General features: G+C 46.9%; 1 protein-coding gene across 2 annotated transcripts; it reads right to left on the minus strand.

The window, feature by feature from the left end:
- Positions 1 to 36,819: 36,819 nt before the first annotated feature.
- LOC134958009 (volume-regulated anion channel subunit LRRC8A-like) lies at positions 36,820 to 215,005 on the minus strand. Of its 2 annotated transcripts, none has more exons than XM_063940313.1 (2): positions 214,646 to 215,005; positions 36,820 to 39,106 (listed from the first exon to the last, which is right to left on the minus strand). In XM_063940313.1, exon 2 carries the CDS (start codon positions 39,104 to 39,106, stop codon positions 36,824 to 36,826), a length of 2,283 nt encoding a protein of 760 aa, XP_063796383.1. In that variant the 5' UTR covers positions 214,646 to 215,005; the 3' UTR covers positions 36,820 to 36,823. The 2 variants fall into 2 exon arrangements, with proteins under 2 accessions (XP_063796383.1, XP_063796384.1); XM_063940314.1 differs by lacking the exon at positions 214,646 to 215,005 and adding an exon at positions 111,324 to 111,392.
- Positions 215,006 to 288,358: the final 73,353 nt, after the last annotated feature.

Consider the following 288,358-nt stretch of genomic DNA (forward strand, 5'->3'; position numbering starts at 1 on the left):
ACCCCGCTCCTGAGACTCTCGACAAACTCATGGAGCTCGCTATTAAAATAGATCGTCGTCTACGAGAGCGGAGTGCTGAAAGAGGTACAACTCTTAGGCGTAATCCTTGTGTTTATACCTTTCCTGAGGACGTCGAGGAGCCCATGCAAATGGGTCTCTCCCGGCTGTCCCCAGAGGAAAGAACCAGAAGGTTAAGTTCTGGTCTTTGTTTGTATTGTGGTGGTAAGGGACATATTGCTCGTAACTGCCCGAACAAGTCGGGAAACGCTCTGACCAAGTGAATTGTGAGGGGATTCACTTGGGTCTGCAGCTAATCTCCTCTAATGATTCTCTATTAGTTCCTGTTAAGATTTCCTTTGGCAGCCTCAGTTCGTTGGTGTCGGCTTTCGTCGACAGTGGAGCTGCAGGAAATTTTATGGATTTAGCTTGGGCTAAGGCTTTGGGCATTCCACAGATACCATTAGATAAACGTATCACCATGCACGTCTTGGATGGGGGTCCGCTTTCCAATGGGATAATTACTCACCGCACACCTCCAGTATTGCTGACAGTGGGGGCCCTACATTCAGAAGATATAGAATTTTACCTTACACATTGTCCGGCAGTCCCAGTAGTTTTGGGTCACCCCTGGCTTGCCTTTCATAATCCCATCATTGATTGGCGGTCTGGGGAGATTTCCCAATGGGGTCCTTTTTGTGTTAAGGAATGTATTTCCCATTCAGTCCGGGTTGCGGCAGTCATCCCAGAACTTATTCCTGTGGAATATCAGGATTTTGCCGATGTTTTCTCTAAAGGCAATGCGGACGTTCTGCCTCCCCATTGGTCCTATGACTGTGCGATAGATTTAGTTCCAGGTGCCTGAGGGGTGCCACTTTACCTAAGGGGAGATTATATGCCCTGTCCGGGCCAGAAACCACGGCTATGGATAATTACATTCAGGAGAGCCTGAAAAAAGGCTTTATTAGGCCTTCAAAATCTCCATTGAGTGTAGGTTTTTTTTTTTTTGAGAAAAAAGATGGGTCGCTCAGACCATGCATAGATTTTCGGGCTCTGAATAAAATTTCTGTTAAGAACACCTACCCTTTGCCATTGATTTCAGTACTTTTTGATCAGTTACGCTATGCCGTTATCTTCTCAAAAATCGATCTTAGAGGAGCTTACAACCTCATCCGAATAAGATCTGGGGATGAGTGGAAGATGGCTTTCAGCACTCAGTCGGGTCACTATGAATACCTGATGATGCCGTTTGGGCTGTCAAATGCTCCTGCGGTATTTCAAGACCTCATCAATGATGTTCTTCGTGACTTCCTTGGGAAGTTCGTAGTCGTTTATTTAGATGACATTTTGATATACTCTGAGTCTATGGAACAACATATTACCCAGGTGCGTCTGGTCCTTCAAAAACTACGGGAGAATCATTTATACGCTAAGCTTGAGAAATGTGATTTTCACATCACAGAAGTGTCCTTCTTAGGGTATATTATTTCTCCCCAGGGATTTTTCATGGAACCGAAAAAACTCCAGGCCATCCTTAATGGGGCGCAACCCACAAATTTAAAAGCAATTCAGTGCTTTTTAGGGTTTGCAAATTATTATAGGCGGTTCATTCATACCTTTTCTGATCTGGTCGCTCCTATAGTAGCATTGACTAAAAAAAAAGCGGATCCTTCCAATTGGTCGCCTGAAGCTGAGTCTGCCTTTCGGGCCTTTAAGCAGGCCTTTGTCTCGGCTCCTGTCCTCAGACACCCTAATCCGGAGCTCCCCTTTATTGTTGAGGTTGATGCCTCAGAGGTTGGAGTGGGGGCTGTCCTTTCTCAGGAAGATCCGGAGTCTCAGGAATTACATCCTTGTGCCTTCATGTCCAGGAAATTCTCCTCCGCAGAATCCAACTATGACGTTGGTAATCGAGAATTACTGGCAGTTAAATGGGCTTTCGAGGAGTGGAGGCATTGGCTGGAGGGAGCTAGGCATACTATTACAGTATTTACTGACCATAAGAACCTGTAGTATATTGAGTCATCTAAACGGCTTAATGCTCGGCAGGCACGTTGGGCATTGTTTTTTACTCGTTTCAGGTTTATTATTACCTTTAGGCCTGGTTCCAAGAATACGAAAGCTGATGCCCTGTCACGTTGCTTTCTTCCAGTTCACAATAACAATCCTGTTACTACCCCCATAGTTCCATCATCTGTCATCCGGGCAGGCCTCACACAGGATTTATTTACTCAGTTAACTCAGCTTCAACAGCAGGCTCCTAGACTTACTCCTGCTGGTCGTCTCTTTGTCCCTGAATTTCTGAGAGGCACTGTTTTAGCTGAGTTTCATGACAACAAAGTCTCTGGGCATCCAGGTATCACAAAGACCTTGGAGTTAGTCTCTCGCTCGGTGTGGTGGCCTAGTCTTTCTAAAGACGTAAGGGAATTTGTCCATTTCTGTCAGGTTTGTGCACAGCATAAGGTCCCTCGTTCGTTGCCGATCGGGCAACTCATACCTTTAGCCGTTCCTCTCAGGCCATGGTCTCATATATCCATGGATTTCGTGGTGGACCTTCCCCTTTCAGCCGGATCTCGAGCCATTTGGGTGGTAGTGGATCGTTTTAGTAAGATGGCTCATTTCATTGCTCTTCCCCGATTACCCTCTGCTCAAGGGTTGGCAGTCTTGTTTCTCCGTCATGTGTTCAGGCTCCATGGAATGCCCAGGGATATTGTCTCTGATCGGGGTCCGCAATTCATTGCCCATTTATGGAAACGTTTTTGTGCCTCATTGAATATGAAACTCTCGTTAACATCTGGGTACCATCCACAATCTAACGGGCAAACCGAACGAGTCAACCAGTCATTAAAACAATATTTACGCTTGTATTCGGCCAAACTCCAGAATGATTGGTCTTAATTTCTTCCTTTAGCCGAGTTTGCTTATAATAACTCTTGTCATTCTTCCACCAAGGAGTCCCCATTCTTTTCAGTCTTTGGTTTTCATCCTAGAGCCAACTCTTTTTTTAAAATCATTCTCCAGTCTCCACGTTGACCTTAACCTCCCATCTCAGAACAATTTGGAGAAAAGTGCACCTTGCCCTGAGAAAAGCTGCCTTCCGAGAAAATACATTTTCCGATAGGCTCCGACGTCCTTGCACTTTTAAGGTGGGAGATAAGGTTTATTTGTCAACTCGCAACATCAAGCTCTGACAACCCTCGGCTAGATTGGGACCCAAATTTATTGGACCATTCCTTATCGTTAAGAATGTCAACCCAGTTGCCTTTCGGCTACGCTTGACGAGATCTCTCAGAATTGGCAATACTTTTCACTGTTCCCTTTTGAAACAGTATTTTTCTTCCAGGAGATTTCCTCGGAGGACTTCCCAGGGTAGATCTCCGGTGGATGTTCAGGGGCAACAAGAGTTTTTGGTGGAGAAGGTTTTAGATTCAAAAGTTTCTCGGGGCCGGCTTTATTTTTTGGTTCACTGGAAAGGCTATGGTCCGGAGGAAAGGTCTTGGGTTCTGGATAAGGATCTACATGCCCCTAAACTCAAGAGATTATTCTTTCAAGAATTTCCTCAGAAACCTGGCTTTAGGGGTTCTTTAACCCCTCCTCAAGGGGGGGGGTACTGTTAGGTGCCGCGGTCCACGGCGCCGCTCGGTCTGTTTCCGAGCGACGACCGTGGCCGCTGCACCTTCCTCCCTGCCCGCCCGGCGCCTAGCAACTGGGGACGCTGTGCGCTCTGAGCCGCCGGGTCCCTAGCAACGTTAGGACGCCGTGTGCGGTGAGCCGCCGGGTCCCTAGCAACGCTAGGACGCCGTGCGCGCCGAGCCGCCGGGTCCATAGCAACGGGGACGCCACAGGCGGACCGCGTTCCCCGTTGCAGTAATTAATTAGGCTCACACGTTTTCTCTGATCGTGCAGCAAGGCAGCTGCACGACATTCTGTGTAATTAGGCTCTGTACTCTTATTGGAGGGTTCCCTGTTAAATGCCTCCTCAGTGCCTCACACAAACGCTGGTGATAGGTTCCTGTTTGCTGTTCCTGCCCTGCAGAACTCTGTTCCTGTTAGCTGCATTTGGTGGATCTTGTTCCCTGCCCTCTTGTACCTTGGAGATCCGAAGCCGGTGCTGGGAATCCTTCTAGTCCTTGTGAACCTGTTGCTGTCATCTGGGGTTCTCGCCCGGTTTCGTGAGTAGCGGCATCAGCCGCGTGTTGCGGCCTATGCCGCTTAGTACTTACTTCTTTGTATTGGTGCATTTGCGGAGGTTTCCGCTTTCACTGTCCTCCCCGGAGCTCGGCGGTGCCGTGTGGGGAAGTGGACAGTGGTTTTCTTTGTAGTCCTTTTCCTTTGGCGGCGTGCCGCGCATACTTTTAGTTTTACGTTAGCCAGTACTATAATACCTGATACCAAATCCCCATTGTTTGTTAATACCAGGTCTAAGATTGCATTGTACCTAGTTGGTTCCTCAATTAGTTGAACTAAGTAGTTATCATTAAGTGTGTTTAAAAACATATTGCCCCTAGCAGTATCACATGAATCGTTTTTCCAGTGATGAAACGATGTGCAATGATTGCCAAATGTAGATGCCAAATAGTCCAATTGGATGCAAAAAGGTGGAGTGGGATCTGGGGAGGTGATATTGGAAGCTGAAAGCGTTTCACTGTTTAATAAAAGTCCAGATCCCTCAGGAGCATAAAGTCAGTGTGCCCTAGGGTATCTTTATATACCCCTTTCAATAACATAATTTCTCTTATGTCCTAGAGCAGTGGTTCTCAAACTCGGTCCTCAGGACCCCACACTGTTCACGTTTTCCATGTCACCCAGCAGCTGCACTGTGTATCTCCAACTGTCACATTTTAAAAATCTACAGGTGACCTGCAAAATATGGACCGTGTGGGGTCCTGAGGACCGAATTTGAGAACCTGTGTCCTAGAGGATGCCGGGGACTCCGTGAGGACCATGGGGATATATGGGCTCCGCAGGAGACATGGGCACTTTAAGAAAGACTTTAGGTATAGGTGTGCACTGGCTCCTCCCTCTATGCCCCTCCTCCAGACCTCAGTTTACTACTGTGTCCAGAGGAGACTGGATGCATTACAGGGAGCTCTCCTGAGTTTCCTGTCAGAAAGTATATTTGTTAGGTTTTTTATTTTAAGGGAGCCTGCTGGCAACAGACTCCCTGCATCGAGGGACTGAGGAGAGAGAAGCAGACCTACTTCTGTGAGTTTCAAGGCTCTGCTTCTTAGGCTACTGGACACCATTATCTCCAGAGGGATCGGTACGCAGGTCTCACCCTCGCCGTCCTTCCCAGAGCCGTGCCGCCGTCCTCCTCACAGAGCCGGAAGGTAGAAGCCGGGTGAGTAGGAGAAGAAAAGAAGACTTCAGAGGCAGCAGAAGACTTCATGATCTTGACTGAGGTAATGCACAGCGGTGAAGCTGTGCGCCATTGCTACCATACACCTCACAAATGGCAGTCACTGTAAGGGGCAGCATATAAACCTCTCTCTGGCAAAAAAAAATATATATATATATATATATATATATATATATATACAGCTGGGCACTGTATATATAAAGAGCCCCCGCCAGTTTTTAGTATATTTGAGCTGGACAGAAGCCCGCCACCGAGGGGGCGAGGCTTCTCCCTCAGCACTCACTAGCTCCATTTTCTCCACAGCACAGCGCCGAGAGGAATCTCCCCGGACTCTCCTCTGCTTATTCCACGGTGAAATAGGGTTTTGAAGAAGGGGGGGGGGCACATAATTTGGCGCATATATATATGTACAAACAGCGCTACTGGGTAAACATATATTTATATAGTGTTTTTTCCTGGGTCATATAGCGCTGGGTGTGTGCTGGCATACTCTCTCTCTCTTTCTCTCCAAAGGGCCTTGTGGGGGAACTGTCTTCAGATAAGAGGATTCCCTGAGTGTGTGGTGTGTCGGTACGTGTGTGTCGACATGTCTGAGGTAGAAGGCGTTCAGGGGGAGGAGGAGGAGAAAATGAATGTGGTGCCTCCGTCAATAACGCCGACACCTGACTTGATGGATATGTGGAATGTTCTAAGTGCTAATGTAAATTTATTGCACAAAAGATTAGACAAAGCTGAAGCTAGGGAACAGCCAGGGAGTCAACCCATGTCTGTCCCTATGTCGCAGGGACCTTCGGGGTCTCAAAAGCGCCCACTATCCCAAATAGTAGACACAGATACCGACACGTATTCTGACTCCAGTGTCGACTACGATGATGCAAAGTTACAGCCAAAATTGGCTAAATGTATTCGATATATCATTATTGCAATAAAAGATGTTTTGCATATCACAGAGGAACCCCCTGTCCCTGACACAAGGGTACACATGTATAAGGGAAAGAAACCTGAGGTAACCTTTCCCCCCTCACATGAGTTGAACAAATTATGTGAAAAAGCTTGGGAATCTCCAGACAAAAAACTGCAGATTCCCAAAAGGATTCTTATGGCGTATCCTTTCCCGCCAACGAACAGGATACGGTGGGAATCCTCCCCTAGGGTGGACAAAGCATTGACACGCTTATCCAAAAAGGTAGCGCTGCCATCCCAAGATACGGCTACCCTCAGGGATCCTGCTGACCGCAAGCAGGAGGTTACCTTGAAGTCCATTTACACACATTCTGGTACCTTACTCAGACCGGCGATTGCGTCGGCCTGGGTTTGTAGCGCTGTAGCAGCATGGACAGATACCTTATCAGTGGAAATTGAGACCCTAGATAAGGATACCATTTTATTGACCCTAGGGCATATAAAAGATGCTGTCTTATATATGAGAGATGCTCAAAGAGACATTAGTCTACTGGGTTCTAGAATCAACTCTATGTCGATTTCTGCTAGACGAGTCCTATGGACCCAGCAATGGACAGGTGATGCCGACTCAAAGAGGCATATGGAGGTTTTACCTTACAAGGGCGAGGAATTGTTTGGGGAAGGTCTCTCAGACCTGGTCTCCACAGCTACAGCTGGTAAATCAAATTTTTTGCCTTATATTCCCTCACAGCCTAAGAAAGCGCCACATTATCAAATGCAGTCCTTTCGATCACAAAGAAACAAGAAATTACGAGGTGCGTCCTTTCTTGCCAGAGGTAAGGGCAGAGGAAAAAAGCTGCACAACACAGCTAGTTCCCAGGAACAGAAGTCCTCCCCGGCCTCTACAAAATCCACCGCATGATGCTGGGGCTCCGCTACAGGAGTCCGCCCCAGTGGGGGCTCGTCTTCGAGTTTTCAGCCACATCTGGGTTCACTCACAGGTGGATCCTTGGGCAATAGAAATTATTTCCCAGGGTTACAAGCTGGAATTCGAAGAGGTGCCTCCTCGCTGGTTTTTCAAATCGGCCCTACCAGCTTCTCCCCCCGGAAATGGAGATAGTGTTAAATGCAATTCACAAATTGTATCTTCAACAGGTGGTGGTCAAGGTTCCCCTGCTTCAACAAGGGGAGGGGATATTACTCAACCCTGTTTGTAGTCCCGAAACCGGACGGTTTTGTCAGACCCATTTTAAATTTTAAATCCCTGAACATATACTTGAAAAGGTTCAAGTTCAAGATGGAATCGCTAAGAGCGGTCATCGCCAGCCTGGAAGGGGGGAATTTTATGGTATCTCTGGACATAAAGGATGCATACCTTCATGTTCCCATTTATCCACCTCATCAGGTGTACCTGAGATTTGCAGTACAGGATTGTCATTACCAATTTCAGACGTTGCCGTTTGGGCTTTCCACGGCCCCCGAGGATTTTCACCAAGGTGATGGCGGAAATGATGGTGCTCCTGCGCAAGCAAGGTGTCACAATTATCCCATATTTGGACGATCTCCTCATAAAAGCGAGATCAAGAGAGCAGTTGCTGAACAGCGTCTCACTTTCACTGAAGGTGTTACAGCAACACGGCTGGATTCTCAATATCCCGAAGTCGCAGTTGGTTCCTACGACTCGTTTGACCTTCTTGGGCATGATTCTGGATACAGACCAGAAAAGAGTTTATCTTCTGATAGAAAAAGCTCAGGAACTCATGACTCTGGTCAGGAACTTATTGAAGCCAAAACGGGTGTCAGTGCATCACTGCACTCGAGTCCTGGGAAAAATGGTGGCATCATACGAAGCCATTCCCTTCGGCAGGTTCCATGTGAGGACTTTCCAAAGGAACCTGCTGGACAAGTGGTCCGGGTCACATCTACTAATTCATCAGTTGATCACCCTGTCCCCCAGAGCCAGGGTATCTCTCCTGTGGTGGCTGCAGAGTGCTCACCTTCTAGAAGGCTGCAGGTTCGGCATTCTGGACTGGAACCTGGTGACCACGGACGCGAGCCTCCGAGGTTGGGGAGCAGTCACACAGGGAAGAAACTTCCAAGGTCTTTGGTCAAGAGACTTGTCTTCACATCAACATCCTGGAACTGAGGGCCATATACTACGCCCTACGTCAAGCGGAGACCTTACTTTGCGACCAACCAGTTCTGATCCAGTCAGACAACATCACCACAGTGGCTCATGTAAACCGCAAAGGCGGCACAAGGAGCAGAGTGGCAATGGCGGAAGCCGCCAGGATTCTTCACTGGGCGGAAAATCATGTAAGCGCACTGTCAGCAGTGTTCATTCCGGGAGTTGACAACTGGGAAGCAGACTTCCTCAGCAGACACAACCTGTATCCAGGAGAGTGGGGACTACATCAGGAAGTCTTCGCACAGATTGCAAGTCAGTGGGGACTGCCCCAGATAGACATGATGGCATCCCGCCTCAACAAAAAGCTACAAAGGTATTGCGCCAGATCAAAAGACCCTCAGGTAGCAGCTGTAGACGCCCTAGTGACACCGTGGGTGTTCCAGTCGGGCTATGTGTTTCCTCCTCTTCCTCTCATACCCAAGGTGTTGAGAATAATAAGAAAAAGAGAAGTGAGAACAATTCTCATTGTTCCAGATTGGCCACGAAGGACATAGTATCCGGATCTACTGGAAATGCTCACAGAAGATCCGTGGCCTCTTCCATTAAGACAGGACCTGTTGCAACAGGGGCCCTGTCTGTTCCAAGACTTACCGCGGCTGCGTTTGACGGCATGGCGGTTGAACGCAGGATCCTAGCGGAAAAAAAGGCATTCCGGATGAGGTCATTCCTACGCTGTTAAAGGCTAGGAAGAACGTGACAGCTAAACATTATCACCGTATATGGCGAAAATATGTTTCTTGGTGTGAGGCCAGGAATGCTCCTACGGAAGAATTCCATCTGGGCTGTTTCCTTCACTTCCTACAGACTGGAGTGAATTTGGGCCTAAAATTAGGCTCCATTAAGGTTCAGATTTCGGCCTTATCCATTTTCTTTCAAAAAGAATTGGCTTTTTGTGAAGGGAGTGCTGCATATTCAGCCTCCTTTTATACCTCCGGTGGCGCCTTGGGACCTTAACGTGGTATTGAGTTTCCTTAAGTCGCACTGGTTTAGACCACTTCAAATGGTGGAGTTAAATATCTCACTTGGAAGGTGGTCATGTTATTAGCCTTGGCTTCGGCTAGGTGAGTGTTGGAATTGGCAGCTTTGTCTCATAAAAGCCCCTATCTGGTTTTCCATATAGATAGAGCGGAATTGCGGACCCGTCCTCAATTCTTGCCTAAGGTGGTGTCATCTTTTCATATGAACCAACCTATTGTGGTGCCTGTGGCTACGCGAGACTTGGAGGATTGCGAGTCCCTTGAAGTAGTCAGGGCTTTGAAAATTTACGTGGCCAGAACGGCTAGAGTCAGAAAAACAGAAGCACTGTTTGTCCTATATGCGGCGAACAAGGTTGGCGCCCCTGCTTCAAAGCAGACTATTGCTCGCTGGATCTGTAACACGATTCAGCAGGCGCATTCTACGGCTGGATTACTGTTACCAAAATCTGTTAAGGCCCATTCCACTAGGAAGGTGGGCTCGTCTTGGGCGGCTGCCCGAGGGGTCTCGGCACTACAACTATGCCGAGCTGCTACTTGGTCGGGTTCAAACACCTTTGCAAAGTTCTATAAGTTTGATACCCTGGCTGAGGAGGACCTCCTGTTTGCTCAATCGGTGCTGCAGAGTCATCTGCACTCTCCCGCCCGGGGGAGAGCTTTGGTATAATCCCCATGGTCCTTACGGAGTCCCCAGCATCCTCTAGGACGTAAAAGAAAATAAGATTTTAATCCTACCGGAAAATCTTTTTCTCGTAGTACGTAGAGGATGCTGGGTGCCCGTCCCAAGTGCGGACTATTTCTGCAAGACTTGTATATAGTTTTGCTTACATAAGGGTTATGTTATAGTTTTCATTGGTCTTGGACTGATGCTATGTTGTTTTCATACTGTTAGCTGGTTAGTATATCACAAGTTATACGGTGTGATTGGTGTGGCTGGTATGAATCTTACCCTTGGATTAACAAAAATCCTTTCTTCATACTGTCCGTCTCCTCTGGGCACAGTTTATCTAACTGAGGTCAGGAGGAGGGGCATAGAGGGAGGAGCCAGTACACACCCATACCTAAAGTCTTTCTTGAAGTGCCCATGTCTCCTGCGGAGCCCGTCTATCCCCATGGTCTTTACGGAGTCCCCAGCATCCTCTACGGATTATGAAAAAAAAAAATTCAGGTAGGTTTAAAATCTTATTGTTTGGCACCTGTGTTACGGACATCAGTGTAATCAAGTAAACCGTCCAACAATTTCATATAAAAAATGTCACAATTTAATCATACAACATCCCTTTAGTAATAGGATCTTGTTTTGATTAGCTGACTAAGTTTGAGTCTATTTAAGAGCCCCATTTTTTGTGATTGGTTGTTAGTGACTAAGCTGTTGCTAGGTGGTTTTCAAGGGTCCTGTTTTTTTTCCATAGGTGTGTTTTTATGTCAATCGGGAATTTAAGGCGTAGGTGTAGAGTAGTATATAATCCTCAGTCATGTGCCTCAGACTTCCTCTTGCCATCTTTTGGAATGCAGACAGGCTGAGTAGTGTCTTCTCACCCATTGTCTATCACTGATTAACCTTATCCTCCTCTCACCAACCCCCCTTATTCTGTCCTCCCAGCCTGTGCCGCCTTTGATTGTTGCTCCCTGCCCTCCCAATTCCCTCTATAATGCCCCATCCGCGCAGGTCAGGCCCCCCCCCGGGCATCTTGCCGAAGCCTCGTGCCCGTTTACATCAGCAGGATAGGGGCGTCCTTAAGCCGCGCAATGCCTGCATCCCCCTCCGTGCCTTCTCCTGCCTCTGGATCCCACAGGTTGCCGGCTGCTCGGATACGATCCCCTCCTCCGTCTCGTCAGACGGGCGGGAGGCGCTGGGTCCCGTCATGGCGGCCGCTGGTGTGGTGCTGTCACGTGGTCGGGGATCTGCCACGACGGCCGCTGCCACATCTGCCTCTCCTCCTGGGTCCTGCTCCCCCTCCCCATCCGCGGCTTCGGCCGGTGGCTGTGGTGCCCTCATGGTGACCGGCGGCCCTAGTCTGCTGGCGGAGGAGGGGGGCCTCATCAGGGGGGGTGCGGGCTGTCACAGGTGCGGTGGCCTGAGGGGTCAAATTATTGCACACATGAGACCCCCCCATGCGGGGCAGCCGTGCTTGATGCCAGTTCAGGAAACTGGCATGCTGCCGGCCCAGACAGGGGGGGTTTCTGGGGACCATGTGTCTTGGAGGGTCGGAGCCCTGGCGGTCTCCTTGGGGACCCATGGTGGTGCATTCTCTCCTCAGCAGGGGAGCCTGCAGTGGGGAGTCCATGGGGGGCGCTGTTTGGGGTGGTGTCAGCTCCCTGGGGCTGATGATGCCTGCACCCCCCTTTTTTGAGGTGTCACGGGTGCCACCTGCTGGACATTCTGGAGTGTTGCAGGTGGTGCCTGATCAGAGCTCTCTGGCCACCTCAAGGCCATTATCGGGCCACCCTTCCCTGTATGCTGGGGGCCATTTCCCAGTGGGTTTTGCTGGAGTGCAGCCATTTGCGGTGCCCCTGCCATTCCCCGTACTCCCCGGGACACGTCAGCAGGGGGCGCCCATTTACGTAGCACACTTTTTTCCACCCTATTTTGCGGGTTCGTCATCAGGTGTCCAGTCCACATGGTCCTTTAGCGGACCTCAATTTTCCATTCCCCCCATGGTGTTTCCCGGATCATACGTTGGGTTTTTCACCCACACGTCGTCCGCGCACACCCGGTTTTGTCAGTCACCTTTTGTCCTGAGGCAGTTTCCACCGGTCCCACAGTTGGGTCCCTGGGGTCCGGCATATGTACCCCCCCCCCAATCAGGGCCACTAGCTTACAGCATCGGGACCCAAGCACCTATCAGGACCTTCCCTTCGGCCACAGTGTCCTCCCCTCAGTTTGATCCTCCAGCCCCGCCTCTTCCCCCAGGTCCTCCTCTGGTGGTAAGTGAGGATGTGCCCCCCCTTCCTCCCTTACTGCCTGTGGCAATTTCTGATTTACAGTAGTTAACTGCCATTGTTGTGCCCCCGGAGTCTTCCGTACAGGTGTCAGCGAGTCCAGCGGGCCCAGTGTCTATACCACGAAGGAGTCGGGATCTAAGAGAGGGACAGTGGCGTAGTCGGCCGAAGGCGTGCCGCCAAGGCCAATGGCAGCGGAAAAAGTGGATGGGGTTCCGGGTCTATCAGGCACAGTTGAGCATGCTGTTATTTATCCTTGTTCATCCGGTACTATTTCTAGCTCTTCCACTAGTGTATCCTCAGGTTCTCCCAGGCAACCGCGTAAGTTGGCTAGGCTTATAGCGTACCGCGTAGCGAAGGGAACTAGGAAAGACAAATTACCGTCGGCCACGGTTCCCTCAGATCCCCCGAGTTTCACAGAAATGGTGCATTGCGCCAATACCGTGGTGGCCAGGGTCATTAGGAAACGGATGAAAGAGAAGATTAGACAGGGCAAGTACATTGACATGTTCGCCCTTACAGATGACATGCGTCAGGCTTCTGATGAGGCTAACAAGGCGGGCAGCATAGGGGAGAACGCCTTCCGTGACTTCCATCAGTGGTTGCAGTTTTTTTTTTTTTTTGGGATGTTATGCAGATTCACGGCCTGCCGAGTATCCTAATATAGTGAAGTATCTGTTTTTGGTGCATGATATGTATTTGAAAACCAAGGGTTACGCTTGGAGAGATTACGATGACTACTTTCATCGTAATCAAGTTGGCAACACCATTTTTACCCTTGGGGTTCATGGAAGTGGAGGTGTGGCTTGAGGTTACCCAACAAGTCCGGCCTCCCACGGATTCTCAAATTACAAAGCCTATTACACCTAGTGTTTCAGGTTCACGCTCGGTGACAAAAGGCAAGTGTTTTGCATTTAATGAGGTCAGGTGGAAGGTGAGGGCGGAGATTAGTTTGGGACGCATGTGCGGACCCTATGCTACCCGTCCACTGCCCTCCTTGTACATCTCCCCCGTCGGGGTGGTGCCCAAAAGTGTCCCGGGCACTTTCTGCCTCATCCAGCATTTGTCCCATCCACATGGGGGGTTCAGTGAACGATGCCATCCCCGAATCAGTTTGCAGAGTGCGTTATCAATCTTTCGACGAGGCTCTGAGTTTGGTTCGGGGCTACGGGCCGGGGGGCCTTAGTGGATAAGCTGGATGTAGAGTCTGCTTTTCGCCTGCTTCCCCTTCATATGGATTCTTTCCAGTTCCTGGGTTTCAAGTTGGGTAAGGATTTCTATGTGCAGCGGTGTCTTCCCATGAGCGGTTCGGTCTCTTGTGCATATATTGAGAGATTTAGCACTTTTCTGCATTGGTGTATCCAGGTTGCCTCTGGCCAACCAGGGGTTGCTCATTACCTGGATGATTTTCTCCTTATGGGCCCGAGGGACAGTTCGGTTTGTGGCAACGTGCTGGCTTCCGCAAGATCATTGTTCCGAGAACTGGGCGTCCCTGTATCCCCTGAAAAATGCGAGGGCCCTACCAGCTGCCTTAGTTATTTGGGTATTGAAATTGATACGTGGCGGGTTGCTGTGGGCTCCCCGCTGACTGGGTGCGTAGGCTTCTAGGGTTGATCAGCAATTGCATGGGCGAACACAAAGTACGGCTTAAACAGGTCCAATCTTTGCTGGGCTCTTTCAATTTTGCATGCAGGATCCTCCCCATGGGGAGGGTTTTTTGCCGGTAACTTGAACGAGCCACGGCGGGGATGGTCAGGCAGCTTCACAACATTTACCTTTCACGTGAGATCAGGGATGATTTGCTGGTCTGGTCCTTGTTCTTGGTTTCTTTTAACCGAGAAGTTCTGTGGCCTTTGCAGCACTGCACCAACAGCTGCTGACAGCTGTTCAGTCGCTTCAGGCAGTTTTGGGTTTGGCGCCTTCTTAGCCGGTGAGTGGTGTGCTGCTCCCTGGCCCGCCTCCTGGGTCTCGGAACATTTATTTCCGCTGCGAAAACATGGGTGTCACTGACCTAGGTTGGGGGTGTTGTGAACTCAGGGGTTCTCCCGATGGTAGGTGAGAGGAACCACAGTTGGGTCGGAACAGGGATGGCTTGATATAGGTCTTCCTCATACAGGACTCTGACAGTAAAGCTTGGTGAAAATATTAAAGGACTTTATTGCAGGAAGGGAGCAACACAATGTCACATAACAGAGAAGGAGTGTATGGAGAAATGTCCAGGAAGTACATGTGAGTGATAGTAAAGGATACTGGTGACTGAAGAACTTGGGAGCAGTGGTTAAAAGACACTGATGATTTGAGGAACTTGAGAGCGGTGGTTAAGACCCTGATAATTTGAAGAACTTGAGAGCGGTGGTTAAAGACACTGATGATTTGAGAGCGGTGGTTAAAGACACTGATGATTTGAAGAACTTGAGAGCGGTGGTTAAAGACACTGATGATTTGAAGAACTTGAGAGCGGTGGTTAAAGACACTGATGATTTGAAGAACTTGAGAGCGGTGGTTAAAGAAACTGATGATTTGAAGAACTTGAGAGCGGTGGTTAAAGACACTGATGATATGAGAGCGTGGTTAAAGACACTGATGATTTGAAGAACTTGAGAGTGGTGGTTAAAGACACTGAGGATTTTTATAACTGAAGAGCATGGGTTAAAGACACTGAGGACTTGTATAACTTGAGAGCGAAGGTTAAAGACACTGAGGACTTGTATAACTTGAGTGCGAAGGTTAAAGACATTGAGGACTTGTATAACTTGAGAGCGACGTTTAACCTGCAGCCCACGCTGACTCCAAGAAGCACTGGTGACTGGAGCGCAGTGGAACCCATCAGCGGCTGGGAGCGCTGGAAGCTGTGCAATAACTGACACCTGGAAATGCCGGAGACACTGGGGTATGCTGCAGAGAGATCCGCCGAGAACAGAAGCACTGGCATCCACTTCTGGGGAAAAGACAATACTCAGGCGCCGAGGCTCTGCCCGGCATCTGCCTTTGAATCTCCTGCCTCCGCTGGATTGGCGGAACAGTCCGATAATGTCACCTGCTCCCCGCCCACGTGATGCCGGGTGTCATGGCGGTGCCCCTGCCCCGGGGAAACGCCGGGAGCCGCACCAGCCAGACGCCGGAGCCCGTGGACCACTGAAGGCGGAGGCAGCAACACAGACCAGCAGGCACGCAGGGGTAAGCGCAGCGAACGCCGCCCATGGCGTGTGACAGTACCCCCTCCTCCAAAAGTGGCCCCCGGACACTTTCCAGGTTTTGTTGGATGTCTGGAATGGAAAATCCGCACCAGTCGGGGAGCCATAACTTCAGTAGCCTTAACCCAGCTCCTCTCTTCGGGGCCAAAACCTTTCCACTCCACCAAATACTGTAGATTCTTGTGAAGATAACGAGAGTCGAGAATAGCCTTGATTTCAAAGTCCGTTCCAGCTTCAGACTCAGCAGAGGTTGGCCTCGGGGATTTTAAATGGAACCGGTTTAAAGTAAGGGGGCGAAGGAGAGAGACATGAAAGGAGTTTGGTATCCGGAGGTGGGAAGGCAATCCCAATTTGCAGACAACCTGGTTCAGGACTTGTAACACGGGGTAAGGACCAATAAACTTTGGGGCGAACTTCATAGTGGGCACCCTTAACCGGAGGTTGCGGGTGGAGAGCCATACCCTGTCACCAACCTTGTATTGAGAAGCTGCTCGTCGCTTCCTATCCGCAAAGAACTTATAGCGGCCGGAGACTCTCTTGAGATTAGCATGAACTCGACTCCAAATTTGACTGAAGTGTCGAAGAGTAGAGGCTGCAGCAGGAACATCCTTCGGAGGACAAATGGGTAATTCAGGAACTTGAGGATGGAACCCATAATTAATGAAAAATGGGGACTCACCAGTCAAAGAGTGGTGCAGATGATTATGGGCAAACTCGGCCCATGGCAACAGTTCCACCCAATCATCTTGCAAGGGAGAGAGATAAACACGGAGAAAAGTCTCTAAATCTTGATTGACGCGTTCAGTTTGCCCATTGGTTTGTGGATGGTAAGTGGATGAAAACTTGAGTTTTATTTGTAAGGCCGCACAGAGAGCTCTCCAGAATCTTGCAGTGAAATGTACCCCCCGGTCAGAGACGATTTCCTGAGGTAAGCCGTGCAGGCAGAAATGTTCTCGGATAAATAACAACACCAACTTGGGAGCTGATGGTAACCCGGTCAAAGGTACGAAATGTGCCATCTTAGAGAAACGGTCAAAAATTACCCAGACAGTATTGTGACCCTTGAAGAGGTGCAATTCGGTGACAAAGTCCATAGAGATATGGGTCCAAGGCCTCTGAGGAATGGACAGTGGATGCAACAACCCCGCAGGAGGCAAACGAGGAATTTTGTGTTGAGCACACTGAGGACATGAGTTGACATAATCTTGAATATCCTTCTTCATAGTGTCCCACCAGTAAGACCTTCGTAGAAACTCCCACATCTTTTGAACTCCAGGGTGACCGGAAAACTTGGAAATATGAGCCCACTGTAACAACCTTGGTCGAAATTTAGCTGGCACAGACATTCTCCCAGGAGGAGGACCCAGAGCGGTGGGAGCCGCTGACATAGAAACTGGACTGAGAATCAAAGCCTTCTCAACGGAATTCTCCTCATCCGAAGATGTTAAGGAAAGGGATAAAGCATCAGCCTTGGCGTTAAAAGTCCCGGCCCGGTACTTAATAACAAACGAAAACCGAGTAAAGAAGAGCACCCATCTAGCTTGATGGGGATTAAAGCACTGGGCCGTCTTGAGGTACAGCAAGTTCTTATGATCTGTGAAAATTGTAATTAGGTGTTTAGCACCTTCCAAAAGATATCTCCATTCCTCCAAGACAGATTTTATTGCCAAAAGCTCTTTGTCTCCAATGGTGTAATTCTGTTCCGCAGGAGAGAATTTGCGAGAATGGAAACCACATGGATGTAACTTCCCATCAGAAGCGTACTGCGAAAGCATGGCACCTATGCCTACCGTGGAGGCATCAACTTCCAAAAAGAATGGTTTTGAAAAATTTGGTTGTTGAAGTACTGGAGCGGACATAAAGGCTGCCTTTAACTGAGCGAATGCTGCTACAGCTTCGGAGGACCAATGGCTTGGGTCAGAACCCTTCTTGGTTAGGGCAGTAATGGGTGCCACGATGGTAGAAAATCCCTTTATGAATTTCCGGTAGTAATTTGCAAAACCCAGAAATCGTTGTACCGCTTTCAAGGAAAGAGGCTGAGTCCAGTCCCGGATGGCAGTGAGCTTCTCTGGATCCATATGAAGCTCCGTGCCCGAAATGATGTAACCAAGAAATGGAATAGAAGGAACCTCAAAAGTACATTTTGAAATCTTGCCATAAAGATGATTCTCTCGCAATCGAAGAAGTACCTCCTTGACCTGTGTTCTGTGCTCTGTGAGATTTTTAGAAAATATCAGAATGTCATCCAAATATACCACTACACTTAGGTATAGCATATCCCGAAAGACTTCATTAATGAATCCCTGGAAGACGGCAGGGGCGTTGCTGAGGCCAAACGGCATTACCAGATACTCGTAATGCCCGTCCCTGGTATGGAAGGCCATCTTCCATTCGTCCCCCTGTCGGATACGTATCAAATTATAAGCTCCCCTTAAATCAAGCTTGGTGAAAAGTTGAAAACTCAGGCTCCGCAAACTCTATCAAAAAGCTCAGTAATGAGTGGCAAAGGATACTTATTCTTAATGGTGACATCATTTAGACCACGATAGTCAATACATGGTCTCAGACCTCCGTCCTTTTTCTTCACAAAAAAAGAAACCCGCCCCCGCCGGGGAGGTAGAGGGGCGGATGAATCCTTTCTGCAGATTAGACTTGATATAGTCCGACAAAGCTTGGGTCTCGGGTAATGATAAGGGATAAGTGCGACCCCGTGGTGGCATTTTCCCCGGAATGAGCTCAATGGGGCAGTCCCAGGGCCTATGCGGTGGTAGCTGATCGGCCGCTTGCTCTGAGAAAACGTCAGAAAACTCCCGATAGGCCTCCGGAATGAGCCCTTCATCTGACTTGGAAGATACACGGAGTGGATAGACAGGGGTGAGACAATTCAAATGACAAAAAGGACTCCAAGATGTTATCTGTGTCGAACTCCAGTCGACATGAGGGTTGTGAAGTTTGAGCCAAGGAAGGCCGAGAACCAGATCGTGGGGCATCTGCCGAATCACTAGAAATTCCAGGTGTTCTTGATGTGGAGCTCCCACTTGCAGTTTGATTGGTACTGTACAACTTGAAATCAGACAGTTAGAAATTTGGGTACCATTGACAGCAGTCAACGTAATAGGTCGTTCGACCGACCGTAGCTGAAAACCCAGATCCCGGGCACAGGAAAGGGAAATAAAATTCCCTGCAGCCCCTGAGTCCAGCAGAGCCTTAACGGGTTTGGCGATTGACCCGGAGAACAGGGACACTGTTACGTTCCTGGTGCTCAGAACAAGGGAGATATTGCGTAGTGAGTCCTGAGCACCAGAACGTGACGCTGAAATCAGGTGTGGTGTGGAAATAGCCCCTAGCACCCTACCTCCATTGTTTCACCCGTGTGGTCAGTTCACGCCTGAGTGACTATGGTTTCTTGGGCCCACGGCAGCCGCGTTTGAAAGGCGGATTAGGTCTGCCTAACTCCGATGCCCCCAGGTCTTAGTTTGAGACAAAGCGTGAACCGAGACAGGGTAATAACAAGGGGACCTCTAACTAAAACAAACAGAAGCTAGGGGCTACTAACAACTCTAAAACTAAATATATGTGCGGCACGCCGCCAAAGGAAAAGAACAACAAAGGAAATGCTGTCTACACGCCGACACAATACTTTTGTGTACCGGCGGTGACAGCATAAGCAGAACCCTCTGCAAAACACCAGTAACTAAATATAACAAAAGAATACTGCGGCCTAGGCCGACGGACGCGGCAAAGCCGCTACTCACAGAACCGGTACAAATGCTGGCAAACAGACAGGAACCCCTAATGCAGCCGACACAGACTCTCAGAACTGGAGGACAGGCAGAATCCCAAACGACAGACCGGTGGACACCAAGAAGCCAGACACTCGCCCAGGCACAGACTAAGCCACAGGACTCCTGGACAGGAACGCTTCATGGCAGGACACAGGATCAGACACTGGAATCGACACAGGAACCGACACTCAGGTACCGACACTGGAAGCAGCTAGACAGACACTGCTAGACAGGAGCTCAGGAACTGGCAGAGACTAGCTCAGAACTCAAGAACTCTGGAACTCAGGAAATATCACCAGCATCTGTGAATTGCACTGAGCCAGAATATAACAGAGAGTCTTAATTAATAATGTCGTGCAGCTGCCCTGCTGCACAACTGAGAGGTGCAATTAACAGACAGGTGAGGTTGAACACATGGGAACAAGCTGCAATTACACAGACTCACCACCGGCAGCAAACAAGAGTATTCTTAAACCAGAGCAAGGAGAAATCCTGGCCTGCAAGACAACTATAAACATAAAATACGGAAAACAGGAATGAACCACTACCTGTGGTTCATAACAGTACCCTCTCCTTAAGGGTGAGCTCCGAACACCCCAAGACACCCATGGGGAACATAAACAGAAGTATAACATAAAATACATAACCAAAATGCAAAACAGGAATGAGCCACAGCCGTGGCTTATAACATTACCCCTCCCCCCTTGTGAAGGTGTCAAAGGACCCCAAAATTCAGGTTTTCCAAAACAAGGTATACATTAATAAACCTGACACTGGAATAAACATACAAAAATAAGAAACAGAAACAAGCTGTGGCAACAGCTTGTAACAGTGCCCCCCTTTTGACGGTGGCCACTGGACACAAGACAAGGGGAAAAAAATATTTTTTCTTTTTTTTTTATATCTCAAGACAAGAGTCAATAATTATTTCTTTTTCTTCTTCTTCTTATTTTTACAAAGTTCTTGAGGTCTGACCAAGGTAATTCCCCAAACATTGTCTGAACTGATGGTACCTCCCAGCAAGGCTGGGTTCAAATCAGAGATTGGTTTCTTAAACTTGGGAGCTGAACTTTCAGGCAAAGTACTACAATTAGAAGAAGACTGAAAAGCACATCCTGCAGTCAAAACAACGGGCTGAGACTCTCGTGCCGAGTTTACAGTATACAGTGAACTCTCAGCAGATAAGACGGGTGACCTAGAGGAACCTGAACCAATTTCTTTGGAACCATATCTTTTAATAACTGCATCAATGAATGCTGGGGTGTCAGGTCCGGGTGTTTTTGTGAATCCGTTAACCTTGGACCAACCACAGGTGTAGGTGCTGGAGTATGAAGAAAGCAGGGAGGACGAAGAAAGTTCCGTTTCATATATTTATTGAAAATAACAATTCCAGTGAAAGGTTAAATGACAAATTATAAATCACCATATATGAACTGACGTGTTGCATAAATGGTAGAAATGATATGCAGGATTAATCTTAAAGATAAATTAAAGAAATGTTCATGGAACTGAGTTTAAAACAGGCTTGTGAATGAATGATGAATTGTCCAATAGAAACAAGCTTTGATGCTGAACTGTAGAATGTGTTTAACTGGGTAATGCAGACATGAAAAAGTAACTGTAGAGATTTGCAATGAAGTTTTGAGAGTTAACTGAGAGGCTGTGAAGAATTATCCTTGTTATAGCAACACAGAAAATAAAAGTACTAAATTGGGTTACTTGCGAGTTCTGGAGATCACTGTGAAACTGTAGCAGATGACAATGGTGATGATTGGGTTAAATGCAGAGCAGAACAAACGAACAGCTGATGTTAGTAGAATCCTCCAAACTCTGTATGGTTGCAGCAGGCAGACAGGTTAACCTCATGCAAGACTCTGGGAATCCAATTGTTTACCACTAGGTGCGTGATTAACTGACAGCACAGCGGGGAGCTGGTGGATCTTTTAGCAGTGAAGGCTGCAGACGGACCTCTGGGAATGGAGGCGATATCTGGACCATGGGAATCACACAGGAATGCACGGAGAGAGCTCAGAGCTAGGGCATAGCGTCGATACAACAAAGCACTGGCCCAGAGTAACGTAATCCCAGCCTACTTAAAGGCAGCACAAGCACGGGATTGGCTTACACCTACCCACAGGTGTTTTCACAAGTGCTCTGTATTACTTATTTGGTCTCCAACATGGCCACCTCCTATACGGCAGACACACCGCAGTGCCTTAGGCCATTCGGTCCCCGCACTCCCAGTTCCCAGATTCTGCATCACCTGTGCCACCGATCACGCCGCGTCCCCACACGGCCGCACAGCACCGCGAGCAACCGCACTGGCAACGGATGAACCCCAGAACCCGCAGAGGTGAGAGACCGGTTCGTGACATGGGGGATCCTGAAGTATGGAATCTTCAGTTTTCATTAAATTGGATGCCCACTCAAAAGGCTCCCCTCTAAAGGAATATATCAGATAGAGCACAAGGTTCTCTGAAGTGACGCCCAGAAATGGTCTAGACAACATAATGATGTAATAGTGTTTGTAAAGCGCCAGAAATTGGACTAAGTCCCCATCAAAGATTATAGATGTTGAGATATCAACAGAGTCAGGATCTGCTTCCTTCCCATCTGACTGACTAGAGTGCTTTGCTAGGAGCTGGTCACTATAGACCTTACTCAAGGCTGAGACTTTCTGAACCCCACCTGGGGCAGTGACTTTCTGAACCCCACCTGGGGCAGTGACTTTCTGAACCCCATCCGGAGTAGTGACTTTCTGAACCCCACCCGGGGCAGTGACTTTCTGAACCCCACCCGGGGCAGTGACTTTCTGAACCCCACCCGGGGCAGTGACTTTCTGAACCCCACCCGGGGCAGTGGCCTTCGGGAACCCCGCTGGGGCAGTGGCCTCCGGGATCCCCGCTGGGGCAGAGGCCTCCGGGAACCCTGCTGGGGCAGTGGCCTCCGGGAACCCCGCTGGGGCAGTGGCCTCCGGGAACCCCGCTGGGGTCAGCACCTCGGATTCTTTTACTGGGACCGGACCGTCGGCCTCCCAATCAGGGACCGGGCCGTCGGCCTCCCTCTCTGAGTCGATAATTATCGAAACTTCTCCCGGGACTTTTGCTGAAGCTATAACCTTCAGAACCTCCACTAACGCTATGCCTCTTAAGTCCTTTCCTGGGGAAACTACTTCTAGACCCTTCTCTGGGGCTGTGTCTCTCGAGACCCCACTTAGGGATATTATTTCAAAGATCCCTTCTGGGATTTTACTTCTCGAGTTCCCTTTTAGAACTATGGTTAGAGACACCTTCTCTGGAGTTACGCTTTTCAAGTCCCTACCTGGGGTAACAGCTTCTGAGACCCCTTCTGGTATTGACACCAGAGCTAAAATATTCGATGTCCCTCTATGATCCAGGGCATCGGGCGCCGCTCCAGGACCCTGGGCATCGGGCACCGCTCAAGGACCCTGGGCATCGGGCGCCGCTCCAGGATACTGGGCATCGGGCGCCGCTCCAGGACCCTGGGCATCGTGTGCCGCTCCAGGACCCTGGACATCGGGCGCCGCTCCAGGACCCTGGGCATCGGGCAACGCTCCAGGCCCCTGGGCATCGGGCGCCGCTCCAGGCCCCTGGGCATCGGGCGCCGCTCCAGGACCCTGGGCATCGGGCGCCTCTCCAGGACCCTGGGCATCGGGAACCACTCCAAGGGTTTGCAACTCTGCTTCCACAGGAAAATCAAGAGAGGAGAGAAACATTCTCCTTTGGTTCCTGAATCTATAATGGGGCTCCCTAGCCCAAGGACTCCAATTATAGGACAGAGTGCTTTTTAGTGTGGGTTGTGTGACAAGCTCCTCTGCCACAGTAGAGACAGGAGTAGGTCTTGTTTCCTGACTCAACTTGGCCAGAGGGCAGGACTTGTCGCCACACTTTGGCTTGCGCAACTCACAGGTCTGCAGATAGTGGCCTAAACCCCCACAATATAGGCATAAACGTAAGTTTCTGCGACGCAGACACTCCTCTTCCAAGAGCCTGGGCCGCAGAAAACTTTTAAACTTTTTCTCTCCAACCTGAGGATTCTCTTGTCACCATATTGTGAAAAAGAGTCTCTTTAGAGGTAGATGTACTCTCAATAACTTCTGGCAAGATAAGCTAAATTTTAGTCAGAAGGTTTTGCAGTTGCTTTAAGGATTGCTGCAAAACTTCTAGTCGCTCAGGTTTCAAAGCACTGAAAGCAGAGTTCAGGGCTGAGAGAGATGCTTGCAGGGCTTGCATAGTAGGCATAGGAGGATTTCAAACTAGACAAGACAAGACTAGACACGATTTTGAAACACCGGACTGGATTTTGAAACACCGGACTGGATTCTGCACTCTGAATTCTAGACAGGACTGGATTCTAAACAGGACTCTGGACCAAAAAAGAAAAAACAACTATTTAGCTTTTTTTCTTTTTTGTTGTATGGCTGGTGATAATGTTACGTTCCTGGTGCTCAGAACAAGGGAGATGTTGCGTAGTGAGTCCTGAGCACCAGAACGTGATGCTGAAATCAGGTGTGGTGTGGAAATAGCCCCTAGCACCCTACCTCCATTGTTTCACCCGTGTGGTCAGTTCACGCCTGAGTGACTATGGTTTCTTGGGCCCACGGAAGCCGCGTTTGAAGGGCGGATTAGGTCTGCCCAACTCCGATGCCCCAAGGTCTTAGTTTGAGACAAAGCGTGAACCGAGACAGGGTAATAACAAGGGGACCTCTAACTAAAACAAACAGAAGCTAGGGGCTACTAACAACCCTAAAACTAAATATATGTGTGGCACGCCGCCAAAGGAAAAGAACAACAAAGGAAATGCTGTCTACACGCCGACACAATACTTTTGTGTACCGGCGGTGACAGCATTAGCAGAACCCTCTGCAAAACACCAGTAACTAAATATAACAAAAGAATACTGCGGCCTATGCCGATGGACGCGGCAAAGCCGCTACTCACGGAACCGGTACAAATGCTGGCAAACAGACAGAAACCCCTAATGCAGCCGACACAGACTCTCAGAACTGGAGGACAGGCAGAATCCCAAATGACAGACCGGTGGACACCAAGAAGCCAGACACTCGCCCAGGCACAAACTAAGCCACAAGACTCCTGGACAGGAACGCTTCACGGCAGGACACAGGATCAGACACTGGAATCGACACAGGAACCGACACTCAGGTACCGACACTGGAAGCAGCTAGACAGACACTGCTAGACAGGAGCTCAGGAACTGGCAGAGACTAGCTCAGAACTCAAGAACTCTGGAACTCAGGAAATATCACCAGCGTCTGTGAATTGCACTGAGCCAGAATATAACAGAGAGTCTTAATTAATAATGTCGTGCAGCTGCCCTGCTGCACAACTGAGAGGTGCAATCAACAGACAGGTGAGGCTGAACACATGGGAACAAGCTGCAATTACACAGACTCACCACTGGCAGCAAACAAGAGTATTCTTAAACCAGAGCAACGAGAAATCCTGGCCTGCAAGACAACTATAAACATAAAATACAGAAAACAGGAATGAACCACTACCTGTGGTTCATAACAGTACCCTCTCCTTAAGGGTGAGCTCCAAACACCCCAAGACACCCACGGTGAACATAAAAAGAAGTATAACATAAAATACATAACCAAAATGCAAAACGGGTATGAGCCACAGCTGTGGCTCATAACAGACACGGGGAGTAAATAGTCCACTGGCGGAGAAGGTTTAGAAGAAACCCCTAGCTCGACTCCTCTGGAACAAGCTAGGACTGCCCGTTTCCCGGGCGAGACTTGCAAAACTTGAGAAAATGATCCGCAGCTCCACAGTAGAGGCAGAGTCTACCCTTACGACGACGCTGACGTTCCTCTGGGGACAAGCCGAGATCGATTAATCTGCATGGGTTCATCAGGACTTGGAATAACCGTCTGCTTAGACGGAAGAGATCGGACCCTTGATCTATCTGACCGACTACGTTTGCCACCTCGTTTCTGCATGCGAAGATCCACCTTTACACAGAGTGAGATCAACTGTTCTAAAGAATCCGGCAAATCTCTAGTGACCAACTCGTCCTTTAGTCCGTTCCAAAAGGCAGCCCGAAGGGCATCATTATTCCAGCGCAGTTCTGAGGCTATGGTCTGAAAATTAATCACATACTGTCCCACTGAACGAGAGCCTTGTCAGACACGAAGCAAGTCTGCAGAGGCAGCGGTCGTCCTGCCGGGCTCATCAAAGATCCTCCGGAATGACGTAATGAAATTGGTGTAACTAGAAACCAATGGATCAGATCGCTCCCATAATGGAGACACCCAATCCAACGCTAAACCCTCAAGCAAAGAAATAATGTATTCCACCTTGGACCGATCAGTAGGGAAGTTATGTGAAAGCAGTTCAAAATGTACCTTGCACTGATTGAGAAAACCACGGCAATTCTTTGGATTCCCATTATTGCGAGAAGGAGTAGGGAGCTGAAGGCGTGACCTGGTTCCAGAGGAGGATGGAACATTACTAGAGACAACCACTGGAGCGGGTACTGGAGCTGGGGCCGGTACTACTGAAGCCAGAGAAGTCTGAATTTGATCCAGCCGGCCAGATAATTCCTGGAGATAATGCATCACCTGGCCCTGTGCTGCTTCCTGAATTTGTACTTGAGAAATCAAGTCCAGGATGGTACTTGCCTCTTGGCTTCGATCCCCCGGGTCCATGAGGCCTGAGTATACTGTCACTGACCTAGGTTGGGGGTGTTGTGAACTCAGGGGTTCTCCCGATGGTAGGGGAGAGGAACCACAGTTGGGTCGGAACAGGGATGGCTTGATATAGGTCTTCCTCACACAGGACTCTGACAGTAAAGCTTGGTGAAAATATTAAAGGACTTTATTGCAGGAAGGGAGCAACACAATGTCACATAACAGAGAAGGAGTGTATGGAGAAATGTCCAAGAAGTACTTGTGAGTGATGGTAAAGGATACTGGTGACTGAAGAACTTGGGAGCAGTGGTTAAAAGACACTGATGATTTGAGGAACTTGAGAGCGGTAGTTAAGACCCTGATAATTTGAAGAACTTGAGAGCGGTGGTTAAAGACACTGATGATTTGAGAGCGGTGGTTAAAGACACTGATGATTTGAAGAACTTGAGAGCGGTGGTTAAAGACACTGATGATTTGAAGAACTTGAGAGCAGTGGTTAAAGACACTGATGATTTGAGAGCGTTGGTTAAAGACACTGATGATTTGAAGAACTTGAGGGCGGTGGTTAAAGACACTGATGATTTGAAGAACTTGAGAGCGGTGGTTAAAGACACTGATGATTTGAAGAACTTGAGAGCGGTGGTTAAAGACACTGATGATTTGAAGAACTTGAGAGCGGTGGTTAAAGACACTGATGATTTGAGAGCGGTGGTTAAAGACTGATGATTTGAAGAACTTGAGAGCGGTGGTTAAAGACACTGAGGATTTGTATAACTGGAGAGCGTGGGTTAAAGACACTGAGGACTTGTATAACTTGAGAGCGAAGGTTAAAGACACTGAGGACTTGTATAACTTGAGAGCGAAGGTTAAAGACACTGAGGACTTGTATAACTTGAGAGCGAGGGTTAAAGACACTGAGGACTTGTATAACTTGAGAGCGACGTTTAACCTGCAGCCCATGCTGACTCCAAGAAGCACTGTTGACTGGAGCGCAGTGGAACCCAGCAGCGGCTGGGAGCACTGGAAGCTGTGCAACAACTGACACCTGGAAATGCCGGAGACACTGGGGTATGCTGCAGAGAGATCCGCCGAGAATAGAAGCACTGGCTTCCACTTCTGGGAAAAGATGATATTCAGGTGCCGAGGCTCTGCCCGGCGTCTGCCTTTGAATCTCCCGCCTCCGCTGGATTGGCGGAACAGTCCGATGACGTCACCTGCTCCCCGCCCACGTGATGTCGGGTGTCATGGCGGCGCCCCTGCCCCGGGGAACCGCCGGGAGCCGCGCCAGCCAGACGCCGGAGCCCGTGGACCACCGAAGGCGGAGGCCGCAACACAGACCAGCAGGCACGCAGGGGTAAGCGCGGCGAATGCCGCCCATGGCGTGTAACAATGGGGTGGTCCACGCTATTAACAATCAGCGTTCCTCCTCCCCACAGGCCTTGCGCCTTTTTGCGGTATTTAGTACTTAAATGCTTAAGACACAATATAAATTTCAGGGCTCACCACGTCCCCGGCATTGACAACAAGATAGCGGATGCTTTGTCTCGCTTTCAGATTAATAAACTCTGTGAGTTGGTGCCGGAGGCGGCGGCTGAGGGTTTACCGTGCCTGCCTTCTAGCTGGCAGATTATCGAGCCGGATTAGCTGAGTTGGCCAGGAAAGCTTTAGCTCCTTCCACGCTTAGGGCATACGATGCGGCCTGGCGTGACTGAATGGCATTTGCGAGTAGGTTTGGTTCAGGGGGTAAGTCATCCACTGACTGTTTGATGGCCTTTGTCTGGAGTCATTATGAAGCGGGTAGGTCCAAGGCATCCATGGGGTCTGCCCTTGCTGGCATTTCCTTCCATGTGCGGGTGCGTCTACAGGTGGACCCCACCAAGTCTTTCATCCTGTCCAAAGCACTTAAGGGTCAGGCTAAGGAAAGCCATGCGCCTGCGGATTCTTGGAGGCCTGTTACTTTGCAGATGTTATCAGAATTACTAGGGGTGCTACCTAGCATGGCCGAATCCAGTTTTGAAATGGCTCTCTTTAGTTAGGCTTTTGTGCTTGCTTTCTTTGGGGCTTTTAGGATCAGTGAGCTAGTGGAGAGTAGCAAGTCGTCTTGGGACTCCGGCCTCCTCTGGTGTAATGTGAGGTTGCCATGCAAAATTCCACGTTCTAAGATGGACCAGGCTGGCCGTGGTCGCTGGGTGTCCCTTGAGGCTTGAGGGGGTGAAGCTATTTGCCCGTTCCAGCTTGTCACCAAGTTCCAGTTAACCGCAGTGTTTCGGCGAAGTTTGGGGGCCTTGGGTTTGCAATGTGCGGATTTTGGTACCCATTCTTTTCGGATTGGGGCGGCTACCCAGGCAGCTGCAGCAGGCCCCACAGTGGCAGCGATTCAGGCGCTGGGCCGCTGGAAGTCTGCTGCATATAAGTCTTACATACGTTTGGATAAGGTTTAGTTGCGCCTGTTGCGCTAAACCAGAAACTATGTTTACCCATCGGTCTTTGAACGAGTAGCGTTCAGGAATCGGGGGTGTGAAGTGAATTTTTTAATTTTCCTCCGAGGGGGCCTAATTATAATTTGCATTCATAAGGTCCACAGGAGGTTTTTTGCGTTTTCTCCTTCACTTGGGTTCTTTCTTACATTTTAATGTTATTTACAATGGTTATGTGTGTGCAGTATGCTGATGTTAGGAATTTTTCCTTTGCAGCGGTCAACGATCCATCGGAACAAGTGTGGCTAGTTGGCCATTCTTATATTTTTTGGGCAGCAAGGCATCCCATGGCATGTAGGTCGGGTGACGTTTTTGGGCGCAGAGTTGTCCGGTGGTAAGGTGTTAGAGGTTTCAGGTGGGGTGATTTGCTGAGGCTCCTTTTTAACCATGACCGAAGGTGGGGCCACCTGGAGTGGATTGTTTTGCACCTGAGCTGCAAAGATATGGGTCGTGTGAAGGACGTCAACCTCATTTTGTCAATCAAGGCGGATTTGGTGGCTTTGCGCTGTCATTGGCCTGGGGTCCATTTTGTTTGGTCCGAGAAGGTGCCCCGTTTTCATTGGAAAGGAGCTATTCATTTCTCGGCCATTGAAAAGGTGTGCAAGACAGTGAACTCGGCTGTTTCTTTGTTTGTCTCTGCTTTAGGGGGTCTGGTGGTCTAGCATCCATTTTTAGTTTTGCATAATAGACAGTTTTATAAGGATGATGGTGTCCATCTTTCCCCATCTGGTATCAGCTATTTCTTGGAGAGTATATTTGGGCCTTTTCGTTATCTCGGTAGTCTATGTTGTTTTCTTTTGTTTGGATGTCGGTGTCGGTTTAGTTAAACCTTATTGTGGCGGGAAGTTGCTACCAGCCAGCAGTCAGATAGGCATAAGTGGTCATTGTGAGGCACCCTCTTTTGGAAAGATGGCGGGTGTGTCCTTACCTTGCGGGTGTACAATAGACGTTCCCCTGCGGGAACGTCAGTATTTGCCAAAGAGAAGAGTGGTGGTTCCTGCACAATGCGGGTTATGCAGGTAGGAGGTGGTATTGTTGGTTAGGCCCCTCCTACGTTTTTTGTGGATACAATTTAAATGACTGGAGCTGGCGTCTGGTAGCGACTTTTCCTTTGCCATCCTCCAACATAAATTAATTAGATAACTCTAGTTTAACATCAGGTCAGCCATTAATAAATACTGTCTGGCCTTTAACTCCAGCTATCGGTGTCTGTGTCGTTATTTTAGTGATAAGTGGTCTGTGTCATTATTTTAGTGTTAAGCTAGCTTGCATAAAGTGTGTTAAGCTAATCGCCATAAAATTATGGACGCCTTAGATTAGCTAAGTGTCAGGCTCCGGAGTCTTATCTCCGGCGGGTGCTCCCGCGGGTTACAATCCCGCTGGTTGGCGCGGCTGTGGCGGCAGGTCCTTCTGGATGGATGTGCGGCTGCCAAGGGTCGGGGTCCGAGGGTCTGGAGAGCCGGGGCGCTGCGGCGGGGATCGCTGCGGTAAGGTCCTCTAGTGGTGACACAGTATAGTGTGTTAGAAACAGAAGCTGGCTAAAGCTGTGTGCTAACAGCTAAGTATGTCTCCTGTGCTGGGGCAGCCATGTTGGAGACCAGAGTATTACAAATGAAGTTCCCAGTCTGTGTCCAGCCAATCCTGCGTGTTCTTCCCTTACAAAAGGGGGCTGGCTCAGAGGGAGAGTGCCAGTGCTTCATGTTACCTCCTTGTGAAAAATCCTCCAGCTCTGTGCTCCCAGGTTACTTCTGGTTCCCTGGTCATGGTTGCTCACATCCATCGTTACCTAAACGATGCTGCAGTCCTGCTGTCTAAGGCCTCATTCCGAGTTGTTCGCTCGCTAGCTGCTTTTAGCAGCCGTGCAAACACTAAGCCGCCGCCCTCTGGAAGTGTATCTTAGCTTAGCAGAAGTGCGAACGAAAGGATCGCAGAACGGCACCAAAATATTTTCGAGCAGTTTCTGAATAGCTCCAAACCTACTCCAAGCTTGCGATCACTTCAGACTATTTAGTTCTTATTTTGACGTCACAAACACGCCCTGCGTTTGGCCAGCCACGACTGCATTTCCCCAGGCACGCCTGCGTTTGTATCTGACACGCCTGCATTTTTCAGCACACTCCCTGAAAATGGTGTTACCGCCCAGAAACACCCACTTCCTGTCAATCACTCTGCGGCCAGCAGTGCGTTTGAAAAGCATCACTAGACCTTGTGTGAAACTGCATTGTTTGTTGTGAAAGTACGTCATGCATGCGCATTGCGTCCCATACGCATGCGCAGAAGTGCCGCTTTTTAGCCTGATCGCTGCGCTGCGAACAACGGCAGCTAGCGATCAACTTGGAATGACCCCTTAAGTCCGTTGCCACTCGTGGAAGTGCTCACGGTGTCCCACGTCGTAGAGGAGCTCCAGGTGCTAACGGCGGTTCCCGCAGATGTCTTAATTTTTTCAAAGTCCAAGTTCTTCAGCCTCGTCTTTCAATCACAAACCACAGTCCTCATTTCTTCAAAGTCCAAGTTCTTCAGCCTCGTCTTTCAATCACAAACCACAGTCCTCATTTGTTCAAAGTCCAAGTTCTTCAGCCTCGTCTTTTAATCATAAAGCTACAGTTATCTTCCTACGAAGTCCTCCTTTTTTTTACACCCTCCGGCCAACGTTAACACTTAGTTTGGCTTCCGCCCCATGAGGAGTAAATTACATTCAGCCACCTCGTTTACTCTTCTCACAGGTAGCTGTCCCTTCAGCCAAAACTCGGTTATCGGAACCCCAACTTATGCCGAGCATGACACTAAGGACTAAGTTCGAGGCTATTTAAGAGTCCCATTTTTTGTGATTGGTTGTTAGTGACTAAGCAGTTGCTAGGTGGTTTTCAAGGGTCCTGGTTTTTTTTTCCATAGGTGTGTTTTTATGTCAATCAGGAATTTAAGGCGTAGGCTTATAGTAGTATATAATCGTCAGTCATGTGCCTCAGACTTCCTCTTGCCATTTTTTGGAATGCCCTCCCGCCCAACCGGATATTTTTTCTTCTACTTTTTCATCAATTTAGTTGGCTATTAACAGCCAGATCGGTGGGAAGTCGCTACAGGCCAGCAGTCAGATAGGCATAAGTGGTCATTGTGGGGCACCCTCTTTTGGAAAGATGGCGGGTGTGTCCTTACCTTGCAGGTGGACAATAGATGTTCCCCTGCAGGAACGTCAGTATTTGCCAAAGAGAAGAGTGGTGGGTCCTGCACAATGCAGGTTATGCAGGTAGGAGGCAGTATTGTTGGTTAGGCCCCTCCTACGTTTTTTGTGGATACAATTTAAGTGACTGGAGCTGGCGACTGGAAGCGACTTTTCCTTTGCCATCCTCCAACACAAATTAATTAGATAACTATAATTTAACATCAGGTCAGCCATTAATAAATACTGTCTGACCTTTAACTCCAGCTATCGGTGTCTGTGTCTTTATTTGAGTGATAAGTGGTCTGTGTCATTATTTTAGTGTTAAGCTAGCTTGCATAAAGTGTTTTAAGTTAATCGCCATAAAATTATGGGCGCCTTATTAAAAATTCATACATAAATTCATGAGTGGACCTAAAACAAAGATCCGTTATAGGAAGGTGTTTTTTATACAGCTTTTTTATACAGCTTTTTTTATGCAAATTGCATTTACATCACGTACACATCTTTAGTTTATTATTGTATATTGTATGGAATAAATTGTGAATTCATTTTTATAAAAGCAAACTGTCCTATGTTTATAATTTTCACAGCCAGCACTGGTTCATTTACTTCTTCTTATACTGGTCAATATGTGTGTAAGAGTGGCCTTGTCAGTTGACTGTGTGTGTGAATCCCAGTCAGTGTGACAGTGAGTTTATGTGTCCCAAGGTCGGTTGAACATGGATGTAACAGCGACAGCCCACGGTTGACCGAACATGCACATCTCCGCTGGTCCTGGTGCTGGGGGCTGCACTTGCTGCCTGATTTGTGTAATGCAGAACCCGCTGGAGGCAGGGGCGGAACTCTGGGAGGCAGTGGAGTCGGCTGCCGCCGGGCTCCTGACCTCAAGGGGGCACATCTCCTCCACACTGTCTCCCGCTGCCTGACCCTGAAGATCGTTCGCTTTCGTGTCAGTGACACGGAAGCTGCCTCCTAGCAGTGGCGGATTTACCGCTAGGCTTCATAGGCGGTAGCTTAGGGCCCGGCAGCAGGGGGCCCATAGACAAGCAGAGACCCGGGTCATCAGCTGCTGCTGAGGGCACATTGTCCCCCTCTGCAGCGATGCTAAGACTGCAGCACACGCGGTGGACTGAGTGATCCGTACAACTTGCTCATGTGGCAGGGGGAGCCGGTCAGTTTCCCCATCACATCACCTCGTCCAAGCCCGCAGATCAGGAGGAGGACTGGAGGAGCTACTCGCAGCCTGGAGCCTGTCACCGGAGGAGGAGGAGCTCGTAGCAGCATGCGCACCCTCAGCGTTCCGAGGAAAAATCCCACCGGCCAGCCGCTGTGTGCTCCGGCTCTGCGGGTTAGTGGAGGTCCAGGGCAGCCTCACTTACCCATCCTTGTGACGGTCACATCATCGTGCCGAATGCCGGTGATTGGGCGCGCGCGCGGGGGGTCTCATTGTATACATTGCTGGGAGGTGCTGCACTTAGGATCCCTTCAATAATGACACACAGCAGCACCATTATATAATCAATATTTCAATCTGGTATAGATTGTCACCAGGATACCATACCTGATGACAATCTATAGTACCAGATTGAAATATTGATTATATAATGGTGCTGCTGTGTGTCATTATTGAAGGGATCCTAAGTGCAGCACCTCCCAGCAATATATTAGTACTTCTTGTGGGGGCACCAGAATAAGTAAATGTATATAGAGAGAGAGAGAGAGAGAGAGATGTGGAATTCAGTGGCACTCCACAGATTTGAATATATTAATAATAATTAATCCATGAATTAAATCAAGTATGGAGTATTAACTATATACAAGTCTGTCAAGTGCCACTGAATTCCACATCTATATGAGACCATTGCTTTGACCTATGGAGGGCACCACAGCAAGAATTCATTGTACCCTCAAAGGAGTGCCAGGCTCACAATCCGATAATATATATATATATATATATATATATATGTATATATATGTATATATATGTATATATATATATATATATATATAGGCAAAGTGTGACATCCCTAGATGCTCCCAGCACCAGGTACTGCAATATATCAACGTTTCTGTTGCTCAGATCCTGATGACGGGTCTCTAGCATACTTGCCTACCTGACCCTCTCCATGAGGGAGAAAATGCTCTGTTCCTGGACTTTCCTGGTAATGTATGATTGCCATCACCTGTGGTGAGCTAGTTAATTGATAAAAAAAGGCGTTTCACCACAGGTGATAGCAATCATACATTACCAGGAAAGTCCAGGAACAGAGCATTTTCTCCCTCATGGAGAGGGTCAGGTAGGCAAGTATGGTCTCTAGTAACCCAGAATAGTTGATATATTGCAGTAAAAGTTTATTGATTTAAAGAAGTCCTAGAGTGTCATGCAGTATCTCTCACCTGGTGTTGGGAGCATCTAAGGAAAGGACGCCACACTTATATACATCATTATCAGCAAGGGCACCCAGGCAACTGCATTTACAATAGTGAGTACTGAACCACAAGATGAATATATATATATATATATATATATAGTATTATCATTAACTGTATCAGTGCGCAGTATGTTAGTGTCCATGGAATAAAGTGACTTGCATACTCCCTTTAGTGTGGACGGTGTAATGGTTATCATTATGCATCACAGCACTGAGGTCATGGGTTCTGTTCCCACCATGGCCCTAACTTTGTAGAGTTTGAATATTCTCCCATTGCTGGTGTGGATTTCCACCAGGTACTCTGGATAGGTAGGTTATTTGGCTCCCAACAAAAATTAACCCTAGTGCATGAGTGTACAGGGGCAGACTACATAGGCCAAGTATTTCTTATCTGCCATCAAATTCTATGTGACAGGTCTCGCAATAGTACAGTCTGGTTCTCGCCTCCGGCCGGGGAGAAGGAGTGCAGACTAGAGTTCTGGGAGCTACTATCCACCTCCTCCTTCTCCAGTGTGACCTGCCATCTCCACACTTCCCTATGATTTGTCCCTGAACTGTTATCAGGACTAACGCTAGGAGAGAAAGCCTTGTGATGAACATCTGCTTACCTCTCCATGTCCGCCACCCTGCATGACACCCTGCCTGCTGTATGTGAGAGTGTAGAGAGCAGTCACTGGACGTTGTGTCCCCTATACTGACCGGGATGTCAGAGTTATTTCTGCGTCTTCTGTCATTCTGCTGCGGAGCCCATCCACACACTGCTGATGCGGGGGTCACCCACTTTATAGGCTGCTACACAGGTACTTAAGGTGATAAAATAGGAAGAAGAGCTGTTGTGTAGCCTACAGATGGAGCGCTCCTCATTAATCCCTATAATAGGATTAACCGAGCCAGGGCAGTCGGATTTAGGGGGTAATTCCAAGTTGATCGCAGCAGGAATTTTGTTAGCAGTTGGGCAAAACCATGGGGGTAATTCCAAGTTGATTGCAGCAGGAAATTTTATAGCAGATGGGCAAAACCATGTGCACTGCACGGGAGGCAGATATAACATGTGCAGAGAGAGTTAGATTTGGGTGTGGTGAGTTCAATCTGCAATCTAAATTGCAGTGTAAAAATAAAGCAGCCAGTATTTACCCTGCACAGAAACAAAATAACCCACCCAAATCTAATTCTCTCTGCAAATGTTATATCTGCCTCCCCTGCAGTGCACATGGTTTTGCCCAACTGCTAACAAAATTCCTGCTGCGATCAACTTGGAATTACCCCCTTAATCCCCTGCTGTATTGTTCTTGAAAGTGGCGTTTGTGTGTTTTTGATATATATATATATATATATATATATATATATATACTGTATATCGGCACACCACTGCGCCAAAGCATCTACATTGTGACACACTGGTGGGTGAGGGAGTACTGTAGATTTGCTATAAAGGTATGCTGGTGTCTATTTTATTGTGATGACTGACTTGGAGTGCGTCCACTTTGTATGTGTGTCTATATTACTATCGGGAAAGGTACCTGAGCATGCTACTACTGTTCAACATGAGTGCCGGATAGTTACATATGAAGGGTGTGTGTGTATACAGTATGTAGGGGGGCACCAACACTTATCTTGCCTCCGGGCGTCTGGGGCGAACTTACGCCACTGGCTGGAGGTGATGAAGATGCAACTGCAAAGAGAGCTCCAGGCCCACGGCTCCTTATCCTACCCCTGGTACTACTTCAATCAGTCACTAGAACACCAACAAGTCTGTATTTGTTGCAGTGACACGGGGGCCGAGCAGAATGACGGCACTCTGCTCGGCCCCCATGTCACTGCACCAAATACAGGTGAGGACATAGAGTGGGAGCCAGTGGAGGAGAGGGCACCCTTAAGGACAAGAGCCCAGAGGCAGCTTACTCCATTGTCTCCTGCAGTTCCCCCTCTGGTTTCAAAATTTTTTGGACTAGTTTGTCAAAGCATGGAGTATGGACAGTACCAACAAAATCCAATAGGACTCCAACTTCTGACAGTGCCTCCTCTTTTTCAACTGACTTTTAGGAAATCCAATAGGACTCCAATTCCTGACATTTCATGCACAGAACAGGGACCAGAAAGAGAGTGAAAACATTACTGGATACTCGGGCCCACAGGCCAGGGCAATACGTTTATCCTCAGACCTAGAAGCCAGAGCAGCAGGTTTAATCTCAGACCCAAAAGCCAGCACAAAAGACTTACCTCAAGCAAGGTACAGTAGATATCTCAGAAGTCTCAGCCAAGGTAGGCTTCTCAGAGGTCTCAGCCAAAGTGTGCTTCTCTGAGGCCTTAGGCAACTGGGCTGCTCAATGGCCTCAGACTAGGCAGGCTTCTTAGAGGACATAGGTAAGCAGGAGTCCTCTTAGGGTCACCAATCACAGTCTGATTGGAGAGCGGTGAAGTCGGCAGAGCCTCTTGTGGTCAAGCTGCAGGAATACTGTCTTCTTGCAGCCACAACTGGGCAGCACTGTGAGGATCACCCTTCGCGATGACTAGGGAGGGGGGAGTATGGGGGAATTAGTGGAAACCGAGGGGCCAGCACTACTTCTTGAGCCTGGCGGATGCTGGAAGATAACCTTCAGATGCTACCGTGTGATGGAAAGTCCAGTGTGCATGGTCGTATCTGATGTTACGACACCAGCAGGCAAGGTGTTAATAAATATTTTTTATATTTTTGCAATACAAATAAATTAGCTAACTTAAATATAACAAACCATAATTCATACCTCCTCTGATTGCTCCTGCAATATTTCCCTGAGACTCTGCGGTAATGTGTTATAAATATCCTCTTCAACAACAATCTGACTTCTTTTGAGGAATGGGCAATGGCCTATATCAGCAGGGAGATTACTAAGCTTATTATCTGATATCTCAAGTTGTCTAAGTTGTTTTAAATGCCCAATTGCTGATGGGATATTTTGTATAAGGTTACTTGATAAAATAAGTACACGTAGCTTAGCGCAGCAAAACAGCTCTCCTGGCAATACTGATACGTTGTTGTGTTCAATGTTGAAAACTAATAGTTCTTGGAGTTTAGAAATCTCTTCAGGAATGACTGAAACGTAATTGTATGCAAGAGTGAGATACTTTAGTCTATGAAGACTAAATAAACTTGATGGGATCTCACTAATCATATTTTTATTGAAGTTTAGGTGTTCCAGGGATGTTACCTTTGCTATATAAGGTGATATGACTGCAATTGCATTATAGTGTAGCTTAAGAGATGTAAATTTCTTGAGATTCTGGAAGCCTGCTACTTCACTCATACCAGTCAAGTTATTTTCTCTAAGATCTAATTCCTGTAGGTTGCTTAAAGTGAATACCACACTTGGGATCCTATCTAGTCCACACTCCACAAGTTTAAGAGTGTTTAATACAGAAAGCTTTCTGATATTATTTAAGGATGTTAACTTGTTTTTTTTATTATGTATACTAAGATAGTACAGATGATTTGCAATGTCACTTATAGCTATTGGAACTTTAGCAAAGTTTGATCTAAAATGCAGAGCCTTAAGATTTTCCATTTCACGGAAAGATTGCAGTGTGATAGCTGTTTTGCTGTCCGGGTGAAAATTACCTTCAAAGAAAAGCTCTCTGATGTTTTCTAAACTGTAGATCCAATATGATATCTCATTCGGCCTTTCAAATCGGACATGAACTATCTGCAAGTTTTTCTTCAAAAATTGCAGTGCCTCTTCTTCCACTTTAACAGTGCTATTCAAAATCCACATTTCTTTTAATAATGATAATTTAGAGATTGGTTGTTCAATATATGCATCACTTATAAACTCCAGTTTAAGAACTTCTAAATTCTGTAATTCATAAACAGAAGAAGGTAATCCAGGTAACATGAAGAGGTGCAGCTCACATTTATTTTGTGAATTGTTACTCATTCGTTGTAAAAGCTTTTCTTCTGTCCACTCATAGTTTAAATTTATTTGAAGCAGCTTGTTTTCACTAACATCTGAAAGAAAGATGGCAAAGTTTTGGGCATATAAACTGTCATACTGATCTATTAAATGCAGCAAGAAAGCAAAATCATTCTTAACATCAGGTATGTCATTAATATTTGTTTCTTTGCGGACCTTAGCAAAGCTATACTCTTTTAACTTACAAAAGAAGATCCAACTGAGTGAGTATATACAAGTGGAGCTGTACAATATAATGACTGCAATATATGCAAATGATAACATTTCATATAATCGTAGCAAACCATGAATACAGAAGAAATCAGAACATCCTGTTGAGTGAGAGTCATCCCTGCAGTGTATGATGTAGCGCATTTGTGGTGTTAACACTGAAACGTAAGACAAGACACAAAGCGTTTGAAAGCACCGTATAACTGTTTGGCGAATATACATGGTGTAAAGTATATCTCCATCCTCAGTATGAATCCGAAATTTCTTTACCTTCTCAAACAAAGCCTTAGCTTGCTCAGCTTCTTTCTTATCCAAGATAGTAAGGGGCTGCTTTCCTGAAATGCCACTGGACTTTTGTGTTTGTGCCTTTGAGACAGAATTGTTAAAGGACATTGACTTTATAGGAATACTCTTGTCTGTAAGAGAGCTCTCTGAAGCATTTGCCATATCTGTAAGTGAAGCGTCCAGTCCTGTCATACTTCCAAGATCTTTTTTATCAGGAAGCTCATACATAGTTTCAGAAAGTGCCTTTGTTGTCCACGGGGAATCTAGGCATTTAAATAGCACAGCTACAAAATGTTCAATTTTTGAACTAGTCCCTGGAAATTTAAACCAAAAATGTGCACACACCATGAAGATCATTGAATGCATGAGTACCAAGTATGGAAAATATTTTGAGTACCACAAAGTGGCTGTGTCATAACACCATTGGTCAATCATGACATATTGTTGTCTATCCAAGTAAAATCTTGTGTTTAGTTTTTGCTCATCAAATGCTTTAGTAATTGTTGCATTCCACTTTAATGTCTTCATATCAAATCCATTTGGAACTGGGATACAAAGTATTTTGGCTGCAGAGGGCATCTGCAATATAGACAGTAATAACACATTAAGTTCATTTAATATAAAATGGGAATAACATAAAACAGCATCCATCTAAAACACAGGTTCTCAAACTCAGTCCTCAGGACCCCACACAGTGCATGTTTTGCAGGTCTCCTCACAGAATCACAAGTGAAATAATTATCTCCACCTGTGGACCTTTTAAAATGTCTCAGTGAGTAATTACTACACCTGTGCTCCTGCTGGGTTACCTGCAAAACATGCACTGTGTGGGGTCATGAGGACCGAGTTTGAGAACCACTGATCTAAAATTATGTGTTCTTACAAGTTTACTGCTCATTTTTAAAACCCAACATCTTATCATTTTAAAGCACACATCAACTCATTCATATCCCAGAATTAAAAATGAGATCACTTGTAAATACTGGGGAAAAAAAAAAGAGAATGTATCTGCATTTTTTCATCACCTAAAGTTAACTGTGGGACATAAACATTGTTGAAACAAAGGTAATGAAAATATTATATGCACAGTAAGATGGGCTGACCTTATGATTATATTGGTCAAACTGACTGCATTTGACATGGTCCACTTTGAAACTTTTAAAAACATTTGCCCATATGCAAGCAGACAACTGGATTAGCTATCCCATCTTTGCATATCTGATTAATTGAAAAATATGGGCGCTTAGTAAAACTGGTTTCACTTGACAACACTACCTCTCTGAGTGAAGGCAACCAAACCATATATTGAAAACAAAAGGATAGGAGATCCAACACCAATAACTTTTCAAACTCACATGATACATGCTAGTTAAAATTAGAGATATGCTGGTTCGGTTTCTGAAAACTGAGGCACCCGAATGGCGCATATCTGAATAGTTCTGAGCTTGGGCTTGGGTTTTCCTGGCAAGATCAAATTCCAAAATGAGTCAAACATCATCTTCCCTGTATCGGATCTTGTGTGTTTTGGATTTGATAAAAATCCCTCCCATGTTGATTCGGGTCCAATTTCACACAGGATGCCTGAGAGTTAGGATGTGGGCAGAGCCGGCCTTAGGCAAAGGCAAAGTAGGCAAATGCCTAGGGCATTTGGTATGCCTAGGGGCACAAGCAGGGTCTGCTGATTAAAATGATATGCGGAATGCCTATATTTTGGGTGTGACTGTGGCTGTATAGGCATATGAAATGCTACGTTACAGTGTATTCCTGGAAATCACTGTAATGTAGCATTTCGTATGCAGATACAGTCACAGTCGCACACAGAATATAGGCATGCCTCATATAATTTTAAACAGCAGAGTCTGCTTGTGCATTCTAGCCACATAGTAATGCAAATAACACACATTTTTTAGTGATGTGCACCGGACATTTTTCGGGTTTTGTGTTTTGGTTTTGGATACGGTTCCGCGGCCGTGTTTTAGATTCGGACGCGTTTTGGCAAAACCTCCCTGAAAATTTTTTGTCGGATTCGGGTGTGTTTTGGATTCGGGTGTTTTTTACAAAAAACCCTCAAAAACAGCTTAAATAATAGAATTTGGGGGTCATTTTGATTATTAACCTCAATAACCATAATTTCCACTCATTTTCTGTCTATTCTGAACACCTCACAATATTATTTTTATTCCTAAAATTTGCACCGAGGTCGCTGGATGACAAAGCTAAGCGATCCAAGTGGCCGACACAAACACCTGCCCATCTAGGAGTGGCACTGCAGTGTCAGACAGGATGGAACTTCAAAAAAATAGGCGCAATAAGGTAGCTGTGTGACTAAGCTAAGCGACCCAAGTGGCCGACACAAACACCTGGCCCATCTAGGAGTGGCACTGCAGTGTCAGACAGGATGGCACTTCAAAAAAATAGTCCCCAAACAGCACATGATGCTAAGAAAAAAAGAGGCGCAATGAGGTAGCTGTGTGACTAAGATAAGCGACACAAGTGGCCGACACAAACACCTGGCCCATCTAGGAGTGGCACTGCAGTGTCAGACAAGATGGAACTTCAAAAAAATAGTCCCCAAAAAGCACATGATGCAAAGAAAAAAAGAGGCGTGATGAGGTAGCTGTGTGACTAAGCTAAGCGACCCAAGTGGCTGACACAAACACCTGGCCCATCTAGGAGTGGCACTGCAGTGTCAGACAGGATGTCACTTCAAAAAAATAGTCCCCAAACAGCACATGATGCAAAGAAAAAAAGAGGCACAATGAGGTAGCTGTGTGACTAAGCTAAGCGACACAAGTGGCCGACGCAAACACTTGGCCCATCTAGGAGTGGCACTGCAGTGTCAGATAGGATGGCACTTCAAAAAAATAGTCCCCAAACAGCACATGATGCAAAGAAAAAAAGAGGCGCAATGAGGTAGCTGTGTGACTAAGCTAAGCGACCCAAGTGGTTGACACAAACACCTGGCCCATCTAGGAGTGGCACTGCAGTGTCAGACAGGATGGCACTTCAAAAAAATAGTCCCCAAACAGCACATGATGCTAAGAAAAAAAGAGGCGCAATGAGGTAGCTGTGTGACTAAGCTAAGCGACCCAAGTGGCCGACACAAACACCTGGCCCATCTAGGAGTGGCATTGCAGTGTCAGACAGGGTGGCACTTCAAAAAATAGTCCCCAAACAGCACATGATGCAAAGAAAAAAAGAGGCGAAATGAGGTAGCTGTGTGACTAAGCTAAGCGACCCAAGTGGCCGACACAAACACCTGGCCCATCTATGAGTGGCACTGCAGTTTTCTAGCGAGAGGATGAGTGCTTCCATCCTCATGTGAAGCTATACCACTAGCCATGAACATAGACCAGGGCCTCAGCCGTTCCTTGCCACTACGTGTCGTAAATGGCATATTGGCAAGTTTACGCTTCTCATCAGACGCTTTCAATTTTGATTTTTGGGTCATTTTACTGAACTTTTGTGTTTTGGATTTTACATGCTCTCTACTATGACATTGGGCATCGGCCTTGGCAGACGAGGTGGTAGTGGATATTGATCTTTCCCTATTTTACCTTCCACATTTTTGTTCTCCATTTTTTAATGTGTGGAATTAGATGCCAGTATCAATAGCAATGGCCTACTACTATATATACTGGGCACAACTGAAATGCACCACAGGTATGGATGGATATACTTGATGACACAGAGGTAGGTAGAGCAGTGGCCTACTGTACCGTACTGCTATATATTATATACTGGTGGACAGCAAACTGTGCAAAACTTATATGTACCACAGGTATGGATGAATAGTATACTTGACGACACAGAGGTAGGTAGAGCAGTGGCCTTCTGTACCGTACTGCTATATATTATATACTGGAGGTCAGCAAACTGTTCAAAACTTAAATGCACCACAGGTATGGATGGATAGTATACTTGACGACACAGAGGTAGGTAGAGCAGTGGCCTACTGTACCATACTGCTATATATTATATACTGGTGGTCAGCAAACTGTGCAAAACTTAAATGCACCACAGGTATGGATGGATAGTATACTTGACGACACAGAGGTAGGTAGAGCAGTGGCCTACTGTACCGTAATGCTATATATTATATACTGGAGGTCAGCAAACTGTGCAAAATTTAAATGCACCACAGGTATGGATGGATAGTATGCTTGATGACACAGAGGTAGGTAGAGCAGTGGCCTACTGTACCGTACTGCTATATATTATATACTGGTGGTCAGCAAAATTATGTACTGTACTCCTACTATATACTACAATGCTGCACAGATATGGAGCATTTTTCAGGCAGAGAACGTATAATACTGGTGGTCACTGGTCAGCAAAACTCTGCACTGTACTCCTCCTATATAATACTGCTGGTCCCCAGTCCCCACAATAAAGCAGTGTGAGCACAGATATATGCAGCACACTGAGCACAGATATGGAGCGTTTTTAAGGCAGACAACATATACTGGTGGTCACTGGTCAGCAAAACTCTGCACTGTACTCCTCCTATATAATACTGCTGGTCCCCAGTCCCCACTGTCAGGTTCGGTTTTGTTTGTGTCCCCGGAGGGGGCGCTAGTGGGTCAGTGGAGGTAGGAGGGAAGAAGTGAGGAGGCTGGATTAAGTTTCTGCGCATGGGCGCAATGATGTTTTATTAACGGATAAAGGCCCTCATTCCGAGTTGATCGGTCGCAAGGCGATTATAGCAGAGTTACACACGCTAAGCCGCCGCCTACTGGGAGTGAATCTTAGCTTCTTAAAATTGCGACCTATGTATTCGCAATATTGCGATTACAAACTACTTAGCAGTTTCAGAGTAGCTTCAGACTTACTCGGCATCTGCGATCAGTTCAGTGCTTGTCGTTCCTGGTTTGACGTCATAAACACTCCCAGCATTCGCCCAGACACTCCTCCGTTTCTCCGGCCACTCCTGCGTTTTTTCCGGAAACGGTAGCGTTTTTATCCACACGCCCCAGAAACGCCGTGTTTCCGCCCAGTAACACCCATTTCCTGTCAATCACACTACGTTCGCCGAAGCGATGAAAAAGCCGTGAGTAAAAATACTATCTTCATTGTAAATTTACTTGGCGCAGTCGCAGTGCGAATATTGCGCATGCGTACTAAGCGGATTTTCACTGCGATGCGATGAAAAATAACGAGCGAACGACTCGGAATGAGGGCCCAAGTTCACAAAGGCAGCAGAAATAAACAATAAGGAATGCAATGTAAATGGTGCAGCGTGAAAGCTGAGAGTCTATGGCAACAGAAATATGACAACTGATGAATAATAACTGATGAATGATAACTGATGAATGATAACTGATGAATGATAACTGATGAATGATAATCTGGTATGGGAACCAGAGTAGTTTAAAACGTGGAGCCAGCAGAGATGATTGTATACAGCAAACCTGGTAGCAGAGGCAGGAGACTAGCAAAGTTCACAGTGCAGTTGATGAGGCACAGGCAGCAAGCAAGCTGCATCACAGGTGAGGTGATAGAATGCACCTGGAGAGAGAGTCTCTACTGCTGAGGCTGAAGCACACTGTGTTGGAGATTGGTGTGAAGCCTGTAAATAAATGCAGGAGTTGCTGAAGCTTGTAGTTCCACGGAGCTGTAGGTAGATAACCAGGAACACGGAGTAACAGGTAGGTAACCAGGAACACAGAGGAACAGGTAGGTAACCAGGAACACGGAGGAACAGGTACCAGATCCAGACACATGGGTCGCAGGAGTGACACAAAGTTCAGGACAACCTTAAGCTCATCCTGCAGCTCCTGATATACCCCTTCACGTGCAGGCATTGGCTCCAGTAGCTTGAGGGGGTGCGGCCAAGCTCCGGATTGGCCGCCGCACTCAGACTGGGAAGGACTGTGCCGCGGCCCGGCACCCATGCCGCGGCCCGGCGGGAACGCGGCGCGCCCACACGCCTGCCGACAACAGGAGCGCCCCCAGGCCCAGGACGACATCCGGCGACAGGGAGACGGGCGACAGCAGAACGCAGGGACCCCGGACGGAGTCCGCACCGACGGACAGATGCGACAGTGGTGAGTCGATTCCTGACAGTACCCCCTCCTTTATGGGTGGGCACCGAACACCCACGTGGTATGGAAGGGTGAGTTCTATGGAAGACACGGACCAACCTTGGAGCACGGACGTCAGAGGAATTTACCCAGCTTCTCTCCTCAGGACCATAACCGGACCAATCGATGAGGTATTGCAGACGACCGTACCGGCAACGAGAATCCAGAATCCTCTCAATTTCAAACTCTATGCCCCACTGAGTTCGTATTCTGGGACCAACTGGAAGAGCTCTTTGGAAGCGATTTAGGACTAGAGGTCTGAGGAGAGAGATATGAAAAGCATTAGGAATTCGTAACAAGGAAGGCAATTTGAGCTTGTAAACCACAGGATTGATGACTCTTTCGATGGTGAAGGGACCGATGAAGCGTGGTGCAAACTTCATCGACGGCACTCTGAGACGGAGGTTCCGGGTGGAAAGCCAAACCCTGTCACCAGGTTTCAGGCTAGGAACTGCACGTCTTTTACGGTCAGCAAAAAACTTGTATCGGTTGGAAGCTTTCTTGAGGGAAGCATGAATCTTCCTCCAGGTAGATGAGAACTGACCCAATACAGCAGTGGCGGCAGGAACATCGAGGTTAGGAAGATCTTGGAAATCAGGAACACGGGGATGTTGTCCATACACAGCGAAGAATGGGGTTGTCTCAGTAGCGGTGTGGTAGCGGAAATTGTGGGCAAATTCGGCCCACGGGAGCAGATCCAACCAGTCATCTTGAGAAGATGAAACAAAGTCTTAAAAAGGTTTCCAATTCCTGGTTTACCCTCTCTGTCTGCCCATTCGTCTGAGGGTGGTAAGCTGACGAAAACTTCAGTTTAACTTGCATGGCAGAACAGAGGGCACTCCAAAACCTCGCTACAAACTGAACACCCCGGTCGGATATTATTTCTGTGGGTAGTTCATGTAGACGGAAAATCTCCCGTAGGAAGATTTGGGCGAGTTTTGGGGCGGAAGGGAGACCCTGGAGAGGAACGAAATGGGCCATTTTGGTAAACCTATCCACCACAACCCAGATGGTATTATATCCTTGAGAAGAGGGAAGGTCGGTGATAAAATCCATGGACAGGTGTGACCAGGGACGGCTGGGAACAGATAATGGTTGTAACTGACCTGCTGGAGACTGAAGAGGAGTCTTGTGCTGCGCACATTTAGGACAGGATGCCACAAAGTCTTTGATGTCAACTTTCATCTTTGGCCACCAGTATGTCTCAGAGAGGAATTTGAAGGTCTTCAGGACACCAGGATGTCCAGTGAATTTGGACTAATGAGCCCAAGACAGCAACTTGGGACGGAGTTCTGGGGAAACAAAAGTCTTACCAGGAGGCGGAGCAGGAGAAACTTGAGATGAAGCAAATACCACTGGGCTCAGGATGGTATGCGGAACTGAGTCGGACGTCTCCTCTTCGGACTCCATAGATCGGGACAAAGCGTCTGCTTTAATATTCTGAGAACCTGGGCGGAAATGAAGCTTAAAGTTAAAACGAGAAAAAAACATAGCCCACCGGGACTGGCGAGGATTAAGACACTGGGCTGCCTTTAAATAAAGCAGATTTTTATGATCCGTATAGATGTTAAACGGAAATTTGGCCCCTTCCAGGAGATACCTCCATTCCTCAAGGGCCAGCTTGATCGCCAGTAGTTCTTGATCTCCAATGGAATAGTTAGCTTCTGCAGGGAGAAATTTACGAGAATAAAATCCACAAGGGTGAATCTTCCCATCCGTTCCCTTCTGGGAGAGAACAGCTCCAACTCCTACTGTGGAGGCATCCACCCCCAACTCGAATGGCTTGTTTACATCTGGTTGAGACAGAACTGGAGCAGACATAAAGGCCAGCTTGATTTTCTGAAATGCCGCTAGAGCTTCTTCTGACCAGTTGGAATGATCTGCCCCTTTCCGAGTTAAGCTGGTAATAGGAGCGATGAGAGTTGAGAATCCTCGGATAAACTTCCTATAATAATTGGCGAATCCCAGGAATCGCTGAATAGACTTGAGAGTATTCGGAATGGACCAATTGGCAATGGCTTCCAACTTTGTCGGGTCCATCTGGAGATCCGATCCGGAAATGATATACCCCAGGAAGGGTATGGAGGAAACTTCGAAGGTACACTTGGACAATTTGCCGTAGAGACGGTTCTCACGAAGACGTCGGAGGACCTCATGGACTTGTAGATGATGAGAAGAGAGATCTTGAGAGAAGATGAGGATATCGTCCAGGTAGACTACTAGATACTTGTACAGAACATCACGGAAGATTTCATTAAAGAAGTGCTGGAACACTGCTGGAGCATTGCTTAACCCGAATGGCATTACCAGGTATTCGTAGTGGCCATCTTGAGTATTAAAAGCTGTCTTCCATTCATCACCACTACGGATCCTGATGAGATTATAGGCACCGCAGAGATCTAACTTGGTGAAGATGCGGGCTCCCTTGACGCGATCAAACAATTCCGTGATGAGAGGTAATGGATAGCTATTCTTGATGGTAATGTCATTAAGACCCCGGTAGTCAATGCATGGACGTAATCCTCCATCCTTTTTTTTGACAAAGAAAAAACCCGCACCTGCAGGTGAAGATGAGGGGCGGATGAATCCCTTCTGTAAGTTCTCCTTGATGTATTCGCTCATCGCCTCAGTTTCAGGAACAGATAATGGATACGTACGCCCTCTAGGTGGTTTTTTGCCGGGAATAAGGTCAATGGGGCAATCCCACTCTCTATGGGGCGGCAGAACATCAGCAGCCTTTTCACTGAAGACGTCAGAGAAATCTTGGTAGGCCTCAGGAAGACTGGACTGGGTCTTGACTTCAGAAGACCTTATAGGGCAGACTTGAGCTAAACAGGACTGACGGCAATGTGAACCCCAGGAAGTAAGTTGTAACATAGACCAATCAATCCGCGGATTATGTAGTTGGAGCCAGGGCATACCCAACACGATCTCTTGAGTTGCCTGAGGAATAACTAGAAGTTTAATTAGTTCTGAATGCAGGAACCCGACTCCCAGTACCACTGGCTTGGTCTGGTGAGAGATATAGCCCTTGGAAATTCGGCTTCCATCCACTGCAGTAATGTAGACTGGATAAGAGAGTTCGCAGACAGGCAAACAAAACTTATCTACTGCAGCTTGGGTGATGAAGTTTCCCGCGGCTCCACAGTCTACTAACGCAGTTGCAGATTGGAGTCCAGCCGTAGTCTCTAGAGTCACAGGGAGAATAAGGTCTTGGGTTGAAGGAGCTTGTCTGGAAGATCCCAACTTGACTCCTCCTTTACAAGTCAGGATCTGGCGTTTCCCGAACGCACTGTACAAGAATTGATTTGGTGACCTGTAGCTGCACAATAAAGACAGTCTCTCACGGAGTCTTCTTGACCGCTCCTCAGGGGTTAAGCGGGACCTATTAATTTGCATAGGTTCATCAGAAGGTGGTGTTATGATTCCCGTACTCCAGACCAGAGGAGATCTAATGGCAGAGGTCTGAGTACTGGGAAGATTTACTGGTTGTGGGAGCAGGAGAGCCTAGTAACCCCTGGCGCCCTAACTCCGTTGTCTCGCCCGTGTTATCAGAAATCCCCTGCGAGACTATGGTTGCTTGAGCCCATGGCAGCCGCGTTCGAAGGGCGGATTATGTCTGCCCAACCCCGATGCCCCCTCAGGTCTTAATGGGAGACAAAGGGAAATCCGAGACAGGGTGATAACAAGGGGCCCTCTGACTAAGCAACCAGGCCAGGGGTTACAAGCTAACTAACTTAAACCAAGGTATGTGCGGACTAGCCGCCAGGGAAAAGGACAACCAAAGATCCACTGATCCGTTACTCCTATCCAGCACCGCTGGATACCAGAGTGGATCTGTGGGAGCGGAATCCTCCGCAAAAGCTCCAGAACACAAATAAACTAAATAATAAACAGTAAGCGGACAAGCCGCAACACACGGCTGCGCCGCGACTCACGAACACCACAGGATGTTAAAGGTGCTCGGTCAGACTCCAGGAATAGATGACAAATATCCGAGTACAGGACCACTGAGGACAGGAACAACCGGATTGAGCAGGACTGGAAACTCTCTGCAACTGACAAAGGCAAACAGGAAGCTATCACCGGCGTCTGTGAGAAGTCCAAAGGGTGCTTATAAGTGTGAGCTCCCCAATCAGGAGCCAGACTGGGTCATCACAATTAATGCCGTGCAGCTTGCATGCTGCACGGACAGCACACCATGATACAATCAGCACATCATGATACAATTAGAACAGACCCAGCAACGGGGAACGCGGCCCGAACGTGGCGTTCCCGTTGCTAGGGTCAGAGCGGCTCCGTGCGCCCGGCGTCTAGCGTTGCCAGGGAGCCGGCGGCTGTACGCGCACGGCGTCCCTGGTTGCTAGGCGCCGGGCCGCACCGACGAGCGGACCCCGGCGCCTAACAGTACCCCCCCCTTGAGAAGGGGTCAAGGAACCCCTAAAGCCAGGTTTCTGAGGAAATTCTCGAAAAAATGCCCTTTTGAGCCTCGGGGCATGAAGATCCTCATCCAGGACCCAAGACCTTTCCTCCGGCCCATAACCTCTCCAATGCACCAAAAAATAAAGCCGACCCCGGGACAACTTGGAATCGAGAACCTTCTCCACCAAGAACTCCTGCTGACCCTGTACATTTATAGGTGATCTCCCCTGAGAAATTTTACGAGGAAATCTACTGGACGAAACATATGGTTTCAGCAATGAGCAATGGAAGGTATTTCCGATCCGTAAAGTTTTTGGTAAACGTAACCGGAAAGCAACTGGATTGACTTTTTTGATAATGTGAAATGGTCCAATAAATTTAGGACCCAATCTGGCTGAGGTTTGTCGAAGTTTAATGTTGCGAGTCGACAACCACACCTTATCTCCTACTTTAAAAGTGCACGGCCGCCGGAGCCTATCAGAAAATCTTTTTTCCCGGAATGCCGCTTTTCTGAGAGCCAGGTGCACTTTTCTCCAAATAAGTTTAAGATGAGAGGTCAGGGCCAGTGAGGAGACAGAGGAATGTTGAAAAAATGAATTAGCTCTGGGGTGAAAACCAAAAACTGCAAAAAATGGAGACACATTGGTGGAAGAATGACAGGCATTATTATAAGCAAACTCCGCCAATGGAAGAAACTCCGACCAGTCATTTTGGAGTTTGGCCGAGTACAAACGCAAATATTGTTTTAGAGATTGATTAACTCGCTCAGTCTGCCCATTGGATTGGGGATGATAGCCGGACGTTAAAGATAACTTCATCTTTAATGAAGCACAAAAAGACTTCCAAAATTGTGCAATGAATTGTGGACCCCGATCAGAAACAATATCAGTGGGTAAGCCATGGAGTCTGAAAACATGGCGGAGGAACAAGACTGCCAATCCCTGGGCAGATGGCAATCGGGGAAGAGCAATGAAATGGGCCATTTTGCTAAAACGGTCCACTACCACCCATATGACTCGGCATCCGGCTGACAGAGGGAGGTCCACCACAAAATCCATGGAGATATGCGACCATGGCCTAAGAGGAACATTCAAGGGCATAAGTTGACCGATGGGTAAAGAACGGGGAACTTTATGCTGTGCACAGACCTGACACGAAAAAACAAACTCTTTAATGTCTTTGGAAAGACCAGGCCACCATACTGAGCGGGAGACTAATTCCAAAGTCTTAGCGATTCCCGGATGCCCGGCAACTTTGCTATCATGAAACTCCGTCAAAACAGTTGCTCTCAAAAACTCAGGGACAAAAAGACGACCAGCAGGAGTATTTCCAGGAGCTTGATGTTGAAGCAGCTTTAACTGGGTAAATACATCCTGTGTGAGGCCTGCCCGAATGGTTGAAGACGGCAGTATGGGAGTAACAGGACTGTTGTCTTGAACTGGAAGAAAACTGCGTGACAGGGCATCTGCCTTAGTATTCTTGGAACCTGGCCTGAAGGTGATAATGAATTTGAAACGAGTAAAAAATAAAGCCCAACGAGCCTGCCGGGCATTCAGTCGCTTAGCTGATTCAATGTATTGAAGATTTTTGTGATCAGTCAAAACTGAAATAGTATGAGTCGCTCCTTCAAGCCAATGTCTCCACTCCTCGAAAGCCCATTTAATAGCCAGCAATTCCCGGTTACCAACATCGTAGTTGGATTCTGCAGATGAGAATTTCCTGGACATAAAGGCACAAGGATGTAATTCAAGGGAATCCGGATCCTTCTGAGATAGGATAGCCCCCACTCCAACCTCCGAGGCATCAACCTCAACAATGAAAGGCAATTCTGGGTTGGGATGTCTGAGGACAGGGGCTGAGACAAAGGCTTGTTTCAAGGCCTGAAAAGATAACTCAGCTTCACGTGACCAATTGGTAGGATCTGCTCCCTTCTTAGTTAGTGCCACAATGGGAGCAACTAGGTCAGAGAAAGAGTGAATAAATCTTCTATAGTAGTTCGCAAACCCTAAAAAGCGCTGAATTGCTTTTAAGTTGGTGGGTTGCGCCCAACTAAGGATGGCTTGGAGCTTCTTTGGTTCCATACAGAATCCCCGAGGGGAAATAATGTACCCTAAAAAGGATACCTCCGTAACATGAAATTCACACTTCTCCAGCTTGGCATACAGGTGATTTTCACGTAATTTTTTTAGAACTTGACGCACCTGGGTAACATGTTGTTCTACAGAATCAGAATATATCAAAATATCGTCTAAGTAGACTACAACGAACCTTCCAAGAAATTCACGGAGCACATCGTTAATGAGATCCTGGAAGACTGCCGGAGCGTTAGACAGGCCAAATGGCATGACCAGATACTCATAGTGGCCTGACTGAGTACTGAATGCCGTTTTCCACTCATCCCCTGACTTGATTCTGATGAGGTTATATGCTCCTCTCAGGTCAATCTTAGAAAAAATCACAGCCGAACGTAGCTGATCAAAGAGGACAGAGATCAGCGGCAGAGGGTAAGTATTCTTTACTGAGATTTTATTCAAAGCTCTAAAATCAATGCAGGGTCTGAGAGAACCATCCTTCTTCTCTACGAAGAAGAAACCTGCACTTAAAGGGGATTTGGATGGCCTGATAAATCCTTTCCCAAGGCTTTCTTTCACATACTCATTCATGGCCACAGTTTCAGGACCAGACAATGCATATAACCTTCCTTTAGGCAACGTGGCACCAGGAATTAGCTCAATGGTACAATCATAAGGCCTATGGGGAGGCAGAATATCCGCATTGCCCTTAGAAAATACATCAACAAAATCCTGGTATTCCACAGGAATGGGTGCGGGAACGGCGGCAGCTACTCGGATAGGAAGCGTAATACATTCTTTATGTTATGCACACCAGTGCCTGCAGGAAAGTACTGGTGTCAGGACTGTTATGCACTCCAGTGCCTGCAGGAATGTACTGGTGTTTGAACTGTTATGCAAAACAAATGGACTCACAGACAGACTAGGGAATATGACATAACGTACACAGAAGGTGGTAGGGTAACAAAATACACACAACGTGAACAGAGAAGCCCAGAGGCTAAGGAACTGGGTATCTCCCTAGTATTAGAACTGCTCAGATGTGAAAAGCAAGATGTTGTGTTTTAATACATAGAAAACCCGAAATGCTGTTGCTAAGGGCAACAGCAAAACCCTAAAGGGTTACCAACGGGTGTGGCAGTAAACTCCTTGGTCAGAGATGGAATGATAGACACAAGGAGATTCTCCACAATCCTAATTCTCACTTGCAGTGCACAGGTTCGGTTTACTGCCACTAAACTGACCCCTGACACCTAGCACAGTGAGACAGGATTAGACAGGCAAGTCTTAGAATACAGCCGCAAACTTGCTAAGTTCACAGAGTAGTAACAGAACCCCAGCAAGCTAAACGAATGACTCCAGTCTTACTGCTAGGTCTGGATTGGCAGAGTGTAATACCAAATCCCCAGGCCTATTTGCAGTAAGCAACAAACAAATACAAAGCTACACAGTACTGGCTAACTTTCAGAAACTGACTAACCAACAAAGATTCAGCAGCATCTGCTTACCCTGAAAAGAGGCCTTATAAAGCAGGTGCTGTCCACGCCCCACTCAGACCTCACAGACTGTGAGCACAAAAACCAGCACCGGATCCCCTGCCATGCACAGAGCCTATAACCACTGCACAGCAAAAGACCCGAACCGGAGTATCAGCTGTGCTCAGGTTACTCCGCTAGCACTTGTCTCCCGGTTGCCATGACGACGTGGCAGCACAGGGCAGGAGACCCTAACAGTACCCCCCCTCTGACGAGGGGTCAAAGAACCCCTATCACCGGGTTTATCGGGGAACTGCGAGAAGAAAGAGCGTATCAGTCTGGGGGCATGAAGATCACAACTGCGCACCCACGAATGCTCCTCCGGGCCATACCCCTTCCAGTGCACCAAAAATGACAGCCGACCCCGAACCACCTTGGAGTCAAGAATCCTTTCAACAACAAACTCCCTCTGGCCACGTATCAGAAGAGGGGAAGGTCTTCCACTGGAAGAAGGATTACTAATCGCCCGTTTTAAAAGGGAACAATGAAATGTTTTATTGATACCCAAAGAACGGGGCAGATCTAACTGAAATGCCACCGGATTGATAACCCTGGTGATCTTATAAGGGCCGATGAACCGGGGGCCTAACTTATGAGATGGCTGTCTCAACTTCAAATTCTTGGTAGACAACCAGACGAAGTCTCCTAATTTGAAGCTGCAGGGTCTTTTCCGCTTATCAAAAACCCTTTTGGTCACTAATGACACAGACACAAGGGCTTTCTTCACTTTCCGCCAAATACCTCTAAGGACCGAAACCACAGAGGAACCACCAGGCGTGGAGTCCAGGGGGTCAAAAGAATTGGCCTTAGGATGATGCCCATACACACAAAGGAAGGGAGAGATCCCTGTAGCAGAGTGAGCCGCGTTGTTATAGGCAAACTCCGCCATGGACAGATGAGCAACCCAGTCAGTCTGACACTTGGAGACATAACACCTGAGGAACTGCTCCAAGGACTGGTTCACCCTTTCAGTCTGCCCATTAGACTGCGGATGGTAGCCCGACGACAAGCTGACAGAAATCTGGAGATCGGAACAAAATGCCCTCCAGAATTTGGCCACAAACTGGGATCCGCGGTCAGAGACCACATCAAGTGGCAACCCGTGGAGACGCACAACATGCAGCATAAATAATTCAGACAGGCGTCTGGCCGATGGCAGCCCAACCAGTGGAACGAAGTGCGCCATCTTCGAAAACCTGTCAACGACAACCCAGATGGCTGTCATCCCCGAGGATTTGGGCAAGTCCACCACAAAATCCATTGAAATGTGGGTCCATGGCTTAGATGGGATAGAGAGTGGATGTAGTGGGCCAACAGGAACCCCTCTAGGAGTCTTATTTCGGGCACAGATGTCACATGCCCGAACCCACTGATCCACATCCTTAGCCAACGAGGGCCACCACACTGCCCTAGATAGCAACTCCCGAGTTCTGGCAATACCCGGGTGACCTGCAGACTTCTTGGCATGGAATTCCAGGAACACTCGCTGTCTTAACCTAGGAGGCACAAACAAAAGACCTACCGGAAGGTCTGGGGGAGCCTGCTCCTGTGCTCTAAGGACTAATGATAAGAGGTCCTGGGTAATGCCCACTTTAATACATGATGGGGAAACAATGGGCAACGGCTCCTCGGTGGTCTCCTGGATTGGAGCAAAACTCCGCGAGAGCGCATCAGCCTTGATGTTTTTTGACCCAGGGCGATATGTTATCAAAAAATTAAAGCGAGCAAAAAACAAAGCCCATCGTGCCTGCCTGGCATTGAGACGCTTCGCTGACTCTAAATATGCCAGATTCTTATGGTCAGTGAGAATTGAGACCACAAACTTAGCCCCCTCAAGCCAGTGTCTCCACTCCTCGAGTGCATCCTTAATAGCCAACAATTCCCGGTTACCCACGTCATAATTCATCTCGGCAGGCGAAAATTTACGGGAAAAGTAAGCACAGGGATGAAGGCGATTATCTGACACTCCCATCTGAGAAAGCACTGCCCCAATACCCATCTCAGAGGCATCCACCTCCACCACAAAAGGACGCTCTGGATCTGGGTGTCGCAGCACCTTGGCCGAAACAAATGCCCTTTTGAGACGGGCAAAAGCCGCTTTAGCCTCACAAGACCAGTGAGCAACATCCGCCCCTTTCTTAGTGAGTGCCACCAAGGGCGCCACTATAGACGAAAATCCAGCGATAAATCGTCTATAAAAATTCGCAAAGCCCAGGAAACGCTGAAGCGCCTTCAAACTAGTGGGCTGCACCCAATCCAGGACTGCCTGTACCTTGGAACCCTCCATTTGGAAACCTTCTGGGGAGATAATATATCCTAGAAATGTGATTTGCTGAACTTCAAATTCGCACTTCTCCAGCTTCGCCCCAAGCCGGTGGTCTCTGAGTTTCTGGAGGACTAAGCGTACATGCTTCCGATGTTCCTCCAGGGAATGGGAGAAGATTAGGATGTCATCTAAGTATACAACTAAGAATCTATCCAAATATTCCCTGAGCACATCATTCATGAAATCCTGGAAGACTGCCGGGGCATTACAGAGCCCAAAAGGCATCACCAAATATTCATAATGCCCCGAGTGGGTATTAAAGGCAGTCTTCCATTCATCCCCCTCTCTTATTCGGATTAGATTGTACGCACCGCGTAGGTCAATCTTAGAAAAAATGGTGGCAGTACGAAGCTGGTCAAACAAGACCGAAATGAGAGGCAGTGGGTATGAGTTTTTAATCGTGATACGGTTCAATTCCCTGAAGTCGATGCAGGGTCGCAACGAACCGTCCTTTTTACCCACGAAGAAGAACCCCGACCCAACTGGAGACTGTGAAGGTCTGATAAATCCCTTAGCCAAGTTCTCCTGAATGTACTCTGCCAAAGCCTGAGTCTCAGGACGTGACAGGGAGTACAACCTGCTCTTGGGAAGCTTAGCATTTGGCAACAAATCAATGGCACAGTCATAGGAGCGATGGGGAGGTAGTACCTCTGCAACTTTTTTGGAGAACACGTCCGCAAAATCTGCATAACACCCTGGCAATCCTGGCAAACTTAGCTGCGAGAACTTGACTGGAAGGCTCAAGCAACTCCTGAAACAATCAGTACTCCAACTAAGAATCTCCCCAGAGACCCAGTCAAATTGAGGATTGTGGGCCCTTAACCAGGGTAACCCCAACACCAATGGGGCAAAAGTACAGACAGTCACATAAAAGGACAATTTTTCAGAGTGTGTGGCTCCAATAAACAAAGAAATCTGGCTAGTGCAAGAGGTAATTTTACCTTGGGATAATGGTTCCCCGTTTAACCCACAAATCTCAATTTCCGATGCCAAGGGTACTAAGGGAACAGAGTGTTTCAGGGCGAATTGGCGGTCCATAAAAACCCAGTCGGCCCCACTGTCCACAAAGGCCTCAGTCTTGACAGTTTGACCGAGGATCTTCAAGGTCACCGGAATGATAAAAGTCTTCTTGGGAAATTCTGACTTCTGGCCTGACAGGATATTTCCCATCACCCTCAGGCCCTGAAGTTTTCCGGCTTTTCTGGGCATGATACTACCACATGACCTTTATTCCCACAGTACAAACACAACCCCTGCTGTCTCCTCCGCATCTTCTCACGCGAGGAGAGGCGGGTAGCCCCAATCTGCATAGGCTCCTCGGAAAATTCCTCAGAGTCTGAGGTTCCCTTGGGAAGGAAGGAAATCTCAGTCTCCCTTTCAAGCCTACGCTCTCTCAGCCGTCTATCCACCCGGATGGATAACTGCATGAGCTGATCCAAGCTATCAGGCAAGGGATGTTGTACCAGTTGGTCCTTTATCTGGTTAGAAAGACCTCTTCGGTACTGGTGTCTCAGGGCTGGGTCATTCCACTGGGTATCATGGGCCAACCTCCGAAACTCCGTACAGTAAACCTCAACTGGCCTTCGCCCTTGCTTAAGGATCGAAATCTGAGCCTCGGCTGAGGCCGTCTTGTCAGGGTCATCATACAACATGCCCAGTGCCGTAAAAAAAGCATCAACACTTTTAAGCGACGGACAGTCAGGCTGCAACCCATATGCCCAGACCTGTGGGTCTCCTTGTAGCAAGGAAATCACTATGCCCACCCGCTGAATCTCCGACCCAGAAGACTGAGGCCTAAGCCGGAAGTATAGCTTGCAGCTCTCCTTGAAACAAAAGAACTGCGAGCGATCTCCAGAAAAACGATCCGGGAGATTTACTTTCGGCTCCTTAACCCCTGCAGGTGCTGCTGCTGCGGGAGCTCCGCCAGCAGCCTGGGAGGTGTGCATTTTAATGGACAAATCATTACATTTTTGAGTCAGGACCTGCACCTGATCAACCACCTGTGGCAACGTATTTTGAGGGGTATGCTCCATATTCCCACAAAATTTCAACAGGAGTATTGGGCTGCTGAATATGTTATGCACACCAGTGCCTGCAGGAAAGTACTGGTGTCAGGACTGTTATGCACTCCAGTGCCTGCAGGAATGTACTGGTGTTTGAACTGTTATGCAAAACAAATGGACTCACAGACAGACTAGGGAATATGACATAACGTACACAGAAGGTGGTAGGGTAACAAAATACACACAACGTGAACAGAGAAGCCCAGAGGCTAAGGAACTGGGTATCTCCCTAGTATTAGAACTGCTCAGATGTGAAAAGCAAGATGTTGTGTTTTAATACATAGAAAACCCGAAATGCTGTTGCTAAGGGCAACAGCAAAACCCTAAAGGGTTACCAACGGGTGTGGCAGTAAACTCCTTGGTCAGAGATGGAATGATAGACACAAGGAGATTCTCCACAATCCTAATTCTCACTTGCAGTGCACAGGTTCGGTTTACTGCCACTAAACTGACCCCTGACACCTAGCACAGTGAGACAGGATTAGACAGGCAAGTCTTAGAATACAGCCGCAAACTTGCTAAGTTCACAGAGTAGTAACAGAACCCCAGCAAGCTAAACGAATGACTCCAGTCTTACTGCTAGGTCTGGATTGGCAGAGTGTAATACCAAATCCCCAGGCCTATTTGCAGTAAGCAACAAACAAATACAAAGCTACACAGTACTGGCTAACTTTCAGAAACTGACTAACCAACAAAGATTCAGCAGCATCTGCTTACCCTGAAAAGAGGCCTTATAAAGCAGGTGCTGTCCACGCCCCACTCAGACCTCACAGACTGTGAGCACAAAAACCAGCACCGGATCCCCTGCCATGCACAGAGCCTATAACCACTGCACAGCAAAAGACCCGAACCGGAGTATCAGCTGCGCTCAGGTTACTCCGCTAGCACTTGTCTCCCGGTTGCCATGACGACGTGGCAGCACAGGGCAGGAGACCCTAACACTTTATTACAGATGGTACCCCATTGTAAGATCTCCCCCGACTGCCAATCAATGATGGGATTATGAAAGGCCAGCCAAGGGTGACCCAGAACCACAGGAACTGCTGGACAATGGGTAAGGAAAAACTCAATCTTTTCAGAATGCAGAGCTCCTACCGAAAGTAAAACAGGAGGTGTACAGAGAGAAATAACCCCATTGGACAAGGGACTCCCATCTAAACCATGCATGGTGACACACCTACCCAAGGTTAACTGAGGAATACCTAAGGCCTTGGCCCATGTTAAATCCATAAAGTTCCCTGCAGCTCCACTGTCCACAAAAGCAGAGACCGAGGAACAGAGGCTGCCAAAGGAAACTTTAGCAGGAACTAACAGTGAATTATTTGAGGAGATAAGCTGCAGACCAAAGTGAACCCCCTCACAACTCACTTGGTCGGGAAGTTTCCCGACTTGTTCGGACAACTACGGGCAAAATGTCCCTTACCTCCACAGTATAAACAAAGACCAGAATTTTGCCTCCTGGTTCTTTCTTCAGGAGACAATTTGGAGAGACCTATCTGCATAGGCTCCTCCATGTCCACAGGGATGGAAAAAACACAAGGAGTAGACCCGACAGACGCTCCTTTTTCAGCCCTCTGCTCTCTGAGCCGACGATCTATCTTAATAGAGAGCTCCATGAGTTTATCGAGAGTCTCAGGAGCGGGATACTGAAGGAGACTGTCTTTAATAGATTCAGATAAGCCGAGGCGAAACTGACTGCGCAGGGCTGGGTCATTCCATCCACAGTCGTTCGACCAACGGCGAAACTCCGTACAATAAATCTCTGCGGGATTCCTACACTGTCTGAGAGCACGCAACTGACTCTCAGCGGACGCCTCTCTATCAGGGTCGTCATACAGTAGCCCTAACGATTTTAAAAAGGCATCTACAGACAATAAGGCTGGATCGTCTGTCTTTAAACCAAAAGCCCAGGTCTGAGGATCCCCCTGAAGCAGAGAAATAATAATTCCAACCCGCTGAGCCTCCGTACCTGAGGAGACTGGTCTTAAACGAAAATAAAGTTTACAAGACTCTTTAAAATTAAAAAACTGTTTTCTATCCCCAGAAAAACGGTCAGGCAGATGCATCTTTGGTTCAGGAATGACCCTCGGGGAAGTCCGTAACAGATCTTCCTGTGACCTCACCCGGAGGGACAGATCCTGAACCATCTGAGTAAGTTCTTGAATCTGACTAACTAGAAGCTGGCCAGGATTTGGCCCAACACCGGTGGGATTCATGAGGCCGACAAAAATCTCCCAACTGAATAAGTAAAAAAAAATCAACTCCTGTCAATTTAAATTTTTTTTTTTTTTTGTCTGGCCGGTGATAATGTTATGATTCCCGTACTCCAGACCAGAGGAGATCTAATGGCAGAGGTCTGAGTACTGGGAAGATTTGCTGGTTGTGGGAGCAGGAGAGCCTAGTAACCCCTGGCGCCCTAACTCCGTTGTCTCGCCCGTGTTATCAGAAATCCCCTGCGAGACTATGGTTGCTTGAGCCCATGGCAGCCGCGTTCGAAGGGCGGATTATGTCTGCCCAACCCCGATGCCCCCTCAGGTCTTAATGGGAGACAAAGGGAAATCCGAGACAGGGTGATAACAAGGGGCCCTCTGACTAAGCAACCAGGCCAGGGGTTACAAGCTAACTAACTTAAACCAAGGTATGTGCGGACTAGCCGCCAGGGAAAAGGACAACCAAAGATCCACTGATCCGTTACTCCTATCCAGCACCGCTGGATACCAGAGTGGATCTGTGGGAGCGGAATCCTCCGCAAAAGCTCCAGAACACAAATAAACTAAATAATAAACAGTAAGCGGACAAGCCGCAACACACGGCTGCGCCGCGACTCACGAACACCACAGGATGTTAAAGGTGCTCGGTCAGACTCCAGGAATAGATGACAAATATCCGAGTACAGGACCACTGAGGACAGGAACAACCGGATTGAGCAGGACTGGAAACTCTCTGCAACTGACAAAGGCAAACAGGAAGCTATCACCGGCGTCTGTGAGAAGTCCAAAGGGTGCTTATAAGTGTGAGCTCCCCAATCAGGAGCCAGACTGGGTCATCACAATTAATGCCGTGCAGCTTGCATGCTGCACGGCCAGCACACCATGATACAATCAGCACATCATGATACAATTAGAACAGACCCAGCAACGGGGAACGCGGCCCGAACGTGGCGTCCCCGTTGCTAGGGTCAGAGCGGCTCCGTGCGCCCGGCGTCTAGCGTTGCCAGGGAGCCGGCGGCTGTACGCGCACGGCGTCCCTGGTTGCTAGGCGCCGGGCCGCACCGACGAGCGGACCCCGGCGCCTAACAGGTGGAGGCTAAGATTGTACTGAAGGTACCATTCTTGGCTTGCGAAGTTCACTACGAACACGCTCACTGTTACGTTCGCGAATGCGAGAGTCCAACTTGATGCATAGAGATATCAAATCAGATAATTGCTCAGGGATGTCACGGGTTGCCAGTTCATCCTTAATCCGATCTGAAAGTCCATGCCAGAAGGCTGCTACCAGGGCTTGGTTATTCCACTGGATCTCTGCGGCTAACGTCTGAAACTGGATGACATATTGACCCATACTCCGGGTACCTTGACGAAGCTGAATGAGATATGCAGAGGCTGATGTTGCACGACCTGGTTCGTCAAAGATGCGTCTGAAGGTAGACACAAATTCTGCGTAGTTGTTCATCAGAGGGTCAGCACGTTCCCACAGAGGAGACACCCAACTCAAGGCAGAACCAGAGAGCAACGAGATGATGTAGGCAACCTTGGATCTTGGCGTAGGGAAATTATGTGATAATAATTCAAACTGGATTTCACATTGGTTAAGGAACCCGCGACATAGCTTCGGACTGCCGTCATATTTCTGGGCACGGGCAGGTGCAGGCGTGAAACTGGAGATGATGCAGCCGACATAGAAGAACTCACAGCACTGGCAGGTGCTGGGGAAACTGGAACAGAAGAAACAAGTAAACCCGGCAGGGTTTGTTGCAGTGTATCAATCCGGGAGGACATTCCTTGCAGGAACTGGAACATCTGCTGCTGCACAGCCTCTTGTCCATCCAAGCGGGAGACCAGATCTTGTAAGGCCCCTGACCCCACACTCTGACCACCGTCCGAGTCCATCGGTCCTGAACTTACTGTCAGGTTCGGTTGTGTTCGTGTCCCCGGAGGGGGCGCTAGTGGGTCAGTGGAGGTAGGAGGGAAGAAGTGAGGAGGCTGGATTAAGTTTCTGCGCATGGGCGCAATTATGTTTTATTAACGGATAAAGTTCACAAAGGCAGCAGAAATAAACAATAAGGAATGCAATGTAAATGGTGCAGCGTGAAAGCTGAGAGTCTATGGCAACAGAAATATGACAACTGATGAATAATAACTAATGAATGATAACTGATGAATGATAACAGATGAATGATAATCTGGTATGGGAACCAGAGTAGTTTAAAACGTGGAGCCAGCAGAGATGATTGTATACAGCAAACCTGGTAGCAGAGGCAGGAGACTAACAAAGTTCACAGTGCAGTTGATGAGGCACAGGCAGCAAGCAAGCTGCATCACAGGTGAGGTAATGGAATGCACCTGGAGAGAGAGTCTCTACTGCTGAGGCTGAAGCACACTGTGTTGGAGATTGGTGTGAAGCCTGTAAATAAATGCAGGAGTTGCTGAAGCTTGTAGTTCCACAGAGCTGTAGGTAGATAACCAGGAACACGGAGTAACAGGTAGGTAACCAGGAACACGGAGGAACAGGTAGGTAACCAGGAACACGGAGGAACAGGTACCAGATCCAGACACATGGGTCGCAGGAGTGACACAAAGTTCAGGACAACCTCAAGCTCATCCTGCAGCTCCTGATATACCCCTTCACGTGCAGGCATTGGCTCCAGTAGCTTGAGGGGGTGAGGTCAAGCTCCGGATTGGCCGCCGCACTCAGACTGGGAAGGACTGTCATGGTGGCGCCCATGCTGCGGCCCGGCGGGAACGCGGCGCGCCCACACGCCGGCCGACAGCAGGAGCACCCCAAGGCCCAGGACGACATCCGGCGACAGGGAGACGGGCGACAGCAGAACGCAGGGACCCCGGACGGAGTCCGCACCGACGGACAGATGCGACAGTGGTGAGTCGATTCCTGACACCCACAATAAAGCAATGTGAGCACAGATATATGCAGCACACTGAGCACAGATATGGAGCGTTTTTCAGGCAGACAACGTATAATACTGGTGGTCACTGGTCAGCAAAACTCTGCACTGTACTCTTCCTATATAATACTGCTGGTCCCCAGTCCCCACAATAAAGCAGTGTGAGCACAGATATATGCAGCACACTGAGCACAGATATGGAGCGTATTTCAGGCAGACAACGTATAATACTGGTGGTCACTGGTCAGCAAAACTCTGCACTGTACTCCTATAATACTGCTGGTCCCCAGAATAAAGATATGCAGCCCCCTGAAACAAAGTGAGAGGACGCCAGCCACGTCCTCTCACTATCATTTCCAATGCACGAGTGAAAAATGGCGGCGATGCGCGGCTCCTTATATAGAATCTGAATCTCGCGAGAATCCGACAGCGGGATGATGACGTTCGGGCGCGCTCGGGTTAACCGAGCCATACGGGAGAATCCGAGTATGCCTCGAACACGTGTAAAATGGGTGAAGTTCGGGGGGTTCGGTTTCCGAGGAACCGAACCCGCTCATCTCTAATTTTCATATAAAAAATAGGCGCCCAATGTCAAGCCAGGCATCTCCTGCTGCATGGCATATTGAAGCAAGATGTATGAGGACACATCTGTATCCAAGAAGAGGCAGAGGTAATGGTTTTAGCGGCCATGTGAGTGATGTGTGCGAATGGGTTGGTTGTGCAGTAGCATTCTGCATATGTAGTAAGAAAAGAGGTTTTTGAAATCGCACAGGACCTGTGTTTGATTCACACAGCAAATCAATAACAGATTCAAAAGACCAACATAAGGGCAATAAAGGGTCAAATACTCCTGGCACTTGGTTGGTGGTGCTCCCAGAAAAAAACAATTCAGTAAACTGTATAAATGGGAAATCTTTACATAGAGGGTAAAGACAAAAGGAGACTATAAGTCTATCCTGGGGCATGCTTGTTACAATTATTTATAAAATATAACTTTTAATATACATCATTAAAATGAATCCTCTCACAAGGCGACTTGGCGAAATGTAAAAGTTATAATCATAAACTTATTGATACAGTAATCCAATGTATCTTAGCTAAATATATTCGCTAAGATACATTGGATTACTGGTATGGGGTCCCAAAAATGGTACTGACTGCCTCATCGCTGTCACGTCTTTGCCCCTTAAGGGAACAGGAGAGAGTGTGAAGGGAGATAGAGAAAGATAAAGAGGGTGTCAGGGAGACAGGAGATAGAGGTGGAGTGGGAGAGAGGGGGGTAGAGAGGGAGAAAGAGACAGAGAAGGTATCAGGGAGAAAGAGGGAATGAGAGAAATAGGGTGTCAGAGAGAGAGAAAGGGCGTCATCGAGAGAGAGGGGTGAAAAAGAAAGAGGGGGTCAGAGCAAGAGAAAGAGGGTGTCAGGGAAAGAGAGGGAATGAGAAAAAGAGGGAAGAGCAAGAGATAGAGGGTTTCAGGGAGACAGAGAGGGGGCAAGAGAGGGTGTCAGGGGGAAAGATGTAAGGAAAGAGGGGGAGAGAATGAGAGTGGAGCAAGAGAGAGATGGTGTTGAAGAAAGAGAGAGAAACAATGTCAGGGAGAGAGGAAGAGAGAGAGAGAGAGGATGTCAGGGAAAGAGTATGTCTAGGAGAAAGGGGGTGGCAGGAAGAGAAGGAGGGGGAGCAAGCAGGAGAAAGACAGACGGTGCCAGGGAGAGAGAGGGGAGAGACAATGAGAGGGAGGGGAAGCGAGTGAGAGAGAGGGAGGATGTAAGGGAGATAGAGAGCTGGTAAGGTATAGAAAGAGGGAGAGACATAGAGAGGTAGAGAGACAAAGAGGGGAGCAAAGGAGAGATAGAGGCGGGTGGAGCAAGAGAGAGGGTGTCAGAAAGAGAGAGCATGTCAGGAATAGAAAGAGGATAAAACAAAAAGAGGAAGAAGAGAGGTGAGATAAATAGATAGAGGGAGGGTGGGGGAGCGAGCAAGAGAGGCACAACCATCCTACTCATCCAACTCTGATGGTATTAGTTGGAGTTACGGTAGAAATATCAATAATTTTGAGCAACTCTAAGCGGGGTAAGCCATTTTGCTATGACATCCCTTAGTTTTTCTATCAGGTTGTCAGTGGTATGCCTCTTAGTGTAGCCGGTGATACAAAGAGTAGCCTGCCTCAAAAATTAGCTGGTAGTGTTTGTTAGATGCTGCTGTTATTCCTGCTGCTGAAGGCAATTTACCCACCCAGTGGGCTATAACAGTCATGTACTGTAATCTTTAGTTTGCCCAGTTTTGATTGCCCACATATCTGTGGTTAAGTGGCATTTTCTAGGCCAATAATCTATATATATTTTTTAATGTACTGGTACAACCAAGGAATTGCTTGTCTCATAAAATGGATCTGAGATGGAATTTGGTAGCAGGAACACAAGACCTTAATTAACTGTCGAAAACCCACTGCATTAATTGGATGCAGATCTAACACCACCATTGCCGTCACAGCATCATTAATCCGCTGTGCGACTGGGTAACAGCTGTCATACTGTACTTGCTTCCTCTCACAAAGGATTGTTTAACAGTCAATTGTTGTTTGAAATTTCTAGTATTCTTCTTGGATGAAGACCCACCTCCAACAGCAGCAGCAGCAGCAATAGGCCTAACACTGAATGAGTCTTCTGAGGAATCCTGGATAGGGGAGGAATCATTTAACCTTATCCTGGATGCAGGATGACTTCCGGTCATTAGTGAGGACATTGATGATGAAGGTGTTGGTGGTTGAGATTGCAGGTGCTGGGATCTAGATAAGAGAAGGGAGCTAGCTGATGCTGGAATGCTACTTGTTATTTTTTTAGCAAAAGTTTCTGATTTTCCCAAAACTTTTCCATTAACTTGCTGCAAATGATACAGCAGAGAGGAGGTACTTAGATGGTTAAGGTCCCTGCCTCTACCTATGAAAGATTATGAATGCTACAGATGGCTAGACAATTGTTGTCAGGATTTGGGTAAAAATAATTCCACACATAAAAGGTGGATTTTTTGGTCTTAAGCCCATGTATGACAATAGCCCTCTTCTTATCACAGGCAAGAACTGTTTTCACTGGTGCCTGACTTACACAAACAACATCCTCATTATTAGCATCCTCATGTGTACTGGAGTCAGCTACATAAATATCCCCCTTATCCTCTTGCACTTCAACAATAGCATCCTCAATTTCTATGTCAGCACGTTGACTTGTGCTGGTCATCCCCACATTTGCAGAGGGTACAAAAATGGTGAATGTAGGCTTCTCTATGGGTACAGTATCGGAAAGGTCAGGCTCACACATAGCACTCGTGGATACACATAGACGCTCCTCAGGGATTTGTTACTTTTCTGAACACACAGTTTGTTATACTGCCTTAGTGGGTTTAATTTTTTGACACCTCTTTTAGACTCTGAGTGAAAAGGGCTTAAATCATCATGAGAGGCAGAAGAGGATGCCTCCCTGGCAGTTGAAGAACTACCACTTGTAACTAAAGGCCAAGGCCGGAACCTTTTCTTGCCACTTCATGCAGTGAATGGCATGTTGGCAAGTCTATGTTTTTCTGCATCAAACTTTCCCTTTATTAGAGGTGTTTTTTTTTTATCACTGTATTTTCTTTTTAGATGCCCTGACTTAAACTCTCTATGCCCTTGGGCACTGTCTTTAGTAGATGATGTTGAAGGACTAGTATGGTCTTGACTGGTGGCAGCTGCTGCAGCGCTAGTATGTGGTTCTTGCTCTTCTCTCAAATGATCGTTATCCATATAGAGGAACACAAAGCAATAGTACACAATAGAACAATATAACTTTTTGTTTACTACTTTTTTTTGCAAATTACTTCTGACACTGCAGGATAGCACAGCGCTTATATATATGCGACAAAAACACAGTGGGGTATAGTACACACAAGAATTTGAACAAAAAAATAGTATTAAACTTTGTTCACAAATTACACTGCAGAGTCACACTGCTTCTGTGAACACAGTGGGGTATGGCCTGTGGAGTCACAGTACTTGTATTTTTTGGATACACAGTGAGTACAGCAAAAAACTTTTTTAAAGTTTTTTTTTACCTATATTAATCTTTTTAAACTTTTATAAACTTATTTATTACTTTTTTTTTAAATAGCAGTGGAGCAGATGGACACTGGACAGGATTGGTGCATCATCAGCACTGGAGAGGATGGACACTGGACAGGTGCATCAGCAGCACAGGCGCAGATGGACACTGGACAGGTTCATCGACAGGACTGCAGTGGATGGACACTGGACAGGCAAAATAGCAGTATACATATGAAGTCAAGTATATTTACCACCATTTGAATGGAGCAAGCAATATAGTTCAGTCAGTCTCAGATACTTGTACAGTGCTGCTGGCCAATAGTATGTGGATTAAGGGGGTTATTCAGACCTAATCGCTGTTCAATTCGCATGCAAGCAGCGTTCACAAGTGTGCGAAAGCAACACAAGAGTACGAACAGCCAAAAAATCACGCCCACCATGCAAGAGTGCACAAAAATGTGCAGCAGTGCACAAAAGAGGTGTTTACTATTTAGCTTTGCATGGAAGCGATGCTATTCGCATCGCTTGCAGCATGGAGCTTGTCATACATGTGCGATGCATTCGCTAGCTTGCAAATAATCACACAATGGCCCTCATTCCGAGTTGTTCGCTCGGTAAAAATCTTCGCATCGCAGCGATTTTCCGCTTAGTGCGCATGCGCAATGTCCGCACTGCGACTGCGCCAAGTAAATTTGCTATGAAGTTTGGATTTTTACTCACGGCTTTTTCTTCGCTCAGGCGATCGTAGTGTGATTGACAGGAAATGGGTGTTACTGGGCGGAAACAGGCCGTTTTATGGGCGTGTGGGAAAAAACGCTACCGTTTTCGGAAAAAACGCAGGAGTGGCTGGAGAAACGGAGGAGTGTCTGGGCGAACGCTGGGTGTGTTTGTGACGTCAAACCAGGAACGACAAGCACTGAACTGATCGCAGATGCCGAGTAAGTCTGAAGCTACTCAGAAACTGCTACGAGGTGTGTAATCGCAATATTGCGATTATTTCGTTCGCAATTTTAAGATGCTAAGATTCACTCCCAGTAGGCGGCGGCTTAGCGTGAGCAACTCTGCTAAAATCGCCTTGCGAGCGAACAACTCGGAATGAGGGCCAATGTTTTTTTTTCAATGAAAACAATTACCCTAAGGAATTGTAATGTGATTGAAAAATTAAGTGATCAAACACTGCAAAATGAAGAGTTTGACTACCTAATTGGCCAATAACATTCAGCAATTAAGGCAACAAACATATCACTTTAATATCTTTGTTGTCCTATTTGCACAATGGCCCTCATTCCGAGTTGATCGCTGCAGATCTTTGCATCGCAAGCAGCGGGGAAGACCTCAATGCGCATGCGCAAAAGCGACAATGCGCATGTGCAGTGTGATCTGTGCGATGAATGTGTAGAAATACAAACAATTTTTGAGTTCGCAGTGGGCCAATGACAAAGGGGCGCGTTGAAGGCGGTGCGGGGGCAAGGCTTCGCTAGCTCGCGACAGTGGCCGTAATGATGGGTGTCTACTGTGGGAGTGTGCTAAGGACAGCAGGTGTGACCAGAGCTAGCCCTAACCAATATGATGGCCCAGGCAAGACTTTGGCTTGTGCCCCCTAGCACCACCGCTGGTTCCGCCTCTGACCTTGCACCTCTTTCCCAGTACAATCACCCCTCACCCATAGCAGTCCTTATTTTGGTGTTTGCACCCCCTATATTTTAAATAGGAACAGTTTGCACATTTGACGCACAGCCCAAAAAGGGGTGTGTTTTGCTGGCAAGGGGCATGGCCACACAATAACCCCAATTCCAATTACGCCACACAGTACTGCAACTTCATTCACATTTGATCATGTGATAGTGTCCATAATTCATATTACATCCCACAGTAGTATCACTTTACCTTATAAACGTTACTGCTCATAGTAGAGCCTCTTATTCACATTACATCACACTGAATTGCTCCTTATTCACATTACACCACACCCTATTGCTCTTTATTCACATTAGATGACACAGTAGTGCCTTTTCTATATGCAACGCCACATAGTAGAGCACCTTATACACATAATGCCACACATTAGTAATGCATTTATTTATACACATAATTCCACACAGTAATGCCCCTTACACATGAGACACATTCTTAATGTCCTTATAAACATAATGCGCCTTACACATTATGACAACCTTTATTAATGCCCTTTTACACATAGTGCCCTCTACACATTTGCTGCACATTATTAGTGCCCCTATACACATAATGACACACATACAGTAGTACCCTTTTACACATATGCCGCACATTATTAATGCCCTTATACACATAATGACACGCATAGTGCCCATTACACATATGTTGCACATTGTTAATGCATTTTTACAGGACACACAATGCTCATCACACATATTCCGAACACTACTGCACAACCAATCCACTCACAGCAATCACACTGCCACTAACACTGTGACCTCTGCCTCTGCTTGGAAACAGATGTGTCCTCATAAATCTTGCCTCATTGCTAACATCTGGCACCTTTTTCTAATGAAAATACATCTTTTTTGCATTGCTATGTGGCTAGGATGCACATGCAGCTTCTACTGATTAAAATGATATGCAGCATGCCTATATACTGTGTGAGACTGTAGCTGTATCTGCATATAAAATACTACACACATAATATAGGCATGCCGCATATCATTTTAATCAGCAGAAGCTGCTGATGCCCCTAGATATATCAAATGCCCTAGGCAATTGCCTAGATTGCCTATGCCGGCTCTGGGTGTGGCTTTCGCATCGCTGCAAAGCTGGTAGTAGCTGCTGCACAACAAGCATTTGCAAGATGAACACAGCACAGGAGTAGGTTTTCAGCTACTTACAGCATGCGATCTCATGCAACAAGTTGCTGACAGGGCGTAGCTAGCTGATAATTGCCAATAAAAAGCAGCTGGTGAGCAGCTGATAGCTCAACAATGCAATTGCAACTGAGTCAGTCACACAGACGGTATGTGCATTTCAGTGGCGGAACTAGCGAGCGGTGGGCCCATGTGCAACAAAATGGCTTGGGCCCTCCCCCCCATCCCATCCAAGACCACCCCCTCACCCCTGGAGAGGATCTGGTGAGGGGGGACCTGCTTAGGGAAGTGGATACCTAGCAACATTGCCGTAACTAGACATTTTAGCACTGTGTGCAAGAAATGGCATTGGAGCCCCACCCCTGCAAGCAAAACAGGGGCAGTGCGCGCCGCAGGCGCGTGCAAAAATACATAGTGGCGTGGCTTCGTGGGGAAGGGGTGTGGCCACAAAATAATACCAATTCATAAAACGGTGCACAGTAGTCTCCATTATTCAAATTACGCCGCACAGTAGCACCACTACACCAGGAAGAGACCCTTTTACACCTTACGGCGGACAGATTCCTCTTTTTACACATTACAGCAGACAGCGTCCCATTTTTACACATTACGGCAGACAGCGTCCCCCTTTTTTTACATATAATGGCAGACAGCGTGCCCTTTTTACACATAACGGCAGACAGCGTGCACTTTTTACACATAACGGCAGACAGCGTCCCCTTTTTACACATAACGGCAGACAGCGTGCCCTTGTTACACATAGCGGCAGACAGCGTACACTTTTTTCACATAACGGCAGACAGCGTGCCCTTGTTAAACATAGCGGCAGACAGCGTACACTTTTTACACATAACGGCAGACAGCGTGCCCTTTTTACACATAATGGCAGACAGCGTCCCCTTTTTACACATTACGGCAGACAGCGTGCCCTTGTTACACATTACGGCAGACAGCGTGCCCTTGTTACACATTACGGCAGGCACATTCCCCCTTTTTACACATTGCGGCAGACAGCGTGTCCTTGTTACACATTGCGGCAAGCAGATTCCCCCTTTTTACACATTACGGCAGACAGCGTGCCCTTGTTACACATTACGGCAGACAGCGTGCCCTTGTTACACATTACGGCAGGCACATTCCCCCTTTTTACACATTGCGGCAGACAGCGTGTCCTTGTTACACATTGCGGCAAGCAGATTCCCCCTTTTTACACATTACGGCAGACAGCGTGCCCTTGTTACACATTACGGCAGACAGCGTGCCCTTGTTACACATTACGGCAGGCACATTCCCCCTTTTTACACATTGCGGCAGACAGCGTGTCCTTGTTACACATTGCGGCAAGCAGATTCCCCCTTTTTACACATTACGGCAGACAGCGTGCCCTTGTTACACATTACGGCAGACAGCGTGCCCTTGTTACACATTACGGCAGGCACATGTGTCCTTGTTACACATTGCGGCAAGCAGATTCCCCCTTTTTACACATTACGGCAGGCAGATTCTCCATTTTTACACATTGCGGCAAGCAGATTCCCCCTTTTTACACATTACGGCAGGCAGATTCTCCATTTTTACACAGGGCGGCAGGCAGATTCCCGTTTTTACACATTGCGGCACACAGTCCCCCTTTTTTGTAGGAAAGAAAGAAAAAGAGAAAGAAAGAAAGAAAGAAAAAGAGAAAGAAAGAAAGAAAGAAAAAGAGAAAGAAAGAAAGAAAGAAAAAGAGAAAGAAAGAAAGAAAGAAAAAGAGAAAGAAAGAAAGAAAGAAAAAGAGAAAGAAAGAAAGAAAGAAAAAGAGAAAGAAAGAAAGAAAGAAAAAGAGAAAGAAAGAAAGAAAGAAAAAGAGAAAGAAAGAAAGAAAGAAAAAGAGAAAGAAAGAAAGAAAGAAAAAGAGAAAGAAAGAAAGAAAGAAAAAGAGAAAGAAAGAAAGAAAGAAAAAGAGAAAGAAAGAAAGAAAGAAAAAGAGAAAGAAAGAAAGAAAGAAAAAGAGAAAGAAAGAAAGAAAGAAAAAGAGAAAGAAAGAAAGAAAGAAAAAGAGAAAGAAAGAAAGAAAGAAAAAGAGAAAGAAAGAAAGAAAGAAAAAGAGAAAGAAAGAAAGAAAGAAAAAGAGAAAGAAAGAAAGAAAGAAAAAGAGAAAGAAAGAAAGAAAGAAAAAGAGAAAGAAAGAAAGAAAGAAAAAGAGAAAGAAAGAAAGAAAGAAAAAGAGAAAGAAAGAAAGAAAAAGAGAAAGAAAGAAAGAAAAAGAGAAAGAAAGAAAGAAAGAAAGAAAGAAAGAAAGAAAGAAAGAAAGAAAGAAAGAAAGAAAGAAAGAAAGAAAGAAAGAATTATACTTACCCTCTCCGCTGGCTCCGGCTCCTCGGTGCAGCGTCAGACGATTCCCGGGCAGTAGAGAATGAGGAGGAGGGAGGTGGAGGAGGGAGCCGCAGCAGCGCTGTGTTATTGGTGGAGGCGCTGCTGCTGCTGCCCCTCTGCTTCACTATAGGCTGTTCTCTGAAGACAGCCTATAGCAAAGCAGAGGGGCCGCAGCAGCGCCTCCACCAGTAACAAAGCGCTGCTGCGGCTCCCTCCTTCATCTCCCTCCTCCTCCTTCCCCCGTCCGTGCCGCTGCTCCTCTCCTTTGTGGGCGGCTGTGCGCTGCTGGCAGCGGTTGCCCGCAGCGCACAGCGGCATGTAATGAGTCAATTTGACTCATTACATGCTTGGGCCCCTGGACAGAGGCGGGCCCCAGTGCAACGCACTGGTTGCACTGGCGGTAGTTCCGCCTCTGGTGCATTTAAATTCCTATGAAATGTTATTTTACAAACCCATTTCAAAATCAAAGCCCCTGACAAACATGACACATGTGTCTTATTGTAAAATACATGGGTATTTGTTAGGTTCCATATGTCTGCTTTGTGTGGAACATATTGGCTAAGTGTTTTCACTAATTTATTGAAATTAAAAGTGCAACCCACAACCATGCCATGTTTTCAAGATTCCATCCTTAGTTTGGTCACTCATATACCAACATTACCCAATGTAATGTTTTGTTATACTGATGTACCCAGTGGCGGAACTAGTGAGTGTTGGGCCCAGGTGCAATAAAACGCTTTGCCCCCCCCCCCCCCCCCCCAAAAAAAAAAAAAAATCAACAACAACAACTCCAAATTAGGGACTCCTAGAGAGAGAGGAGGAGATATAGGGGGAGACAGGAGAGAGTAAGAATAGAGGGAGATGGCAGAGAGCGGGAGAAGGAATAGAGGGCTATAGTAGAGATCGAGAGCAGGAACAGAGGGAGATAGTCAGTGGCAAACGCAGGATTTCTAGAGGGAAGTTTCCAAATGCAATCTGCAAATATCCAACTCTGCGGAATATGGAATACAGTATAGATGATCTATAATATAGGCTGAATCAAATATATTTCAATAAAATAAATAAGATAAGTGGTCAGGAAAAGGTTAAACATACTATAATAAATAGATACTCAAACATTATAGAACCAGTACTGCACTTTTTAAACACACATTCTCCCACCTCATGGTAAGGCACCTCTCTCTTCTTACTGGTAGCTACTCTTTGGTCCAGTGCACTGAATGAGGGCTCAGAACCACACACAGCAAACTTAATAGAAAAAACTGCTACCACTGGGCATGATGCGGCAGTGACTTCAGTAACTGTATTATATACCATTGGTATTGTTGTCATAATTTGGCACTTGCCAAGAGGAGGGTGGTTTCTGGGCAACCGGAACCCCCCCCTGTGTTTGCCTATGATAGTACAGAGCGAGAGGAGGAATAGGGTGAGATAGTAGAGAGTGAGAAGAGGAATGGGGGACATGGGAGAAAGAAAGGTGGAGAAACGGGAGATGAGAGAGGGACAGGAGGAACAGGGAGACGTGAGTGAGAGTGGAGTAACGGGGAGATGGGAGAGAGGAGGAATATTGGGAGATGGGAGAAAGTATGAATAGAGGGGGGTGAGAGAGGAGGAAAAGAGGCAGAGAGCAACAGGAGTAAAGGAATAGGGGAAACAGCACACAGGGAGAGAGCGCTGTAACTTATCCACATTGTACTATACCCAGTCAGAGCAGGAGAATGCAGCAAGCCACAGTATTTACATGGCTGTAGTCTATTCATGGCTGCAGCAGCCCTGCTTCCTTTTGCAGCCGCCAGTCTCTGCAGTAACTACTATATGTCCACCAACATCGAGACCTCATTGCCATCCATGTTGGGAGAGCTGTAACACCCGACTCCTCGTGCCAGCAGCCAGTGGGTATCAACAAATATCCGGCTGCCCAACGTGATGTCATGACCACGGGGGTCATGCTACAAGGACGGGGGTTTGAAGGCTGGCCACAGGGGTGCACACTATGGGGAGGGGGTTTGGAGGCTGGCCACAGAGGTGCACACTATGGGGAGGGGGGTTTGGAGGCTGGCAACAGGGGTGCACTGCACACTATGGGGAGGTGGGTTTGGAGGCTGGCCACAGGGGTGCACACTATGGGGAGGGGGGTTTGGAGGCTGGCCACAGTGGTGCACACTATGGGGAGGGGGATTTGGAGGCTGGCCACAGGGGTGCACACTATAGGGAGGAGCATTTGGAGGCTGGCTAAAGGGCTAAATGCTATGGAGCTGTTCCTGGATGCTGGCCACGGGGGTATGCACTCCAGGGAGCGGGGTTTAGAGGATGGCCACAGGGGTACCAATTACAGGGAAGGGGTTTTGGAGACTGTCCACAGAAGTGTACACTTCAGGGAGGGAAGTTTGGAAGCTGGCTACAGAAATGTACACTTCAGGGAGGGGGTTTGGAGGATGGCTATAGGGGTGCAGGTTACAGAGCGGTAGCTGGAGGCTGGCCACAGGTGTGCACACTTCAGGGAGGGGGATTTGGAGGCTTGCTACAGGGGTGCACATTACGGGGGTGGTGGTGGCTGGAGGCTGGCTACTGGGGTATAAACACAATTAAGTGGGTTAGGGGCTGGCTACAGGGGTGCACACTATGATGGCTGATTGGAGCCTAGCTATAGGGGTACACACTATGGAGGGGGGTTGGGGGCTGGCTTACAGAGAGTGCATCCTGCGGGGGTGGTTGGGTGTTGTGCATACTGCACGCAGGAGCGGGAAGCTGGATAAAAAGCATGTATGTGTGCAGTGGGCACATGTGCAGCATGTATGTGTGCAGTGGGTACGTGTGCAGCATGTATGTGTGCAGTGGGCATGTATGCAGCATGTATGTGTGCAGTGGGTACATGTATAGCATGTATGTGTGCAGTGGGCACCTGTGTAGCATGTATGTGTGCAGTGGGCACGTCTGTAGCATGCATGTGTGCAGTGGGCACGTGTGCAGCATGTATGTGTGCACGTGTGCAGCATGTATGTATGCAGTGGGCACCTGTGTAGCATGTATGTGTGCAGTGGGCACGTGTGCAGCATGTATGTGGGCACATGTGCAGCATGTATGTGTGCAGTGGGCACCTGTGTAGCATGTATGTGTGCAGTGGGCACTTGTGTAGCATGTATGTGTGCAGTGGGCACGTGTGCAGCATGTATGTGTGCAGTGGGCACGTGTGCAGCATGTATGTGTGCAGTGGGCACCTGTGTAGCATGTATGTGTGCATTGGGCATGTGAGCATTTAGAGCCTGGGCATGTTCTAGCAGTGAGGAGGATAATATTGCAGCACACAGCACTTGCCCTGATAGGGATCACAGGGGAAGAGATAGCAGGCTTTTGCAGACTCCATAAGTAGAGGTTATCAGCACAGTGTCACAGTCTCCCACACGGGGCTGCCTCATGGGATCAGAGCACAACCTCACTGTATATGGAGCTGAGCACAGTCACTCCAGGACACCAGCTCACTGCTCCAACTCACCATTGTGTGAAGCTGAACTGCTGAAGTCCCACACTGACGAGAACTACAGTACGTCTCCTGGACCTGTTAGCAGCATTCATTTACATGACCCCGCCCATCTAATGATGGGCTTACGGCCAACCTATCCTGTGATCAGGGGTCGGCCAGTGTGTTTCACCAGGCCAATTACACCACCGCATCACGGCTCCCCGAGTACTCTTTCCTCCTCCTCCCTTCCCCCATGGCTGCATCGCAGGCCCTGCTCTTCTCCTCCGAGTCCGACTATTTACAAACAGCCCTCGGCACAGAGGCAGGCAGTGTATAATGAGTCAGTCTGACTCATTATCATGCCGCTAGGCTGACTGTGGGCCCCTTGAGTGTGGTGGTCCTCGGTGCAATGCATTGGCTGCACTGTCTCAAGTTCTGCCACTGGATGTACCTAAGACATTGCAAAAGTCTGATTTGGTGCACTTGTCAGTTTTTCAACTATGGCCTTTTGCCCCTAGTAACCAAACTGCTTCGTGCCAATATATTGTGTTTTGAGAAACAGAAAAGAGTTGTGAATGCAAAGCATTTAGAGCTATGAGATATGGAATGATTGTGGGCTTTGTCCCCAGACATAATATTAGCATTTGTACTTGTAATACAAATAAAAGCAGCAAATGTTTATTAAAAAAACAATAAAAATTAAACAATAGCCACACAAATAATATGTTAATAAAATTATTTTACTAATTGATATGAATTTAGTTACACCAATACAATAAGCAAACATGCCCTAGCAATAAACACATGCCAGTGCAGAAAAATAAAACACATAAGCCAGTAGTCAGGGTCCCCCATCTACTGACCAACAAACAATATACCAAACAGCTGGAAATACCCTGCCAGAGGATCCTGTAGCTCAAACTGAGGAAGATTCGGGGCACACTACCGTAACCCAACTAGCCACATCACGATATGAAGAGGAAGGTGGCTAAAGTTTAAAGGAGAATGCATCACAAGCTACTAACAAAAAGAAAACCCACCAAACCCCATTCAGCATGAGGGAGTTGGCCATTCTGGGCCCACAAGCCAGAGAAAATACATTTTGGCAACATTATAAACATGGGTGCTGGGAAATGTGTCGGCATATGGAGAGACTTTACTTTTTCTTATTTCGCCGGTCCTGAAGTGGCTGGTCACTGGTAGGTCTGCAAAGTGACCTTCGAAGGCCCTGCCCAGTGGGCTCTACTTCCAGGGCAGGGGAGGGGCCAGATGCTGGTGGCTCCCTGCCACTGTGGGTAAGAAGACCAGCGATGTCCTGGAGACTTTGTCCAACTCGGTCTGCCAAATGTTAGACAGAGGAGGTGAGCTCAGATAGACCTTGCCTGATTTCTGCCAGACCTTGGCTGATTTTGCCCACACCTTGCCAAACACAGGTGGCATGCTCAGTGAGCCGAAGGGACATCTCGCGTATCTCCCGGGTCATCACAGCATGAAATTGGCTGAGCCGATCTCCATGACTACATATTTCGGTCAGAATCGCCAGGAGAGAGGGTTGGGTGGTGGGGTCCAGTGTGTGGCTGGCTTGGTGGAGGTCTTACTACTTCCCCCTGCCCCAGACGCCGCAAGATGCCGCTCCTGTGACTCACCAAGCTGTCCCTCCTGTGCTGTGTTATGGGCAAAACAGATATTAATGTGATACAAAAGGGGACAACAATAACAAGAAAACATTAGTATCAACTTCTAAACTGAGAGATAACACACTTTAATATATATGTAAGACAACTTACCGGGCAATTCATGTGAGCCAAACATATCAGGCATGCCTGTGTCCATATCGGACACCCCATGCACCTTCTCATACCTGTACATCACACTGGGCATTGCCAGCTCCTCTAGGTCGGTAAACTCCACAGGGGCAGGGGGTGGTCCTCCCCCTGTTGCCCTCGAAGCATTCCATGCCACAGACCATTTTGCCTTCAGGCAGGCCTTGAAGTCGGCCCAACTACATATGTGGTTGGTTTTGGGGTAAAGATGAAGAAAATAAAGAACAATAAATGTTTTGTTTGATTTTTATACACATTTAACGGTTTAGGCAACCTCACATTTTTCTATTTTTTTTTTACATAGTGTATGCAATTGTGTGTCAGTATGTACTTACTGTCTTTGGACTTCTGCTGGTGTACGGACTATTGGGCCAACTTAATTTATGCGGTCAGTAATGTCTTTCCAGATGTGGTCTTTCACCGCAGCACCCATGTTTTTACTAGAGATGAGCAGGTTCGGTTCCTCGAGATCCGAACCCCCCCGAACTTCACCCATTTTACACGGTTCCGAGGCAGCCTCGGATCTTCCCGCCTTGTTCGGTTAACATGAACGCGCCCGAACGTCATCATCCCGCTGTCGTATTCTCGCGAGATTTGTATTGCATATAAAGAGCCGCGTGTCGCCGCCATTTTCACTCGTGCATTGGAGATGATAGCGAGAGGACGTGGCTGCGTTCTCCCAGTTTCTGTGTTAAGTGTGCTGCAAATATCTGTGCTCAGTGTGCTGCAAATATCTACGTTCTCTGCATGAAAACGCTCCATATCTGTGCTGCATTGTAGTTGTGCGCAGTATATAGTAGGAGGACAGTGCAGAATTTTGCTGACCACCAGTATATATAAAGCAGTACGGTACAGTAGTCCATTGCTCTACCTCTGTGTCGTCAAGTATACTATCCATATCTGTGCTGCATTGTAGTTGGGCGCAGTGTATAGTAGGAGGACAGTGCATAATTCTGATGACCACCAGTATATATATATATATATAGCAGTACGGTACAGTAGTCCATTGCTCTACCTCTGTGTCGTCAAGTATACTATCCATATCTATGCTGCACTGTAGTTGTGTGCAGTATATAGTAGGAGGACAGTGCAGAATTTTGCTGACCACCACCAGTATATATTGTCAAAGTCGAAAAATATTGAAGTACACACATCACGTACAAACTACACACTGATGGCCTCCGCGCGTGTACTTGTTCTGCTGTGTGTGCTCATATCCGCAATTTGCATATGGTCGCTCCCGCGGTCCTGCGCATTAGCGCGTGGTATGAGTATTTACGGTAGAGTTTGTGAACGCATGGAACTCTATCAAAACACATTACATATTTAATCCAAATAGTGCACAATGTACACATAGTCTCCCTGCACCACATTAGAAAGTAACAGCAGTTTAAATGGTAACAGAACAAAGGGATTCACCTTTACAGTATAGGAGGGGACAGAACAAGGTTATAAGGTGGTGTTTGGTATCCAGCTTTAGGGTATTTTAAGGGTAACATTCCGGTGCTGGTTTGAGGAAGATTGCATGTTCCTGCGGATAGTTATGTGCAGGAGCAGAATATAGATATAAAGTGTATTTACTGTACATTATGTATGCGGCGGAAACCAAGAGGAGACCACCCACCAGAGCAGTTGGAACAGACATCGCCCACCTATTCAAACCGACCTATGACCTCTCCTGTACTGTAAATGACCATCCCTGTGTCCAATGGACAAAGAGATTACAGTATCCATTGTGTTAAGTTTTGGATGAATTGTATAAAGAGAGCCTGCTGCAGGCTTGTTCAGACACAAGACTCACAACGTTATCTGAGTAGCGCAGCGAATCCACTCACGTATGTAACATTGACTGTAGCCATTTACTCTGTTGTATTGTATTGTATCATTTGTATTTTAACCCCCTTTCAGCAATAATACGCTGTGGTGTCGGAACTCAGCGGTTTAATTACAATCTGGTGTCGTGTCTTCATTGCCCTGGTAAGGTTTAAAGTGTATTATCATTGCATTGCATAGCTGTTAAGGGTTTACAGTGTATCTCTGGGTGTGTACATGCTGTGAGTACTTTGTACCGTCAGCACGGCGTTTGTACGCAAAGTCCGTACACAGCACGGGACTTTGTACGCTAATAGCATACAAAGTACGTAGAGTGTGTATTAAGTATAGCGGCCGCAGCGGCTCCATGGTAAAGAGTATTTAAGGTGTGTTTAAGGTATAGCTTTCATTCCTGAAGATAAATCAGCATTATCAATTGGGGGCTCCTCCGGTTTTCCACATACTTACTACCTAACAGGTCACAGCAGACTTAATCTAACAGCAAAGGGTGGACAGAAAGTATCCTACGTATCCTTTTCCTGGTCGATGGATGCACTGAAAACCCTACTTGATTGCTGATTAGATGGCGTCTGCTCTGTATGGTTTGTAGAGATGGTGGTAGAACTCGTAAGGTAAACAGGAAAAAAAGCTATTTAAAATCTGTAAAAAAAAAAATTGCGCCAAAAGCGTACACGGCACCCATACTTTGCATACTCTCTCACATTGTTGCCATAACATTCAGATCGCTAGATTCATTTAGACCTGTGTGAAGCCGGAGACATTTGTTGCTATATAGTTAAAAATAAATTAAGTATTTAAGGAAGTAAGAGTAAAATCACAAAACGCAGTTCTGGCCCAGTAGTAAGAGGGTTAAAAAGTGTGGATTGTGTTTAGTGGGCAATAGTAGTTTTATTGCTCACATTTATAGAATTGTATGATTGGCGTGCGCTATTGCGGACATGCGGTTTTGTACACATGTCTCAGACACAGAACAGAACTGCACACGCGGCGTAAGACACGGACGATCGCGTGTTTATGCAAATTGCGTAAGAGTACGGGCGCTAAGTAAAAATGACACAATAGTTCGTTTAGTTTAAAGCTGGGACAGTAGCCACGCTACAATAGCACAAAACTACCCGATTTCTAAAAAAGAAATTTTTTTAGTATAAAAACAAAATTTAGTATAAATAAAAAATTTTTTAAATTGCCTCTGGGGGTAAAGCTGACAACTTGAATGAATCCAAATTTCCTGTACAGAAAAACAAAGTGTATTTGAGTGAGCGAACGCAGGAGTGAGTGGATACTGAACCCAAGAACTGAAGTGGTCTGAAGTGGTAACACTGGGTTAGTAGAGGCCCGGTGGCGTAGGGTTCGCTACCCTGCGTTATTAGGAACTGAAGTGGTCTGAAGTGGTCTGAAGTGATCCCATATAACTGAAGTGGTCTAAAGTGGTCTGGAGTGGTCTACGCTAAAGTGGTTACAGCAATTGTAGGGCATATAGATAACTAGTATCTATAGGCTGTGCTATTGCATCGCATGTCTGTTTGTTCTGCACAGCACAACATGATACCACTGTGTCATATGCGCTGTGGAAGAGCATACGCAGACGTGATTGTATAGACAAAGGAGTTTTTCTTTGATAACGTCGGGAAATCTCCCTGGTGGGCTTCACTGGAAAGGGTGAAGGATAATTATCTAATTTCTCTGTTTTTCACCCTACAAACAATTCCAGTTGAAAGATGCCTAAAAGGAATTTTTCGCTGCCTCTCTCAGGAAAATATTCCAAACAGAACTTCCACCGAAAGAAATTACGGTGTTGTAAGGTCTGATAGGAGCCCTAAGTTGGGTACATTGCGATCCGCTACCAACAGTGTATCGTTGTACTGGCCAGCATGGGCGAGAGTGAGTGGAAGGCGCTCAGGGATACTTCCACCGTCTACTTATATTGAGTATTTTGGGGTTTGTGGGAATTGTTTTAAGTTATTAGAAAAGACCCACAAATATGGGAGCCAGTTGCTCAAGTAAGAGACATTTAGACAAGGTTCAGGCAGAATTGTGGCCAAAAGGCTCAGCAAGGTTTATCATGTGTGAAAAATATGGTTCACACACAGAAGTTTTATGCAATGAGTGGGTATGTATGACTAACAATGATAGGGTACCATTCCCTAGGGTGGGCAGCTTTGAACCAGAGGTATTACAGAACTTAAGCTTAAGGATATGTCTGATAAAATCCAAGAAACAAAGGATTAAACATACAGATTGTTTAAATTTATGGCAACAGGAGGGGGATATGCAAAGGGAATTAGCTTGCGCAGCAGGTTCCAAACCTAGCGGGAAAACAATGGCGACCGCATCACCACCACCATATATTGTGGGGGAGAAAGTGGCTACAGACAATGGTACATTGGTACAGATAGGAGAGTAATTGATAAATGTACTAATGCTAACCCTTGCCAGTTGAATCCCATTTTAAATTTTCCCCAGGACTGCGAGCAGGAAGATGAACCCAGCACGATATTGGCACTCTCTCTAGCAGCCACCATACAAGACACTCAGGTGGGCACGGCCCAACCAACAAGAGCAGTAGTCAGGCCCCCTAGCGGAGGGATAAGTGAGGTCGTGTCCACAGGTAAGTACGGTACCATACATTATGCAGAGACAATAGCACCTCACATTGTAGAATCAAACCAGAATGATGTAATTGAGTTAAATCCTGTCAGGGTGATTGCAGTCCCCAATGGGAAGCGGTGACGCTCAGGGAGTCACTCCCATCAGGAACATTGCCATGCATTGTCCTTGGTCCCGGGCAGATTTAAAGTCAATTATGTCAGAATTTCCCGATCCCAGAAAAGATCTAGTCGCATGCCAGAGGTTCATTAAAGAGTTAGGTAACGCCAACTAACCCACAAACAAAGATTGTCGAACAGTGCTGCGTGTATGTTTACCCTCAAATATTGACCCCGCGAAATTCATAACCGATTGTAAGTTAGACGCAGAAGTACCTCTCACTGATGAATACAATCAGGAGAATGTACGGCAAATCAATCTGCAATTATGAGTATATTTCCCTACTGTTGTCAAATGGAGTAAAATCTTTTCAATAAGACAAAAGGAAGGTGAAGCAGCATCCGAATATTTCCATTGAGCACTGCAAGAAATGGCTAGATACACTGGGATCGAGGACATTAGATACAATGTACATCACAGGGAGGTAGCTGTTTCAATATTAATGGAGGGGTTGAAGGAGGCACTGAGAACAAGGGTACAGACCTCTCTATCAAACTGGAGAGGTATCTCGGTGGCTGTATTGAGAGAATCCGCTGTCGATACATATTGTAGCTGCCAATGCGCTGTGGGAGGGTCTCGCCACACAATAGGGGTTGGGCCACACCTGTAGTCTGCAGGCAGTGAAGTTAATTGCTAGCCTTGGTAGTGAACCTGAGGTCCCGGTTGATGTAGCTGGTGTACCATTACCTTTTCTTGTAGATACAGGGGCGGCCAGGTCAGTGTTAAATTCGACAGTAGGTATAAAAACCACGGGTAAAACAATTTCGGCAATGGGAGTAACAGGAACTGTGCAACAATACCCTTTGAGTAGAACTGCAGAGATTACGATAGGGCCCTTGCAAACCAAACATTCTTTTCTGTTGGCTGCATCGGCTCCGACTAATCTACTCGGGAGAGATTTATTGTGTAAAATGCCGTGTGTCATATACTGTACTCCTGAGGGTGTCTTCTTGGATATAACTGGGAACCACACTCAAGAAGTACAAGATATACTAGACACCCCTCAAAGGCTAATGTCACATTCTACTGTTATAGACAAGTGTCATTCAAAGGTAGCGGAAATAATCTCACAAATACCGGGTTCCCTTTGGAACAAAGATGGACAAGACACTGGATTGATGGCGAATGTAGCTCCAGTAGCAGTGTAAGTAAAAGATGGTAGGATTGCTCCAAAAATCCCTCAATATCCTCTGAAGCCAGAGGTAGAATTAGGAGTGTAAACCGTCATAGAGTGGTTGCTACAACAGGGCATCCTAGTCAGGACTTCCAGCATTGCCAATAGTCCCATATTCCCTGTGAAAAAGAGTGGGGGGAGGGGTTACAGGCTAGTGCAGGATCTAAGGGGGATAAACAAGATAGTGGAGAGCCAATTCCCCGTAGTGCCCAATCCAGCTGTCATCCTCATGCAAATTCCCCCTACTGCAAAATTCTTCACTGTCATCGACCTCTGTTCTGCCTTCTTTTCTGTCCCTCTGCACCCTGATAGCCAATATCTTTTTGCTTTTACATAAAGGGGAGTACAGTACACCTGGACTTGTCATCCCCAAGGTTTCATTGACAGCCAGAGTATTTTCCCCCAGGCTTTGCATGACTGTTTACAATCCTTTCAACCTGAGAGTGGATCAGTGCTAATACAGCATGTCGATGACTTATTGTTGTGTTCTGACTCACTCGAATCGTCCTTGAAAGACACGAAACAGCTTTTGTTTCATCTTTCCCAAACGGGACACAAGGTTTCAAAGGATAAGTTGCAGTTGTGCCAGACCAGCGTAAAATATTTGGGACATTTCTTGACTCAAGGACTTAGACACCTCACCGCTGACAGAATACAGGCGATTCGCAAAATTACTCTGCCACAAACGCAGCAACAGATCCGCACTTTCCTTGGAATGTGTGGGTACTGCCGAAACTGGATTCCAGGCTTCTCTATACTGACTTTACCTTTGCAGGAAATGGTCTCTTCAAACAAACCAGAACGGGTCTCGCACACAGATGAGTCCGAACTGGCCTTTGAGAGACTCAAACAGTGCCTATCACAGGCACCTGCAATAGGTATGCCAGATTATGGGAAGCCCTTTGAATTATATTGTACAGAAAGTGCAGGGTGCGCAGCAGGAGTTTTAACCCAGAGACATGGTGATGCCAGCAGGCCGGTAGCTTACTACAGTGCACAGTTGGACACCGTAGCGCGGTCTCTCCCCACATGCTTGCGAAGTGTTGCAGCAATAGCTTTGCTAGTAAGTAAAAGCGAGGACGTAGTGTTAGGACACAACCTGACCATCCATACACCCCATGCAGTATCAGCCTTACTGAACTCCGCCCAAACCAGACATGTCTCATCTGCTCGGTTAACAAAGTGGGAATTATCACTGTAAACATCACCATTAAGAGATGCAGCTCACTAAATCATGCAACTTACTTGCCAAGTATGCCTGGACAGGCACAAAGGGTGGAGGATGAGAATGATGGTGAAGGAGGATTTAGTGCAGACACTGATATGCATGATTGTATGGAATACCTGAATCAGACTTTCACAGCGAGACCTGACATCAGTGACAGCCCACTGGAAGGGGTAGACTTTACCTTCTACACTGACGGTAGTTGCCACAGACAAATGTACTCGGGGGACCTGTGTACTGGATATGCAGTTGTAGATGACAGAGGTATTGTTAGGTTCCTGGTGCTCAGAACAAGGGAGATGTTATGAAGCGAGTCCAGAGCACCAGGACGGAATGCTGGGAAAGGGGAATGGAAAGGGAATAGCCCCTGGCGCCCTATCTCCGTTGTCTCACCCGTGCTGTCAGTACACTCTTGCGAGACTATGGTTGCTTGAGCCCATGGCAGCCGCGTTTGAAGGGCGGATTACGTCTGCCCAACTTCGATGCCCCCTCAGGTCTTAATGAGAGACAAAGAGTGAACCGAGACAGGGTGATAACAAGGGACCCTCTGACTAAACAACAAGGCCAGGGGCTACTAACAAACCTAAAACCAAAGTATGTGCGGCTTGCCGCCAAAGGAAAAGAACAACAAAGGAAATGCTGACCACACGCCGACAATACTTTTGTGTACCGGCGGTGACAGCATAAGCAGAACCCTCTGCAAAACACCAGTGACAGAAATAATAAGGGAATACAGCAGCCTAGGCCGACGGACGCGGTAGTGCCGCTACTCACGGAACCGGTACGAATACTGGCAAACGAACAGGAACTCCCAATGCTGCTGACACAGACTCTCAGAACTGGAGGACAGGTAGAATCCCAAACGGCAGACCGGTGGACACCAAGAAGCCAGAAACTTGCACAGGCAACGGTACTGGACCTCAGGACAGGAACGCCTCACGGCAGTACACGGGATCAGACATAGGAATCGACACAGGGACTGACACAGGAATCGACACAGGAAGCTCAGGAACTAGCAGGAACCAAGCTCAGAACTCAAGCAGACTGCAAACCAAGGAATATCACCAGCATCTGTGAATTGCAAACAGCCAGCATATAACAGAGAGGCCTAATTAATAATCCCATGCAGCTGCCTTGTTGCAAGATTCCAAACTGACCAGATGCAATTAGCAGCCAGGTGAGGCTGAACACAAGGGAACAAGCTGCAATTACACAGACTCACCAGCGGCAGCAGACAAGAGTATTCTAAAACAGAGCAACAGGAAATCCTGGCATGCAAGACAACTTTATAAACATAAAATAGGAATGAACCACTACCTGTGGTTCATAACAGTATCCCCTCCTTAAGGGTGAGCTCCGAGCACCCCATGACACCCACGGGGAACATAAACAGAAGTATAACATGAAATACAGAACAAAACTGCAAAACAGGAATGAGCCACAGCCGTGGCTCATAACAGGTGTCATAGAAGCTGAACCCCTGGGCCCACCACACTCAGCACAAGTTGCTGAGTTGGTCACTCTAACCAGAGCGTGTGAATTGGCCAAGGGTAAGTCAGCTAATATATACACAGATTCTAGGTATGCCTTTGGAGTGGTGCATGATTTCGGGGCCCTATGGTGCCTCAGAAATTTCATGACGGCAGCTGGCACACCTGTAGCGCATGCGTCCCACATAAAAAGACTTCTAACAGCGATACAGGAACCAGACAGAGTGGCTGTTATCAAGTGCAAAGCACATACTTACAACCAAGACCCAATTTCACTTGGTAACAGCCGGGCAGACGAAGCTGCTAAATCAGAAGCCAGCACCCCTATACAAACGAACATCACACCACTGATGACATTTAACACTATCAACACTCAACAATTAATTGAAATGCAAGATTTGTGTTCATTACAGGAAAAGGCAGTCTGGAGGTCAAAGGGATATGGCCAGGAATCCTCGGGACTGTGGACAGGTGGACAAGGTAAGCCGGTGGCCCCCAGAGCATATCTTCCAAGCTTAGCTGAGGCGGCACACGGTCTGACTCATCTGGGTAAAGAGGGTATGTGTAAGCTGGTGAGAGCCTACTGGTGTGCGCCAGGATTCTCTTCTCATGCAGGTAAGAGAGCAATTACATGTTTTACTTGCTTGAGGAAGAATATTGGAAAGTCAATACCAACAGAGCCATCCCATATCCCTCCGACAGACGGACCTTTTCAGGTAATACAAATCGATTTCATACAGTTACCACCCTGTAGGAATTTAAAATATGTGTTAGTTTGTATTGATGTATTTTCCAACTGGGTAGAAATGTTTCCTGCTGCCACAAATACTGCTACGTTCACTGCAAAGAAAATTGTGCAGGAATTTGTGTGTAGATATGGTATCCCTAGAATAATTGAAAGTGATATGGGTACCCATTTTACAGGTGAAGTCTTTCAGGTCATGTGCAAGCTGATGGGAATTAATAGCAAGCTGCATACTCCGTACCGTCCACAGGCGAGTGCAAAGGTGGAGAGAGTGAATAGCACTATTAAGAACAAGCTGAGCAAATTAATGGTTGAAACTGGATTGTCGTGGCCAGAAGCTTTGCCACTAGTGTTGTACAGCATCAGAACCACTCCCAGGTCTCCCCTTAACCTATCACCCTTTTAAATTATTTTTGGTTGACAACCTCATGTAATCATAGACCCCCAGGATGATTTGAAATGTAATAATGAAGTGACTGTGAAATATTTGGTTGGGATGAGCCAGCAGCTGAGAAATCAACAAAGAAATTTAAAGCTGGTGATTCCTGACCTACCGACAGAGGTGTATCTAGGGTAGGGCGCATGGGGCACGTGCCATGGGCGCCTTGGCAGGCCCAGGAGAGGGGGCGTCGCCGGCAGCCAGGGCATCATGCTCCACTCACCCCCGTCACGCCGAAAGCCGAAATGTGAGGGGAGGAGAGCGCACCGTCTCTCCCTCCCCTCACCACCGCTGAAAGCCATAGCAGCGCTGCCAGCAGCACTGCTGTGTCCGGCCTCCGGCAGCGTTAGCCAATCAGAGCTTGTGGACCGGCTCTTGATCGGCTGCCGGTCCGCGAGCTCCGATTGGCTAGTGAACCGGCGCCACACAGCCGCCGGAGATCTGTCCTGGAACGGTGAGGGGAAGGAGAGGCGCACTCCTCCCATCACATAGAACACGCGAGTGACTCGGTAAGTGACCGGGGTGGGGGGGAGGGCACAGTGGGGCATGTAACTGGCACAGTGGGGCATGTAACTGGCACAGTGGGGATGTAACTGGCACAGTGGGGCATGTATCAGGCACAGTGTGGGACATGTATCTGGCACAGTGAGGTATGTAACTGGCACAGTGGGGCAATGTAACTGGCACTGTGGGGTATGTATCCGGCACTGTGGGGCATTGTATCTGGCACTGTGGGGTATTGTATCTGGCACTGTGGGACAATGTAACTGGCACTGTGGGGCATGTATCTGGCACTGTGGGGCATGTATCTGGCACTGTGGGGCATGTATCTGGCACTGTGGGGTATTGTATCTGGCACTGTGGGCAATGTAACTGGCACTGTGGGGCATGTATCTGGCACTGTGGGGCATGTATCTGGCACTGTGGGTCATTGTATCTGGCATTGTGGGGCATTGTATCTGGCACTGTGGGGCAATGTAACTGGCACTGTGGGACATGTATCCGGCACTGTGGGGCATTGTATCTGGTACTGTGGGACAATGTAACTGGCACTGCGGGGCAATGTATCTGGCACTGTGGGACATGTATCCGGCACTGTGGGGCATTGTATCTGGCACTGTGGGACAATGTAACTGGCACTGTGGGGCAATATATCTGGCACTGTGGGGCATGTATCTGGCACTGTGGGGCAATGTATCTGGCATTGTGGGGCATGTATCCGGCACTGTGGGGCATTGTATCTGGCACTGTGGGACAATGTAACTAACACTGTGGGGCAATGTATCTGGCACTGTGGGGCATTGTATCTGGCACTGTGGGACAATGTAACTAACACTGTGGGGCATTGTATCTGGCACTGTGGGGCATTGTATCTGGCACTGTGGGGCATTGTATCTGGCACTGTGGGGCATGTATCTGGCACTGTGGGGCATTGTATCTGGCACTGGGGGCAATGCAATTGGCACTGTGGGGCATGTATCCGGCACTGTGCACTGTGGGGCAATGTAACTGGAACTGTGGGGCATGTATCCGGCACTGTGGGGCATTGTATCTGGCACTGGGGGCAATGTAACTGGCACTGTGGGCCATTTTCGGTGGCCACACTCCTTCTGGAGCGTGGCCACACCCCTTCTGGTGTGTGGCCACACCCATTTTGTCGGAGCGCGTGCCGCACATGCTTCTTTTGCTATGTTTTTTGTTCTTTGGGGGGGGGGGGCGCCATTTTACAATTTGCCCTGGGCTCCAAAAACCCTAGTTACGCCTACCGAACAGTAATTGTCATGACATTGAACCTGGGGATTATGTGATGATTCGAAATTTCTTACGCTCGGGTTGCCTCATAGACAGGTGGGAAGGACCATATCAAGTCTTGTTAACCAGCACAACAGCATTGAAGGTCGCCGAGAGACTTGGATCCACTCGTCCCACTGCAAGAAGGTCGCTGACGCGGAGAGAACTCCTGTCAAAGAGCAGAGTGAAGAGAGTCTCGTATCACTGGAGTGTCTGTTCCGGGAAAGTTGAGAGGCAGGACTGTTAAAGGGCATCTGAGCACAGAGAGTAACAAGACCTAGAACGGTTGTCGTACCACTTTCTTTTTTCACCTCCCCTGCATTTTTACCTTCTTTTCTCCTTCTTATTTTCCTCCTTTCCCCTGACGAAATGGATCGATCACAAGAGACTGCGTTTTGGGTTCTATTAGTAATTCTGGTTTTGATACGGACAGTGTGTTTTGGTGAGGGTCCCAGAGAGGTCGAGCAGGGATCTGGAATGGGTTCTGATGGCAAGTATGAATTTGTAGGATCTCAGGATCAGCACATCATTTTGGTAAAGGCTGACATCAGTATGCGCTCTGGTAGTCAGGGAGCTCGGAGGCACTGTGAGGGGTTATTGTCTGATGAATATTGTATTTGTAGGAATTGTGAGAATATAGTTGAGGATGGGTGCATCCAGAGATGTCAGTCCAACCTTAATATCGACATGGACCGTCATCCGTTGAGTGATTACCACTCACTAGTGGGTAAGGTTTTAAACCAGACAGAATGCTGGGTGTGCTCACCAGTACCTCATGGTCAGAACAAGTCAGGATTAGTACCATACCCTTTAGCAATAGATGAGGTTCTTGAATTACAGGGTGGGAGACCGGTGGACAAGAAATTCAATATTTCTAGGCCCCCTAGTTTGAAGCTCCACCACTATCATGTAGACAGATCCTTATTATGTTTCAATATTTCCAATTACCGAAAACCAGGAAATTGGGAAGTGACGTGGAATAACCAGACAATGACCTTTTCACACAGAGCTGATAGGATACCCATAGACTCTGAACTTGTACGCCAAATAGCCAACAGTGGGAGATATTTTCGGTATAGGTATACTCGTGGATGCAAGACCATGTGGGTTGGAAAAGTATTGCCAGGGTATTGTGCCCATATCATCAAGCCCGATACTTGTACTGAGCAGATGGGAGAACTAGGGATAGGTTTCTTTACTTGGAAAGTTTGTAATATGGTGATGTCATATTTTGTCCCCTATGTTCTCCCAGGTGATGCCTATTTCATATGTGGGAGGAAGGCGTACAAGTGGCTTGCCCCGAGCTCAGAGGGATTGTGTTGTATTGGGAGAGTACTACCAGAGGTCATGACCATAACCCATGATAAGATGAAAGATGTTCACCGCAGTGCTCAGGCTCCTTATACTCATACTCACTATGAACACATCATCAAGAGACACCTCATAGATAGGACAGAGCGTGCAGCCTCTGATTTGATCCACGAATCCACCGTTCAATTCCTTCTCGCATTAGACATCACCCGTACTGCCAGAGGATTTATAAATTATAGGTATATCCATACGCAAGCGAACTTGATAGATAATATCACTGAGATGTAAGACGACACCTTCAGTTATACGGGAAGGGAGTTACAAGCTTACAAGCAGGAGCTGATTCAGCACAGGATGGTCCTTAATTATATCACAGCCGTGACAGGTGGGTACTGTGTTACTCTGGCAACTCAATATGGGGTGAAGTGCTGTACGTATATTACGAACAGTACTGACAACCCAACGGAGATCATCGATCAAAGGATGGATGATATCTTGCAGTTGAAGTGGGAGTTCAGGAGGAAACACAACCTTAACCTTGGCGGCTGTGAGTAATGAACTGACCGGCTGGGTCTAATGGTTGAACCCACGAAATTGGTTCTCAGGTTTAGGAGAGTGGGCTCAAAATGTTATTATGAGTGTAGGGAAGTTTCTCCTTTGTATCCTGGGAGTCGTCATAATTATTGGTTTGATATTTAGGTGTGTTCGAATTCTGATGCAGCACAAGCACGGCACAAAGTTGATGAGTCTAAGGAGCGAGGGCGCTGTTATAGCAGCAGATTTAATTTATTACTCATCCATAGAGACAATGTTATGATAAGGATTGCAAATGAATTTCATGGCCTGTTTCTCTCACCCGTTTTTCTTTTGTCTTCCCCTCTGCCCAGATACATCCATCCGGAAAAAGACATCAGCCCTACCCAAAATGTTTATGTGAATGTATTTTATTTATAGGTCTTATCTGCATCTCTGCAACCTTCAGTTAATAGCACACATAGTCGACATGTGATATCCACATATACTAGCACTCACTTATGTTTCCCCCTCCATGTATCATCAACTAAATGTGCACCCCATTTGTTTTAACAAGAAGCCGAAAAGAGCTCGGTAGTGTTTGTTGGCCCATTTACAGACCCTTGATTTGAAATGAAAAGGATTTAATGTATACTTCGCAATACCTCGAAGCTTATTTAGAACATATAAGGCACGATGATACATGCCCCTCAGACATGGATTCATACATACATGCTTTCTACTATCCCAATAGGTCATACATTTCCCACCTACAACTCTCCCCCGATCATCCAAACTTCTGTAGATATTGTGTAGATATTTTTTTGTTTATTGATTAGATAGTGGCAGTTATTGGTGACTGCCAAAGGGTGGACTCTCAAAGTCGAAAAATATTGCAGTACAAACATCACGAACAAACTACACACAGATGGCCTCCGCGCGTGTACTTGTTCTGCTGTGCGTGCGCATATCCGCAATTTGCGTATGGTCGCTCCCACAGTCCTGCGCATTAGCGCGTGGTATGAGTATTTACGGTAGAGTTTGTGAATGCATGGAAGGCTATCAAAACACATTACATATTTAATCCAAATAGTGCACAATGTACACATAGTCTCCCTGCACCACATCAGAAAGTAACAGCAGTTTAAATGGTAACAGAACAAAGGGATTCACCTTTACAGAATAGGAGGGGACAGAACAAGGTTATAAGCTGGTGTTTGGTATCCAGCTGTAGGGTATTTTAAGGGTAACATTCCGGTGTTGGTTTGAGGAAGATCGCAAAGTTATGTGCAGGAGCAGAATATAGATATAAAGTGTATTTACTGTACATTATGTATGCGGCGGGAACCCAGAGGAGACCACCCACAAGAGCAGTTGGAACAGACATCGCCCACCTATTCAAACTGACCTATGACCTCTCCTGTACTGTAAATGACCATCCCTGTGTCCAATGGACAAAGAGATTACAGTATCCATTGTGTTAAGTTTTGGATGAATTGTATAAAGAGAGCCTGCTGCAGGCCTGGTCAGAAACATGACTCACAATGTTATCTATCAGATGACGGAGGACCAGACTGGGTAGCGCTGCGAATCCACTCACGTATGTAAGATTGACTGTAGCCATTTACTCTGTTATATTGTGTTGTATTGTTTGTATTGTAACCCCCTTTCAGCAATAATACGCTGTGGTGTCGGAACCCAGCAGTTTAATTACAATCTGGTGTCGTGTCTTCATTGCCCTGGTAAGGTTTAAAGTGTATTATCATTGCATAGCATAGCTGTTAAGGGTTTACAGTGTATCTCTGGGTGTGTACGCGCTGTGAGTACTTTGTACCGTCAGCACGGCGTTTGTACGCAAAGTCCGTACACCGCACGGGACTTTGTATGCTAATAGCGTACAAAGTATGTAGAGTGTGTATTAAGTATAGCAGCCACAGCGGCTCCATGGTAAAGAGTATTTAAGGTGTGTTCAAGGTATATCTTTCATTCCTGAAGATAAATCAGCATTATCAATATGTAGCAGTAGTCCATTGCTCTACCTCTGTGTCGTCAAGTATACTATCCATATCTGTGCTGCATTGTAGTTGTGCGCAGTATATAGTAGGAGGACAGTGCAGAATTTTGCTGACCATCAGTATATATATATATATATATATATATATATATATATAGCAGTACGGTACAGTACTCCATTGCTCTACCTCTGTATCATCAAGTATACTATCCATATCTGTGCTGCACAGTAGTTGTGCGCAGTATATGGTAGGAGGACAGTGCAGAATTTTGCTGACAACCAGTATATATATAGCAGTATGGTACAGTAGTCCATTGCTCTACCTCTGTGTCATCAAGTATACTATCCATATCTGTGCTGCATTGTAGTTGTGCGCAGTATATAGTAGGAGGACAGTGCAGAATTTTGCTGACCACCAGTATATATATAGCAGTATGGTACAGTAGTCCATTGCTCTACCTCTGTGTCGTCATGTATACTATCCATATCTGTGCTGCATTGTAGTTGTGCGCAGTATATAGTAGGAGGACAGTGCAAAATTTTGCTGACCACCAGTATATATATATATATATATATATAGCAGTACGGTACAGTAGTCCATTGCTCTACCTCTGTGTCGTCAAGTATACTATCCATATATGTGCTGCATTGTAGTTGTGCGCAGTATATAGTAGGAGGACAGTGCAAAATTTTGCTGACCACCAGTATATATATATATATATAGGAGTACGGTACAGTAGTCCATTGCTCTACCTCTGTGTCATCAAGTATACTATCCATATCTGTGCTGCATTGTAGTTGTGCGCAGTATATATTAGGAGGACAGTGCAGAATTTTGCTGACCACCAGTATATATATATATATCAGTATGGTACAGTAGTCCATTGCTCTACCTCTGTGTCGTCAAGTATACTATCCATATCTGTGCTGCATTGTAGTTGTGCGCAGTATATAGTAGGAGGACAGTGCAAAATTTTGCTGACCACCAGTATATATATATATATATGTATAGCAGTATGGTACAGTATGCCATTGATATTGATATATTACTGGCATATAATTCCACACATTAAAAAATGGAAAACAAAAATTTGGAGTGTAAAATAGGGAAAGATCAATATCCACTTCCACCTCGTACTGAAGCTGCTGCCACTAGTCATGGCCGAGATGATGAAATGCCATCAACGTCGTCTGCCAAGGCCGATGCCCAATGTCATAGTAGAGAGCATGTAAAATCCAAAAAACTAAAGTTCAGTAAAATGACCTTAAAATCAAAATTAAAATCGTCTGAGGAGAAGCGTAAACTTGCCAATATGCCATTTACTACACGGAGTGGCAAGGAATGGCTGAGGCCCTGGCCTATGTTCATGGCTAGTGGTTCAGCGTCACATGAGGATGGAAGCACTCATCCTCCCGCTAGAAAAATGAAAATGCTTAAGCTGGCAAAAGCACAGCAAAGAACTGTACGTTCTTCTAAATCACAAATCCCCAAGGAGAGTCCAATTGTGTCGGTTGTGATGCCTGACCTTCCCAACATTGGACTGAAAGAGGTGGCGCCTTCCACCATTTGCACGCCCCCTGCAAGTGCTGGAAGGAGCACCCGCAGTCCAGTTCCTGATAGTCAAATTGAAGATGTCACTGTTGAAGTACACCAGGATGAAGAAATTGACAAGGAGGATTCTGATGGTGAGGTGGTTTGTGTAAGTCAGGCACCCGGGGAGACACCTGTTGTCCGTGGGACGAACATGGACATTGACATGCCTTGTCAAATTACAAAAAAAAATCACCTCTTCGGTGTGGAATTATTTTAACAGAAATGCGGACAACAGGTGTCAAGCCGTGTGTTACCTTTGTCAAGCTGTAATAAGTAGGGGTAAGGACGTTAACCACTAGGTACATCCTCCCTTATACGTCACCTGGAGCGCATTCATCAGAAGTCATTGACAAGTTCAAAAACTTTGGGTGACAGCGGAAGCAGTCCACTGACAACTAAATCCCTTCCCCTTGTAACCAAGCTCCTGCAAACCACACCACCAACTCCCTCAGTGTCAATTTCCTCCTTAGACAGGAAAGCGAATAGTCCTGCAGGCCATGTCACTGGCAAGTCTGAGGACTCCTCTCCTGCCTGGGATTCCTTCGATGCATCCTTGAGTGTAACGCCTACTGCTGCTGGCGCTGCTGTTGTTGCTGCTGGGAGTCGATCATCATCCCAGAGGGGAAGTCGGAAGACCACTTGTACTACTTCCAGTAAGCAATTGACTGTCCAACAGTCCTTTGCGAGGAAGATGAAATATCACAGCAGTCATCCTGCTGCAAAGCGGATAACTCAGATCTTGGCAGCTGCGGTGGTGTTAAACGTGTGTCCGGTATCCACCGTTAATTCACAGTGAATTAGATAATTGATTGAGGTAGTGTGTCCCTGGTACCAAATACCATCTAGGTTCCATTTCTCTAGGCAGGCAATACCGAGAATGTACACAGATGTCAGAAAAAGAGTCACCAGTGTCCAAAAAAATGCAGTTGTACTCAATGTCCATTTAACCACGGACATGTGGACAAGTGGAGCAGGGCAGACTCAGGACTATATGACTGTGACAGCCCACTGGGTAGATGTATTGCCTCCCGCAGCAAAAACAGCAGCGGTGGCACCAGTAGCAGCATCTCGCAAACGCCAACTTGTTACTAGGCAGGCTACGCTTTGTATCACCGCTTTCCATAAGTGGCTCACAGCTGACAACCTCTTACGGAAACTGAGGAACATCATTGCAGAATGGCTTACCCCAACTGGACTATCCTGGGGATTTGTGACATCGGACAACGCCACCAATATTGTGCGTGCATTACATGTGGGCAAATTCCAGCACGTCCCATGTTTTGCACATAATTGAATTTGGTGATGCAGAATTTTTTTTAAAACGACAGGGGCGTGCAAGAGATGCTTGTTACGTTCCTGATGCTCAGAACTGGAGAGATGTAGTGATGCGAATTCAGAGCACCAGAACATGACGCTGAATTAAGGAGAGGTACGGGAATAGCCCCTAGCACCCTACCTCCGTTGTCTTACCCGTGTGGTCGACTCACGCCTGAATTACTATGGTTTCTTGGGCCCACATCAGCCGCGTTTGAAGGGCGGATTAGGTCTGCCCAACTCCGATGCCCCCAGGTCTTAGAGAGAGACAAAGCGTGAACCGAGATAGGGTAATAACTAGAGATGAGCGGGTTCAGTTTCTCTGAAACCGAACCCGCACGAACTTCATGTTTTTTTCACGGGTCCGAGCAGACTCGGATCCTCCCGCCTTGCTCGGTTAACCCGAGCGCGCCCGAACGTCATCATGACGCTGTCGGATTCTCGCGAGACTCGGATTCTATATAAGGAGCCGCGCGTCGCCGCCATTTTCACACGTGCATTGAGATTGATAGGGAGAGGACGTGGCTGGCGTCCTCTCCATTAGAAATTAGATTAGAAGAGAGAGAGAGATTGTGCAGAGTCAGACAGAGTTTACCACAGTGACCAGTGCAGTTGTTGTTAGTTAACTTTTATTTATTTTAATATATATCCGTTCTCTGCTATATCCGTTCTCTGCCTGAAAAAAAACGATACACAGCAGCAGCCAGTCACACAGTGTGACTCAGTCTGTGTGCACTCAGCTCAGCCCAGTGTGCTGCACATCAATGTATAAAAGGCAAAGCTTATAATAATTGTGGGGGAGACTGGGGAGCACTGCAGGTTGTTATAGCAGGAGCCCCCAGGAGTACATAATATTATATTAATTTAAAATTAAACAGTGCACACTTTTGCTGCAGGAGTGCCACTGCCAGTGTGACTAGTGGTGACCAGTGCCTGACCACCAGTATAGTAGTATATTGTTGTATGTATTGTATACTATCTCTTTATCAACCAGTCTATATTAGCAGCAGACACAGTACAGTGCGGTAGTTCACGGCTGTGGCTACCTCTGTGTCGGCAGTCGGAACTCGGCAGGCAGTCCGTCCATCCATAATTGTATTACAATATATACCACCTAACCGTGGTATTTTTTTTTCTTTCTTTATACCGTCATAGTGTCATACTAGTTGTTACGAGTATACTACTATCTCTTTATCAACCAGTGTACAGTGCGGTAGTTCACGGCTGTGGCTACCTCTGTGTCGGCAGTCGGCAGGCAGTCCGTCCATCCATAATTGTATTATTATTATAATATATACCACCTAACCGTGGTTTTTTTTCCATTCTTTATACCGTCGTCATAGTGTCATACTAGTTGTTACGAGTATACTACTATCTCTTTATCAACCAGTGTACAGTGCGGTAGTTCACGGCTGTGGCTACCTCTGTGTCGGCAGTCGGCAGGCAGTCCGTCCATCCATAATTGTATTATTATTATAATATATACCACCTAACCGTGGTTTTTTTTTCATTCTTTATACCGTCGTCATAGTGTCATACTAGTTGTTACGAGTATACTACTATCTCTTTATCAACCAGTGTACAGTGCGGTAGTTCACGGCTGTGGCTACCTCTGTGTCGGCAGTCGGCAGGCAGTCCGTCCATCCATAATTGTATTATTATTATAATATATACCACCTAACCGTGGTTTTTTTTCCATTCTTTATACCGTCGTCATAGTGTCATACTAGTTGTTACGAGTATACTACTATCTCTTTATCAACCAGTGTACAGTGCGGTAGTTCACGGCTGTGGCTACCTCTGTGTCGGCAGTCGGCAGGCAGTCCGTCCATCCATAATTGTATTATTATAATATATACCACCTAACCGTGGTTTTTTTTTCATTCTTTATACCGTCGTCATAGTGTCATACTAGTTGTTACGAGTATACTACTATCTCTTTATCAACCAGTGTACAGTGCGGTAGTTCACGGCTGTGGCTACCTCTGTGTCGGAACTCGGCAGGCAGTCCGTCCATCCATAATTGTATTATTATTATAATATATACCACCTAACCGTGGTTTTTTTATTGCGCCTCATTGCGCCTCTTTTTTTCTTTGCGTCATGTGCTGTTTGGGGAGGGTTTTTTGGAAGGGCCATCCTGCGTGACACTGCAGTGCCACTCCTAGATGGGCCCGGTGTTTGTGTCGGCCACTAGGGTCGCTAATCTTACTCACACAGTCAGCTACCTCATTGCGCCTCTTTTTTTCTTTGCGTCATGTGCTGTTTGGGGAGGGTTTTTTGGAAGGGCCATCCTGCGTGACACTGCAGTGCCACTCCTAGATGGGCCCGGTGTTTGTGTCGGCCACTAGGGTCGCTAATCTTACTCACACAGCTACCTCATTGCGCCTCTTTTTTTCTTTGCGTCATGTGCTGTTTGGGGAGGGTTTTTTGGAAGGGACATCCTGCGTGACACTGCAGTGCCACTCCTAGATGGGCCCGGTGTTTGTGTCGGCCACTAGGGTCGCTTATCTTACTCACACAGCGACCTCGGTGCAAATTTTAGGACTAAAAATAATATTGTGAGGTGTGATGTGTTCAGAATAGGCTGAAAATGAGTGTAAATTATGTTTTTTGAGGTTAATAATACTTTGGGATCAAAATTACCCCCAAATTCTATGATTTAAGCTGTTTTTTAGGGTTTTTTGAAAAAAACACCCGAATCCAAAACACACCCGAATCTGACAAAAATAATTCGGTGAGGTTTTGCCAAAACGCGTTCGAACCCAAAACACGGCCGCGGAACCGAACCCAAAACCAAAACACAAAACCCGAAAAATTTCAGGCGCTCATCTCTAGTAATAACAAGGGGACCTCTAACTAAAACAAACAGAAGCTAGGGGCTACTAACTACCCTAAAACTAAAGGTATGTGCGGCACGCCGCCAAGGAAAAAGGACAACAAAAGATACCACTGTCCGTTCCCCCACACGGCACCGCCGAGTTCCGGGGAGGACAGTGAAAAGCGGAAACCTCCGCAAAAACCTCCAACACAAAAGTAATACAAAGTTAAAGTGGCCTAGGCCGCAACTCACGGCAGAAGCCGCTACTTACGAAACCAGGAGAGAACCCCAAATAACAGGTTCGTTTTGGACAGGAAGGATTCCCAGCACCGGCTTCAGAACTCCAGGACTCGGGAGCACAGGGAGCAGGATCGACCAGATACAGCTAAATCAGGCACAGACGTTACCAGGCAGGAACAGCGTGCAGGAAGCTATCACCGGCATTTGTGTGAGGCACTGAGGAGGCATATAACAGGGAACCCTCCAATGGCAGTGCAGAGCCTGATTGATGAATGTCGTGTAGCTGCCTTGCTGCACGACCAGGAGAGAGTGAGTACTCTCTTGGCAACGGGGAACGCGGTCCGCATGTGGCGTCCCCGTTGCCATGGACCCGGCGGCCCTGGGCGCACGGCGTCCTAGCGTTGCCAGGGACCCGGCGGCTATCACGCGCACGGCGTCCCGGCGTTGCTAGGCGCCGTGCGGGAGCAGACTGAGCGAGAGGCGCGGTGGCCGTGACCGCTGCTCGGTCAGAGCATGGACAAAAACGCTGCGCCGAACAGTACCCCCCCTTGTGGAGGGGTTAAAGAACCCCTAGATTCGGGTTTCTGAGGAAACTCCTGAAAGAATATCTTCTTAAGTTTAGGAGCATGTAAATCCTTATTCAACACCCAATACCTTTCTTCAGGGCCATAGCCTTTCCAGTGGACCAAAAAATAAAGCCGGCCACGAGAAAGCTTAGAATCTAAAACCTTCTCCACCGGAAGTCTACCCTGGGAAATCTTCCAGGGGAACCTCCAGGAAACAATATATTTCTTCAAAAGAGAGCAGTGGAAAGTGTTGCCAACCTTAAGTGATTTAGGCAACCGCAGCCGAAAAGCCACTGGATTGACTTTCTTGACAATAAGAAACGGTCCAATAAATTTGGGTCCCAATCTAGCCGAGGGTTGTCGGAGCTTGATGTTACAGGTTGACAACCACACCTTATCTCCCACCTTAAGAGTGCACGGGCGTCGGAAACTATCCGAAAAATGTTTCTCTCGGAAGGCAGCCTTCTTCAGGGCAAGGTGCACCTTTTTCCAAATTATTCTGAGGCAGGAAGTTACGGTCAACGAAGAGCCTGGAAAATGAGGATAAAAGGAATTGGCTCTAGGATGAAAGCCCAGGACCGAAAAGAAAGGAGACTCCTTGGTGGAAGAATGGCAAGAGTTATTATAGGCAAACTCGGCCAAAGGAAGAAATTCAGACCAATCATTCTGAAGTTTGGCCGAATACAGCCGTAAATACTGCTTTAATGACTGATTAACACGTTCAGTCTGTCCGTTAGACTGTGGATGGTATCCAGATGTTAAAGAGAGCTTCATATTTAATGAGGCACAAAAACGTTTCCAGAAACGGGCAATGAATTGTGGTCCTCGGTCAGAGACAATATCCATGGGTAAACCATGGAGCCTGAAGACATGGCGGAGAAACAAAACTGCCAAAACTTGAGCGGAGGGTAATCGGGGAAGAGCAATGAAGTGGGCCATCTTTCTAAAATGGTCTACCACCACCCAAATGACCCGGAATCCAGATGAAAGAGGAAGGTCCACCACAAAATCCATGGAAATGTGTGACCATGGCCTAAGAGAGATGGCTAAAGGCATGAGTTGCCCGACTGGCAACGATCGGGATATCTTGTGCTGAGCGCAGACCTGACAAGAAAGGACAAATTCCCTTACGTCCTTGGAAAGATTAGGCCACCACACCGAGCGAGAAATTAATTCCAAGGTTTTAGTAACACCCGGATGACCGGAAACTTTGTTATCATGAAACTCAGCTAGAACAGTGCCTCTCAGAAATTCAGGGACGAAGAGACGGTCCGCAGGAGTAACTTTGGGAGCCTGCTGCTGAAGCTGGACTACCTGTGTAAATAAATCCTGTGTGAGGCCTGCTCGGATGACAGACGATGGAACTATGGGGGTAGTTGCCGGATGGTTATTGTGAACCAGAAGAAAACAACGTGACAAGGCATCAGCTTTCGTATTCTTGGAACTGGACCTGAAGGTGATAATAAACCTGAAATGAGTAAAAAACAGCGTCCAACGTGCCTGTCGAGCATTAAGCCGTTTATCTGACTTAATATACTGCAGGTTCTTGTGGTCAGTAAACACTGTAATGGTATGCCTAGCTCCTTCCAGCCAATGCCTCCACTCCTCGAAAGCCCATTTAACTGCCAACAATTCTCGATTACCAACATCATAGTTGGATTCTGCGGAGGAGTATTTCCTGGACATGAAGGTACAAGGGTGTAATTCCTGAGACTCCGGGTCTTCCTGAGAAAGGATAGCCCCCACTCCAACCTCTGAGGCATCCACCTCGACAATAAAGGGGAGCTCTGGGTTAGGGTGCCTGAGAACAGGAGCTGAGACAAAGGCCTGCTTCAAGGCCAGAAAGGCAGACTCGGCTTCAGGCGACCAATTGGAAGGGTCCGCTCCTTTTTTAGTCTATGCTACTATAGGAGCGACCAAATCAGAGAAGGTATGAATAAAATGCCTATAATAATTTGCAAACCCTAAAAAGCGCTGAATTGCTTTTAAGTTCGTGGGTTGTGCTCAATTTAGAAAATGTATTACTCCCAGTGCTTGCTCAATATCACACATATAGCTTAAAGATTGTTGAATTAGTTTTTATTTTATTGACATGTAAATAAATAATGGATAGAAAATAATAATAATAAGAGGAATAATTTAAAACCTAGATAGGTATACCGTATATGTTTGTTATATAACAATTAAAAATTCTAGAGCTCTAAATGTCGGTATAAACATGTAACAAACAAAGACAAATAGTGAAAGTAAAGATGAAAACTTAGGGTTTTGGTGAATAGGAAAAAAGTACCAGATAAAAAAGATATGGATAGTTGTGGAGATGGGTAGATACGCTAGTGTGCGTTTTACTCTATCCACCAGTATAGGTAGTTTGTAGAGATGAGCGCCGGAAATTTTTCGGGTTTTGTGTTTTGGTTTTGGGTTCGGTTCCGCGGCCGTGTTTTGGGTTCGACCGCGTTTTGGCAAAACCTCACCGAATTTTTTTTGTCGGATTCGGGTGTGTTTTGGATTCGGGTGTTTTTTTCAAAAAACCCTAAAAAACAGCTTAAATCATAGAATTTGGGGGTAATTTTGATCCCAAAGTATTATTAACCTCAAAAAACATAATTTACACTCTTTTTCAGCCTATTCTGAACACATCACACCTCACAATATTATTTTTAGTCCTAAAATTTGCACCGAGGTCGCTGTGTGAGTAAGATAAGCGACCCTAGTGGCCGACACAAACACCGGGCCCATCTAGGAGTGGCACTGCAGTGTCACGCAGGATGGCCCTTCCAAAAAACCCTCCCCAAACAGCACATGACGCAAAGAAAAAAAGAGGCGCAATGAGGTAGCTGACTGTGTGAGTAAGATTAGCGACCCTAGTGGCCGACACAAACACCGGGCACATCTAGGAGTGGCACTGCAGTGTCACGCAGGATGTCCCTTCCAAAAAACCCTCCCCAAACAGCACATGACGCAAAGAAAAAAAGAGGCGCAATGAGGTAGCTGTGTGAGTAAGATTAGCGACCCTAGTGGCCGACACAAACACCGGGCCCATCTAGGAGTGGCACTGCAGTGTCACGCAGGATGTCCCTTCCAAAAAACCCTCCCCAATCAGCACATGATGCAAAGAAAAAGAACAGAAAAAAGAGGTGCAAGATGGAATTATCCTTGGGCCCTCCCACCCACCCTTATGTTGTATAAACAAAACAGGACATGCACACTTTAACCAACCCATCATTTCAGTGACAGGGTCTGCCACACGACTGTGACTGATATGACGGGTTGGTTTGGACCCCCCCCAAAAAAGAAGCAATTAATCTCTCCTTGCACAAACTGGCTCTACAGAGGCAAGATGTCCACCTCATCTTCACCCTCCGATATATCACCGTGTACATCCCCCTCCTCACAGATTATCAATTCGTCCCCACTGGAATCCACCATCTCAGCTCCCTGTGTACTTTGTGGAGGCAATTGCTGCTGGTCAATGTCTCCGCGGAGGAATTGATTATAATTCATTTTAATGAACATCATCTTCTCCACATTTTCTGGATGTAACCTCGTACGCCGATTGCTGACAAGGTGAGCGGCGGCACTAAACACTCTTTCGGAGTACACACTTGTGGGAGGGCAACTTAGGTAGAATAAAGCCAGTTTGTGCAAGGGCCTCCAAATTGCCTCTTTTTCCTGCCAGTATAAGTACGGACTGTGTGACGTGCCTACTTGGATGCGGTCACTCATATAATCCTCCACCATTCTATCAATGTTGAGAGAATCATATGCAGTGACAGTAGACGACATGTCCGTAATCGTTGTCAGGTCCTTCAGTCCGGACCAGATGTCAGCATCAGCAGTCGCTCCAGACTGCCCTGCATCACCGCCAGCGGGTGGGCTCGGAATTCTGAGCCTTTTCCTCGCACCCCCAGTTGCGGGAGAATGTGAAGGAGGAGATGTTGACAGGTCGCGTTCCGCTTGACTTGACAATTTTGTCACCAGCAGGTCTTTCAACCCCAGCAGACCTGTGTCTGCCGGAAAGAGAGATCCAAGGTAGGCTTTAAATCTAGGATCGAGCACGGTGGCCAAAATGTAGTGCTCTGATTTCAACAGATTGACCACCCGTGAATCCTTGTTAAGCGAATTAAGGGCTGCATCCACAAGTCCCACATGCCTAGCGGAATCGCTCCGTGTTAGCTCCTTCTTCAATGCCTCCAGCTTCTTCTGCAAAAGCCTGATGAGGGGAATGACCTGACTCAGGCTGGCAGTGTCTGAACTGACTTCACGTGTGGCAAGTTCAAAGGGCATCAGAACCTTGCACAACGTTGAAATCATTCTCCACTGCACTTGAGACAGGTGCATTCCACCTACTATATCGTGCTCAATTGTATAGGCTTGAATGGCCTTTTGCTGCTCCTCCAACCTCTGAAGCATATAGAGGGTTGAATTCCACCTCGTTACCACTTCTTGCTTCAGATGATGGCAGGGCAGGTTCAGTAGTTTTTGGTGGTGCTCCAGTTTTCTGTACGTGGTGCCTGTACGCCGAAAGTGTCCCGCAATTCTTCTGGCCACCGACAGCATCTCTTGCACGCCCCTGTCGTTTTTTAAAAAATTCTGCACCACCAAATTCAAGGTATGTGCAAAACATGGGACGTGCTGGAATTGGCCCAGATTTAATGCACACACAATATTGCTGGCGTTGTCCGATGCCACAAATCCACAGGAGAGTCCAATTGGGGTAAGCCATTCCGCGATGATCTTCCTCAGTTGCCGTAAGAGGTTTTCAGCTGTGTGCGTATTCTGGAAAGCGGTGATACAAAGCGTAGCCTGCCTAGGAAAGAGTTGGCGTTTGCGAGATGCTGCTACTGGTGCCGCCGCTGCTGTTCTTGCGGCGGGAGTCCATACATCTACCCAGTGGGCTGTCACAGTCATATAGTCCTGACCCTGCCCTGCTCCACTTGTCCACATGTCCGTGGTTAAGTGGACATTGGGTACAGCTGCATTTTTTAGGACACTGGTGACTCTTTTTCTGAGGTCTGTGTACATTTTCGGTATCGCCTGCCTAGAGAAATGGAACCTAGATGGTATTTGGTACCGGGGACACAGTACCTCCAACAAGTCTCTAGTTGGCTCTGCAGTAATGATGGATACCGGAACCACGTTTCTCACCACCCAGGATGCCAAGGCCTCAGTTATCCGCTTTGCAGTAGGATGACTGCTGTGATATTTCATCTTCCTCGCAAAGGACTGTTGAACAGTCAATTGCTTACTGGAAGTAGTACAAGTGGGCTTACGACTTCCCCTCTGGGATGACCATCGACTCCCAGCGGCAACAACAGCAGCGCCAGCAGCAGTAGGCGTTACACGCAAGGATGCATCGGAGGAATCCCAGGCAGGAGAGGACTCGTCAGACTTGCCAGTGACATGGCCTGCAGGACTATTGGCATTCCTGGGGAAGGAGGAAATTGACACTGAGGGAGTTGGTGGGGTGGTTTGCGTGAGCTTGGTTACAAGAGGAAGGGATTTACTGGTCAGTGGACTGCTTCCGCTGTCACCCAAAGTTTTTGAACTTGTCACTGACTTATTATGAATGCGCTGCAGGTGACGTATAAGGGAGGATGTTCCGAGGTGGTTAACGTCCTTACCCCTACTTATTACAGCTTGACAAAGGGAACACACGGCTTGACACCTGTTGTCCGCATTTCTGGTGAAATACCTCCACACCGAAGAGCTGATTTTTTTGGTATTTTCACCTGGCATGTCAACGGCCATATTCCTCCCACGGACAACAGGTGTCTCCCCGGGTGCCTGACTTAAACAAACCACCTCACCATCAGAATCCTCCTGGTCAATTTCCTCCCCAGCGCCAGCAACACCCATATCCTCCTCATCCTGGTGTACTTCAACACTGACATCTTCAATCTGACTATCAGGAACTGGACTGCGGGTGCTCCTTCCAGCACTTGCAGGGGGCGTGCAAATGGTGGAAGGCGCATGCTCTTCACGTCCAGTGTTGGGAAGGTCAGGCATCGCAAACGACACAATTGGACTCTCCTTGTGGATTTGGGATTTCAAAGAACGCACAGTTCTTTGCGGTGCTTTTGCCAGCTTGAGTCTTTTCAGTTTTCTAGCGAGAGGCTGAGTGCTTCCATCCTCATGTGAAGCTGAACCACTAGCCATGAACATAGGCCAGGGCCTCAGCCGTTCCTTGCCACTCCGTGTGGTAAATGGCATATTGGCAAGTTTACGCTTCTCCTCCGACAATTTTATTTTAGGTTTTGGAGTCCTTTTTTTTCTGATATTTGGTGTTTTGGATTTGACATGCTCTGTACTATGACATTGGGCATCGGCCTTGGCAGACGACGTTGCTGGCATTTCATCGTCTCGGCCATGACTAGTGGCAGCAGCTTCAGCACGAGGTGGAAGTGGATCTTGATCTTTCCCTAATTTTGGAACCTCAACTTTTTTGTTCTCCATATTTTATAGGCAGAACTAAAAGGCACCTCAGGTAAACAATGGAGATGGATGGATTGGATACTAGTATACAATTATGGACGGACTGCCACGGTTAGGTGGTATAAAAAAACCACGGTTAGGTGGTATATATTATAATAATAATACAATTATGGATGGACGGACTGCCTGCCGACTGCCGACACAGAGGTAGCCACAGCCGTGAACTACCGCACTGTACACTGGTTGATAAAGAGATAGTAGTATACTCGTAACAACTAGTATGACACTATGACGACGGTATAAAGAATGGAAAAAAAACCACGGTTAGGTGGTATATATTATAATAATAATACAATTATGGATGGACGGACTGCCTGCCGACTGCCGACACAGAGGTAGCCACAGCCGTGAACTACCGCACTGTACACTGGTTGATAAAGAGATAGTAGTATACTCGTAACAACTAGTATGACACTATGACGACGGTATAAAGAATGGAAAAAAACCCACGGTTAGGTGGTATATATTATAATAATAATACAATTATGGATGGACGGACTGCCTGCCGACTGCCGACACAGAGGTAGCCACAGCCGTGAACTACCGCACTGTACACTGGTTGATAAAGAGATAGTAGTATACTCGTAACAACTAGTATGACACTATGACGACGGTATAAAGAATGAAAAAAAAACCACGGTTAGGTGGTATATATTATAATAATAATACAATTATGGATGGACGGACTGCCTGCCGACTGCCGACACAGAGGTAGCCACAGCCGTGAACTACCGCACTGTACACTGGTTGATAAAGAGATAGTAGTATACTCGTAACAACTAGTATGACACTATGACGACGGTATAAAGAATGAAAAAAAAACCACGGTTAGGTGGTATATATTATAATAATAATACAATTATGGATGGACGGACTGCCTGCCGACTGCCGACACAGAGGTAGCCACAGCCGTGAACTACCGCACTGTACACTGGTTGATAAAGAGATAGTAGTATACTCGTAACAACTAGTATGACACTATGACGGTATAAAGAATGAAAAAAAAACCACGGTTAGGTGGTATATATTATAATAATAATACAATTATGGATGGACGGACTGCCTGCCGACTGCCGACACAGAGGTAGCCACAGCCGTGAACTACCGCACTGTACACTGGTTGATAAAGAGATAGTAGTATACTCGTAACAACTAGTATGACACTATGACGGTATAAAGAATGAAAAAAAAACCACGGTTAGGTGGTATATATTATAATAATAATACAATTATGGATGGACGGACTGCCTGCCGACTGCCGACACAGAGGTAGCCACAGCCGTGAACTACCGCACTGTACACTGGTTGATAAAGAGATAGTAGTATACTCGTAACAACTAGTATGACACTCTGACGGTATAAAGAATGAAAAAAAAACCACGGTTAGGTGGTATATATTATAATAATAATACAATTATGGATGGACGGACTGCCTGCCGACTGCCGACACAGAGGTAGCCACAGCCGTGAACTACCGCACTGTACACTGGTTGATAAAGAGATAGTAGTATACTCGTAACAACTAGTATGACACTATGACGGTATAAAGAATGAAAAAAAAACCACGGTTAGGTGGTATATATTATAATAATAATACAATTATGGATGGACGGACTGCCTGCCGACTGCCGACACAGAGGTAGCCACAGCCGTGAACTACCGCACTGTACACTGGTTGATAAAGAGATAGTAGTATACTCGTAACAACTAGTATGACACTATGACGGTATAAAGAATGAAAAAAAAACCACGGTTAGGTGGTATATATTATAATAATAATACAATTATGGATGGACGGACTGCCTGCCGACTGCCGACACAGAGGTAGCCACAGCCGTGAACTACCGCACTGTACACTGGTTGATAAAGAGATAGTAGTATACTCGTAACAACTAGTATGACACTATGACGACGGTATAAAGAAAGAAAAAAAAATACCACGGTTAGGTGGTATATATTGTAATACAATTATGGATGGACGGACTGCCTGCCGAGTTCCGACTGCCGACACAGAGGTAGCCACAGCCGTGAACTACCGCACTGTACTGTGTCTGCTGCTAATATAGACTGGTTGATAAAGAGATAGTATACAATACATACAACAATATACTACTATACTGGTGGTCAGGCACTGGTCACCACTAGTCACACTGGCAGTGGCACTCCTGCAGCAAAAGTGTGCACTGTTTAATTTTAAATTAATATAATATTATGTACTCCTGGGGGCTCCTGCTATAACAACCTGCAGTGCTCCCCAGTCTCCCCCACAATTATTATAAGCTTTGCCTTTTATACATTGATGTGCATCACACTGGGCTGAGCTGAGTGCACACAGACTGAGTCACACTGTGTGACTGGCTGCTGCTGTGTATCGTTTTTTTTCGTGCAGAGAACGGATATAGCAGAGAACGGATATATTAAAATAAATAAAAGTTAACTAACAACAACTGCACTGGTCACTGTGGTAAACTCTGTCTGACTCTGCACAATCTCTCTCTCTCTTCTAATCTAATTTCTAATGGAGAGGACGCCAGCCACGTCCTCTCCCTATCAATCTCAATGCACGTGTGAAAATGGCGGCGACGCGCGGCTCCTTATATAGAATCCGAGTCTCGCGAGAATCCGACAGCGTCATGATGACGTTCGGGCGCGCTCGGGTTAACCGAGCAAGGCGGGAGGATCCGAGTCTGCTCGGACCCGTGAAAAAAACATGAAGTTCGTGCGGGTTCGGTTTCAGAGAAACCGAACCCGCTCATCTCTAGTAGTTTGTTGATATTATTCTAAAGATGCCAGGTTATGTTATGACACAAAAAGATTAAGCCCAATTTAGGATGGCCTGGAGTTTTTTTGGTTCCATGAAAAACCCCTTAGGAGAAATAATATACCCCAGGAAGGACACTTCTGTGATGTGGAAATCACATTTCTCCAGTTTGGCGTATAAATGATTCTCCCGTAATTTTTGAAGGACCAGTCGCACATGGGTAATATGTTGTTCAGCAGACTCAGAGTAAATCAAAATGTCGTCTAAATAAACGACTACGAACTTTCCTAGAAAGTCACGAAGGACGTCATTAATGAGATCTTGAAATACCGCAGGAGCATTTGACAGCCCAAACGGCATCACCAGGTATTCATAATGACCTGACTGTGTGCTGAAAGCCATCTTCCACTCATCCCCAGATTTTATTCAGATGAGATTGTAAGCCCCTCTAAGATCGATCTTGGAGAAGATAACGGCAGACCGGAGCTGATCAAACAGTACTGAAATCAATGGCAAGGGGTAGGTGTTTTTAACAGAAATTTTATTCAGAGCCCGAAAATCAATACATGGTCTGAGCGACCCATCTTTTTTCTCAACAAAAAAGAACCCTGCACTTAATGGAGATTTTGAGGGCCTAATGAAGCCTTTTTTCAGGCTCTCCTGAATATAATCATTCATTGCCGTGGTTTCCGGCCCGGACAGGGCATATAATCTCCCTATAGGTAAAGAGTCACCGGGAACTAAATCAATAGCGCAGTCATAGGACTGATGGGGAGGCAGTACATCTGCATTACCCTTGGAGAAAACATTGGCAAAGTCCTGATATTCCAAAGGAATAAGTTCTGGGGTGACTGCCGCAACCCGGACTGGACGGGAAATACACTCCTTAACACAAAAGGGACCCCATTGGGAAATCTCCCCAGACCGCCAATCTATGGTGGGATTATGAAAGGCAAGCCAGGGGTGACCCAAAACTAAGGGGACAGCCGGACAATGGGTAAGGTAAAATTCGATTTTCTCTGAATGTAGGGCCCCCACTGTCAGTTGTACTGGAGGTGTATGGTGAGTGATAACCCCATTAGAAAGCGGACCACCATCCAAGCCGTGCATGGTGATACGTTTATCCAAAGGTATCTGTGGAACGCCTAAAGCCTGAGCCCAACCAAGATCCATGAAATTTACCGCAGCTCCACTGTCGACGAAGGCCGACACCAACGAACTGAGGCTACCAAAGGAAATTTTTACAGGAACTAATAAGGAATCCTTAGAGGAGATTAACTGCAGACCCAAGTGAACCCCCTCACTACTCACTTGGTCAGAGCGTTTCCCTGCTTATTCGGGCAATTACGTGCGATATGTCCCTTGCCACCACAATACAAACAAAGACCAGAATTTAGCCTTCTGGTTCTTTCCTCTGGGGACAGCCGGGAGAGACCCATTTGCATGGGCTCCTCGATGTCCTCAGGAAAAGTGAATACACATGGACTAGGCCTAAAAGTAGCTCCTCTTTCAGCCCTCCGCTCTCGGAGACGACGATCAATTTTAATAGCGAGCTCCATGAGTTTGTCTAGAGTCTCAGGAGCGGGGTACTGAAGGAGACTGTCTTTAATAACTTCAAACAAACCGAGGCGAAACTGACTGCGCAGGGCCGGGTCATTCCAGCCACAGTTGTTCGACCAACGGCGAAACTCGGTACAATACGCCTCTGCTGGATTTTTCCCTTGCTTAAGTGCACACAGGTGGCTCTCAGCTGATGCTTCTCTATCAGGGTCATCATACAAAAGGCCTAAGGACTTAAAAAAGGCATCTACTGATAGCAAGGCAACATCATCCGCTCTTAGCCCAAAAGCCCAGGTCTGTGGATCACCTTGGAGTAAAGACATCACAATCCCGACCCGTTATTAAACGAAAATAAAGCTTACAAGCTTCCTTAAAATTAAAAAAATCCTTTCGGTTACCCGAAAAACAGTCAGGTAAATGCATTTTTGGTTCTGGAACCATACTCTGGGAGGCTCGCAAAAGATCTTCCTGCGATCTCACCCGAAGAGTGCGGTCCTGAAACATCTGAGTTAGTTCCTGAATCTGGTTGGCCAAAAGCTGGCTGGGATTTGGACCTAAAACTGCCGGATTCATGAGGCCGAATTTCTAGGCCCACCAATACAAAAGAAAAAATAAACTCTTCTTTTTTTTTTTTTTTTTTTTTTTTTATGGCCGGTGATAATGCTACGTTCCTGATGCTCAGAACTGGAGAGATGTAGTGATGCGAGTTCAGAGCACCAGAACATGACGCTGAATTAAGGAGAGGTACGGGAATAGCCCCTAGCTCCCTACCTCCGTTGTCTTACCCGTGTGGTCGACTCACGCCTGAATGACTGTGGTTTCTTGGGCCCACGGCAGCCGCGTTTGAAGGGCGGATTAGGTCTGCCCAACTCCGATGCGCCCAGGTCTTAGAGAGAGACAAAGCGTGAACCGAAACAGGGTAATAACAAGGGGACCTCTAACTAAAACAAACAGAAGCTAGGGGCTACTAACTACCCTAAAACTAAAGGTATGTGCGGCACGCCGCCAAGGAAAAAGGACAACAAAAGATACCACTGTCCATTCACCCACACGGCACCGCCGAGTTCCGGGGAGGACAGTGAAAAGCGGAAACATTCGCAAAAACCTCCAACACAAAAGTAATACAAAGTTAAAGCGGCCTAGGCCGCAACTCGCGGCAGAAGCCGCTACTCACGAAACCGGGAGAGAACCCCAAATAACGAGAACCCTCGGATGACTGCAACAGGTTCGTTTTGGACAGGAAGGATTCCCAGGACCGGCTTCCGAACTCCGGGACTCGGGAGCACAGGGAGCAGGATCGACCAGATACAGCTAAATCAGGAACAGACGTTACAACCAGGCAGGAACTGTTATGATTCCCGTACTCCAGACCAGAGGAGATCGTATAGCTGAGGTCAGAGTACTGGGAAGATATGCTGGTTGTGGGAGCTGGAAAGCCTAGTAACCCCTGGCACCCTAACTCCGTTGTCTCGCCCGTGTTATCAGAAATCCCCTGCGAGACTATGGTTGCTTGAGCCCATGGCAGCCGCGTTCGAAGGGCGGATTATGTCTGCCCAACCCCGATGCCCCCGCAGGTCTTAATGGGAGACAAGGGGAAGTCCGAGACAGGGTGATAACAAGGGGCCCTCTGACTAAGCAACCAAGCCAGGGGTTACAAGCTAACTTAACTAAATCAAAAGGTATGTGCGGACTAGCCGCCAGGGAAAAGGACAACCAAAGATCCACTGATCCGACACTCCTATCCGGCACCGCTGGACACCAGAGTGGATCTTGTGGAAGCGGAATCCTCCGCAAAGCTCCAGAACACAATATAAACAAAATAATAAATAATAGCGGACAAGCCGCAACACACGGCTGCGCCGCGACTCACGAACACCACCAGATGTTAAAGGTGTTCGATCAGACTCCAGGAACAGATGGTAACTTCCGAGTACAGGATCACTGAGAACAGGAACAAACGAACAGACCGGGACTGGGAACTCTCTCTGCAGCAGAATCAGGCAAACAGGAAGCTATCACCGGCGTCTGTGAGGAGTCCTGGGAGTGCTTTTAACAGAGAGTCCTAATTAAATAATCCAGAGCAGCTGGCCTATTGCATGATTCCAACTGACAAAATGCAATTAGCAGCCAGGTGAGGCTGAACACATGGAACAAGCTGCAATTACACAGACTAACCAGCGGCAGCAGACAAGAGCATACTAAAACAGAGCAACAGGAAATCCTGGCATGCAAGACAACTTAATAAACATGAAATACCTAACAAAAATGCAAAACAGGAATGAGCCACAGCCGTGGCTCATAACATTACCCCCCCCCTTGAGGAGGGGTCAAAAGACCCCAATATTCAGACTATCCAGAACAAGGGATACAAAAAAAAAAAAAAAAAAAAAACCTGACACACTGGTCTAACAGACAAGAAAACAAAAAACAAGCTGTAGCAACAACTTGTAACAGTGCCCTCCCCTTGATGGTGGCCACTGGACACAAGACAAGGAAAAAAAAAAAATCTCTTTTTTTTTTTTTTATCAAGGCAAGAGTCAAAAATTATTTCTTTTTCTTCTTCTTCTTTTTACAAAGCTCTTTAGGTCTGACCAAGGTAATTCCCCAAACATTGTCTGAACTGATGGTACCACCCAGCAAGGCTGCGTTCAAATCAGAGACAGGTCTCTTACCCTTGGGAGCTGAACTTTCTGGTAAAGTACTATTATTAGAAGAAGAAGTCAGAAAAGCACATCCTGCAGTCAAAGCAACGGGCTGGGACTCTTGTGCCGAGTTTACAGTATTTGGTGGACTCTCAGCAGACAAGACGGGTGACTTAGAGGAACCTGAACCAATTTCTTTGGAACCGTATCTTTTAACAATTGCATCACAGAATGCTTGGGGATCCTGAAGAATGGGATCTTCAGCTTTCATTAGGCTGGTTGCCCACTCAGAAGGCTCTCCTCTAAAAGAATAAATCAGATAGAGCCCAAGGTTTTCTGAAGTGATGCCCAGAAATGGTCTAGACAACATAATAGTGTAATAGTGTTTGAAAAGCGCCATAAATTGGGCGAAGTCCCCATCAAAGGTTATGGATGTTGAAATATCAGAGTCAGGATCTGTTTCCTTTTCATCTGACTGGCTGGAGTGCTTTGCTAGGACCTGGTCACTATTGACCTTACTCGAGGCTGAGACTCTCTGAACCCCACCCGGGGCTGAGACTTTCTGAACCCCACCCGGGGCAGTGACTTTCTGAACCCCACCCGGGGCAGTGACTTTCTGAACCCCACCCGGGGCAGTGACTTTCTGAACCCCACCCGGGGCAGTGACTTTCTGAACCCCACCCGGGGCAGTGACTTTCTGAACCCCACCCGGGGCAGTGACTTTCTGAACCCCACCCGGGGCAGTGACTTTCTGAACCCCACCCGGGGCAGTGACTTTCTGAACCCCACCCGGGGCAGTGACTTCCGGGAACCCCGCTGGGGCAGTGGCCTCCGGGAACCCCGCTAGGGCAGTGGCCTCCGGGAACCCCGCTGGGGCAGTGGCCTCCGGGAACCCCGCTGGGGCAGTGGCCTCCGGGAACCCCGCTGGGGCAGTGGCCTCCGGGAACCCCGCTGGGGTCAGCACCTCGGATTCTTTTACTGGGACCGGGCCGTTGGCCTCCCTGACTGGGATCGGGCCACCGGCCTCCCTCTCTGAGTCGATAATTATCGAAAGTTCTTCCGTGACTATGACTTCCGGGACTTTTGCTGAAGCAATAACGTTCAGATCCTCCACTAATGCTATGCTTCTTAAGTTCTTTCCTGGGGAAGCGACTTCTAGACCCTTCTTTGGGGCTGCGTCTCTCGAGACCCCACTTGGGGATATTACTTCAAAGATCCCTTCTGGGGTTTTGCTTCTCGAGTTCCCTTCAAGAACTATGGTTTTAGATACCCTTTCTGGGGTTGCGCTCCTCAAGTCCCTACCTGGGGTAACAGCTTCTGAGACCCCTTCTGGTATGGAAACCTGAGCTACAATATTTGATTTCCCTCTATAAGCTTGGGTATCGGGTACCGCTCCAGCACTCTGGGCATCGGGTACCGCTCCAGCACTCTGGGCATCGGGTACCGCTCCAGCACTCTGGGCATCGGGTACCGCTCCAGCACTCTGGGCATCGGGTACCGCTCCAGCACTCTGGGCATCGGGTACCGCTCCAGCACTCTGGGCATCGGGTACCGCTCCAGCACTCTGGGCATCGGGTACCGCTCCAGCACTCTGGGCATCGGGTACCGCTCCAGCACTCTGGGCATCGGGTACCGCTCCAGCACTCTGGGCATCGGGTACCGCTCCAGGACCCTGGGCTACGGGCACCACTCCAGGACCCTGAGCTACGGGCACCACTCCAGGGACTTGCAACTCCGCTTCCACAGGAACCTCAAGAGAGGAGAGAAACATTCTCTTTTGATTCCTGAATCTATAATGGGGCTCCCTTGCCCAAGGACCCCAATTATAGGACAGAGAGCTTTTTTGTGTGGGTTGTGTGACAAGTACCTCTGCCACAGTAGAGACAGGAGTAGGTCTTGTATCATGACTCAACTTGGACAGAGGGCAAGACTCGTCACCACACTTTGGCTTGCGCAACTCACAGGTCTGCAGATAATGGCCTAAACCCCCACAATATAGGCATAAGTTTAAGTTTCTGCGACGCAGACGCTCCTCTTCTGAGAGCCTGGGCCGCAGAAAACTTTTAAATTTTTTCTCTTCAATTAAACCAGAGGATTCTCTTGTCACCATACTGTGAACAAGAGTCTCTTTAGAGATAGATGTACTCTCAACGACTTCTGGCAAAATAAGCAAGATTTTAGTCAGAAGGTTTTGCAGTTGCTTTAGGGATTGCTGAAAAGCTTCTAGTCGCTCTGGTCTCAAAGCACTGAATACAGAGTTCAGGGCTGCGAGAGATGCCTGCAGGGCTTGCATAGTAGACATAGGAGGATTTAAAACTAGACAAGACAAGACAAGGCAAGACAAGGCTAGGCAAGGCAAGGCAAGGCAAGGCAAGGCAAGGCAAGGCAAGGCAAGACTAAATTTTGCTAAACAAATCAAGACTTTTTTTTTTTGTATTTTTTTTTTTTTTTTTTTTTTTTTAAACACCGGACTGGATTCTAAACACCGGACTGGATTCTAAACACCGGACTGGATTCTAAACACCGGACTGGATTCTAAACACCGGACTGGATTCTAAACACCGGACTGGATTCTAAACACCGGACTGGATTCTAAACACCGGACTGGATTCTAAACACCGGACTGGATTCTAAACACCGGACTGGAGTCTGCACACTGAATTCTATACAGGACTGGATTCTAAACACCGGATTGGATTCTGCACACTGAATTCTAGACAGGACTGGATTCTAGACTAGACACTGGACTGGGCCAAAAAAGAAAAAAAAGTTTTATTTCTTTTTTGTGGTATGGCCGGTGATAATGTTATGATTCCCGTACTCCAGACCAGAGGAGATCGTATAGCTGAGGTCAGAGTACTGGGAAGATATGCTGGTTGTGGGAGCTGGAAAGCCTAGTAACCCCTGGCACCCTAACTCCGTTGTCTCGCCCGTGTTATCAGAAATCCCCTGCGAGACTATGGTTGCTTGAGCCCATGGCAGCCGCGTTCGAAGGGCGGATTATGTCTGCCCAACCCCGATGCCCCCGCAGGTCTTAATGGGAGACAAGGGGAAGTCCGAGACAGGGTGATAACAAGGGGCCCTCTGACTAAGCAACCAAGCCAGGGGTTACAAGCTAACTTAACTAAATCAAAAGGTATGTGCGGACTAGCCGCCAGGGAAAAGGACAACCAAAGATCCACTGATCCGACACTCCTATCCGGCACCGCTGGACACCAGAGTGGATCTTGTGGAAGCGGAATCCTCCGCAAAGCTCCAGAACACAATATAAACAAAATAATAAATAATAGCGGACAAGCCGCAACACACGGCTGCGCCGCGACTCACGAACACCACCAGATGTTAAAGGTGTTCGATCAGACTCCAGGAACAGATGGTAACTTCCGAGTACAGGATCACTGAGAACAGGAACAAACGAACAGACCGGGACTGGGAACTCTCTCTGCAGCAGAATCAGGCAAACAGGAAGCTATCACCGGCGTCTGTGAGGAGTCCTGGGAGTGCTTTTAACAGAGAGTCCTAATTAAATAATCCAGAGCAGCTGGCCTATTGCATGATTCCAACTGACAAAATGCAATTAGCAGCCAGGTGAGGCTGAACACATGGAACAAGCTGCAATTACACAGACTAACCAGCGGCAGCAGACAAGAGCATACTAAAACAGAGCAACAGGAAATCCTGGCATGCAAGACAACTTAATAAACATGAAATACCTAACAAAAATGCAAAACAGGAATGAGCCACAGCCGTGGCTCATAACAGGAACAGCATTCAGGAAGCTATCACCGGCTTTTGTGTGAGGCACTGAGGAGGCATATAACAGGGAACCCTCCAATGGCAGTGCAGAGCCTGATTAATGAATGTCGTGCAGCTGCCTTGCTGCACGACCAGGGGAGAACAGGTGTGAGTACACTCATGGCAACGGGGAACGCGGTCCGCATGTGGCGTCCCCGTTGCCATGGACCCGGCGGCCCTGGGCGCACGGCGTCCTAGCGTTGCCAGGGACTCGGTGGCTATCGCGCGCACGGCGTCCCGGCATTGCTAGGCGCCGTGCGGGAGCAGACAGAGCGAGAGGCGCGGCAGCCGTGACCGCTGCTCGGTCAGAGCTCGGACAAAAACCGCCGCGCCTAACAATGTTGTTGGTGTCCCGAAGAATTGCGGGCCACTTTCGGCATTCAGCCACTGCTTGCCGAAGACTGGAGCACCAGCAAACACTCCTGAACCTGCCCCGCCATCATCTGAAGCAAGAGGTGGTAACGAGGTGGAATTCAACCCTCTATATGCTTCAGCGGATGGAGGAGCAGCAAAAGGTCATTCATTCCTATACATCTGCCTACGATATAGGCAAAGGAGGGGGAATGCACCTGACTCAAGCGCAGTGGAGAATGATTTCAACATTGTGCAAGGTTCTGAAACCCTTTGAACTTGCCACACATGAAGTCAGTTCAGACACTGCCAGCCTGAGTCAGGTCATTCCCCTCATCATGCTTTTGCAGAAGAATTTGGAGAGATTGAAGGAGGAGCTAAAACGGAGCGATTCCGCTAGGCATGTGGGACTTGTGGATGGAGCCCGTAATTCGCTTAACCAGGATTCACGGGTGGTCAATCTGTTGAAATCAGAGCACTACATTTTGGCCACCGTGCTCGATCCTAGGTTTAAAGCCTACATTGGATCTCTCTTTCTGGCAGACACAAGTCTGCAGAGGTGCAAAGACCTGCTGGTGAGAAAATTGTCAAGTCAAGCGGAACATGACCCGTCAACAGCTCCTCCTTCACATTCTCCCGCAAATGGGGCTGCGAGGAAAAGGCTAAGAATTCCGAGCCCACCCGCTGGCGGTGATGCAGGGCAGTCTGGAGTGAGTGCTGACATCTGGTCCGGACTGAAGGACCTGCCAATGATTACTGACATGTCATCTACTGTCACTGCATATGATTCTCTCACCATTGAAAGAATGGTGGAGGATTATATGAGTGACCGCATCCAAGTAGGCACGTCAGACAGTCCGTACGTATACTGGCAGGAAAAAGAGGCAATTTGGAAGCCCTTGCACAAACTGGCTTTATTATACCCAAGTTGCCCCCCCCCCCCTCCAGTGTGTACCCCGAAAGAGTGTTTAGTGCAGCCGCTCACCTTGTCAGCAATCGGCGTACGAGGTTACTTCCATAAAATGTGGAGAAGATGATGTTCATCAAAATGAATTATAATCAATTCCTCCGTGGAGACATTCACCAGCAATTGCCTCCAGAAAGTACACAGGGACCTGAGATGGTGGATTCCAGTGGGGATGACTTAATAATCTGTGAGGAGGGGGATGTACACAGTGAAAGGGCTGAGGAATCGGATAATGAGAAGGAGGTGGACATCTTGCCTCTGTAGAGCCAGTTTGTGCAAGGAGAGATTGATTGCTTCTTTTTTGGTGGGGGCCCAAACCAACCAGTCATTTCAGTCACAGTCGTGTGGCAGACCCTGTAGCTGAAATTATGGGTTTGTTAAAGTGTGCATGTCCTGTTTATACAACATAAGGGTGGGTGGGAGGGCCCAAGGACAATTCCATCTTGCACCTCTTTTTTCTTTAATTTATCTTTGCATCATGTGATGTTAGATGCCATTTTTTTTTAAGTGCCATCCTGTCAGACAATGCAGTGCCACTCCTAGATGGGCCAGGTGTTTCTGCCGGCCACTTGGATCGCTTAGCTTAGTCATACAGCGACCTCGGTGCAAATTTTAGGACTAAAAATAATATTGTGAGGTGTTCAGAATAGACTGGAAATGAGTGGAAATTATGGTTATTGAGGTTAATAATACTATGGGATCAAAATGACCCCCAAATTCTATGATTTAAGCTGTTTTTGAGGATTTTTTTTAAAAAAAACACCCGAATCAGACAAAAAAATTTCAGGGAGGTTTTGGCAAAACGCGTCCGAATCCAAAACACGACCGCGGAACCGGTCCAGTGCACATCTCTAGTTTTTACTGCCATAATGTATTTTCTGCATGGCTTGTGGGACCAAACTCCCGTAAATGGGGGCTGGCGCTTTTTCTTTTTCCTTGGTGCCTGTGATGCATCTTACTGCAAAATTTCACCACCTTCCTCTTCACTGTGGCCCTGGCTTTGTTGGGTTTGAGTAGTTAGGACAGAATTTCCCTCAGTTTCATTTACAGCTTCCTCTGGCAGGGCCACTTTTGTTTGTGGGTTAGTAGATGGGGGTGCTGGAGTACTGGGTCCTGCACCCTTATCCGCTGCACTGGCCTGTGCTAGATGGAGTCTTTGCTGCTGCAGGTTCAGTCTTCTCGCTGCAATCACCCACATCTGCTCCTGCAGCTCTGCCACCTCAGCGTTTATTTCGCTTACATTGGCCATATTGGTGTTGGCATGTGCGTCTGAATGAGTGGCGACTTTTTATACCTGCATATGTATGTTTGTGCGGGAAATTGCACAGGTGATGCATACCGAATGTTTGGGAGTACTTTGATTACTAGCTATTTAAATAGCCTCTATGCGGCCTGCATTTGTGGGTGTATGCAGGAGTTCAGTGGTGTTTGCTGTGGAGAGAGCTGGGTTGAGTTAAATATTACAGTTGCGAAGGCGTGAGAGGCAGTGGCGGATCGGGAGGGGGGGGGGCACTCAGGCCCGTGCCCCCCCTGTCATTTGTGGCCCCAACCCTATGTGTCCCTGGCGCTGCACAGGGATATGACGGGCGCCTGCTGAGATTGTGTTACCAGCGGGCGCCCGTCTCTCCTCACCGTGAGCCAGAGGCAGGAGCTCAGTACTGAGCTCCGGCTTCCGGCGCTGTCACTGTGTGGCGTATGCTATGGGAGAGACATCAGTCATGACGTCTCTCTCATAGCGGGTAATTCCAAGTTGATCGCAGCAGGAAATTTTTTAGCAATTGGGCAAAACCATGTGCACTGCAGGGGGGGGGGGGGCAGATGTAACATTTGCAGAGAGAGTTAGATTTGGGTGGGTTATTTTGTTTCTGTGCAGGGTAAATACTGGCTGCTTTATTTTTACACTGCAATTTAGATTGCAGATTGAACTCACCGCACCCAAATCTAACTCTCTTTGCACATGTTATATCTGCCTCCCCTGCAGTGCACATGGTTTTGCCCAACTGCTAACAAAATTCCTGCTGCGATCAACTTGGAATTACCCCCATAGTGCTGAGGAGAGGACGCCAAGAGAGGAGGTCGGCAGCGGTCTGGAAGCGGGAACGGGGCTCGGTAAGTATGATGTTTTTTTCCTTCCTTAGTGCAGCGGGGGCATCTACTAGGTGCAAACTACGGGGGGACCTTACTACTGGGGGGCATCAACAAGGGACATTACTACTGGGGTGCATTACTACTGGGGCAAACTACTGGGGGCATTATTATTGGGGGGCATTACTACTGGGGGTCATCTATTGGTGGCATTACTACTGGGGGACATTATTACTGGTGGTATCTACTGGGGGTTTTACTACGGGGGCATTATTACTGGGGGGGATCTACTGGGGGCATTACTACTGGGGGTCATCTATTAGGGGCAAACTCCTGGGGGGCATTACTACTGGGGGCAGCTACTGGGGGACATAATTACTGATGGGCATCTACTGGGGGCAAACTACTGGGGGACATTATTACTGGGGGCCAACTGCCCCTCACACACTGCACCCTGCCTCCTGCCCCCTGCCCCTCACACCCTGCCTCCTGCTCCTCACACGCCGCCCCCTGCCTTTCACACATTGCCCCCTACACCTTGCCCCTCACATGCTGCCCCCTGCCCCTCACATGCTGCCCCCTGACCCTCACACACTGCCCCCTGTACCCAGCACCTCACACACTGCCCCCTGCACCCTGACCCTCACACGCTGCTCCTCAAACGCTGCCCCCTGCACCTCACATGCACCGAAGCCGCACGCAAATGTACTTGCCCCTTCCATGGTGCACCCCTATCATTTTTTTCTGGATCAAGCCCCTGGTGAGAGGAATGATTTGTTTTATCTCTCTGCTAACACGAGTATCCACTTCGGATGATGCGACTCATTGTAGTGCGTACGCACAGTGGTTTTTTGTTTTATGTAAGTTTTTATGCCTTTTTTATATTCTTTTTGTTGTTTAGGGTGCATATTTATTTTTCCCTCCTTTGCCCAAGTGTGGCTTCTTTTCTTTTTGAGAGAGCTTTTTCTTCTAAGTGCTGCTAAGTATGGACAAGTTGCTTGCTGTGCTTTGGGTGGAGGTGGTTAGTGATTTCTGGGTGAGTTTACAGGAGTTTCTGAATCTGTTTGTTCTTCTTTAGGGTGCATATTTATCCCCCCCCCCCTTCCCCCCCTTTGCCCAAGTGAGGCTTCTTTTCTTTTTTAGAGAGTTTTTACTAGAGATGAGCGGGTTCGGTTTCTCTGAAACCGAACCCGCACGAACTTCATGTTTTTTTCACGGGTCCGAGCAGACTCGGATCCTCCCGCCTTGCTCGGTTAACCCGAGCGCGCCCGAACGTCATCATGACGCTGTCGGATTCTCGCGAGACTCGGATTCTATATAAGGAGCCGCGCGTCGCCGCCATTTTCACACGTGCATTGAGATTGATAGGGAGAGGACGTGGCTGGCGTCCTCTCCATTAGAAATTAGATTAGAAGAGAGAGAGAGATTGTGCAGAGTCAGACAGAGTTTACCACAGTGACCAGTGCAGTTGTTGTTAGTTAACTTTTATTTATTTTAATATATATCCGTTCTCTGCTATATCCGTTCTCTGCCTGAAAAAAAACGATACACAGCAGCAGCCAGTCACACAGTGTGACTCAGTCTGTGTGCACTCAGCTCAGCCCAGTGTGCTGCACATCAATGTATAAAAGGCAAAGCTTATAATAATTGTGGGGGAGACTGGGGAGCACTGCAGGTTGTTATAGCAGGAGCCCCCAGGAGTACATAATATTATATTAATTTAAAATTAAACAGTGCACACTTTTGCTGCAGGAGTGCCACTGCCAGTGTGACTAGTGGTGACCAGTGCCTGACCACCAGTATAGTAGTATATTGTTGTATGTATTGTATACTATCTCTTTATCAACCAGTCTATATTAGCAGCAGACACAGTACAGTGCGGTAGTTCACGGCTGTGGCTACCTCTGTGTCGGCAGTCGGAACTCGGCAGGCAGTCCGTCCATCCATAATTGTATTACAATATATACCACCTAACCGTGGTATTTTTTTTTCTTTCTTTATACCGTCATAGTGTCATACTAGTTGTTACGAGTATACTACTATCTCTTTATCAACCAGTGTACAGTGCGGTAGTTCACGGCTGTGGCTACCTCTGTGTCGGCAGTCGGCAGGCAGTCCGTCCATCCATAATTGTATTATTATTATAATATATACCACCTAACCGTGGTTTTTTTTTCATTCTTTATACCGTCGTCATAGTGTCATACTAGTTGTTACGAGTATACTACTATCTCTTTATCAACCAGTGTACAGTGCGGTAGTTCACGGCTGTGGCTACCTCTGTGTCGGCAGTCGGCAGGCAGTCCGTCCATCCATAATTGTATTATTATTATAATATATACCACCTAACCGTGGTTTTTTTTTCATTCTTTATACCGTCGTCATAGTGTCATACTAGTTGTTACGAGTATACTACTATCTCTTTATCAACCAGTGTACAGTGCGGTAGTTCACGGCTGTGGCTACCTCTGTGTCGGCAGTCGGCAGGCAGTCCGTCCATCCATAATTGTATTATTATTATAATATATACCACCTAACCGTGGTTTTTTTTTCATTCTTTATACCGTCGTCATAGTGTCATACTAGTTGTTACGAGTATACTACTATCTCTTTATCAACCAGTGTACAGTGCGGTAGTTCACGGCTGTGGCTACCTCTGTGTCGGCAGTCGGCAGGCAGTCCGTCCATCCATAATTGTATTATTATTATAATATATACCACCTAACCGTGGTTTTTTTTCCATTCTTTATACCGTCGTCATAGTGTCATACTAGTTGTTACGAGTATACTACTATCTCTTTATCAACCAGTGTACAGTGCGGTAGTTCACGGCTGTGGCTACCTCTGTGTCGGCAGTCGGCAGGCAGTCCGTCCATCCATAATTGTATTATTATTATAATATATACCACCTAACCGTGGTTTTTTTTTCATTCTTTATACCGTCGTCATAGTGTCATACTAGTTGTTACGAGTATACTACTATCTCTTTATCAACCAGTGTACAGTGCGGTAGTTCACGGCTGTGGCTACCTCTGTGTCGGCAGTCGGCAGGCAGTCCGTCCATCCATAATTGTATTATTATTATAATATATACCACCTAACCGTGGTTTTTTTTCCATTCTTTATACCGTCGTCATAGTGTCATACTAGTTGTTACGAGTATACTACTATCTCTTTATCAACCAGTGTACAGTGCGGTAGTTCACGGCTGTGGCTACCTCTGTGTCGGCAGTCGGCAGGCAGTCCGTCCATCCATAATTGTATTATTATTATAATATATACCACCTAACCGTGGTTTTTTTTTCATTCTTTATACCGTCGTCATAGTGTCATACTAGTTGTTACGAGTATACTACTATCTCTTTATCAACCAGTGTACAGTGCGGTAGTTCACGGCTGTGGCTACCTCTGTGTCGGCAGGCAGTCCGTCCATCCATAATTGTATTATTATTATAATATATACCACCTAACCGTGGTTTTTTTTTCATTCTTTATACCGTCGTCATAGTGTCATACTAGTTGTTACGAGTATACTACTATCTCTTTATCAACCAGTGTACAGTGCGGTAGTTCACGGCTGTGGCTACCTCTGTGTCGGCAGTCGGCAGGCAGTCCGTCCATCCATAATTGTATTATTATTATAATATATACCACCTAACCGTGGTTTTTTTTTCATTCTTTATACCGTCGTCATAGTGTCATACTAGTTGTTACGAGTATACTACTATCTCTTTATCAACCAGTGTACAGTGCGGTAGTTCACGGCTGTGGCTACCTCTGTGTCGGCAGTCGGCAGGCAGTCCGTCCATCCATAATTGTATTATTATTATAATATATACCACCTAACCGTGGTTTTTTTTTCATTCTTTATACCGTCGTCATAGTGTCATACTAGTTGTTACGAGTATACTACTATCTCTTTATCAACCAGTGTACAGTGCGGTAGTTCACGGCTGTGGCTACCTCTGTGTCGGCAGTCGGCAGGCAGTCCGTCCATCCATAATTGTATTATTATTATAATATATACCACCTAACCGTGGTTTTTTTATACCACCTAACCGTGGCAGTCCGTCCATAATTGTATACTAGTATCCAATCCATCCATCTCCATTGTTTACCTGAGGTGCCTTTTAGTTCTGCCTATAAAATATGGAGAACAAAAAAGTTGAGGTTCCAAAATTAGGGAAAGATCAAGATCCACTTCCACCTCGTGCTGAAGCTGCTGCCACTAGTCATGGCCGAGACGATGAAATGCCAGCAACGTCGTCTGCCAAGGCCGATGCCCAATGTCATAGTACAGAGCATGTCAAATCCAAAACACCAAATATCAGAAAAAAAAGGACTCCAAAACCTAAAATAAAATTGTCGGAGGAGAAGCGTAAACTTGCCAATATGCCATTTACCACACGGAGTGGCAAGGAACGGCTGAGGCCCTGGCCTATGTTCATGGCTAGTGGTTCAGCTTCACATGAGGATGGAAGCACTCAGCCTCTCGCTAGAAAACTGAAAAGACTCAAGCTGGCAAAAGCACCGCAAAGAACTGTGCGTTCTTTGAAATCCCAAATCCACAAGGAGAGTCCAATTGTGTCGTTTGCGATGCCTGACCTTCCCAACACTGGACGTGAAGAGCATGCGCCTTCCACTATTTGCATGCCCCCTGCAAGTGCTGGAAGGAGCACCCGCAGTCCAGTTCCTGATAGTCAGATTGAAGATGTCAGTGTTGAAGTACACCAGGATGAGGAGGATATGGGTGTTGCTGGCGCTGGGGAGGAAATTGACCAGGAGGATTCTGATGGTGAGGTGGTTTGTTTAAGTCAGGCACCCGGGGAGACACCTGTTGTCCGTGGGAGGAATATGGCCGTTGACATGCCAGGTGAAAATACCAAAAAAATCAGCTCTTCGGTGTGGAGGTATTTCACCAGAAATGCGGACAACAGGTGTCAAGCCGTGTGTTCCCTTTGTCAAGCTGTAATAAGTAGGGGTAAGGACGTTAACCACCTCGGAACATCCTCCCTTATACGTCACCTGCAGCGCATTCATAATAAGTCAGTGACAAGTTCAAAAACTTTGGGTGACAGCGGAAGCAGTCCACTGACCAGTAAATCCCTTCCTCTTGTAACCAAGCTCACGCAAACCACCCCACCAACTCCCTCAGTGTCAATTTCCTCCTTCCCCAGGAATGCCAATAGTCCTGCAGGCCATGTCACTGGCAAGTCTGACGAGTCCTCTCCTGCCTGGGATTCCTCCGATGCATCCTTGCGTGTAACGCCTACTGCTGCTGGCGCTGCTGTTGTTGCCGCTGGGAGTCGATGGTCATCCCAGAGGGGAAGTCGTAAGCCCACTTGTACTACTTCCAGTAAGCAATTGACTGTTCAACAGTCCTTTGCGAGGAAGATGAAATATCACAGCAGTCATCCTACTGCAAAGCGGATAACTGAGGCCTTGGCATCCTGGGTGGTGAGAAACGTGGTTCCGGTATCCATCATTACTGCAGAGCCAACTAGAGACTTGTTGGAGGTACTGTGTCCCCGGTACCAAATACCATCTAGGTTCCATTTCTCTAGGCAGGCGATACCGAAAATGTACACAGACCTCAGAAAAAGAGTCACCAGTGTCCTAAAAAATGCAGCTGTACCCAATGTCCACTTAACCACGGACATGTGGACAAGTGGAGCAGGGCAGGGTCAGGACTATATGACTGTGACAGCCCACTGGGTAGATGTATGGACTCCCGCCGCAAGAACAGCAGCGGCGGCACCAGTAGCAGCATCTCGCAAACGCCAACTCTTTCCTAGGCAGGCTACGCTTTGTATCACCGCTTTCCAGAATACGCACACAGCTGAAAACCTCTTACGGCAACTGAGGAAGATCATCGCGGAATGGCTTACCCCAATTGGACTCTCCTGTGGATTTGTGGCATCGGACAACGCCAGCAATATTGTGTGTGCATTAAATCTGGGCCAATTCCAGCACGTCCCATGTTTTGCACATACCTTGAATTTGGTGGTGCAGAATTTTTTAAAAAACGACAGGGGCGTGCAAGAGATGCTGTCGGTGGCCAGAAGAATTGCGGGACACTTTCGGCGTACAGGCACCACGTACAGAAAACTGGAGCACCACCAAAAACTACTGAACCTGCCCTGCCATCATCTGAAGCAAGAAGTGGTAACGAGGTGGAATTCAACCCTCTATATGCTTCAGAGGTTGGAGGAGCAGCAAAAGGCCATTCAAGCCTATACAATTGAGCACGATATAGTAGGTGGAATGCACCTGTCTCAAGTGCAGTGGAGAATGATTTCAACGTTGTGCAAGGTTCTGATGCCCTTTGAACTTGCCACACGTGAAGTCAGTTCAGACACTGCCAGTCTGAGTCAGGTCATTCCCCTCATCAGGCTTTTGCAGAAGAAGCTGGAGGCATTGAAGGAGGAGCTAACACGGAGCGATTCCGCTAGGCATGTGGGACTTGTGGATGCAGCCCTTAATTCGCTTAACAAGGATTCACGGGTGGTCAATCTGTTGAAATCAGAGCACTACATTTTGGCCACCGTGCTCGATCCTAGATTTAAAGCCTACCTTGGATCTCTCTTTCCGGCAGACACAGGTCTGCTGGGGTTGAAAGACCTGCTGGTGACAAAATTGTCAAGTCAAGCGGAACGCGACCTGTCAACATCTCCTCCTTCACATTCTCCCGCAACTGGGGGTGCGAGGAAAAGGCTCAGAATTCCGAGCCCACCCGCTGGCGGTGATGCAGGGCAGTCTGGAGCGACTGCTGATGCTGACATCTGGTCCGGACTGAAGGACCTGACAACGATTACGGACATGTCGTCTACTGTCACTGCATATGATTCTCTCAACATTGATAGAATGGTGGAGGATTATATGAGTGACCGCATCCAAGTAGGCACGTCACACAGTCCGTACTTATACTGGCAGGAAAAAGAGGCAATTTGGAGGCCCTTGCACAAACTGGCTTTATTCTACCTAAGTTGCCCTCCCACAAGTGTGTACTCCGAAAGAGTGTTTAGTGCCGCCGCTCACCTTGTCAGCAATCGGCGTACGAGGTTACATCCAGAAAATGTGGAGAAGATGATGTTCATTAAAATGAATTATAATCAATTCCTCCGCGGAGACATTGACCAGCAGCAATTGCCTCCACAAAGTACACAGGGAGCTGAGATGGTGGATTCCAGTGGGGACGAATTGATAATCTGTGAGGAGGGGGATGTACACGGTGATATATCGGAGGGTGAAGATGAGGTGGACATCTTGCCTCTGTAGAGCCAGTTTGTGCAAGGAGAGATTAATTGCTTCTTTTTTGGGGGGGGTCCAAACCAACCCGTCATATCAGTCACAGTCGTGTGGCAGACCCTGTCACTGAAATGATGGGTTGGTTAAAGTGTGCATGTCCTGTTTTGTTTATACAACATAAGGGTGGGTGGGAGGGCCCAAGGATAATTCCATCTTGCACCTCTTTTTTCTTTTCTTTTTCTTTGCATCATGTGCTGATTGGGGAGGGTTTTTTGGAAGGGACATCCTGCGTGACACTGCAGTGCCACTCCTAGATGGGCCCGGTGTTTGTGTCGGCCACTAGGGTCGCTAATCTTACTCACACAGCTACCTCATTGCGCCTCTTTTTTTCTTTGCGTCATGTGCTGTTTGGGGAGGGTTTTTTGGAAGGGACATCCTGCGTGACACTGCAGTGCCACTCCTAGATGTGCCCGGTGTTTGTGTCGGCCACTAGGGTCGCTAATCTTACTCACACAGTCAGCTACCTCATTGCGCCTCTTTTTTTCTTTGCGTCATGTGCTGTTTGGGGAGGGTTTTTTGGAAGGGCCATCCTGCGTGACACTGCAGTGCCACTCCTAGATGGGCCCGGTGTTTGTGTCGGCCACTAGGGTCGCTAATCTTACTCACACAGCTACCTCATTGCGCCTCTTTTTTTCTTTGCGTCATGTGCTGTTTGGGGAGGGTTTTTTGGAAGGGACATCCTGCGTGACACTGCAGTGCCACTCCTAGATGGGCCCGGTGTTTGTGTCGGCCACTAGGGTCGCTTATCTTTCTCACACAGCTACCTCATTGCGCCTCTTTTTTTCTTTGCGTCATGTGCTGTTTGGGGAGGGTTTTTTGGAAGGGACATCCTGCGTGACACTGCAGTGCCACTCCTAGATGGGCCCGGTGTTTGTGTCGGCCACTAGGGTCGCTTATCTTTCTCACACAGTCAGCTACCTCATTGCGCCTCTTTTTTTCTTTGCGTCATGTGCTGTTTGGGGAGGGTTTTTTGGAAGGGACATCCTGCGTGACACTGCAGTGCCACTCCTAGATGGGCCCGGTGTTTGTGTCGGCCACTAGGGTCGCTTATCTTACTCACACAGCGACCTCGGTGCAAATTTTAGGACTAAAAATAATATTGTGAGGTGTGATGTGTTCAGAATAGGCTGAAAATGAGTGTAAATTATGTTTTTTGAGGTTAATAATACTTTGGGATCAAAATTACCCCCAAATTCTATGATTTAAGCTGTTTTTTAGGGTTTTTTGAAAAAAACACCCGAATCCAAAACACACCCGAATCCGACAAAAATAATTCGGTGAGGTTTTGCCAAAACGCGTTCGAACCCAAAACACGGCCGCGGAACCGAACCCAAAACCAAAACACAAAACCCGAAAAATTTCAGGCGCTCATCTCTAGTTTTTACTGCTAATTGCTGGTAAGTATGGTCATGTGGCTTGCTGCGCTTTGGGTGTTTGCCTTTGGACTTGTATGTCTTCTTAATCGTATGCATGTATCTTTTTTGGTGTGTTGCATTTATATTTAAGGTAAGTATAAGACAGCAAAGTTTTGTTTTACCGCGGTTGCGGTGTGAGTTGGATTAGTGACATATGTCTTGTTTTCTCTAACAGCCCAATTTTTTTTTTCTTGCCTCCTGCTCTATGACATTTAGATATGGAGTACATGCCGGAAGTAGAGATGTGTGGCGGGCACTTTTCGTGTTTGGTGTTTTGGTTCTAATTCCATTTTCGTGTTTTGGTTTTGGCTTGGTTTTGCCAAAACCACCCTTTCGGGTTTTGGTTTTGGTTTTGGATCTGGATGATTTTTTGAGAAAAAAAACATAAAACCAGCAAAAATCACAGAATGTGGGGGTAATTTTGCTCCTACAGTATTATTAACATCAATAACAATCATTTCCACTCATTTCCAGTCTATTCTGCACACCTCACAATATTATTTTTAGGTCTAAAAGTTGCACCGAGGTGGCTGTATGACTAAGCTAAGCAACACAAGTGTGCGGCACAAACACCTGGCCCATCTAGGAGTGGCACTGCAGTGGCAGACAGGATGGCAAAAAAATAGGCCCCAAACAGCACATGGACATACAGTATAGAAACAAACAGCAGTGGACATATAGCAGCAGCGTATATCGTCACTGGAATTACTGATGACACAGGACACTACCACTGGTCTGATGCAGCCCAACAGGTTGTTATAATTGTTAGACTGCATTAGTGGACATATAGCAGCAGCATATATTGTCACTGGAATTACTGATGACACAGGACACTACCACTGGTCTGCACAACACAACACCACTTTATACAGCTACACTGGATATATGGCAGCAGAGAACACCAACACTGTGAATGGCTGGACTGATACAGCACAATACACTGACTACACTGGACTGCTCTGCACAACACAGCACCTCTTTACAGCTACACTGGATATATAGCAGCAGAGAACACCAACACTATGACTGCCTGGACTGATGCAGCACAATAGTACACTGAGTGACTACACTGTGCTGGACAGAGCAGCACAACAATTGCCACCCCACTTTCCCGCCCCAACACACAGACACTGACCACTGAGGATATACGTCCTCTCTATACACTCTCTGAGACTGGAGTGAAAATGGCGGGGATGCGCGGCTCCTTATATGGAATCCAAATCCCGCAAGAATCTGACCGTGGGGTGATGACGTTTTGCCACGTTCGGGTTTCCGAGTCAAGAGGGAAAATCCGAGCCTGGCTCGGATCCGGACTCGAAAGGCAATGTTCGGTAGGGTTCGGTTCTCTGAGAACCGAACCCGCTCATCTCTAGCCAGAAGTAAGTTTACTTTGTGGATTTGGCAAATATGTGTTTGTTTACATTTTGCAAACACATTGGATGTTGTATTTATTTTTGTTTTGGTAATTTTAAAGATGCTGTTTGCCACATATCTTGCCTCCGATTCCACCCAACCCCAACCTGACCCTCATTCTCGAAGGCAACGGAGGCGTGCAAGGCCTAGTACTTTCCTTACCAGTGTCACCCTTTTTGGTATGCAAGATGATGAGATTTTACGGCGCTACAGGCTGCCTCCTCATATCATCCTAGAAACTTTCTCCATAATAGAGAGTGATCTAGATCAATCTATTTGGTATCCTACAGCATTACCAGCATTAACACAATTCTTTGCTGTGTTACATTTCTGTGCTATAGGATCCTACCAGCATGTCGTTGGCGTGCTGGTAGGTATGTCTCAGGGAAAGTTTTCAAAGGTCCTCTGTTGCGTCCTAGATGCATTTTTAAAATGAACAAAGCAGTTCATATCAATGCCATTGGATGCTGGTGCCCTGGCTGTGGTGAAGCAGAAATTCCATGAAGGGGGTAGTCGCTTCCCACATGTTATTGGGGTTGTGGATGGGACACATGTTCCACTTGTGGTACCAAAACATAATGAGGAAATCTATAGGAACAGGAAACTGTTCCACTCTCTGAATGTCATGGTTGTTTGTGGCCCATCCCTCTAGATCCTGTCCCTAAATGCAAAGTACCCCGGGATTGCCCATGATGCCCATGTCATTCGGCAATCAGGGATCTGGCAAAGATTAAGAATGATGGAAGGCCAAGAAATGTGACTATTGGGTGAGTATTTTGGTATATTATTTTTGCACTGATTTTTTTGGTATGTTGTTAAATCTGTAAACTTATGATGTAATTGTGTTTTTACAGGAGATTGTGGATATCCTTGCACCCCCTGGCTCACGACTCCTTACAGCACACCCAGGCCAGGGCCACAGTCCGAGTTTAATTCCGTGCTTACTGCCACTAGGCAGCTGGTGGAGCGCACCATTGGGGTCCTGAAGGGACGATGCCATGTGCTCCACCGCACTGGTGGCGACCTCATGTATTCGCCGGAAATGGTAAGTAAAATTGTGGTCCTGTGTGCCATCCCCACAATATTGCTGTGAGGAGTTGCCTGGAGCTTCCTCAATCAGAGGAATTGCCCAGAGAGGATGAGGAGCCAGGGGTTGGGCGGACATTCAGACCAGGCACGGAGGCACAGCATGGCCATGCCCTTAGGGCAAGAATAGTTTGGTAATATTTCAGGTATGCTTATGCTATTAACACATTAGCTACATCATTATGGTAATACTGTGTAAAATGGTGTGAGGTTGAACATGTGTGAATGTAACTTACAGCTGGATCAAATCCTAATGTAGTGTGCCAAACATTTGGGTCACATGGTTTTTATTTAAGTGTGCTTTGTATGTGTTTTGAGTCGATCCATAAGTGACTGCGAACAAGTGTCGTCTGTAATTGGCCATTGAACATAAGTTTTATAGCGTGTTGTCTACATATTGGCCCTCATTCCGAGTTGTTCGCTCTGAGTTTTTCATCGCATCGCAGTGAGAATTCTCTTAGTGCGCATGCGCAATGTTCGCACTGCGACTGCGCCAAGTAACTTTACTATGAAGAAAGTAAGTTTACTCACGGCATTTTCATCGCTCCGACGTTCGCATTGTGATTGACAGGAAATGGGTGTTACTGGGCGGATGCACGGCGTTTTAGGGGCGTGTGGATGGAAACGCTACCGTTTCCGGAAAAAACGCAGGAGTGGCCGGAGAAACGGTGGGAGTGCCTGGGCGAACGCTGGGTGTGTTTATGACGTCAGCCAGGAACGAAAAGCACTGAACTGATCGCACAGGCAGAGTAAGTCTGAAGCTACTCAGAAACTGCTAACTCGTTTGTGATAGCAATATTGCGAATACATCGGTCGCACATTTAAGAAGCTAAGATTCACTCCCAGTAGGCGGCGGCTTAGCGTGTGTAACTCTGCTACATTCGCCTTGCGAGCGAACAACTCGGAATGAGGGCCATAATGTAAAGTACAAATTTATTTGTATTGTGCAGGTCCAAAAAGTTTATGTTGATCTGATTTTTTTTTAGGTTTAGGTTTTGTATTGACATTTATGTAAAAAAGACATTTGTCATGTTTTTATTTCCCTTATTTCATGAAACTGCTTACAAACAACGCCACCATCTGACCACACTAAATTTAAAATCTGCATTGGTGTTGCTGATTTCTGTGTCCAAATGTGGTGAGTTTGAAAAAAAAAAAAAAACCCTCTCTCTCTCTCTCTCTCTCTCTCTCTCTCTCTTTCACTCAGTCTCTCTCTCTCTCTCTCTCTCTATATATACAGGTTGAGTATCCCATATCCAAATATTCCGAAATACGGAATATTCCGAAATACAGACTTTTTTGAGTGAGAGTGAAATAGTGAAACCTTTGTTTTTTGATGGCTCAATGTACATAACCTTTGTTTAATACACAAAGTTATTAAAAATATTGTATTAAATGACCTTTAGGCTGTGTGTATAAGGTGTATATGAAACATAAATGAATTGTGTGAATGTAGACACACTTTGTTTAATGCACAAAGTTATAAAAAATATTGGCTAAAATGACCTTCAGGCTGTGTGTATAAGGTGTATATGAAACATAAATGCATTCTGTGCTTAGACTTAAGTCCCATCGCCATGATATCTCATTATGGTATGCAATTATTCCAAAATACGGAAAAATCCCATATCCAAAATACCTCTGGTCCCAAGCATTTTGGATAAGGGATACTCAACCTGTATATATATATATATATATATGTATATATATATTAGAGATGAGCGGGTTCGGTTCGTCGAGATCCAAACCCCCCCGAACTTCACCTATTTTACACGGTTCCGAGGCAGCCTCGGATCTTCCCACCTTGCTTGGTTAATCCAAACGTGCCCGAACGTCATCATCCCGCTGTCAGATTCTCGCGAGATTCGTATTCTATATAAAGAGACGCACGTCACCGTCATTTTTACTCGTGCATTGGAGATTGAACGGAGAGGACGTGGCTGCATTCTCTCCCTGAAAAGCTCTGTATCTATGCTCAGTGTGCTGCAAATATCTGTGCTCAGTGTGCTGCAAATATCTGTGCTCCGTGTGCTACAAATATCTACGTTCTCTGCCTGAAAACGCTCCATATCTGTGCTCAGTGTGCTGCAAATATCTGTGCTCAGTGTGCTGCATTATAGGGGACCACCAGTATATAATATAATTATCTTGCAGCTCTGTGTCAAGTATACTATCCATATCTGTGCTGCATTATTGTGAGCAGTATATAGTAGGAGTGCGCAGCATTTTGGTGACCAGCAGTATACGTATATTACAGTACAGTAGGCCATTGCTGTATCTTGCAGCTCTGTGTCAAGTATACTATCCATATCTGTGCTGCATTATTGTGAGCAGTATATAATAGGACAGTGCAGCATTTTGGTGACCAGCAGTATACATATAGTACAGTACAGTAGGCCATTGCTGTATTTTGCAGCTCTGTGTCAAGTATACTATCCATATTTGTGCTGCATTGTTGTTGTGAGCAGTATATAGTAAGAGATTGCAGCATTGTGATGACCAACAGTATACATATACAGTAGTACAGTACAATAGGCCATTGCTGTATCTTGCAGCTCAATTTCACTTCAAGTATCCATATCTGTGCTGCATTGTTGTGAGCAGTATATAGTAGGACAGTGCAGCATTTTGGTGACTAACAATAGTAAAACAAACAGTACAGTAGGCTATTGCTATTGATATATTACTGGCATATAATTCCACACATAAAAAAATGAAGAACAATAATGTGGAGGGTAAAATAGGGAAAGATCAAGATCCACTTCCACCTCGTGCTGAAGCTGCTGCCACTAGTCATGGCCGGGATGATGAAATGCCATCACTGTCGTCTGCCAAGGCCGATGCCCAATGTCATAGTAGAGAGCATGTAAAATCCAAAAAACTAAAGTTCAGTAAAATGACCCAAAAATCAAAATTAAAATCGTTTGAGGAGAAGCGTAAACTTGCCAATATGCCATTTACGACACGGAATGGCAAGGAACGGCTGAGGCCCTGGCCTATGTTCATGATTAGTGGTTCAGCTTCACATGAGGATGGAAGCACTCATCCTCCCGCTAGAAAAATGAAAAGACTTAAACTGGCAAAAGCACAGCAAAGAACTGTGCGTTTTTCTAAATGACAAATCCCCAAAGAGAGTCCAATTGTGTCGGTTGCGATGCCTGACCTTCCCAAAACTGGACGGAAAGAGGTGGCGCCTTCCACCATTTGCTCACCCCCTGCAAGTGCTGGAAGGAGCACCCACAGTCCTGTTCCTGATAGCCAAATTGAAGATGTCACTGTTGAAGTACATCAGGATGAGGATATAAGTGATGCTGGCGCTGAGGAGGAAATTGACAAGGAGGATTCTGATGGTGAGGTGGTTTGTTTTAGTCAGGCACCCGGGGAGACACCTGTTGTCCGTGGGATGAATATGGCCATTGACATGCCTGGTCAAATTACAAAAAAAATCACCTCTTCGGTGTGAAATTATTTTAACAGAAATGTGGACAACAGGTGTCAAGCCATGTGTTGCCTTTGTCAAGCTGTAATAAGTAGGGGTAAGGACGTTAACCACCTAGGAACATCCTCCCTTATACGTCACCTGAAGTGCATTCATCAGAAGTCATTGACAAGTTTAAAAACTTTGGGTGACAGTGGAAGCAGTCCACTGACAACTAAATCCCTTCCTCTTGTACCCAAGCTCCTGCAAACCACACCACCAACTCCCTCAGTGTCAATTTCCTCCTTAGACAGGAAAGCCAATAGTCCTGCAGGTCATGTCACTGGCAAGTCTGACGAGTCCTCTCCTGACTGGTTTTCCTCCGATGCATCCTTGAGTGTAATGCCTACTGCTGCTGGTGCTGCTGTTGTTGCTACTGGGAGTCGATCGTCATCCCAGAGAGGAAGTCGGAAGACCACTTGTACTACTTCCAGTAAGCAATTGACTGTCCAACAGTCCTTTGCGAGGAAGATGAAATATCACAGCAGTCATCCTGTTGCAAAGCGGATAACTCAGGCCTTGGCAGCTGTGTTGGTGTTAGATGTGCGTCCGGTATCCGGCATTAGTTCACAGGGAATTAGAGAATTTCTTGAGGTAGTGTGTCCCCGGTACCAAATACCATCTAGGTTCCACTTCTCTAGACAGGCGATACCGAGAATGTACACAGATGTCAGAAAAAGACAAACCAGTGTCCTAAAAAATGCAGTTGTACCCAATGTCCACTTAACCACGGACATGTGGACAAGTGGAGCAGGGCAGACTCAGGACTATATGACTGTGACAGCCCACTGGGTAGATGTATTGCCTCCCGCAGCAACAACAGCAGCAGCTGCACCAGTAGCAGCATCTCGCAAACGCCAACTCGTTCCTAGGCAGGCTATACTTTGAATCACCTCTTTCCATAAGCTGACAACCTCTTAGGGAAACTGAGGAACATCATTGCAGAATGGCTTACCCCAATTGGACTCTCCTGGGGATTTGTGACATCGGACAACGCCACCAATATTGTGCGTGCATTACATGTGGGCAAATTCCAGCACGTCCCATGTTTTGCACATACATTGAATTTGGTGGTGCAGAATTTTTTTAAAAAACGTCAGGGGCGTGCAAGAGATGCTGTCGGTGTCACGAAGAATTGCGGGCTTCTTTCGGCATTCAGCCACTGCGTGCCGAAGACTGGAGCAACAGCAAACACTCCTGAACCTGCCCTGCCATCATCTGAAGCAAGAGGTGGTAATGAGGTGGAATTCAACCCTCTATATGCTTCAGAGGATGGAGGAGAAGCCAAAGGCCATTCAAGCCTATAAATCTGCCTACGATATAGGCAAAGGAGGGGGAATGCACCTGACTTAAGCGCAGTGGAGAATGATTTCAATGTTGTGCAAGGTTCTACAACCCTTTGAACTTGCCACACGTGAAGTCAGTTCAGACACTGCCAGCCTGAGTCATGTCAATCCCCTCATCAGGCTTTTGCAGAAGCAGCTGGAGAAATTGAAGGAGGAGCTAAAATGTAGCGATTCCGCTAGGCATGTGGGACTTGTGGATGGAGCCCTTCATTCGCTTAACCAGGATTCACGGGTGGTCAATCTGTTGAAATCAGAGCACTACGATCCTAGGTTTAAAGCCTACGTTGTATCTCCATTTCCGGCAGACACAAGTCTGCACATGTTCAAAAACCTGCTGGTGAGACACTTGTCAAGTCAATTGGAATGTGACCCGTCAACAGCTCCTCCTTCACATTCTTCCGCAAATGGGGCTGCGAGGAAAAAGCTAAGAATTCTGATCCCATCCGCTGGCGGTGATGCAGGGCAGTCTGGAGCGAGTGCTGACATCTGGTCTGGACTGAAGGACCTGCCAATGATTACTGACATGTCGTCTACTGTCACTGCATATGTGTCACGATCCGGGTATCTGGACGCCATTACCTGCCGTTTAGGTGTCTTCTGAGACTGGCCCAGCATTCCAAGTCTAGATCTCATCTGTGTCAACACTCTGCACATCTCTCCTGTCATTCTGGGACACTACCACAGCGGCGCCATGTTTGAATCCAACATGGCGTCTCCTGTCCTCCGCGGCCTCCGCCGCCGTTCCTGTGTTATTGCTGCAGGTTCTCAGAATCGTGTATCATGCCTGCCGCGGCCTCTGTTGCCTCCAAGTGTCTCAGCATATAACTGTCATCTGGCATCTCCTGTCCTCCGCGGCCGGTGCTGCCATTATCACTATGTTTGCACATTTCATTTCAAACCAGTTTTCCCTCCAGGTTCCAGCATGGGCGCAGCCACGTTGGATTTGATCACATGCTCCAATTCCTCCAATCCACCATCCCTGGGAATCTGCATAATTGCCCAGCAAATGCCTGCATAGCAGCAGGTATAAGTATCCTGTGTCTGGGCCAGATAGATGTCAGTGCTTTGAATGTCATACCTTGTTCCAGTCTCTCTCTCCTGTGGTTTGTTTCTCCAGGTTCCAGTTCCTGTCTCCAGCATCCACAAAGAGACCCGCACCTGCTTTCCATCTTGCGGTGCAGCCTGACTCTACAGTCTTCCGTGGCTGTCCAAGTTTCCAGCTATCTACTATCTGTTTCCAGCAGCCAGCTTTCAACAGATTTCAGCTTCTACTAAACACCGCTGCTGATCCAGCGGATCCTATCTTACCAGCAGTATCCACTACCACCGGTAATCATTTATTGTTAGGGTCTCCTGCCCTGTGCTGCCACGTCGTCATGGCAACCGGGAGACAAGTGCTAGCGGAGTAACCTGAGCGCAGCTGATACTCCGGTTCGGGTCTTTTGCTGTGCAGTGGTTACAGGCAGGGGATCCGGTGCTGGTTTTTGTGCTCACAGTCTGTGAGGTCTGAGGGGGGCGTGGACAGCACCTGCTTTATAAGGCCTCTTCTCAGGTTAGCAGATGCTGCTGAATCTTTGTTGGTTAGTCAGTTCCTGAAAGTTAGCCAGTACTGTGTAGCTTTGTATTTGTTGTTGCTTACTGCAAATAGGCCTGGGGATTTGGTACTACACTCTGCCAATCCAGACCTAGCAGTAAGACTGGAGTCAGTCGTTTAGCCTGCTGAGGTTCTTTTGCTATTCTGTGAACCCAGCAGGTTTGTGGCTGTACTTTCAGACCTACCTGCTTAATCCTCTCTCACTGTGCAGGGCGTCCATGTGTCAGTTTAGTGGCAGTAAGCTGAACCTGGGCCCTGCAAGTGAGAATTAGGATTGTGGAGACTCTCCTTGTGTCTATTATTCCATCTCTGACCAAGGAGTTTACTGCCACACCCGTTGGTAACCCTTTAGGGTTTTGCTGTTGCCCTTAGCAACAGCATTTCGGGTTCTCTACGTATTAAAACGTAACATCTTGCTTTTTCCATCTGAGCATTTCTAATACTAGGGAGACACCCAGTTTCTTAGCCTCTGGGCTTCTCTGTTCACTCTGTGTTGGTTTTGTTACCCTATCACCTTCTGTGTACGTTATGTCATATTTCCCAGTCTGTCTGTGAGTTCATTTGTTTTGCATCCCTCTCTGTTCAGACACCAGTACATTCCTGCAGGCACTGGTGTGCATAACAGTTCAAACACCAGTACATTCCTGCAGGCACTGGTGTTCATAACATATTCAGCAGCCCAATACTCCTGTTGAAATTTTGTGGGAATATGGAGCATACCCCTCAAAATACGTTGCAACAGATGGTCGATCAGGTGCAGGTCCTGACTCGTCAATTTAATGATTTGTCCATTAAAATGCACACCTCCCAGGCCGCTGGCGGAGCTCCCGCAGCAGCAGCACCTTCAGGGGTTAAGGAGCCGAAAGTAAATCTTCCGGATCGTTTTTCTGGAGATCGCTTGCAGTTCTTTTGTTTCAAGGAGAGCTGCAAGTTATATTTCCAGCTTAGGCCTCAGTCTTCTGGGTCAGAGATTCAGCGGTGGGCATAGTGATTTCCTTGCTACAAGGAGACCCACAGGTCTGGGCATATGGGTTGCAGCCTGACTGTCCGTCGCTTAAAAGTGTTGATGCTTTTTTTACGGCACTGGGCATGTTGTATGATGACCCTGACAAGACGGCCTCAGCCGAGGCTCAGATTTCGATCCTTAAGCAAGGGCGAAGGCCAGTTGAGGTTTACTGTACGGAGTTTCGGAGGTTGGCCCATGATACCCAGTGGAATGACCCAGCCCTGAGACACCAGTACCGAAGAGGTCTTTCTAACCAGATAAAAGACCAACTGGTACAATATCCCTTGCCTGATAGCTTGGATCAGCTCATGCAGTTATCCATCCGGGTGGATAGACGGCTGAGAGAGCGTAGGCTTGAAAGGGAGACCGAGGTTTCCTTCTTTCCCAAGGGAACCTCAGACTCTGAGGAATTTTCCGAGGAGCCTATGCAGATTGGGGCTACCCGCCTCTCCTTGCATGAGAAGACGCGGAGGAGACAGCAGGGGTTGTGTTTGTACTGTGGGAATAAGGGTCATGTGGTAGTATCATGCCCAGAAAAGCCGGAAAACTTCAGGGCCTGAGGGTGATGGGAAATATCCTGTCAGGCCAGAAGTCAGAATTTCCCAAGAAGACTTTTATCATTCCGGTGACCCTGAAGATCCTCGGTCAAACTGTCAAGACTGAGGCCTTTGTGGACAGTGGGGCCGACGGGGTTTTTATGGACCGCCAATTCGCCCTGAAACACTCTGTTCCCTTAGTACCCTTGGCGTCGGAAATTGAGATTTGTGGGTTAAACGGGGAACCATTATCCCAGGGTAAAATTACCTCTTGCACTAGCCAGATTTCTTTGCTTATTGGAGCCACACACTCTGAAAAATTGTCCTTTTATGTGACTGTCTGTACTTTTGCCCCATTGGTGTTGGGGTTACCCTGGTTAAGGGCCCACAATCCTCAATTTGACTGGGTCTCTGGGGAGATTCTTAGTTGGGGTACTGATTGTTTCAGGAGTTGCTTGAGCCTTCCAGTCAGGCTCTCGCAGCTAAGTTTGCCAGGATTGCCAGGGTGTTATGCAGATTTTGCGGACGTGTTCTCCAAAAAAGTTGCAGAGGTACTACCTCCCCATCGCCCCTATGACTGTGCCATTGATTTGTTGCCAAATGCTAAGCTTCCCAAGAGCAGGTTGTACTCCCTGTCACGTCCTGAGACTCAGGCTATGGCAGAGTACATTCAGGAGAACTTGGCTAAAGGATTTATCAGACCTTCACAGTCTCCAGTTGGGTCGGGGTTCTTCTTCGTGGGTAAAAAGGACGGTTCATTGCGACCCTGCATCGACTTCAGGGAATTGAACCGTATCACGATTAAAAACTCATACCCACTGCCTCTCATTTCGGTCTTGTTTGACCAGCTTCGTACTGCCACCATTTTTTCTAAGATTGACCTACGCGGTGCGTACAATCTAATCCGAATAAGAGAGGGGGATGAATGGAAGACTGCCTTTAATACCCACTCAGGTCATTATGAATATTTGGTGATGCCTTTTGGGCTCTGTAATGCCCCGGCAGTCTTCCAGGATTTCATGAACGATGTGCTCAGGGAATATTTGGATAGATTCTTAGTTGTATACTTAGATGACATCCTAATCTTCTCCCATTCCCTGGAGGAACATCGGAAGCATGTACGCTTAGTCCTCCAGAAATTCAGAGACCACCGGCTTGGGGCGAAGCTGGAGAAGTGCGAATTTGAAGTTCAGCAAATCGCATTTCTAGGATATATTATCTCCCCAGAAGGTTTCCAAATGGAGGGTTCCAAGGTACAGGCAGTCCTGGATTGGGTGCAGCCCACTAGTTTGAAGGCGCTTCAGCGTTTCCTGGGCTTTGCAAATTTTTATAGACGATTTATCGCTGGATTTTCGTCTATAGTGGCGCCCTTGGTGGCACTCACTAAGAAAGGGGCGGATGTTGCTCACTGGTCTCGTGAGGCCAAAGCGGCTTTTGCCCGTCTCAAAAGGGCATTTGTCTCGGCCAAGGTGCTGCGACACCCAGATCCAGAGCGTCCTTTTGTGGTGGAGGTGGATGCCTCTGAGATGGGTATTGGGGCAGTGCTCTCTCAGATGGGAGTGTCTGATAATCGCCTTCATCCCTGTGCTTACTTTTCCCGTAAATTTTCGCCTGCCGAGATGAATTATGACGTGGGTAACCGGGAATTGTTGGCTATTAAGGATGCACTCGAGGAGTGGAGACACTGGCTTGAGGGGGCTAAGTTTGTGGTCTCAATTCTCACCGACCATAAAAATTTGGCATATTTAGAGTCAGCGAAGCGTCTCAATGCCAGGCAGGCACGATGGGCTTTGTTTTTTGCTCGCTTTAATTTTGTGATAACATATCGCCCTTGGTCAAAAAACATCAAGGCTGATGCGCTCTCGCGGAGTTTTGCTCCAATCCAGGAGACCACCGAGGAGCCGTTGCCCATTGTGTCCCCATCATGTATTAAAGTGGGCATTACCCAGGACCTCTTGTCATTAGTCCTTAGAGCACAGGAGCAGGCTCCTCCAGACCTTCCGGTAGGTCTTTTGTTTGTGCCTCCTAGGTTAAGACAGCGAGTGTTCCTGGAATTCCATGCCAAGAAGTCGGCAGGTCACCCGGGTATTGCCAGAACTCGGGAGTTGCTATCTAGGGCGGTGTGGTGGCCCTCGGTGGCTAAGGATGTGGATCAGTGGGTTCGGGCATGTGACATCTGTGCCCGAAATAAGACTCCTAGAGGGGTTCCTGTTGGCCCATTACATCCACTCTCTATTCCATCTAAGCCATGGACCCACATTTCAATGGATTTTGTTGTGGACTTGCCCAAATCCTCGGGGATGACAGCCATCTGGGTTGTCGTTGACAGGTTTTCGAAGATGGCGCACTTCGTTCCACTGGTTGGGCTGCCATCGGCCAGACGCCTGTCTGAATTATTTATGCTGCATGTTGTGCGTCTCCACGGGTTGCCACTTGATGTGGTCTCTGACCGCGGATCCCAGTTTGTGGCCAAATTCTGGAGGGCATTTTGTTCCGATCTCCAGATTTCTGTCAGCTTGTCGTCAGGCTACCATCCGCAGTCTAATGGGCAGACTGAAAGGGTGAACCAGTCCTTGGAGCAGTTCCTCAGGTGTTATGTCTCCAAGTGTCAGACTGACTGGGTGGCTCATCTGTCCATGGCGGAGTTTGCCTATAACAACGCGGCTCACTCTGCTACAGGGATCTCTCCCTTCCTTTGTGTGTATGGGCATCATCCTAATGCCAATTCTTTTGACCCCCTGGACTCCACGCCTGGTGGTTCCTCTGTGGTTTCGGTCCTTAGAGGTATTTGGAGGAAAGTGAAGAAAGCCCTTGTGTCTGTGTCATTAGTGACCAAAAGGGTTTTTGATAAGCGGAAAAGACCCTGCAGCTTCAAATTAGGAGACTTCGTCTGGTTGTCTACCAAGAATTTGAAGTTGAGACAGCCATCTCATAAGTTAGGCCCCCGGTTCATCGGCCCTTATAAGATCACCAGGGTTATCAATCCGGTGGCATTTCAGTTAGATCTGCCCCGTTCTTTGGGTATCAATAAAACATTTCATTGTTCCCTTTTAAAACGGGCGATTAGTAATCCTTCTTCCAGAGGAAGACCTTCCCCTCTTCTGATACGTGGCCAGAGGGAGTTTGTTGTTGAAAGGATTCTTGACTCCAAGATGATTCGGGGTCGGCTGTCATTTTTGGTGCACTGGAAGGGGTATGGCCCGGAGGAGCGGTCGTGGGTGCGCAGTTGTGATCTTCATGCCCCCAGACTGATACGCTCTTTCTTCTCGCAGTTCCCCGATAAACCCGGTGGTAGGGGTTCTTTGACCCCTCGTCAGAGGGGGGGTACTGTTAGGGTCTCCTGCCCTGTGCTGCCATGTCGTCATGGCAACCGGGAGACAAGTGCTAGCGGAGTAACCTGAGCGCAGCTGATACTCCGGTTCGGGTCTTTTGCTGTGCAGTGGTTACAGGCAGGGGATCCGGTGCTGGTTTTTCTGCTCACAGTCTGTGAGGTCTGAGGGGGGCGTGGACAGCACCTGCTTTATAAGGCCTCTTCTCAGGTTAAGCAGATGCTGCTGAATCTTTGTTGGTTAGTCAGTTCCTGAAAGTTAGCCAGTACTGTGTAGCTTTGTATTTGTTGTTGCTTACTGCAAATAGGCCTGGGGATTTGGTACTACACTCTGCCAATCCAGACCTAGCAGTAAGACTGGAGTCAGTCGTTTAGCCTGCTGAGGTTCTTTTGCTATTCTGTGAACCCAGCAGGTTTGTGGCTGTACTTTCAGACCTACCTGCTTAATCCTCTCTCACTGTGCAGGGCGTCCATGTGTCAGTTTAGTGGCAGTAAGCTGAACCTGGGCCCTGCAAGTGAGAATTAGGATTGTGGAGACTCTCCTTGTGTCTATTATTCCATCTCTGACCAAGGAGTTTACTGCCACACCCGTTGGTAACCCTTTAGGGTTTTGCTGTTGCCCTTAGCAACAGCATTTCGGGTTCTCTACGTATTAAAACACAACATCTTGCTTTTTCCATCTGAGCATTTCTAATACTAGGGAGACACCCAGTTTCTTAGCCTCTGGGCTTCTCTGTTCACTCTGTGTTGGTTTTGTTACCCTATCACCTTCTGTGTACGTTATGTCATATTTCCCAGTCTGTCTGTGAGTTCATTTGTTTTGCATCCCTCTCTGTTCAGACACCAGTACATTCCTGCATGCACTGGTGTGCATAACAGTTCAAACACCAGTACATTCCTGCAGGCACTGGTGTGCATAACATTTATCAGCTATTCTGTTTCTACGCTCCCTAGCATCTCACATCATCCACTCTGTGTTTTATCACCTGGCTGGTTCCATCCAGCATCCACTCCGTGACTTTAGTACCTGGCTGATTCCATTCAGCATCCACCCTGTGTTTCATCACCTGGCTGATTCCACTCAGCATCCACTCCGTGTCTTACCACCTGGCTGGTCCCATCCAGCTGATACAGCAGCTTACTCAAGTTACCAGATTCACCTGTTACAACTACTGGCATGTTCCTTGGCTATTTCTACTACTACAACCAGGCCTGGTAAGGTGATTCCATCAAAGGACTTTTACATCTGTTCTAAACCTACCAGTGCTCTGAGATACCTTCTATGGTTATGTTTTCCAGGAACTGTGTTATTTGCCACTGTCTTTGCTGAACCTTGAATGCTGCTTGTTATCACACGGAGTCTGTGAATAAACTTTTATTTTGAATTTTAAACTGGTTGTCATGGTCACACCTTCGAGTAATCATTCTGCACTTACATGTCCAGGGGTCTGATTAAACCTCCCAAGTTTAATTTCATCTCAGCCCCTACAACTGAGGCTTCCTCCCGTCAGCTCAAACCCTCAGTTGTGACAGTAAGCACTGACCATATGAATCCAGCCGGAGACCAGGATCAAGCGGCTAGACCTATGCAAGAACTGACAGCCAGACTCGAACATCAGGAGACTGCACAAGGTCACATCATCCGCTGTCTCCAGGATCTCTCTACTCGGCTGGATGGGATTCAGACGACCCTCCGTGGACATGTCACGTCTGGTGGGTCCACCACAGTGACTCCAGCTGTAACCCACCCACCTTACCCATTTCCATACCACGTCTTCATCTTCCAACGCCAGCAAAATTTGACGGATCTCCAAAGTTCTGCAGGGGATTTCTCAACCAATGCAAAATCCATTTTGAGCTTCAACCTGGCAACTTCCCCAGTGACCGTACCAAAGTTGCTTATATTATTTCTCTTCTCAGTGGCTCAGCCCTTGATTGGGCATCACCGTTATGGGAGAAATCTGATCCCCTGCTGTCCTCCTATACTGACTTTGTAGCATCATTCAGGCGCATCTTCGACGAGCCGGGCCGGGTATCCTCTGCTTCATCTGAGATTCTCCGTCTACGCCAGGGAACACGTACTGTGGGACAGTATCTTATACAGTTCAAAATCCTGGCATCTGAACTGGCCTGGAACGACGAAGCCCTGTATGCTGCATTCTGGCATGGCTTGTCAGAACGCATTAAAGATGAGTTAGCTACCAGAGACTTGCCTTCTAAGTTGGATGAGCTAATTTCACTATGCACGAAGGTTGATCTACGGTTCAGAGAGAGAGCAACCGAGCGAGGAAGATCATCCGTTCCTAAATCTTCTGCTCCTCCTCCTCGTCAACCATCTCCATCCAAGGATGAGCCTATGCAAATTGGTCGTTCCCGTCTATCTCCCGCTGAGCGCCGAAGACGCCTCTCCGAGTCTCTATGTCTCTACTGTGCAGCTCCGTCGCACACTATTAATGCCTGTCCCAAACGTCCGGGAAACTCCAGATCCTACTCGCCAAGGAGAGGGCCGGCTAGGAGTAATGATCTCCTCTCCATCTCCTCATGATTGTAACCTCCCAGTGTCGCTCCAAATTGCTCAACGTTACAGGAACGTCATTGCCCTCCTTGATTCCGGAGCAGCTGGGAATTTCATAACCAAAGCTTATGTTAAACGGTGGTCCCTACCCACCGAGAGACTGTCCTCGTCCATCTCTTTGACTGCTGTGGATGGCAGCAAGATTTTTGACGCAGTCATTTCCTTAAGGACTCTTCCAGTTCGTCTGAGAGTGGGAGTTCTTCATTCTGAGTATATTTCTTTTCTAGTGATTCCAAGAGCCACACATCCAGTGGTTTTAGGCCTTCCATGGCTCCGTCTCCACAACCCATCGATTGACTGGACGACTACGCAAATACTGGCATGGGGTCCCTCCTGTGCTGAGACTTGTTTAGCCAAAGTTCTTCCTGTTTGTTCTTCCTTCCCCAGGTCATCTGATGTTCCACCTCCTCCATATCAAGACTTCACGGATGTGTTCAGTAAAGCCTCTGCTGATATCCTTCCTCCTCATAGAGAATGGGACTGCCCAATCGACCTCATTCCAGGGAAGGTTCCACCGCGAGGCCGAACTTATCCGTTGTCTCTGCCTGAGACACACTCCATGGAAGAGTATATCAAAGAGAACCTGGCAAAGGGTTTCATCCGACCATCTTCTTCTCAAGCCGGCGCAGGCTTCTTCTTCGTTAAGAAGAAAGATGGTGGTCTGCGTCCGTGCATCGACTACAGAGGTCTGAACGACATTACCGTTAAGAACCGATACCCTTTACCCCTGATTACAGAACTCTTCGATAGAGTTAGTGGTGCAACCATTTTCACAAAGCTGGACTTGAGGGGTGCCTACAATCTCATCCGAATCCGTGAGGGTGACGAGTGGAAGACCACCTTTAACACCCGGGACGGACATTATGAGTACCTCGTCATGCCCTTCGGATTGAGCAACGCTCCAGCAGTCTTCCAGCACTTCGTGAATGAGATCTTCAGGGACATCTTATACCGCCATGTCGTGGTTTATCTAGATGACATCCTCATCTTCGCTAATAATCTAGAAGATCATCATTTCTGGGTAAAGGAGGTTCTTTCTCGTCTCCGTGTCAATCACCTCTATTGTAAATTGGAGAAGTGTGTGTTTGAAGTTAAAACCATTCCGTTTCTAGGTTACATTGTGTCCGGTTCCGGACTAGAGATGGATCCTGAGAAACTCCAAGCTATCCAGAATTGGCCTATACCCTTAACCCTCAAAGGGGCCCAGAGGTTCTTAGGGTTCGCCAATTATTATAGAAAGTTTATACGAGACTTTTCCACCATTGTGGCGCCTATCACTGCTTTAACCAAGAAAGGTGCTAATCCGTCCAAGTGGTCCGAAGAAGCTACGCAGGCCTTTCACCTTCTGAAGCAACGGTTCATCTCTGCACCAGTTCTGAAACAGCCCGACACCAACTCTCCTTTCATCTTAGAGGTGGATGCCTCCTCCGTTGGAGTAGGAGCTGTGTTATCCCAGAGGGCTAAAGATGGTCATCTACATCCTTGCAGTTTCTTCTCCCAGAAGTTCTCCCCAGCTGAGCGCAACTATGCCATTGGCGATCAGGAGTTGTTAGCCATCAAGCTCGCTCTGGAGGAGTGGAGATACCTGTTGGAGGGAGCTTCTCATTCAATCACCATACTTACCGACCACAAGAATCTTTTATATCTCAAAGGCGCACAATGTTTGAACCCTCGTCAGGCCAGATGGGCACTTTTCTTCTCTAGGTTTGACTTTAAACTCCAGTTCTGTCCGGGTTCTCAGAATCGTAAGGCCGATGCCCTTTCCCGTTCATGGAAGCAAGAAAATGAGTCCGAGTCTGCAGACAAGCATCCTATTATTAATCCGTTGGCATTCTCCACGGTAAGGATGGACTCTACGCCCCCGCCAGGGAAAAGTTTTGTTAAGCCAGTTCTAAGGAAGAAGCTCATGCATTGGGCCCACGCTTCCCGCTTTGCTGGACATACAGGCATTTAAAAAACCCTGGAGTTTATCTCTAGGTCCTACTGGTGGCCAACTCTGAAGAAGGACGTTATGGAATTTATTGCCTCCTGCCCAAAGTGTGCCCAACACAAAGTCTCCCGCCAGTCGCCTGCGGGGCAACTGGTTCCATTATCTGTTCCCCGTCGACCATGGACCCATTTATCGATGGACTTTGTTACTGATCTACCTATGTGCAACAAGTTTAATACCATCTGGGTGGTAGTTGATCGGTTCACCAAGATGGCACATTTCATCCTTCTCACCGGTCTTCCGTCAGCTTCCAAGTTGGCTCAAGTATTTATACAAGAGATCTTCCGACTTCACGGTCTTCCTGAAGAGATCATCTCGGATCGTGGAGTACAATTTGTAGCCAAATTTTGGCGAAGTTTGTGTCAAGCCCTCCAAGTCAAGTTAAAGTTTTCCACAGCTTACCATCGTCAGACCAATGGTCTAACTGAGAGGGTGAATCAGGACTTGGAGGCCTTCCTCCGTATATATGTGTCTTCCTCTCAAGATGACTGGGTTCAACTCCTTCCTTGGGCTGAGATCAGCCACAACAATCAATACCATTCCTCATCTTCTTCGACACCATTCTTCATCAATTATGGATTCCACCCTAAAGTCCCAGAATTCCAACCGCTTCCCGCAACTTCTGTTCCAGCAGTGGATGTCACCTTGCGTCAGTTTTCAAATAACTGGAAGAATGTCCACGCAGCCCTGCTTAAAGCCTCATTCAGGTATAAGAAGTTTGCCGATAGGAAGCGTAGAGCGGTTTCTGCGCTCAAGGTGGGTGATCGTGTGTGGTTGTCCACGAAGAATTTGAGGTTGAGAGTTCCCAGCATGAAATTTGCACCTCGCTATATCGGTCCTTTCAAGATTGAACAAGTCATCAATCCTGTTGCCTACAGATTACAGTTACCACCCTTCTTGAAAATACACAGGACATTTCATGTTTTCTTGTTGAAACCGCTGATCCTGAATCGGTTTCATTCTGCACTTCCTCCAGCTCCCAAAGTTCAGACTCAACGGGGAGTCGAGTACGAGGTGGCCAAGATTTTGGATTCACGTTTTCGTTACGGTCAGTTACAGTACCTCATTGACTGGAAGGGCTATGGTCCTGAAGAACGTTCTTGGACCGATGCCTCAGATGTCCATGCTCCTGCCTTGGTCCGAAATTTCCACTCAAAGTTTCCTTTTAAGCCTAAGAAGTTTCCTGGGGCCACTCCTAAAGGGGGGGGGTGCTGTCACGATCCGGGTATCTGGACGCCTTCACCTGCCGTTTAGGTGTCTTCTGAGACTGGCCCAGCGTTCTAAGTCTGGATCTCATCTGTGTCAACACTCTGCACATCTCTCCTGTCATTCTGGGACACTACCACAGCGGCGCTATTTTTGAATCCAACATGGCGTCTCCTGTCCTCCGCGGCCTCCGCCGCCGTTCCTGTGTTATTGCTGCAGGTTCTCAGAATCGTGTATCATGCCTGCCGCGGCCTCTGCTGCCTCCAAGTGTCTCGGCATATGACTGTCATCTGGCGTCTCCTGTCCTCCGCGGCCGGTGCTGCCATTATCACTATGTTTGCACATTTCATTTCAAACCAGTTTTCCCTCCAGGTTCCAGCATGGGCGCAGCCATGTTGGATTTGATCACATGCTCCAATTCCTCCAATCCACCATCCCTGGGAATCTGCATAATTGCCCAGCAAATGCCTGCATAGCAGCAGGTATAAGTATCCTGTGTCTGGGCCAGATAGATGTCAGTGCTTTGAATGTCATACCTTGTTCCAGTCTCTCTCTCCTGTGGTTTGTTTCTCCAGGTTCCAGTTCCTGTCTCCAGCATCCACAAAGAGACCCGCACCTGCTTTCCATCTTGCGGTGCAGCCTGACTCTACAGTCTTCCGTGGCTGTCCAAGTTTCCAGCTATATACTATCTGTTTCCAGCAGCCAGCTTTCAACAGATTTCAGCTTCTACTAAACACCGCTGCTGATCCAGCGGATCCTATCTTACCAGCAGTATCCACTACCACCGGTAATCATTTATCAGCTTTTCTGTTTCTACGCTCCCTAGCATCTCACATCATCCACTCTGTGTTTTATCACCTGGCTGGTTCCATCCAGCATCCACTCCGTGACTTTAGTACCTGGCTGATTCCATTCAGCATCCACCCTGTGTTTCATCACCTGGCTGATTCCACTCAGCATCCACTCCGTGTCTTACCACCTGGCTGGTCCCATCCAGCTGATACAGCAGCTTACTCAAGTTACCAGATTCACCTGTTACAACTACTGGCATGTTCCTTGGCTATTTCTACTACTACAACCAGGCCTGGTAAGGCGATTCCATCAAAGGACTTTTACATCTGTTCTAAACCTACCAGTGCTCTGAGATACCTTCTATGGTTATGTTTTCCAGGAACTGTGTTATTTGCCACTGTCTTTGCTGAACCTTGAATGCTGCTTGTTATCACACGGAGTCTGTGAATAAACTTTTATTTTGAATTTTAAACTGGTTGTCATGGTCACACCTTCGGGTAATCATTCTGCACTTACATGTCCAGGGGTCTGATTAAACCTCCCAAGTTTAATTTCATCTCAGCCCCTACAACTGAGACTTCCTCCCGTCAGCTCAAACCCTCAGTTGTGACAGTAAGCACTGACCATATAAATCCATCCGGAGACCAGGATCAAGCGGCTAGACCTATGCAAGAACTGGCAGCCAGACTCGAACATCAGGAGACTGCACAAGGTCACATCATCCGCTGTCTCCAGGATCTCTCTACTCGGCTGGATGGGATTCAGACGACCCTCCGTGGACCTGTCACGTCTGGTGCGTCCACCACAGTGACTCCAGCTGTAACCCCACCCACCTTACCCATTTCCATACCACGTCTTCATCTTCCAACGCCAGCAAAATTTGACGGATCTCCAAAGTTCTGCAGGGGATTTCTCAACCAATGCAAAATCCATTTTGAGCTTCAACCTGGCAACTTCCCCAGTGACCGTACCAAAGTTGCTTATATTATTTCTTTTCTCAGTGGATCAGCCCTTGATTGGGCATCACCGTTATGGGAGAAATCTGATCCCCTGCTGTCCTCCTATACTGACTTTGTAGCATCATTCAGGCGCATCTTCGACGAGCCGGGCCGGGTATCCTCTGCTTCATCTGAGATTCTCCGTCTACGCCAGGGAACACGTACTGTGTTACAGTATCTTATACAGTTCAAAATCCTGGCATCTGAACTGGCCTGGAACGACGAAGCCCTGTATGCTGCATTCTGGCATGGCTTGTCAGAACGCATTAAAGATGAGTTAGCTACCAGAGACTTGCCTTCTAAGTTGGATGAGCTAATTTCACTATGCACGAAGGTTGATCTACGGTTCAGAGAGAGAGCAACCGAGCGAGGAAGATCATCCGTTCCTAAATCTTCTGCTCCTCCTCCTCGTCAACCATCTCCATCCAAGGATGAGCCTATGAAAATTGGTCGTTCCCGTCTATCTCCCGCTGAGTGCCGAAGACGCCTCTCCGAGTCTCTATGTCTCTACTGTGCAGCTCCGTCGCACACAATTAATGTCTGTCCCAAACGTCCGGGAAACTCCAGATCCTAGCTCGCCAAGGAGAGGGCCGGCTAGGAGTAATGATCTCCTCTACATCTCCTCATGATTGTAACCTCCCAGTGTCGCTCCAAATTGCTCAACGTTACAGGAACGTCATTGCCCTCCTTGATTCCGGAGCAGCTGGGAATTTCATAACCAAAGCTTATGTTAAACGGTGGTCCCTACCCACCGAGAGACTGTCCTCGTCCATCTCTTTGACTGCTGTGGATGGCAGCAAGATTTTTGACGCAGTCATTTCCTTAAGGACTCTTCCAGTTCGTCTGAGAGTGGGAGTTCTTCATTCTGAGTATATTTCTTTTCTAGTCATTCCAAGAGCCACACATCCAGTGGTTTTAGGCCTTCCATGGCTCCGTCTCCACAACCCATCGATTGACTGGACGACTACGCAAATACTGGCATGGGGTCCCTCCTGTGCTGAGACTTGTTTAGCCAAAGTTCTTCCTGTTTGTTCTTCCTTTCCCAGGTCATCTGATGTTCCACCTCCTCCATATCAAGACTTCACGGACGTGTTCAGTAAAGCCTCTGCTGATATCCTTCCTCCTCATAGAGAATGGGACTGCCCAATCGACCTCATTCCAGGGAAGGTTCCACCGCGAGGCCGAACTTATCCGTTGTCTCTGCCTGAGACACACTCCATGGAAGAGTACATCAAAGAGAACCTGGCGAAGGGTTTCATCCGACCATCTTCTTCTCAAGCCGGCGCAGGCTTCTTCTTCGTTAAGAAGAAAGATGGTGGTCTGCGTCCGTGCATCGACTACAGAGGTCTGAACGACATTACCGTTAAGAACCGATACCCTTTACCCCTGATTACAGAACTCTTCGATAGAGTTAGTGGTGCAACCATTTTCACAAAGCTGGACTTGAGGGGTGCCTACAATCTCATCCGAATCCGTGAGGGTGATGAGTGGAAGACCGCCTTTAACACCCGGGACGGACATTATGAGTACCTCGTCATGCCCTTCGGATTTAGCAACGCTCCAGCAGTCTTCCAGCACTTCGTGAATGAGATCTTCAGGGACATCTTATACCGCCATGTCGTGGTTTATCTAGATGACATCCTCATCTTCGCTAATAATCTAGAAGATCATCGTTTCTGGGTAAAGGAGGTTCTTTCTTGTCTCCGTGTCAATCACCTCTATTGTAAATTGGAGAAGTGTGTGTTTGAAGTTAAAACCATTCCGTTTCTAGGTTACATTGTGTCCGGTTCCGGACTAGAGATGGATCCTGAGAAACTCCAAGCAATCCAGAATTGGCCTATACCCTTAACCCTCAAAGGGGTCCAGAGGTTCTTAGGGTTCGCCAATTATTATAGAAAGTTTATACGAGACTTTTCCACCATTGTGGCGCCTATCACTGCTTTAACCAAGAAAGGTGCTAATCCGTCCAAGTGGTCCGAAGAAGCTACGCAGGCCTTTCACCTTCTGAAGCAACGGTTCATCTCTGCACCAGTTCTGAAACAGCCCAACACCGACTCTCCTTTCATCTTAGAGGTGGATGCCTCATCCGTTGGAGTAGGAGCTGTGTTATCCCAGAGGGCTAATGATGGTCATCTACATCCTTGCAGTTTCTTCTCCCGGAAGTTCTCCCCAGCTGAGCGCAACTATGCCATTGGCGATCAGGAGTTGTTAGCCATCAAGCTCGCTCTGGAGGAGTGGAGATACCTGTTGGAGGGAGCTTCTCATTCAATCACCATACTTACCGACCACAAGAATCTTTTATATCTCAAAGGCGCACAATGTTTGAACCCTCGTCAGGCCAGATGGGCACTTTTCTTCTCTAGGTTTGACTTTAAACTCCAGTTCTGTCCGGGTTCTCAGAATTGTAAGGCCGATGCCCTTTCCCATTCATGGAAGCAAGAAAATGAGTCCGAGTCTGCAGACAAGCATCCTATTATTAATCCGTTGGCATTCTCCATGGTAGGGATGGACTCTACGCCCCCGCCAGGGAAAAGTTTTGTTAAGCCAGTTCTAAGGAAGAAGCTCATGCATTGGGCCCACGCTTCCCGCTTTGCTGGACATACAGGCATTCAAAAAACCCTGGAGTTTATCTCTAGGTCCTACTGGTGGCCAACTCTGAAGAAGGATGTTATGGAATTTATTGCCTCCTGCCCAAAGTGTGCCCAACACAAAGTCTCCCGCCAGTCGCCTGCGGGGCAACTGGTTCCATTATCTGTTCCCCGTCGACCATGGACCCATTTATCGATGGACTTTGTTACTGATCTACCTATGTGCAACAAGTTTAATACCATCTGGGTGGTAGTTGATCGGTTCACCAAGATGGCACATTTCATCCCTCTCACCGGTCTTCCGTCAGCTTCCAAGTTGGCTCAAGTATTTATACAAGAGATCTTCCGACTTCACGGTCTTCCTGAAGAGATCATCTCGGATCGTGGAGTACAATTTGTAGCCAAATTTTGGCGAAGTTTGTGTCAAGCCCTCCAAGTCAAGTTAAAGTTTTCCACAGCTTACCATCCTCAGACCAATGGTCAAACCGAGAGGGTGAATCAGGACTTGGAGGCCTTCCTCCGTATATATGTGTCTTCCTCTCAAGATGACTGGGTTCAACTTTTTCCTTGGGCCGAGTTCAGCCACATCAATACCATTCCTCATCTTCTTCGACTCCATTCTTCATCAATTATGGATTCCACCCTAAAGTCCCAGAATTGCAACCGCTTCCCGCAACTTCTGTTCCAGCAGTGGATGTCACCTTGCGTCAGTTTTCAAATAACTGGAAGAACGTCCGCGCAGCCCTGCTTAAAGCCTCATTCAGGTATAAGAAGTTTGCCGATAGGAAGCGTAGAGCGGTTCCTGCGCTCAAGGTGGGTGATCGTGTGTGGTTGTCCACGAAGAATTTGAGGTTGAGAGTTCCCAGCATGAAATTTGCACCTCGCTATATCGGTCCTTTCAAGATTGAACAAGTCATCAATCCTGTTGCCTACAGATTACAGTTACCACCCTTCTTGAAAATACCCAGGACATTTCATGTTTCCTTGTTGAAACCGCTGATCCTGAATCGGTTTCATTCTGCACTTCCTCCAGCTCCCAAAGTTCAGACTCAACGGGGAGTCGAGTACGAGGTGGCCAAGATTTTGGATTCACATTTTCGTTACGGTCAGTTACAGTACCTCATTGACTGGAAGGGCTATGGTCCTGAAGAACGTTCTTGGACCAATGCCTCAGACGTCCATGGTCCTGCCTTGGTCCGAAATTTCCACTCAAAGTTTCCTTTTAAACCTAAGAAGTGTCCTGGGGCCACTCCTAAAGGGGGGGGGGGGGTGCTGTCACGATCCGGGTAACTGGACGCCATTACCTGCCGTTTAGGTGTCTTCTGAGACTGGCCCAGCGTTCCAAGTCTGGATCTCATCTGTGTCAACACTCTGCACATCTCTCCTGTCATTCTGGGACACTACCACAGCGGCGCCATGTTTGAATCCAACATGGCGTCTCCCGTCCTCCGCGGCCTCCGCCGCCGTTCCTGTGTTATTGCTGCAGGTTCTCAGAATCGTGTATCATGCCTGCCGCGGCCTCTGCTGCCTCCAAGTGTCTCAGCATATAACTGTCATCTGGCGTCTCCTGTCCTCCGCGGCCGGCGCCGCCATTATCACTATGTTTGCACGTTTCATTTCAAACCACTTTTCCCTCCAGGTTCCAGCATGGGTGCAGCCATGTTGGATTTGATCACATGCTCCAATTCCTCCAATCCACCATCCCTGGGAATCTGCATAATTGCCCAGCCAATGCCTGCATAGCAGCAGGTATAAGTATCCTGTGTCTGGGCCAGATAGATGTCAGTGCTTTGAATGTCATACCTTGTTCCAGTCTCTCTCTCCTGTGGTTTGTTTCTCCAGGTTCCAGTTCCTGTCTCCAGCATCCACAAAGAGACCGGCACCTGCTTTCCATCTTGCGGTGCAGCCTGACTCTACAGTCTTCCGTGGCTGTCCAAGTTTCCAGCTATCTACTATCTGTTTCCAGCAGCCAGCTTTCAACAGATTTCAGCTTCTACTAAACACCGGTGCTGATCCAGCGGATCCTATGTTACCAGCAGAATCCACTACCACCGGTAATCATTTATCAGCTATTCTGTTTCTACGCTCCCTAGTATCTCACATCATCCACTCTGTGTTTTATCACCTGGCTGGTTCCATCCAGCATCCACTCCGTGACTTTAGTACCTGGCTGATTTCATTCAGCATCCACCCTGTGTTTCATCACCTGGCTGGTCCCATCCAGCTGATACAGCAGCTTACTCAAGTTACCAGATTCACCTGTTACAACTACTGGCATGTTCCTTGGCTATTTCTACTACTACAACCAGGCCTGGTAAGGTGATTCCATCAAAGGACTTTTACATCTGTTCTAAACCTACCAGTGCTCTGAGATACCTTCTATGGTTATGTGTTCCAGGAACTGTGTAATTTGCCACTGTCTTTGCTGAACCTTGAATGCTGCTTGTTATCACACGGAGTCTGTTAATAAACTTTTATTTTGAATTTTAAACTGGTTGTCATGGTCACACCTTCGGGTAATCATTCTGCACTTACATGTCCAGGGGTCTGATTAAACCTCCCAAGTTTAATTTCATCTCAGCCCTTACAACTGAGGCTTCCTCCCGTCAGCTCAAACCCTCAGTTGTGACAATATGATTCTGTCACCATTGATAGAATGGTAGAGGATTATATGAGTGACCACATCCAAGTAGGCACATCAGACAGCCAGTACGTATATTGGCAGGAAAAAGAGGCAATTTGGAGGCACTTGCACAAACTGGCTTTATTTTACCTAAGTTGCCCTCCCTCCAGTGTGTACTCCGAAAGAGTGTTTAGTGCAGCCGGTCACCTTGTCAGCGATCAGAGTATGAGGTTACTTGTGGAGATGATGTTCATCAAAATTAATTATAATCAATTCCTCCATGGATACATTCACCATCAATTGCCTCCAGAAAGTACACAGGGACCTGAGATGGTGGATTCCAGTGGGGACAAATTAATCCTCTGTGAGGAGGGGGATGTACACAGTGGAAGGGGTGAGTAATCAGAGGATGATGATGAGGTGGATATCTTGCCTCTGTAGAGCCAGTTTGAGCAAGGAGAGATTGGTGGCTTCTTTTGTAGTGGGGGCCCAAACCAACCAGTCATTTCAGCCACAGTCGTGTGGCAGACCCTGTGGCTGAAATGATGGGTTTGTTAAAGTGTGCATGTCCTGTTTATACAACATAAGGGTGGGTGGGAGGGACCAAGGACAATTCCATCTTGTACCTCTTTTTTTATTTATTTATCTTTGCATCATGTGATGTTTGGGGCCAATTTTTTAAGTGCCATCCTGTCTGACACTGCAGTGGCACTCCTAAATGGGCCAGATGTTTGTGCCACCCACTTGGGTCACTTACCTTAGTCATCCAGCGACCTTGGTGCAAATTTTAGGATTAAAAATAATATTGTGAGGTGTGAGGTGTTCAGAATAGACTGGAAATGAGTGGAAATGATGGGTATTGAGGTTAATAATACTATAGGATCAAAATTCCCCCAAAATTGTATGATTTAAGCTGTTTTTGAGGGGTTTTTGAAAAAAAACACCCGAATCCAACCAAAAACTTTCAGGGAGGTTTTGCCAAAACGTGTCCGAATCCAAAACACGGCCACGGAACCGAATCCAAAACCAAAACACAAAACATGGAATATTTCCGGTGCACATCTCTGATATATATATATATATATATATATATATATATATATCAATAAATAGAAAGTGTTTACTTTATACGAATAGAGGTTTAAATGTATAATGTGTGCATAGATGTATGATTTTTAGCTGTGCTAGGTGTGAATGTTCACGTCTGTGAATGCTTTCAAAATGTTTACCCCCACCTGTCAGTGTACTGATATTAATAAAGTTTATCAATAACAATGACCACATCATATTTGGGCCAATCAACATGCAGCATACACTATAAATATATGTACATGTAAGGAAAACACCATTGGCATCATGTGAGCAGCCGCATTCTTGAGGCGGGAGCTGCGCCTGCTAACCGCTGTAATGGACCACCGCATAGGCTGTGCGGACCCATATGTTCCCAACTGGTGGAAGCGTGCGGCATATGCTGAAGTCCGCAGGCTACTGCGGGCTAGGGTCTGCACAAAGCGGACCATAGTGCAATTGAAGAAGCAGTGGTCGGACCTCCACTACCATCAGCCTGTTTTGCTGGCGGTAATGTGTAGGGGGGTGGCGAGTCACCACATAGGCTGTAGGCTGGAGAAATACAGCACTTTGATTTTAGAGAAACGTGTAGAGTGCATGCAGTGTGGTCCTTCATTAATATATACAGAAATTACAGGAAGCAGGATCATCACCATGTGTTAAAAAAAATGAGTTTTATGGTAAGAACTTACCCTTGTTAAAACTCTTTCTGCGAGATACACTGGGCTCCACAAGTCTGGACAATGGGTGTAGAGTAGGATCTTGATCCGAGGCACCAACAGGCTCAAAGCTTTGACTGTTCCCAGAATGCACAGCGCTGTCCCCTATATCACCCCGCCTCCCAGCACAGGAGCTCAGTTTAGTTAACCAGCCCAATGCAGTAGCAGGAAAAGAGACGACAACGGTTAGTAGCCACATACACCACACTCTCACGACAGGATACGTGTCAGCGGCTAATGCCATATCAACCCAAAGAAGCTAAGTGCATCAGGGTGGGCGCCTTGTGGAGCCCAGTGTACCTCGCAGAAAGAGTTTTAACAAGGGTAAGTTCTTACCATAAAACTAGTTTTCTGCTGCGGGGTACACTGGGCTCCACAAGTCTGGACAATAGGGATGTCCTAAAGCAGTTCCTTATGGGAGGGGACGCACTGTAGTGGGCACAAGAACCCGGCGTCCAAAGGAAGCATCCTGGGAAGCGGTAGTGTCGAAGGCATAGAACCTTATGAACGTGTTCCCAGAGGACCACGTAGCCGCCTTGCACAATTGATCAAGGGTCGCACCACGTTGGGCCGCCCAAGAAGGTCCAACAGACCGAGTAGAATGGGACATAATGTGAACAGGAGCTGACAGACCAGCCTTCACATAAGCATTCGCAATCACCATTCTAATCCACCTTGCCAGGGTCTGCTTGTAAGCAGCCCAGCCACGTTTGTGAAATCCAAACAAAACAAAGAGAGAATCAGACTTTCGAATAGAAGCAGTTCTCTTCACATAGATACGGAGAGCCCGTACCACATCCAAAGGCCGCTCTTTGGGAGACAAATCAGGAGAGACAAAAGCTGGAACCACAATCTCCTGATTAAGGTGGAACGAAGAAACCATCTTAGGTAAATATCCGGGACAAGTCAAAAGAACCGCCCGGTCACAGTGAAAAATCAGATATGGGGAACTACAAGACAAGGCACCCAAATCCGACACTCTTCTAGCAGAGGCAATAGCCAGCAAGAACACCACCTTAAGGGAAAGCCACTTAAGGTCAGCGGAACCAAGTGGTTCAAATGGAGGCTCCTGCAATGTCTCCAAAACCACCGACAAGTCCCAAGGAGCCACAGGCGGGACATAGGGAGGTTGGATACGCAACACACCCTGAGTGAAAGTATGAACATCAGGTAAAGTCGCAATTTTTCTCTGAAACCACACTGACAAGGCAGAAATATGAACCTTGAGGGAGGCCAGACGCAGGCCTAAATCTAGGCCCTGCTGTAGAAAAGCCAAAAGTTTGGCTGTACTAAACTTGGAAGCGTCATAATGGTTAGATGCGCACCAAACAAAGTAGGAATGCCAGACACAATGGTAAATCCGAGCAGAGGCCGGTTTCCGGGCCCGCAACATAGTTTTAATGACCTCTTCAGAAAAACCCTTAGCTCTTAAGACGGAAGCTTCAAGAGCCACGCCGTCAAAGACAGCCGGGCTAGGTCCTGGTAGAAACAGGGGCCCTGAACGAGGAGGTCTGGGCATTGTGGAAGTAGAAGTGGACGCCCTGACGATAAGCCTTGCAGGTCTGAGAACCAGTGCCGTCTGGGCCACGCCGAAGCTATGAGAAGCAGATTTCCCTTTTTCTTGCTTGAACTTCCGAATTACCCTGGGCAGGAGTGACACCGGAGGGAACACGTACGGCAGCCGAAACCTCCACAGCACTGCCAGCGCATCCACGAATGCTGCTTGAGGATCCCTTGTCCTTGCTCCGAAGACTGGAACCTTGTGATTGTGTCGAGATGCCATTAGATCCACATCTGGAAGACCCCATCTTTCCACGAGGAGTTGAAACACTTCTGGATGGAGGCCCCACTCGCCGGCATGCATGTCCTGATGACTGAGAAAGTCCGCTTCCCAATGCAGGACTCCCGGAATGAATATTGCCGATATTGCCGGTAAATGGCGTTCTGCCCAACGTAGAATCCGTGAGGCTTCCTTCATTGCCAAACGCCTTCGAGTGCCACCTTGATGATTTATGTAAGCCACTGTGGTGGCGTTGTCTGACTGTACTTGAACAGGACGGTTCTGAATCAAATGCTGGGCTAGGTTCAACGCATTGAAGACCGCCCGCAATTCCAGAATGTTGATCGAGAGGAGAGATTCCTCCTTGGTCCACTGACCCTGCAAGGAGTGCTGCTCCAGCACCGCGCCCCAACCTCTTAGACTGGCATCTGTCTTCAACAGGACCCAGTTGGATATCCAGAAGGGACGGCCTCTGCACAATTGTCGGTCCTGGAGCCACCAGAGCAGCGACAGACGGATCTCCAGAGTCAAAGAGATCATTTGAGACCTGATCTGGTGAGGCAGGCCATCCCACTTGGCTAGAATCAGCTCCTGGAGGGGGCGAGAATGGAATTGAGCATACTCCACCATGTTGAATGCTGATACCATGAGGCCCAGCACCTGCATTGCCAAATGTATCAAAACTTGCGGACGAGAAAGGAAGCAACGAATCCTGTCCTGAAGTTTCAGGACTTTCTCCTAAGACAAGGACAACCTCTGGTTGTGAGTGTCCAACAGCGCTCCCAGATGCACCATGCTCTGAGCAGGGACCAGGGAGGATTTCTTCCAGTTGATGAGCCACCCGTGGGCTTGTAGAAACCGGACCGTCATATCCAGATGACGCAGGAGAAGATCTGGGGAATTTGCCAGGATTAACAAGTCATCCAGATAAGGCAGTATCCTGACCCCTTGACGGCGGATTACCACCGTCACCACCGCCATAACTTTGGTGAAGACTCGCGGAGCCATTGTTAAACCAAAAGGTAACGCCCGAAACTGGTAATGGAGGTTGCCAATCGCGAACCTCAGGTATTGTTGATGTGACACTGCTATAGGAGTATGAAGGTAAGCATCCTGTATGTCCAGGGATACCATGTAGTCCCCAGGTTCCAAGGCCAGAACTATAGAACGAAGGGTTTCCATACAGAACTTGGAAACCTTCACAAACTTGTTCAGTGCCTTGAGGTTGAGAATGGGCCGGTAGGACCCATTCGGTTTCGGGACAAGAAACAGCGGAGAATAGTACCCCCGGCCCCTCTGAGCAAGAGGCACCTGTACTACGACTCTTGTATCCAGAAGGGTCTGTACCACCGAATGGAGAGTGTTTGCCTTTGTCTGGTCTGACGGGACGTCTGTCTGGCAAAATCGATGATGGGGTCGGTTTTTAAAGGCTATGGCGTAACCTCGAGTGACGACTTCCCGTACCCAGGCATCTGAAGTGGTCTTCAACCATTCCTGGGTATACCCTATAAGCCGGCCCCCCACCCTGGGATCCCCCAGGGGGAGGCCCGCCCCGTCATGCGGCAGGCTTATCGGTCTTGGATGCTGGCTGACAGGCAGCCCAGGCTCTTTTGGGCTTCGGCTTACCAGGTTTGGAAGTGCGGGCCTGCTTATGGTACGCCTGACCTTTTGCTTTACCTGAAGGAAAGGGGCGAAAGGACGTGCCTTTGGCCTTCGACACAGAAGGAGCTGTATTAGGCAGACAGGCAGTTTTGGCAGTAGCCAAGTCAGCCACTATCTTATTTAAGTCCTCCCCAAACAGAATATCTCCCTTGAAAGGGAGTACCTCCAGGGTTTTTCTAGAGTCCAGATCCACAGACCAGGATCTCAGCCACAATATCCTGCGAGCCAGGACTGACGTAGTAGAGGCCTTGGCTGCTAGGATACCGGCATCAGAAGCCGCCTCTTTAATATAGCGAGAAGCTGTGACAATATACGACAAGCATTGTCTAGCATGGTCAGAGGAGATTTCAGCTTCTATCTCCAAGGCCCATGCTTCAATAGCCTCTGCCGCCCATGTAGCTGCAATATTGGGCCTTTGTGCAGCACCCGTGAGGGTTTAAATCACTTTTAGACAACCCTCGACATGTTTATCCGTAGGCTCTTTTAGAGGCGTGATGGTAGTGACAGGTAGAGCTGAGGAAACCACCATCCTAGCCACATGTGAGTCTACTGGAGGAGGCGTTTCCCAATTCTTAGACAGCTCTGGCGCGAGGGGATACCGAGCAAGCATCTTCTTTTGAGGCACAAACTTCGTACCTGGGCTTTGCCAGGGTTCCTGACGTTTATCTACTAGGTGGTCAGAGTGAGGAAAAACTTGTTTAATCACCTTCTGACGCTTGAACCTATCTGGTTTCTTAGGAGGAACGGATGGCTTGGGATCATCCGTAATCTGCAGAATTAACTTAATAGCCTCCAAAAGATCAGGAACATCCACATGTGAACTACCCTCCCCATCAGCCGTACCTGAGTCAGAACCTGTGGGGTCAGTGTATGTGCTGTCTTCATCAGACGAGGTGTCAGTGACAGCAGTGGATTGTGAGGTGACGAGCGCTCGCTTAGAGGACCTCTTGGACTTAGGCGAGCGATGGTCAGACTTTTTAGTAGTCAGGGACTGGTTCAACTTCTTTAATTGAGCAGATAAATCGTCCACCCACGGCGGGTGAGCTGCAGGGACCACATACGGTTGTACCGGTATTGGGGGTCCCATAGGGGATGTTAGTTTAGTTAGTGTGTCTCTCGGCTCACAGACTCTCCAGTGCTTCCAGCCAGGGGTGTATCTTCCTGTTGGCCAGGATGGCACTCACCAGGGGCGCCGTCCAGAGGTGCCACCCGCGGGCAGTAGGTAGATTCACTTTTAGAGGCAGCAGCTATCCCCCCACCCCCGTGTAGTTCCTCACCAGCAGGGATTCCCAGTAATGATCACAGTATGCAGCAGCGGCTGCTGGGGGGTGTAGTTTATGTAGAGTTTCTTGTCTGTATTGTGGTGCAGTGCTGGACCCCGGCGCCAATTACAGTGGCTGCTGCTGCATTCTTTGATCATTAATGGGCATCCCTGCTGTTAAGGAACTACACAGGGGGTGGGGGGATAGCTATTGCCTCTAAAAGTGAATCTACCTAAAAATGCTGTCTTTAATAGTAAAATCAACATGGGGCATATGTGTATCTGGCACTGTGGAGGCATTTGAGTGTCCGGCACTGTGGGGGCATTTGAGTGTCCGGCACTGTGGGGGCATACGAGTGTCTGGCACTGTAGGGGCATACAAGTGTCTGGCTCGGTGGAGGAATGTGTATCTGGCACTGTGGGGGCATATGTGTATCTGGCACTATACTTGGAGGCATTATGTGTATCTGGCACTGCACTACTGGGGTCATTATGTGTAACTGGCACTATACTGGGGGACATTATGTGCATCTAACACTATACTGGGGACATTATGTGTAATGAGAACTACTGTGGGTATTGTGTGTAAGGCTGCCAATTGTGTGTGTGCGCATGTGTAGGGGGTGTGATTATATATTTATAGTTTCATATCATAATATAAAATTGTGAGTCCACGCCACGCCCACTTTCCCCTTCCCATATATATATATATATATATATATATATGGGCACTACTGTGTGGCATAATGTGTATAAGGGGTATTACTGTGTAGCATAAAGTGAATAATGGCCCTCATTCCGAGTTGATCGGTCGCAAGGCGAATTTAGCAGAGTTACACACGCTAAGCCGCCGCCTACTGGGAGTGAATCTTAGCTTCTTAAAATTGCGACCGATGTATTCGCAATATTGCGATTACTAACTACTTAGCAGTTTCAGAGTAGCTTCAGACTTACTCTGCCTGTGCGATCAGTTCAGTGCTTGTCGTTCCTGTTTGACGTCACAAACACACCCAGCGTTCGCCCAGGCACTCCCACCGTTTCTCCGGCCACTCCTGCGTTTTTTCCGGAAACGGTAGCGTTTTCAGCCACACGCCCCTGAAACGCCGTGTTTCCGCCCAGTAACACCCATTTCCTGTCAATCACATTACGATCGCCGGAGTGATGAAAAAGCCGTGAGTAAAATTACTTTCTACATAGCAAAGTTACTTGGCGCAGTCGCAGTGCGAACATTGCGCATGCGTACTAAGCGGATTTTCATTGCGATGCGATGAAAAATACCGAGCGAACAACTCGGAATGAGGGCCAATGTACATTACTGTGCTGTGTAATGTGAGTAAGGCACACTACTGTGGTGTAATTTGAATTTGAGTACTATTGAGTGGCCACGCCCCTTTTTTCGCACACGTGCCTTCCCTATTTCAAATATGGGGGGGAGGGCACCAGTCCATTACTTTGCCAGGGGTGCTCGGACACCTAAATACACCCTTGCTTCCAGCATACAAGTGTGTCTCTTGGCTCACAGACTCTCCAGTGCTTCCAGCATCTAAGTGTGTTTCCCAGCACCCAGTCTCCAGTGCTTCCAGCATACAAGTGTGTCTCTCTGCCAGCAGCCTCCAGTGCTACCAACTTGTAAGTGAGTCCCTTGGCTCACAGACTCCGGTGCTGCCAGCATCTCTTCATTCAGTGTTCTTCAGCATCATTCTCAAATCATTACTCATCTCTTCAGTGTTCTTCAGCATCGCTCTCAAACCATCACTTATCTCTTTGTTCAGTGTTCTCCAGCATCGTTCTCAAATCATCACTCATCTCTTCTTTCAGTGTTCTTCAGCATTGTTCTCAAATCAGCACTCATCTCTTCGTTCAGTGTTCTTCAGCATTCATCCCAAGTCATGATTTACTTCTTCATACAGAGTTCCCCAGCACCATTCTCAAGTCTTCATTTTATTCCCGATACAGTGCATCTAGCATCATTCACGGACTAAGTTCCCTATTGGTCCTGCATGAGGAAGACCTACATTCGACGATCTCTATTCCGACCCAACTACGGTTCTTCCACCCGACCATCGGTATAGTCCTCGAGTTCTCAACCCTCTCAGCCCAGGTTTGTGACATTATACTCAGGCCAAATGGACTCAGGGGACCGGAATGCGGAGGCAAGCGCCATTCAAAGCTTGGCTTCCCGGGTACAGAGTCAGGAGGCGGCACATGGTCAGGTGATGCAATATCTTCAGGAATTGTCTGGCCATCTGAATCAAATTCAAGCATCTTTGGCCTCGGTGGTTCCGGGTCCTGCTCCAGTATATGCCCCAGTAGCAGTTTCCAGTAGCGTCCAGCCTCCGGCAGCAACTAGGTCACGCCTCCAGCTTCCTTCTCCATCCCGCTATAATGGAGATCCTAAGTATTGCCGCAGGTTTCTAAACCAGTGTGAGGTGCATTTTGAACTGATCAAACATAATTTTCCCAAGGATCGTTCCAAAGTGGCGTACATCATTTCCTTCCTCGAGGGTTCAGCGCTGGATTGGGTATCTCCATTGTGGGAATGGTCTGACCCATTGGTCTCCAATTACACCGACTTCATTGCTTCCTTACGAAGAATCTTCGATGAGCCTGGCAGGTCCTCCGCCGCTTCTACTGAACACCTCAGTGTTCAAGGCTCTCATTCGGTAGGACAATACGTTGTCCAAATAAAGACCATCACTTCAGAACTACGCTGGAATAACTAAGCCATCAGCCTTCTGGAGTGGCCTCTTGGACCGTTTGAAGGATGAGCTAGTCACGAGGGATCTGCCGGATCAACTTGAAGAGTTAATCTCGCTTTGCGTTAAGGTGGACCTCAGCATACAGGAGTGTGGTGGTGAGCATAGTCTGTCAAATCAGTCCAGATTCCAGTCTCTCCCTTCTAGACAGGCAGCATTATCAAGTCCGGATGAACCCATGCAGATCAACCGGTCCCGACAACGCTGTCGTGAAGGTAGACTTTGCCTCTATTGTGGTGCCGCGGATCATTTTATTAAATCCTGCAAGACCCGCCCGGGAAACGGACAAACCTAGCCTTGTTCGGAGGAGTCAAGTTAGGTACTACAGTTAACTCTTCTCCAGGGAAGGACTGTCTACTTTCAGTTCAGCTGTTCATGGGGTCTTCCACTAAGTCTCTACTTGCATTACTGGATTTCGGGGCTGCTGGGAACTTTATTGCTGCCAGTTGTGTCTGAGAGTTTCATATAAGATTGAGGCCCGTCGACCAACCCATCAAGTTAACTGCTATTAATGGCATCCAGATTTCTAATGGAATTGTTTCCTACCGCACGGAGCCACTCAATTTACAGTTTGTAGCTATGCATCATGAATACCTGGAGTTCCTGGTGATTTCGGAGATGTCCCATGAGTTGGTTCTCGGCCTACCCTGGCTCAAGTCTCAAGTCTCATAATCCCCATATTGATTGGGAGACTAAGCAAATTCTGTCCTGGGGTTCCTTTTGCTGCACAAAAAGTCTGTCCCCAGCGTGCCTCCACCAAGTCTATTGAATAATCCCTTCCTGAGTGTTATGCACACCAGTGCCTGCAGGAATGTACTGGTGTCTGAACGGAGAGGGACGCAAAACAAATGAACTCACAGACAGACTGGGGAATATGACATTACGTACACAGAAGGTGATAGGGTAACAAAATAAACACAAAGTGAACAGAGAAGCCCAAAGGCTAAGAAACTGGGTGTCTCCCTAGTATTAGGAATGCTCAGATGGAAAGAAGCGAGATGTTGTGATTTAATACGTAGAGAACCCAAAATGCTGTTGCTAAGGGCAACAGCAAAACCCTAAAGGGTTACCAACGGGTGTGGCAGTAAACTCCTTGGTCAGAGATGGAATAATAGACACAAGGAGAGTCTCCACAATCCTAGTCCTCACTTGCAGTGCACTGGTTCAGCTTACTGCCACTAAACTGACACCTGAACACCTTGCACAGTGAGAAAGGATTTTGGCAGGCAAGTCTGAGAATACAGCCGCAAACTTGCTAGGTTCACAGAGTAGCAAAAGAACCCCAGCAGGTTAAACGACTGACTCCAGTCTTACTGCTAGGTCTGGATTGGCAGAGTGTAATACCAAATCCCAAGGCCTATTTGCAGTAAGCAACAAACAAATACAAAGTTACACAGTACTAGCTAACTTTCAGGAACTGACTAACCAGCAAAGATTCAGCAGCATCTGCCTAACCTGAGAAGAGGGTTTATATAGCAGGTGCTGTCCACGCCCCACTCAGACCTCACAGACTGTGAGCACCAAAACCAGCACCGGATCCCCTGCCGAGCACAGAGCCTGTAACCACTGCACAGCAAAAGACCCGAACCGGAGTATCAGCTGCGCTCAGGTTACTCCGCTAGCACTTGTCTCCCGGTTGCCATGACGACGTGGCAGCACAGGGCAGGAAACCCTAACAGTACCCCCCCTCTGACGAGGGGTCAAAGAACCCCTACCACCGGGTTTATCGGGGAACTGCGAGAAGAAAGAGCGTATCAGTCTGGGGGCATGAAGATCACAACTGCGCACCCACGACCGCTCCTCCGAGCCATACCCCTTCCAGTGCACCAAAAATGACAGCCGACCCCGAACCATCTTGGAGTCAAGAATCCTTTCAACAACAAACTCCCTCTGGCCACGTATCAGAAGAGGGGAAGGTCTTCCACTGGAAGAAGGATTACTAATCGCCCGTTTTAAAAGGGAACAATGAAATGTTTTTGTTAGGCGCCGAGGGTCCGCCCGTCAGTGCGGCCCGGCGCCTAGCAACTAGGGACGCCGCAGGCAGACAGCCGCCGGCTCCCTAGCAATGCTAGACGCCGGGCGCATGGAGCCGCTCAGACCCTAGCAACGGGGACGCCACGCTCGGACCGCGTTCCCCGTTGCTGGGTCTTAATTAATCAGTTCAATTGTATCCTGGCCGTACAGCATGCAGCTGCACGGCATGATTATGTGATTACCCTGTCTGGATCTTGATTGGAGGGCTCCCAAATTTAAGCACTCTCAGGACTTCTCACAGACGCCGGTGATAGCTTCCTGTTTGCTGTGTCAGTTACAGAGAGTTTCCAGTCCTGCTCAATCCGGTTGTTCCTGTCCTCAGTGGTCCTGTACTCGGAAGTTGTCATCTATTCCTGGAGTCCGACCGAGCACCTTTAACATCCTGTGGTGTTCGTGAGTCGCGGCGTAGCCGTGTGTTGCGGCTTGACCGCTTACTGTTTATTATTTAGTTTATTTGTGTTCCGGAGCTTTTGCGGAGGATTCCGCTCCCACAAATCCACTCTGGTATCCAGCGGTGCTGGATAGGAGTAACGGATCAGTGGATCTTTGGTTGTCCTTTTCCCTGGCGGTTTGTCCGCACATACTTTTGGTTTAAGTTAGTTAGCTTGTAGCCCCTGGCCTGGTTGCTTAGTCAGAGGGCCCCTTGTTATCACCCTGTCTCGGATTTCCCTTTGTCTCCCATTAAGACCTGAGGGGGCATCGAAGTTGGGCAGACATAATCCGCCCTTCAAATGCGGCTGCCATGGGCTCAAGCAACCATAGTCTCGCAGGGGATTTCTGATAACACGGGCGAGACAACGGAGTTAGGGCGCCAGGGGTTACTAGGCTTTCCTGCTCCCGTAACCAGCATATCTTTCCAGTACTCAGACATCTGCCATAAGATCTCCTCTGGTCTGGAGTTCGGGAATCATAACATTATCACCGGCCAGACTAAAATTTAAAATTAAACAGGATTTAATTTTTTCCCTTATTCAGTTGGAAGATTTGTCGGCCTCATGAATCCCACCGGTGTTGGGCCAAATCCTGGCCAGCTTCTAGTTAGCCAGATTCAAGAACTTACTCAGATGGTTCAGGATCTGTCCCTTCGGGTGAGGTCACAGGAAGATCTGTTACGGACTTCCCCGAGGGTCATTCCTGAACCAAAAATGCATTTGCCTGACCGTTTTTCTGGGGATAGAAAGCAGTTTTTTAATTTTAAAGAGTCTTGTAAACTTTATTTTCGTTTAAGACCAGTCTCTTCAGGTACGGAATCTCAGCGGGTTGGAATTATTATTTCTTTACTTCAGGGGGATCCTCAGACCTGGGCTTTTGGTTTAAGAACAGACGATCCGGCTTTATTGTCTGTAGACGCCTTTCTGGGGTCTTTAGGGCTATTGTATGACGACCCTGATAGAGAGGCATCCGCCGAGAGTCAGTTGCGTGCTCTCAGACAGGGTAGGAATCCCGCAGAGATTTATTGTACGGAGTTTCGCCGTTGGTCGAACGACTGTGGATGGAATGACCCAGCCCTGCGCAGTCAGTTTCGCCTCTGCTTATCCGAGTCTATAAAAGACAGTCTCCTTCAGTATCCCGCTCCTGAGACTCTCGATAAACTCATGGAGCTCTCTATTAAGATTGATCGTCGTCTCAGAGAGCGGAGGGCTGAAAAAGGAGCATCTGTCGGGTCTACTCCTTGTGTTTTTTCCATTCCTGTGGACATAGAGGAGCCCATGCAGATAGGCCTCTCCAAACTGTCTCCTGAAGAAAGAACCAGAAGGCAAAATTCTGGTCTTTGTTTATACTGTGGAGGTAAGGGACATTTTGCCCGTAGTTGTCCGAACAAGTCGGGAAACGCCTCGACCAAGTGATTTGTGAGGGGGTTCACTTTGGTCTGCAGCTTATCTCCTCAAATAATTCACTGTTAGTCCCAGCTAAAGTTTCCTTTGGCAGCCTCTGTTCCTCGGTCTCGACTTTTGTGGACAGTGGAGCTGCAGGGAACTTTATGGATTTAACATGGGCCAAGGCCTTAGGTATTCCTCAGTTAGCCTTGGGTAGGTGTATCACCATGCATGGTTTAGATGGGAGTCCCTTGTCCAATGGGGTTATTTCTCTCTGTACACCTCCTGTTCTACTTTCGGTAGGAGCTCTGCATTCTGAAAAAATTTAGTTTTTTCTTACCCATTGCCCAGCAGTTCCAGTGGTTCTGGGTCACCCTTGGCTGGCCTTTCATAATCCCATCATTGATTGGCAGTCGGGGGAGATCTCACAATGGGGTACCATCTGTAATAAGGAATGTATTACGTTTCCCATCAGAATAGCTGCTGTCATTCCCGCACCCATTCCTGTGGAATACCAGGATTTTGTTGATGTATTTTCCAAGGGCAATGCGGACATTCTGCCTCCCCATAGGTCTTATGATTGTGCTATTGAGCTAATTCCTGGTGCCACTTTGCCTAAGGGAAGGTTATATGCATTGTCCGGACCTGAAACTGTGGCCATGAATGAGTATGTTAAAGAAAGCCTAGGGAAAGGATTTATCAGGCCATCTAAATCCCCTTTAAGTGCAGGCTTCTTCTTCGTGGAGAAGAAGGATGGATCACTCAGACCTTGCATTGACTTTAGAGCCTTGAATAAGATCTCAGTAAAAAATACTTACCCTTTGCCGCTGATTTCTGTCCTCTTTGATCAGCTACGTTCGGCTGTGATTTTTTCTAAGATTGACCTGAGAGGAGCATATAACCTTATCCGGATCAAGTCAGGGGATGAGTGGAAAACGGCATTCAGTACTCAGTCGGGTCACTATGAGTATCTGGTTATGCCATTCGGCCTGTCTAACGCTCCGGCAGTTTTCCAGGACCTCATTAACGATGTGCTCCGTGAATTTCTTGGAAGATTCGTTGTAGTCTACTTAGACGATATTTTGATATATTCTGACTCTATAGAACAACATGTTACCCAGGTGCGTCAGGTTCTAAAAAAATTACGTGAAAATCACCTATATGCCAAGCTGGAGAAGTGTGAATTTCATGTCACGGAGGTATCCTTTTTAGGGTACATCATTTCCCCTCGGGGATTCTGTATGGAACCAAAGAAGCTCCAAGCCATCCTTAGTTGGGCGCAACCCACCAACTTAAAAGCAATTCAGCGCTTTTTAGGGTTTGCGAATTACTATAGAAGATTTATTCACTCTTTCTCCGACCTAGTTGCTCCCATTGTGGCACTGACTAAGAAGGGAGCAGATCCTACCAACTGGTCACGTGAAGCGGAGTTATCTTTTCAGGCCTTGAAACAAGCCTTTGTCTCAGCCCCAGTCCTCAGACATCCCAACCCAGAATTGCCTTTCATTATTGAGGTTGATGCCTCGGAGGTTGGAGTAGGGGCTATCCTATCTCAGAAGGATCCGGATTCTCTAGAATTACATCCTTGTGCCTTTATGTCCAGGAAATTCTCATCTGCTGAATCCAACTACGATGTTGGTAACCGGGAATTACTGGCTATTAAATGGGCTTTCGAGGAGTGGAGGCATTGGCTTGAAGGAGCCACTCATACCATTTCAGTTTTGACTGATCACAAAAATCTTCAATACATTGAATCAGCTAAACGACTGAATGCCCGGCAAGCTCGTTGGGCTTTATTTTTTACTCGTTTCAAGTTCATTATCACCTTCAGGCCAGGTTCCAAGAATACCAAGGCAGATGCCCTGTCACGCAGTTTTCTTCCAGTTCAAGACAACAGTCCTGTTACTCCCATACTTCCGTCTTCAGTCATTCGGGCAGGCCTCACACAAGATTTATTTACCCAGTTAAAGCAGCTTCAACATCAAGCTCCTGGAAATACTCCTGCTGGTCGTCTTTATGTCCCCGAGTTTTTGAGAGCAACTGTTTTGACGGAGTTTCATGATAGCAAAGTTGCCGGGCATCCGGGGATCGCCAAAACTTTTGAATTAGTTTCCCGCTCGGTATGGTGGCCTGGTCTTTCCAAAGACATTAAGGAGTTTGTTTTTTTCTTGTCAGGTCTGTGCACAGCATAAGGTTCCCCGTTCCTTGCCTATCGGTCAACTTATGCCCTTGAATGTTCCTCTTAGGCCATGGTCTCATATTTCCATGGATTTTGTGGTGGACCTCCCTCTGTCAGCCGGATGCCGAGTCATATGGGTGGTAGTGGACCGTTTTAGCAAAATGGCCCATTTCATTGCTCTTCCCCGATTGCCATCTGCCCAGGGATTGGCAGTCTTTTTCCTCCGCCATGTTTTCAGACTCCATGGGTTACCCACTGATATTGTCTCTGATCGGGGTCCACAATTCATTGCACAATTTTGGAAGTCTTTTTGTGCCTCATTAAAGATGAAATTATCTTTAACGTCTGGCTACCATCCCCAATCCAACGGGCAGACTGAGCGAGTTAATCAATCATTAAAACAATATTTGCATTTGTACTCGGCCAAACTCCAAAATGACTGGTCTGAGTTTCTTCCGTTGGCGGAGTTTGCTTACAACAATGCCTGTCATTCCTCCACCAATGTGTCTCCATTTTTTACAGTTTTTGGTTTTCACCCCAGAGCTAATTCCTTTTTTCAACATTCCTCTGTCTCCTCACTGACCTTGTCCTCTCATCTCAAACTCATTTGGAGAAAAGTGCACCTGGCTCTCAGAAAAGCGGCATTTCGGGAGAAAAATTTTTCTGACAGGCTCCGGCGGCCGTGCACTTTTAAAGTAGGAGATAGGGTATGGTTGTCGACTCGCAACATTAAACTTCGACAAACCTCAGCCAGATTGGGTCCTAAATTTATTGGACCATTTCATATTATCAAAAAAGTCAATCCAGTTGCTTTCCGGTTACGTTTACCAAAAACTTTAGGGATCGGAAATACCTTCCATTGCTCCTTGTTAAAACCATATGTTTCGTCCAGTAGATTTCCTCGCAAGATCTCTCAGGGGAAATCACCAATAGATGTACAGGGTCAGCAGGAGTTCTTGGTGGAGAAGGTTCTCGATTCCAAGTTGTCCCGGGGTCGGCTTTATTTTTTGGTACATTGGAGAGGTTATGGTCCAGAAGAAAGGTCTTGGGTCCTGGACGAGGATCTCCATGCCCCGAGGCTCAAAAGGGCATTTTTTTTTCGAGAATTTCCTCAGAAACCTGGCCTTAGGAGTTCCTTGACCCCTCCTCAAGGGGGGGGTACTGTTAGGCGCCGAGGGTCCGCCCGTCAGTGCGGCCCGGCGCCTAGCAACTAGGGACGCCGCAGGCAGACAGCCGCCGGCTCCCTAGCAACGCTAGACGACGGGCGCACGGAGCCGCTCAGACCCTAGCAACGGGGACGCCATGCTCGGACCGCGTTCCCCGTTGCTGGGTCTTAATTAATCAGTTCAATTGTATCCTGGCCGTACAGCATGCAGCTGCACGGCATGATTATGTGATTACCCTGTCTGGATCTTGATTGGAGGGCTCCCAAATTTAAGCACTCTCAGGACTTCTCACAGACGCCGGTGATAGCTTCCTGTTTGCTGTGTCAGTTACAGAGAGTTTCCAGTCCTGCTCAATCCGGTTGTTCCTGTCCTCAGTGGTCCTGTACTCGGAAGTTGTCATCTATTCCTGGAGTCCGACCGAGCACCTTTAACATCCTGTGGTGTTCGTGAGTCGCGGCGTAGCCGTGTGTTGCGGCTTGACCGCTTACTGATTATTATTTAGTTTCTTTGTGTTCCGGAGCTTTTGCGGAGGATTCCGCTCCCACAAATCCACTCTGGTATCCAGCGGTGCTGGATAGGAGTAACGGATCAGTGGATCTTTGGTTGTCCTTTTCCCTGGCGGTTTGTCCGCACATACTTTTGGTTTAAGTTAGTTAGCTTGTAGCCCCTGGCCTGGTTGCTTAGTCAGAGGGCCCCTTGTTATCACCCTGTCTCGGATTTCCCTTTGTCTCCCATTAAGACCTGAGGGGGCATCGAAGTTGGGCAGACATAATCCGCCCTTCAAACGCGGCTGCCATGGGCTCAAGCAACCATAGTCTCGCAGGGGATTTCTGATAACACGGGCGAGACAACGGAGTTAGGGCGCCAGGGGTTACTAGGCTTTCCTGCTCCCGTAACCAGCATATCTTTCCAGTACTCAGACCTCTGCCATAAGATCTCCTCTGGTCTGGAGTACGGGAATCATAACAGTTTTATTGATACCCAAAGAACGGGGCAGATCTAACTGAAATGCCACCGGAATAATAACCCTAGTGATCTTATAAGGGCAGATGAACCGGGGGCCTAACTTATGAGATGGCTGTCTCAACTTCAAATTCTTGGTAGACAACCAGACGAAGTCTCCTAATTTGAAGCTGCAGGGTCTTTTCCGCTTATCAAAAACCCTTTTGGTCACTAATGACACAGACACAAGGGCTTTCTTCACTTTCCTCCAAATACCTCTAAGGACCGAAACCACAGAGGAACCACCAGGCGTGGAATCCAGGGGGTCAAAAGAATTGGCCTTAGGATGATGCCCATACACACAAAGGAAGGGAGAGATCCCTGTAGCAGAGTGAGCCGCGTTGTTATAGGCAAACTCCGCCATGGACAGATGAGCAACCCAGTCAGTCTGACACTTGGAGACATAACACCTGAGGAACTGCTCCAAGGACTGGTTCACCCTTTCAGTCTGCCCATTAGACTGTGGATGGTAGCCTGACGACAAGCTGACAGAAATCTGGAGATCGGAACAAAATGCCCTCCAGAATTTGGCCACAAACTGGGATCCGCGGTCAGAGATCACATCAAGTGGCAACCCGTGGAGGCGCACAACATGCAGCATAAATAATTCAGACAGTCATCTGGCCGATGGCAGCCCAACCAGTGGAACGAAGTGCGCCATCTTCGAAAACCTGTCAACGACAACCCGGATGGCTGTCATCCCCGAGGATTTGGGCAAGTCCACCACAAAATCCATTGAAATGTGGGTCCATGGCTTAGATGGAATAGAGAGTGGATGTAATGGGCCAACAGGAACCCCTCTAGGAGTCTTATTTCGGGCACAGATGTCACATGCCCGAACCCACTGATCCACATCCTTAGCCACCGAGGGCCACCACACCGCCCTAGATAGCAACTCCCGAGTACTGGCAATACCCGGGTGACCTGCCGACTTCTTGGCATGGAATTCCAGGAACACTCGCTGTCTTAACCTAGGAGGCACAAACAAAAGACCTACCGGAAGGTCTGGAGGAGCCTGCTCCTGTGCTCTAAGGACTAATGAATGGAGGTCCTGGGTAATGCCCACTTTAATACATGATGGGGACACAATGGGCAATGGCTCCTTGGTGGTCTCCTGGATTGGAGCAAAACTCCGCGAGAGCGCATCAGCCTTGTTGTTTTTTGACCCAGGGCGATATGTTATCAAAAAATTAAAGTGAGCAAAAAACAAAGCCCATCGTGCCTGCCTGGCATTGAGGCGCTTCGCTGACTCTAAATATGCCAAATTATTATGGTCGGTGAGAATTGAGACCACAAACTTAGCCCCCTCAAGCCAGTGTCTCCACTCCTCAAGTGCATCCTTAATAGCCAACAATTCCCGGTTACCCACGTCATAATTCATCTCGGCAGGCGAAAATTTACGGGAAAAGTAAGCACAGGGATGAAGGCGATTATCAGACACTCCCATCTGAGAGAGCACTGCCCCAATACCCATCTCAGAGGCATCCACCTCCACCACAAAAGGACGCTCTGGATCTGGGTGTCGCAGCACCTTGGCCGAGACAAATGCCCTTTTGAGACGGGCAAAAGCCGCTTTGGCCTCACAAGACCAGTGAGCAACATCCGCCCCTTTCTTAGTGAGTGCCACCAAGGGCGCCACTATAGACGAAAATCCAGCGATAAATCATCTATAAAAATTTGCAAAGCCCAGGAAACGCTAAAGCGCCTTCAAACTAGTGGGCTGCACCCAATCCAGGACTGCCTGTACCTTGGAACCCTCCATTTGGAAACCTTCTGGGGAGATAATATATCCTAGAAATGCGATTTGCTGAACTTCAAATTCGCACTTTTCCAGCTTCGCCCCAAGCCGGTGGTCTCTGAGTCTCTGGAGGACTAAGCGTACATGCTTCATATGTTCCTCCAGGGAATGGGAGAAGATTAGGATGTCATCTAAGTATACAACTAAGAATCTATCCAAATATTCCCTGAGCACATCGTTCATGAAGTCCTGGAAGACTGCTGGGGCATTACAGAGCCCAAAAGGCATCACCAAATATTCATAATGCCCTGAGTGGGTATTAAAGGCAGTCTTCCATTCATCCCCCTCTCTTATTCGGATTCGATTGTACGCACCGCGTAGGTCAATCTTAGAAAAAATGGTGGCAGTACGAAGCTGGTCAAACAAGACCGAAATGAGAGGCAGTGGGTATGAGTTTTTAATCGTGATACGGTTCAATTCCCTGAAGTCGATGCAGGGTCGCAACGAACCGTCCTTTTTGCCCACGAAGAAGAACCCCGACCCAACTAGGGACTGTGAGGGTCTGATAAATCCCTTAGCCAAGTTCTCCTGAATGTACTCTGCCATAGCCTGAGTATCAGGACGTGACAGGGAGTACAACCTGCTCTTGGGAAGCTTAGCATTCGGCAACAAATCAATGGCACAGTCATAGGGGCGATGAGGAGGTAGTACCTCTGCAACTTTTTTGGAGAACACGTCCGCAAAATCTGCATAACATCCTGGCAATCCTGGCAAACTTAGCTGCGAAAGCCTGACTGGAAGGCTCAAGCAACTCCTGAAACAATCAGTACCCCAACTAAGAATCTCCCCAGAGACCCAGTCAAATTGAGGATTGTGGGCCCTTAACCAGGGTAACCCCAACACCAATGGGGCAAAAGTACAGATAGTCACATAAAAGGACAATTTTTCAGAGTGTGTGGCTCCAATAAACAAAGAAATCTGGCTAGTGCAAGAGGTAATTTTACCCTGGGATAATGGTTCCCCGTTTAACCCACAAATCTCAATTTCCGATGCCAAGGGTACTAAGGGAACAGAGTGTTTCAGGGCGAATTGGCGGTCCATAAAAACCCCGTCGGCCCCACTGTCCACAAAGGCCTCAGTCTTGACAGTTTGACCGAGGATCTTCAAGGTCACCGGAATGATAAAAGTCTTCTTGGGAAATTCTGACTTCTGGCCTGACAGGATATTTCCCATCACCCTCAGGCCCTGAAGTTTTCCGGCTTTTCTGGGCATGATACTACCACATGACCTTTATTCCCACAGTACAAACACAACCCCTGCTGTCTCCTCCGCGTCTTCTCACGCGAGGAGAGGCGGGTAGCCCCAATCTGCATAGGCTCCTCGGAAAATTCCTCAGAGTCTGAGGTTCCCTTGGGAAAGAAGGAAACCTCGGTCTCCCTTTCAAGCCTACGCTCTCTCAGCCGTCTATCCACCCGGATGGATAACTGCATGAGCTGACCCAAGCTATCAGGCAAAGGATATTGTACCAGTTGGTCTTTTATCTGGTTAGAAAGACCTCTTCGGTACTGGTGTCTCAGGGCTGGGTCATTCCACTGGGTATCATGGGCCAACCTCCGAAACTCCGTACAATAAACCTCAACTGGCCTTCGCCCTTGCTTAAGGATCGAAATCTGAGCCTCGGCTGAGGCCGTCTTGTCAGGGTCATCATACAACATGCCCAGTGCCGTAAAAAAAGCATCAACACTTTTAAGCGACGGACAGTCAGGCTGCAACCCATATGCCCAGACCTGTGGGTCTCCTTGTAGCAAGGAAATCACTATGCCCACCCGCTGAATCTCCGACCCAGAAGACTGAGGCCTAAGCTGGAAATATAGCTTGCAGCTCTCCTTGAAACAAAAGAACTGCGAGCGATCTCCAGAAAAACGATCCGGGAGATTTACTTTCGGCTCCTTAACCCCTGAATGTGCTGCTGCTGCGGGAGCTCCGCCAGCGGCCTGGGAGGTGTGCATTTTAATGGACAAATCATTAAATTGTCGAGTCAGGACCTGCACCTGATCGACCACCTGTTGCAAAGTATTTTGAGGGGTATGCTCCATATTCCCACAAAATTTCAACAGGAGTATTAGGCTGCTGAATATGTTATGCACACCAGTGCCTGCAGGAATGTACTGGTGTTTGAACTAGTGATGAGCGGATTCGGTTTTACTCGGTTTTACTCAGTTCTCAAAACGGCATCTTATTGGCTCACGGATGTCACGTGTTTTGGATATCCAATAAGATGCCGTTTTGAGAACCGAGTAAAACCGAGTAAAACCGAGTAAAACCGAACCTCGCTCATCACTAGTCTGAACGGAGAGGGACGCAAAACAAATGAACTCACAGACAGACTGGGGAATATGACATTACGTACACAGAAGGTGATAGGGTAACAAAATAAACACTAAGTGAACAGAGAAGCCCAAAGGCTAAGAAACTGGGTGTCTCCCTAGTATTAGGAATGCTCAGATGGAAAGAAGCGAGATGTTGTGATTTAATACGTAGAGAACCCGAAATGCTGTTGCTAAGGGCAACAGCAAAACCCTAAAGGGTTACCAACGGGTGTGGCAGTAAACTCCTTGGTCAGAGATGGAATAATAGACACAAGGAGAGTCTCCACAATCCTAGTCCTCACTTGCAGTGCACTGGTTCAGCTTACTGCCACTAAACTGACACCTGAACACCTTGCACAGTGAGAAAGGATTTTGGCAGGCAAGTCTGAGAATACAGCCGCAAACTTGCTAGGTTCACAGAGTAGCAAAAGAACCCCAGCAGGTTAAACGACTGACTCCAGTCTTACTGCTAGGTCTGGATTGGCAGAGTGTAATACCAAATCCCAAGGCCTATTTGCAGTAAGCAACAAACAAATACAAAGTTACACAGTACTAGCTAACTTTCAGGAACTGACTAACCAACAAAGATTCAGCAGCATCTGCCTAACCTGAGAAGAGGGTTTATATAGCAGGTGCTGTCCACGCCCCACTCAGACCTCACAGACTGTGAGCACCAAAACCAGCACCGGATCCCCTGCCGTGCACAGAGCATGTAACCACTGCACAGCAAAAGACCCGAACCGGAGTATCAGCTGCGCTCAGGTTACTCCGCTAGCACTTGTCTCCCGGTTGCCATGACGACGTGGCAGCACAGGGCAGGAGACCCTAACACTGAGCCCTATCAGGAATTTGAGATGTATTCTCCGAGCAAGCACTTAACCAGTTACCACCCCATAGACCCTGGGACTGCCCAATTGACTTGATCCCTGGGAAGATGCCACCTCGTGGTCATACCCTTTGTCTTTGCCCGAGAAGCAAGCAATGTCAGAATATATCAGGGAGAACCTTCAAAATGGGTTCATCCGGCCCTCCACTTCTCTGGCGGGGGCTGGTTTCTTTTTTGGATAAAAAAAAGAAGACGGATTAAGACCCTGCATAGACCATCGGGGGTTAAACGATATCACCGTCAAGAATGGATATCCATTACCTCTGATTACTGAGCTTTTTGACAGGTTCCATGGTTCCAAAGTCTTCACAAAACTCGACTTGAGGGGAGCCTATAAGCTCATTCAAAAATACAAGGGGATGAATGGAAGACCGCTTTTAACACCAGAGACAGGCATTATGAGTATCTGGTAATGCCGTTTGGACTCTGTAATGCTCCGGCAGTCTTCCATGGGTTTGTCAACAAAATCTTTTGGGATGTGCTATATCAATGTGTCGTGGTATACCAGGACGACATACTTATCTTTTCCCGTCACATTTTGGAGCACAGAATTCAAATCAAAGAAGTGCTATGTCATCTCCGCAATAACCATCTTTATGGCAATATCTCCAAATGTACTTTTGAGGTTACATCAATTCCTTTCCTCGGATGTCATCTCGGGCACAGAGCTTTGCAAGGATCGAGGGAAGCTCAAAGCCATCCAGGATTGGACTCAACCTCTCTCCTTGAAAGTGGTGCAAACATTGCTAGTCATCGCAAATTATTTTAGGAAGTTCATAAGAGGGTTTTCCACCATTGTAGCACCCATTACTGCTTTGACCAAAAAAGGTTCAAATCCAAGTTCGTAGCCTGCCGAAGCCATAGAAGTGTTTGTCCAGTTGAAGTTGCCTTGATGTCCGCTCCGGTGCTCCAGCAGCCAAATTTTGAAGAACCGTTTGTCCTGGAAGTTGATGCCTCCTCAGTCAGTGTCAGAGCCGTCCTCTCTCAGTACTCTTCTGATGGGAAGTTGCACCCATGTGGTTTCCACTCTCGAAAGTTTTCACCTGCTGAACGTAATTATACCATTGGAGGTCAGGAACTTTTGGCAATAAAATCTGCCTTAGAGGAGTGGAGATATTTATTGGGGGGTGCTAAACATTTAATTACCATCTACACTGACCACAAGAACTTGGTATACATCAAAGCGCAACGGAATATGCTGCGCTATATAAGAAACTGTTAATAAATAAATCAATAAATAAAATAAATAAAACTGCCCAATGTTTAAATCCCCATCAAGCTAGATGGCCACTCTTTTTCACTCGCTTTTCATTTATCATCAAGTACTGGGCCGGGACTTTCAACGCATAAGCTGACGCCCTGTCTTGCTTGCTCCCTGACCACCTCCGATGAAGAGAATTCCATTGAGAAAAGTTTAATTCTCAGTCCTGTCTCAATTTCTGCAACTCCCACTTCCCTAGGTCCTCCTCCTGGGAGGACGTCCTTTCCAGCTAAACTGTGACCGAAATTGCTTCAGTGGGCTCATATCTCCAAGTTCTCCGGACACCCTGAAGCACAAAAAAATGTTTGAATTCTTGAGTAGATCATATTGGTGGTCTTCTATGAGAAGGGCTATACAAGATTTTGTGAGCTCTTGCCCTCAATGTACCCAACATAAGATTCCTCGTCTACCTCCTGCTGGATTGCTTCAACCGTTGTCCATTCCTAGAAGACCGTGGTCCCATATCTCTATGGACTTCATCACCGAGTTGCCTCCCTCCAAGGGTTGTAACACCATCTGGGTGATCATGGATCGCTTCTCGAAAATGGCACATTTTGTTCCTTTGACAGGCCTACCAACAGCTGCCAAACTGGCTCATCTATTTATCCAGGAACAACTTCGGCTACATGGATTACCCAAGGAGGTGGTTTCCAATCGAGGGGTGCCATTCACTGTGACATTCTGGAAAACTCTCTGTTCAGCCCTCTAAATAAAACTGAAGTTTTCTTCCGGCAACCACCCACAAACCAACGGACAAACTGAGTCAACCAGGACTTAGAGACTTTCCTCCACATGTATCTTTCACCTTCTCAGGACAACTGGGTAGATTTGTTACCCTGGGCAGAATTCACCCATAACCATCAGTATCATACCTCCACTGGTGAGACCCCATTTTTCATCAATTATGGATTTCACCCACAAGTTCCGGAATTATCATCCTGTCCTACGGGAGATGTTCCTGCAGTTACTTCCACTCTGCAGCACTTCAGCCGCATCTGGAGTAAAGTTCATGCTAACCTACAAAAATCAGACATAAACTTTTTGCGGACAAGAAACGACGGTCAGCTCCTCGATAAAAGGTTGGCGATAGGGTGTGGCTCTCCACCCGCAACCTTCGTCTGAAGGTACCAGCCAGGGGCGGATTGGGAACAAAAAGCGGCCCTGGAAAAATTTGTACTAGTGGCCCCACATGGGCAGCACCAGAGGTGTAAGGTCTAGCCATGGGCCATGGCAGCAGCATCTTCCCCCAAAGACTTTCCAGATAGTGGGCATGTCCAGCATCAGGGGGAAGTTAAAAAGAAATTAAATTAAATATTATGAGCACATTATATGATACACTTTCAGAATTTAGGAAACTATATCATTCTTTAGAAATATATATTTTCTTGGTTATTACACCAACTGTATCCCAATCACTATTCACTCAATCTTATATGTCAGCCAAGCAGGCAGACAGAGCATACACTAGATCATCTGCAATCACAGGCTAAGTGGCAGTAATTTTCATATATGCAAATTATTTAGCATCTTATTCATTAAGTCTATAAAAAGGACCACATGTCCTCAAACAAAACAGGCCCCACGGGTGCGTCGGCCCACCGGGAATCTTCCCTGTAAGCCCTATGCCCAATCCGCCTCTGGTACCAGCTATGAAATTTGCTCTGAGATTCATCGGCCCATACCCTGTACTCTAAGTCCTGAATCCTACTGTCTGCAAATTGGGTTTGCACTCTCACTTCCGAACTCTTTCCATGTTTCTCTTCTCCACCCTCTTACTCTAAATCATTTCCATTCAGACTTTCCAAGATCAGCTCCAGTGGAGACCAAAGAGGGAATGGAATTTGAGGTCAGGAGTATTCTCGATTCTCGTTACTACTGCAAGAATCTGCAGTATCTGGTGGAATGGAAGGGTTATGGTCCTGAGGAGAGAAGTTGGGTGAAAGCTTCGGATGTCTCTGCTCCTCATCTTGTGTGGATCTTTCACTCCAAACACCCAACCAAACCAGGAAAGTGTCCAGGGGCCACTCCCAGAGGAGCGGGTACTGTCACGGTCGCGCAACAGTGGCCGCCATGCTTACCCTGCCGGCTCCCTGCAGGCAACACTGCTGCGTGCAGTCTCCGGCTCCATAGGCGCCACCATGTCAGACCATGTGGGGGCGAGGGGGCAGGTGACATCAGCACCACCCCTACACCAATGATAAGAGGGCTGGAAGTTTAAATGGAGATGCAGGGCAAAGCCATGGCGCCTGATTATCGTCGCTGGCAAGCTACCCCCAGGCTAGTGTGTCTCTTGGCTCACAGACTCTCCAGTGCTTCCAGAATCTAAGTGTGTCTCTCGACTCACAGACTCTCCAGTGCTTCCAGTATACAAGTGCATCTCTCGGCTCACAGACTCTCCAGTGCTTCCAGCATCTAAGTGTGTCTCCCAGCAGCCAGTATCCAGTGCTTCCAGCATACAAGTGTGTCTCTCTGCCCGTGGCCTCCAGTGCTCCAGGCTTGTAAGTGAGTCCCTCGGCTCACAGACTCCGATGCTGCCAGCGTCTCTTCATTCAGTGTTCTTCAGCATCACCCTCAAATCATCACTCATTTCTTCATTCAGTGTTCTTCAGCATCGCTCTCAAACCATCACTCATCTCTTCATTCAGTGTTCTTCAGCATCATTCTCAAATCATCACTCATCTCTTCGTTCAGTGTTTTTCAGCATCGTTCTCAAATCAACAATCATCTCTTCATTCAGTGTTAGTCAGCACCATTCTCAAGTCTTATTTTTATTCCTCATTCAGTGCATCTAGCATCATTCACAAACTAAGTTCCCTATTGGTCCTGCATGAGGAAGACCTACATTCAGCCATCTCTATTCCGATCCAACTACGACTCTTCCACCCGACCATCGGAAGACACTTTGCCAATAACAAAATAAACAAAAAATACTGCCTTCTGGAGAAAGAGAAAGAAGCATAATAAACACAAACATAAAATAAAAAAAAACCTCCACACAACACACACCAAGGCACATGCATATACTTGACCGCAGATAAGTCTTCACAAAAAAAGGCAAAAGGTCACAAACACAAATAGAGGCTACTTTGCCAATAACTAAATAAACCAAAAAATACTGCCTTCTGGAGAAAGAGAAAGAAGCATAATAAACACACACAAAAAATAAAAATAAAACCTCCACACAACACACACCAAGGCACATGCATATACTTACCCACAGATAGAAATACTGTTGGTCCCTTGATAATAAATGACAAAAGAAAACAAAACAACAAAAAAAAAAAACAGTCAGGTCATCCACACTACAAACAACATTCAACATTCAAGACAAACCAACATAAACCAAAACAAAAAAACAAACAAAAAACATGCATTGTTTGTGCTACATGCATTGTCTCCGCAATACACCAAAGAAATGCCCGACACCAAAAGACTAAACTGGGACGTGTTGCAAACACACACTGTGCTGTGCAAACTCACACAATCATCACAATACAACATACTTACCAACAAACACTAAACTCCAACCACAAAAACCACAACTCTGCATAACACATTACATTGGCATTACTCAAGACAAAAATATATAAATGCACTACATTCTTAAATAACCAACTCAAAACAAATACTACCTACCTCAAAAAACAACACTCCAATCTGCTCTATCCACCTCTCACTCCACAGCAATACACCAAACAACTCCATACACCCACAAAGCATGAATGGCTAGAACATGCTTAAATAGTATAAGCAATCAAAGCACAATTACCAATTGTGTATGCATCACCTGTGCTAATTTAAGCTAAACATGCATACAGAGGTATAAATGCTACCAGCATCAAGGACTCCGATACAGAGTTCACAATTAAAATGAAAAAAACGTAAATCTCAGTATGCCACATTGAAAGAAAGACATAGGCAAAGGAATGAAAGACTACGCCAAATGGAACAGCAAAAAAACATCTGGCTGCGCAGAGGATAGAGGAGCAGGACCCAGTAATGAAGTGTCCCCATCTCAACAACAAACACAACAAGAAGCTGGTATGAGTTCCCTGGCTGAAGAAGATGTGGGTCAAATTGAGGAAGATTGTGGCCCAGCAACCCAAACTCAACAATCACCCCCACAAAGTGAAGAGAAAGCTGGGACAAGTTCACAGGCTACTGCAACGCAGCCAAATCAAGAAAAGAGAAAACGGCAACCCCCATTTACCAGGAGGGAGTTGGCCATTCTTGTCCCACAAGCCATTGATAAAATTCATTTTGGAAATAAGAACATAGACCAAGGACCATATCTGAAGGGAGATCACGGATGCTGTGAATGCGGTGGGACCAATCATCTGCACAACCCAAGAAGTGAGGAGACGGTAAGTAAATACTGAGGCACACACAAAAACACTATTGTCTGCATTGACTAAGATGGTAGTTAGTTTTTAGATGTAATGTTGCTTATAGCAACCAAGAGAATAACATATGTAACCTTCTAAAAGGTGCTGGATAAATGAGGGGATTAATGATTGTTTGGTATGTTGTAAAAAAAAATCCTAGAAGTACAAATTGCATATTTCCATTTTTGCTGCTATGTATGTATACAAGTAGAAGTTGACCAAAGTAATGTTGGGTATGATATTTGAGATAGCTTTATGTATACAATTGCAACAATAACTCAATGATTTTGTTTTTTAATTAAAAAAACATGAATGGTAAAATGGCATTAATATTTCCCCCCCCCCCCCCCCCTCCCCAAAACACAAAAACATCTGTAGTTGGGCTGACTTCAAGTCCCGGCTGAAAATTAAAAGGTCTGCGCAGTGGAGAATTTTGTGGGCGACAGGGGGAGGGGCATTCCCTGAGACTGTAGAATTTATGGACTTGGAGGAGCAAGCCTTGGTCTGTGTGTCATATGAGGAGATGGCAGGTGTGTCCAAAATGGACACCGACACACCTGCCCTTGCATGTCCACATGCCTTGGAAAGTAAATGTTTTTTTGTACAATTTTTAAATACTAACAAAATGAATGTTTCTAATAGAGATGAGCGCCTGAAATTTTTCGGGTTTTGTGTTTTGGTTTTGGGTTCGGTTCCGCGGCCGTGTTTTGGGTTCGAACGCGTTTTGGCAAAACCTCACCGAATTTTTTTTGTCGGATTCGGGTGTGTTTTGGATTCGGGTGTTTTTTTCCAAAAACACTAAAAAACAGCTTAAATCATAGAATTTGGGGGTCATTTTGATCCCAAAGTATTATTAACCTCAAAAACCATAATTTACACTCATTTTCAGTCTATTCTGAATACCTCACACCTCACAATATTATTTTTAGTCCTAAAATTTGCACCGAGGTCGCTGTGTGAGTAAGATAAGCGACCCTAGTGGCCGACACAAACACCGGGCCCATCTAGGAGTGGCACTGCAGTGTCACGCAGGATGTCCCTTCCAAAAAACCCTCCCCAAACAGCACATGACGCAAAGAAAAAAAGAGGCGCAATGAGGTAGCTGTGTGAGTAAGATTAGCGACCCTAGTGGCCGACACAAACACCGGGCCCATCTTGGAGTGGCACTGCAGTGTCACGCAGGATGGCCCTTCCAAAAAACCCTCCCCAAACAGCACATGACGCAAAGAAAAAAAGAGGCGCAATGAGGTAGCTGACTGTGTGAGTAAGATTAGCGACCCTAGTGGCCGACACAAACACCGGGCCCATCTAGGAGTGACACTGCAGTGTCACGCAGGATGTCCCTTCCAAAAAACCCTCCCCAAACAGCACATGACGCAAAGAAAAAAAGAGGCGCAATGAGGTAGCTGTGTGAGTAAGATTAGCGACCCTAGTGGCCGACACAAACACCGGGCCCATCTAGGAGTGGCACTGCAGTGTCACGCAGGATGTCCCTTCCAAAAAACCCTCCCCAAACAGCACATGACGCAAAGAAAAAAAGAGGCGCAATGAGGTAGCTGACTGTGTGAGTAAGATTAGCGACCCTAGTGGCCGACACAAACACCGGGCCCATCTAGGAGTGGCACTGCAGTGTCACGCAGGATGTCCCTTCCAAAAAACCCTCCCCAATCAGCACATGATGCAAAGAAAAAGAAAAGAAAAAAGAGGTGCAAGATGGAATTGTCCTTGGGCCCTCCCACCCACCCTTATGTTGTATAAACAAAACAGGACATGCACACTTTAACCAACCCATCATTTCAGTGACAGGGTCTGCCACACGACTGTGACTGATATGACGGGTTGGTTTGGACCCCCCCCAAAAAAGAAGCAATTAATCTCTCCTTGCACAAACTGGCTCTACAGAGGCAAGATGTCCACCTCATCTTCACCCTCCGATATATCACCGTGTACATCCCCCTCCTCACAGATTATCAATTCGTCCCCACTGGAATCCACCATCTCAGCTCCCTGTGTACTTTGTGGAGGCAATTGCTGCTGGTCAATGTCTCCGCGGAGGAATTGATTATAATTCATTTTAATGAACATCATCTTCTCCACATTTTCTGGATGTAACCTCGTACGCCGATTGCTGACAAGGTGAGCGGCGGCACTAAACACTCTTTCGGAGTACACACTTGTGGGAGGGCAACTTAGGTAGAATAAAGCCAGTTTGTGCAAGGGCCTCCAAATTGCCTCTTTTTCCTGCCAGTATAAGTACGGACTGTGTGACGTGCCTACTTGGATGCGGTCACTCATATAATCCTCCACCATTCTATCAATGTTGAGAGAATCATATGCAGTGACAGTAGACGACATGTCCGTAATCGTTGTCAGGTCCTTCAGTCCGGACCAGATGTCAGCATCAGCAGTCGCTCCAGACTGCCCTGCATCACCGCCAGCGGGTGGGCTCGGAATTCTGAGCCTTTTCCTCGCACCCCCAGTTGCGGGAGAATGTGAAGGAGGAGATGTTGACAGGTCGCGTTCCGCTTGACTTGACAATTTTGTCACCAGCAGGTCTTTCAACCCCAGCAGACCTGTGTCTGCCGGAAAGAGAGATCCAAGGTAGGCTTTAAATCTAGGATCGAGCACGGTGGCCAAAATGTAGTGCTCTGATTTCAACAGATTGACCACCCGTGAATCCTTGTTAAGCGAATTAAGGGCTGCATCCACAAGTCCCACATGCCTAGCGGAATCGCTCCCTTTTAGCTCCTTCTTCAATGCCTCCAGCTTCTTCTGCAAAAGCCTGATGAGGGGAATGACCTGACTCAGGCTGGCAGTGTCTGAACTGACTTCACGTGTGGCAAGTTCAAAGGGCATCAGAACCTTGCACAACGTTGAAATCATTCTCCACTGCACTTGAGACAGGTGCATTCCACCTACTATATCGTGCTCAATTGTATAGGCTTGAATGGCCTTTTGCTGCTCCTCCAACCTCTGAAGCATATAGAGGGTTGAATTCCACCTCGTTACCACTTCTTGCTTCAGATGATGGCAGGGCAGGTTCAGTAGTTTTTGGTGGTGCTCCAGTCTTCTGTACGTGGTGCCTGTACGCCGAAAGTGTCCCGCAATTTTTCTGGCCACCGACAGCATCTCTTGCACGCCCCTGTCGTTTTTTAAAAAATTCTGCACCACCAAATTCAAGGTATGTGCAAAACATGGGACGTGCTGGAATTTGCCCATATTTAATGCACACACAATATTGCTGGCGTTGTCCGATGCCACAAATCCACAGGAGAGTCCAATTGGGGTAAGCCATTCCGCGATGATCTTCCTCAGTTGCCGTAAGAGGTTTTCAGCTGTGTGCGTATTCTGGAAAGCGGTGATACAAAGCGTAGCCTGCCTAGGAAAGAGTTGGCGTTTGCGAGATGCTGCTACTGGTGCCGCCGCTGCTGTTCTTGCGGCGGGAGTCCATACATCTACCCAGTGGGCTGTCACAGTCATATAGTCCTGACCCTGCCCTGCTCCACTTGTCCACATGTCCGTGGTTAAGTGGACATTGGGTACAACTGCATTTTTTAGGACACTGGTGAGTCTTTTTCTGACGTCCGTGTACATTCTCGGTATCGCCTGCCTAGAGAAGTGGAACCTAGATGGTATTTGGTAACGGGGGCACACTGCCTCAATAAATTGTCTAGTTCCCTGTGAACTAACGGCGGATACCGGACGCACGTCTAACACCAACATAGTTGTCAAGGACTCAGTTATCCGCTTTGCAGTAGGATGACTGCTGTGATATTTCATCTTCCTCGCAAAGGACTGTTGAACAGTCAATTGCTTACTGGAAGTAGTACAAGTGGGCTTACGACTTCCCCTCTGGGATGACCATCGACTCCCAGCGGCAACAACAGCAGCGCCAGCAGCAGTAGGCGTTACACGCAAGGATGCATCGGAGGAATCCCAGGCAGGAGAGGACTCGTCAGAATTGCCAGTGACATGGCCTGCAGGACTATTGGCATTCCTGGGGAAGGAGGAAATTGACACTGAGGGAGTTGGTGGGGTGGTTTGCGTGAGCTTGGTTACAAGAGGAAGGGATTTACTGGTCAGTGGACTGCTTCCGCTGTCACCCAAAGTTTTTGAACTTGTCACTGACTTATTATGAATGCGCTGCAGGTGACGTATAAGGGAGGATGTTCCGAGGTGGTTAACGTCCTTACCCCTACTTATTACAGCTTGACAAAGGGAACACACGGCTTGACACCTGTTGTCCGCATTTCTGGTGAAATACCTCCACACCGAAGAGCTGATTTTTTTGGTATTTTCACCTGGCATGTCAACGGCCATATTCCTCCCATGGACAACAGGTGTCTCCCCGGGTGCCTGACTTAAACAAACCACCTCACCATCAGAATCCTCCTGGTCAATTTCCTCCCCAGCGCCAGCAACACCCATATCCTCCTCATCCTGGTGTACTTCAACACTGACATCTTCAATCTGACTATCAGGAACTGGACTGCGGGTGCTCCTTCCAGCACTTGCAGGGGGCGTGCAAATGGTGGAAGGCGCATGCTCTTCACGTCCAGTGTTGGGAAGGTCAGGCATCGCAACCGACACAATTGGACTCTCCTTGTGGATTTGGGATTTCAAAGAACGCACAGTTCTTTGCGGTGCTTTTGCCAGCTTGAGTCTTTTCAGTTTTCTAGCGAGAGGCTGAGTGCTTCCATCCTCATGTGAAGCTGAACCACTAGCCATGAACATAGGCCAGGGCCTCAGCCGTTCCTTGCCACTCCGTGTGGTAAATGGCATATTGGCAAGTTTACGCTTCTCCTCCGACAATTTTATTTTAGGTTTTGGAGTCCTTTTTTTACTGATATTTGGTGTTTTGGTTTTGACATGCTCTGTACTATGCCATTGGGCATCGGCCTTGGCAGACGACGTTGCTGGCATTTCATCGTCTCGGCCATGACTAGTGGCAGCAGCTTCAGCACGAGGTGGAAGTGGATCTTGATCTTTCCCTAATTTTGGAACCTCAACATTTTTGTTCTCCATATTTTAATAGGCACAACTAAAAGGCACCTCAGGTAAACAATGGAGATGGATGGATTGGATACTAGTATACAATTATGGACGGGCTGCCGAGTGCCGACACAGAGGTAGCCACAGCCGTGAACTACCGCACTGTACTGTGTCTGCTGCTAATATATAGACTGGTTGATAAAGAGATAGTATACTCGTAACTAGTATGTATGTATAAAGAAAGAAAAAAAAACCACGGTTAGGTGGTATATACAATTATGGACGGGCTGCCGAGTGCCGACACAGAGGTAGCCACAGCCGTGAACTACCGCACTGTACTGTGTCTGCTGCTAATATATAGACTGGTTGATAAAGAGATAGTATACTCGTAACTAGTATGTATGTATAAAGAAAGAAAAAAAAACCACGGTTAGGTGGTATATACAATTATGGACGGGCTGCCGAGTGCCGACACAGAGGTAGCCACAGCCGTGAACTACCGCACTGTACTGTGTCTGCTGCTAATATATAGACTGGTTGATAAAGAGATAGTATACTCGTAACTAGTATGTATGTATAAAGAAAAAAAAAAAACCACGGTTAGGTGGTATATACAATTATGGACGGGCTGCCGAGTGCCGACACAGAGGTAGCCACAGCCGTGAACTACCGCACTGTACTGTGTCTGCTGCTAATATATAGACTGGTTGATAAAGAGATAGTATACTCGTAACTAGTATGTATGTATAAAGAAAGAAAAAAAAACCACAGTTAGGTCACTGGTATATACAATTATGGACGGGCTGCCGAGTGCCGACACAGAGGTAGCCACAGCCGTGAACTACCGCACTGTACTGTGTCTGCTGCTAATATAGACTGGTTGATAAAGAGATAGTATACTACTAATATTATATACTGGTGGTCAGGTCACTGGTCACTAGTCACACTGGCAGTGGCACTCCTGCAGCAAAAGTGTGCACTGTTTAATTTTAATATAATATTATGTACTCCTGGCTCCTGCTATAACCTATAACTGGCACTGCAGTAGTGCTCCCCAGTCTCCCCCACAATTATAAGCTGTGTGAGCTGAGCAGTCAGACAGATATATAATATATATAGATGATGCAGCACACTGGCCTGAGCCTGAGCAGTGCACACAGATATGGTATGTGACTGACTGAGTCACTGTGTGTATCGCTTTTTTCAGGCAGAGAACGGATATATTAAATAAACTGCACTGTGTGTCTGGTGGTCACTCACTATATAATATATTATGTACTCCTGGCTCCTGCTATAACCTATAACTGGCACTGCAGTAGTGCTCCCCAGTCTCCCCCACAATTATAAGCTGTGTGAGCTGAGCAGTCAGACAGATATATATAATATTATATATAGATAATAGATGATGCAGCACACTGGCCTGAGCCTGAGCAGTGCACACAGATATGGTATGTGACTGAGTCACTGTGTGCTGTGTATCGCTTTTTTCAGGCAGAGAACGGATTATATTATGTACTCCTGGCTCCTGCTATAACCTATAACTGGCACTGCAGTAGTGCTCCCCAGTCTCCCCCACAATTATAAGCTGTGTGAGCTGAGCAGTCAGACAGATATATATAATATTATATATAGATAATAGATGATGCAGCACACTGGCCTGAGCCTGAGCAGTGCACACAGATATGGTATGTGACTGAGTCACTGTGTGCTGTGTATCGCTTTTTTCAGGCAGAGAACGGATTATAAATAAAAGTGGTGGTCACTGGTCACTATCAGCAAAACTCTGCACTGTACACTACTGAGTACTCCTAATGCTCCCCAAAATTAGTAAATCAAGTGTCTCTCTAATCTATTCTAATTCTAAACGGAGAGGACGCCAGCCACGTCCTCTCCCTATCAATCTCAATGCACGTGTGAAAATGGCGGCGACGCGTGGCTCCTTATATAGAATCCGAGTCTCGCGATAGAATCCGAGCCTCGCGAGAATCCGACAGCGTCATGATGACGTTCGGGCGCGCTCGGGTTAACCGAGCAAGGCGGGAAGATCCGAGTCGCTCGGACCCGTGAAAAAAAACATGAAGTTCTGGCGGGTTCGGATTCAGAGAAACCGAACCCGCTCATCTCTAGTTTCTAATGTGTTTTTCTGTTACTTTTGTCTCCTTTTCCAATCACAGCACAGGAGGGGTGCAGCTCACTGAGGCTGAGGAGTGGGGGAGCAATGACAGCTCCAGTGTGGGGCCAGAAAGCCATCCATCCCGGCTATACACTGACACTCTCCCCCAACCCAGTCTCCAGGAGCTTCTGGGCCACATGGTCATGTTTGTCTATTATTTATGTATGCACATTTTTTTTCACATACTCTCTACCTTTAAACTCATAGTAGGGACCTCCATATACTCACACTTTATATCCCTTTACTATCACTATTTTTTAGTGTGATGCCCTGGGGGGGTCCTTTGCTGGATCATGTTTGGGGGTTTCCTGCGTTCCGGATGTTGGCCCCATAGTGTTAGGAACCTGCCCGACAAGAGGTGACCTGGACGATTGGTGGGTAGGCCAATATCATTGGCCAACGATATACTAACAACCTCTTATGATTTGCCAAATTATACTGTAATGATCGCTTAGTGCATCTGCACCCCCTTTTGTCTGTGTGTACTACTTTATTCTCAGCAGCATAGCACCTTTCATTACTGGAGAGTGTGCAATTTAGAACCATTTCCCCCACATGGTCAGGCAAGGAAGAAACACAGCTGACTTCCATGACCAGATACTCCTGGAGGTCCATGAGCTGACCTCATTGGTCCGTGAGCTGTCCTCCACTGTGCAACAAGGCATGTGTGACATCTCCTCCTCTATGGCAGAAGGCATGCGTGACATGTCCACCACTAGTGTCCAATGCATGCAGACCATGGCAGCCCTCTTTTGCCAGAGTCTCAGAGAGGCTTCAACACCTGCACCATCCCCTAGCCCTGCCCAGGAAAAAGATTGCACAGGGCAGGCCCCTCGCAGATCCACGTGCAGACTCCAAACAGAACAACAACCCCTTCAGCAGGGCAGAAAAAAGGCAAACCGGTGATTTCTCTCCAGATGCTTTCCTTGTTTACTGTGCCCATGTTGTGTTTTCCAAAATTAATTTGGACAATGGCTTGTGGGCCAAAAAGGCTCAAATCACTCCTGCCAAATGGGAATTAGTGTCTTCTCTTTTCTTTCCCTGGCTATGATACATTAGCCTGTGAACTTGACCCACCTTCCTGTTCAGATTGTGTGGCTGATTATTGCGTTTGGGTATTGGGCCCAGAATCTCCCTCAATTTGCCCCACATCTTCCTCAGCCAGGGTACTGAGAACAGCCTCTTGCTGTGTTTGTTGCAGAAATGAGGGAACCACCTGACTACTGGGTACTGTAATCCTCTATTCTGTACAGCCAGGTGCTTGTTGCTGTGAAATTTGGTATAGTTTTTCTTTTCCTTTGTCTTTGTGTTATGAATAGTTTTTGGAGGATTTATGAGTAAAAATATTTAAACCCCTTACACTTTGTCATGAAATGGTGTTTTTATTATTGTGATGCATGATGAATGCTTTTTTTTTTATATAACAAAAAAAAATAGTAACTTTGTAATTTGAAAAAAAACATACTAGGGGGTAAATTGACAAAGACGGGAACTATATATAAGATTCCAGGTATTATCTACTAGAAGGTGCTAGATAAATGAGAAGTAGAATCTGAGTGGTTGCTATGGACAATATCCCATCTTAAATAGAACTCCCAGCTAAGTTAATTTACCCCTATGAATGTATTACCTGAAGCATTATTACAGAACATTATAGGTAAACCATACCTCCCAACTTTCCACATTTCTACAGAGGGACACACGCGCGCTCCCGAAAAAGGGGCGTGACCTAAGAAAAGGGGCACGGCTCTGCGTAGGATCCACGATCGAAAGCCACGCCCCATTTTTGTCACTGAGGGGGCATGTCCAGTGCACTGTGAGCCGCTGGCATGCCCCCTCTGACTCCAATGAATAGACGCTGTGCGGATTTTTTTTCTGTTTGTTAACTACTATTACTTAAGAGTAATGATATTCCACACACGATTCTTAGTAAATTACTGTGTTGTCTTGTTTTCTATTGATAGTACTTGCAAGTTGGTTTGATAGGTTATTGCTGATACATTACTAATATGCAAAACATTTTTAAACAGAAATAACTGTTGTACTGTATGTTTGTGCCGCTGCTCTGCTGCTTAGTTTAGCAAGCCTTTGGCCTAAAGTATGTTGGTAATTTGGGAACAGTATTGTGAGCTGTGAGGTTGTCAAAATTGAACTGGAAATTAATGTTATTGAAGTTAATAATACTGTAGGAACAAAAAAAGGTGCAGAAGCTGGCTGTCTGTACCAATTGGGATCTTACCCTGCCACAGTCACGGCTCCCTGCGCCGCTGCTGACACTGCTTGGCGGTAGGCAGACACGACCAGCGGCTCCCTGCACCACCGGATCAACCGCTGCACCAACGGAATCCCTTATTGCTGATACCATCACCAGCTAGTGAGCGGCTCTGCATGGTGGCTTCACATACAACCAGCCAGTTGCTGACACTGTTGTCCGGGTGAGAGTGCCATGAACAACGGCTGCTGCAGATACTGCAATTACCGTCAGCACTTACATACAGAGGTCGCGTGCGCTGTAAGCACCAGCTGAGAACTGACACTTATATTCAGTGGCCTCTTGCAAGACTACCTATTGTTTCTTAAACTTGTAGCTGTAATTAACAATAACTGCCACTATTGCATAAACTGCCCATCACTCACTAATACATTTGGCAGCCACTCATCAATAATTAAATACGGCACATCCAACATTCGGGTGCACCTTATAATTCTTGCCGCTCTTCTATATTGAGAAGAAAGTGACGGTGGACGAATACCCTAAACTATGGGGGTAATTCCAAGTTGATCACAGCAGGAAATTTTTTAGCAGTTGGGCAAAACCATGTGCACTGCAGGGGAGGCAGATATAACATTTGCAGATAGAGTTAGATTTGGGTGGGTTATTTTATTTCTGTGCAGGGTAAATACTGGCTGCTTTATTTTTACACTGCAAATTAGATTGCAGATTGAACACACCCCACCCAAATCTCTCTCTCTCTGCACATGTTATATCTGCCTCCTAGAGTGTGGTTTGGATACAGTGCAGGTCAGATACAGTGCAGGTTACAGACAGTTTTGGTTGGATACAGTGTGAGATGGATACAGTGCAGGTCAGATACAGTGTGGGTCAGATACAGTGCGAGTTGGATACACCAATAGTGCACTTACTGTGACAGTATGTGGGAGGGGGCCCCCGATGGTAAATGCCCCCTGCTGGTGTCTGTAAGAAGAATGATGCCAGCGGTGTTGGCAGTGCAGGGGTGCTGGTGGTGTCTTATGTACACAATGAACAGTTCACACAAATGCAGCTCATGCAAATAATTTTGTTGCTAATGCTATAAGCACAAAGTGACATATTCATCATTCCTTATACAGTAGGCCCATGTTTTTTTGTAATGGGCCCCTCCATTATTAGAGACCTGAAAGGGGCCATCTAGTATCTATTCAGCCAACTCCAAAAACGGAAACATTTTCAGTTTTACTTTTTTTTCAATGCCATCTGAAGATTTCTATGGGAAGAAGGTTGCGAAGGGGCATCAGAGGTTGCGAAGAGGCACCCGATGCCTACACCACCCCCGCACTGTGAGACTGGCAAGCTGTTCACATACTGTACATAAACATTTGGCAGGGGTGTGCGGTGAGCAAAATGTCTCCGGAGGTACTGGCTAGTACCAGAGCCAGATTTACACACAATGTAAATGTAGGCATTATGCAAAGATACAGCAGTGTACTGTATACTGCTGGAAATTTGGTGAGTTTTGACAAGAGATGGGTGAAAAAGATAGGCCTCACCTGCCATAAACTTTTTGCTCCAGAGTTTTGACTATAAAAATGAAAAGAATAATGCAAAGAAGATATTTCTAGTATATTCTTTATATTTTTCATATACAGTACTTTATAAAGTCAAACCTCCTCTGGTTTACACTTTAGTATGACAGGAAAGGCTCTGCCTCACCCCAACGCACGTCACTGATATTTGGCCAGATAGGAAGGGGTAAGTAACACTGCTACTGTAGGGATCATGTGCATAGGTGTGCACACGGGGGGTGCCTGGTGCGCACAAGCACCCCCTGATGTTGGGCACCCCCTCACACATACAGCATGCCTACAGCAACAGTGATGCGTGTCCTCCTCTCCCTCCCCTCACCCATGCACTGCAGCCGGAGCATCTAGGAGGTCCTCTAAAGGAAGGGGATGTAATGTTGCTACGGAGGATGGAGCTCACTCCTGAGCGCCACCTTCTGTTTTCCGGCTCCAGCAGTCTGTGAAGGGAGAGACATCATGACATTGTGACGTCCTCCCTTCACAGACTGCTGGAGCCAGAAAACATGACGTCTCTCTCTCACTAGCAAGCACGAGGAGCTGCAGGCGGCGGATGGCGGACAGTGCTGGAGTGGGACTCAAGTGAGTATTGTGCTGTACGGCAGTGTCAGTACTCGGGCTGGGGCACTAATACTATTTGGGGATTGTGTAACTGGAACTACTAATATGGGCATGTGTAACTGGCACTACTACTGAGGATTGTGTTACTGGCGCTACTACTGTGGTCATTGTGTAACTGGCACTACTACTATGGGCATGTGTAATTGGCACTACTAGTATTGGGGATTGACTAACTGGCACTACTACTATGTGCATGTGTAACTGGCACTACTACTATGGGCATATGTAACTGGCACTACTACTATTGGGGATTGTGTAACTGGCACTACCACTATGGGCATGTGTAACTGGTACTACTACTGTGGACATTGTGTAACTGGCACTACTACTATGGGCATGTGTAACTGGCACTACTACTATGGGCATGTGTAACTGGCACTACTACTATTGGGGATTGTGTTACTGGCGCTACTACTATGGGCATGTTTAAATAGCACTACTACTATGGGCATGAGTAACTTGCACTACTACTACTGCGGGCATTGTGTAACTGGCACTACTACTTTTGGGCATTGTGTAACTAGCACTACTACTATTGGGCATTGTGTAACTGGCACTACTACTATGGGCATGTGTAATTGGCACTGCTACTATGGGTTTGCGTTACTGGCACCACTACTGTGGGCATTGTATAACTTGTACTACTACTATGGGCTTGTGTTACTGGCACTACTACTGTGGGCATTGTATAACTGGCACTACTACTGTGGGCATGTGTAACTGGCACTAATACTATTGGGGATTGTGTAACTGGCACTTCTACTATGGGAATTGTGTAACTGGCACTACTACTGTGGGCATGTGTAACTACTACTACTATTGGGAATTGTGTAACTGGCACTACCACTATGGGCATGTGTAACTGGCACTACTACTGTGGGCATTGTGTAACTGGCACTACTACTGTGGGCATTGTGTAACTGGCACTACTACTATGGGCATGTGTAACTGGAATTACTACTATTGGGGATTGTGTAACTGGCGCTACTACTATGGGCATGTTTAAATGGCACTACTACTATGGGCATGAGTAACTTGCACTACTACTACTGCGGGCATTGTGTAACTGGCACTACTACTATGGGCATGTGTAATTGGCACTACTACCATGGGCTTGTGTTACTGGCACCACTACTGTGGGCATTGTATAACTAGCACTACTACTATGGGCTTGTGTTACTGGCACTACTACTGTGGGCATTGTATAACTGGCACTACTACTGTGGGCATGTGTAACTGGCACTACTACTATTGGGGATTGTGTAACTTGCACTACTACTATTGGGCATTGTGTAACTGGCACTACTACTACGGGCATGTGTAGCTGTCACTGCTACTATTGGGCATTGTGTAAGGGGCACTACTAGTATTGGGTATTGTGTAACTGGCACTACTACTATGGGCATTGTGTGTGACACTACTACGTGCATTGTGTAATGGCACTACTACCATAGGCATTGTGCAAGGGGCACTACCACTGTAGGCATTGTGTAAGGGGAACTACTACAGTGGTTATTTTGAAATGGGCACAACTGATGTGGCTATTTTGAAGGGGCATTACTGCTGTGGGCATTGTGTAAGTGGCACAACTGCTGTGGGCATTGTGTAAAGGGCACTACTACTATGGGCACTGTCAGTAAGTGGCATTAGACACAGAACAAAGGTAGGTGGAGGCTGAAAGACCCAGAGTGAAGGGTGGGAGGCTGAGAGGCAGAGTGAAGGGGAGAGACTCGGAGACACAAAATTAGGTGGATTGTGAGAGATGCGTGGCAGGGAAACGCAGGCGGAAGATGATGGTGGAGATGGTGTGGTTGAGAGATGCAGATAGGAGATAAGGATCTGGCTGAGAGACAGGGAGGAGATGATGGTGTTGCTGAGAGATGCAGAGAGCAGGAGGTGACACGAGTCTGGTTGAACCTCTGTTGCATGATGATATTGGTTATATTCCTACACAAACAGGCATCTTCTAGACAATGTGATATCCTACATGAATAGTGATTACCGACTGAAGACGCTGTCAGCCCAAGGAGGATATTTCTTCAGAGGTTCCACGTTGTGAGAAACAACCATATAGGTAAGGTGCATATGGAATGGAAAGGAATGCTCCCAGAGTGATTAGAAACAGTTGGCGTGTCATGTTGACACGCCCCTGTTTGCAGTGGCCATGCCCCTTGTGGTATGTGATTTATATTAATAGGCAGTGCTAGACATGCCCAATAGATAGTGCTAGACACACCCAGTAGGTGGTGCTAAACACCTCTCCGATGGTGCACCCCCTATTAAAATTGTTACGATCCTGATGCTCAGGACAGGGGAGATCTTATGTAGTGAGTCATGAGCACCAAGACAGAATGCTGGGATTGGGAAATGGGAAGGAAATAGCCCCTAGCACCCTACCTCCGTTGTCTTACCCATGTTATCAATTCACGCCTGAACGACTATGGTTTCTTGGGCCCATGGCAGCCGCGTTTGAAGGGCGGATTAGGTATGCCCAACTCCGATGCCCCCTCAGGTCTTAAAGAGAGACAAGGCGTGAACTGAGACAGGGTAATAACAAGGGGTAATAACAAGGGGACCTCTAACTGAAACAACCACGCTAGGGGCTATAAACTACCTAAAAACTAAACGTATGTGCGGCACACCGCCAAAGGAAAAGAACTACAAAGAAACCACGGTCCACTCCCCCACACGGCACCGCCGAGTTCCGGGGAGGACAGTGAAAGCGGAAACCTCCGCAAATGCACCAATTCAAATTGAAGTAAACACTAAGCGGCATAGGCCGCAACATGTGGCAGAAGCCGCTACTCACGAAACTGGGCAAGAACCCCAATGATAGAAACAGGTTCGTAAGGACTAGAAGGATTCCCAGGACCAGCTTCAGACCTCCAAAGTACCAGAGGGCAGGGAGCAAGATCCACCAAACACGGCTGACAGGAACAGAGTACTGCAAGGCAGGAACAGCATACAAGAAGCTATCACCGGCGGGGCTGCAGTGTGCTGGCTCACATAAAAAGGCCCTGCTGGCCAATAACAGGAGGGCCAGCAGGACCAGCCCCCAGACCCTAATTACTAGTTGCTGTGCAGCTGCCCTGCTGCACGAGCAACCTAATTAACTATTCTTAGCAACGGGGAACGCGGTCCACCAGTGGCGTCCCCGTTGCTATGCACCCGGCGGCCCTGCACGCACGGCGTCCTGCGTTGCCAGGGACCCGGCGGCTATAGTGCGAACGGCGTCTTGGCGTTGCTAGGCGCCGTGCGAGGGACAGGGAAGGAGAGAGGCGTGGCGGCCGTGACCGCTGCTCAGTCAGGGCACGGCCGAAGACCGCCGCGCCTAACAGTACCCCCCCTTGAGGAGGGGTTAAAGAACCCCTAGAGCCAGGTTTCTAAGGAAACTCCTGAAAGAAAATCCTCTTAAGCTTAGGAGCATGTAAATCCTTATCCAACACCCAAGATCTTTCTTTAGGTCCATAACCTTTCCAGTGGACCAAAAAATAGAGCCAACCCCGAGAAAGCTTAGAATCTAAAACCTTCTCCACCAAGAACTCTTGTTGCCCCTGAACATCCACCGGAGATCTACCCTGGGAAGTCCTCCGAGGAAATATCCTGGAAGAAAAATACTGTTTCAAAAGAGAACAGTGAAAAGTATTGCCAATTTTGAGAGATCTTGGCAAGCGTAGCCGAAAAGCAACTGGGTTGACCTTCTTAATGATAAGGAATGGTCCAATAAATTTGGGTCCCAATCTAGCCGAGGGTTGTCGGAGCTTGATGTTGCGAGTTGACAACCATACCTTATCTCCCACCTTAAAAGTGCAAGGACGTCGGAGCCTATCAGAAAATGTATTTTCTCGGAAGGCAGCTTTTCTCAAGGCAAGGTGCACCTTTCTCCAAATTGTTCTGAGATGGGAGGTTAAGGTCAACGAGGAGACTGGAGAATGAGGAAAAAAAAGAATTGGCTCTAGGATGAAAGCCAAAGACCGAAAAGAATGGGGACTCCTTGGTGGAAGAATGACAAGAGTTATTATAAGCAAATTCGGCTAAAGGAAGAAATTCAGACCAATCATTCTGGAGTTTGGCCGAATACAACCGTAAATACTGTTTTAATGACTGGTTAACTCGTTCGGTTTGTCCGTTAGATTGTGGATGGTACCCAGATGTTAAAGAGAGTTTCATATTTAATGAGGCACAAAAATGTTTCTAGAAACGAGCAATGAATTGCGGACTCCGATCAGAGACAATATCCCTGGGCAACCCATGGAGCCTGAATACATGACGGAGAAACAAGACTGCCAACCCTTGAGCAGAGGGTAATCGGGGAAGAGCAATGAAATGAGCCATCTTACTAAAACGATCTACTACCACCCAAATGACTCGAAATCCGGCTGAAAGAGGAAGGTCCACCACGAAATCCATGGATATATGTGACCATGGCCTGAGAGGAACGGCTAAAGGTACGAGTTGCCCAATCGGCAATGAACGAGGAACCTTATGCCGTGCACAAACCTGACAGGAATGGACAAATTCCCTTACATCTTTAGAAAGACTAGGCCACCACACCGAGCGAGAGACTAACTGCAAGGTCTTAGTGATACCTGGATGACCAGAGACTTTGTTGTCATGAAACTTAGCTAAAACAGTGCCTCTCAGAAATTCAGGGACAAAGAGACAATCAGCAGGAGTAAGTTTAGGAGCCTGCTGTTGAAGCTGGACTAACTGAGTAAATAAATCCTGTGTGAGGCCTGCCCGGATGACAGATGATGGAACTATGGGGGTAGTAGCAGGATGATTATTGTGAAGCGGAAGAAAACAACGTGACAGGGCATCAGCTTTAGTATTTTTGGAACCGGGCCTGAAGGTGATAATAAACCTGAAACGAGTAAAAAACAATGCCCAACGTGCCTGCCGAGCTTTAAGCCGTTTAGCTGACTCAATATACTGCAGGTTCTTATGGTCAGTAAACACTGTAATGGTATGCCTAGCTCCCTCCAGCCAATGCCTCCACTCCTCGAAAGCCCATTTAACTGCCAGCAATTCTCGATTACCAACGTCATAGTTGGATTCTGCGGAGGAGAAATTCCTGGACATGAAGTCACAAGGGTGTAATTCCTGAGACTCCGGATCTTCCTGAGATAGGATAGCCCCCACTCCAACCTCTGAGGCATCTACCTCGACTATAAAGGGGAGCTCCGGGTTAGGGTGCCTGAGAACAGGAGCCGAGACAAAGGCCTGCTTTAAGGCCAGAAAGGCAGACTCGGCTGCAGGCGACCAATTGGAAGGGTCCGCTCCTTTTTTAGTCAATGCTACTATAGGAGCGACCAAATCAGAAAAGGTATGAATGAACCGCCTATAATAGTTTGCAAACCCTAAAAAGTGCTGAATTGCTTTTAAATTTGTGGGTTGCGCCCAATTAAGGATGGCCTGGAGTTTTTTCGGTTCCATGAAAAATCCCTGGGGAGAAATAATATACCCCAAGAAGGACACTTCCGTGATGTGAAAATCACATTTCTCTAGTTTTGCGTATAAATGATTCTCCCGTAGTTTTTTGAAGAACCAGACGCACATGGGTAATATGTTGTTCCATAGACTCAGAATAAATCAAAATATCGTCTAAATAAACGACAACAAACTTTCCAAGAAAGTCACGAAGAACATCATTGATGAGGTCTTGAAATACCGCAGGAGCATTTGACAGCCCAAAGGGCATCACCAGGTATTCATAATGACCCGACTGTGTGCTGAAAGCCGTCTTCCACTCATCCCCAGATCTTATTCGGATGAGATTGTAAGCTCCTCTAAGATCGATTTTTGAGAAGATAACGGCAGAGCGTAGCTGATCAAAAAGTACTGAAATCAAAGGCGTTGGTGTTTTTAACAGAAATTTTATTCAGAGCCCGAAAATCAATACATGGTCTGAGCGACCAATCTTTTTTCTCAACAAAAAAGAATCCTGCACTCAAAGGAGATTTTGAGGGCCTAATGAAGCCTTTTTTCAGGCTTTCCTGGATATAATTATCCATAGCCGTGGTTTCTGGCCCGGAGAGGGCATATAATCTCCCCTTAGGTAAAGTGGCCCCGGGAACTAAATCTATAGCGCAGTCATAGGACCGATGGGGAGGCAGAACGTCCGCATTACCCTTGGAGAAAACATCAGCAAAATCCTGATATTCCAAAGGAATAAGTTCTGGGGTAACTGCCGCAACCCGGACTGGATGGGAAATACACTCCTTAACACAAAAAGGACCCCATTGGGAAATCTCCCCAGACCGCCAATCTATGGTGGGATTATGAAAGGCAAGCCAGGGGTGACCCAAAACTACTGGAACTGCCGGACAATGTGTAAGGTCAAATTCTATTTCTTCTGAATGTAGGGCCCCCACTGTCAGCAATATTGGAAGTGTGCGGTGAGTAATAACCCCATTGGAAAGCGGAACCCATCCAAGCCGTGCATGGTGATACATCTATCTAAGGGTATCTGTGGAACGCCTAAAGCCTTAGCCCAAGCTAAATCCATAAAATTTCCTGCAGCTCCACTGTCGACGAAGGCCGACACCAACGAACTGAGGCTGCCAAAGGAAATCTTTACCGGAACTATCAGAGAATTATTAGAGGAGATTAACTGCAGACCCAAGTGAACCCCCTCACAATTCACTTGGTCAGAGCGTTTCCCGACTTGTTCGGGCAGTTACGTGCGATATGTCCCTTACCACCACAATACAAACAAAGACCAGAACTTAACCTTCTGGTTCTTTCCTCTGGGGACAGCCGGGAGAGACCCATTTGCATAGGCTTCTCGACGTCCTCAGGAAAAGTATATACACATGGATTAGGCCTAAAAGTTGTTCCTCTTTCAGCCCTCCGCTCTCGGAGACGACGATCGATTTTAATAGCGAGCTCCATGAGTTTGTCTAGAGTCTCAGGAGCGGGGTACTGAAGGAGACTGTCTTTTAATAACTTCCGACAAACCGAGGCGAAACTGACTGCGCAGGGCCGGGTCATTCCAGCCACAGTCGTTCGACCAACGGCGAAATTCGGTACAATACACCTCTGCTGGATTTTTGCCTTGCTTAAGGGCACGCAGGTGACTCTCAGCTGATGCTTCTCTATCTGGGTCGTCATATAAGAGGCCTAAGGATTTAAAAAAGGCGTCTACTGATAACAAAGCAGCATCATCGGCTCTTAGCCCAAACGCCCAGGTCTGTGGATCACCCTGAAGTAGAGACATCACAATCCCGACCCGCTGAGACTCAGTACCAGAGGAACGGGGCCTTAAACAAAAATAAAGCTTACAAGCTTCCTTAAAATTAAAAAAATCCATTCAGTTACCCGAAAAACGGTCAGGTAAATGCATCTTTGGTTCTGGAACCATACTCGGGGAGGCTCGCAAAAGATCTTCCTGCGATCTCACCCGAAGAGAAAGGTCCTGAACCATCTGAGTTAATTCCTGTATTTGGTTAACCAAAAGCTGACTGGGGTTTGGCCCTAAACCTGCCGGATTCATGAGGCCGAATTTCTAGGCCCACCAATACAGCGGAAAAAATTAAACCCCCTTTTTTTTATGTGGGCCGGTGATAATGTTACGATCCTGATGCTCAGGACAGGGGAGATCTTATGTAGTGAGTCCTGAGCACCAAGACGGAATGCTGGGATTGGGAAATGGGAAGGAAATAGCCCCTAGCACCCTACCTCCGTTGTCTTACCCGTGTTATCAATCACTCCTGAACGACTATGGTTTCTTGGGCCCATGGCAGCCGCGTTTGAAGGGCGGATTAGGTCTGCCCAACTCCGATGCCCCCTCAGGTCTTAAAGAGAGACAAGGCGTGAACTGAGACAGGGTAATAACAAGGGGTCCTCTAACTGAAACAACCACGCTAGGGGCTATAAACTACCTAAAAACTAAACATATGTGCGGCACGCAGCCAAAGGAAAAGAACTACAAAGAAACCACGGTCCACTCCCCCACACGGCACCGCCGAGTTCCGGGGAGGACAGTGAAATCGGAAACCTCAGCAAATGCACCAATTCACAGTGAAGTAAACACTAAGCGGCATAGGCCGCAACACGCGGCAGAAGCCGCTACTCACGAAACCGGGCGAGAACCCCAGATGACAGAAACAGGTTCGTAAAGACTAGAAGGATTCCCAGGACCGGCTTCGGACCTCCAAAGTACCAGAGGGCAGGGAGCAAGATCCACCAAACACGGCTGACAGGAACAGAGTACTGCAAGGCAGGAACAGCATACAAGAAGCTATCACCGGCGGGGCTGCAGTGTGCTGGCTCACATAAAAAGGCCCTGCTGGCCAATAACAGGAGGGCCAGCAGGACCAGCCCCCAGACCCTAATTACTAGTTGCCGCGCAGCTGCCCTGCTGCACGAGCAACCTAATTAACTATTCTTAGCAACAGGGAACGCGGTCCACCTGTGGCGTCCCCGTTGCAATGCACCCGGCGGCCCTGCACGCACGGCGTCCTGCGTTGCCAGGGACCCGGCAGCTATAGTGCGCACGGCGTCCTGGCGTTGCTAGGCGCTGTGCGAGGGACAGGGAAGGAGAGAGGCGCGGCGGCCATGACCGCTGCTCAGTCAGGGCACGGCCGAAGACCGCCGCGCCTAACAAAATGTTCTGCGCACACCTATGATCATGTGAACAGTTGCTTTTCAGAGCAGCTGTCCCCACATCAGAGCAATACTGAAGTACTCCTGTTCTCTAGTGCAACATGTGGCGAGTTGAATACACAGCCCCCAATTACGAATAGGCCACCAAATGAGAAAAGGTCTTCACCACCAACAGCATACCTCCCAAAATGACCCTCTCCAGGATAGACACAGTGCTCTGCTTCTGGACTTTTCTCTTAATTTATGATTGCCGGCACCTGTTTTTTGAACAGGTCAATGTATAAGAAAGGCGTATCAGCACAGCTGATGGCAATCAAATTAAGAGGGAAGTCCAGGAGCAAAACATTATGTCCTTCCTGGAGAGGGTCATGTTGGGAGGTATGCAAAAGGGTAGATGCAAATTAAATATACTGTATTATTATTTACGAAATACTCCAACTTATGAAGCAAAATACATCCTTAGATGCATCATTTAAGCCTGTCCGATTTAGACACTTCTATAGGTACTCACTATGCATCATAGAATAAGTTATGCCTTTCATTATCTAGCAGCAGACAAGTTGTTATAATTTATATATTTATTCCATTTACTATAAGACGTGATGAAATAGAGGATTTTACATTGTAAATGTTTGATTTTTTTTTCCCTGCAACTCTTCATACTTACACTCTCTGTGCTATTTGGTTTTAGTATTTTGCTACCCTAGTTAAATGACATTTGAGTTAGGGTGCACCCAGTTCAGTTTTAATGCATACCCAATAAAAGTTTCTCTCTAATTAAAAGAAACAATTAGCAGTGCTTTGAGGGAAGCCAAGGAAAATGTATAATACATTTATGGTTGAAATCACAGCCAGCTCTAGGCATAGGCAGTATAGGCAAATGACTATGGTGGCATCTGGGCAGGGGGGGTTCCACTGAGGCTGGACATCTAATTAGCAATTTTAGGAGAGCAGTCCGGTGGGAAATTATTATGCGAGGCGGCTGCAATGGATCGATCCACGATGCAGGGAGCTCAGGGTCTTGGTCTGTGGAGCTACTGATCAGATCATTCTTATCAAATTTGCTGTGGGGGGGGAGGGGGACAGAAAAACGAAGTTCCCTGCATTACTGTGCTTGCTGTAAGTCAAGTCGCAGAGGTGGGCTGGGCCGAGGGGCAAGATGCCATATGAGGGTGCAGACAGCTGGGCAACAGGTGGAAAGTGCTCTGCAATCTCTACTATTGAGTTTACATTACGATCAATGTGGCTAGGCAGAATTCTCTGCCTGTTGCTTAGCTGTCAGTCACATCCATGTAGCTTGTGGAGGCACTGAGCATTCCTTCCTTCCGAGTCCCTGCCCCCTTCACTACCCTTTCTGACTATCTAATCTATAGTACTTCCTCCTGTCCTTGGTAAAAACTTGGCCCTTCACCCGAGTCCCTGCAGTCTCCTGTACACTGCCTGACTATTCTAATCAGGGCCGGCTCAGCGGTTTGCAGCGCCCCTGGCGGGCAACAGGGGCGTGGCTGAAATGTGCGGTGTGCGATGACGTCATCGCGCACCGCACAACAAAGGTCCTCTCCACGAAGGGAAACTAGACGCTACGCGTCTAGTTCCCTTCGTGGAGAGGACCTTTGCTGTGCGGTGCGCGATGACGTCATCGCGCACCGCACAGTAAAGGTCCTCTCCACGAAGAGAAACTAGACGCCAGGCGTCTAGTTCTCTTCACGGCGGGGGACAGCGGCAGCGGGGGGCACAGCACTGACAGCAGCAGCGGATCTTGCCCTGGTGCGGCGCCCTCCGGAAGGCGGAGCCCCGGGCAAAAGTCCTGCTTGCCCGTGGCAAGATCCGCTATTGATTCTAATCTACGCCCTACTGTCCCTGGTCAACACCTTGGCCCCGTCACCCAGAGTCTCTGCAGGCACAGGGACAAGAAAGATCCTCAGTTCTACTCAGGTGAGTGTCAGTGAAGGTGTAAAAATGTTTTAATATTATGTGGTGGGTGGAATACTTATGCAATGGGAAGGGGTGCATTTGTTCTTTTCTTTCATTTTGCTGTTTACCAACTTGGCTGTGGATCCCAGTTAACTCTCTTTGGCTGTTCCGAATATGTTTACACACACTTAGGGGGTGATTCAGCTAAATTTGTTGTGCTGCATTCAGCTAGTCGCTGCCCAAGGGGAGTGTATATTCACTGTGCAAGTGTACGATCACATGTGTACGCCAAGCTGCAAAAAATCTCTCAATCATTGGACAGCTGCAAATCCGTTCGCACCACCATCAAATTATTTTTCCAGTGTGTACAGTCTGCACGCAGCCTAGGACTCCTACACAGTAGCAGATCTTGCCACGGGCAAGCAGGACTTTTGTCTGGGGAGCCGCCTTCCGGAGGGCGCCGCACCATGGCAACATCCGCTGCTGCTGTGCGGTGCCCCCCGCTGCTGCCGCTGCCCGCTGTCTGCTGTGAAGGGAAACTAGACGCTACTCGTCTAGTTTCCCTTTGTGGGCTGCCCGCTGTGATGGGAAACTAGATGCTATGCATCTAGTTTCCGTTCCTGGAGAGGACCTTAACTGTAATGATGTGCGGTGCGCGTTGACGTCATCGCGCACCGCACAGCAAAGTTCCTCTCCACGTAGGGAACTAGATGCTTAGCGTCTAGTTTTCCTTCGTGGAGAGGACCTTTGCTGTGTGGTGCGCGATGACGTCATCGCGCACCGCACATCCTACTACAGTACAGGGGGCGTAACTGACCACGTTCCCTGTATGAAGCCATGCCCCCTAATGCCGCCGGGGCGCAAGAAACCCCGTATCCGGCCCTGCTCCCACAGTGCGATGAGAACAGGCTAATCGGGTCTGGAGCTGGCGTCACACACCGTCCCTGAAAACGCTTGGGAACACCTGCATTTTTCGTGACACTCCCAGAAAACGATCAGTTAACAGGCATGCGTGTTGTTGTTTGCCGATGTGTGTGCGCATTGCAGTGCATACGCATGCGCAGTCTATCGATGATTGCCCGTTGTGTGAATATGCACAGCAGCGATCAGGTCTGAATCGGGCCCTTAGTTCTGAGACTCTTTATTATCAGATTATCTTGCATTTACTCTGACTCAGAAGCCATAATCCCATGGACAGCTAATACAAATAATCCCGTATAAACAATGTGCTGTGGACTCAGAAATTATAAGAATTTTTCATTAATTTTAAATAAAATTAAGTGAATAAAAATCAGCATGAGAATGCAGAGAAAAAGTACATAAAAATACATAAAAACAACTTTCTTTCCAAAGCAGTGTCCATGTGTAAAAAAAAATGAATCAACAGTTTTTGAGCTGATACAAAATAACAGATATGAGAGTGTTTTATTCTCAATAGGCACTATCGGCTGGATTCAAATGATCTAAAGTGATGAGAGATAATAAGATTTTACTTACCGATAAATCTATTTCTCGTAGTCCGTAGTGGATGCTGGGGACTCCGTAAGGACCATGGGGATATAGCGGCTCCGCAGGAGACAGGGCACAATAATAAAAGCTTTAGGATCAGGTGGTGTGCACTGGCTCCTCCCCCTATGACCCTCCTCCAAGCCTCAGTTAGGATACTGTGCCCGGACGAGCGTGCATAATAAGGAAGGATATTGAATCCCGGGTAAGACTCATACCAGCCACACCAATTACACCGAACAACCTGTGATCTGAACCCAGTTAACAGTATGATAACAACGAAGGAGCCTCTGACAAGATGGCTCACAACAAGAATAACCCGATTTTTGTAACAATAACTATGTACAAGTATTGCAGACAATCCGCACTTGGGATGGGCGCCCAGCATCCACTACGGACTACGAGAAATAGATTTATCGGTAAGTAAAATCTTATTTTCTCTGACGTCCTAGTGGATGCTGGGGACTCCGTAAGGACCATGGGGATTATACCAAAGCTCCCAAACGGGCGGGAGAGTGCGGATGACCCTGCAGCACCGAATGAGAGACTCCATGTCCTCCTCAGCCAGGGTATCAAATTTGTAGAATTTAGCAAACGTGTTTGCCCGTGACCAAGTAACTGCTCGGCAAAGTTGTAAAGCCGAGACCCCTCGGGCAGTCGCCCAAGATGAGCCCCCTTCCTTTTGGAATGGGCTTTTACAGATTTTGGCTGTGGCAGGCCTGCCACAGAATGTGTAAACTGAATTGTATTACAAATCCAGCGAGCAATCGTCTGCTTAGAAGCAGGAGCACCCATCTTGTTGGGTGCATACAGGCTAAACAGCGAGTCAGATTTTCTGACTCCAGCCGTCCTGGAAACATATTTTTCAGGGCCCTGACAACGTCAAGTAACTTGGAGTCCTCCAAGTCCCTAGTACCCGCAGGTACCACAATAGGTTGGTTCATGTGAAAAACAGAAAACACCTTAAGGAGAAATTGAGGACGAGTCCTCAATTCTGCCCTGTCAGAATGAAAAATTAAGTAAGGGCTTTATATATGATAAAGCCGCCAATTCTGACACACGCCTGGCTGAAGCCAGGGCTAATAGCATCGTCACCTTCCATGTGAGATATTTTAAGTCCACAGTGGTGAGTGGTTCAAACCAATGTGACTTTAGGAAACTCAAAACAACATTGAGATCCCAAGGTGCCACTGGGGCACAAAATGATGCTGTATATGCAGTACCCCTTTTACAAACATCTGAACGTCAGGCACTAAAGCCAGTTCTTTCTGGAAGAAATTCGACAGGGCCGAAATTTGAACCTTAATGGACCCTAATTTTAGGCCCATAGACAGTCCTGTTTTCAGGAAATGTAGGAAACGACCCAGTTGGAATTCCTCTGTAGGGGCCTTCTTGGCCTCACACCACGCAACATATCTTCACCAAATGCGGTGAAAATGTTTTGCGGTTACATCCTTCCTGTCTTTGACCAGGGTAGGGATGACTTCATCTGGAATGCCCTTTCAGGATCCGGCGTTCAACCGCCATGCCGTCAAACGCGGCCGCGGTAAGTCTTGGAACAGACAAGGCCCCTGCTGGAGCAGGTCCTTTCTTAAAGGTAGAGGCCACGGGTCTTCCGTGAACATCTCTTGAAGTTTCGGGTACCAAGTCCTTCTTGGCCAATCCGGAACCACGAGTATCGTTCTTACTCATCTCCCTCTTATGATTCTCAGTACTTTTGGTATGAGAGGCATAGGAGGGAACACATACTCTGACTGGTACACCCACAGTGTTACCAGAGCGTCCACCGCTATTGCCTGAGGGTCCCTTGACCTGGCGCAATATCTGTCTAGTTTTTTGTTCAGGCGGGAAGCCATCATGTCCACCTTTGGTTTTTCCCAACGGTTTACAATCATGTGGAAGACTTCCCGATGAAGTCCCCACTCTCCCGGGTAGAGGTCATGCCTGCTGAGGAAGTCTGCTTCCCAGTTTTCCACTCCCGGAATGAACACTGCTGAGAGTGTTATCACATGATTTTTCGCCCAGCGAAGAATCCTTGTAGTTTCTGCCATTTCCCTCCTGCTTCTTGTGCCGCCCTGTTTACGTGGGCGACTGCCGTGATGTTGTCCCACTGGATCAATACCGGCTGACCTTGAAGCAGAGGTCTTGCTAAGCTTAGAGCATTGTAAATTGCCCTTAGCTCCAGTATATTTATGTGGAGAGAAGTCTCCAGACTTGATCACACTCTCTGGAAATTTTTTCCTTGTGTGACTGCTCCCCAGCCACTCAGGCTGGCATCCGTGGTCACCAGGACCCAGTCCTGAATGCCGAATCTGCGGCCCTTTCATAGATGAGCACTCTGCAGCCACCGCAGAAGAAACACCCTTGTCCTTGGAGACAGGGTTATCCGCTGATGCATCTGAAGATGCGATCCGGACCATTTTTCCAGCAGATCCCACGGAAAGGTTCTTGCGTGAAATCTACCGAATGGGATCGCTTTGTAAGAAACCACCATTTTTCACAGGATCCTTGTGCAATGATGCACTGATACTTTTCCTGGTTTTAGGAGGTTCCTGACTAGCTCGGATAACTCCCTGGCTTTCTTCTCCGGGAGAAAACATCCTTTTCTGGACTGTGTCCAGAATCATCCCTAGGAACAGTAGACGTGTCGTCGGAAAAAACTGCGATTTTGGAATATTTAGAATCCACTCGTGCTGTCGTAGAACTACTTAAGATAGTGCTACTCCGACCTCCAACTGTTCTCTGGACCTTGCCTTTATCAGGAAAGCGTCCATATTTCTTTTAAGAAGAATCATCATTTCGGCCATTACCTTGGTAAAGACCCGGGGTGCCGTGGACAATCCAAACGGCAGCGTCTGAACTGATAGTGACAGTTCTGTACCACGAACCTGAGGTACCCTTGGTGAGAAGGCAAATTTGGACATGTAGGTAAGCGTCCCTGATATCCAGTGACACCATATCGTCCCCTTCTTCCTGGTTCGCTATCACTACTCTGAGTGACTCCATCTTGATTTGAACGCTTGTATGTAAGTGTTCAAATATTTCAGATCTCACCGAGCCGTCTGGCTTCAGTACCACAATATAGTGTGGAATAATACCCCTTCCCTTGTTGTAGAAGGGGTACTTTGATTATCACCTGCTGGGAATACAGCCTGTGAATTGTTCCCAATACTGCCTCCCTGTCGGAGGGAGACGTTGGTAAAGCAGACTTCAGGAACTTGTGAGGGGGAGACGTCTCGAATTTCCAATGTACACCTGGGATACTACGTGTAGGATCCAGGAGTCCACTTGTGAGTGAGCCCCCTGCGTGCTGAAACTCTTGAGATGACCCCCTACCGCACCTGAGTCCGCTTGTACTGCCCCAGCGTCATGCTGCGGACTTGGCAGAAGCTGTGGAGGGCTTTTGTTCCTGGGAATGGGCTGCCTGCTGCAGTCTTCTTCCCTTTCCTCTACCCCTGGGCAGATATGACTGGCCCTTTTGCCCGCCTGCCCTTATGGGGACGAAAGGACTGAGACTGAAAAGACTGTGTCCTTTTCTGCTGAGATGTGACTTGGGGTAACAAAAGGTGGATTTTTCAGCTGTTGCCATGGCCACCAGGTCCGATGGACCGCCCCTTTATACGGCAATACTTCCATGTGCCGTCTGGAATCTGCATCACCTGACCACTGTCGTGTCTTCGTCTGGCAGATATGGACATCACATTTACTCTTGATGCCAGAATGCAAATATCCCTCTGCGCATATCGCATATATAGAAATGCATCTATAGTCAATAAAATCTTGTCCCTGTCAAGGGTATCAATATTTTCAGTCAGGAAATCCGACCAAGCCCCCTCAGCGCTGCACATCCAGGCTGAGGCGATTGCTGGTCGTAGTATAACACCAGTATGTGTGTATATACTTTTAGGATATTTTTCAGCTTCCTATCAGCTGGCTCCTTGAGGGCTGCCGTATCTGGAGACGGTAACGCCCCTTGTTTTTATAAGCGTGTGAGCGCCTTATCCACCCTAAGGTGTGTTTCCCAACTCGCCCTAACTTCTGGCGGGAAAGGGTATACCGCCAATAATTTTCTATCGGAGGAAACCCACGTATCATCACACACTTCATTTAATTTATCTGATTCAGGAAAAACTACAAGTAGTTTATTCACACCCTACATAATACCCTTATTTGTGGTACTTGTAGTATCAGAAATATGTAACACCTCCTTCATTGCCCTTAACATGAAACGTGTGGCCCTAAAGGAAAATACGTTTGTTTTTATTCACCGTCGACACTGGAGTCAGTGTCCGTGTCTGTGTCTGTGTCAACCGACTGAGGTAAATGGGCGTTTTTACAAGCCCCTGACGGTGTCTGAGACGCCTGGACAGGTACTAATTTGTTTGCCGGCCGTCTCATGTCGTCAACCGACCTTGCAGCGTGTTGACATTATCACGTAATTCCTAAATAAGCCATCCATTCCAGTGTCGACTCCCTAGAGAGTGACATCACCAATACAGGCAATTTGCTCCGCCTCCTCACCAACATCGTCCTCCTACATGTCGACACACACGTACCGACACACAGCACACACACAGGGAATGCTCTGATAGAGGACAGGACCCCACTAGCCCTTTGGGGAGACAGAGGGAGAGTTTGCCAGCACACACCAAAGACGCTATAATTATACAGGGACAACCCCTTATACAAGTGTTTTCCCTTATAGCATTTTTATATATGTAATCATATCGCCAAATAAGTGCCCCCCCTCTCTGTTTTAACCCTGTTTCTGTAGTGCAGTGCAGGGGAGAGCCTGGGAGCCTTCCTCACAGCAGAGCTGAGCAGGAAAATGGCGCCGTGTGCTGAGGAGAATAGGCCCCGCCCCCTTTTCGGCGGGCTCTTCTCCCGGAGTTTGTGAGATCTGGCAGGGGTTAAATACATCCATATAGCCTCAAGGGCTATATGTGATGTATTTTAGCCATAAAAAGGTATTATACATTGCTGCCCAGGGCGCCCCCCCCAGCACCCTGCACCCTCAGTGACAGTTGGTGACTGTTGGTGAAGTGTGCTGACAACAATGGCGCACAGCTGCAGTGCTGTGCGCTACCTTATGAAGACTGAAAGTCTTCTGCCGCCTGTTTCTGGACCTCTGGACCTCTTCAACTTCGGCATCTGCAAGGGGGGTCGGCGGCACGGCTCCGGGACGAACCCCAGGGTGAGACCTGTGTTCCGACTCCCTCTGGAGCTAATGGTGTCCAGTAGCCTAAGAAGCAAATCCATCCTGCACGCAGGTGAGTTTACTTCTCTCCCCTAAGTCCCTCGTAGCAGTGAGCCTGTTGCCAGCAGGTCTCACTGAAAGAAAAAAACCTAACTTAAACTTTTATTCTAAGCAGCTCAGGAGAGCCACCTAGATTGCACCCTTCTCGGCCGGGCACAAAAATCTAACTGAGGCTTGGAGGAGGGTCATAGGGGGAGGAGCCAGTGCACACCACCTGATCCTAAAGCTTTTATTATTGTGCCCTGTCTCCTGCGGAGCCGCTATATCCCCATGGTCCTTACGGAGTCCCCAGCATCCACTAGGACGTCAGAGAAAAAGGGGTGATATGCAAATGTTCCCCCGTTATTGCGCTGATCGCGCTCATTATAGTCTGGTTCAGGCGTGTCAAGCGCCTAAACCCGACTAAAATAACGGGCGCGATCATGAAGAGACAAGTTTGGGCGCCCAAACGGGTCTCATCCCACGCATTTCAGCTTGCTACCTTCGGGGATAGCGAGATGAAATGAAGTTGTCGCGCCCGTCGGCAGTAACATTAGAATTCCGCCGGCGGGCGCGATAGGGGGCAGGATGGAGGGGGGGAACATTTGACTCTGGCTCAATGTGTTTATCCGTACATCGAAATCCATACGTTAAGTGCTCGCTTGAGCTTCTGTCTCCAACTCCTCTGCTGGAGACAAATACTTTAATATCACAGTCTTTGTAAAAAGTAAGGATGGTTTGTTTAATGTAACTAGATAGCCACTCTATATGCATTCCCTGGACTCTGCTGCAGCGGGTGTTGTGGCTTTGCGGCCGATGCTTGGTGCCAACCCAGTTCTCCCTGTTTTGGGCTTCGTCAGGGCATGCAGCAAAGTCTGTGGAAAGGAGCTGCACAGCTACAAGCCGCCCCACCGAGGACCGAGACCCACACAGCTTGAAGGCACAGACGCACAGCAGTTACTGTGACCAGAGAAAAGGGACTTTTACTTGTTTTTTGAAACACCACAGACAGTGGTGCTTAGGCACAGGGAGTGAGCAATGTTGTTTATAAACAGTGCTGCTTACAGAACACCCCCTCTAGAACGCATATAGAGGGTCATTCTGAGTTGATCACTCGCTAGCAGTTTTTAGCAGTCGTGCAAACGCTAAGCCGCCGCCCTCTGGGAGTGTATTTTAGCTTAGCAGAAGTGCGAATGAAAGGATCGCAGAGCGACTACAAAATAAAAATTGTGCAGTTTCAGAGTAGCTCCAGACCTACTCCTAGCTTACGATTACTTCAGACTGTTCAGTTCCGGATTTGACATCACAAACACGCCCTGTGTTCGGCCAGCCACGCCTGCGTTTTTCCTGACACGCCTGCGTTTTTTCGAACACTCCCTGAAAACGGTCAGTTGCCTCCCAGAAACACCCACTTCATGTCAATCACTCTGCGGTCAGCAGTGTGACTGAAAAGCTTCGCTAGACCTTGTGTGAAACTACATCGGCTGTTGTGAAAGTACGTCGCGCGTGTGCATTGCGCCACATATACATGCGCAGAAGTGCCATTTTTTTACTTCATCGCTGCGCAGTGAACATTTTCAGCTAGCGATCAACTCGGAATGACCCCAATAGAGTTGCTGTCTAGTTGCCTTAAACCAGGGATGGGGAATCTTTGGCCCTGAAGCTGTTGTGGAACTACACATACCAGCATGCCCTGCAACAGTTTTAGAATGGCCAAATAGCAAAACTGTAGCAGGACATGCAGGTATGTGTAGTTCAACAACAGCTGGAGGGCCAAAGGTTCCTCATCTCTGCATTAAACAAACTAATCTTACTTTTTACAAAGGCGGTGACATTAAAGTACTTGCCTCCTGCAGAAGAGTTGGAGACAGAAGCTCAAGCGAGCACTTGACCTATGGATTTCTATGTACAGATAAGTACATAGTGCCTATTGAGAAAAAAACACTCTTATTATTATTACCAGTTATTTATATAGCGCACACATATTCCGCAGCGCTTTACAGAGAATATTTGGCCATTAATATCAGTCCCTGCCACAGTGGAGTTTACAATCTATATTCCCTATCACATGTACACACACATTCACACTAGGGTTAATTATTTTGGAAGCCAATTAACCTACCAGTATATTTTTGGATTGTGGGAGGAAACCCACGCAAGTACGGGGAGCATATACAAACTCCACACAGCTAAGGCCATGGTGGGAATCAAACACATGACCTCAGTGCAGTGAGGCAGTAATGCTAACCATTACACCATCCGTACTCTTATCCATTATTTCATATAAACTCAAAAACGTTGTTGATTAATTTTTTTGACACGTTTTTATGTATTTTATGTACTTTTTCTCTGCATTCTCATGCTGATTATTTTAAAATTGAAGATAAATTCTTACTATAATTTCTGAGTCCAAAGCACATTGTTGACACGTGCCTGGATTATTTCTATTTACTAACATTTATCTGGGACTATAGACTATAGTCCATCATCCTATTGGCAGCGAACAACACATACATACCTCCCAACATGACCCTCTCCAGGAGGGACACAATGCTCTGCTCCTGGACTTTACTCTTAATGTATGATTGGCAGCACCTGTGCTGGAACACCTTTCTTATCCACTAACCTGTTCAACACAGGTGCCAGCAATCATACATTAAGAGAAAAGTCCAGGAGCAGAGCATTGTGTCTCTCCTGGAGAGGGTCATGTTGGGAGGTATGCACATAGAGGGACGTGCAGTTATCATTATGAGGTCTATTCAATTGATGTCGGATTCTTTCTGATGGAAAGGAGCAAACATTTCAGTATTCAATTTGTAGCAAAATCCGGTTTTGGCTGTTCCCAACAATGCCAATCTGACTTTTTTTTTTAAATGGATTTGACCGTGAATCCAACAAAACACATGGATCCGTTGCTAATCCGCTGATCAACGTGTTTTCCGACAAATCAGAATTTCTGACTTGTCTGATAAACGGCAGTTTGATTGAATAGGTCGAATCTGGATTCAATCTTAAATTGTCGGAAACTGCCATTTTTTCTGACAAGTTAGGAATTTCAACTTGAATTGAATATACCCCTATATCGATATATTCTCATGGGGAATTGGAGGACATGTGAGCTAATTCGTTGGGATCCATATTGTTCTTTCGGTTGCCTAATCTTGTTTGTCAGAACCATGCAGGCTGTCAGGATTTTGGACTATTTCATGCATGTACTAAGTGTTCCTTGTACCTTACCTTCTGTTCTGCACAGATTTCATGATTTCTCTCAGTCTTGTAATCTCCATGCAGACTTCAGTTTCCAAGCTGCAGCATGTGTCTGTGTTACTCTGTCCTGATTAAGCCACCTGTGTAGGTTTCCCTTGTGTGAGTAATCAGCAGGATCTTGTTTACAGCTTCTGGTATCTCTGTTCATTGTGTTCACAAGAAGTTCCAGCAGCCATGTTTTCTGGTCAGTTGAATAGACTATTCACCAGTAGGAGTGCTGTTTACTCTCAGCTGACTCCTTTCACCATTGGCAGTCTACCTAAGGGTATAAAACAGGACTCCAGGAACAGAAATGGGCCTGTGCAACTTGTTACATAATGTGAGTGACAAATGAACCTGCATCTTGTCTCCTGTGCAGCTATACCAGGTCCAGCTTTATTCTTCAGCTGGTAACCAGTCTGGTCCAGCATATCCTCAGCCGATAACCAGTCTGATACTGCATATCCTCAGCTGATAACCAGTCCAGTCCTGCATATCCTCAGCCAGTCCGATCCAGCTGTATTCCTTAACCAGTAGCTGTTAGGATCTCCTGTTCTGTGCTGCCACGTCGCCATGGCAACCGGGAGGCAAGTGTTAGCAAAGTAACCTGAGCACAGCTGATACTCCGGTCCGGGTTTTTACTGTGTAGTGGTTACAGGCTCTGTGCACGGCAGGGAATCCGGCGCTGGTTTTGTGCTCACAGTCTGTGAGGTCTGAGTGGGGCGTGGACAGCACCTGCTATATAAACCATCCTCTCAGGCTAGGCAAATGCTGCTGAATCTTTGTTTGTTAGTCAGTTCCAGAGAGTTAGCTAGTACTGTGTGACTTTGTATTTACTTGTTGCTTACTGCGAATAGGCCTTGGGATTCGGTACTTCATTCTGCCAATCCGGACCTAGCAGTACGACTGGAGTCAGTTGTTTAACCTGCTGGGGTTCTTTTGCTATTCTGTGAACCCAGCAGGTTTGCGGCTGTACTCTCAGACCTGCTTGCTTAATCCTCCCTCACTGTGCAGGGCGTCCAGGTGTCAGTTTAGTGGCAGTAAGCTGAACCTGTGCCCTGCAAGTGGGGGTTAGGATTGTGGATACTCTCCTTGTGTCTATATTTCTATCTCTGACCAAGGAGTTTATTCCCACACCCGTTGGTAACCCTTTGGGGTTTTTTTCTGTTGCTCTTAGCAACATCATTTCGGGTGCTCCACATGTTAAATCACTACATCTTGCTTCATTGTCCGCTCTATTCCATCTGAGCATTCCTGACACTAGGGAGACACCCAATTCCTGAGCCTTTGGGCTTCCCCGTTCACTTTGTGTTTATTAGTTATTCCATCACCTCCTGTGTATGTTGTGTTATACTGTCTGTGAGTTCGTTTGCTTCGCATCCCTCTCTGTTCATACACCGGTATACTCCTGTTAGCACTGGTGTGCGTAACAGTAGCCAGTCCAGTCCAGCAGCTTCTCTTCAGCCAGCTGTATTCCTTAACCAGTAGGAAGTCCCGTCCAGCTTTAACCCTTCTGCCGGTAACCAGACAGGCCAGCTTTAACCCTTCAGCCGGTAACCAGTCCAGCCCAGCTTAACCCTTTAGCCGGTAGCCAGCTCGGTCCAGCTTTATTCTTCAACTGACAACCAGTCCGGTCCAGCTTTATTTTTCAGCCGGTAACCAGTCCAGTACAGAACCACTTAGTGATCCACTACCAGTAATACATACCTGAGGCAGTTCTAATTGCTACCCAAATCTTAAGCAAAAAAGTTATATTCAGCCTTCTCGATTCCATCCCTGATTCGCAGCCATTGGACATCAACCATCACTTGAAGCAGGTAACACTGTGCATTAAACCGTGACACATGGCATTCTTGAAGGATTGCCCCATTCTTATCATGCCTATGCTGATGTTTTTTTTCCAAGAAGAAGGCTGACTCTCTTCCTCATCATTGTCCTTATGACTGTGCTATTAGTTTGGTTCCTGACACCAGACTTCCTAAAGGCTGGCTACAGTATATGCCCTGTCCCTGCCTGAAACCAAGACTATGGATGATTATATTCAGGAATAAATCAAGCCATCCAAGTTTCATGTAGGTGCAGTATTCTTCTTTGTGGGCAAGAAGGATGGATCACTGCATCATTGCAGGTATACATAATTTATCCTCACACACTTTAACAACTGACCAAAAAAAACTCCTCCAAAAGGGTCTCAATTTTGCCCCCAGTAAAGAACCGAATCTGTTTGAATTATTCTTGTCTCTTAACAAAATAACAAGAGACCTTTGTAGAAAAAGATATTTTGCATGTAAGAATCTAGAAAGGCAAAACAAAGATGGCACTCCTATCATACTAGATGAGGCAGATGAGGAAGGACTTCAAACATTGGAACAACTATTAAGAGAAAATACAGATGAGGTCCTTTTACATGATCATAGTGCGAATCAGTCCATGGGCAAAACAGCTAGATTTAAAAAGAAATCACAACTCTTTCCTATTAATCAGAAGAGTACCGCAATTACGTTATTTTATAACAAAACGTTAACAGACTTTAAATCATTATGTAAAAAAGGGAAGAACACTCACAATAAGAGCAAAAAGAAGTATCACCCCATGTCATTTAATAACAATTTAACTAAACCTGAGAGGAAGGCATTGAAAGAACTTAGGGAATTGAACACATTGGTTATAAACTGCAGATAAGGGGGGTGGGATCATCATACAGGATCGCTCAGATTACATCTTAGAAGCAGAGAGACAGCTATTTAATGAGGAACACTACAGATGTTTGTCTGGTGATCCCACCCCCCCTGTACCAAAAGGAATATGAAAACTTGTTGGCGAGATCCCTAGCGGAGGGCGCAATTACAAAAGAAGAATATAAATTTTTGTTATGTCCCCACCCTATCACTCCAATTTTTTATCATTTACCAAAATTTCACAAGTCACTTAGTGCACCTCCTGGTCGTCCCATTATTTCTGGTATTGGGTCCCTCACTTCTGATTTGTCACAGTTTGTCGATGCTCACTTACAGGGCCACGTCAGCAAACTGAACTCTCATATCAAAGACACAAAACACTTTCTACAGAAAGTCTCTGAGATATGCTGGACAGAAGGGTGGGCATTTCTAACACTCGACGTTCAAGCATTATATACTAATATTCCGCATAAGGCAGGATTAGAAACAATAAAACACTATCTGAGTGGAGATGAGAGTATAACACAGGAGCGACATGACTTTGTAACGGAAGCTATAGAATTCATTTTAACACATAATTATTTTTTATTTGATGGCACTTATTATTTACAGACACTGGGGACGGCCATGTGGACCAGATTTGCACGCAGTTTTGCAAATCTATTTTCAAAGAAAAACTCATATGGGGCGGCCCATATAGAGATGATCTGGTCCTCCATGGCCTTTTTATTGATGATTTATTTATTATATGGAAAGGGGGTTATCAACGAGCACTAGAATTTGTTCAGTATTTAAACACTAATGATTTTAATTTAAATTTCACTCACAATTTTAGTATGGACACTGTTGTCTTTTTGGATATTGCGCTCTCTGCTAGGGACAATATCATTATTCCATCTAATTATGTAAAACCTGTAGGTGCATCTAATTATCTCCATTATATGAGTAATCACCATAGACCATGGGTTAAAAACATCCCCAGGAACCAGATAGTGCGTCTTAGAAGAAATTGCGCGGGGGATGAGGACTTCCAGTCTCAAATGGAAATTATGCTAGGGCATATTTCTAGAAGGGGATACCCAGATAGACTTCTTAACAATGCAAGAGAATATGCTAAGAAGCTATGCAGGAAAGACCTATTAAATAAACCTAGTTCATCACTAATAGAAATAGGAGCACCTTCTATTAGTGCACAGGAAAGTTTCATCCCCTTAGGGAAGAGGAGCTCCATTAGTCCAAATACTGAAGAGTTTAAGAATAAAAATTTCATTTTTTTTATCCAAATTTAATAATAAATCTAGGGAAATAAAGAAAATTATATGTGATAATTTTGCCATATTGGAACAGGATTCAATTCTAAAGAATGCAATAGATATAAAACCAGTAGTAGTGTTTAAAAAGAATACAAATTTGGGTAATATGTTAGCCCCAAGTATGTTGAAAACCCAAAAAGAAACTAAAATGGAGAGGACTACGAATTGGTTAAATATTAAAACTGTCGGTTGTTATAGATGCAACAAATCTATCTGCCTCACATGTAAACATATACTAAATAAAACCACTAGTATAACATCTAACCATAATGGGGACATTTTTGACATCAAACAATTTATAAATTGTGAATCTAACTACTGTGTATATGTCCTCCAGTGCCCTTGTTCCCTACAGTATGTAGGAAGAACTACAAGAAGCATTAAGAGTAGGTTTAGGGAGCATAAGTGCAATATTATCAACAAGAAAACAAAACACAGTGTTTCTAGGCACTTTGCAAAACATCATGGGGGGGACCCCAGAGGCTTGTCTATTGAGAGATTTGTTATTACAAAACAAGGTGGAAATAGATTTAAGCAGCTTTGTATAGGTGAGTCGTCATGGATATTTAAATTAGAGACACTCATACCAAATGGATTAAATGAGGCACTTGATTATACATGTCTAGACAATTGAAGAATAGAATATATGATTATGGGAATAATCTTCAATACTATTTAGATTACCATTTCATTCAGATATAGGGGGGGTTTCTTTAGGTACCATATTAGCAGCCTACTTGTAGTAACGTAGGGAGAACCGTATATGTATATAAAGGAAACACCTTGAGTCTGTAATGTTCTTATTGGAGTAAGATCATACAAAGACCCAAGAATAAATAAGGGTCATATATAGGGTTAAATCAATTATGTCCTTTATTATTTATCATTTATGTATATCAATAATTTGTACTATTTCTATTTTTACTCACTTATTGGTTAGTATATGTATATTGGGTTGTGCATATACATATACATGTGCATGCATACGGATGTGTTTGTATTTATATTTAAAACATAGGTCCCTAATATATACTAAATGTCATACTGTGGGATTATACATATACAGGAAAACATTTTTTGTATATAATGCGTATTAACCTGTGTGAGAACAGACTAGAAAGAATGTGGAGAATATTATATTTGGGGTACCAAAAATGATAGGTATATATCTGATGGGATTCTCTCTCTTTTGTGTGTGAGTGATACACCTGAAGGTTAAATTATGTCTATGTTTGAACTTCATTGAATTCACACACAGATGGGAGACATCATAATTAAATTCTAATAAGGTTGGGAGACCTTTCCGCGCATATTTTATATCTTATATTTTATTTGTGTCTATTTATTTATGAATATGTGTTTAGAATAACCAAGATGTTCTGATAAAGTTATATACATATAATAAAAGTGTGAGGATAAACATAAATGAAACATAAGTGCCCACAGCTGTAGCTAATTGATAATTAAGGCCAGCTATAAAAGAGGATCAATCTAAAGGAGTGTCAATCTTGAGGAAGTCCCAAGGCATTGTGGGACGAAACGCGTTGATACTGCACTCCTGAAAACTTACACTGGTATACCATCACGGGAAGCTGAGAGCACTGATCACCGTCCACTATCCACCCTGCTAATACATCTATCCGGGAGAGGTGGTGAACTTCTGCAGCCACAGGCAATCCAGCACCGCAGCTATCTGGCCGATCAGTAAATATCGGAGTGAGCACACCTTGGCTGAGAGTCTGCAGTTCCACCTATAAGGATATCCCATCCCGGCGTACATCACTCGGGGCGGTGACGGCCTCACCACCGGGTGAAGAAAAGGGACGGATACGTCATCCTAGCAGGGAGAATCAGTGGTAACTATACATACTGCTTTCAGTTTCACACTGAACTGTTTCTATTACAGCCGGGACGCCGGCATACAAAGTAGCAACTCCGTGTGTGGACTAGAGATGAGCGGGTTCGGTTTCTCTGAATCCGAACCCGCCAGAACTTCATGTTTTTTTTCACGGGTCCGAGCGACTCGGATCTTCCCGCCTTGCTCGGTTAACCCGAGCGCGCCCGAACGTCATCATGACGCTGTCGGATTCTCGCGAGGCTCGGATTCTATCGCGAGACTCGGATTCTATATAAGGAGCCGCGCGTCGCCGCCATTTTCACACGTGCATTGAGATTGATAGGGAGAGGACGTGGCTGGCGTCCTCTCCGTTTAGAATTAGAATAGATTAGAGAGACACTTGATTTACTAATTTTGGGGAGCATTAGGAGTACTCAGTAGTGTACAGTGCAGAGTTTTGCTGATAGTGACCAGTGACCACCACTTTTATTTATAATCCGTTCTCTGCCTGAAAAAAGCGATACACAGCACACAGTGACTCAGTCACATACCATATCTGTGTGCACTGCTCAGGCTCAGGCCAGTGTGCTGCATCATCTATTATCTAAATAATATTATATATATCTGTCTGACTGCTCAGCTCACACAGCTTATAATTGTGGGGGAGACTGGGGAGCACTACTGCAGTGCCAGTTATAGGTTATAGCAGGAGCCAGGAGTACATAATATAATCCGTTCTCTGCCTGAAAAAAGCGATACACAGCACACAGTGACTCAGTCACATACCATATCTGTGTGCACTGCTCAGGCTCAGGCCAGTGTGCTGCATCATCTATTATCTATATATAATATTATATATATCTGTCTGACTGCTCAGCTCACACAGCTTATAATTGTGGGGGAGACTGGGGAGCACTACTGCAGTGCCAGTTATAGGTTATAGCAGGAGCCAGGAGTACATAATATATTATATAGTGAGTGACCACCAGACACACAGTGCAGTTTATTTAATATATCCGTTCTCTGCCTGAAAAAAGCGATACACACAGTGACTCAGTCAGTCACATACCATATCTGTGTGCACTGCTCAGGCTCAGGCCAGTGTGCTGCATCATCTATATATATTATATATCTGTCTGACTGCTCAGCTCACACAGCTTATAATTGTGGGGGAGACTGGGGAGCACTACTGCAGTGCCAGTTATAGGTTATAGCAGGAGCCAGGAGTACATAATATTATATTAAAATTAAACAGTGCACACTTTTGCTGCAGGAGTGCCACTGCCAGTGTGACTAGTGACCAGTGACCTGACCACCAGTATATAATATTAGTAGTATACTATCTCTTTATCAACCAGTCTATATTAGCAGCAGACACAGTACAGTGCGGTAGTTCACGGCTGTGGCTACCTCTGTGTCGGTACTCGGCAGCCCGTCCATAATTGTATATACCAGTGACCTAACCGTGGTTTTTTTTTCTTTCTTTATACATACATACTAGTTACGAGTATACTATCTCTTTATCAACCAGTCTATATATTAGCAGCAGACACAGTACAGTGCGGTAGTTCACGGCTGTGGCTACCTCTGTGTCGGCACTCGGCAGCCCGTCCATAATTGTATATACCACCTAACCGTGGTTTTTTTTTCTTTCTTTATACATACATACTAGTTACGAGTATACTATCTCTTTATCAACCAGTCTATATATTAGCAGCAGACACAGTACAGTGCGGTAGTTCACGGCTGTGGCTACCTCTGTGTCGGCACTCGGCAGCCCGTCCATAATTGTATATACCACCTAACCGTGGTTTTTTTTTCTTTCTTTATACATACATACTAGTTACGAGTATACTATCTCTTTATCAACCAGTCTATATATTAGCAGCAGACACAGTACAGTGCGGTAGTTCACGGCTGTGGCTACCTCTGTGTCGGCACTCGGCAGCCCGTCCATAATTGTATATACCACCTAACCGTGGTTTTTTTTTCTTTCTTTATACATACATACTAGTTACGAGTATACTATCTCTTTATCAACCAGTCTATATATTAGCAGCAGACACAGTACAGTGCGGTAGTTCACGGCTGTGGCTACCTCTGTGTCGGCACTCGGCAGCCCGTCCATAATTGTATATACCACCTAACCATGGTTTTTTTTTCTTTCTTTATACATACATACTAGTTACGAGTATACTATCTCTTTATCAACCAGTCTATATATTAGCAGCAGACACAGTACAGTGCGGTAGTTCACGGCTGTGGCTACCTCTGTGTCGGCACTCGGCAGCCCGTCCATAATTGTATATACCACCTAACCGTGGTTTTTTTTTCTTTCTTTATACATACATACTAGTTACGAGTATACTATCTCTTTATCAACCAGTCTATATATTAGCAGCAGACACAGTACAGTGCGGTAGTTCACGGCTGTGGCTACCTCTGTGTCGGCACTCGGCAGCCCGTCCATAATTGTATATACCACCTAACCGTGGTTTTTTTTTCTTTCTTTATACATACATACTAGTTACGAGTATACTATCTCTTTATCAACCAGTCTATATATTAGCAGCAGACACAGTACAGTGCGGTAGTTCACGGCTGTGGCTACCTCTGTGTCGGCACTCGGCAGCCCGTCCATAATTGTATATACCACCTAACCGTGGTATTTTTTTCTTTCTTTATACATACATACTAGTTACGAGTATACTATCTCTTTATCAACCAGTCTATATATTAGCAGCAGACACAGTACAGTGCGGTAGTTCACGGCTGTGGCTACCTCTGTGTCGGCACTCGGCAGCCCGTCCATAATTGTATATACCACCTAACCGTGGTTTTTTTTTCTTTCTTTATACATACATACTAGTTACGAGTATACTATCTCTTTATCAACCAGTCTATATATTAGCAGCAGACACAGTACAGTGCGGTAGTTCACGGCTGTGGCTACCTCTGTGTCGGCACTCGGCAGCCCGTCCATAATTGTATATACCACCTAACCGTGGTTTTTTTTTCTTTCTTTATACATACATACTAGTTACGAGTATACTATCTCTTTATCAACCAGTCTATATATTAGCAGCAGACACAGTACAGTGCGGTAGTTCACGGCTGTGGCTACCTCTGTGTCGGCACTCGGCAGCCCGTCCATAATTGTATATACCACCTAACCGTGGTTTTTTTTTCTTTCTTTATACATACATACTAGTTACGAGTATACTATCTCTTTATCAACCAGTCTATATATTAGCAGCAGACACAGTACAGTGCGGTAGTTCACGGCTGTGGCTACCTCTGTGTCGGCACTCGGCAGCCCGTCCATAATTGTATATACCACCTAACCGTGGTTTTTTTTTCTTTCTTTATACATACATACTAGTTACGAGTATACTATCTCTTTATCAACCAGTCTATATATTAGCAGCAGACACAGTACAGTGCGGTAGTTCACGGCTGTGGCTACCTCTGTGTCGGCACTCGGCAGCCCGTCCATAATTGTATATACCACCTAACCGTGGTTTTTTTTTCTTTCTTTATACATACATACTAGTTACGAGTATACTATCTCTTTATCAACCAGTCTATATATTAGCAGCAGACACAGTACAGTGCGGTAGTTCACGGCTGTGGCTACCTCTGTGTCGGCACTCGGCAGCCCGTCCATAATTGTATATACCACCTAACCGTGGTTTTTTTTTCTTTCTTTATACATACATACTAGTTACGAGTATACTATCTCTTTATCAACCAGTCTATATATTAGCAGCAGACACAGTACAGTGCGGTAGTTCACGGCTGTGGCTACCTCTGTGTCGGCACTCGGCAGCCCGTCCATAATTGTATACTAGTATCCAATCCATCCATCTCCATTGTTTACCTGAGGTGCCTTTTAGTTGTGCCTATTAAAATATGGAGAACAAAAATGTTGAGGTTCCAAAATTAGGGAAAGATCAAGATCCACTTCCACCTCGTGCTGAAGCTGCTGCCACTAGTCATGGCCGAGACGATGAAATGCCAGCAACGTCGTCTGCCAAGGCCGATGCCCAATGGCATAGTACAGAGCATGTCAAAACCAAAACACCAAATATCAGTAAAAAAAGGACTCCAAAACCTAAAATAAAATTGTCGGAGGAGAAGCGTAAACTTGCCAATATGCCATTTACCACACGGAGTGGCAAGGAACGGCTGAGGCCCTGGCCTATGTTCATGGCTAGTGGTTCAGCTTCACATGAGGATGGAAGCACTCAGCCTCTCGCTAGAAAACTGAAAAGACTCAAGCTGGCAAAAGCACCGCAAAGAACTGTGCGTTCTTTGAAATCCCAAATCCACAAGGAGAGTCCAATTGTGTCGGTTGCGATGCCTGACCTTCCCAACACTGGACGTGAAGAGCATGCGCCTTCCACCATTTGCACGCCCCCTGCAAGTGCTGGAAGGAGCACCCGCAGTCTAGTTCCTGATAGTCAGATTGAAGATGTCAGTGTTGAAGTACACCAGGATGAGGAGGATATGGGTGTTGCTGGCGCTGGGGAGGAAATTGACCAGGAGGATTCTGATGGTGAGGTGGTTTGTTTAAGTCAGGCACCCGGGGAGACACCTGTTGTCCGTGGGAGGAATATGGCCGTTGACATGCCAGGTGAAAATACCAAAAAAATCAGCTCTTCGGTGTGGAGGTATTTCACCAGAAATGCGGACAACAGGTGTCAAGCCGTGTGTTCCCTTTGTCAAGCTGTAATAAGTAGGGGTAAGGACGTTAACCACCTCGGAACATCCTCCCTTATACGTCACCTGCAGCGCATTCATAATAAGTCAGTGACAAGTTCAAAAACTTTGGGTGACAGCGGAAGCAGTCCACTGACCAGTAAATCCCTTCCTCTTGTAACCAAGCTCACGCAAACCACCCCACCAACTCCCTCAGTGTCAATTTCCTCCTTCCCCAGGAATGCCAATAGTCCTGCAGGCCATGTCACTGGCAATTCTGACGAGTCCTCTCCTGCCTGGGATTCCTCCGATGCATCCTTGCGTGTAACGCCTACTGCTGCTGGCGCTGCTGTTGTTGCCGCTGGGAGTCGATGGTCATCCCAGAGGGGAAGTCGTAAGCCCACTTGTACTACTTCCAGTAAGCAATTGACTGTTCAACAGTCCTTTGCGAGGAAGATGAAATATCACAGCAGTCATCCTACTGCAAAGCGGATAACTGAGTCCTTGACAACTATGTTGGTGTTAGACGTGCGTCCGGTATCCGCCGTTAGTTCACAGGGAACTAGACAATTTATTGAGGCAGTGTGCCCCCGTTACCAAATACCATCTAGGTTCCACTTCTCTAGGCAGGCGATACCGAGAATGTACACGGAAGTCAGAAAAAGACTCACCAGTGTCCTAAAAAATGCAGTTGTACCCAATGTCCACTTAACCACGGACATGTGGACAAGTGGAGCAGGGCAGGGTCAGGACTATATGACTGTGACAGCCCACTGGGTAGATGTATGGACTCCCGCCGCAAGAACAGCAGCGGCGGCACCAGTAGCAGCATCTCGCAAACGCCAACTCTTTCCTAGGCAGGCTACGCTTTGTATCACCGCTTTCCAGAATACGCACACAGCTGAAAACCTCTTACGGCAACTGAGGAAGATCATCGCGGAATGGCTTACCCCAATTGGACTCTCCTGTGGATTTGTGGCATCGGACAACGCCAGCAATATTGTGTGTGCATTAAATATGGGCAAATTCCAGCACGTCCCATGTTTTGCACATACCTTGAATTTGGTGGTGCAGAATTTTTTAAAAAACGACAGGGGCGTGCAAGAGATGCTGTCGGTGGCCAGAAAAATTGCGGGACACTTTCGGCGTACAGGCACCACGTACAGAAGACTGGAGCACCACCAAAAACTACTGAACCTGCCCTGCCATCATCTGAAGCAAGAAGTGGTAACGAGGTGGAATTCAACCCTCTATATGCTTCAGAGGTTGGAGGAGCAGCAAAAGGCCATTCAAGCCTATACAATTGAGCACGATATAGTAGGTGGAATGCACCTGTCTCAAGTGCAGTGGAGAATGATTTCAACGTTGTGCAAGGTTCTGATGCCCTTTGAACTTGCCACACGTGAAGTCAGTTCAGACACTGCCAGCCTGAGTCAGGTCATTCCCCTCATCAGGCTTTTGCAGAAGAAGCTGGAGGCATTGAAGAAGGAGCTAAAAGGGAGCGATTCCGCTAGGCATGTGGGACTTGTGGATGCAGCCCTTAATTCGCTTAACAAGGATTCACGGGTGGTCAATCTGTTGAAATCAGAGCACTACATTTTGGCCACCGTGCTCGATCCTAGATTTAAAGCCTACCTTGGATCTCTCTTTCCGGCAGACACAGGTCTGCTGGGGTTGAAAGACCTGCTGGTGACAAAATTGTCAAGTCAAGCGGAACGCGACCTGTCAACATCTCCTCCTTCACATTCTCCCGCAACTGGGGGTGCGAGGAAAAGGCTCAGAATTCCGAGCCCACCCGCTGGCGGTGATGCAGGGCAGTCTGGAGCGACTGCTGATGCTGACATCTGGTCCGGACTGAAGGACCTGACAACGATTACGGACATGTCGTCTACTGTCACTGCATATGATTCTCTCAACATTGATAGAATGGTGGAGGATTATATGAGTGACCGCATCCAAGTAGGCACGTCACACAGTCCGTACTTATACTGGCAGGAAAAAGAGGCAATTTGGAGGCCCTTGCACAAACTGGCTTTATTCTACCTAAGTTGCCCTCCCACAAGTGTGTACTCCGAAAGAGTGTTTAGTGCCGCCGCTCACCTTGTCAGCAATCGGCGTACGAGGTTACATCCAGAAAATGTGGAGAAGATGATGTTCATTAAAATGAATTATAATCAATTCCTCCGCGGAGACATTGACCAGCAGCAATTGCCTCCACAAAGTACACAGGGAGCTGAGATGGTGGATTCCAGTGGGGACGAATTGATAATCTGTGAGGAGGGGGATGTACACGGTGATATATCGGAGGGTGAAGATGAGGTGGACATCTTGCCTCTGTAGAGCCAGTTTGTGCAAGGAGAGATTAATTGCTTCTTTTTTGGGGGGGGTCCAAACCAACCCGTCATATCAGTCACAGTCGTGTGGCAGACCCTGTCACTGAAATTATGGGTTGGTTAAAGTGTGCATGTCCTGTTTTGTTTATACAACATAAGGGTGGGTGGGAGGGCCCAAGGACAATTCCATCTTGCACCTCTTTTTTCTTTTCTTTTTCTTTGCATCATGTGCTGATTGGGGAGGGTTTTTTGGAAGGGACATCCTGCGTGACACTGCAGTGCCACTCCTAGATGGGCCCGGTGTTTGTGTCGGCCACTAGGGTCGCTAATCTTACTCACACAGCTACCTCATTGCGCCTCTTTTTTTCTTTGCGTCATGTGCTGTTTGGGGAGGGTTTTTTGGAAGGGCCATCCTGCGTGACACTGCAGTGCCACTCCTAGATGGGCCCGGTGTTTGTGTCGGCCACTAGGGTCGCTAATCTTACTCACACAGCTACCTCATTGCGCCTCTTTTTTTCTTTGCGTCATGTGCTGTTTGGGGAGGGTTTTTTGGAAGGGACATCCTGCGTGACACTGCAGTGCCACTCCTAGATGGGCCCGGTGTTTGTGTCGGCCACTAGGGTCGCTAATCTTACTCACACAGCTACCTCATTGCGCCTCTTTTTTTCTTTGCGTCATGTGCTGTTTGGGGAGGGTTTTTTGGAAGGGCCATCCTGCGTGACACTGCAGTGCCACTCCTAGATGGGCCCGGTGTTTGTGTCGGCCACTAGGGTCGCTAATCTTACTCACACAGCTACCTCATTGCGCCTCTTTTTTTCTTTGCGTCATGTGCTGTTTGGGGAGGGTTTTTTGGAAGGGCCATCCTGCGTGACACTGCAGTGCCACTCCTAGATGGGCCCGGTGTTTGTGTCGGCCACTAGGGTCGCTAATCTTACTCACACAGTCAGCTACCTCATTGCGCCTCTTTTTTTCTTTGCGTCATGTGCTGTTTGGGGAGGGTTTTTTGGAAGGGCCATCCTGCGTGACACTGCAGTGCCACTCCTAGATGGGCCCGGTGTTTGTGTCGGCCACTAGGGTCGCTAATCTTACTCACACAGCTACCTCATTGCGCCTCTTTTTTTCTTTGCGTCATGTGCTGTTTGGGGAGGGTTTTTTGGAAGGGCCATCCTGCGTGACACTGCAGTGCCACTCCTAGATGGGCCCGGTGTTTGTGTCGGCCACTAGGGTCGCTAATCTTACTCACACAGCTACCTCATTGCGCCTCTTTTTTTCTTTGCGTCATGTGCTGTTTGGGGAGGGTTTTTTGGAAGGGACATCCTGCGTGACACTGCAGTGCCACTCCTAGATGGGCCCGGTGTTTGTGTCGGCCACTAGGGTCGCTTATCTTACTCACACAGCGACCTCGGTGCAAATTTTAGGACTAAAAATAATATTGTGAGGTGTGAGGTATTCAGAATAGACTGAAAATGAGTGTAAATTATGGTTTTTGAGGTTAATAATACTTTGGGATCAAAATGACCCCCAAATTCTATGATTTAAGCTGTTTTTTAGTGTTTTTGGAAAAAAACACCCGAATCCAAAACACACCCGAATCCGACAAAAAAAATTAGGTGAGGTTTTGCCAAAACGCGTTCGAACCCAAAACACGGCCGCGGAACCGAACCCAAAACCAAAACACAAAACCCGAAAAATTTCAGGCGCTCATCTCTAGTGTGGACCCAGTATTAAAAGACTGCTTAGTACAGTGTTACACACTGTCTATTCAGGACTTCAGCATATATCCATATAAAGTGTCACCAAGGCAGCTATTTAATCAACCTTACATATTTTATGCTAATTAGGGATATTCCCTTGTTCAAACTGGCCATATGCACATTTGAAAAGTGATTATTGTTTTAGATTTTAGATGTATGTCTTTGTGTATGTATATGTAATAAATGTTATTTGAGATATTTGTGGACGTCTCCCGATCTCTTCACTGATATAAACAGAGCCACTCCTACAATATATGTTTATATTTTTATTTTTATATATATATAATTCAACACTGCCTATATTTAGGAAAGCAAAAAAATCAGTAACACACAGCGCGATGTTTTAAATATTTATCCATGTATGTACCTGTATGCCTAAGACTCTAACTAAGTCTTAAAAACATACGCTGCAGTGTGTTGAATTCTTCTTTTTTTATATACATATTCACCTTTGATATATTTTTAATTAGCGCCGGGAGGGTGGAATTGGCATACCACCAAGAGACAAGTTCTCTTTATCCTTTCCACTGCATCATTGCATCAACTACCATGGCTTTAATAAAATCATTGTCAACTCATAACCATTACCCCTCATATCAGTCCTGTTTAACCAGCTATCTGAGGCCATAGTATTCTCCTAGATTGATCTACAATCTGATTCGGTTTAAGGAGGGAGATGAATGGAAGACTAAAGGTTATTACGAGTAGTCAGACATGCTGTTAGGGTTATCAAGGCCATTATCAGTGATGTCCTTCGGGAATTCTTGTGCAAGTTCTTTGTGCTTCTTTGGAAGAACACTGTTATCATGTTCAGTCTGTGCTTCAGAAACTTTGAGAAAATAACCTCTAGGCTAAATTGGAGAACTGTGAGTTTAAGACAGCAAAGACTTTATTTCTGGGATATATAATTTCTCCCAAAGGCTTCTCCACGGACTCCAGTAAGATGCAGGCAGTCCTTGATTGGGTCAGTCCCGCCAACTTAAAGGCCATCTAGCAGTTCCTGGGCTTTGCAATTTAGTATTGCAGATTTATTCACTAATTTTTCACAATAGTTGCCCCAATTGTGGAAATAATCAAGAAAGGTGCTGATATCTCCCATTGGTCACAATTGACCCTCCAGGCCTTTGAAAACCTGAAGAAGGCATTTGTTTCTGCCCCAGTTCTCTGACATCCTAATCTGGAGTTGCCATTTTTCGTAGACGTGGATGCATCTGAAGTAGGTGTCGGAGCAGTCTCGTCTCATAAAGAATACATAATTCATCCTTACTCTTTCTTCTCTCACACATTCTCCCCTGTAGAAGCTAACTATGATGTCGGCAGTAGGGAACTTTTAACCATCAAATTAACTTTGGAGGACTGGAGGCATTGGTTGGAGGGTGCACGACATCCTGTCACCATTTTCACTGATCACAAAAATGTATCCTACATTGAATCTGCAAAGAGATTGAATTCCAGACAGGCACGTTGGGCACTGTTCGTTGCTTGATTCAACTTTAACATCATCTATAGGTCTGGGACTAAGAACATTAAGGCTGACACTTTATCACAAAGTTTCCTTCCGGTACAAGATACTTGAAGACCATTGATACAGATTATTCTTGCTACACATAATCTTGCTGGTCTCACTCAAGACACAAATTCAGTCCTTGCAGGCTCAGGCACCTTCTGCAAAACCTTCCAGGCTTCTGTTTGTCCCTGAAAGACTCAGGGGTGCAGTCCTCACTGACTTGCATTCTAATAAGGTCTCTGGATATCCGGGTGTTACCAGAACCGTGGAACTGCTGTCTCACTCTGTATGTTGGCCATCTATTACTCAAAATGTGCAAGATTTTTTTCAATCATGTAACACCTGTGCCAGAAACAACATTTTTTGAGTATCTCCCTCCAGGAATCTGCTACCTTTACCTGGACCCTCCAAACCATGGTCACATATCTCCATGAATTTTATCGTAGACCATCGGGTATCTTCTGGATACACCACTATTTGGGTAGTAGTGGAATGTTTCAACAAAATGGCCAATTTCATTGCTCTGGTTAAACTGGCTAGTGCCAAATAGCTGTCAACACTATTTATCCAGCATATGTTAAAATTACATGGATTACCTCAAGATACTGTATTGTCTCAGGTAGAGGTACCCAGTTTATCGCCTGCTTTTGGAGATCTTTCTGTTCTAAATTGGATATTAATCTCAGCCTCTCTTCAGGTTATCAGCCACAATCTAATGGACAGACGGAATGTGTGAATCAGTCTCTAGAGCAGTATCTCCAATGCTGTGTGTCAAAATGTCATGACGACTGGGCAGAACAGTTACTGCTGGCACAGTTTGCCAGTGTTCTGCCCAGACAATGACATTACAGGGATTACAATTCCTGTCATTCTTCTTCTCCTTCTGTGTTGGCATTTGTTTGTGTTTCCAGTTATCATCCCAGTTCTAATGCTTTTGATCTGACTGAACAACATGTTCCTTCTAGTCCTGTGTCTTGTCTCCGGATGATCTTAAAAAAGGTGCATCAAGCTCTTGGTTAGGCTCCATTCTACTCAAAAAGATTCTCTCTCTTCAAGGTGGGGCATGGTTACGAGCCGCCGCGGCTCATCCTTCTGATTGGTCCTAGTCATTACTAGTTGATCAGGACATCACAGGACTTCTGCTTGGTGATCCCTCCCGGGTGCTTAGCAACTGGGATGCCAGGCAGCTGTCTCCTGGTTACAGGAGATACCGGAGTAGTACATGCAGCACTGCAGCTGCACAAAGTTTATGTAGTTAAACTTACACTCCCAGACTGGCTCCCAATTGGTTTAGCAACGTGTTATAAGGTACTTATAAAGCAGATGGGAGGGCAGATTAATTCCAGTACTATAAGGATTGTAACAAAATATGCAAAAAGAAATCAGAGCATCTAAAATAGAAACGGAAAAGCTAATAGCTAAGTAAATCAAACGACAAAAAGTTTTTTTAAATACATCAACAGCAAAAGATTAAAGAAGGAGAGTATTGGCCCTTTAAAAGGCAAGTTGGGCATCCTAATCAAAGATGACAATGATGTAGCGGAAACATTACATTTGTTTTTCTCATCTGTATTTACAAGAGAGGAATAGATGGCGGGATTAATGCATTATCTCAGCAATGTTAATGTCCCACTGCTAAATGCTTATTTAAGTGAGGTAGTAGTCTGTGACTGCTTAAAAAAAGATTAATAAGTGACCTGGTCCCGATGGAATTCACCCAAGGGTTCTCATGGAGCTACACTCCAAACTGTCAAGACCTCTATATTTGATTTTCAAATACACACTTACATCAGGCATGGTTCCCAAGGACTGGCAAATAGCGGAAGTAGTGACAATATTTAAAAAGGGGAGAAAATCTGATCCGGGTAATTATAGTCCACTAAGTCTTACATCTATAGTGGGGGAAGTACTGGAAGGTATTTTAAGAGATAGAATACAGGAGTTCCTTGAAGCCAATAATGTTACTAATAGGAACCAACATGGATTTGTGAAGGATAGAGCATGTCAAACTACATTAACTTAATAGGCTTTTATGAAAAAGTTAGTGTGAACCTGGATCAGGGTAAAGAGGTGGATGTAATCTTTTTAGACTTTGCCAAAGTTTTCGATACAGTACCTCACACGATACTTATATTCAAATTATGCATGTTACTATGTTATTCCAGAGCCTTCTCTTCTGGAAGAAAACTCTCTGTAATTCTGTGTCCAGAATCATTCCCAGAAACGAGAGTCGTTTTGTCGGACTCAACTGTGACTTTGGCCATTTCAGGAGCCAACCATGTTGTTGCAGAACTGTCAGGGAAATCGTAATGCTCTGCAGTAATCGGTCCCTGGATCTCGTCTTTATCAGGCATTCGTCCAAGTATGGGATAATTGTGACTCCTTGCTTGCACAGGAGAACCATAATTTTCGCCATAACTTTGGTGAAAACCCTCGAAATCATGGATAGACCAAACGGCAACGTCTGAAATTGGTAACGACAATCCTGAATCGCAAACCTCAGGTAAGCCTGATGCGGAGGATATATGGGGATGTGTAAGTAGGCATCCTTTATGTCGACCGACACCATAAAATTTTCTCAGATAGAAATTGAGGGATTTTAGGCTCAGAATTGGTCTGACCGAGCCGTCTGGCTTCGGGACCACGAAGAGGCTTGAATAAAAACCTTCTCCCTGGTTTGATGGGGGCACCTTGACAATGACTTGATTTTGACACAGCTTTTGTATCGCATCGCATACTACTTCCCTGTTTGGAAGAGACGCTGGCAAGGCTGATTTGAAAAAATCGTAGAGGGGGAACGTCTTGAAACTCCAGCTTGTACCCTTGGGACACTATTTCTAACACCCATGGGTCTAGGGCCGAACGAACCCAGAACTGACTGAAGAGTTGGAGACGTGCCCCCACCAGTGCGGACTCCCGTAGAGGAGTCCCAGCAACATGCAGTGGATATGGCAGAAGCCGGAGAGGACTTCTGCTCCTGGGAACCTGCCACAGCCGGTGACCTTTTTCCCTTTCCTCTTCCTCTAGAAGCAAGGAAGGAAGACCCTCATCCTTTTTTGTATTTATTGGGCCGAAAGGACTGTATCTGATAGTAGTGCGTTTTCTTTTGTTGTGCAGGAACATAAGGTAAAAAATGATGACTTACCCGCGGTAGCCGTAGATACCAGGTCAGCGAGGCCATCACCAAACAAGACACCACCTTTATATGGCAGAGACTCCATAGCCTTCTTAGAGTCAGCATCAGCATTCCATTGATGAATCCACAATGCTCTTCTAGCTGATACTGCCATGGCATTGGCCCTTGATCCCAAAAGGCCAATGTCTCTCGCAGCTTCCTTTAGGTAGGCTGCAGCGTCCTTGATATAACTCAGTGTCAAAAGAATGCTATCCCTATCCAGGGTATCAATCTCAGATGACAAGTTATCTGCCCACTTTTCAATAGCATTACTTACTCACGCCGAAGCAACGGCAGGTCTGAGCAGCGTACCTGTAGTGACATACATGGATTTCAATGTACTTTCCTGCTTACGATCTGAAGGTTCCTTTAGGGCTGCCGTGTCAGGGGACGGAAGTGCCACCTTTTTTGATAGTTGTGACAGAACCTTGTCTACAGTGGAGGGTGACTCCCACTTTTCCCTATCCCCAGAGGGGAATGGACATGCCACCGGAATTCCCTTGGGAATCTGAAACTTCTTGTCAGGATTTTCCCAAACCTTTTAAAAAAAGCATATTCAGTTCATGAGAGGGAGGAAACGTTACCTCAGGTTTCTTTCCTTTACACATACAGACCCTTGTATCAGGAACAGCAGGATCCTCCGTGATATGTAACACGTCTTTTATCACCACACTCCTGTACTGAATGCTCTTAGCCAGTTTAGGATTTAATCTGGCATCATTAAAGTCGACACTGGAGTCAGAGTCCGTGTCGGTATCTGTATCTGCTATCTGGGTAAATGTACGCTTTTATTTAATAAAGTCACATTTGCATTTAAAGCACTCAAAACATTCACCTAATCAGGAGTCGGCGGTGCCGACATGGTCACTCCCACAGCCGTTTCTGTCCCTAATCCAGCCGCCTCCTGAGAAGAGCACTCAGCCTCAGACATCCCGACACACGTGTACCGACACTCAACCCACAGTAAAGCCTGTCAGAGAAACACAGAGGGAGTTTTGCCAGCTCACAACCCAGCACTTATCCCGGTACTGAAAACCTTTATACAAAGCCACAGACCTGTTAGCGCTTTTATAAATACATATATAGCACCAAAATAACTGTGCCCCCCCCCCCTGCTTTGCACCCTGTTACTGGATACAGCAGTGTAGAGGAAGGACCAGCATCCCTGCAGCTCTGCGAAGAGAAAATGGCGTTGATGAGAGCTGTGAGGGCTAAGCCCCGTCCCCTTAGTGGCGCGTTCAGCCCCACTATTTTTTTGAATATTTATACTGGCGGAGGTTCGGCGTTAGTGCCTTGGCACTTAAAAACCACTTTGCCAGTCTTATATGAGGTTTTTAATGCTGCCCAGAGCGCGCCCCCCCTCCCCCGCACGCCCTGCACCCTGAAGTGCCGCTGTGTGTGGGAGCATGGCGCGCAGTGCGGTCGCTGTGCGGTACCTCAAAGCCGTCACTGAAGTCTTCCGATCTTCTTCTACTCACCTGTCTTCTGACTTCTGGCTCTGCAAGGGGGGTGACGGTGGGCTCTGGGAACGAGCATCTAGGCGTACCTAGCGTTCAGACCCTCAGGAGCTAATGGTGTCCTCCTGTAGCCAAAGAAGCAGAGCCTTGAAACTCACAGAAGTAGGTCTGCTTCTCTCCCCTCAGTCCCACGAAGCAGGGAGCCTGTTGCCAGCAGGTCTCCCTGAAAATAATAAACCTAACAAAAGTATTTTTCAGAGATACTCAGGAGAGCTCCTCAGTGTGCATCCAGTCTCACTGGGCACAGATTCTAAACTGGAGTCTGGAGGCGGGGCATAGAGGGAGGAGCCAGTTCACACCCCTTTTAAAGTCTTAAAGTGCCCATGTCTCCTGCGGATCCCATCTATACCCCATGGTTCTTGAAGTGTCCACAGCATCCTCTAGGACGTATGAGAAAAGTCTATGAGACTTTACACGCTGCAGCCCTGAAGTTTTGTTAGAAGAATTCTTCTGTCTTTTCTTCAAAAAAAGCTATCAATAAGCTTTCAAAGGCAGCCTTCCTGTTAAGTGCCTGCTTACTGCATGGCACCAATTTACAAACTGAGCTCCTGTGCATGGAGGCGGGGTTATAGAGGAGGCGGCGCAGTGCATCTTGGGAACAGTCAAAAGCTTTGAGCCTGTTGGTGCCTCGGATCAAGATCCTACTCTACACCCCGATGTTAATCCTTGTGGAGCCCAGTGTACCCCGCAGCAGAAAATAGTAGTAGTAGTAGTAGTAGTAGTAGTAGTGGTAGTAGTAGTAGTAGTATTAACCTTTATTTATAAGGTGCCACCAAGGACCCACAGAGCCTACAGAGTGCATGTTCAGAAATAGTGAAAGCATAACAGTTTATAAAGTGCATATCATTAATGTACAAACAAAACTTAAAAGTACAATTTAGACAATTTGTGAACAATCTTAACAACAAAGGGGGTAATTCTGAGTTGATCGCAGCAGGAATTTTGTTAGCAATTGGGCAAAACTATGTTCACTGCAGGGGAGGCCGATATAACGTGCAGAGAGAGTTAGATTTGGGTGGGTTATTTTGTTTCTGTGCAGGGTAAATACTAGAGATGAGCGCCTGAAATTTTTCGGGTTTTGTGTTTTGGTTTTGGGTTCGGTTCCGCGGCCGTGTTTTGGGGCCCTCATTCCGAGTTGTTCGCTCGTTCTTTTTCATCGCATCGCAGTGAAAATCCGCTTAGTACGCATGCGCAAAGTTCGCACTGCGACTGCGCCAAGTAACTTTACTATGAAGAAAGTATTTTTACTCACGGCTTTTTCTTCGCTCCGGCGATCGTAATGTGATTGACAGGAAATGGGTGTTACTGGGCGGAAACACGGCGTTTCAGGGGCGTGTGGCTGAAAACGCTACCGTTTCCGGAAAAAACGCAGGAGTGGCCGGGGAAACGGTGGGAGTGCCTGGGCGAACGCTGGGTGTGTTTGTGACGTCAACCAGGAACGACAAGCACTGAAATGATCGCACAGGCAGAGTAAGTCTGGAGCTACTCAGAAACTGCTAAGTAGTTAGTAATCGCAATATTGCGAATACATCGGTCGCAATTTTAAGAAGCTAAGATTCACTCCCAGTAGGCGGCGGCTTAGCGTGTGTAACTCTGCTAAATTCGCCTTGCGACCGATCAACTCGGAATGAGGGCCTGGGTTCGAACGCGTTTTGGCAAAACCTCACCGAATTATTTTTGTCGGATTCGGGTGTGTTTTGGATTCGGGTGTTTTTTTCAAAAAACCCTAAAAAACAGCTTAAATCATAGAATTTGGGGGTAATTTTGATCCCAAAGTATTATTAACCTCAAAAAACATAATTTACACTCATTTTCAGCCTATTCTGAACACATCACACCTCACAATATTATTTTTAGTCCTAAAATTTGCACCGAGGTCGCTGTGTGAGTAAGATAAGCGACCCTAGTGGCCGACACAAACACCGGGCCCATCTAGGAGTGGCACTGCAGTGTCACGCAGGATGTCCCTTCCAAAAAACCCTCCCCAAACAGCACATGACGCAAAGAAAAAAAGAGGCGCAATGAGGTAGCTGTGTGAGTAAGATTAGCGACCCTAGTGGCCGACACAAACACCGGGCCCATCTAGGAGTGGCACTGCAGTGTCACGCAGGATGGCCCTTCCAAAAAACCCTCCCCAAACAGCACATGACGCAAAGAAAAAAAGAGGCGCAATGAGGTAGCTGACTGTGTGAGTAAGATTAGCGACCCTAGTGGCCGACACAAACACCGGGCCCATCTAGGAGTGGCACTGCAGTGTCACGCAGGATGGCCCTTCCAAAAAACCCTCCCCAAACAGCACATGACGCAAAGAAAAAAAGAGGCGCAATGAGGCGCAATATAAAAACCACGGTTAGGTGGTATATATTATAATAATAATACAATTATGGATGGACGGACTGCCTGCCGAGTTCCGACACAGAGGTAGCCACAGCCGTGAACTACCGCACTGTACACTGGTTGATAAAGAGATAGTAGTATACTCGTAACAACTAGTATGACACTATGACGACGGTATAAAGAATGAAAAAAAAACCACGGTTAGGTGGTATATATTATAATAATAATACAATTATGGATGGACGGACTGCCTGCCGACTGCCGACACAGAGGTAGCCACAGCCGTGAACTACCGCACTGTACACTGGTTGATAAAGAGATAGTAGTATACTCGTAACAACTAGTATGACACTATGACGACGGTATAAAGAATGGAAAAAAAACCACGGTTAGGTGGTATATATTATAATAATAATACAATTATGGATGGACGGACTGCCTGCCGACTGCCGACACAGAGGTAGCCACAGCCGTGAACTACCGCACTGTACACTGGTTGATAAAGAGATAGTAGTATACTCGTAACAACTAGTATGACACTATGACGACGGTATAAAGAATGAAAAAAAAACCACGGTTAGGTGGTATATATTATAATAATAATACAATTATGGATGGACGGACTGCCTGCCGACTGCCGACACAGAGGTAGCCACAGCCGTGAACTACCGCACTGTACACTGGTTGATAAAGAGATAGTAGTATACTCGTAACAACTAGTATGACACTATGACGACGGTATAAAGAATGGAAAAAAAACCACGGTTAGGTGGTATATATTATAATAATAATACAATTATGGATGGACGGACTGCCTGCCGACTGCCGACACAGAGGTAGCCACAGCCGTGAACTACCGCACTGTACACTGGTTGATAAAGAGATAGTAGTATACTCGTAACAACTAGTATGACACTATGACGACGGTATAAAGAATGGAAAAAAAACCACGGTTAGGTGGTATATATTATAATAATAATACAATTATGGATGGACGGACTGCCTGCCGACTGCCGACACAGAGGTAGCCACAGCCGTGAACTACCGCACTGTACACTGGTTGATAAAGAGATAGTAGTATACTCGTAACAACTAGTATGACACTATGACGGTATAAAGAAAGAAAAAAAAATACCACGGTTAGGTGGTATATATTGTAATACAATTATGGATGGACGGACTGCCTGCCGAGTTCCGACTGCCGACACAGAGGTAGCCACAGCCGTGAACTACCGCACTGTACTGTGTCTGCTGCTAATATAGACTGGTTGATAAAGAGATAGTATACAATACATACAACAATATACTACTATACTGGTGGTCAGGCACTGGTCACCACTAGTCACACTGGCAGTGGCACTCCTGCAGCAAAAGTGTGCACTGTTTAATTTTAAATTAATATAATATTATGTACTCCTGGGGGCTCCTGCTATAACAACCTGCAGTGCTCCCCAGTCTCCCCCACAATTATTATAAGCTTTGCCTTTTATACATTGATGTGCAGCACACTGGGCTGAGCTGAGTGCACACAGACTGAGTCACACTGTGTGACTGGCTGCTGCTGTGTATCGTTTTTTTTCAGGCAGAGAACGGATATAGCAGAGAACGGATATATATTAAAATAAATAAAAGTTAACTAACAACAACTGCACTGGTCACTGTGGTAAACTCTGTCTGACTCTGCACAATCTCTCTCTCTCTTCTAATCTAATTTCTAATGGAGAGGACGCCAGCCACGTCCTCTCCCTATCAATCTCAATGCACGTGTGAAAATGGCGGCGACGCGCGGCTCCTTATATAGAATCCGAGTCTCGCGAGAATCCGACAGCGTCATGATGACGTTCGGGCGCGCTCGGGTTAACCGAGCAAGGCGGGAGGATCCGAGTCTGCTCGGACCCGTGAAAAAAACATGAAGTTCGTGCGGGTTCGGTTTCAGAGAAACCGAACCCGCTCATCTCTAGTAAATACTGGCTGCTTTATTTTTACGATGCAATTTAGATTGCAGATTGAACACGCCCCACTCAAATCTAACTCTCTCTACACATGTTATATCTGCCTCCTCTGCAGTGCACATGGTTTTGCCCAATTGCTAACAAAATTCCTGCTGCGATCAACTCAGAATTACCTCCAATATCAGGGTAAGTTGAGACCTGTATCCGAATTGATGGGTTCAGATGAAAGGTTAAACGCGCCTCAGTAATGACAGGGGAGGAGACAATTGCAAAAGTGGGGGGAAAAAAGTACTTAAAGCATACCTCCCAACTTTGCCTGCTTTCAAAGAGGGACACACGCGCGACGAAGCCGCGCGTGCTCCAGAAAAGGAGGTGTGGCCAATGTAATGGGGGTGTGGCTTCACGGAGGACCCACAATCGCGAGACACGCCCCGTTTTCGTCACTGAGGGGGCATGCCCAGTGCTCTGTGAGCCGCTGGCATGCCCCCTCTCCTCCTGTCTGCACTGAATGGACGCTGTGCGCATGCGTACAGCGTCTATTCACCGCTGCTCTGCTAAGCAGGGCAGCGACAGACAGAGCCTCCCAACTGCTTCCCCCCCACCGCGGGTCTGTCCCGCGAAAATCGGGACAGTTGGGAGGTATGCTTAAAGGTAGGGGTCCCTGCTTAGGCCTATTTTAGGGAAGAGGTACCTGTTTATAATCTATATCATAGCAGATAATCCATAGATCATCCATCCATACTACAGTATGAGTGAAGTGTTAAAGCACATTGAATAAAATATCTGCTCTATTATATTAATTTACATACATTTGTAATTACTTTATTTTAAGCAATAAAATTGGAACTGAAAAAAATCCTGTTTACCTGTAAGGATATACCCAAGACTGACACCATAATCATAAGAATAGTGAGATATTCAGTAAAAACGTCCCACCAGGGCTTCAGTATTTTGAAGTTTTCCTGTGGATCACCAAAATATTTCAGATCTGCAACAGTGGCCATATCTGCTGTAATAGAAAAACAGTGACATTAATTTAATTTGCTGTAAAAAAATGTTTTCCAAATAGATACTTAAAAATCAGCTTTTAATCACATACATCTCATTAAAATATATACACAACAGATTGTGCACTTGAATTATACATTATGCTTATGTTACATTATAATGCACAGGACTATGGTGTATTTTCTCTTACGTCCTAGAGCATACAGGGGTCCATTTAGTATAGACGGGTCCCCTAGGGTGTAGGGTATAGACGGGTCCCCTAGGAGCCATGGGCCCTTTAAGAATTTGATAGTGTGGGCTGGCTCCTCCCTCTATGCCCCTCCTACCAGACTCAGTTTAGAAAATGTGCCGCAGGAGCCGGGCATGCTGAAGGTAGCTCCTGAAGAGTTTTCTGCATTTATATAATATGTTTGTTATTTTCAGGCAGGGCTGGTTGGCACCAGCCTGGATGCTTCATGGGACTTAGGGGGGGAAACGGCCCAAACTCCCAAAGGGTTAGTGGTCCTGTTCCCCGCTGACAGGACACTGAGCTCCTGAGGGAACTATTCGCAAGCCCACCACGGCAAGCGTACATTCCCACAGCACACTACCACACCTAACAGAGCCAGAAGAATGAAGAGTGGGGAGTACTGACCGGCATCCCAACTAGCAGGGCAACGGCCATTATGGTGGCATGAGGGTACGGAGACGCGCGGCTACTAAACGGGGCAGAATGCATTTCCGTACACAGTACATAACTGCCTCCCAGACAGTACACTGTACACAGAACCCATACTGGCACAACAGCCTTAAAACGGTTCTCTCCATTTTAAGCACCAGATTCTTCAGCCAGTATAAAAAAAGCGGGAAGAATGCGTGCCATTGAAGGGGCGGGGCTTCACCATGAGAGGATCCAGCTGCTCACCAGTGGCATTTTCCCTCTGCAGTGGACACACACGCTGACAGGACAGGGACGGTCAGCTCCTCCAGTGTCACTCCAGATTACCTCAGCGGTACCAGGGGTCATAGCAGGGGGGAGCGACTATTAGTGTACTAAGTCCCCTACCAGGGTACTTAGTCTGTGACCTGGCTAAGCTTGGCATTATCGATAAGGGTGCAGTGGGAGCTGGCTCCAAACAACTCTTTGTCTCCCTGAAGGGCTCTTTGTGGGTTAATTGTGCTTAACCTTTTGTGTGTGTGTGTGTGTGTGTGTGTGTGTGTGTGTGTGTGTGTATGTGCTGTCACATTTACATTATGGCCATCATTCCGAGTTGATCATTCGCTAGCTACTCTTAGCAGCCGTGCAAACGCATAGTCGCCGCCCACTGGGGAGTGTATTTTTGCTTTGCAGGAGTGCGAATGCCTGTGCAAACATTTTGAGCAAAACAAGACCAGCCCTGTACTTACTTACGATGATTGCTGCGACAAATGACACGGTAATGACGTCAGATACCAGCCCAGCAAATGCCCGGCCACGCCTGCATTTTTCCAACCCCTCCCAGAAAACGGTCAGTTGACACCCAGAAACTCCCACTTTCTGTCAATCTCTTTGCGATCGGCTGTGCGACTGAAAGTGTCGCTAGAACCTGCGCAAAAGCACAATACTCTTTGTACCCGTGCGCCGCACGTGTGCATTGCGGTGCATATGCATGTGCAGTTTTGCCCTTTTTTTAACTGATCGCTACGCAGCGAACAACGGCAGCGATCAACTCGGAATGAGGGCCCATGTCAGGTAAAGAGTGTGCTTCTTGTACCACATAGTGTTCCTCTTCACCAGGGGGATCACTACTGGGTACTCAGGGTTCACAGGCTAGCGGGGCTGAACCAGAATGGATTAATTCTCTTAAGGGAATGATCTCAACTCTTTCTACAAAATTGTCCCACAATGAGAAAGAGACGCAATACTTAAAACAGACTGTGGATGAGTTTGTGAACAGAGACTCAGTCCCCAAGACAACATCTCAATCCCCTCCCATTTGTTCGCAAAAGCGATCTCTGGCCCATATCCTGCAGTCTGACTCTGACAGGTCAGACATGGAGGAGGGGGAGGTGGACTCAGAGGGGGGGGGGATGCAGCTCTGTCACAGGGAATAGAGGCTCTTACAGAGCCTATCAGAGATGTTCTGCATATTCCTGATAAGGTGTCAGAGGAGTGTGAGGAATCTTATTTTAATGTGAAAAAGTAGTCCTCAGTCACTTTTCCTGCATCAAAGGAATTGAATAGGGCAGTACGGACGGTGTAATGGTTAGCATTGCTGCCTCGCAGCACTGAGGTCATGGGTTCGATTCCCACCATGGCCCTAACTGTGCGGAGTTTGTATATTCTCCCCGTACTTGCGTAGGTTTCCTCCGGGTTCTCCAGTTTCCTCCCACAATCCAAAAATATACTGGTAGGTTAATTGGCTCCCAACAAAATGAACCCTAGTGAATGTGCCTTTGTGTACATGTGATAGGGAATCTAGATTGTAAGCTCACATTGGGCAGGGACTGATGTGAATGTTGAAATATTCTCTGTAAAGTGCTGCGGAATATGTGTGCGCTATATAAATAACTGGTAATAAATAAATAAATAATAAATACCCTGTTTGAAGAACCATCGGTTAATCCTGATAAGAAGTTTCAGATCCCTAAAAGGTTGCTCTCATCTTTTCCTTTTCCTCTGGAGGATAGGAAAAAATGGGAAAATCCACCAATAGTGGACACATCATTTGTTTGTTTCAATTTTATTGCTCTACTCACTGACCCTCTGTGGGTGATGGGTAGTGAGGTGTGGCCTTAATCAGGGGAAATGCAAACACTTGGTATTTGGTCTACATATTAAGGGATACATGGCTGACAAGCCAGGCTGACATAGAAAGGGTGCAGAAATCAAAGTGGAGAAATATAAGTGGTTTTTCAGCCTTTATTGTAGTTAGCCTGTACTTAAACTGTACAAATACTGGAAGAAAACAACAACTACAAATTTACTTCTTTGCAACTTCTAATGTATGTATATGTGTAATAATTGCCTTGTAATTGGCATTGCATGTGTGGAGTTGCACAGTGAAACAGTTTATTATTGCATGCGCTCTAGTGTTTACCTCCTTTGATCATTTGGCCATTGTGGTCAGGGTACTATATCTTTACATTTACTGAGGTGTAGTCATGGTGTACAGGGCAGACTGTGATTCCTGATTAGTAAAAAAAACAAAAACAAAACACTGAGCAACATCCCCAAACAGGTAATTTCAACTTTAAATTTGTCATTTATTTTGTACAGTCTGGACATGGCTACTAATAACAAATGCACAGACAAAATTCTTAAAGCTTTGTGTGCAAATGCTAGGAGCTTAGGAGACAAAATTCCAGAGCTAATTGCAATAATGACAAGGGATAACCTGGATTTTGTGGCTATTACAGAGTCATGGTGCAATGAGAATCATGACTGGGACATAGCTATACCAGGATACAATTTATTTAGGAAGGATAGAATAGGAAGAATAGGAGGAGGGGTAGCAATGTATGTGAAAAAAAGCATAAATGTTATACTTTAATACAAAATATTGAAGACAAAACTGAGGCCCTTTGGGTCACCATAGAAACCGCAGAGAAGGATATTATTCGCATTGGGGTGATCTATAGACCACCAGGCCAGGGGCAGGATTTGGACAGGAACCTATTGTTGGACATCACTAAAATGGCTTTAAAGGGAGAAGTCATAATCATTGGAGACTTTAATTTACCTGATGTAAATTGGGAGGGGTATTATGCAAGTTCAGCTACTAGTGGCAAATTTCTACATTCCTTACAGGGAGCATCTCTCAAGCAATTGGTGAGGGAGCCCACTCACAAAGACTCAATATTAGATTTAATTCTTACAAATGGTGATAGGATATCTGACACATGTGAGTGAGCACCTGGGATCCAGTGATCATCAAGCAGTATGGTTTAGTATAAAGACAGGATCCAACGCCTGTCACACAAAAACAAAGGTGTTGGATTTTAGAAATGCTGACTTTGCAAAAATGGGGAGATGTTTAAGTGATTCACTGGCGGACTGGAGGAACTTGGAAGGAGTGCAGGAGAGGTGGTAAAAACTAAAAAGGGCAATACTAAGTGCAACAGACCTTTGTATAAAAAAGATTAGGAAAATCACCAGGAAAAGGAAACCAGTGTGGTTCACAAAAGAAGTATCAACTAGCGTGAAAGCAAAAAAGATGGCTTTTAGGAAATACAACAGACTCAAAATAATAACGACAAAGAGGTGTATCTGGACAGATGGAAGGATGCTAAGAAAGTGATAAAACATGCAAAGGCAGAAGCTGAGGAGAAAATGGCCCAGTCAGTAGATAAAGGGGGCAAAACTTTTTTTAAGTACATAAGTGAAAGGAAAAAATCAAATTGAGGAATAATAAGACTTAAGATAGAGGGGTATATTTACTAAGCTCCTGATTTTGACCGATTTGGTGTTTTTTGTTCAAAGTGTCAGCTCGGGAATTTACTAAACTCAAATCTCGGCAGTGATGAGGGCATTCATATTTTTTTACGGCTGTGTTGTAAAAATACGAATGAATACACCATCGGTCAAACGCAGCTGTTTAGGTATAGAACTCGGTCATTTACTATGCATTCGTATTTGAAATCTCTACCGTGAAAGAGCATTTGCGCTCGTAAAAAATACATTTCGTAAAAAAACACGGGAAAAAAGTAGACCTGCTTTTGAGAAGCATATTTACATGTGTTCCGACTTCATCATTAATCACACCTGCATTTTTGTCCCTTTAAAAGGTGGGCCAGCACATTTGCCAAATCAATCACACTGAAATGGCTGCTGCCGTGTGTAGCAGTGAATTTGGTTTTGCTGTGGGATTCCTGAGACTGCTCCATGAGGCTACAAGAAACCAGTGCCAGGAAACTGAACATGGTCAGCAGGATGTACAGGTGCCGCGGAGGCTGCGCAGGCCTCGGTTTTTTAGGGGGTGTTTGAACTTAAACGAATTGGCCGATGACCAGGTCCTACAGATGTTCAGGCTAAATAGGACCAACATTTTCCGTCTGTATGACCTTGTCAAACTGGACCTAGACCCTGAGACAGCACGCTCTAGCTCTGTCTGAGGCCTGCACAAACTCCTGGCTGTGTTGCACTTTATGGCTACTGGCAACTTTCAGGCTGTGACAGGCGATGTAATAGGAATCTCACAGCCCACCTTTTCAAAATATTTAAATCAGGTGAGGCAAACCATACATACACCTCTATGCCCCATTTCTGTATTGTGTAATGTGAATTTGTAACAGTATATTTGAACAAAGTGCTTAAGACACTCACCTTATATTTTGACTGTACACTCAGGTTTTGGATGCATTTGAACCACACATAGATGCCTCTATCTGCTTTCCTACCCAGGAGTCTCAGTGGCATGCAGTCAGGGTAGCTTTCTATGAGCTTGCTGGCATGCCAAATGTGCTGGGTGCCATAGATTGCACACACATTGAGCTGAGACCACCTAGGGGCAGGCAATATATTTATATAAATAGACATTTTGGCCAATCAACTAATGTCCAGGTGGTTTGTGATGCAAAACTCAAAATTATGAGTGTTGTTGCGGGTTACCCTGGCGGCTGCCATGACTCCTTCATCCTCAGTCAGTCATCCCTCTTTGATAAATTTGAGGCTGGAGAAATGCCGGATGGCTGGCTGCTGGGTATGTACCAAGTATTTGTGTTTAATTTTGTGCTTACCTCAACCTGCACATTATGTTAGTACTGTGTTTGTGCATCAATGTTTTACAATGCTGCTAATCTCTGTTTTTCAGATGATGGGGGTTATGGCTGCTACTCTTGGCTTCTGACTCCATTGTCCGCCCCTGATTCCCCTGCTAAAAACAATTACAATCATGCACATAAGTCTACGTGGAATGTGATAGAACGATGTTTTGGTGTACTGAAATCGAGGTTTCGGTGTATGGATAAATCTGCCGGGCTTTTGTTGTATAGTCCCTTAAAGGTGATTAGGATTGTGTTCTGCTGCTGTTTTCTTCATAACATGTGTTTGCAGCAACATCTGCCACATGATGATGATGAAGAAGAAAACAGTCAGCAAGCAGAGGAGTTAGAAACATCTGGTGACACTGTAAGTACAGATATAGGGAGGCAGGTAAGGCAAGACCTGATTTTGGCACATTTTAGTAATAAGTAAATTTGCCTGTGTGCTTTGTATATGATCAATTAAGGCACACCAATGTATTTTCTGTAGTAATGTAGCTCTTGCTCCCTCTTGAGCTAGTCAGCTGAGTGTTGCTTATTTGCTTGATATGTGTTTATGTCTAACTGTTGGGTATCAGTTACTTAGCTATTTGTATAGCGGTTTTGGTAAGTAATTATGTGTTTATAATGTTAAAAGTTTTTTTTTCACATTCAATGGTAATGTTTGCCACAATACTACATAATAATTTAGTATGCACTAACAACCATTATTGTTTAGCCTATTGTTTGTGTTTGTCGTGTGTCGACTTTCTTCTAAAGCTGTGTTTCAAATATTTTACCTCATTAGCACAACATAATGGACATTGAGTATTGTGTGCCAATTAGCCAAACATACATTGACTAACACCAACCTTACAAAATTGTTTATTATTATTATTATCCTTTATTTATATGGCGCCACAAAGGTTCTGCAACGCCCAATTACAGAATACATAAACAAATAATCAAACAGGAAAACAGCAACTTACAGTTGATGACAGTATAGGACAAGTACGGTAAATAAACATAGTTACATCAGCAGAAGACACTGGAATAAGTATCAGGTGGCAGAAGACTGCTGGATGTGGTGCAGTTGAAGATTATTAAAGTAAGAAAGGATAAGCACACGAGGGAAGAGGGCCCTTCTCGTGAGAGCTTACATTCACTACATCACATAATTATGGCTGTGATGTGGTAAACGTTCATGTTAGTAATGATGCTATTCCCAACACATGTGAGTGTTAACTCTAAGAAATTTCCTCTTACACTGACAGTTTTTTGCACATAACACATTGCACATCAATCACTTTTCACATTTATTACTGTACAACATGTGTTTTCATTACAAATAACTGCTATTGTGTAGACTGTCAAAGTCGGAAAAAAAAATTGTAATACACACACCACGTACTAACCACATACACATGCCCGCTGCGCGTGCACTTGTTCCGCCGTGTGTGCACATATCCGCAATTTGCGTATGATTGCTCCCGCGGTCCTGCGCGTGGTATGGGTATTTACGGCGGAGTTTGTGAGCGCATAGAGGGTTATCAAAACATTACATATTTAACCCAAATAGTGCACATTGTACACATAGCCCCCCTGCACCACATCAGCAAGTATCAACAGTTTAAATGATTCCAGGACTAAGAGATTCACCTTTGCATGATAGGAAGGAACAGACTAAGGTTATAAGGTGATGTCTAGTATCCAGCTGTAGGGTATTTTAAGGGTAACATTCCGGTGTTGGTTAGAGGAAGATCGCATGTTCCTGCGTATAGTTATGTGCAGAAGTAGAATATAGATATAAACTGTATTTACTGTATATTATGTATGCGGCGGGAATCCAGAGGAGACCACCCACAAGAGCAGTTGAGAAAGACATCGCCCACCTTTTCAAATCAACCTATGATCTCTCCTGTAATGTAAAGATGCATCTCTGTGTCCAATGGACAAAGGGATTACAGTATCCATTGTATTGTTTTTGGAAGAAGTGTATAAAAAGCCTGTTGCTGCCTGGCCGGTCAGAAGACTCTTAACGCTATCTACCTGATGAGCGGAGGACTGGACCAGGTTGCGCAAGCGAATATTCTCACATATGTACATTGACTGTAGCCATTTACTCTGTTGTATATTGTAGTGTATAAATGGTATTGTTATCCCCTTCCATATATATACGCTGAGGTTTCGGAGCCCAGTGTTTAACTACAAATCGGTGTTGTGTCCTCTTTTCCCTGCTAGGGTTTAAAGCATATTACATTACCTAACTGTATAAGGTTTAAGAGTGTATTGATAAGGTGTGTACACACTGCGGGTACTTTATACCGTCAGCGCTGCATAAGGTTTAAGGTGTAACATCATTGCAGTGCTTTGCTGCATAAGGTTTAGAGTGTAATAATATCATTGCATTGCATTACGAATAAGGTTTAAAGTTATCAAGAGTGTGTGCGTGCACTGTGTGTACTTTGTACCCCCAGCACGGCGTTTGTACGCTAAGTCCGTACACGGTACGGGACTCTACGCAAATAGCGTACAAAGTACGTAGCGTGTGTATTAAGTCTAGCGGCCGCAGTGGCTCCATGGTAAAAGTGTGTTTAAAGGTATAGCTTTATGGTTTAAGATAATATCGACATTATCAATATGGGACATCGTCCGGTTTTTCCTCATACCCGCAGCCTAGCAGGTTAAAGCAGACTTTATCTATCAGCAAAGGGCGGACAGGTATCCCACCTAAGCCTTCCCCTGGTTGGTGGATACACTGGTAAACCCTATCTCATTGCTGATAAGATGGCGTCTGCTCTGCATGCTTTGAAGGGATGCTGGTGGGATCCGTAAGGTAAATACGCAAAGCTATTTTAAAAGTCTGTGAATTTCTGTTTGGCGCCAAATTCGCACACAACACAAGCATACACCTGTACTTTGTACTTTGTATACCTGCTCGCATTGTTGCCATAAGTAGTGATTATTAGATTCATTTTGACCTGTGCTGAGAATTTTGTTGCTATTTAGTTAAAACATAGACTAAATATTAAGGAAGAAAACGTAAAACACAAATACAGTCTGGCCTAGTTAAACAGGTTTAAACAGGAAGAAACTGTATTGTGTTAAGTAAACGATTATAGGTAATATCGCTTACATTTATAGAAGTGTGGGATTTGTGCTATTGCGGACGCACGGTCTTTGTATACGTGTCTCGGACAAAGTAAGGGACTGCGTATGCAAAGTAAAGACATACACACGGTCGCGTGTTTACGCAACGTGCATAAGGGTACAGCCGCTAAGTACAAATTACACAATAGCATTGTTTAGTTTAGGCGCGGGATGATAGCCACGCGACAATAGCACAAATTGCTCAGTTTCCAAGACTTAGTTTAAATAAAACCTTTTTTACTGTATTACCTCTGGTACTTAGGCCGTTTATCTGAATGAAAGTTAATTTTCTGTACAGAAAAACCAAAGTGTATTTGAGTGAACGACCGTGAGTGTGCAAACATAATAAAGGTTTTGTGGACCCAGTGAATTCGGGATCCCGTAGAGATGGTACACCAGGTGAGTGGAGACTTGGTGGCGTGAGAGTTAGCTGGCTCACGTTAAAATAAGATTTTACTTACCGATAAATCTATTTCTCGTAGTCCGTAGTGGATGCTGGGGACTCCGTCAGGACCACAGGGGGAATAGCGGCTCCGCAGGAGACAAGGCACAAAAATAAAGCTTTAGGATCAGGTGGTGTGCACTGGCTCCTCCCCCTATGACCCTCCTCCAAGCCTCAGTTAGGATACTGTGCCCGGACGAGCGTACACAATAAGGAAGGATATTGAATCCCGGGTAAGACTCATACCAGCCACACCAATCACACCGTACAACTTGTGATCTGAACCCAGTTAACAGTATGACAAACGTAGGAGCCTCTGAACAGACGGCTCACAACAATAACAACCCGATTTTTTTTTGTAACAATAACTATGTACAAGTATTGCAGACAATCCGCACTTGGGATGGGCGCCCAGCATCCACTACGGACTACGAGAAATAGATTTATCGGTAAGTAAAATCTTATTTTCTCTGACGTCCTAAGTGGATGCTGGGGACTCCGTCAGGACCATGGGGATTATACCAAAGCTCCCAAACGGGCGGGAGAGTGCGGATGACTCTGCAGCACCGAATGAGAGAACTCCAGGTCCTCTTTAGCCAGGGTATCAAATTTGTAGAATTTTACAAACGTATTCTCCCCCGACCACGTAGCTGCTCGGCAGAGTTGTAATGCCGAGACCCCCCGGGCAGCCGCCCAGGATGAGCCCACTTTCCTTGTGGAATGGGCCTTGACAGATTTTGGTTGTGGCAAGCCTGCCACAGAATGTGCAAGTTGAATTGTGCTACAAATCCAACTAGCAATCGTCTGCTTAGAAGCAGGAGCACCCAGCTTGTTGGGTGCATACAATATAAACAGCGAGTCAGACTTTCTGACTCCAGCCGTTCTTGAAATATATATTTTCAATGCCCGGACCACGTCCAACAACTTGGAATCCTCCAAATCGTTAGTAGCCGCAGGCACCACAATAGGCTGGTTCAGGTGAAACGCTGACACCACCTTAGGCAGAAAGTGAGGACGCGTCCGCAGTTCTACCCTGTCCGAATGGAAAATCAGATATGGGCTCTTATATGATAAAGCCGCTAATTCTGATACTCTCCTGGCTGAAGCCAGGGCCAGTAGCATGGTTACTTTCCATGTAAGATATTTCAACTCCACCGATTTGAGTGGCTCAAACCAATGGGATTTGAGAAAATCCAAAACTACATTAAGATCCCACGGTGCCACTGGGGGCACAACCGGGGGCTGTATATGTAGTACTCCTTTTACAAAAGTCTGGACTTCAGGAACTGAAGCCAATTCTTTCTGGAAGAAAATCGACAGGGCCGAAATTTGAACCTTAATGGACCCCAATTTGAGGCCCATAGACAATCCTGTTTGCAGGAAATGTAGGAATCGACCCAGTTGAAATTCCTCCGTGGGGGCCTTCCTGGCCTCACACCACGCAACATATTTTCTCCAAATGCGGTGATAATGTTGTGCAGTCACCTCCTTCCTGGCTTTTACCAGTGTAGGAATGACCTCTTCCGGAATGCCTTTTTCCCTTAGAATTCGGCGTTCAACCGCCATACCGTCAAACGCAGCCGCGGTAAGTCTTGGAATAGACACGGTCCCTGCTGAAGCAGGTCCCGTCTTAGAGGTAGAGGCCACGGATCCTCCGTGAGCATCTCTTGAAGTTCCGGGTACCAAGTTCTTCTTGGCCAATCCGGAGCCACGAGTATCGTTCTTACTCCCCTTTGCCGTATAATTCTCAGTACTTTTGGTATGAGAGGCAGAGGAGGGAACACATACACTGACTGGAACACCCACGGTGTTACCAGAGCGTCCACAGCTATTGCCTGAGGGTCTCTTGACCTGGCACAATACCTGTCCAGTTTTTTGTTGAGGCGGGACGCCATCATATCCACCTTTGGTTTTTCCCAACGGTTCACAATCATGTGGAAGACTTCTGGATGAAGTCCCCACTCTCCCGGGTGTAGATCGTGTCTGCTGAGGAAGTCTGCTTCCCAGTTGTCCACTCACGGAATGAACACTGCTGACAGTGCTATCACATGATCTTCCGCCCAGCGAAGAATCCTTGCAGCTTCTGCCATTGCTGTCCTGCTTCTTGTGCCGCCCTGTCTGTTTACGTGGGCGACTGCCGTGATGTTGTCCGACTGGATCAACACCGGCTGACCCTGAAGCAGGGGTTTTGCCAGACTTAGAGCATTGTAAATCGCTCTTAGCTCCAGTATATTTATGTGAAAAGACATCTCCAGGCTTGACCATACTCCCTGGAAGTTTCTTCCCTGTGTGACCGCTCCCCAGCCTCTCAGACTGGCATCCGTGGTCACCAGGACCCAGTCCTGTATGCCGAATCTGCGGCCCTCTAACAGATGAGCACTCTGCAACCACCACAGAAGAGACACCCTTGTCCGTGGTGACAAGGTTATCCGCTGGTGCATCTGCAGATGCGATCCGGACCATTTGTCCAACAGATCCCACTGAAAAGTTCGTGCGTGGAATATGCCGAATGGAATCGCTTCGTAAGAAGCCACCATCTTTCCCAGGACTCTTGTGCATTGATGCACAGACACTTTTCCTGGTTTTAGGAGGTTCCTGACAAGTTTGGATAACTCCTTGGCTTTCTCCTCCGGAAGAAACACCTTTTTCTGAACCGTGTCCAGAATCATTCCCAGGAACAGCAGACGTGTTGTCGGTGTCAACTGAGATTTTGGAAAATTCAGAATCCACCCGTGTTGTTGCAGCACTAATTGGGTTAGTGCTACTCCGTCCTCCAGCTGTTCTCTGGACCTTGCCCTTATCAGGAGATCGTCCAAGTAAGGGATAATTAATACGCCTCTTCTTCGAAGAAGAATCATCATTTCGGCCATTACCTTGGTAAAGACCCGAGGTGCCGTGGACAATCCAAACGGCAGCGTCTGAAACTGATAATGACAGTTTTGCACCACGAACCTGAGGTACCCTTGATGTGAAGGGCAAATTGGGACATGCAGGTAAGCATCCTTTATGTCCAGGGACACCATAAAGTCCCCTTCTTCCAGATTCGCTAACACTGCTCTGAGTGACTCCATCTTGAATTTGAATTTCTGTATGTACAGGTTCAAAGATTTCAGATTTAGAATAGGTCTTACCGAGCCGTCCGGCTTCGGTACCACAAATAGCGTGGAGTAATACCCTTTTCCTTGTTGTATGAGGGGTACCTTGACTATCACCTGCTGAGAAAACAGCTTGTGAATGGCTTCCAATACCGTCGCCCTGTCTGAGGGAGACGTTGGCAAAGCAGACTTTAGGAACCGGCGAGGGGGAGACTTCTCGAATTCCAACCTGTAACCCTGAGATACTACCTGCAGGATCCAGGGGTCCACCTGTGAGCAAGCCCACTGTGCGCTGAAATTCTTGAGTCGACCCCCCACCGCTCCTGAGTCCGCTTGTAAAGCCCCAGCGTCATGCTGAGGGCTTTGCAGAACCCTGGGAGGGCTTCTGTTCCTGGGCAGGGGCTGCTTGCTGTCCTCTCTTACCCCTTCCTCTGCCCCGGGGCAGATATGACTGTCCTTTTGCCCGCTTGTTCTTATAGGACCGAAAGGACTGCGGCTGAAAAGACGGTGTCTTTTTCTGTTGGGAGGGGGTCTGAGGTAAAAAGGTGGATTTTCCGGCAGTTGCCGTGGCCACCAGATCCGATAGACCGACGCCAAATAATTCCTCCCCTTTATACGGCAATACTTCCATATGTCGTTTAGAATCCGCATCACCTGACCACTGTCGCGTCCATAAACTTCTTCTGGCAGATATGGACATCGCATTTACTCTCGATGCCAGAGTGCAAATATCCCTCTGAGCATCTCGCATATAAAGAAAAGCATCCTTTAATTGCTCTATAGTCAATAAAATACTGTCCCTATCCAGGGTATCAATATTTTCAGTCAGGGAATCCGACCAGACCACCCCAGCACTGCACATCCAGGCTGAGGCGATGGCTGGTCGCAGTATAACACCAGTATGTGTGTATATACTTTTTAGGGTAGTCTCCAGCCTCCTATCAGCTGGATCCTTGAGGGCGGCCGTATCAGGAGACGGTAACGCCACTTGTTTTGATAAGCGTGTGAGCGCCTTATCCACCCTAGGGGGTGTTTCCCAGCGCGCCCTAACCTCTGGCGGGAAAGGGTATAATGCCAATAACTTTTTTGAAATCAGCACTTTTCTATCTGGGCTAACCCACGCTTCATCACATACATCATTCAATTCCTCTGATTCAGGAAAAACTACAGGTAGTTTTTTCACCCCCCACATAATACCCCTTTTTGTGGTACTTGCAGTATCAGAGATATGCAAAGCCTCCTTCATTGCCGTGATCATATAACGTGTGGCCCTACTTGAAAATACGTTTGTTTCTTCACCGTCGACACTAGATTCAGTGTCCGTGTCTGTGTCGACCGACTGAGGTAAAGGGCGTTTTACAGCCCCTGACGGTGTCTGAGACGCCTGGGCAGGTACCAACTGGTTTTCCGGCAGTCTCATGTCGTCAACTGATTTTTGTAATGTGCTGACATTATCACGTAATTCCATAAACAAAGCCATCCATTCCGGTGTCGACTCCCTGGGGGGTGACATCACCATTATCGGCAATTGCTCTGCCTCCACACCAACATCGTCCTCATACATGTCGACACACAAGTACCGACACACAGCAGACACACAGGGAATGCTCTTATAGAAGACAGGACCCCACTAGCCCTTTGGGGAGACAGAGGGAGAGTTTGCCAGCACACACACAAGCGCTATAATATATATGGGAACAACCTTATATAAGTGTTGTATCCTTATAGCAGCTTAAATATATAAAATATCGCCAAAAAAAGTGCCCCCCCTCTCTGTTTTACCCTGTTTCTGTAGTGCAGTGCAGGGGAGAGTCCTGGGAGCCTTCCTCACAGCGGAGCTGAGCAGGAAAATGGCGGTGTGCTGAGGAGAATAAGCCCCGCCCCCTATTCCGGCGGGCTTTTCTCCCGGAGTTTGAGATATCTGGCAGGGGTTAAATACCTCCATATAGCCTCAAGGGCTATATGTGATGTATTTTTTAGCCATAAAAGGTATTATACATTGCTGCCCAGGGCGCCCCCAGCAGCGCCCTGCACCCTCCGTGACCTATGGTGTGAAGTGTGTGACAACAATGGCGCACAGCTGCAGTGCTGTGCGCTACCTTCATGAAGACTGAAAAGCCTTCTGCCGCCGGTTTCTGGACCTTCAATCTTCAGCATCTGCAAGGGGGGTCGGCGGCGCGGCTCCGGGACGAACCCCAGGGTGAGACCTGTGTTCCGACTCCCTCTGGAGCTAATGGTGTCCAGTAGCCTAAGAAGCCAATCCATCCTGCACGCAGGTGAGTTGAACTTCTCTCCCCTAAGTCCCTCGATGCAGTGAGCCTGTTGCCAGCAGGACTCACTGAAAATAAAAAACCTAAAAACTTTTTCTAAGCAGCTCCTTAAGAGAGCCACCTAGATTGCACCCTGCTCGGACGGGCACAAAAACCTAACTGAGGCTTGGAGGAGGGTCATAGGGGGAGGAGCCAGTGCACACCACCTGATCCTAAAGCTTTATTTTTGTGCCCTGTCTCCTGCGGAGCCGCTATTCCCCCTGTGGTCCTGACGGAGTCCCCAGCATCCACTTAGGACGTCAGAGAAAATAAATTTAAGTACAAAGGAGCAAGGTAGCAGAGTACCGCAGGCCAGAAGGTCAGCGAAGGTTTAGAGTACCGCAGACCAAAGGTCAGCGAGGTTTTTGTTTAGAGTACCACAGCCCAGGGGGTTAGCAAAGATACCAATTTAGTTTTTGATTAATACGCTCCGGCTGAGGTTTCGCAGCCTGAAAAATCGATTCCATTGGTCGTACGGCGGATAAGTAACAGTTACCTATACGCTGTGCGATTGGACCGCGCGTTCGTGGGTGCAATACTTAGCGCAACGTGATACCCTTTTTACGAGCTTTGCATAAAATCACGGGATCATTAGCGCTGGATATAGCATACGCAAGCGTGATTTGTGTATAATAAAGGTTAAGGGAGGTTTCGCTGGTCACTCAGGAAGTCTCCAACAACCAATATTTACTGGAAAGGGTAAGTCACTCCCAGATACTTCCAGTAAATAGAGGTTACATAGGGGCCCTAGGTTGGGTACGTACCTTCGCTAATGACAGTGTTTGATAGTATTGGCCAACGTGGGCGGTGAGTGGGTGAAAGCACTCGGAGAACTTTCACCGTTGCCTTATCTTGAGTATTTTGTTTTTTTGTAGGATTAGCCGGGACGGCAATACCTGCAAAATACGGGGGCCAGTTGCTCAAGTAAGGGACGTTCAACCAGGTTTCAAGTTGACATACCGCGACCCAAAGGGTCAGCGAGGTTCATAATGTGTGAGAAGCATGGACCACATGCAGAAATTTTGTGCAATGAATGGGAACGTATGACTGCGGAAGATAGGGAACCATTCCCTAAGGTAGGCAGTTTTGAACCAGAGGTATTGCAGAATTTAAGGGTTAGGATATGTCTGATAAAATCCAAAAAGCAAAGGGTCAGACACACAAACTGTTTAAATTTATGGCAGCAAGACGGCGAAATGCAGAGGGAACTAGCTCATGCAGCAGGTTCCAAACCTAGCAGGAAAATGATGGCAACCACACCACCACCACCGTATATTGTAGGGAAAAAGTGGCTACAGACAATGGCATACTGGTATCTGATAAGAGTATAGTTGATAAATGTACTAATGCTAACCCGTGCAAGTTGTATCCCATTTTAAACTTCCCTCAGGACTGCGAGCAAGAAGATGAGCCCATCACGATATCGGCACTCTCTCTAGCAGCCACCATACAGAACACTCAGGTGGGCACGGCCCAACCAGTAAGATCAGTTGTAAGGCCCCCTAGCGGAGGGATAAGTGAGGTCGTGTCCACAGGTAAGTACGGTACCATACATTATGCAAAGACAATAGCACCTCAGATTGTGGAGTCAACTCAAAATTATGTAATTGAATTAAATCCTGTCAGGGTGATCGCAGTCCCCAATGGGAAGACTGACGCTCAGGGAGTCACTCCCATCAGGAACATTGCTATGCATTGTCCTTGGTCCCGGACAGAATTGAGGACAATTATGTCTAAATTTCCCAATCCCAGAAAGGATCTAGTCGCATGCCAGAGGTTTATTAACAAATTAGGTAACGCCACCGAACCCACAAACAAAGATTGGCGAACAGTGCTACGGGCATGTTTACCTTCCAATATTGACCCCGCGAAATTCATTACTGATTGTAAATTAGACGCAGAAGTACCTCTCACTGATGAATACACTCAGGAGAATGTACGACAGATCAATCTGCAATTAGGAGTATATTTCCCTACTGTTGTCAAATGGAATAAAATCTTTTCCATAAGACAAAAAGAAGGGGAAACGGCATCTGAATATTTCCACCGAGCACTGCAGGAAATGGCTAGATACACTGGGGTCGAGGACATTAAGGAAAATGTACATCACAGGGAGGTAGCTGTGTCAGTATTAATGGACGGCTTAAAAGAAACATTGAGAACAAGGGTACAAACCACTCAACCTAACTGGAGAGGTATCTCGGTGGCTGCATTAAGAGAGTCCGCTATCGAGCACGATCAGAACATCATTAAGCACAGGGAGTCACAGGGGGATAAGCTGATGACAGTAAGTATAAATGCCCTTACAACGAAGCCGCATCAGCCAAAACCCCAGACCCCTGATGGTAAGTTACGTGTAGTGGTATGCTATAACTGTAAGAAGGAAGGACATTATGCACGGAATTGTGGGTATAAGGACACACATAAGGTATTCCGACCCCCTAGACCAGGACACGAACCACATTATGATACATGTAATTGGGATCAGGGATCACATAGGAAAAATTATGAGCCACACGCAGGGGAAACAAGAAGGTATCAACCTAGGAGGGACTGGCAGGCCTCCGAAAATTCTCAGTTACCCCCCTTACATATTGTAGCTGCCAGCGCGCTGCGGGAGGGGCACAATATGCAATAGGGGTTGGCCACACCTGTAGTCTGCAGCCAGTGAAGTTGATTGCTAGCCTTGGTAGTGAACCCGAGGTCACAGTTGATGTAGCTGGTAGATCATTACCTTTTCTTGTAGATACAGGGGTAGCCAGGTCAGTGTTAAATTCAACGGTAGGTATGAAAACCATGGGTCAAACGATTTCTGCAATGGAAGTAACAGGAGTAGTATAACACTACCCTTTGAGTAGACCTGCGGAGATTACGATAGGGCCTTTGCAGACCAAGCATTCCTTTTTGCTGGCTGCATCGGCTTCGACTAATCTACTTGGAAGAGATTTATTGTGTAAAATGAGGTGTGTCATATATTGTACTCCTGAGGGTGTCTTCTTGGATATACCCGAGAATCACGTTCAGGAAGTGCAGGATATGTTGGACACCCCACAAAGGTTAATGTCACACTCTGCTGTTATAGACAAGTGTCCATCCAAGGTAGAGGCAATGATCTCCCAGATACTGGAATCTCTCTGGACCAAAGATGGACAAGACACTGGATTGATGGCGAATGTAGCTCCTGTAGTAGTGCAAGTAAAAGATGGTAGGATAGCTCCAAAAATCTCTCAGTATCCTCTGAAGCCAGAGGTGGAATTAGGAGTGTACCCAGTCATAGAGCGCTTGATACAACAGGGCATCCTAGTTAGGACGTCCAGCACTGCCAATAGTCCCATCTTCCCTCTGAAAAAGAGTGGGGGGAGGGGTTGTAGACTAGTGCAGGATCTAAGGGGGATAAACAAGATACAGATGTGTCCACATACAGCTTTGCTATATCCCGCCATGTATGGCACAGTTTTGCATGCCATAAACTCAGAGTTTTAGCAATACCTTGTGATTTTTCTTAATTTGCTTCTTTAATTTGTTACTTTATACATATGCTATTAAGGCAAACAAACATTTTTAAATTCATCCACTCGCTACTCGTGAAAAACAGCTTAACCGTGTTTTGCATGTTGTGCCAAATTTGTAAAAAAGCAAAGATATAAGTGGACACATCTGTAGTTGAGAGCCAATTCCCTGTAGTGACAAATCCAGCTGTCATCCTCATGCAAATTCCCCCTACTGCAAAATTTGTCACTGTCATTGACCTCTGTTCTGCTTTCTTTTCAGTCCCTCTGCACCCTAACAGCCAATATTTGTTTTCATTCACATACAGGGGAGTACAGTTCACCTGGACTCGCCTACCCCAAGGTTTCGTTGACAGTCCAAGTATTTTCTCCCAGGCTTTGCATGACTGTTTACAATCCTTTCAACCTGAGAGCGGATCAGTATTAATACAGTACGTAGATGACTTTCTGCTGTGTTCTGATTCACTCGAATCGTCCTTGAAGGACACGAAACAGCTTCTGTTTCACCTTTCTAATACGGGACACAAGGTTTCAAAGGATAAGTTGCAGTTGTGCCAGACCAAGGTAAAATATTTGGGACATTGCTTGACACAAGGACTTAGACACCTCACCGCTGATAGAATACAAAGCCATTCGCGACATGACTCTTCCACAAACCCAGCAACAAATCCGCACTTTTCTGGGAATGTGTGGGTACTGCCGAAACTGGATCCCAGGGTTCTCCATACTGGCTTTACCTTTGCAAGAAATGGTCTCCTCGAACAAACCAGATCGGATCTCTCACATAGATGAGTCCGAACTGGCATTTGAGAGACTTAAACGGTGCCTATCACAGGCACCTGCATTAGGCATGCCAGATTATGGGAAATCCTTTGAATTGTACAGTACAGAAAGTGCTGGGTGTGCGGCAGGTATCCTAACCCAGAGACATTTTGATGCCAGCAGGCCGGTAGCTTACTACAGTGCACAGTTGGACACCGTAGCGCAGTCTCTCCCCACATGCTTGCGAAGTGTTCCAGCGATAGCCATGCTAGTAAGTAAAAGCGAAGATGTAGTGTTAGGACACAACCTGACCATCCATACACCTTATACAGTGTCAGCCTTACTGAACTCTGCCCAAACCAGACATGTCTCATCTGCACAAGGTGGGAATTAGCACTAATGGCCCCTGTAAACATCACCATAAAGAGATGCAGCGCACTAAATCCTGCAACTTATCTGCCAGGTGTGCCTGGACAGGCACAAAGGGTGGATGATGAGAATGATGGTGAAGGAGGATTTAGTACAGACACTGACACACATGATTGTATGGAATATCTGAACCAGACTTTCACTGCAAGACCCGACATTAGTGACAACCCACTGGAAGGCGTAGATTTTACCTTTTACACTGACGGTAGTTGCCACAGAAAGACAGACTCAGGAGATTTGTGTACTGGATACGCAGTCGTAGATGACAGAGGTATCATAGAAGCTGAGCCCCTGGGCCCACCGCACTCAGCACAAGTTGCTGAGCTGGTCGCCCTAACCAGAGCGTGTGAATTGGCCAAGGGAAAGTCAGCCAATATATATACAGATTCTAGGTATGCCTTTGGAGTAGTGCATGATTTCAGGGCCCTATGGCGCCTCAGAAATTTCATGACGGCAGCTGGCACACCTGTAGCGCATGCATCCCATATAAAAAGTCTTCTAACAGCGATACAAGAACCAGACAGAGTGGCTGTTATCAAGTGCAAAGCCTACACTTACAGTCAAGACCCAGTGTCACTTGGTAACAGCCGGGCAGACGAAGCTGCTAAATCAGCAGCCAGCACCCCCATACAAACAGATATCACATCACTGATGATATTCAACACCATGAACACACAAAAATTAAGTGAAATGCAAAATTTGTGTTCTCCACAGGAAAAGGCAGTCTGGAGGTCAAAGGGATATGGCCAGGAGTCCTCAGGACTCTGGACAGATGGACAGGGTAATCCAGTGGCCCCCAGAGCATATCTTCCAAGCTTAGCTGAGTGGGCACACGGTCTGACTCATCTGGGTAAAGAGGGTATGTGTAAGCTGGTTAGAGCCTACTGGTGTGCACCAGGATTCTCTTCTCATGCGGGTAAGAGAGCAATGACATGTCTTATTTGCTTGAGGAAGAATATTGGAAAGTCAATACCAACAGAACCATCCTATATCCCGCCGACAGACGGCCCTTTTCAGGTAATACAAATTGATTTCATACAGTTACCACCCTGCAGGAATTTAAAATATGTGTTAGTCTGTATTGATGTGTTTTCCAATTGGGTAGAAGCATTCCCTGCTGCCACAAATACTGCTACGTTCACTGCAAAGAAAATTGTGCAGGAATTTGTGTGCAGATATGGTATCCCTAGAATAATTGAAAGCGATAGGGGTACCCATTTTACAGGTGAAATCTTTCAGGTTATGTGCAAACTGGTGGGAGTTAATAGCAAGCTGCATAATCCGTACTGCCCACAAGCGAGTGCAAAGGTCGAGAGAGTAAACAGCACTATTAAGAACAAGTTGAGCAAAGTGATGTCTGAAACTGGATTTTTGTGGCCAGAAGCTTTGCCACTAGTATTGTACAGCATCAGAACCACTCCCAGGTCCCCCCCCTTAACCTATCACCCTTTGAGATTCTTTTTGGTCGACAGCCCCATGTAATGATAGACCCCCAGGATGATTTGAAATGCAATAACAAAGTGACTGTAAAATATTTGGTTAAGATGAGCCAACAGCTGAGGAATCAAAACAAAAATCTAAAGCTGGTGATTCCTGACCTATTGAACAGTAATTGTCATGACATTGAACCTGGGGATTATGTAATGATTCAAAATTTTCTACGCTCAGGTTGCCTTATTGACAGGTGGGAAGGACCGTGCCAAGTCTTACTAACCAGCACGACAGCATTAAAGGTTGACAAAAGAGAGACTTGGGTCCGCTCGTCCCACTGTAAGAAGGTCGCTGACCCAAAGAGAACCCGTGACAAAGAGCAGAGTGTAGAAAACATTGTATCACTGGAGTGTCTGTTCCGGGAAGGTTGAGAGGCAGGACAGTTGTCACGGCACCTGAGCGCGGAGAACAACAAGACCAAGAGGCGGTTGTCGCACCAGTTTTTTTTTCTTTTTTTATTATTTTCTCCATCTCCCACTACCCTCCTTCTCTCCTTCACTTTTCCTCACCCTTCTTGTTTCCTTTCTCTTCCCTTAACAAGATGGACTTACCCCAAGAGACTGCGTTCCGGGTTTTCCTGTTAACCCTGTTGTTGACCAGAACAGTCTGTTGCGGTGAGAGTCCCAGAGAGGTCGAGAAAGGATCTGGAATGGGTTCTGATGGCGAGGACGGATTTGTAGAATTTCAAGAGCAACACATCACTCGAGCAAAGGCGAGTATCAGAAAATGATCTGGTAGTCAGGGAACTAGGAGGCACTGTGAAGGGTTATTGGCTGAGGAAAATTGCATTTGTAGGAATTGTGAGAACATAGTTGAGGATGGGTGCATCCAGAGATGTCAATCCAGCCTTAATATCAACATGGACCGTCATCTATTGAGTGATTACAACTCACTAGTGGGTAAGGTTTTAAACCAAACAGAATGCTGGGTATGCTCACAAGTACCTCAAGGTCAGAGCAAGTCAGGATTAGTGTTATGATTCCAGCACTCCTGGTCAGAGGAGATCTTATGACAAGGACCGGAGCACTGGAATGGAATGCTGGGGACGGGAGCAGGAAAGAATAATAGCCCCTGGCGCCCTAACTCTGTTGTCTCACCCGTGCTGTCAGAAATCCCTTGCGAGACTATGGTTTCTTGAGCCCTTGGCAGCCGCGTTTGAAGGGCGGATTATGTCTGCCCAACTCCAATGCCCCCCGGTCTTAATGAGAGACAAAGGGAAATCCGAGGCAGGATGATAACAAGAGGCCCTCTATCTAACAAACAAGCCAGGGGCTACGAGCTAACTAAAAAACCTAAAGTATGTGCGGAAAAACCGCCAGGGAAAAGGACAACCAAAATCCACTTGTCCAATACTCCTACCCGGCACCGCCGAATACCAGAGTGGACCTGTGGAAGCGGAACCCTCCGCAAAATGCTCCAAACACAAATTATAAAGGGTAAAGCGGCCGAGCCGCTACACACGGCAGAGCCGCGACTCACGAACACCACTGGATGTTAAACGGTGATCAGTCAGGACTCCAGGGACGAGATGATAACTCCCGAGTACAGGACTTCAGAGGACTGGAATGACCGGATACAGCAGGACTGGAAACAGACTCTCAGCAAACAAGACCGCATGCAAGAAGCTATTACCGGCGTCTGTGAGAAGCCCTGAGAGTGTATTTAATGAGGAGTCCTCCAATCAGCTGCTGACAGAGCTGATTAGAATCAATGCCGTGCAGCTGCCTTGCTGCACGGCCAGAGAACAGGTGCACTTATTAATTCCAAAAGGACCCAGCAACGGAGAACGCGGTCCGCCAGTGGCGTCCCCGTTGCTAGGGTCCGTGCGGCTCAGCGCGCCCGGCGTCTAGCGTTGCTAGGGAGCCGGCGGCTGTACGTGCACGGCGTCCCTAGTTGCTAGGTGCCGGGCCGCGCATACGAGCGGACCCCGGCGCCTAACAGTACCCCCCCTTGAGGAGGGGTCAAGGAACCCCTAAAGCCAGGTTTCCGAGGAAATTCCCGAAAAAATGCCCTCTTGAGCCTCGGGGCATGAAGATCCTTATCCAGGACCCAAGACCTTTCCTCCGGACCATAGCCTCTCCAGTGAACCAGAAAATAAAGCCGGCCCCGGGACAATTTGGAATCGAGAACCTTCTCCACCAAGAACTCCTGTTGTCCCTGTACATCCACCGGAGATCTACCCTGAAAACGTATTTCCAATCCTGAGAGATCTTGGTAAACGTAACCGGAAGGCAACTGGGTTGACTCTTTTAATAATAAGAAATGGCCCAATAAATTTGGGTCCCAATCTAGCCGAGGATTGTCGAAGCCTGATGTTACGAGTCGACATCCATACCCTATCTCCCACCTTAAAAGTGCAAGGACGTCGGAGCCTGTCAGAATTTTTTTTCTCTCGAAAGGCCGCTTTTCTGAGAGCAAAGTGCACTTTTTTCCAAATGGCTCTGAGATGGGAGGTTAAGATTAGCGAGGAGACTGAGGAATGATGAAAAAAAGAATTAGCTCTGGGGTGAAAACCAAAAACTGAAAAGAATGGAGACACTTTAGTGGAGGAATGACAAGAATTATTGTAAGCAAACTCCGCCAATGGAAGAAACTCGGACCAATCATTCTGGAGTTTGGCTGAATACAAACGCAAATACTGTTTCAATGATTGGTTAACTCGCTCGGTTTGCCCGTTGGATTGTGGGTGGTAACCGGATGTTAACGACAATTTCATCTTTAATGAAGCACAAAAACATTTCCAGAATTGTGCGATGAATTGTGGACCCCGATCAGAAACAATATCAGTAGGCAACCCATGAAGTCTGAAAACATGGCGGAGAAACATAACTGCCAACCCTTGGGCAGATGGCAGTCGGGGAAGAGCAATGAAATGAGCCATCTTGCTAAAACGGTCCACTACCACCCATATGACTCGGAATCCGGCTGAAAGGGGAAGGTCAACCACAAAATCCATGGAAATATGAGACCATGGCCTGAGAGGGACATTTAAGGGTATAAGTTGCCCGATAGGCAAGGAACGGGGAACCTTATGCTGTGCACAGACCTGACATGAATAAACAAACTCCTTAACGTCTTTAGAAAGACCAGGCCACCATACTGAGCGAGAGACTAACTCCAAAGTCTTAGAGATTCCCGGATGCCCGGAAACTTTGTTATTATGGAATTCCGTTAAAACAGTAGCTCTCAAAAACTCAGGGACGTAAAGACGACCAGCAGGAGTATTTCCAGGAGCTTGGTGTTGAAGCTGTTTTAACTGGGTAAATAAATCTTGTGTGAGGCCTGCCCAGATGACAGAGGATGGAAGTATGGGAGTAACAGGACTGTTATTGTGAACCGGAAGAAAGCTGCGTTACAGGGCATCAGCCTTTGTATTCTTGGAACCAGGCCTGAAAGTGATTATAAATTTGAAACGAGTAAAAAATAAAGCCCAACGTGCCTGCCGGGCATTAAGCCGTTTAGCTGATTCGATGTATTGCAGGTTTTTATGGTCAGTCAATACTGAAATAGTATGTTTTGCTCCCTCCAGCCAATGCCTCCACTCCTCGAAAGCCCACTTTACCGCCAGTAACTCCCGATTACCAACGTCATAGTTGGATTCAGCGGAGGAGAATTTCCTGGACATAAAGGCACAAGGATGTAATTCCAGAGACTCCGGATCCTTTTGAGAAAGGACAGCCCCCACTCCAATCTCCGAGGCATCAACCTCCACAACAAAGGGCAATTCTGGATTGGGATGTCTGAGGACTGGAGCCGAGACAAAGGCTTGTTTCAAGGCCCGGAAGGACAACTCAGCTTCACGCGACCAGTTGGTAGGATCCGCTCCTTTCTTTGTCAGAGCTACAATGGGAGCAACCAGGTCATAAAAAGAATGAATTAACCTCCTATAATAATTCGCAAACCCTAAAAAGCGCTGAATTGCTTTTAAATTGGAGGGTTGCGCCCAACTAAGGATGGCCTGGAGCTTCTTTGGTTCCATGGAAAATCCCCGAGGGGAAATAATGTACCCTAAAAAAGATACTTCCGTGATATGAAACTCACACTTCTCCAGCTTGGCATATAAATGATTCTCACGTAACTTTTGAAGAACCAGACGCACCTGGGTAACATGTTGTTCCATTGATTCAGAATAAATCAGGATGTCGTCTAAGTAAACGACCACGAATTTCCCTAGGAAGTCACGGAGCACATTGTTAATGAGGTCTTGAAAAACTGCTGGAGCATTAGACAAGCCAAACGGCATCACCAGGTACTCGTAGTGACCCGACTGAGTACTGAAGGCCGTCTTCCACTCATCTCCAGATTTTATTCGGATGAGGTTGTACGCTCCTCTAAGGTCAATTTTAGAAAAAATCACAGCCGAACGTAACTGATCAAAGAGTACAGAAATCAGCGGCAAAGGATAAGTGTTTTTAACTGAGATCTTATTCAGGGCTCTAAAGTCAATGCAAGGTCTAAGCGAGCCATCCTTTTTCTCCACAAAGAAGAAGCCTGCACTTAAAGGAGATTTTGATGGTCTAATAAATCCTTTCTCTAGGCTCTCCTTAACATAATCATTCATAGCCGCAGTTTCTGGCCCGGATAATGCATATAGTCTTCCCTTTGGCAAAGCGGCACCAGGAATTAGCTCAATAGCACAATCATAAGGCCGATGGGGAGGCAGAATGTCCGCATTGCCTTTGGAAAAGACATCAGCAAACTCCTGGTATTCCACAGGAATGAGTTCTGGAATGACAGCTGCTACTCTGACTGGAAACGTAATACATTCCTCAGCACAAAAAGTTCCCCACTGATAAATCTCCCCTGACCGCCAATCAATGGTGGGATTATGAAAGGCCAGCCAAGGGTGACCCAGAACAACTGGAACTGCTGGGCAATGAGTAAGAAAGAACTCGATTTTTTCAGAATGTAGAGCTCCTACTGTAAGTAATACAGGGGGTGTACGGAGAGAAATAACCCCATTGGACAGTGGACTCCCATCTAAGCCATGCATGGTGACACACCTACCCAAAGGTAACTGAGGAATGCCTAAGGCCTTAGCCCAAGTTAAATCCATAAAGTTTCCTGCAGCTCCACTGTCAACAAAAGCCGACACCGAAGAACTGAGGCTGCCAAAGGAAACTTTAACTGGGACTAAAAGGGAGTTATTCGAGGAGATAAGCTGCAGACCTAGGTGAACCCCCTCACAATTCACCTGGTCAAAGCGTTTCCCGACTTGTTCGGACAATTACGAGCAAAATGTCCCTTACCCCCACAGTACAGACAAAGACCAGAATTTTGCCTTCTGGCTCTTTCTTCAGGAGACAGCCGGGAGAGACCCATCTGCATGGGCTACTCTACGTCTTCAGGAATGGAATATACACACGGACTTGACCTTACAGGTGCTCCTTTTTCAGCCCTCCGCTCTCTGAGACGACGATCAATCTTAATAGAAAGCTCCATGAACTTATCGAGAGTCTCAGGAGCGGGGTACTGAAGGAGACTGTCTTTTATAGACTCTGATAAGCCGAGGCGAAACTGACTGCGCAGGGCTGGGTCATTCCAGCCACAGTCGTTCGACCAACGGCGAAACTCTGTACAATAAATCTCCGCAGGATTCCTACCCTGTCTGAGAGCGCGCAACTGACTTTCAGTGGACGCCTCTCTATCAGGGTCATCATACAAGAGCCCTAAAGACCCCAAAAAAGCGTCAACTGACAAAAATGCTGGATCCTCTGCTTTTAAACCAAATGCCCAGGTCTGAGGATCCCCCTGGAGCAAAGAAATAATAATCCCGACCCGCTGAGATTCAGTACCCGAGGAAGTCGGTCTTAAACGAAAATAAAGTTTACAGGATTCTTTAAAATTAAAAAACTCTTTCCTATCACCAGAAAAACGGTCAGGCAAATGCATCTTTGGTTCAGGGACTACCTTCGGGGAAGCTCGCAAAAGATCTTCCTGCGACTTCACCCGAAGAGAAAGATCCTGAACCATCTGAGTAAGTTCTTGAATCTGGCTGACTAAGAGCTGACCAGGATTTGGCCCTAAACCTGTTGGATTCATGAGGCCGATAAATTCTCACAAAACTGAATGAGAAAAAAAATTAAACCCCGTTAAATTTTTCAGTTTTGGTATGGCCGGTAATAATGTTATGATTCCAGCACTCCTGGTCAGAGGAGATCTTATGACAAGGACCGGAGCACTGGAATGGAATGCTGGGGACGGAAGCAGGAAAGAATAATAGCCCCTGGCGCCCTAACTCTGTTGTCTCACCCGTGCTGTCAGAAATCCCTTGCGAGACTATGGTTTCTTGAGCCCTTGGCAGCCGCGTTTGAAGGGCGGATTATGTCTGCCCAACTCCGATGCCCCCCGGTCTTAATGAGAGACAAAGGGAAATCCGAGGCAGGATTATAACAAGAGGCCCTCTATCTAACAAACAAGCCAGGGGCTACGAGCTAACTAAAAAACCTAAAGTATGTGCGGAAAAACCGCCAGGGAAAAGGACAACCAAAATCCACTTGTCCAATACTCCTACCCGGCACCACCGAATACCAGAGTGGACCTGTGGAAGCGGAACCCTCCGCAAAATGCTCCAAACACAAATTATAAAGGGTAAAGCGGCCGAGCCGCTACACACGGCAGAGCCGCGACTCACGAACACCACTGGATGTTAAACGGTGATCAGTCAGGACCCAGGGACGAGATGATAACTCCCGAGTACAGGACTTCAGAGGACTGGAATGACCGGATACAGCAGGACTGGAAACAGACTCTCAGCAAACAAGACAGCATGCAAGAAGCTATTACCGGCGTCTGTGAGAAGCCCTGAGAGTGTATTTAATGAGGAGTCCTCCAATCAGCTGCTGACAGAGCTGATTAGAATCAATGCCGTGCAGCTGCCTTGCTGCACGGCCAGAGAACAGGTGCACTTATTAATTCCAAAAGGACCCAGCAACGGGGAACGCGGTCCGCCAGTGGTGTCCCCGTTGCTACGGTCCGTGCGGCTCAGCGCGCCCGGCGTCTAGCATTGCTAGGGAGCCGGCGGCTGTACGCGCACGGCGTCCCTAGTTGCTAGGCGCCGGGCCGCGCATATGAGCGGACCCCGGCGCCTAACAATTAGTACCGTACCCTTTATCAATAGATGAGGTACTCGAATTACGGGGTGGGAGACCGGTGGACAAGAAATTTAATATTTCTAGGCCCCCTAGTTTAAAGCTCCACCAGTATCATGTAGATAGATCCTTGTTATGTTTCAACATTTCCAATCTCCGAAAACAAGGAAATTGGGAGGTGACATGGAATAATCAAACCATGGCATTTTCGCATAGAGCTGATAGGATACCCATAGACTCTGAACTTTTACGCCAAATAGCCAATAGTGGAAGGTATTTTCGGTATAGAAATACTCAAGGAAGCAAGGCCATGCGGGTTGGAGAAGTATCACCAGGGTACTGTGCTCATATCATACAGCCTGATACTTGTACTGAACAGATAAAAGAACTAGGGATTGGGTTTTTCACTTGGAAAGTTTGTAATATGGTAATGTCATATTCTGTCCCATATGTTCTCCCCGATGATGCCTATTTCATATGTGGGAGGAAGGCGTATAAGTGGCTTGCCCCAAACTCAGAAGGATTGTGTTACATTGGAAGAGTGTTGCCAGAGGTCATGACCATAACCCATAATAAGATGAAAGACGTTCACCGCAGTGCTCAGGCTCCTTATACTCATACTCATTATGAACATATCATCAAGAGACACCTCATAGATAGGACAGAGCACGTAGCCTCTGATTTGATCCACGAATCCACCGGGATTCAATTCCTTCTCGCATAAGACATCACCCATACTGCCAGAGGAATTATAAATTATAGGTACATCCATGCACTAGCGAACTTGATAGATAATATCACTGAGATGTATGACAACACCTTCAGGTATACGGGTAGGGAGTTGCAAGCTTACAAAATGGAACTGATCCAGCACAGGATGGTCCTTAATTATATCACAGCCGTGACGGGTGTGTACTGTGTCACTTTGGCAACTCAATATGGTGTGAAGTGCTGCATGTATATGTCAAAGTCGAAAAATATTGTAATGCATACACCATGTACTAACCCCATACACATGCCAGCTGCACGTGCACTTATTCCGCCGTGCGTGCACATATCCGCAATTTGCGTAGGATCGCTCCTGCGAGCATGCATGTGGTATGGGTATTTACGGCGGGGTTTGTGAGCGCATAGAGGGTTATCAGAACATTACATATTTAACCCAAATAGTGCATTTTGTACACATTGTTCCCCTACACCACATCAGCAAGTATCAACAGTTTAAATGATTCCAGGACTAAGGGATTCGCCTTTGCATGATAGGAAGGGACAGACAAAGGTTATAAGGTGATGTCTAGTATCCAGCGGTAGGGTATTTTAAGGGTAACATTCCGGTGTTGGTTAGAGAAAGATCGCATGTTCCTGCGTATAGTTATGTGCAAAAGTAGAATATAGATATTAACTGTATTTACTGTATATTATGTATGCGGCGGGAATCAAGAGGATAACACACCTCCAAGAGCAGTTGAGAAAGACATCGCCCACCTTTTCAAATCAACCTATGACCTCTCCTGTAATGTAAAAATGCACCTCTGTGTCCAATGGACAATGAGATTACAGTGACCATTGTATTGTGTATGTAAGTTGTGTATAAAAAGCCCGTTGTTGCCTGGCCGGTCAGAAGACTCTGAACGCTTTCTACCTGACAAGCGGAGGACCGGCCGGGTTGCGCTTGCGAACATTCTCACGTATGTACATTCTCTGTAGCCATTATTCTGTTTAGATATATCTTGTTAGGTCTGTAGTGTATAACTTGTACTGTTACCCCCTTTCAAATAATCCACTGTGGCCTTAGAACCCAGTGTTCAACTACATATTGGTGTTGCGTCCTCATTTCCCTGCTAGGGTTTAAAGTGTTTAACTACATAAGGTTTTAAAGTGTATTGATGAGGTGTGTACGCATAGCGGGTACTTTATACCTTCAGCGCTGCATAAAGATTTAAGGTGTATCATCATTACATTGTTTTACGGCACAAGGTTTAGAGTGTAAGAACAACATTGCATTGTATCACTAATAAGGTTTAAAGTTTATCAAGAGTGTGCACGCACTGTGCGTACTCTATACACCCAGCGCGGTGTGTATACGCTAAGTATGTACGACGTACGGGACTCTGTACGCAAATAGCGTGCGAAGTGCGTAGCGTGTGTATTAAGTCTAGCGGCCGTAGCGGCTCCATGGTAAGTGTGTTTAAAGGTATAGCTTTATGGTTTAAGATAATATCGACATTATCAATTGGGGGCATCGTCCTGTTTTTCCTCATACCCACAGCCTAGCAGGGTACAGCAGACTTTATCTATCAGCAAAGTGCGGACAGGTATCCACGTAAGCCTTCTCCTGGTTGGTGGATACTCTGGTAAACTCTTTCTCAAGTGCTGATAAGATAAGCGTCTGCTCTGCATGGTTTGTAGGGAGGCTGGTGGGATCCGTAAGGTAAGAACGCAAAGCTATTTTTAAAGTCTGTGAATTTCTGTTTGGCGCCAAATGCGCACACATCACACGCATACACCTGTATTTTGTACTTTGCATATGTGCTCGCATTATTGCCATAAGTATTGATTATAAGATTCATTTTGACCTGTACTGAAAAATTTGTTGCTATTCAGTTTAAATAAAGAGTTAATATTTAAAAATAAGTGCAAGACGCACATGCAGCCTTGCCTAGTTGTAAAGGTTTATACAGAAGAAACTGTGTGTGGTGATAAGTGAGCGATTATAGGTAATATCGCTTACATATATAGAAGTGTGGGATTTGTATTGTTGCGAACGTACGGTCTTTGTATACGTGTCTCGGACAAAGTACGGGACTGCGTACGCAACGTAAAGACGTACACATGATCGCGTGCTTACGCAATGTGCGAAAGGATACGGCCTCTAAGTACAAATTACACAATAGCATTGTTTAGTTTAGGCGCGAAACGGTAGCCACGCGGTAATAGCACAAATTGTTCAGTGTCCAAGATTTAGTTTAAATAAAACCTTTTTTACTGCATTACCTCTGGTACTAAGGCTGTTCACCTGAATGAAAGTTAATTTTCTGTTCAGAAAAACCAAAAAGTGTATTTGAGTGAACGAACGTGAGTGTGCGAACAATAAAGGTTTTGTGGACCCAGGGAATTCGGGATCCCGTAGGAGACCACACCAGGTGAGTGGACACTTGGTGGCGTGAGACTGGCTTGCTCACGTTAACATTGATTAAGGTACAAAGGAGCAAGGTAGCAGATACCGCAGACCAGAAGGTCAGCGAAGGTTTAGAGTACCGCAGACCAAAAGGTCAGCGAGGTTTTGTTTAGGTGCCGCAACCACAAGGGGTTAGCGAAGAAACCCATATAGGCCATTTGATTCATACGCTCCGGCTGAGGTTTCGTAGCCTGAAAAACGATTCCATTGGTCGTACGGCGGATAAGTAACAGTTACTTATACGCTGTGCGATTGTACCGCACGTTCGTGAGTGCAATACTTAGCGCAACGTGATCCCCTTTTTACGAGCTTTGCATAAAATCGCGGGATCATTAGCTCTGGGTGTAGCATACGAAGCGTGATTTGTGTAAAAAAATGTTTTGTTTTAAGGGAGTTTCACTGGTCACTAAGGAAATCTCCAACGAATAAATATTTACTGGGAAGGGTAAGTCACTCCCATATACTTCCAGTGAATAGAGGTTACACAGGGGCCCGAGGTTGGGTACATTGCCTGCGCTATCAACAGTGTATGGTAGTATTGGCCAACGGCGGCGTGAGTGGGTGAAAGCACTCGTTGAACTTTCACCGTTGCCTTACATTGAGTATTTTGTTTTTTTGTAGGAAGTAGCTGAGAAGGCAATACCTGCAAAATATGGGGGCCTGTTGCTCAAGTAAGGGACGTTCAACCAGGGTTCAGGTTGATGTTCCGCGGCCCAAGGGGTCAGCGAGGTACATAATGTGTGAAAAGTATGGATCACACACAGAGGTTTTATGCAATGAATGGGAACGTATGACTGCGGAAGATAGGGAACCATTCCCTAGGGTAGGCAGTTTTGAACCAGAGGTGTTGCAGAATTTAAGGTTTAGGATATGTCTGATAAAATCCCGAAAACAAAGGGTCAGACACACAAACTGTTTACATTTATGGCAGCAGGAGGGTGATATGCAGAGGGAACAAGCACATGCAGCCGGTTCTAAACCTAGCAGGAAACTGATGGCAACCGCACCACCACCACTGTATATTACAGGGGAGAAAGTGGCTACAGACAATGGCATACTGATATATGATAAGAGTAAAATTTATAAATGTATTAATGCTAACCCGTGCAAGTTTTATCCCATCTTAAACTTCCCTCGGGACTGCGAGCAAGAAGATGAGCCCAGCATGATATCGGCACTCTCTCTAGCAGCCACCATACAAGACACCCAGGTGGGCATGGACCAACCAATAATAGTAGTGAAGGCCCCTAGCGGAGGAGTAGGTGAGGTCGTGTCCACAGGTAAGTACGGTACTTACATTATGCAGAGACAATTGAACCTCACATTGTAGAAGCAACTCCAAATGATGTAATTGAACTAAATCCTGTCAGGGTGATCGCAGTCCCCAATGGGAGGACTGACGCTCAGGGAGTCACTCCCGTCAGGAACATTGCTATGCATTGTCCTTGGTCCCGGACAGAATTGAGGACAATTATGTCTGAATTTCCCGATACCAGAAAGGATCTAGCTGCATGTCAGAGGTTTGTTAGAGAATTAGGTAACGCTACCGAACCCACAAACAAAGATTGGCGAAAAGTGCTACGGGCATGTTTACCCTCCAATATTGACCCCATGAAATTCATTACTGATTGTAAATTAGACGTAGAAGTACCTCTCACTGATGAATACACTCAGGAGAATGTACGACAGATCAATCTACAATTAGGAGTATATTTCCCTACTGTTTTCAAATGGAATAAAATCTTTTCCATAAGACAAAAAGAAGGTGAAACGGCGTCTGAATATTTCCATTGGGCACTGCAGGAAATGGCTAGATACACTGGGGTCGAGGACTTTAAGGAAAATGTACACCACAGGGAGGTAGCTGTTTCAGTATTAATGGACGGCTTAAAAGAAACATTGAGAACAAGGGTACAAACCACTCAACCTAACTGGAGAGGTATCTCGGTGGCTGCATTAAGAGAGTGTTACGCACACCAGTGCTAACAGGAGTATACCGTTGTATGAACAGAGAGGGATGCGAAGCAAACGAACTCACAGACAGTATAACATAACATACACAGGAGGTGATGGAATAACTAATAAACACAAAGTGAACAGAGAAGCCCAAAGGCTCAGGAACTGGGTGTCTCCCTAGTGTCAGGAATGCTCAGATGGAATAGAGTGGACAATGAAGCGAGATGTAGTGATTTAACATGTGGAGCACCCGAAATAATGTTGCTAAGAGCAACAGAAAAAACCCCAAAGGGTTACCAACGGGTGTGGGAATAAACTCCTTGGTCAGAGATAGAAATATAGACACAAGGAGAGTATCCACAATCCTAACCCCCACTTGCAGGGCACAGGTTCAGCTTACTGCCACTAAACTGACACCTGGACAGTGAGGGAGGATAAAGCAAGCAGGTCTGAGAGTACAGCCGCAAACCTGCTGGGTTCACAGAATAGCAAAAGAACCCCAGCAGGTTAAACAACTGACTCCAGTCTTACTGCTAGGTCTGGATTGGCAGAATGAAGTACCGAATCCCAAGGCCTATTCGCAGTAAGCAACAAGTAAATACAAAGTCACACAGTACTAGCTAACTCTCTGGAACTGACTAACAAACAAAGATTCAGCAGCATTTGCCTAGCCTGAGAGGATGGTTTATATAGCAGGTGCTGTCCACGCCCCACTCAGACCTCACAGACTGTGAGCACAAAACCAGCGCCGGATTCCCTGCCGTGCACAGAGCCTGTAATCACTACACAGTAAAAACCCGGACCGGAGTATCAGCTGCGCTCAGGTTACTTCGCTAACACTTGCCTCCCGGTTGCCATGGCGACGTGGCAGCACAGAGCAGGAGATCCTAACAGAGAGTCCGCTATCGAGCACGATCGGAACATCATTAAGCACAGGGTGTCACAGGGGAATAAGCTGATGACAGTAAGTATAAATGCCCAGCAAAAACCCTCATTGTCACAACTGAGGGTTTTGGCTGACAGGAGAAAGCCTCAGTTGTAGGGGCTGAGAGGAACTTAAACCGGGGAGGTTTAATCAGACCCCTGGACATGTAAGTGTTTAAATGAAACCCGAAGGTGTGACCATGACAACCAGGTAAAAGTCAAAATAAAAGTTTATTCACAGACTCCGTGTAAACAGACAGCATTCAATTTTAAATAATGGCAATAATAAATAATATAATTCCTGGAGCACTCTGACCTTGAAATGGTTTCACAGGACACTGGCAGGTTAGGAATAGCTGTTAAAGTCCTTATATGGAATAACCTTACCAGGCCTGGCTGTAGTAGTGTGGATATCCGAGGAACATGCCAGTAGATGGAATAGATGAAGTCGGTAACTTGAATCAGCTGTTGTATTTGCTGGATAGAACCAGCCAGGTGGTTAGACACGGAGTGGATGTGGAATGGGATCAGCCAGATGATAAAGTCACTGAATGAATGCTGGGTGGAAGCAGCCAGGTGATGAAACATGGAGTGGATATAGTAAGATGCTAGGGAGCGTGGAAACAGAGGAGTTGAAGGATGGTTACCGGTGGTAGTGGATATTGCTGGAAGCAGATGCAATAGCTGGAAGCTGGAAACTGGATCAGCCACGGAGGACTGCAGAGTCAGGCTGCACCGCAGGATGGTAGGCAGGTGCGGGTCTTTTTAGTGGATGCTGGAGACAGGAGCTGGAACCTGGAGAAACAACCACAGGAGAGAGACTGGAACAAGGTATGACAAACAAAGCACTGACGATTTGCTAGCCCAGGCACAGGATACTTATACCTGCAGCAATGCAGGTATTGGCTGGGCAATTATGCAGATTTCCAGGCAGTAGATTGGAGGAACAGAAGCATGTGATTGAATCCAACATGGCTGCGCCCATGTTAGAACTTGGAGGGAAAACTGGTTTGGGAATCCATGTGGAAACATAACTGCAATGGCGGCACCGGCCACAGAGGACAGGAGACGCCAGACTGATAATGTATGCTGAGACTCGTGGATGACAGCGGAGGCCGTGGCAGGCATGGAACACCACACTGACAACCTGCACTTATAACACAGGAGCGGAGGCCGCGGAGGACAGGAGACGCCATGCAGGATTCAAACATGGTGCTGCTGTGACAGCATCTCAGCGTGACAGGAGGGATATGCAGTATGTGGACACAGATGAGATCCGGCCTTGGAACGCTGAGCCAGCCTCAGGAGACATCTGAAAGGCAAGTAATGGCGTCCAGATACCCGGATCGTGACAGCACCCCCCCCTTTAGGAGTGGCCCCAGGACACTTCTAATCTTTAGAGGAAACTTTGAGTGGAAATTCCAGACCAAGGCAGGAGCATGGACATCTGACGCATTGGTCCAAGAGCGTTCTTCAGGACCATAGCCCTTCCAGTCAATAAGATATTGCAACTGACCGTAACAGAAACGTGTGTCCAGAATCTTGGCCACCTCATACTCGACTCCCCATTGAGTCTGAACATTAGGAGCTGGAGGAAGTGCAGAATGAAACCGATTCAGGATCAGCGGTTTCAACAAGGAAACATGGAATGTCCTGGGTATTTTCAAGAAGGGAGGCGACTGAAGCCTGTAAGCAACGGGATTGATGACCTGTTCAATTTTAAAAGGACCGATGAAACAAGGTGCAAATTTCATGCTGGGAACTCTCAACCTCAAATTCTTCGTGGACAACCATACACGATCACCCACCTTGAGAGCAGGAACCGCTCTGTGCTTCCTATCGGCAAACTTCTTGTACCTGAATGAGGCTTTAAGCAGGGCCGAGCGGACATTCTTCCAGTTATTTGAGAACTGGCGCAAGGTGACATCCACTGCTGGAACAGAAGTTGCTGGAAGCGGTTGGAATTCTGGAACTTTAGGGTGGAATCCATAGTTGATGAAGAATGGTGTTGAAGAAGATGAAGAATGGTATTGATTGTTGTGGCTAAACTCGGCCCAAGGAAGGAGTTGAACCCAGTCATCTTGGGAGGAAGACACATAAATGCGGAGGAAGGCCTCCAAGTCCTGATTCACCCTCTCAGTTTGACCATTGGTCTGAGGATGGTAAGCTGTAGAAAACTTTAACTTGACTTGGAGGGCTTGACACAAACTTCGACAGAATTTGGCTACGAATTGTACTCCACGATCGGAGATGATCTCTTCAGGAAGACCGTGAAGTCGGAAGATCTCTTGGATAAACACTTGAGCCAACTTCGAAGCTGACGGAAGACCGGTGAGGGGTATGAAATGTGCCATCTTGGTGAACCGGTCAACTACCACCCAGATGGTATTAAACTTGTTGCATATAGGCAGATCTGTAACAAAGTCCATCGACAAATGGGTCCACGGTCGACTGGGAACAGATAATGGAACCAATTGCCCCGCAGGAGACTGGAGGGAGACTTTGTGTTGGGCACATTTTGGACAAGAGGCAATAAACTCCTTGACGTCCTTCTTCAGAGTTGGCCACCAGTAGGACCTAGAGATAAACTCGAGGGTTTTCTGAATGCCTGTATGTCCGGCAAAACGGGAAGCATGGGCCCAATGCATGAGCTTCTTCCTCAACACCGGCTTCACAAAACTTTTCCCTGGTGGGGGCGTAGAGTCCATCCCTACCATGGAGAATGCCAACGGATAAATAGGATGCTTGTCTGAAGACTCTGACTCATTTTCTTGCTCCCAAGAGCGGGAAAGGGCATCGGCCTTGCGATTCTGAGAGCCCGAACAGAACTGGAGTTTAAAGTCGAACCTGGAAAAGAAAAGTGCCCATCTTTCCTGACGAGGGTTAAGACATTGTGCGCCTTTCAGGTATAGAAGATTCTTGTGGTCGGTAAGTATAGTGATTGAATGAGAAGCTCCCTCCAACAGATACCGATATACTCCTTTGGAGCGAGCTTGATGGCTAGCAACTCCTGGTCGCCAATGGCATAGTTGCGCTCAGCTGGGGAGAACTTCCGGGAGAAGAAACTGCAAGGATGTAGATGGCCATCTTTAGCCCTCTGGGATAACACCGATCCTACTCCAACGGAGGAGGCATCTACCTCTAAGATGAAAGGAGAGTCGATGTCGGGCTGTTTCAGAACTGGTGCAGAGATGAAACGTTGCTTTAAAAGATGAAAAGCTTGCGTAGCTTCTTCAGACCACTTGGATGGGTTAGCACCCTTCTTGGTTAATGCAGTGATAGGCGCCACAATGGTGGAAAAGTCTCGTATAAACTTTCTGTAATAATTGGCGAACCCTAAGAACCTCTGGACCCCTTTGAGGGTTAAGGGTATCGGCCAATTCTGGATTGCTTGTAGTTTCTCAGGATCCATCTCTAGTCTGGAACCGGACACAATGTAACCTAGAAACGGAATGGATTTAACTTCAAGAACACATTTCTCCAATTTGCAATAGAGACGATTGACACGGAGACGGGACAGAACCTCCTTTACCCAGTAACGATGTTCCTCTAGATAATTGGCAAATATGAGGATATAGTCTAGATATACCACGACATGGCGGTATAAGATGTCTCTGAAGATCTCATTCACGAAATGCTGGAAGACAGCTGGAGCATTGCTCAATCCGAAGGGCATGACGAGGTACTCATAATGTCCAGCACGGGTGTTAAAAGCGGTCTTCCACTCGTCACTCTCACGGATCCGGATGAGATTGTAGGCACCCCTCAAATCCAACTTAGTAAAGATGGTTGCTCCGCTGACTCTATCGAAGAGCTCTGTAATCAAGGGTAAAGGATATCGATTCTTGATGGTAATGTCATTCAGACCTCTGTAGTCGATGCATGGTCGCAGACCAAGGTCTTTATTCTTAACGAAGAAGAAGCCTGCGCCGGCTGGAGAAGAAGGTCGGATAAAACCTTTCGCCAGTTTCTCTTTGATGTACTCCTCCATGGAGTGCGTCTCAGGCAGAGACAACGGGTAAGTTCGGCCTCGAGGTGGAACCTTCCCTGGAATGAGGTCAATTGGGCAGTCCCATTCTCTATGAGGAGGAAGGATGTCAGCAGAAGCCTTACTGAACACGTCCATGTAGTCTTGATAGAGAGGAGGTGGAACATCAGACGACCTGGGGAAGGAAGAACAAACAGGAAGCACTTTGGACAAACAAGTCTCAGCACAGGAGGGACCCCATGCTAGTATTTGCGTAGTCGTCCAGTCAATCGACGGATTGTGGAGACGGAGCCATGGAAGGCCCAAAACCACTGGATGTGTGGCTCTTGGAATCACGAGGAAGGAAATAAATTCTGCATGAAGAACTCCCACTCTCAGACGAACTGGTAGAGTCCTTAGAGAAATAACTGCATCAAAAATCTTGCTGCCATCCACGGCAGTTAAAGAGATGGACGAAGGAAGTCTCTCGGTGGGTAGGGACCACCTTTTAACATAAGCTTCGGTTATGAAATTCCCAGCTGCTCCGGAATCAAGGAGGGCAATGACGTTCCTTTAACATTGAGCAATTTGGAGCGAGACTGGGAGATTACAATCATGGGGAGATGGAGAGGAGATCATTACTCCTAGCCGGCCCTCTCCTTGGCGAGCTAGGATTTGGAGTTTCCCGGACGTTTGGGACAGGCATTGATAGTGTGAGACGGAGCTGCACAGTAAAGACAGAGAGACTCAGAGAGATGTCTTCGGCGCTCAGCGGGAGATAGACGGGAACGACCAATTTGCATGGGCTCATCCTTGGATGGAGATGGTTGACGAGGAGGAGGAGCAGAAGATTTAGGAGTGGATGATCTTCCTCGCTTGGTTGCTCTCTCTCTGAAACGTAGATCAACCTTCATGCAAAGAGAAATTAGCTCATCCAACTTAGAGGGTAAGTCTCTGGTAGCTAACTCGTCCTTAATGCGTTCTGATAAGCCATGCCAGAATGCAGCATACAGGGCCTCGTCGTTCCATGCCAGTTCGGATGCCAGGATTTTGAACTGTATAAGATACTGTCCCACAGTACGTGTTCCCTGGCGTAAATGGAGAATCTCAGATGAAGCAGAGGTTACCCGGCCTTGCTCGTCGAAGATGCACCTGAATGTAGCTACAAAGTCAGTATAGGAGGACAGCAGGGAATCAGAATTCTCCCATAAAGGTGAAGCCCAGTCAAGGGCTGAGCCACTGATAATGGAGATGATATAGGCAATTTTGGTACGGTCACTGAAGCAATTGCCAGGTTGAAGCTCAAAGTGGATTTCACATTGGTTGAGAAATCCCCTGCAGAACCTTGGAGATCCATCAAATTTTGCTGGCGTTGGAAGATGAAGACATGGACTAGAAATGGGTAAGGTGGGTGGGGTTACAGCTGGTGTCACAGTAGTGGACGCACTGGACGTGCCAGGTCCACGGAGGGTCGATTGAATCCCATCCAGCCGTGTAGAGAGATCCTGGAGACAGCGGATGATGTGGCCTTGTGCAGCCTCCTGATGTTTGAGTCTGGCTGCCAGTTCTTGCATCGGCCGAGCCGCTTGATCCTGGTCGCCGGCTGGATTCATATGGTCAGTGCTTACTGTCACAACTGAGGGTTTTGGCTGACAGGAGAAAGCCTCAGTTGTAGGGGCTGAGAGGAACTTAAACCGGGGAGGTTTAATCAGACCCCTGGATATGTAAGTGTTTAAATGAAACCCGAAGGTGTGACCATGACAACCAGGTAAAAGTCAAAATAAAAGTTTATTCACAGACTCCGTGTAAACAGACAGCATTCAAGGTTAAATAATGGCAATAATAAATAATATAATTCCTGGAGCACTCTGACCATGAAATGGTTTCACAGGACACTGGTAGGTTAAGAACAGCTGTTAAAGTCCTTAGATGGAATAACCCTACCAGGCCTGGCTGTAGTAGTGTGGATATCCGAGGAACATGCCAGTAGATGGAACAGATGAAGTTGGTAACTTGAATCAGCTGTTGTATTTGCTGGATAGAACCAGCCAGGTGGTAAGACATGCAGTGGATGCGGAATGGGATCAGCCAGATGATAAAGTCACTGAATGAATGCTGGGTGGAACCAGCCAGGTGATGAAACATGGAGTGGATATAGTAAGATGCTAGGGAGCGTGGAAACAGAGGAGTTGAAGGATGGTTACCGGTGGTAGTGGATATTGCTGGAAGCAGATGCAATAGCTGGAAGATGGAAACTGGATCAGCCTCGGAGGACTGCAGAGTCAGGCTGCACTGCAGGATGGTAGGCAGGTGCTGGTCTCTTTAGTGGATGCTGGAGACAGGAGCTGGAACCTGGAGAAACAACCACAGGAGAGAGACTGGAACAAGGTATGACAAACAAAGCACTGACGATTTGCTAGCCCAGGCACAGGATACTTATACCTGCAGCAATGCAGGTATTGGCTGGGCAATTATGCAGATTTCCAGGCAGTAGATTGGAGGAACAGAAGCATGTGATTGAATCCAACATGGCTGCGCCCATGTTAGAACTTGGAGGGAAAATAAGAATTTACTTACCGATAATTCTATTTCTCGGAGTCCGTAGTGGATGCTGGGGTTCCTGAAAGGACCATGGGGAATAGCGGCTCCGCAGGAGACAGGGCACAAAAGTAAAGCTTTCCGATCAGGTGGTGTGCACTGGCTCCTCCCCCTATGACCCTCCTCCAAGCCAGTTAGGTACTGTGCCCGGACGAGCGTACACAATAAGGGAGGAATTTTGAATCCCGGGTAAGACTCATACCAGCCACACCAATCACACCGTACAACTTGTGATCTAAACCCAGTTAACAGTATGATAACAGCGGAGCCTCTGAAAAGATGGCTCACAACAATAATAACCCGATTTTTGTAACTATGTACAAGTATTGCAGATAATCCGCACTTGGGATGGGCGCCCAGCATCCACTACGGACTCCGAGAAATAGAATTATCGGTAAGTAAATTCTTATTTTCTCTATCGTCCTAGTGGATGCTGGGGTTCCTGAAAGGACCATGGGGATTATACCAAAGCTCCCAAACGGGCGGGAGAGTGCGGATGACTCTGCAGCACCGAATGAGAGAACTCCAGGTCCTCCTTAGCCAGGGTATCAAATTTGTAGGATTTTACAAACGTGTTTGCCCCTGACTAAATAACCGCTCGGCAAAGTTGTAAAGCCGAGACCCCTCGGGCAGCCGCCCAAGATGAGCCCACCTTCCTTGTGGAATGGGCATTTACATATTTTGGCTGTGGCAGGCCTGCCACAGAATGTGCAAGCTGAATTGTATTACACATCCAACTAGCAATAGTCTGCTTAAAAGCAAGAGCACCCAGTTTGTTGGGTGCATACAGGATAACAGCAAGTCAGTTTTCCTGACTCCAGCCGTCCTGGAACCTATATTTTCAGGGCCCTGACAACATCTAGCAACTTGGAGTCCTCCAAGTCCCTAGTAGGTGCAAGGCACCACAATAAGCTGGTTCAGGTGAAACACTGACACCACCTTAGGGAGAGAACTGGGGACGAGTCCGCAGCTCTGCCCTGTCCGAATGGACAAACAAATATGGGCTTTTTTGAGAAAAAAACCACCAATTTGACACTCGCCTGGTCCAGGCCAGGGCCAAGAACATGGTCACTTTTCATGTGAGATGCTTCAAATCCACAGATTTGACTGGTTTTAAACCAATGTGATTTGAAGAATCCCAGAACTACGTTGAGATCCCACAGTGCCACTGGAGGCACAAAAGAGGGTTGTATATGCAATACTCCCTTGACAAAGTTCTGGACTTCAGGAACTGAAGCCAATTCTTTCTGGAAGAAAATTGACAGGGCCGAAATTTGAACCTTAATGGACCCCAATTTGAGGCCCATAGACACTCCTGTTTGCAGGAAATGCAGGAATCGACCGAGTTGAAATTTCTTTGTGGGGCCTTCCTGGCCTCACACCACGCAACATATTTTCGCCACATGTGGTGATAATGTTGTGCGGTCACCTCCTTTCTGGCTTTGACCAGGGTAGGAATGACCTCTTCCGGAATGCCTTTTTCCCTTAGGATCCGGCGTTCCACCGCCATGCCAACAAACGCAGCTGCGGTAAGTCTTGGAACAGACATGGTACTTGCTGAAGCAAGTCCCTTCTTAGCGGCAGAGGCCATAAGACCTCTGTAAACATCTCTTGAAGTTCCGGGTACCAAGTCCTTCTTGGCCAATCCGGAGCCATGAGTATAGTTCTTACTCCTCTACGTCTTATAATTCTCAGCACCTTAGGTATGAGAAGCAGAGGAGGGAACACATACACCGACTGGTACACCCACGGTGTTACCAGAACGTCCACAGCTATTGCCTGAGGGTCTCTTGACCTGGCGCAATACCTGTCCCGTTTTTTGTTCAGACGGGACGCCATCATGTCCACCTTTGGTATTTCCCAACGGTTTACAATCATGTGGAAAAAACTTCCCGATGAAGTTTCCACTCTCCCGGGTGGAGGTCGTGCCTGCTGAGGAAGTCTGCTTCCCAGTTTCCATTCCCGGGATGAAACACTGCTGACAGTGCTATCACATGATTTTCCGCCCAGCGAAAAGTCCTTGCAGTTTTTGCCATTGCCCTCCTGCTTCTTGTGTCGCCCTGTCTGTTTACGTGGGCGACTGCCGTGATGTTTTTCCCACTGGATCAATACCGGTTGACCTTGAAGCAGAGGTCTTGCTAAGCTTAGAGCATTATAAATTTACCCTTAGCTCCAGTATATTTATGTGGAGAAAAGTCTCCAGACTTGATCACACTCCCTGGAAATTTTTTCCTTGTGTGACTGCTCCCCAGCCTCTCGGGCTGGGCTCCGTGGTCACCAGCATCCAATCCTGAATGCCGAATCTGCGGCCCTCTAGAAGATGAGCACTCTATAACCACCACAGGAGAGACACCCTTGTCCTTGGATATAGGGTTATCCGCTGATGCATCTGAAGATGCGATCCGGACCATTTGTCCAGCAGATCCCACTGAAAAGTTCTTGCGTGAAATCTGCCGAATGGAATTGCTTCGTAGGAAGCTACCATTTTCTACCAGGACCCTTGTGCAATGATGCACTGTTTTTAGGAGGTTCCTGACTAGCTCGGATAACTCCCTGGCTTTCTCTTTCGGGAGAAACACCTTTTTCTGGACTGTGTCCAGAATCATCCCTAGGCACAGCAGACGTGTCGTCGGGATCAGCTGCGATTTTGGAATATTTAGAATCCACCCGTGCTGTTGTAGCAGTATCCGAGATAGTGCTACTCCTACCTCCAACTGTTCCCTGGACTATGCCCTTATCAGGAGATCGTCCAAGTAAGGGATAATTAAGACGCCTTTTCTTCGAAGAAGAATCATCATTTCGGCCATTACCTTAGTAAAGACCCGGGGTGCCGTGGACAATCCAAACGGCAGCGTCTGAAACTGATAGTGACAGTTCTGCACCACGAACCTGAGGTACCCTTAGTGAGAAGGGCAAATTTGGGACATAGAGGTAAGCATCCCTGATGTCCCGGGACACTATATAGTCCCCTTCTTCCTTTTCGTTATCACTGCTCTGAGTGACTCCATCTTGATTTGAACCTTTGTAAGTGTTCAAAAATTTTTTAGATTTAGAATAAGTCTCACCTAGCCTTCTGGCTTCAGTACCACAATATAGTGTGGAATAATACCCCTTTTCTTGTAGTAGGAGGGGTAATTTAATTATCACCTGCTGGGAATACAGCTTGTGAATTTTTTCCCATACTGCCTCCTTGTCGGAGGGAGACCTTGGTAAAGCAGACTTCAGGAGCCTGCGAAGGGGAAACGTCTCGACATTCCAATCTGTACCCCTGGGATACTACTTGTAGGATCCAGGGGTCCTGTACGGTATCAGCGCCATGCTGAGAACTTGTCAGAAGCGGTGGAACGCTTCTGTTCCTGGGAATGGGCTGCCTGCTGCAGTCTTCTTCCCTTTCCTCTATCCCTGGGCAGATATGATCTTATAGGGACGAAAGGACTGAGGCCGAAAAGACGGTGTCTTTTTCTGCAGAGATGTGACTTAGGGTAAAAACGGTGGATTTTCCAGCAGTTGCCGTGGCCACCAGGTCCGATGGACCGACCCCAAATAACTCCTCTTCCTTTATACGGCAATACACCTTTGTGCCGTTTGGAATCTGCATCACCTGACCCCTGTCGTGTCCATAACATCTTCTGGCAGTTATGGACATCGCATTTACTCTTGATGCCAGAGTGCAAATATCCCTCTGTGCATCTCGCATATATAGAAATGCATCCTTTAAATGCTCTATAGTCAATAAAATACTGTCCCTGTCAAGGGTATCAATATTTTTAGTCAGGGAATCCGACCAAGCCACCCCAGCTCTGCACATCCAGGCTGAGGCGATCGCTGGTCGCAGTATAACACCAGTATGTGTGTATATACTTTTTATGATATTTTCCAGCCTCCTGTCAGCTGGTCCTTGAGGACGGCCCTATCTATAGACGGTACCGCCACTTGTTTTGATAAGCGTGTGAGCGCCTTATCCACCCTAAGGGGTGTTTCCCAACGCGCCCTAACTTCTGGCGGGAAAGGGTATACCGCCCATAATTTTCTATCGGGGGGAACCCACGCATCATCACACACTTTATTTAATTTATCTGATTCAGGAAAAACTATGGTAGTTTTTTCACATCCCACATAATACCCTCTTTTGTGGTACTTGTAGTATCAGAAATATGTAACACCTCCTTCATTGCCTTTAACGTGTGGCCCTAATAAGGAATACGTTTGTTTATTCACCGTCGACACTGGATTCAGTGTCCCTGTCTGTGTCTGTGTCGACCGACTAAAGTAAACGGGCGTTTTAAAACCCCTGACGGTGTTTTTGAGACGTCTGGACCGTACTAATTGTTTGTCGGCCGTCTCATGTCGTCAACCGACCTTGCAGCGTGTTGACATTATCACGTAATTCCCTAAATAAGCCATCCATTCCGGTGTCGACTCCCTAGAGAGTGACATCACCATTACAGGCAATTGCTCCGCCTCCTCACCAACATCGTCCTCCTACATGTCGACACACACGTACCGACACACAGCACACACACAGGGAATGCTCTGATAGAGGACAGGACCCACTAGCCCTTTGGAGAGACAGAGGGAGAGTTTGCCAGCACACACCAAAAACGCTATAATTATATAGGGACAACCTTATATAAGTGTTTTCCCTTATAGCATCTTTTTTATATATTTCTAACGCCAAATTAGTGCCCCCCCTCTCTGTTTTAACCCTGTTTCTGTAGTGCAGTGCAGGGGAGAGCCTGGGAGCCTTCCCTCCAGCCTTTCTGTGAGGGAAAATGGCGCTGTGTGCTGAGGAGATAGGCCCCGCCCCTTTTTCGGCGGGCTCGTCTCCCGCTCTTAACGGATTCTGGCAGGGGTTAAATATCTCCATATAGCCTCCGGAGGCTATATGTGAGGTATTTTTAGCCAAAATAGGTTTTCATTTGCCTCCCAGGGCGCCCCCCTCCCAGCGCCCTGCACCCTCAGTGACTGCCGTGTGAAGTGTGCTGAGAGGAAAATGGCGCACAGCTGCAGTGCTGTGCGCTACCTTTAGAAGACTGAGGAGTCTTCTGCCGCCGATTCTGGACCTCTTCTTATTTCAGCATCTGCAAGGGGGCCGGCGGCAAGGCTCCGGTGACCATCCAGGCTGTACCTGTGATCGTCCCTCTGGAGCTGATGTCCAGTAGCCAAGAAGCCAATCCATCCTGCACGCAGGTGAGTTCACTTCTTCTCCCCTAAGTCCCTCGTTGCAGTGATCCTGTTGCCAGCAGGACTCACTGTAAAATAAAAAAACCTAAGCTAAACTTTTCTAAGCAGCTCTTTAGGAGAGCCACCTAGATTGCACCCTTCTCGGCCGGGCACAAAAATCTAACTGGCTTGGAGGAGGGTCATAGGGGGAGGAGCCAGTGCACACCACCTGATCGGAAAGCTTTACTTTTGTGCCCTGTCTCCTGCGGAGCCGCTATTCCCCATGGTCCTTTCAGGAACCCCAGCATCCACTAGGACGATAGAGAAAACTGGTTTGGGAATCCATGTGGAAACATAACTGCAATGGCGGCACCGGCCGCAGAGGACAGGAGACGCCAGACTGATAATGTATGCTGAGACTCGTGGATGACAGCGGAGGCCGCGGCAGGCATGGAACACCACACTGACAACCTGCACTTATAACACAGGAGCGGCGGCGGAGGCCGCGGAGGACAGGAGACGCCATGCAGGATTCAAACATGGCGCCGCTGTGACAGCATCTCAGCGTGACAGGAGGGATATGCAGTATGTGGACACAGATGAGATCCGGCCTTGGAACGCTGAGCCAGCAGCAGGAGACATCTGAGAGGCAAGTAATGGCGTCCAGATACCCGGATCGTGACACACATCAGCCGAAACCCCAGACCCCTGATGGTAAGTCGTATGTAGTAAAATGTTATACATGCAAGAAGGAAGGACACTATGCACGGAATTGTAGGTATAAGGACACACATAAGGTATATCGACCCCCTAGACCAGAACACAAACCACCTTAGGATACACGTAATAGGGATCATGGATCGCATAGGAGGAGTTATGAGCCACATGCAGGGGAAACAAGGAGGTACCCACCTAGGAGGGACTGGCAGACCTCTGAAAATTCTCAGCTACCCCCCTCACATATTGTAGCTGCCAGCACGCTGCGGGAAGGTTACCACATACAATAGGGGTTAGGCCACACCTGTAGTCTGCAGCCAGTGAAGTTGATTGCTAGCCTAGGTAGTGAACCTGAGGTCACAGTTGATGTAGCTGGTAGATCATTACATTTTCTTGTAGATACAGGGGCGGCCAGGTCAGTGTTAAATTCAACGGTAGGTATGAAAACCACGGGTAAAACAATTTCAGCAATGGGAGTAACAGGAATAGTGCAACACTACCCTTTAAGTAAACCAGCGGAGATTACGATAGGGCCTTTGAAGACCAAGCATTCCTTTTTGCTGGCTGCATCGGCTCCGACTAATCTACTTGGGAGAGATTTATTGTGTAAGATGAGGTGTGTCATATATTGTACTCCTGAGGGTGTCTTCTTGGATATACCCGAGAATCACGTTCAGGAAGTGCAGGATATGTTAGACATCCCACAAAGGTTAATGTCATACTCTGCTGCTATAGACAAGTGTCCATCCAATGTAGAGGAAATGATCTCCCAGATACCGAAATCCCTCTGGACCAAAGATGGACAAGACACTGGATTGATGGCAAATGTAGCTCCTGTAGTAGTACAATTAAAAGATGGTAGGATAGCTCCAAAAATCCCACAGTATCCTCTGAAGCCAGAGGTGGAATTAGGAGTGTACCCAGTCATAGAGCTCTTGCTACAACAGGGCATCCTAGTTAGGACGTCCAGCACTGCCAATAGTCCCAACTTCCCTGTGAAAAAGAGTGGGGGGGAGGGGTTACAGGCTAGTGCAGGATCTAAAGGGGATAAACAAGATAGTTGAGAGCCAATTCCCCGTAGTGCCAAATCCAGCTGTCATCCTCATGCAAA

The sequence above is a fragment of the Pseudophryne corroboree genome, chromosome 9 (assembly GCF_028390025.1).
Source record: "Pseudophryne corroboree isolate aPseCor3 chromosome 9, aPseCor3.hap2, whole genome shotgun sequence".
Classification (NCBI taxonomy): Eukaryota; Metazoa; Chordata; class Amphibia; order Anura; family Myobatrachidae; genus Pseudophryne; species Pseudophryne corroboree.

Coding starts and splice junctions, on each gene's coding strand:
- LOC134958009 (XM_063940313.1), bottom strand. CDS start 39,106: ATGCCCTCTGCAGCCAAAATACTTTGTATCCCAGTTCCAAATGGATTT.